Source organism: Canis lupus, chromosome 6 (assembly GCF_048164855.1).
Source record: "Canis lupus baileyi chromosome 6, mCanLup2.hap1, whole genome shotgun sequence".
NCBI lineage: Eukaryota > Metazoa > Chordata > Mammalia > Carnivora > Canidae > Canis > Canis lupus.
Genome location: NC_132843.1, coordinates 23,480,966 through 23,683,203, shown reverse-complemented (window position 1 = coordinate 23,683,203; position 202,238 = coordinate 23,480,966). Strand labels below are relative to the sequence as shown.

General features: G+C 40.6%; 2 protein-coding genes and 1 long non-coding RNA gene across 7 annotated transcripts; 1 reads left to right on the top strand and 2 right to left on the bottom strand.

The window, feature by feature from the left end:
- Nucleotides 1-33,107: 33,107 nt before the first annotated feature.
- On the bottom strand, nt 33,108-76,778 carry LOC140635110 (uncharacterized). 2 transcript variants are annotated; one of them, XR_012032456.1, is made up of 4 exons: nt 76,451-76,778; nt 76,125-76,330; nt 73,933-74,147; nt 33,108-35,464 (listed from the first exon to the last, which is right to left on the bottom strand). It is a non-coding gene; the product is annotated as an uncharacterized lncRNA (long non-coding RNA). The 2 variants fall into 2 exon arrangements; XR_012032455.1 differs by having other exon boundaries at nt 76,134-76,330; nt 76,451-76,777.
- B4GALT6 (beta-1,4-galactosyltransferase 6) lies at nt 76,404-144,530 on the top strand. Of its 4 annotated transcripts, none has more exons than XM_072829133.1 (10): nt 76,456-76,651; nt 77,728-77,969; nt 99,417-99,533; nt 105,978-106,091; nt 123,901-124,049; nt 129,802-129,918; nt 136,524-136,711; nt 139,954-140,076; nt 140,348-140,449; nt 141,050-144,530. In XM_072829133.1, exons 1-10 carry the CDS (start codon nt 76,524-76,526, stop codon nt 141,195-141,197), a joined length of 1,428 nt encoding a protein of 475 aa, XP_072685234.1. In that variant the 5' UTR covers nt 76,456-76,523; the 3' UTR covers nt 141,198-144,530. The 4 variants fall into 4 exon arrangements, with proteins under 4 accessions (XP_072685237.1, XP_072685234.1, XP_072685236.1 ...); XM_072829135.1 differs by having other exon boundaries at nt 76,460-76,651; nt 123,925-124,049; XM_072829136.1 differs by lacking the exon at nt 77,728-77,969 and having other exon boundaries at nt 76,404-76,651; nt 123,925-124,049.
- Nucleotides 144,531-167,178: 22,648 nt separating this feature from the next.
- TTR (transthyretin) lies at nt 167,179-173,906 on the bottom strand. Its single transcript, XM_072828468.1, has 4 exons — nt 173,747-173,906; nt 172,491-172,621; nt 170,516-170,651; nt 167,179-167,443 (listed from the first exon to the last, which is right to left on the bottom strand). The coding sequence occupies exons 1-4, from the start codon at nt 173,813-173,815 to the stop codon at nt 167,336-167,338; spliced, it is 444 nt and encodes a 147-aa protein (XP_072684569.1). The 5' UTR covers nt 173,816-173,906; the 3' UTR covers nt 167,179-167,335.
- Nucleotides 173,907-202,238: the final 28,332 nt, after the last annotated feature.

Genomic DNA, 202,238 nt, shown 5'->3' with positions numbered 1-202,238 from the left:
TTTATACGAAATTCTCTAGATGATTCTGAAGCACTACTTTAGATGGCTACCTCTATGTTAGGCATCCATTTCTGATCTAATCAGGTGTGCTCAGGATTGTAGGGTCCACTTACATAAAGAATGAGAGAACCTCATTTAGCTTCTGTTCCAAGAAGAGGAGAGCATAACTGGCAGGCCCTTTGAACCTTTAACCTGCTGAATGCCATGTCAGAAATAGTTGGTACATTAGCAGCATGTGAGGGCCCATTGGAAGAGTTGAATTTCTGAGTGGACTCATGGAGCATGAAATTTTGCTTTAATTGTGCTCTGACGCCTTGATTAATGAGCGCTGGAACTCATCTCCTGTTCTTGAGTCTTCTGTCTGGTAGCCTGGCTGTCTGCAAATTATAAGTCCAGAGCAAAAGTCCATGGGATGCTCACAGAAATAGAGCCTATAAGCATGTTTTAGGAAATTCAGGCTAGGAGGTTAACAAAATTAAACACGTTATTTAAAAAATCTTGAATATAGTATATTCACCACCAACTCCCTGAGATTTCCTTAAAAGACAAAACGATTTCGTTCATTCTCAGGGTGGCATTTTCTTTGTTGTATGATCTGCTTATACCAGGGAGTGAAAAAATGGAAACATCTCTCACCTCAACACAGAAGATCTTGATTTTGCAAGTAAAGAGTGTAAACTGACAATATGTATTAGCTACCCTGGGCCTGTTGCAAAGAAAATGGCCATATGTCAGTGAGATGTTATAATCTGCTTTATATTGATCAGCTAATGGAGACTTGAAGGAAAACATGATTTGGGTGGTATTTATTGAAACTGTGTTTAGGTGCCGGTGTGAGGAGTGTATTCATTTGTACTAGTTTGGTTGCAAGCAAGAAAACAGAATCAAGCCTAAGCAGGGGTAACCAGCAACAGCTCCAAACTCCTCACATTTTATAGTTTCAACCCTAAGAGGGAGACAGACTTGATTCTCTGTTGGTTCCAAGATCCCGAGTCCCAGGAGTGAGCCTCACCGAACTCACCTGACTCAAGTCTACACCCCTGGCCAGTGGACTGCGGCTGAGGGCAGGAGCTGGAAATGGACCAGGGCTCAGAGGAAGGAAGGTGGAGGTGGGGGCAGGTTGTGGAGGGAAATAAAGAAGAAATGAATAAAGAAGGAGAGGAGAGAGGTGGTGACGTGGAGGGGAAGATTGCTGAGGTTCTGAAGTCAACAGCCACGGTGCGTTAGTGTTGTTAGGTCCCAAGAAGAGCGGGGAGGCCCCCAGAGGTTGGCTTTTGGTCTACAGGCTCCGGCAGAGGTGCTACGTTGTTGGTGGTTGGAGACAGACAACAGTTCGTCCAGCTTACTGTGCTGGGTGTTCAGCCATGACTTCATGGAGGAACAGAGAATTTAAAGAATTGCTTAACTTACAGTAGAGTCCCCTCAAGGAGAGAGCACGGCAAAGGAACATTCGGGAAAGGAAATGTGGGCAACGAGGGGCGCCTGCCTGGGTGGCTCCATCAGTTAAGCACCCAGCATCCAACTCTTCATTTTGGCTCAGGTCATGATCTCAAGGTCATGAGATTGAGCCCCTCATTGGGCTCCACACTCAATGGGGAGGCTGCTTGGGATTCTCTCTCACCTTCTCTCTCTGCCCTCCCTCTCCCCCACCTTGCACACACAGACACTCTCTCTCTCAAAAAAAAATAAATAAACAAGATTAAATTAGAATACAAAAATAAAGAAGATGAGGGCAAAAAGGGAGCAAGTGGGAGAAAGATGAGAGAGCAGGCCGGTCGGCCTGGGACTGTGGCTGCCTCCACTCCCCGGCCTTCATCTCCTTCCCCCAAAGTCCAGCTGGAGATAGAAGATGGCAGGCCCCCACCCTGATCCTCTATTTTTCTCTAGTATCCTTAGATTAGGAATTTACTGTTTCTCTTTCAAATCATGTCCATCCCCCAGGCCTAATGGGGTGACGTGCACTTCACATGGAAAGATTTTCCGGATTGCAGTGCCTTTTCTGAGAAGATGCCTTGAGCGGGACTGAGAAAAGAAAATACTGGCAACAGGATCTGGGCTTTTAAACTGGTAAATAGGCCCCTAGTTTTTGTTAATATTAACCAGTCTGCTCCCCTAGCATAAGGTCAACGGTCCTCGTGTTCTTGCTTAGAGACAAGAGAACAATTGGTATCGCCTAAACCATGATCAGTATAAAACAATTAGGATCAGAGAAATAGGAAGTGAAAATATTCAAAGAGGTTGATAGAAATTGGGCACATTTTCTGACATGCTGGCATGAAGGTGGGAGGTAAGGGAGGGGAGGTCCAGATGAGCAAGGTTAGGATGTGCTTTTAGACACGCATTCTGAGTTCTAATCCTATGTAGTTTTTAAAAAATTTCAATTCCATTTTCCATGTAGATTTCCCAGCAAAAAGAGATTATTTCTAGTTGCAAATGTTGAAGTTGGTTTTCTGTATCAAATTAATCCTTTTTGAGCCTGAATGTTGGGACTCAGTTTCTTCTGGGCCTCACATCACCCCAGGATGAAGAGAACATTGGGAGTCTGTTGCTGCAGAGTGGAGGTCCAAAGTTTGAAGTATTTCTGAGTAATTGTAAGGACTTTTTTGACCTCCTAGTCTCCAAAATTTCAAGATATAGACACTGTGAAAAAAAATTCTTTTTGCAAAATGGTCATGATAATAAAATGTAATTTGGTGCTACAGACTCATCTTGATTTATGGAATGTTTCCATTTAAATGAGATAATATTTGTTAATTCATTGTACAAAAATTTTCAAAGATGATTAGTTTTTATTTCTGATTGGGCTGCAGTTGGCAGCCTCCTACATTTGTCTGCCTCCGTTTCTTTTTCAAGTAATTAGGAAACCATAACATCCATGCTCACAGGTACCCACACCCTGGGGTTGGGGCAGAGGATGGGATTTCATGTAGAGGATTATAAATCCATACCAGAAAAAGGCCCAACATCACTTACAGGAACTTTCTATTATTAATCAAACTATAAACTTAGCATTATGGACCCAATTTTTTATTCATTTTATTTTATTTTATTATTTTTAAAAGATTTTATTTATTTATTTATTCATGAGAAACACAGAGAGAGGCAGAGACACAGGCAGAGGGAGAAGCAGTCTCCATGCAGGAAGCCCGACGTGGGACTCGATCCCAGGACTCCAGGATCATGGCCCTGGGCCAAAGGCAGGTGCTAAACCGCTGAGCCACCCAGGGATCCTGTACTCAATTTTTTAATTTGACTTTTTTAGTTTTAGCTTTTATTTATTTATTTATTAGAGACACACAGAGAGAGGCAGAGACATTGGCAGAGGGAGAAGCAGGCTTCCCACAGAGACCCTGATGTAGGACTCGATCCCAGGATCCCATGATCACACCCTGAGCAGAGGACAGATGCTCAACCACTGAGCCATCCAGGTACTCCTAATTTGACTATTTTTAAAGAAACTGTAGTTAGAGTGCGATAAGAAGTGACATTTTAAAATCCAGCTCAAATTGTTTTTTTAAGGCACTCCATGGAATCACCACAATCCAGAGCCAATTCTCAGCTTTATAGACATATCAGCAATTTGCTTATGAATATCCCAGAAATATTTAGTCTCTAGTGGAAATGACTCATGTTATTTAAATTCACAAAGATGGATATATTAACTAAAATACTAATTTATTACTTTTTAACGAGGGATATCATTTTCTAGTGTTAATAATATTCAAGACCACTATGTAGTAACAAATTAACCAAATTTTGTTACAATAAAAAGTTATTATTTTGTTTTTTGTGGGTCAGAACTTCAGATAAAGCAGAGGGTATGACTTGTCTCAGCTTCATGATGGCTGGTACCTCAACCGAACAATTGATGGCTGGGGACGAGACTCACTGAAGACTCATTCTCTCACATTTCTGTCTGGTGGTTGATCTTGGGTATTGTTTGAGATCTAAACTGGGCTGTTGACTGCAGCATCTATATGTAACCTCTTTATGTGGCTTGGGCTTCCTCACAACAGGGTGGTTGAAGAACTGAAAAACCAGCACACAGGGAAACTGAATCAGAATAATACTTCATTTTTATGACTTTAATGAATGAAGTACATTTTTATAACTTTTTTTAATTAAAAAATATTTTATTTATTTATTCATGAGAGACACACAGAGAGAGGCAGAAATACAGGTAGAGGGAGAAGCAGGCCCCATGCAGGGAGCCAGATGTGGGACTCGATCCCAGGACACTGGGATTACAACCTGAGACAGAGGCAGACGCTCAACTGCTAAGCCACCCAGGTGCCCTCATTTTTATAACTTTTAGAGATACAGTAGGTCATCATTTGCCACCTGGAAGATAAATCCATGTATGGCACTACACCATCTGTGCTCATGGTGAATGTTGTGCTACATCCAGAATCCTTCACAATGGCGTGTCTCAGGTAGCCATGACCAGTAATCAGGGTAAAGCATACACATTGGACCCTGTCTGCCATCCTTGTGAAGGATTAGTTTTCCATGGGTTTTGACCTAAGTCAAATAAATTCTCCTGCTTCAGGAGAAAGCAACTTCATGATCCCAGGTCCAATTTCTGCTGAAGACATTTGCCCACCCATTCTGGGGCCATCTATACCATCTTCTTTATGTTTCTGTATAAGGTATATATACACATGTATTACAATATTTAACTGATTCTATCACTACTCTAAGTCACTTAAACCTTTTTCATAAACCTAGCTGGATTAATTTCTTTTAGCTAATTAGACTGCAGCATACTTATGTTAAATTTCTAAATATATCAGTAAAATTATATTTTCCAGAAGGTGTATTTTGATCCTTTGGAGAGATATGTAATTTGTCATATGTCCTCAACCACTCACTTTTCAAAAACTTTCTACAGACTAATCATTTTTCCGGCAGGCTGAACTCGCTCATTATAATGGATTTGAGTAGTTGGATTTTCAAACGTTAACCTTATTTCCCAGTTCCAGGAAACTCTGACAAGGTTAATTTGCTGACAAAATGAAAAAAAAAAAAAAAAACAACTTCAATTTTAGAGACAATGTTTAGCCATTGTTTCACTCAGTGTTCAAACTGCCTTTTTTTATAGTGAAATAAACCTGAACTATATTTTATGACAGACTGAACCCTACTCCAACTCACAAGACGCTCGTCTCTTATTGTACTTACTGGAATTTATGTGTATTAATAAATAAGCCATGGACTTATGTCAGGAAATCTTTGCTATTCTTAAATTTCTCAGTAATGATATTAACCAAGTTTTATATTCTATTGCCTAAAATGAAATACCTGAATATTTTGGATTATTCCAAGTATTTTTATAGATCAGCTAGAGCTAATGGTATTCATCTGTTTCAGCCAAAAAATGCAATGAGAATGAAAATTGATGTAGTAGATGATAGCTATTTGATATATTAATTCATACACGTTTGACCTTTGAATGGCATTTATGAAGCACTCACAACCCTACTTCATTGGGGTTGTTAGAATTATGTAATTTGATTTCATATTTTATTATTTTACATCTATATGTTAAAATAAAAATATATAAGGCATTTGAGATAGGCCCTGATACATATGAAGCTTTTATTATACAGTAGCTATTGTTTATTATTATATTATTATTATGAAATGACTCCTAGAGCTAAATGTCCAGGTCACACAAGTTGTCTATGGCCCATCCAAGTTTGGAATTCAGATCTCCTGATTCCAGTCTTTGTGTTTTCCACCTTAATATGATGACTCTCTGTCTGTTCCTGGGACAAGCCCCAGCAACACCTAATGGGGAAAGTGACCGTCATGGGATATGAGGACCAACCCAGCCTAGGTGGGGCTGATGGCTCTGTGCACATACTGCTACAGGGACAGAGCAAAATGGCAAATGGACAAGACCATGAGGAGTCCAGAATTTGAAGGCAAAGAGTGCTTGCATTATAAGGGATGAAGGGAGAGAACACTGCCATCAGGATTTTGCTCTGTATTCCCTGTAAGGATCCAGGCAGAGCATGGTGAGAAACTGCGCCAAGCTGGAAGGAATGTAAGGGGAAGGATCCAGAAGCAAGCAGGAAAGAGAAATGACAAGCTGAGGCTTGACAGGAAAGGCAGATCTGGTGAGACAAGCATTGATTCTGGGTCAACGATCCAAGAGGGGAAGAAGGTTCCTTGACTTGGAACCTGAAGATGGATTTTTTCCATCAGTTCTGGGACTTTAGTGGTGGCCGCACTGGTGACGGCAATAGATGAGCCGCTAATGAAATTCTCTGTGAACCGTAAAGCAGAAGCCAAATACGAGATCTCAAGAGTGTTAAAGATTAATTGGGGCTTCTTAAACATTTTCAGAGTTTATTTGAGCAAGATCGATTGGAGTTAGGTGGAGCTGGACGGGGAGGGTTAGGAGTGCTCCCCTGACTGGAGCCAAGGGAGAGGAAGCAGAGGAAGGACATTATTTGATTGCTCTTGCTTAAAGCCTGCATTGTGATTGGCTGTCCCTGGTGTTTTGATTTGTAACCTTGAGGCATTTACAAGGTTCCATCTTCGTGTGCAGATGGGCTGCTCATCACCAGAGCCACTTCAGTCCAGTGGCCTCCTTGGTTAACTTAGCAAGTCACACGCTGCAGAGTACAGGGGCCAGTCCCACCTGGGAATTTCCTCTGTGATCTTTGTTTTTCCAGCCTGCCTCTCTGACATGCTGTAAGCCACAGCTTCCAGAAAGTACTTTCTGATGATTGAGGCTCTCAGAGTCCATGTTTCTTCTTCCTGCCTGAGCCCTGACGCATCCCTTCTCGTCATCAATCCCCACGTCTTCCCTTCCACACAGACAACATCCTCTGCTCACCTGCTCTGCCACAAGTACATCCACAGCAGTGATAAAGCTAATTTCCTTTTGCCTCCAGCCCATCATTACTTGCCTTCTACTGTCTTTCCATTTTTGGCCTGGGAGAAAGCCCAACCTCTCATGTAACTCTTGAACGGAATGAATCATGTCTGTTATGTCGCAATTCTCTAGTCTAACACTCAGGAGTTAACATGTAACTCCTTCTTAAAATATATTGGGGGATATTTCACAGTTATCTCCATATATATATATGGCATTGTCAGAAGTGGGACTATCAAGGAAGGTGAGTTTTTGGACTTTGGGGCCTGTTGACTATTGTGTTCACCATTCTGAGCCATGGCAGTATGGGGCAGGGGGCAGGGGTTGGGGTGGGAGGCTTTCCCTCAGAAAAGAATACATGTTTCTACTGTTAGTTATCCTGAGGTAGGATGGGATGGGAGTTGGGGGACATCTTCTGGGGTGCTGGGTCTGGACTCAACCCCAGCCCAGAAATGCCTGGGGTTCCCAGTGGGAAGTGGAGCCTGCTCCCCTGTATGGAGGTATGTGGCAGTCTGCTCAAGACTTCTTGAGGTTAGGGACGTCTGAGTGACTCAGTGGTTGAGTGTCTGCCTTTGGCTCAGGTCTTGATCCTGGGGTCCTGGGATCAGGTTCTGCACAGGGCTCCCCACGGGGAGCCTGCTTCTCCTTATATGTCTCTGCCTCTCTCTGTCTTTCATGAATAAATAAAATCTTTAAAAAAAAAAGACTTCTTGAAGTTGGGTTAATAGTAGCTACACAGTAGTCTTTGCATCATTCTCTGATACCTACTTCACTAAAAATTAATAAGAACTACTGTCTGGTCTCAGCTGTCCTCTGGGAAATTCGTGGCAACAGACACCCCAACGGAGGACAGAGCGGGAGCCTCAGAGTGGTCATCATGGGGACAGCTGACCCCACCAGGGGCTAGTTCAGCAGAACTAAGAAGAAACAGAGGGACCTGTTTCTCAGTCCTCGGGACACCTGCAAAGAGGCAGGAAGGCGCCCTGAAGGGAGTAGCCAGTGGGAGTAGAGTCATAGTAGGTACAGAGGGAGGAAGGCCGTTCTGAGGTCACAGGCACATGCCCTGGCAACATGAAGCACAGCGGTGTCTTTCAACACTCCCCACTTCCCTTTCTTCTAAAACCACACTCACCGAGTGACCTTCAAGTGGTGATGGAGACTCCCAAGCATTTGCCGACGGTCGTGGCCTGGTATTCCCGCTGTCCAGCAGGCTTTATTTTGCTTCATTCGTCAATACAACTCTTAGGTCCACGAGGCGACCTTCCCTGAGTTTGGCACATGCCAGTCAGGGCTCAAATGATTGCCTGGGGTGGGCGAGAACTGAACCAGGCATCTGGGCCCGGGAGCTGACGGTGGGACCCCGGGCCACGGCCTCCCTGCTCCTTCGCCAGTACCACAGGCTGAGTGGAGTTGACGACAGAAATGCATTTTCTCAGATTTCTCAGATTTTTAGCTGCTACTATGTGCCAGACATCAATTCTAGACTTGGGGAGTATATAACACAATGAATCCAATCACACAGAGCCTATGTCCTAGCAAAAGGAGATGAACAATTAGGAAACGTATGTCAGGTTACAGTATGAACTGTAAAGAAAGATAATGCAGAGGACAGTGTTAAGGACTTAAGGAGTGTACAGTATTTTACAGAAAGGGGTCAGAGACAGCTCTGAGAAGGTGACATTTGGTGGAGACCTGAGGAAAGGAAGGAAACAGAGGCCTGGCTTTATCAGCACGAATGTTTATGAAGCTGCTGGCTTAGGATATGACACATCAACCAGCCCCATGATTTTTCCCCTAATCATCTTACTATTAAAAAAAAAAAAAAACAAAACCTTAAGCATTTAGAAAAGTTGAAAGAATTTAAAAGAATTAAAATGAATTTAAAATTTAAAACCACCACCTAGACTCTGTTGCAAGCATTTTACTTTAACCCACCTCTCTTTACCCATCCTCTACTTGTTCATCAAGTCATCAAGTCATCTTATTTTTTTTGATGCATTTCAGAATAGATTGAAGACATTAGAATAGCTTCCCCTAGAGGTGCCTGGATGCCTCAGTTGTTCAGTCGTTTGATAGTCTGACGCTTGGTTTCAGGTCAGGTCATGATCTCGGGGTCCTGAGATCAAGCCCTGCATCAGGCTCAGCGCTCAGTGGGGAGCCTGCTGGGAATTCTTTCTTCCTCTGTCCTGCCCCTGCCTTTCTCTCAAATAAATAAATAAATCTTAAAAAAAGAGTATTTTCCCCTAAATACTTTCGTATACATAAGTTCTTTTTTTTTTAGTTTTATTTTTCCTTAGATAAAAGGAAATGCACAAATGTTAAGTGTACATTTGGTGATTTTTGACAAATGTATGTATCTCTATAACCCCAAATTTGATCAAGATATAGAATATTACCATCACCCCCCATGTTTCATCTCATCAACCCCTGTACCCACTCCCCTACAGGCGACCAGTGTTTCCCTCCCCCCACCCCAACAATAGATTACTTTTGTCTGTTCTAGAATGTCATATAAATGGAACCATGCAGTATGTGCCCTTTCATTCAAAGGCTTTTTTTACTCATAATATTTTCAAGATATGTCTATGTTGTTGCATGTATTGGTGACTTGACTACAAAAAAGACTGGAGCGCAGTGGGTCTTTATCAAGGGTAATTTTGCATCCAGGGGACATTTGACAATGTCTGGTGACATTTTTAGTTGTCACAACTGAAGGGGGTTTTGCAGGCATGTAGTGGTTAGAGGCCAGGTAGGCTACGAAACATTTTATTGTGCAGAGAACAGCATCCTCCCCACTCCTTCCTACAAAGAATCATCCAACTCCAACTGTCAATCATAGTGAGTTTGAGAAACCCTGCTTTGGCCAGATATAAAATGTTATTCATCTTTCCATCCAATCAATATCTTCTGTCAGCTGTCATTGATCAACAAAACCATTCAATACGGATCTTTGTTTAGTGTTAGTCTTCTTGGGTATGTTTTTTGTTTTGTTTCATTTTACATTTTAAAAACAACATTGTGTTTTAGCCTAAATAGTTTTACTTTAATAGTAGAAAATTCGTTCATCCATAGCAGACCCAGGTAGGAGGAAATTGACATATGATTCTGTCCTGGGATTCATCACATTTTATCCCATTCAGATTTCTTCAAAAGCTCAGGCTGTGCCAAAACCACACTAGCTGCTAAGGAATGACCAAAGAAAATGCAAGATGAGAAAACTTCACTTTATTTCATTTTTTAATATCCTTAGGAATGTGGGGAGTGACTAAATGGCCACTTGACTTAGAGAAGGGGTTTTATTTATTCCCCTTTGGAGCCATAATTCAAGAACAGATAGAAGCTGGGGGGTGGGTGGAAATGGCAGGTACTCTGAAATGTTCTGTAGTACTTTTCAAACAAAAGTCGTTGACTGATACAAAGAAAATGAGATTCGAGAAGTGTACTGGAGAGAAGTTACATTAAGTGTCTCATAAATTTAATGGCTATTGTTTTGAACTACCTGACAGATTTCCTTGCGTTGAGACTGCCATGAGGCTGAATTTCTTGTTTCAAAGAGAGCCATGATTAGCATTCAGATAGCTCCCAGCCACCGCTGAGGGTGGAATAAACATAGAGTAGAACATGTTTCTTAAAAGCCAGCTGCCATGAAGCTCTCCATTTATGATGTTATGATGTTCACTGTTCTCATCGTTGAGTTTTTTTATTTTAATAATTTTATCTGTTTTAGCTAATGATTTTAGATATTTAAGAGCAAAATTAATGGGTATAAAAGTTTTTTGTGAATTTAAATTTTTATTTTTATTTCTTTGACTTTTATTTTTTTTAATTTTTTTTAATTTTTATTTATTTATGATAGTCACACAGAGAGAGAAAGAGAGAGAGAGAGGCAGAGACTTAGGCAGAGAGAGAAGCAGGCTCCATGCACCGGGAGCCCGACGTGGGATTCGATCCCGGGTCTCCAGGATCACGCCCTGGGCCAAAGGCAGGCGCCAAACCACTGCGCCACCCAGGGATCCCGACTTTTAAATGTTATAAATACAATGCAACTTAACTTGATAATCAATAGTTTTTAATTAGTTTAAATTTAGATTTATTTGATTTTTTTTACATCAATGCACATCAAACTACTTACAAACCAGTAACATAATGTCATATGAAATACAGAGGAGAACAAATCACATTAAAACTTAACTAGTATAAGGGTGTCTGGCTGGCTCAGTTGGTAGAGCATGAAACTCTTCATCTCAGGGTCACAAGTTTGAGTCCCACATTGAGTGGAGAGATTACTAAAAAAGATTGACTTAACAAATAAACACTTAAAAAATACTTAGCTAGTATTATCTAATATTCACACTCACATTGTTAAAAATAAATTTCTGAAAAATATGTTCCTTCCTGGGGTGCCTGGGCAGTTCAGTTGGTTAAGTGTCTGACTCTTGATTTCGGTTCAGGTCAGAGTCCTGAGATCCAGCCCTACAGTGGGCCCCATGGTTGGCTGTCAGTCTGCTTCAGATTCTCTCTCTCTTTCTCTTTGCCCCTCCACACCGTCCCTTCCCCTAGCTTGCACACTCTCTCTCTCTTTCTCTAAAATAAATAAATAAATCTTCAAAAACAAAATATGTTTCTTCCTAAGTCAGAGTTTTATCAGCTGGTGTGCCCTTTCATCTCTATTTTCCAGTGCCTATTTCTGTGCCAACCCCTTGAGAAACTACTAACAGAACCAGAGAATCAGTTTTTGTTCCCTGACATACTTTTTTTTTTTTTTTTTACAACTTAGTTAAGGTGTTGTTTATCTCCATAAGCCAAATACATTCTTTTTGTCACAATTAGCTTCCTACCCTGAGTGGTCCAAGTGATATTTTCCTCACAGATTTTCTCGAAAATGTCATTACTGGTCATAAGTTCCAGATGAGAATGTTGTTTCTCTACTACACAATAATATCGTATTCATTTGCTAGGGCTGCTGTAATAAAGGATCACAAATAGTGTGCCTCCAAACAAAAATTTGTTGTCTCACAGTTCTGGAGGCTAGTAATATGAAATGAAGATGTTCGCAGGATTAATTCTTTCTGTGGGCTGTAAGGGAAGAATATGTTCTTGGCCTTTCTCCTTGGTTTATACATGGCCATCTTCATGTCACATGGCCTTCTCCTTTGCGTGTACCTGACTTCAAATATCTCCTTTTTTTTTAAGATTTTATTTAAACTCAAGTTAGTTAACATAGAGTATATTATTAGTTTTAGAGGTAGAGTTTAGTGATTCATCAGTTGTCTATAACACCCAGTGCTCATTACATCATATGCCCTCCTTAATGCCCATCACACAGTTATCCTGTCCCCCTTTCACCTCCCCTCCATCAACCCTCAGCTTGTTTCCTAGAGTTGAGAGTCTCTTGTGGTTTGCCTCCCTGTTTTTATCTTATTTTATTTTCCTTCCCTCCCCCTATATTCATCTGTTTTGTTTCTTAAATTACACATATGAATGAAAACATATAGTATTTGTTTTTCTCTGACTGATTTTGCTTAGCACTCCAGTTCCATCCACTTTGTTGCAAATTCCATCCATGTCATTGTGAGTGGCAAGATTCTGTTCTTTTTGATGGCTGAGTAATATAGTCCATTGTGTGTGTGTGTATATATATATATATATACCACTCATTCTTTTATCCATCCATCAATTGATGGACATCTGAGCTCTTTCCATATGTTGGCTATTGTGGACATTGCTGCTATAAACATTGTGGTACATGTGTCCCTTTGAATCACTATTTTTGTATCCTTTGGATAAATACCTAATAGTACAATTGCTGGGTCTTAGCATAGTTTCATTTTTAACTTTTTGAGGAATACCCATACTGTTTTCCAGAGTGGCTACTTATAAAGACACTGGTCATACTGGATTAAGACCCAATTTAATGACTTTATTTTAACTTGATTACCTCTGTAAAGACCCTGTCTACAAAGCTGACATTCTTAGGTACCGAAGTTAGGGCTTGAACATATATGAGAGCACAATTCAATAGATACAAATATTATTTTCTAAACTTGCTGAGAACTCTTAGAGTCCAATATCTGTTCATAACACATAATATATATATGTATATATATATAAAGTTTATGTTTAAAGTGTATAATTTGATAAGCTTTGACTGTGACATATGTCTATACCCATAAAACAATCATCATAATCAAGATAATGAACATATCTTTTACTCCTTCCACCAAGATTTCCCCAGGCCCTACTGTCAATTCTCCTACTTGTTCCTACTCAACCCATCTAACCCCAAGGCAACCACTGATCTGCTTTCTGCCATTGCAATTAGTTTTCATTTCCTATAATTTTATACAAATGGAATCATAAGTATGTACTCTTTTTTATCTGGCTTATTTCAATCAGAATTGTACTGAGATTCATTCATGTTGTAGTCTGTATCAATAGTTCATTTCTTCTTACTGCTGAATAGTATTCCAGTTTTTGGATATACTACAGTTTATCCATTTACCTGTAGATGGACATTTAGGTCATTTCCAGATTTTGGCTATCATACTGTAAATATCTAATAGCTATGAACTTTCTATGGACATATGCTTTCATCTCTCTTGATAAAATGCCTAAGAAGAGTGGCTGCATCATATAGTAGGTATAAATTTAACTACTGAAGAAATTGCCAAAGGGCTTTCTGAAGTGTCTGTGCCATTTCATATTGCTGTGGATGAGAGGTCTGGTTCCTCTACATCTTCACCAACACTTTGTGTGGAGAGTTTTTAAATGTAGCCATTCTGATCAATGGGGAGTAGTAACTCATCATGGGTTTAAATTGTATTTCCTTCATGCATAAGGACATTGAACATCTTTTCACATGTCTTTTGGTCATTCATTTAGAAAAGCTGATTATGAAACAAAATTTCTTTTTTTTTATTATGAAACAAAATTTCTTAAACTCAATCTTGGGTTTATGTCAAAATTCATACATTTTCTAGGGACAAGGGAACCAGTAAAGTTCAAAAGAGAAAGGTCGAGAGAGAGGGGGAAGGAGAGTGGAAATGGAGACATTAAATAGATGGGAGAGAGAATGATTACATAACTAACTAATGTTTTTCAAAGTAAAAAAAAAAGTTTGCAGTTTCATTTCACATCATGACACTGTCAGTAGCTACAAAAAAATGTCTATGACAATGTGGTGCCAGTGCCAGATACACTGTCTGCCAGATAAGAAAGAAAAACCATCTCCAAGCAAATGATGAAGATAAATCTGTGGTGCTAATCACTGGAATAACAAAATTTCATCCCCTGATGAAGGTGCTGATTAGTCCAATCAACCTGAAAAGGTGAAATGAGGTCATCCAGAGAGCAGAAGCAGAGCACTGGGGCGTGTAGCTGAATGTTAAACAGACTGTTGCCTGTAACGATTTTTTTTTTTTTTTCAGGATCCAAACAAAGGCAGAAGACACAGTTCTTCCATTTCCTGGCTTGGGGACTATTTCTTTCCCCCTTGATGCCATCAAAGAACATGGGAGAATTTAATTGTTTTAAATAATAATAAAATGAGGGGTGTTGGGTTGCTGTGGATTGTCTGAGGAAGGATGCCTCTTCTGCAAAGAGAATGATATAAGAAGAATGAAGCAGGTGAACAATGTGACAAGGTGGTGAAAAGATTTTTAAGAATATGTTGTGTCTAATTTTTAGGATTTGTCAATACCTCTGTAGACCCCAAGTGCCAGTAAACTTTGTTATACACATGAATGCCTTGTTCGAGTATCTATGTGTGTGTGTGTGTGTGTGTGTGTGTGTGTGTGTGTGTGTGTAAACCAAGGGCAAGAAGCTGAATTTGACATGTAGGCTGGCACATAGAAAGTATCTTTGGGATTCATGAGTCCTGCCAGGGCAGCAACCATGAGCAGAATTGCCATGAGAAGATAGGTCCTGGAGAATTTGCAGGAATGCTTGGAAACTGTTAGACCTCCCACAAATGTGGGTAAGTAGATTTCAGTGAATTTTGTCTAGATCTTTAAAAACAGAGTGATATTTGGGTTTTGTGATTACTGTGCCTTGATAGTTTTATGTAGGTGTCAATTCTTAGTGTAGTAAGTTTCTTTCTTTCTGTGTGTGTGTGTGTGTGTGTGTGTGTGTGTGTGTGTGTTTTAATGTAAGCTCTATGTGGGGCTTGAACTCATGATCCTGAGATCAAGTATCACATGCTCTATCAACTGAGCCAGCCAGGTGCTCCTATTTTAAAGAACATTAGAAGAATATTGTTGAAGATACAACTCTTTCTAACATGTAAATCCTTGTGCAACAGTAATAATCATTAGCCCTTGATTTACTTAAACTCCTGAGTTAGGAAGGGTAGCCCAAGCTTTGGATCATTTTTCTTCCCTCTCCCTCCTAAAGCATCAAAGGCCCTGGGCTGCTGTCTGTCTACTGTGGCTCTCAATGGTCTATTTGGCTGACAGGCTGGCTGCCATTGGGTTTCACCTTCCCCCTTGCCCCATTTTTCTACATTCCTTTCTCCTCAATTTGAGGGCTGCACATGATTGATTACCTGACCAGCTTCCCTTCCCTCTCTTACCATCCATTGCTTCTAGGAGAATTAAGGAATAGGTATAAATTGAAGTGCCCTGACTGATCTGCTTGCTAGATCTGCTTGCATCAAAAGACAAGGTCACTATGTGACATATATTAGTCTGAAAAATATTTTATAATGATATTTTAAAGAAATGAGAAAGCCGCAATAGTGCTCTCTGTTATTTGTACTGCATATGTACAGTCTTTCAAATGCAGAACCGCTTAAAGCTTTCATATGTTATTAACACTTTGATGATTGTTTATGCTGATTTTATAAGGAAAACTATTCTAAGTTGAAAGCACTTGATAAGCCTTTGAGTCATTGACTCTGAAGTTTGGCAAATAAGCGAAACCTTTCTCAAAACCAAGATCAACCATAACAAAAAAAGTGATGTTTAAAAGAAAGAAAGAGGACTTCTGCTTGTAGCCATGCCTGAATAAAGCTGGTGCACATTCACCCTCTTGCCATAACAAGTGACAAAATTGTATGAAGCAACAGTTCTAGGTACTGGGTAACAGGTAGTGTAAGACTGTGATCCCCAAGATAAGGAAAAGTCAAGAGGTGAGCCCTCCATGCAACTGAGGTCTCTGTTCAGGGACAGTTTCAAGTCTGTGACCTAGGACAATGGAGACTTAACAGACCATAGTGGTCTTGCTGAGTTAAGGAGGCAGAAATGAGAGTGGGGGCCACTGAAGCAGTTGGAATTGGCAGGGCAGGGATCTGAAGAGGACAAAGCTGTGCAAAAGTGGGGCCAGAAATATGTTTGTGGGATCCCTGTGAGTCTGTCTGAAGACAGGGCTGTGCATGCATTGGCTGAGATTTTGGGAGATTTGCCAGGGAGTTGCTGGTACACAGTTGAATTTGGAACAAGGGTGTAAGAAATCAAACATTGGAATTCAGTTCCAGTCAGAGCAGAATGACCTCATTAACATTCCGGACACTCATCAAGACCATGCCTTAGGAGTCATGTCCTAGAGCAAGGCCTATTCTAGATCACTCTTAAAATAGCCCTTGCGTGGAGGGGTTGTGGGGCTGGGGCTTCTCTTCACTTTTACCCTCCTCCCCTAATGCTCTATCCCTGGGCCTGTTTGTTAAAAAAGAATAATAAAAGGACTTTTAAAAACCCCATAAAACTAAGTCTTGTCAGGGGAGTCTGTCTGGCTGAGTTGTAGAGTCTTGGGGTTGTAAGTTTGAGCGCCATATTGGGTGTAGAAATTACTTTAAAAAATCTTTAAAAAACAAAACAAAACAAAACATAAAGCAAGCCTTGTCAAAATCTACTGGGTGGACAGAGTTTGGTATTTGAATCTTGTGTGAGCATGGTAAATATCTTGAAGCTTTCCACAGATCTGCCCTAAGAAAGCTTCAAGATGGCTAATGATAGTTAACAGCCTAATAGAACATATCTTTACATTATTTGGAGAGTGAGATAACAGAATCCAGAATGTATTAAATATTTTGCCAACAATATCCCCTAGACAATAAAAAAGTTACCAGACATGCAAAGAAACAGCAAAACGTGAACAATAGTTAAGAAAAAACAGGTAATAAAAAAAAAAAAAAAAGAAAAAAGAAAAAACAGGTAATAGAAATGGACCCTGAGATAGCCCAAACATTAGATTTAGTAAACCCTTTAGAAGCAATTATACATATATATATAAATACATACAAAGACTTAAAGTCTTAATAAATGAACAGAGAAATGGGAATTGTGATAAAAAATCCAAATTATAGAATGGACGAGAACGATAACTGAAATGAAGAATTCACTCAATAGTCTTCAAGATTTTTTAAAAAGATTTATTTATTTTAGAGAGACAGAGGGAGAGAGTGCAGGAGTACACTAGCTGGGGAAGGGGCAGAGGGAGAGGGAGGAGAGGGAATCTCAAGACGACTCCCTGCTGAGCTCAGAGACCAAAACGGGGCTCAATCTTAGGACCCTGAGATCATGACCTGCGCTAAAATCAGGCTTAACTGGCTGAGCCACCCAGGCATCCCCACTCAGTCATCCTAATAGCAGATTAGGATTGGTAGAAAAAAGGGTCAGTACATGTATTTGTTTTCTCTGCTGCACAGAAATGCTGTGCAACACATAATCACAAACTTAATGGTGTAGAACACAGTGGTGTAGATCTCAGTTTATTATCTCAGTTTCTGGGGGTCAGAAGCCCAGGCATGGCCTAGCTGGGTTTTCTGCTCATCATTTCTCCAAGCTGTTGTCAAGGTGAAGGCCATGCTGTGATTCTCAACTGATGCTCAGGAGCCACTTTCAAGCTCATGCAGGTTGTTGGCATAGGACAGAGGCCCCAGCTCTCCTGGCCTGGGACTGTTCTTAGCTCCTAGAGGCTCACCTGTACTTCCTGGCCAGGAAACACAGCCCATAGTGACGCTGCTTGTTTTCTTCCTGGCAAGCAGGAGCACCTCTCTCTGATTTCAAATAGCTCCCTTCCTCTATTTCTGACCTGTAGACCCATACTTAAAGGGCTCATACAAGTAGGTCAGCCCCACTTAGATAATGTCCTATGTTAAAGTCACTGGTAGATCCTAGTGACAACTGCAAAATCCCTTCACTACAGGGCCTAGATTAGGGTTTGACTGAATAACTGGGAGAAGGTGTGTATACACCAGGGGCATTATCCCCATCTTCCTACCTTGATAGAAGCACGAACTCTTCTCACTGTAGCATTCTGGCTGTTCTCTCTTTAAATCTCAAGCCGAATTCGTAGGTTTTCAGGATGATTTGAAAGTTATCTAGGTAATTTGGTGGGGACGGTGACTTGGGGACCCTACTCTTCCGCCATCTTGCCCTGCCTCTCCAGGGGCATTACCATTGGACATTGAAGGAAGAGTTTGTAGCTCTTTTGGCATAATAGCGCCATGCTGAGAATCTTCACTAATGATGCTTGATGATCCCCTACAATTTGAAATTTCTTATTTTCTTTTGTCTTCATTTGGCTTATCCCAGAAAGTGCTGACTTTCCTATCTTTTTTTTTTTTATTAGGAATTACAAATATCCTCGTAATGTCCCACCACTGTTGCTTCTGTTAATATGATGACAGCAAGCATTGCCAGCAATAATCTGGAAAGATTTCTGTCCATTCTGGGGAACTATATCTTGAAATAAATAGGTGGATCTTCCCACTCCAGATGGCTATCTACAATAATATCTGAAGACATTTTATCTTTTATGAAGACAAAAAGAGGATTTCTGAGATTGAAGAACCATCATTCCCTCACCATATGTTAATATATAACAATCATTATCCAAATATGCTGCGTTCCTCACTTGTATCCAAGAGCTGGTGGCCTTCCCCTTCAGTGGTCACTGTCCGCTTGTACCCTCGGTGTGGTTGGAGGAGCAGCTGCTGGCATCACCTGGGAGCTTATTAGAAATTCAGACTAAGGCCCCATCCAGGCCTACTACATCTCAGCCCACATTTTCACAACATTTCCAGGTAATTCATATGCACATTACAGTTTGCAAAGCACTACTACAGAATACTGGGAAAGAGGAAAATTGATTCATGCATAATCTTTTTTAAAAAAAGATTTTTTAAAAGATTTTATTTTTATTTATTCATGAGAGACACAGAGACACAGGCAGAGGGAGAAGCAGGCTCCCTGCAGGGAGGCTGATGTGGGACTGATCCCAGGGCCCCAGGATCATGACCTAAGCCAAAGGCAGATGCTCAATCACTGAGCCATCCAGGTGTCCCTTTAAAAAAGATTTTATTTATTTATTTATTTATTTATTTATTTATTTATTTGAGTGAGAGATTGAGGAGGAGGAAGAGGTGAAGCAGAGGGAGAGGGACAAGCTGACTCTGCACTGAGCACAGAGACTGATGAGGTCCTTGATCCCATGACCCTGAGATCCTGACCTGAGCCAAAATCAAGAGTTGGACACTTAACTGACTGAGCCACCCAGGTGCCCCTGGTTCATTCATACTCATAAGTATCATCTGCTTGCTATCTCTTCTATTTCCAGCTCTGCTGTGGGCACATTCACTTCCCTGTGGGTAACTGCTTGGAGCCCCTAAGCAACAGTCCCCTGTGAGTGGAGGCTGTTCCCTCCACGCCTTCAGAGCTTCACTGACTTTTTGCTGTAGTCCAATTTAAAAGTGGAAGATTGTAAATCCATCAAAGGTGGTCCACCTTGTAGAACCCCTCAAATCCCGACATCTTTTACTAATCCTTTAGTTCACATCCCTTTCTGCAGGGGTCATCTTCAAAGTCCCCACTTTTAAGAAGACCCCTCTAGGGACTGATGATTTGGTTCTAAGTTGCCTGCTCCTCCTCCTCAACTTCCATCTTGCCATCTAGAGCACACTGTGGGATGTGGCAAGCAGCAGCAGATTTCCCAAGTCAACTTATTCCCTCTTCAGTGGCACCAGTGATGAGGTGGAGCTGAGGAATTGGAATTTGAGCAATACAGTAGAGGTATGCTCTGCAATTCTCAGCCCCACAGAACCATCAGTTGAGGGCTTTGCCACCTCAAGTCTGTTCCCCTCTGTGGTCTCTCTCTGAGCCAGTCAGATGCTGATACAGCTCTCCATCCTTCCAGACCTTCCAGTGGGTAACTAGTAAATATATATCTTACACACACACACACACACACACACACACACACACCATGCTTCCAAGAACCTTGATTCTCACAGACTCGCCAGTATGAATCTATACACCTTTTCCTATCTGCAAACTACTGAGCACGCTTCATGACTAGAGTCACGAAGGAGTAAACAATGGAAGCTTCTTCCCTTTGTTCCACTTGCTACTTGCAGACTCTGCCTTGGAATATATTCAAGATCAAGGCATCTAGTTATACTCACTTGTAAGCTCAACAAAGGCCCAGGAGATGCTCTAAAATGAAAGGGTACTTTTGTTTTTCTATTTTGGGGGTCATGTCAGATGCACGTGCAATTTTTAGGGTCAGCTCTGTAAGAGCAAGAGAGCTGAAGTGGGTGTCTATCAACATCAGGCCCCCAAATGTGTGGGAGAGGGCTTGATTTTCATCCTCCTTTGCAGAGTAATTTTAAAGAAATGCAGTTGTTTCGGAAACCAACTTCCAATTCCACATCATGAAAACGCTCAGCCACTGTGGCTAAGAAAACAATTGGTTTTCAATTCTGGTCTGTATTCCTCTTTTTTGACTCTACTAATATTTTCCTGTTTCCCACATCATCATTCCCTACTCTTAGCTACACTAGTGTATCACTTTCTTGTATTTGGTCTCTTAACTACAGAGGTAAACAATCTACTCTTTGTAACTCCAGTCCAAAACACTCTAAAAATGAAGCCCATATGGCAGCAAAACTACCCTATCCTGATCTAATTTGACTGTACAACCATGTGTGAGCACATGAGAGGCTTTGCATATGCCTTACCATTTAGTGTGAATATCAGTAATAATACCCGGCAGGAGTTTTAATGTGTTTGATGACACATTGCTATGGATCCTGCTAGGAATATTATCCTGCTAGTACTATATTAGTTGGGTTCTCATTCCTTTGTAAAATCTGAACAATTCTGCATCCTGAAACACAACTACCCAACAGTTTTAAGTAAGAGATTATGGATTTATATTTGCAGACATTTCTTAGCCTTGACAACTGCAAATAATAACATTTACTTTAGAAATTAAATCTTTATCTTATTTTTATCAAGAAGTCTTTGCTTGTCTCCAATATGATTTTCAAAATTCTAGTTATCTGCTTTTATACTATTCAAGGAGTGACTGTTCAAGGTCACAGTCTTCATGTGCCTATGAACTCTCTCTGATGTTTCTAAGTCTTGTCATGTCTTTGTGGGGAAGAATAACTTCCACAGGCCCTAATGTGTCACTGTAATGCCATTATCACATTCTCCTAGAGTAGGAGCTGAGAGATTTACTCTGTCACATTCGAAATGGTGTCAATTTCTCAAATTGGGATTCTATTAAAAATGCAGATATTTTCAAGTGTCCATCAATAGATGAATGAATAGGGATCCCTGGGTGGCGCAGCAGTTTGGCGCCTGCCTTTGGCCCAGGGCGCAATCCTGGAGACCCGGGATCGAATCCCACATCAGGCTCCCGGTGCATGGAGCCTGCTTCTCCCTCTGCCTGTGTCTCTGCCTCTCTCTCTCTCTCTCTCTGTGACTATCATAAATAAATAAAAATTAAAAAAATATTAAAAGATGAATGAATAAAGAAGAAGTGTGTATATATATATACATTCATACATATATATAATGGAATATATATATATATATAATGGAATACTACACAGCCATCAAAAGAATGAAATCTTGCCATTTGCCACAACATGGATGGAGCTAAAGAATATACTGGTAAGTGAAATAAGTCCGTCATAGAAAGACAAATACCATATGATTTCACTCACATGTGGAATTTAAGAAAGAAACAAACAAAAATGACCAAAGGGGGGAAAAAAAAGAGAGAGAAACAAACCAAGAGACAGACTCTTAGCTATAAAGAACAAACTGCTGGTTATCAGTGGGGAGGCTGGTGGGGGATGTGTGAAATAGGTGTCGGGGATTAAGGAGTGCACTTGTCCTGATGAGCACTGGGTGATGTATGGAATTATACTGGGATTTAAAATTTTTAAAAAAGTAAATATTGACAATGCCAAGGAGGGATTATCCTCAAACTGGAAATCCAGTTTGAGAGAGATTATTAGTGCTTCAAACAAAGTATTACATCATTGCACTTTGCTTAGCATTGACATTAATTAAAACCACGTTTTTAATTAAATAAACACCAAGCTGAAGCCATGCTGATGAAAGGGAGCAGATTATACCACCCCAAAATATGCCACTTTGGCATATTGGTTATTTTAAATTAAAGTTACTTGAGGGGCACCTGGGTGGCTCAGTGGTTGAGTGTCTGCCTTTGGCTCAGGTCGTGATCCCAGGGTTCTGGGATCTAGTTCTGCGTTGGGATCCCTGCAGGGAGCCTCCTTCTCCCTCTGCCTGTGTCTCTGCCTCTGTCTCTGTGTCTCTCATGAATAAATAAATAAAATCTTTAAAAACAAACAAATAAATAAAGTTACTTGAGAAACAGCTAACGTAAGAAGGATACTTGAGCTCTCCTGTGTTCTCCCTGACAGTGGGGAATAAATCTCCCATGTCAAGGCATTCTCCCTCTGCCAAGAGGGTAAAAGGTATCCTTATTATCAGAGAGAGGGAATTCAAGGCTGAGAAGTCTGTATAAACAAACCTTACTACTTCCCCATTAATTCATTATTCCAAGCTCAAATTTCTTTGTCTTGTCAATTCTTCAAAAATGTATTGTTTCTTTATCTAGAAGGTGTCAAAGCTGCTTGCTTTGGTCACCTCTTTGAGCCTCATATCTTTGAAGCTCCCATACCTACGAAATGAATTTTTTTTTTTCCTGTGAATCTGTCTTACACCAACTATTAGACCAATCAAAGGACTTAGAAGGGAAGAAGGGAAAAGTTTTTTCCCCTATAGTCTTGGCACTCAACATGGGGCTGTCCCCTAGCTGGACATGGCTTGCTCCAGAGTTACTGCAGCCACAAGGTTCTGGAACAACTGACGAGGGCCATCTGAAGGTAAGAATTTGTACCAGGTTGGTCTCCTGGGTCTCTGCCTGCAAAGTCTGATGGAAGTGAGAATGGTGATGGTCCTTTTCTTTTTCTAAATTTAGATTAGCAGGAGAAAATATCTGTGGGAACTAGTTCCTTGAGTGTAGCAACACTGGTAAAGATTTGTTATGAGTACTTTTGTTTTCTATTGATCCCTTTCCTCCTAGAGAGTGACATTGTTTTCCCTTGTCTCTGTCTTTTGTGTCATTTGTCATAAGGAGGAAAACCATGGAGTAGAACACAGGCATAGGTCCTATGAGCCTGTTGTTCAAGTTGGCCTCAGACTGGTAAATTCATGGTTCTCACCAGACTGGTGTCAGTTTAGACAAACTTTGATGTGGGTCCCCTATGTAAAAACCTGATATGATTTTCTTTTCATTTTGTTCTATGTCCCAGGGACTTGGCTTTGTGACCAGTGAGAACATTCTCTCTGGTTTCCACCTTCTGGAAGGTGCATGTATGGTGTACATCTCACAGCCAGTCAAATAGACAGTTTCTGAAACACGAAGTCACAAGCATTATTCTCATTGTCTGGCTGTGCCAGCTGTCAGGGAAATTTGTCGTAAGAGGTCCCAATCCATAGGTTGTTGTCTCAGACATAGTTGTTTTATTATTGCTGGAAAAGTTGCATTCCAACAGTGCCTGCCTGGTATCACAGAATAGCTGCTCTATGGCTGAAGGCATCTTACACTCCTGTGAGAGCCTGGTCACACCATTTCCACTACACCACCAACCATACCACCTGTGACAATGAAGGCCTTTGTTTCTGAGGCTAACTCTGGGAGTGAACTTTTTGGATCTTGTGAGGGTTGCATCTTGTGTATTCTCCTTTGGGAACCCCCCTTAAATCCAAGGTTAAGCTGTAAAAAAGCTTATCGATTTGAGTCTCTACAGAGATTCATGGATCCTGGTTATCCATGGGCAGATCATGGGTCCTTTCAACTGAAAAAGCTTCTACATTTGAAAAAAAGTTTTGAGAGCTCATATCCTGAACAACTATCTTATTGGTATCTATGGGAAGATCAAGTTGAAAAGTGGATAGAAAGGAATATAATAGTTAGCCTTAGTGACTCTCTTCACAAGAGGAAAGAGCAGAAATTAAACTTAGAACAAAATTGAAAGTCCACATCCAACCTAAATTCTCCTTCTTGAAATATGGCCCATCTCCCCACCATTACTTAAATCTCAGTAGTCCTCCACCTTCCCCAGAATATCCTTTAAACCCCCAGTTGCGCGTTCTAACCTTCCTTTCCCTGCAAGATTGACAGAGGATGCTAGGCCTCATCTCTAGGTCCCGGGTTACTCCTATCAGTGCTGGAAGCCAGGAAGAGAATTTAGTAGAACCACCTGCGGCAGGAGGGAAAGCTGCTTTGCTTTCTTAAAACTCCTCCTGTTTTCCAGATCTGGCTCTGACAGCCTGGGGCCTTCCTTTGCAATGTCTTTTGCAGATGTAACCTGGACACCCACTTGCAAACAATTCATGTCCCCTGGACAACAACAAATCTTTTAAATTATAAAGCCCTTTTATGCCAGTTTGAGAAGATCTTACCTTTTTTTTTTTTTTTTTTTTTTAATATGACTGCATGGTTAAGTTTATTTGTAAAAGGCTCTCCTCCATCTTGCTGAAATTCTTTATTTTAGCACCGTGCATACCATCAATAATCAAATCACTTAAACTATTTGATCTAACATGTTCTTCAACATTCCTATTAAATCATCTAAGTAATCTTATGTTCTTATATAATAAAAGCAAAGCATGAAACATATTTATAAATTGACAAACTTTTTTTAAACCAAAGATAAAGTATAATTTTTAAACCTGTTTTAGAATTTCATGGAATGAACTGACAAAATTAGGTAATAAAGTGGCTAACATACTAGATCAACAGAAAGATCTTACCAAATTTCAAGAGGACTTAAAATGATTAACGGCCATTCACAACCCCACTCAGAGGGATCTTGTTTGGCAGTTAAGGGGTGTTCTTCCCAGCCCTGATTATGCTGTAGTTATCAGGCAAGCCAGATGACTCCTTGTGGGGGGAAAAAACCCCACAAGGAAACAGATGGCCAGAAAGTCTCCCAGGTCTTCCTGCAAATGACCAGGTAAAGGACCAACTGGAGGCTGATGGTAAGAGGCTAATGGAAACATTAGTAGAGGCTCGCCCTCTGGGCTGCCTTGGGCCAAGGTCAAATGGTAGGCGCAGAAAGCAGGAGAGCATCCAAGCCTTTGTTGAATGCTCTATACAGACTTTTCAAAGGCATCCTACACTAAACCCTGATGTCCCAGAACATAGAAATGTTTTAATTTCCGCCTTAGTAAGAAACTTTCTCTGGATAAAAGTATGTTCAAAGTAGTGTGGTTGAGTAGGCTAGTCAATCTCGAAGCAAGATAGCAGAAGCAGCTACCCAATTCTTAGAAGAGCACTTGTAAGAATACAAGAGGAGGGACGCCTGGGTGGCTCAGTCGGTTAAAAAGCTGCCTCTGTTCCTATCATCATCCCGAGGTCCTGGGATCCAGCCCTGAATTGAGCCCCTCATCAGGTTCCCTGCTCAGCAGGGAATCTGCTTCTCCCTTTGCCTCTCACCCTGCTCGCTCATGCTCTCTTTCTCTCTCTCTCTCTCTCAAACACACACATACACTCTCTCTCTCTCTCTCTCTCTCTCTCTGAAATAAATAAATAAAATCTAAAAAAATAAAAGAGAATACAAGAGGAAAAAAGAGTTAAAATTCAACAATTGTTTACTTACAACTTGAAACTTTAGAAAAGCAAAAACGTAATTCTGAAAGCACCTCAAAAGCCCCTCAGATCCTTTCCTATTTGCCTTCAGACATTTGCAGATATTTAAAATATCAGGACATAAGGAAGTACAATTGTTCTGCATTTAATAAAAAGAAGAAAACATTTAAATAGTAATTGCCCTAGACTTTTTTTTCCCCCTTTCCCTCCACCCCCTAGACTTCTAATAATAGACAAACATATCCCCAGACTCCTAGGAGAAAACTTAGCATTCTTTCCCTTGAAGATGTAAGTCTTATCATATCTTTAAAATGTAAACACCCCAGAAAGTAGCTAAAAAGCTGCCCCACCTTCTTGCCAGAGACTGGTGGGGAAAATTGGGGGTAGAGGGAAGGAGACTTTTAAAAATACAAACTGCTACAAAGTCTTTTTTGCCCAAATTTAGTCCACACCTTCCATAAGATTACTTCTCAAGGACAAATAGGAAGCTTAAAAGTCTTCTCCAGTAATATTAGTTAAAAGTTCTAACCATTTTAGTGGGTCAACTTATTTTGTCTGCCAGAGACACACTTACTTATAAACTAGTGAATTTTGTCTTGTATCTGACTCATGGCTAAAATTTTAAGATGGAAGCTATAAGGACTCTGTTTATGTCTGGCTAGGTATGTACGGATGCCTATGGATGTATGTTACATATGTGCCATTTTTCTACCTCAGGATGGCCTTACCAAAATTAATTTGTAAAAGAGCTCCATGTGGCTGGTTTGAAGGGCAGGTGCTTATATGGATTGGGTATTTTCAAAACTCTCAGAAATATAGAAACTAACCCACATGTTATTCAAGTTTGCACGGTCTAGGATAATTTTCAGTAAATAAAGGCTAAATTATGTTTGTTGGTTTAATTAACACAGGCATGTCTTTAGAATTATCAACATTAAGTATAATACACTTATTCTACCTAGATTTACTAAAAGTCAAAGTCATTATCTCTGTTACAAAATTTGTCAGCAAGAAAATTAACTTAAAATGATGGCTAACTGCTTTAATGTCTCACGAACTTTTCATAAGTAATCTAAGTATGACTGTTAAAACAAGTAAATTAGGGGTGGCTGGGCAGCTCAGTCAGTTGAGCATCTGACTCTTGGTTTGGACTCACATGGTGATCTCAGGGTTGGGGGATCGAACCCCAAGTGTGGCTCTGTGCTCAGCAGGAAGTCAGCTCTATTCTACTCCCCCTGTGCACATAAAGCAATAAAATCTTTTTTTTTTTAAAGTGAATTAAATAAATATAAGTGGTGCAAGAGTTCTTGGGTGAACTTTTCAGCAATGATGGTCTTACAACATTTCTACTTAAGTAGTTTCCCAAATCTCTTCAGCAAATTTTACCCTTAGTTAAATGATGGGAATTCATTGAATATCTAGATCATTTCCAAATAAGATAAAATACAGAAACATTGATCATTAAATGTAAGTTTATTCACTTTGGCTTCTTATTACAGAGGAACTAAAGATATTGGGATCCATCAGTAAATGTGTCTTGTGTCACATTAAAAAAAATACAGGGAGAAACACGCTTCTCGAAGTTATGAAATGTATTCATAAATCTGCCAATATAAAGAATGCTAGCCTAAAGAGTTCATAATAAGCTAACTTAGTTTTTGCTCAAAATTAAGATTTCTAAGGTTTAAGAAATACTAATTAAAATATATAATTAAAGCTACTAGAAATAATAAGGGAAACAGTTCTGTATGCAAATAAATAAAATGTGTTTTTTGCTAATAAAAGGTATGAAGTATGGAGATGCACTTTTGTTAAGGGAAAAGAAAGCATTCTTGTCTTAAAGGAAAGCTGGTTATTTCAGAATGGGAAACATGAAAACAAAGAACAAACCATGGGCATAGAAAATTGGAAGAGAGAGGGAAAAAAATGTTACCTTTTATAATTAAGCTGGCTCAAATGTAATGGTTATTATATGGGTTTTAAAAATAAGCTTTAATATCAGTAGTATACTTATGTAACACTGGGACTTAATTCTCTTTCGTTGCTGACATGACAAAGCTTTCTTGGATGATTGATCTGCTCCTGATAAGAGATTATGAAAGGTTTTTCTTTACCTTTTAAGTAATCTGCCTAGAAAATGAAGATTCTATGTTTTATCAAATTAATTTCCTGTGCTTTGTTGCCTTTACTAAGTCTTTGATTACTTAGGAAAGCAAAGTCTTCTCTATTGAAAGAGCTAAGGTGTTTGGATTTTTTCCCCCCCAACTATGTAACTTTCTATATTTGCCTGGAAATCTTTGTCACTTTGGCTAAATGGACAAGTATTGTTTCACAGTGACCTACAATCCTATCTAATCAAATGTTTTAAAACTTTGCTAATATTTTTTGATCAACTTCTCCATATCAAATTCTAATCTTTTTGACCTGGAAGTATCCTTAATTGTGGAGACCACAGGTGGTTTGAGAGGGCTGGGCGAGGAATGCCTTAGAAATGTGTTGGCAGATAGGCCCAAGTGTCGTGAGACATTAGATCATGAGGGACCTTTATCACTCAGGAGGAAAATCAGTTAAAGATTTAAATAGGGGGGAAATGTGCTCAGATTCCTTAATCAGATGGTTTCTCTAGCTCCAGTGAGGAGGATAGATTGAGAAGGGGCAATGTTATCTTGCTTTTGGGGCCATGAGACTCTCTCTTTAATAAATGCCAGAAAAGGCATTCTGTTTTTCATAACATTCCAATTGCCGAAGGGCTATGGTGAAAGTGAGAAATCACTATTAATATTAGGGGAAAAATCAAAGGAAAACAAAAGAAAACAAAATATATCCTTCTAGTCTGAACAGTGCTAATATTTATACCCAACAATTACATTTCTAATGAAAGTCGATGCTACAAGAATCAATCTTGGTCTGATGTTGGAAATTCCTATATTTCTATGAAAAGGTTTTATTTCTTCTCACTAAAGCTTAAAGGGGACTTGGGGGTTCACATGATTCATTCAGAAGCAACTCACTACAGGAATGTTTTAGGGTAATGGAAAGTGAAGCCCGTGTCACTTGACTCCATTTATAACAGGCAGTGCACACGGGGTGGGAGGTGAAATAGCCTGATGCTATGACCTACTTTGTGGCTGAAGCGCTCCATTGTCCTGGGAGCAAGGTTATTTTTGTTTTTGCTCATCTCTTAGATGTATACATGGAGCATAAGCATCTGCTGCTCCTGAAAACATCTAGATAGTCCTAGGGCAAAATGGGCTTCAAGGTTATTTAAGTTAACCTCTTAAAACCTCAGACACTCTTTTCCCCCAAGTGAAATTTCATGAAGTGTACACAATGTTTTACCTTTTACTTGATTTCTCCTATCACCTATTTTTTTTTTCTTTTAAAGAAATTAATCCAAGGCCCAAGTAGCTGGCTGTTGAACTCCCAGCTTCTGTGTTCCTGGATATAATGTTTGTTTTATTTTCCTGAAAGATTACACTTAAATATACTTTTTCTTGGCATATGTATGTTAACTTAAAAAAATAATTTAAAAGATGTTTTAGTAATGTTTCCTTAGGAAAGCAACTGGGAGCATATCTTCATGGTATCCTTGGATGGGTTATGTGATTTAAGAAACACTTGTAGTGTCTATCCCTTTTAATATATAGGGCTTCATTGAGTTTTAGGATTGCTGGATTAGTCTGGTTTTAATTTTACCCAGCTCATTTAGAAGAAATTGCCATGCTCATTTTATTTTTTTTTATTTTTTTTAAAATTTATTTATTTACGATAGTCACACTCAGAGAGAGAGAGAGAGAGAGGCAGAGACACAGGCAGAGAGAGAAGCAGGCTCCATGCACCGGGAGCCTGACGTGGGATTCGATCCCGGGTCTCCAGGATCGCGCCCTGAGCCAAAGGCAGGCGCCAAACCGCTGCGCCACCCAGGGATCCCTATGCTCATTTTAAAAGTAATATTCACATCTCAGGCAACCATCAGGTGGGAGTTTATTTGGCTTGCTCTTGTGTTTATTTGATGTGAAGGTCCGTGGGTTCATCTAGCAACATGAGGTAATGCAGCATTGCCTGGTATTTCTGCAGTAAGGAAAATCTTTTTCTTCCTCTCAGAATCTGTTTTTGTAACGATAAACTTTACCTGGGTATTTCTACAATAATACACTAAAATAATGGTATAGACTGCAAGCAGTAAGGAACAAAGTTTAGAAAAAGACACATCCATGTTCAAATTCTAACTCCCCCACTACTAACTTACATGCCATCAGGCAAATCACCCTTGGGTTTTTCATCTGAAAAATGGTGAAATTTTTGCAGCAAATGGTTGTTTTAAATTATTAACAAAATAAAAATACCAAGTGAGGAAAATGGCATCTACTAATTAAAGGATTTTTAAAATTTTTTGAAAAGATTTTACTTATTTAATAGAGAGAGAGAGAGTGCCAGCACACTAGCTGGGGAAAGGGGTAGAGGGAGAAGGAGAAGCAGATTCCCCACTAAGCAGGGAGCCCGATGCGAGGCTCTATCCCAGGACTCTGGGATCATGACCTGAGCTGAAGGCAGACAGAAGCTGAACCAACTGAGCCACCCAGGTGCCCCAATGATAGGATTTCAAGTCATGAAACTATTGTCATTATTCTCTCTTCTTTTATTTCACCTTTTGTATTTCTCCCAATAACTTTCTAGTTTCCAACTGGATTTTGTCCAACATTAGCAATGCTGAGTCTATTTTGATCTTTTGGCAACTATTTCCTTTCCAATACAGAATCCTTCTTTTCTGGTCTTGATCTGTTATTTTGATTTTCCTCTAATGATTTCACCATTTGGATATAAGAATCATACTTTATTTTTCCATTTTATTCTCCCTGCTATTTGAGGTCTCTTTTTCTTTTTGACTGGTTATGCTGATGATAACTGTGATGAAAGTTTCTAACTTTAGACATCAAATTTCACCATGTTCACTGTCAGGGCCTCTCAGGGTGAACTTAGAATCAACCAGCAGCTTTATTACAGGTCTTTTTCTTTTTGTTTTTTGACCTCCTTATTTTTTATTTTGTAAACTCTATTTGATATCACATTTTTATTGAAGTATGACTTTGGATGACTTGCAAACTTTACTGTTTTTTTTTTTTCTTATTGTTTTTATTTTTAATTTTAAAGTATTTTTCTGTAGTTGCCTTAGTTTTTTTTTTTTTTTTTTTTGGTCCTCCATATTCAGTATGATTGTTCTTCTTGTGTATTATATTTCCCCCCAGCTTTATTGAGGTATGATTGATAAATAAGACTATCATATATATTTATTTATTTTTAAGGATTTTATTTATTTATTCATGAGAGACAAAGAGAGAGGGGCAGAGACATAGGCATAGGGAGAAGCAGGCTCTCCGTGAAGAGCCCGATGTGGATCTCAATCCCAGGACCTCAGGACCATGGCCTGAGCCAAGGGCTCAATCACTGAGCCACCCAGCTGCCCCTTATTTATTTATTTAGATTTTATTTATTTAGAGAGAGAGAGAGCACATGACAACAGGGGCTGGAGGGGGAAGGGAGGGATATAGAGAAAGAATCTCAAGTAGACTCTGCTGAATGCAGAACCTGACAAGGGGCTCGACCCTAGGACCCTGAGATCATGACCTGAGCCAAAACCAAGACTTGGATGCTTAACTGATGGAGCCACCCAGGCACCCCAACTGTCAGATATTTAAAGCATACAGCTTGATGATTTGACACACAGCTAGGCTGTGAGAGGATTCTCCCCATCAAATTAATGAACACATCCATCACCTGGCATATTTATTTTTTGGTGAGTACTTTAAGTTCTACTCTCATCAAATTTCAATTAAGCTATGCAGTGTTAGCAGCTATAGTCATCCTGTTCTGCATTAGATTCTCAGATTTTATCCATCTTGCAACTGAAAGCTTGTATTCTTTTTAAACCTCTTCCTATCTCCCCTGCTTCCCAGTCTCTGACAACCACTGTCTTATTCTGTTTCTACAAATTTGAGTTTTCTTTTCTTTTTTAGGTTTCACATATGAGTGATAGAATGCAACATATGTCTTAGTCTGGCTTTTTTAACTTAGCAAAACCTCCACCAGGTTCATCCATGTTGTTACTGTTATTAAAAGACGATCATCACCTAAACATTTCCTGGCATCTGGATATTAGAGCCCAGCAGGTGGGACCTAAATGTCCTGGTCCTTTGTGAGGCCAGTCTCTAAATGATTACACATATAAATAAAACACACATTGAACTTTGTTCAGTCCTTTACCAAATATTTCTTGAGAATTTGGAAGCAGGAAATTTATATTGCATTTTAATATAACTGCAATTAATTTTAATATAATTGTATTTATTTAAATACTACTACTAGTATTTAAATAACTCTGCTGTTTCCCACAGTTCCAAGCTCCACAGAAGCTCTCCTTCTCACTCCCTCCTCTCTCCTCTCTATTCTGTGTGCTGTCCCTAGGCCACCAAACTGGTTCTTCTCTTGACTCCCCAGTACCCACTTTGCCAAGCTCTTCCCACTCTCCCCATTGCCCGGATTTCTCCTCCATGGGTATCTCCACACCCTTGAAGAGCTAGGTTTTGGTTTCAGAAAGAGGAGCGGCTCCTGTGACTGTTCCAGGGAGAATGGAATGACCCTCAGGCAAGCATCAAGCTTCAATACATTATATGATAAATGATTATTATGTGTACCAGGCACTAACAATGAATGGAAGATGTCTAATCCTTTTTCTTCAAAGTTCATTAAAAGGCGACCACTGTTTGGGATCATTATATTTTTCAAGAACTTTGCCATCTGATTTCAACTGGATATCAATTTCAGTTGTTACGGGCTGAAATGACAGCAAGGTGCATGAGAAAGAATTTACATCTAACACTGGCTCCATATTACTGTCCTCTGTGCCACTGAATTATAAAATGTCATAGAATTATAAAATTATAAAATTCTTGTGGGATCTAATAATGAACTTTATTTGTGATGGAGACATTTCTTCATGACTAATCTGTTGTAGTCGATCTTGCTGATGATTTTGGAGGTTTATAAGCCTTGAAAATTACTTGGGAAACAGCATCAACTTACTTAGATAAAAATATACTTCTCTTCTTGCCTGTGCATACAGAATTTATGCTATATTTGCAAAATTGAACTATGGTATGAAATGCTGTATAATATGTTTTTATTATAAGAGGACAGACTGTTTGCTCTGCTCAGTCACTTACTGACAGAATTTACGTCTTGTCAGCAGATGATGTGAAATTGATAAAATGTGCTTCAATCATACAATCCAAATCAGCATAAGAGAGACTACTAGATTCCATCTGTTTTATTGCACAGATTACTCTGCCAAGAGGAAGCAAAGTAGTGAAGAAATTTGGGGGAGAATGCAGATCAGAAAATATTAATTCAAGGACATAGTGTGAAGGCTCTGTAGAGGGAGATGAGGGGGGACAGGTGTACAAAAGGGCAGAAAATAGAGCGAACACGCAAATTGGGAAATTTCTGTGGGCTAAAAGAAATAAATGAAGAAGAAGCAGAGGAGGCCACTACCCAAGGGAAAAAAAGACAGTATGTCCTACAGGGAGTTTGCATGGAATGGGGGTGCAGGCTTGAAAAGTAAAGGGAGTGCTCTGAGTCGTCAGGCTGATCAAGAGGCAGCTAGGGTGACTGAGACATTGGAGCAGCACCCGGAAGCTGTTCTCGCTGGACCAGAGTGGGAGCCCCACAAGAACACAGAGCAAGTCCTATGCAGTGAGCTGAACTAAGCTATCAGCAACCCAGCCTTCTGAAGCAATGGCCAGTTTTAATTCCCATGCTCCATCAGCTTTTTCTTCCGTGAACATGTCCCTTTCCACTTCTGTAAGCAGACATACCCAATCCTGTAGCTCAATCTGCCCCCCAAAGAGTGGCAGATGGGGCACCTGGAATTATTTCTTGAGCAACAGATAGTGTTGATAAAGCATGGGCAGGAGAGGGTGAAGAGATTTTTATGTGATTTAGGGGGAGAAGTCAGTAAACTCCCAAGCTTTTAGGTCTAGTCATCTGCAGACTATCAATCTTCAGCCCAGTTCTGAGTCCCAAACCATTGTTGATTTGTATCCCTGGGGTGGGGATCAGTGATGGAGTGAGGGGTGAGGCGACACCTGGCGGAATTAGGAAAGGAGCTACAGATGCTGATGGGACAGAGAGGTGAATACAGGCTATAGCTGGGAGAGGATTGATCCCAATTTTTTGAAGATTAAGTATGGACTAGAGTTGGGATGCTCGAAAGTTCTGTACTTAGCATGGAGCAATTTTTTTAAAAAGTGATTTTATGTTTCAAGAGGAACCTTTGATTTGACAAAATGTATCCTTTGCCAAAATATCTTCAAGTGAAGTCACATTTTGGGGGCAAATCTTGTAGCGATTTTGAGAAGAATGGAAAGGGAAAAGACAGGCTCATTAGAAATATCCATGTGTGAAATGATTGGGTTGAACTGGAGATCCTGCAGATCGTGTGGTAATAATGTGTCTAAAAGATCATTAAAAATATGAGATGTGGAAACCAGATCTGGCAACTCCCCAGTGCTGGTCCAGGGCTCAGCTAGATCATTGAATAATACAGATTTTTGGGGTCTATACCAGAAATTCTGATTTAGAGGTCTGGAGAAGGGCGTCGCTGGTGGTCCTGATGGATCCTCAAGTTTAGAAGCCAGTCACCTGCAGTCAGAGATCTCCATTTTGGCTTCAGGTTAAAACCACCTGAACTTTAGATGAATGTTGCTGTTCAAATTCTACCCTATAGCATTTAAATCTGAATCTTTGGGAGGCACTCGGGCATGGGTATGTTAAAAAAAAATCTCTTAGGTGATTTTAATATATAACCAAGATTGAGAACCTTTGCTCTAGACCATACTGAGGTTGTTACACTTCAGACTTAATGCTCTCAGAGCCTAGGCAAGAGGCAAGGAGAAACATCCTCCACAAGAATCATCTGGCTAATGATAATCTACAGTAACTCTGGCATTTATTACTATTATTTTGAGGAAGAACATAAAACAGATTGGAAAAAATAGTAGTTGAATACCCAATTCAAAATATCAGGGTAGTGACATCTAGTGTTGGATATAGATGCTTAGGATTTCAATAATCTCCCCTCCCTGCCTTGGCCAGTATTATTTAAGGTAAAGCGCAAAGACATAAATTCCAGTAGTCTTTTAATCCAGTCTTCAGGACTATAAAGTAGATGGTTTGGTGATTGGAATGGGGGTGGTGGTGAGTGGAAGGATATATATATATAAAATATAATTATTCTTCTTGTTTTCTAGTTAATTTGAAAAAAAATACAAAAAAACAAAACAGATATAGGAATTAATTGAGGCTACAGAACACCATCAAATAATTATCCCCAAATAATTAACTGGTATGTTGAGTTGGAGCAGGTCTTCCGATACTCTGGTCTGATGCCAAATCTAGAGCTTTCTCATCCACTGCCCTGAGTGGAGGTGTGGGTACTCATCTCTGCAGGAAACAGAATCCCAGCCTGCCACACAGCCCAGGCACTGCAGACCAGAGCTTTTGGTTTCCAGGCCTGCCTCCAACAGCGGGTCTAGGGCTCTCCTTGCTGCATTCATTGCTGGCTGTTCATAGTTCATGGCTCACCAGTGAATTGAAGAAGAATTGGAGAACCTTCAGGAAGACAAAGAAAGAACCACACGTGAGCCCCTGATTTGCCCCCTGCAATTCCAAACAGGTAAGTCAGTCCTTGTTTTGAGGCAAGCAGGGAGTGAGAGGCAGGAGCAGAGGCTGGGAAACCTTCTTCAGTATCTTTGCTCCCTCTTTAAGGAAATAAGGGCAGCAAGAAAGTACATATTTCCCTTCTCCCAACTGTACTTTGATATTTTTCTGAGCCAAAGGTGTCACTTCTGCAAATTAATCTCCTTTATAGTTGAATGATGAGAAAATAATAAAAAAACTTTTTTTTTTTTTCTGGACTCTGGAAAATCTGTTGCAAATAGTGGAATGCATATAGAGAGTATACAATATAAGGCCTTAATGGAAATGTATGCTGGGGGCACCTAGGTGGCTCAGTCGGTTAAGAGTCTGACTCTGGGGCAGCCTTGGTGGCACAGCGGTTTAGTGCCGCCTGCAGCCCAGGGCGTGATCCTGGAAATCCAGGATTGAATCCCACGTCTGGCTCCCTGCATGGAGCCTGCTTCTCCCTCTGCCTGTGTCTCTGCCTCTCTCTCTCCCGCTCTGTATCTTTCATGAGTAAATAAAATACAATCTTTTTTTAAAAAAAAGAGTCTGACTCTGGATTTTGGCTCAGGTCATGATTTCAGGGTGATGAGATGGAGCCTCATGTCAGGTCCCGTGCTGGGCGTGGAGCTTGATGAGATTCTCTCTCTCTCCATCCCTCTGCCCTGCCCACCCCCTGGCTCATCCGTGTGCCCTCTAAAAAAAAAAAAAACCCAAAACCCACCGCCCCTAAACCCAACTCTATTAAAGGTATATTTCCTATAATGGAGGGGGGAGGCAATTGAGAATCCAGGAGGGATCAGCACCATTTCAAGTAGCAGGTGGGCTCTCTATTACAGAAAAAGAATGAAGGCCACATAGAGATCACAACTTACAGGTAGAAGTTTTAAGCTTCCAATGGTCTTTATTTTTAACAGATTATTTGAGTTTGTTATCAACACAGATTCTCCATTTTTTTAAAAACTTGTAATAGAGATAAGCCATAATGAAATAACTCAGATCTTAATTTTTTTATGCTGAAGAGCAGAACATTTTGCTAATTCTATAATCACATCAACAAACAAATTAGTGTTTATTCAATTTGTTACAAAATTTGGGATCTCACTTGAGCAGCTGGCTGTCTTTCCTTGCCAAATTAATTGTAACAAATGTTCTAATTTCTTAGGTAAATGAATTCGAAAAAATCTTGGATTAAATAGGTCTGTGACTAAGAGGCAGCATTATTGGGTTACCCTGTGTCAGGTACCTGGGAAATCCCATTTGGGTCCCGGAGCTCTATTAACAAATGCCACTTTATAATGAGACCTTCTCTGGTCATCAGTAAGCTACTAAAATTAGCTAGATGAAGCAATTTGAGTATATGATCCCAGTTTGAATTTGAGGGCCGATGTCACATTTGATCAGTAAACATGGGACTGGATTTTCAGTTCCTATTTTTAAAGGATTAGAAGGTTAGGCACGTCCTGGCAGCTCAGGTCCTGAATGCCTGGCATGTCCACTTCTGATCATATTCAACTGTTCCTATAAATAAAGAAAGCCCAGTGGCCTTTCTGGGGCAGCCCATGGTAATATGACATGGCCATCATAGGTACTAACCTCACCCTTTGAAGAATCTGAACCTACCTATAAGCAAAATATAAGTAGATATCAAAAGTACTATTTAAAAAAAAAGATTCTATTTATTTGTTCATGAGAGACACACAGAGAGAGGTAGAGACATAGGCAGAGGGAGAAGCAGGCTTCCTGTGGGGAACCTGGTGCAGGACTCCATCCCAGGACCCTGAGTCAAGGGCAGATGCTCAACCACTGAACCACCCAGGTGCCCCCAAAGGGCTATTTTTAATAACAATGCTACAAATAAGGCTGTTTGTATCAGTAGTGAACAGAGTCTAAGACCCTTCTTTTGGGGCTAAAGGTACTAACAGTTTCAAATCTGCCTGTCCCAGGGCCTTCTAGCATGTGCTGCTCCGAGACAGTTCCTGCAAGCATGAGCTCTTCCATCTGAGTCCCAGGATTGAGGATATAAACCTTTTCCCAGGGAGGTCCTCGCATGCCTTCTGACCCAAGGCCTCATTGTGCCTTCCCTATGGAGCCACTCCTTCTAGAAAGCCTCAAGGCATATGAAAATGGAGCCTGACCATTTCTTTCCTGTTCTGGCCAGTAACTAGCTCTTTGAGATGAGAATGAATCACTAGCAATGCAACTATTCCATCAGGGGGACTTCTGAAGACTGCTGTCTAGGGGCAAATGGCAGTGTGGATAGGTGATCAAATCGATATCTTCCCCGTGACCACTATCTATAGCACAGCTGACGCTAACTAAGTCCTCAACTGCAGACAATAAACCACAAAGAAGATCTTCCAGATGAGGTGCAATCTGAACTAAAATGGAAGAAGACTCCAGACAGTAAGTGGAGGTAATTCTGAAGTCCCAGCTAATTCCCTGAAGCTTAAGGGGCAAGGGCTGGATGCCTGGATAGGTTTTAGCTAAGATAGATAGGAACTCCCTTGAAGTTTTTTTTTTTCTTTCTTTTCTCTTCTTTTTAAATAAATTTTTTAGAATGACAGAAGTGGAGGGAAGGGAGGGGTGGAGGGAGAGGGAGAGAGATTCTCTGGCAGGTTCCACCCTGAGTGTGGAGCCTGATGTGGGGCTCCATTTCACAGCCCTGAGGTCATGAGCTGAGCTAAAACCAAAAGTCAGGAATTTAACCAACTGAGCCATTGAGGAGCTTTCTTTCTTTCTTTCTTTCTTTCTTTCTTTCTTTCTTTCTTTCTTTCTTTCTTCCTTTCTTCTTTCTTTCTTTCCTTCCTTCCTTCCTTCCTTCCTTCCTTCCTTCCTTTCTGTGGCACTAGAGTTTATTAAGCTCTGACTTTTACTATCTTAATACAGGCATCGGGACTTACCCATGGTGCTCTTCATATATCAGATTAAAAAAAAATTTTTTTTCCCCCTGAAGTTTTCCTCATGATGGACTGCGAAGAGTAAGAGAGCTGAAAGATAAACATTTTTTTCCAGTTTTATTGAGGTATAATTGACAAAATTATAATAGATTTAATGTATACACTGTTGAAAGGATTTGGAAAGTAAATTATCCATCAGACAGTGTTGGAAGTAAAAAGGGCTCCTCAGCCAAGCTAGGTCAGTCTTTTCCTTTAAACTAAGGGAACAGTCAGAAAGAAATGCCCAAAGGCTTTAGGAACCCAATCACGGTCAATAGCCCTCAGAGAAAGCTTGGAGTGAGCCTCTGCATGGGGCCAGATGGTGTGAGGAGAGAAGGAAACAGGGATTACTGATCTATATGACATCTGAGCAAACCCCCATAAGTTATCAGCACCCCTGGAACTCTTGGTGGTTCTCAAACTCTGTCACATGGGGAATCATCTGGAGAAATGGTTTAGAATACATGTTCCTGGCCCCCATCCCAAAGAGGATCTTCATCAATAGTGAAGCCCTACAAATATGCTCTTTTGTTGTTTAACTGAGCACCTACCAGCCACACCTGGGAAACACTTGGCTGTTTATTTATTAAAATAAGCAATATGTGGAAAGTTAATGAGATATTTGAGTAGGAGTGGCAGAAGAGATGAAGCTAGACAATTAGAGCCAATGGTCATCAAAGAACCAATTCTGGAGTCTAGAAAATGAACAATCCCAAAAGTATGTTTTTTTTTTTTTTTAATTTTTATTTATTTATGATAGTCACAGAGAGAGAGAGAGAGAGGCAGAGACACAGGCAGAGGGAGAAGCAGGCTCCATGCACCGGGAGCCTGATGTGGGATTCGATCCTGGGTCTCCAGGATCGCGCCCTGGGCCAAAGGCAGGTGCCAAACCGCTGCGCCACCCAGGGATCCCCCAAAAGTATGTTTTAAAAGACAAGGAATGGGGACTTTGAGAGGTGAGATAATCTGTTCAAGGTCATAATGCTAGTAAGTATTGGGGCCAGAAGTCCAGCCAGATTCAGGAATCTGTTCTAACCACTGCAATAGTCTTTGCAATGCACTGTATTTGGAAGAGATCAATTAGAGTCTAACAAACCTGACCAAGAGAGAAGACATAATATTAATAATAAATATTAATATGGTAGCTCAGTTGGTTAAGCCTCTGCCTTAAGCTCAGGTCATGATCCCGGGGTCAGTCCTTCATCAGGGACTTTCTCCCTCTCCCTCTGCTGCTCTCCTTGCTTGTACTCTCTCATTCTGTCACATAAATAAGTAAAATCTTTTTTAAAAAAAGAATAAATATTAATGTACTTAATTGTGTGTCTCCTACGTGCCAGAATGATCAGGAACCCACTTGGGGATTCAGCCATGAAAATGAGGGACAAATTCCTCGCCTTTGTGAGTTTCATGTTCTAGTTGGAGAAGCAGAAAATAAGCAAATGAGCAAATGGAGGCACCTGGGGTGGCTCAGTCAGTTGGATGTCTGACTCTTGGTTTGGCTCAAGTGGTGATCTCTGGGTCCCGATCTCAAGGTCGTGGGCTCCAGCCCCAGATGGGGCTCCACACTCAGTGCGGAGTTCACTTGGGACTCTTCCCCTCTTTCTCCCCCTCTGCCCCATCCTGTGTGCTGCATGCATGCATTCTCTCTCTCAAGTAAATAAAATCTTGAAAAAAAAAAAAAAGGAAAATAACCAAGTGAACAAATAAATATACATTTCAGGCAAATATGTATTTTAGAGAAAAATAAAGAGAGTGAAGGGGTTGAATGGGAGGCTATTTTAAATTGGGTGCTCAGTTATGGTGTCTCTGAGGAGCGGACAAATGCAGCCATGGGGAGAGCCAAGCAAAGATCTTGGGAGGTGGATACTGGACAATAGGAACATGACTTTGGTGTTTTCCGGAAATACAATCAGGCTGGAGCAAAGGGGCAAGAGGAATAACATTAGAAAATGACCTCAGATAGGTAGCATTGTCTACACCACTCCAAATAATAGTCGCCATCTGACCTCAGCCGGCATCCTGTTACAGGACTGTGGCCACTCTTGCAAACAACCCATGCTAATTGCTCTGGGACCCTAGAGAGAACATCTGAAAATACACGAAGATTAGTTTTCATGGTTCTTGGGTGCAGTGCCTTTTAAGCATTAACCTGATTCTAAGATTTATTTATTTGGCTCATATATTGGTTGGTTACATTCCCAACGTTCTTTCTAACTCAGTTCAGGACAAATTTTCCCAGAGCCATAGGGTTTATGTGGTAGTTTAGTTTTCCAGAATGACCCTTGAGTCCCATCTAGCACCTCTGTACTTAACTGTGGTATTAATGATAGTACATAACCGAGGTGACAGCATTATTTCTGTGAGGAAGTTAATTCTGGGTTCCACTGAGTGGGTCCAACTCACACACCCCCTCCCACTGTCCTGTATGGGAAAGAGATCCACTCTGGTGCTGCCACTTTATAGGGTTTCAGCAGCTGCAGCAGATTTCTAGGGTTCTTGTGGCATCAGAGGGAGCTCTGAGCTGTTAAAGAGGGACCTGGTGACCCAAGGGTAGTGGGGAATCACACAAGAGTCCCCAGAATGATCAAGAAGGGGGCAGTTGTCCTCCACAGTGGGAGGAAATGGAAAGTAAAGGTGATGAGAATGTAGATGAGCGGCAGAGAAGATGGAATCACCAAAGTCCAGTGGAGAAGAGGGGAGAGATATCCAGTCAGCATGGCTCTGTTGCTTACCCTAAGGGGCACCATTGGCATGGGAGAGGTGCTCCTCACACAGAATTTAAAATTCGGGGGTGGGGTGGGGGTGGGTTGGGGAAATGAAGGGGTGTAGGGCAAAGTGGGGGCTGTTTTCAGCAGGACATTGGCGGAGGTGAACTCCTGAATGACACACCTACGTCTGGGTAAGAGATGCTTATATATCAGATATTTGTAAGTCAAAAACTGCCTTGAAAACTTTTGTATATATTACAAAGTTCTCCATAAATTACTATATATATGTGCATGCGCACGTGCGCACGCGCACACACACACAAACACACATATATATACACTAGGAGATAGAGTAGGATTATTTGGCTTCATGCTTTCTTCCAGACCAAGTTGTGTTAGGCCACGTGATAGTTTCTTTCCAGAAGTGCATTTTGGGCCCATCCTTCTGGTTTCATTGTGGACAAATGCAGAGAAAAGCAAGACTGGAGACAGGAAGAATAATTAGGAGGGGGCTGAAACAATGATGTTCAGGCCTGACGTAGGGCAGGAGGATTTGACAATATCTGGGCGGTGAAATTGGACCGACTTGAGACATTGGATCCGAAGGCAAGGAGGGAGAAGAGAATAGGATGCTTACTGGCTCCTGGTTAACTAAGCAGGTGATAGGGAACCCTGATGAATGAAGAGTTTTGGAGGAATGATGGTGAGTTCACTTCTAGACTTGTTGAATTTGATGCAATCAGGGAGGATCCAGGAAGCCCGGAGCTCAGTGGGGAGCCCAGAGGTGGAGCTAGTTTGAGCCAAGGGTCATCAGCACGCAGGTGAGACCACACCAGAGGAGTGCAAGGAACCAGTGCTGAGCATTTATAGAGGACACAACATCTAGGAAAGAGCCTTGAAGATGAGCAGCATTAACTGGTCACATAGAGAAAATCCAGTGACAGTTCATGGACTGGAAAACCAAAGAGTGTGTCTTCCACTGGGTTTACGAAGTACTAAACCTACCTGCTCCTGGCTACTTAAGACTGTTCCACAATGATTGTACCATGAGCATAAAATAAATTGCTTCTTCCTCTTTTAAACCCTTACTGCAATAGGTCCTTATGTAATAATTTGTAAAGAATTTAACATGGATCGAAACAGGATTCAATAAACTGTCTTTGGTGCCCTTTTAGAGAAGACTTTTACAAGTTATGAATATTTGCATTGACTTAAAGCTTTTTTTTATTGCCCAACAAACATTTTTAAGCCAATTTTATTGTTTTAATTAACCTTAGAAACATCATTAAACTTCTCATATTTTGAAATTGTCAATAATGAGGATGCCATCATTTTCTAACCAGAAAAAATTACATCTTTTTTTTTTAAAGAAATTAGTTGGAAGCAAATATGAAAAATACTAACAGTAACGGTGTGGCAGTGGAATGTGTGTTTGTTATATTATTAAAGTATATATTTAAATTTCGAAAAATCAGGAAGTTTAAAAAAGTGTTTATTTTCTGTTTTTCATTATTCAGCTCCAACCTGCAATAAGAATGTAGGGTTAGAAAAGTCCTGTTTGGGTACATTTTGTGTGTGCCCGAATGTAAAATCCAACACCATGATTATTACTTAATTCATTCATGCGTCAGAGGCTACACCCACAAATATAAATGAATAGTGAGTCTTCAATTTTATTTTCTGGTTTTCTATCTTTGACCAAAATCGAGTGATAAAGTATCAGTGTTTCATGAGTCACTGAAGATCTACTCTCCACTCTGTTTTCATATGTGTGAATCGTTTCTAAGAGATCTCAGTAGAGCTGTGGTTCATTCGGGTTCGGACTCTCCCCCCTGAAAGAGCCACTGCTGCCAGCTTGTGGCCAGGGGGAAGCCAGGCTTTTTCAGGCCTGTGGTGATGATGACTGAGGCTGGCTGGTGAGGGGTTCACGGCTGTCCTGTCAGGTTCTCAAAGTGGCCTCTAGAGGGCAGAGAAATCACAAGCCCGTGAGCAATTCTGTGCCAACAGCTACCCAGGTTCCTGCAGCCCTTCTTTCAAAATATTATGTGCTATGCCTCTTTCTTTCAAGTGGGTTTGTTTTCATGGTCTATGGGACCAAATTTTTGAGTTACAGAAGGGTAGTGTTATTCACCAGAAACAGTCATTGGAAAAACCAAATGACCAATCCCTTCTATATCTATCCAGAGTTAACGTATGTGCATGAGTGCGTGCGTTACTACCCAACTTCCTCCCTCCTTTTATATGAGTACTAGCATCTGTACATCCTATTCTGCGTCTTGATATTTTTTCATTTAATATTATCTCAGGTAAAATTCAATGTAAGAATATAGAGAGCTTTCATGTTTAGGCTGCAAATTATTCTAGCTTTGGGTGTGCCCTAATGTTTCAAGCAACACTTTGGTAAAGGACATTGAGTTGTTTCTGCACTACTGCAGGAACTTGTACGTGCATAATTTCACTTCTGCACTGATTACATCTGTAGGTTAAAAACAGGGATTGCCTCATGCAGTTATGGGGGCTGGTAAGTGTGAAATCTGTAAGGCAGGCTGGCAGGCTGGGGACTCAGGCAATGGCTGATGTTGCAGTTTCGAGTTTGAAATTCGAAGAGCAGGCTTGCAGCCTGGGAACTCAGGAAGGATTTAAAAAAAATTATATGGCTAATTTGTTCATACATTCGCTTTTAATTCAGCCAACAAGCAGTTAATATGTTCCAGGCTCTATGCGAGGCATGGGGCACATAATGTCAACAAACACAGACTTGGGTCCCTTTCTTAAGGAGCTTTCATATTCTTTTGACAACTCAGTCACATTTCTGGTACTTGCTGTGTTTTCTCTTCCTGAACCCAGGAGACACTTGATTCTTCTCTCCTCATCCTCCTCCACCCTATTGACCCCAAATTGTTTCCCACTGCTCTACTCCTGCCTACAACCCTGTTTAGAACAGTTTAGGTGTGTGTCTCCTCCTCCCTCCTTTCTCTATCTCTCCATTTTTCATAGATGGACAGGGCTGCTGGCTGGGTTCTCCATTCAGAGGCCTCTGCAAACAGGAATGCAGTCCTCCAAGATCTGAGAACTGGAGTCCTAGAAGCCCCACCCCTTCCTCTGTCTCTATCTCACCCCCAGTCATCTAGCCCTGCAGATTTCCCCAGTGATCCTGTGAGATGAGACCCAAGTGGGCCTCCTGGGAAGGGTCCTTCAATGTTGAGAAAGTTAGATGCCCACCTTGGGCTCTCGTTATCCAGCTGGATAAGTCATACACTGAGGGGTCCTCCCGGTATAGTGAGTGCTATGCTGGCCTGGAGTGGGGCACCCTAAGATCAAAGTGAAATTGGATCTCTTGCCCTTCTGTTGTGGTCCTTCTCAGTCTCTGTGGTCCACAGTTGGTGCTTTAGCCTCACCCTTGGGTTCTGGGATTTTCACAATGGTGTCTTGCCTATGGGTAGTTGCTAGGTGCCCTTTTTGTGAGGGGGCCTAAAATCAAGACTGACCTGTATTGCCTCTTGATGACATCACTTTCCAGGAAGGATTCTTGTGTTACAATCTTGAAGCAGAATTCCTTCTACTCTGGGAAACCTCCATTTTTGGTCTTCAGATCTCAGCTGATTGAATGAATCCCACCCACGTTATCAAGGGCAATGTCTTCTACTTTGAGTCAACTGATTGTAGATGTTAATCATGTCTACAGAATACCTTCACTGCAACATCTAGTTGCATGTTTGACCAGATAACTGGGCGCTATAGCTTTGCCAAGTTAACACTTAAGATGTAAGCACCATGTCAAGTTATTCTCCACAGAGGCTGAATGGATTTACTCTCTTACCTAGAAGATTTGAGAGTGGCATGCCCAAGATAGCATTAGAGGATATCTATCAAAAAAGCCTTTTGAAAGAGGTTCTGGTTTGCTACTTAAACCACTTGGTGCTATCACACTCGTAATAGCTAAATGATATTGAGCTGATTTTTTTTTTCTCCTTTAAACTTTAAATTCCCTCTGAAAACAGTGTCTTTCCCAAAGAAATCTTTCCCTCAAGGACACCGCTTCCTCTGCAGGCTTCTCAAGGAGAGTGCTAAGTATCTCCCTTTGCTCTCCTTTGTGTCTTCCAGGTCATTTTACCTCTTCCCTAAACACCCACTCTTAAATTCCGTGTCACCAGGCTTTTCAGCTACTTCTCTTTAGTGCTGGTGTTCGTTCCCAACCCCCAGAACACATTCCCTCATTTCTCCGTGTTTTTTAGTTCCTGGATCACTGTTGTCTCTTCTGTTCTATTCAACTCTATTTCTGTCTACCGATCTACACGTTAATATATACCTAGGTGAAGCTTTCACATTCTTCTCTGGTTGAACTAGATTTTTAAGGGTAAAGATCCAGACAAACAAGGCGGGCAAGGTCATTTTAACTGGATAAAGGAGCTTATATATAAAAGCAAGAATGTGAAATTAAGGTTTGCGCATAGGAAAACCACCTAGTGAGATTCTAGTAAGTAGGGACAAGATTGTGACCAGGCATAATTATCATAATTTATTTAGACTTTTGAGTAGAAGGTGAGAGTCATGAAAGATTCTAAGGGTTGAGGTAACAATCTAACATTTGTGTTTATAAAGATAATGCTGATTGTAACGTAGAAGGTAGATGGGAGGACAGTGTTGCCAGAGTGTCTACCAGGCTAAAAAGGTGTTTATCTCTGGGTGGCATATTATTTCTTAGACGGTTTATTTGTTCATTGTGCCACATCCTGGACTTGGGAGACCGAGATAAATATTTCCTGGTTGGCATCGTCCCCAGCATCTCCTGGGCTAGAGTTAGTCTCACGGGTGAAACATCTGCAGGGTACCCAGAAGAAGCTAGGTAGTTGGAGTAAGGTGGCCCTGTGGGTCCTCTCCTTTAAACTGAGTTGGACTAGGGGAGAATTTCATTTTAATTTCTTTGAAGATAGGGGTTGAAAGCATATAATGTAGTGTCTAAGTGTGAAGTTTTGGAGCTGAAAAGCCTGGGTTTGAATACAAGTTTTGTTTCTTGCTGGCTATGTGATCTTGAGCAGCCACTGAGTCTCTCTGTACACCTGTTTCCTCATATAAAACATAAACATGGAAATAAAATTTGTACCTTTGCCACAGGCTTATCACTTAAAGCAGCACCTGGTATATACTAAATATTAATGAGCGCTGGTACTATTACCTTTGCTTATATTACTTTGTAGTAAGACAAACGCTTTGGGGAAAATCCTTTGTGTAGCACTTCAAACTCCCATTTGCAAAGCGTGAGTGAAAAAATCATTTTGGGGGGTTGCTACAAAAATTTAATAAAGAACAGATAGAATATAATGTTGCAATAAAATATAGTCAAATCACAGTTTGTATTAGCTTTGTTTTTTTTTTTAACTTCATCATACAGAGTAAAGTGTTTCATTTTTCTTTAAAGATTTTATTCATTTATTCATGAGAGACACACACAGTGAAAGAGAGAGGCAGAGACACAGGCAAAGGGAGAAGCAGGCTCCATGCAGGAAGCCCGACATGGAACTTGATCGCGGGACACCAGGATCACGCCCTGGGCTGAAGGCAGACACTCAACCGCTGAGCCACCCAGAGATCCCCTGTTTGTTTCATTTTTGAGTGGTGAGTGAGTGTGTGTGTCTGTGTGTGTGCTGCATCACTGGGTAAAAGGCATTTTTATTCTAGCTCACATTAAGAAACATTTGAAAATTCTGTTTCAAAAGAAGCAGTGAGGCTAAAAACCTGGAGACACTGTCAAAAAATAGGAGACTCCCAAGATGCTGGGTGACTCAGTGGTTAAATGTCTGCCTTCGATTCAGGGTGTGATCCTGGGGTTCTGGGATCAAGTCCCGCATCAGGCTCCCCTTAGGGAGCCTGTTTCTCTCTCTGCCTTCCTCTCTGTGTCTCTCATGAATAAATAAATAAATAAGCTTAAAAAAAACAAAACCCAAGAGACTCCCAACTTGTTTGAGCCTAGGAAAAAGAGGAAAATTCTTAATACATATGTCTACCATTTTGCTGTAGGACCTTCCCGGGATCCTTGACCTAGAAGCAGAATGTACTTCCCTATCTGCTCTCTAGGCACACCTGAATTTCCAAGAGTTGAACCAACTGAAAAGCAAGAATTATTTATTTTACAGCGGATTTGGGGGCTTTCAGGCTGAGTTTCTAAAAGTGCTCCCTCCTTTTCCTTCTGTCCCCGAGGTCTGACCTCTGGCTGGCCCGTGCACATGCTCTTTGTTACCTAGCAACTTTGACTGCCAAGCCTGAGCCCAGCTGATGACCAGTCAGCAGCATTATTCTTATTGTTACAACACTAGAGTAAAATCAGTGAGAAATTTTCCTCAAAAGAGAAAACACACTTACTATTTTGTTTCAATTCCAGTTTATGCTGAAGTAGGTGCAAGAACACATATTCTAGTTTAAATATTTTATTTTGGGAAGTGTATGTTTGCTACTGTAATATGGATCTGGAAAGGAGTCTGGAAGTAACTTGTGAGGCCATCTCATCTTTAACCCTTTCATTTCCATGTAACCCTTCTGTTTCTATATCAAATCAGCCAACACATAAGCTCATGGACTGTATTTTTATCAACTCGGATGTCTTCTTAAATGCAAGAGCCTGATGTTTTAAGCCTCAGTCAAAAGAGTTCCTTGGGGCACCTGGCTGGCTCAGTTGGAGGAGTGTGAGGCTCTTGATCTTGGGGTGGTGAGTTCGAGCCCCATATTGGGTGTAGAGATTGCTTAAAAAAATAAATAAATAAACTTAAAAGAATTCCTGGAGAAAATAATTTTTTAGGTTGCTTTTCCTGGACAAATATGGAAAATAATGCTTTAGGCTATTGTGCCTCAAGTTATTGGTATTCTCAATCTCACTACTATGAAAGAGTAAAAAAGGAAAGATGATACCAAATCTAAGTATTTAGTGCATTTTTCCATGCAATATGATGGTATTATATATTATTTAGGGATACCGTTCAAGTGTTTTAAAGGTTAATAGAGAAACTTACTTCCAAAATGATTTTAAATCCGGGTTTTTCTAAGAGGGTCAAATGTCTATAATAATAATTCATTTACCCAGCTACAATCTAATAAGGATGACTTGTTTAGTTATAAGAATATTAATTGAGGGATGCCTGGGTGGCTCATCGGTTGAGCGTCTGCCTTCGGCTCAGGGTGTGATCCCGGAGTCCCGGGATCGAGTCCCATATCAGGCTCCTTGCATGGAGCCTGCTTCTCCTGTCTCTGCCTCTCTCTCTGCCTCTCTCTGTGTCTCTCATGAATAAGCAAATAAAATTAAAAAAAAAAAGAATATTAATTGAGTTCCAACATGATGTTGAGCATATGCTCTCCTCCTGTGCATCATATGCTGATTGAACATGGTATCAAGCCTTTCGTGTCTGAAGTGGGTACCTTTCAATCAACTGTCAGGATTCAGGAATATTATAACGTTCAGTATATTAATAGCTCATAGGAAAGATTAAACATGAGACATGTACTAAAATGGACAGATGGTGCTATAGCTCCTCTACTTGCTTCAGAAATTCACTTTACTAGCTGTATTTCTTAGAATTGAATGAATCTCTTCTGGTAGCATGCCAATGTTCTCTGTAATTGTGGATGTGTGATGACTTGGGGCACCTTCAAGGAATTGTTCTCAATAGCAAACAGCTTAAGGAGATGAGTTCAGAGGCTGCTCAGCTTCTGTCATCACCCCCTGGCATTCAGTTGGGCCCTGGTGGTCACCTCTCCCTTGGAACCTAAGAGCCTATGTATGTGATTTTTCCCCACTTCTCCTTCTCCAACACTAACCCGTCTCTGAACCTGTTCACCACAGTGCAGCCCTTGAGATCAGGTCAGGTGCAGAGCTACTCATTTATTTTATTGTGAAGAAATTCCAGAGTATGAACTCGGTGGTTGAGGTAAATTACAGGTACACTAGTATCTCATTACTCAGTGTAACAACAGTTTTGAGCATAAAACTTTCTTTCAGGCATTCTCTGTCATCGCTCTCATTACCAGTCTCAAAGCCAATTTCTGGACTATTTTGGTTCCATCACCCACTTCTGAACTCTCTCTCAGACCCCTAAGTACCTGGAGACTTGGGATCCTTTTAACTCTGGGTCCCAGGTCTGCTCCTTCAGTTTCCTAGTGACCTGGTGATCAAGAAAGCTGTGAGTCCATGAAGTGGTAATTGATTAGTTAACCATACTTTGGATGAAAAATTCTTAGAAGCTCTCTGTCTCAATTTCTTTCATTCTCTTTGTCTCTGTCTCTGTCTTATGTTATTCCTATCTTCTTTCACTTATAGCCCTGAACAGTTGAATGAGCATTGTCATTGGAACTCAGAAGACATGAGTTTGGATTCTTAGTTTGCCATTTACTAGCAGGTCAGCCTGGGAAGTCTAAGTCTCTGAGCCTCAGTTTTCTTACTGACAGAATGAGGAGACTCTTTGCCTTTCTTGCTTTACAGGGTTATCATGAGGATCAAATAGCACAATGAAGGCAACAGTCATGTGTAACTTGGTATTTGCTGTAGGAGACTGTGATTTCATTTAAAAAGATTGTTCTAAAGGTGACAGAGATTTGGCTAAAAAATGAAACACTACCCAGAGGCAAGTGCATTAACTATGATCAATGGTTCCTAAATTTGAGTGAATATTAGAATTATGGAGTCAGTGGGGCAGCTGGGTGGCCTAGTTGATTGAGTGTTCAACTCTTGATTTTTAGCTCAAGTCACTATCTCAGGGTCAGGAGATGTACCCTGCATTGGGCCCATACTCAGTGGGGAGTCTGCTTCTCTCTGTCTCTCCCTCTCTCTTTGCCCCTCCCCCCCACTCACGTTTTTCCTCTCTCCCTAAAATAAATAAATAAATAAATCTAAAAAAAGAAAGAATTATTGGAACCAGAAAAACAGTATATATTTTTAAGGATGTATTTATTTATTTGAAAGAGAGAGAGAGAGAGAAAGAGAGAGAGACACAGAGAGAGAGATAGAGATGGCAGGGGTGAGGGGTAAAGGGAGAGAGAGAGATTGAATCTCAAGCAGACTCCCCACTGAGTATGAAGACCAATGCAAGGCTCCATCTCACAACCCTGAAATAGTGACCTGAGCTGAAATCAAGAGTTGAACACTCAATCTACTGACCTACCCAGGCACTTCAATAGTATTTTTATAATAAGGCCACAGGTTTAGGATTTTCAGATACAATCCAAATTGCATGGCATATGGGACATACTTCCACTAGAACTTATTCATTGTTTACTTGAAACTGAAATTTAACTGAGAATTTTGTATTTTTACTTGCTAATAATGGCAATCCCACACAGGTGATTCTCATGAGCAGCTCTTTTAGAAACTACTGACCCAGATCCTGAGTGGGGCCTGCCATTACATGAGGGAAATGAGCTAACTACCTGTAAGGCAGGATTTAAGATGCTCCAGGAGATGATCCTATGAGAATAAGAAACCCTGCCTTACTATCTCCTCTAGGCTTGACATTTCACTCTTAGAATTTTATACATTATAAAGGTAAATATCCTAGGGAAGGGTAGAAACATTAGGTAATATCCATTATTTACATATTACTGTAGTTGAACAGTCTAAAAATAAGTTTTTGAGAGTGAATAAATAGGATATGAGGTTTTGATCTTTGTGGAAAGGGGAGGATAGTGGCCTGGCTTGTAGTTCCAGAGCTGGATGTAGGAGAGGCTAAGGACACACTTTGCCTACTCCCCAGGTCTGTCCTGGATCTGACTTGTTTTCTCAGTGATGTCCAGCCAGATGAGTGGCCTTTGCAGCCTCTCTCTGTTCAGGTGGATGAGAAATGGTAGGAATGGCCCTGGAGGATCAGTTACCTTTAGCCCTGCTTTGTACCAGTTCATGAATCATGACAGATGACAGAAAAACAGCCCAGATTTTCTTGTTCTAGGTCAGTGCTATCCAATAGAACTTTCTACAATAATGGAAATGTTCTGACCTGTCCATTACAGGACCCACAAACTACATGTTCCTACTGAACACTGGAAATGTTGCCAGTTCAACTAAATAACTGAAGTTTAAATTTTATTTTATTTTTATTAAAATTAAAATAGCTGCATGTGGCTTTTGGCTACCATATTGGACATGTGGTTTATGGGCCAACATCAGCCTATACTAGAGTTATTCAGCAGTTAGCAGCTTGTAGGTCATGTAGACACATTTAGTTTGCCCAGTTAGAATAACAAAAAGCCTGATTTAACATTTAATAATTGGCAGATTTTAAGTGAAAATCTAAATTTCTGGCTTCTTTAGAAGATAACAAGATATCTGGCAAACAAGCCAACAGTCCTCAAGACACTAACTTGAGCTTATCACTGGTTATTTTGCTTTTGTTTAATTTTATACCCTACCTGGTTCCCTCATTTATTTTATCTGCCTAGTTGCCACAGGCATTTGATTTTGGGATCCCTATTTGAAAAACAACAATGAAGTTTTGCCTTTATGAAAAGAAATTAAACTCCTAACTTTGAGATGCTTTTTAAAAATATTAATTAGAAGGAGCCTCTGATTGAAAAAGTGGCCCAAGTACAGGAAAGCAGGAGCTTCAAACTCTGTCAGAGTAGGACACTATGCTGGAATCATCATGTTTTAAGTAGACAACTTTGGTCTCATCTTTTTGCTTCTGAGATTTTCTGTTTATCCATCTGTAACAAAAGATAATTATAGTGGGTACCTTATAGCATCATTATAAGGCTTTATCATAATGAAGTATATAAAGCACGTAAGATCTGTGCTCAGTAATAAATTTAAAAATTTTTAAATAACATTTTCATCTGAGTTATAATTTTATATTTAGATAAGAATGTTAATTTTTAAAGAATCTAGGAGAACTAAACAGTGGTTGGAAACAATGTACTTTTTGTTAATAAATAAAAAAAAGTGCTGCAGCCTGCATAGAGGAAATAAAAGAAAAGATTCTTTTCACGTGTTTTCAGGTTTAGACTCATTGATCATAATCTAATATGCCCTACAAGAAAATAACTGCATTTTGAGCCTGTCAAGATGAAATTGGCTCATTAACACACTTTCCCTATTTAGTGGCGTAATTTGGAATTGGAAAGGAATCAAAAATAGACAAAGAAATCAAAATCAGATGAAACATAACATCACCCAAAAGCCCTTAAAAATAGGGCAGTGAATGCAAATGTGAGCATAACAAAGGGAATTAGGAAGGAGAAAGTGAAAGTGATTTTCCTGAAAGATACTATGTCAGGAAAGCAAAAAGAAAGAGGATGTAACATAGAGGTACAAAAAAATGGCAATCACAAACTATTGCAGAAATCCAAAGGTAAATAAAAAGACTCTATGCTATAGCTTATGTCTACATCATCAGGTAAAGTGATGGCCAACAGAACTTGTATGACTTTTAATGTTACTGATTTTGGAAAATGGCAAGAGTTTAAACTTAAGTGACTATAATCCTCTTAGGGTATTTGGTTATGAGAAAAATGCTTAGGAAACAGACATTTCAGCATGAACTAATGCCATGGGAACAACAAATCAGGGCTCTGCTCTCAAAGAGTTATCAAGTTGGGGGAGATATAGGGGAGAACAGAGGCTTCTGTGTGAGATAGGTGATGACTGGTGAATTTGAAGGGATATTCTATAGTCTTTACTTTTTAATAAGACCATTTTTTTTTTTCATTTTGAAATGGGTTCTGAAGGATGACTAGATGAACAAGAGTTTACCTGGTAGACAAGAGGAGAAGGTGATTCTAAGCACAAGGTAATGTGTGTTCAAAGGCTCAGAGACAAAATAGTGAAAAAAGATGGAAAAAATATTTATCACTTTCATCTGCAGAATATGGTACACACAGAGGGTTTGTGGGATGGCTTACATCAGTAGCAGAGTTGTATATTAAACATTTTGGTATTTTGGAAATAAGATAGTAACACGAGAGAAAAATTGAACGTGACAGTGAAATTGTGTGTTATGTGTGTTATCTTTCTCTGTGCTACCCCCAAACTTTAGTAATCTTCCTAGGCTTAAGAGATTCTTGATATTTGGGAATTATTTGTGGATACCAGTCTTGGGGAAGAGCTGAGATCATGGTACCAGGGGCAAGAGGACAAAAAGAACCACTAAAACTACTGCTGATGTTACATCATTTTTGCATGAATTTTAAAAAGATATCTCTTTGGGACCCTGTAGTTGATTTGTACAAAAAAGAGGCCTTCCATTACCAAGGCAATTGGGGATCTTCTTTTGATCCTTTCACAGCAGGGTGCACAGCTTTGAGGGCAGAGCACTGGTGGATTGCAACCCTTACTCACCTCCCTGGCCTCCTCACTCACCCATGACCTACAATACATAGCCTGTGCAACTCGATATGGCAACCCCAACCATGAGGAATTCTGCATGGAATGGAAATTCACAGGATGTATGTGGTGGGTTTTTGACCATCTAGTTTATGACAATGTGTGACAGCAGCTTTAGGAAACAAATACACTCCTTTAAAATTACACAATTTGGGGAGGCATTTGGGTGGCTCAGTCATTTAAGCATCCAGCTCTTGATTTCACCTCAGGTCATGATCTCGGGATTGTGAGACGGAGCCTCATTTGGGCTCTGTGCTCAGTGAGAAGTCTACTTGAGATTGTTTCCCTCCCTCTCCCACTGCCCCTCCCCCCACTCATGCTCTCTAAATAAATAAATAAAATCTTTTTAAAAGATAAAATAAAAACACGCAATTGTCCCGTGAACAACACAGTGGTTAGGGATGATGACCCCTGTCCTGTGCACTTGAAAATCAGCATATAATTTTTGACTCCCCCAAAACTTAACAACTAATAGCTTAGTGTTTACTGACAGCCTTACTAATAACATAACAATCAATTAATACTTATTGTGTATGTTATATGTACTATATACTATATTCTTACAATAAGGTAAGCTAGAGAAAAGGAAATGTTATTAAGAAAATTATTGGGAAGAGAAAATATTTTGATAGTACTTAGCAAAAGAAAGCCATGTATAAGTGGACCTGTGCAGTTCAAATCCCTATTGTTCAAGGGTCAGCTGTAGTTTCCAAAAATCCTGATCTGCTCAGAGTTCTCCGAATACACCGTACATATGTACACATAACATAGTCCCCAAATCTTTTACAGATTAGGTGATGTTGGCCTAAATCCACTTTCATGACTTTATTTATTTAGAGAGTGTGAGGTTGTGGGAGGAGCAGTAGGAGAGGGAGGGATTGCCAGCAGTCCCCTCTTGACAACTGCTGGTAATACTTGGATGATAGACATGTTCCATCTCTGCCTCTGTCTTCACATCATCTTTTTCTCTGTGATAAGCACACTTGTCATTGGATTTAGAATAATGAAGATTACATTTCCAACACCTTTTTTCACCAATACTGTCACATTCACAGGTTCTGGGTGGACACATCTTTTGGGAGCCACCATTCAACCCACTACAAGGTTAGTTGTGGTAGGACATTAAGCTGCTGAGAAGGCAGGAACTTCCCATCTGATATTCTGAGATCACTGCATTGCTTGTCTTCTTCTTCACAGCAGGTTTTGCATTGCTTGTTTACATCAGTTTATGGTTCAAAGATATTCAAATATTTGTCACTTACTTGCTGTTTCTTTCAGCCTATGTAGTCTTCCCTCATTTTATACGTGTGTGATTTGGTTTTATCTTGACAAGGTAACTGTTTTAAGAAAAACACACTTTCCATTTACACATTTATTTCTTAAAGCTAAAAAGTCCCTGAGTTGCTGTTGGCAGTCTTTGAGTTTGACCCTAAATTTTTCTGTCTGCCTAGAACTTGTTTTAAATTGTTGATATTCTAGAGACATAATTTTCCTTCTAATGTCTTTGCAGATTGATTCACATTGATGTATTCAAACCCTTCTATAATTAATGAATTCTCTTTGGCTCTCTGTATTTCAGAATAACATATAGTATGTAATATACATTTGATGAGAAAGGTTCCGGTGGGATGTATATTTATAGGTTGTAAATGCTTATTGTCACATATTTCTTTATTCTAACTTAAATGCCCATGGGTTTTTAAGTTAGAATAAAGAAAAGGCTCTTTTTTCTGAAATGGGCTTAATTACAAAATGAAACAAACTGCTCTCATGGAATTAAAGAATATTAAAGGTGAAGGTTTCTGTAGATTAATCTAGTGCACACATTTTATAGGCTAGGAAGCTGATGCAGGAGAAATTGATTTGTCAAAGATCATCCAGCTAGAGAGTAAAGGGAGATAATAAGATGTAGACCTTGTCCCATTCACCTTTATTGCTGAAAGTTAAATTTGCGACCGTTTTGAAAATGAAGTACCTAGGTAGAAACCCTAATGAAATGAAAAATGTGTTTAAAATAGGAGTTCCGGGGCACCTGGGTGGCACGTGGGTGAGTCACCTTTGACTCAGGTGGTGATCCTGGGGCCCTGAGATCGAGTCCTGCATCAACCTCCTTGCTGGGAGACCCTGCTTCTCCCTCTGCCTTTGTCTTTGCCTCTCTCTCTGTGTCTCTCATGAATAAATAAAATCTTAAAAAAATAAATAAAATAGGAGTTCCTACTTCATAGTGATGTATCTAGAAAAACAAATCTAGTCTCATCCTTTTTAAGTAGCTTATTCCTAAACTAGACAATGGCTTCTCTTCCACACTACCATCACATTTTGCTATTTCTAATTAAGTATATTAATTGAATAAATGCATTCTTTGCTGACATATTTTGTTTTTCCTTCTTCCAATATTTCCCAGTATCTTCTATTGAACTCCTTTCTTGTCATAGTTTCCTTGAACTTTATTTTTTTCAAAACTCCAATATTTTACTATCTTTCCTTCTATGGAATAAGTGGGACAGTCAAAGCTGGAGTGAAATGAAAAAGAAAGGTGGGAAGAATAAAGGGAGAGAAAAATAAGATTATTTCTTCCTAACTTTCTATTTCTTTTGTTTTTTAGGTGTCTATTTTTACAATGTTTTGCACAAAAAATATAGACCTAAATGTACATCAATAAGAAACTTATTAACTCAGTGGCTCTCAAAATTTGGTCTGTATCAGAATCTCTTCTGAACATTCTTTAAAATATGGACATTTGAGTCCCATGCTGGGCCTTTGGAATCTATGTAGTGTAAGCTGGACATTGGAGCAGGATAATTACTAAATTTCACAGGAGTGTAAGTAATGTAAAGTGAAATTGGCTAATTAACGCATTAAACTACTTCATGATAAACTCATGTGAAGAAATACTATATAGCCATCAAAAAGGGTAATGTAGACTAATATGAATTGACATTGATAAAGGTCCATAATCTGCTGAGTGAAAGGTCAGGTTAAAGCATGATCAGGTTTAAGATGATCTCATTTATTTTTTAATATATATCATATATGCAATGTAATAGTACTCCTAGAATACTGTTACATATATGATATATGATATATTATAATTAATATATTATACTATATTATTATAATATAATAGTTATATTAAAATTAATATATTAAAAATAAAATTAATATATTATACATATAATATATATTATATATATATCTGAAAGAATATAGGAGCCAGCATTCTAAATTGTGTTAGAGACTTCTACTTCCACTCAATATATTTCTGTTTTCAAAATTTTATGATGAATCTATTACGAGCCATGCATAATTAGTGGAAAATATTAAAATAAGAAACTGCCTAGGAGCTCTTGTCCTTAAATGACAATGTCAAGGAAGCTTCTGAGGAGACTTAAATTAATTAATGCCATTTAAATAATTTACCACCTGAAAAATGTTTTATTCATTTCTTTTCTGAGCTTATTCTTTTCAAACATTCTAAATTATAGGCAGAACATGTTTAACTTAGTTCGTAAATTAACCTCTTCATTTAGAACAGGGAAGAATACAAAATTCTGTGCCCACCTTTTTCATTGTGGTAAAAGCTGTAACTCTTAATGAGGCCAGTTGATTAACATCTATGAATTAGAAAGAAATAAAATGATTATCTTTCAAGCCAGATACCTTGTTTGGATTACCAGCACTGGCGAAATATATTACTATGTTCTAACACTATAGTGTCTTGGAACATGAGTGAATATTTTATTAAAGTGGGAAAAATAGGTTCTGGTTACCAAGGCTGCATTAAATGTTAAAACAAAAGAAATATAAAAATAAATCAATTATTTCTCATCGATAAGGGTGTGTTTAATCATTTTGGGTCCCTGAGTAAAAAGTTTAGAAAAAGTTGACTTTCATAATTTTATTTGGAAGGAAAACAGTTTTCCAGACACTATGTTGTGCAGCCACTCTTATGAAGAAAGAAAAAATATAGGCAACTTGTGCCTGTTTATGTTTCTCTGCAGTTTCCTTCTTCCTTGTATCCACCTTCCCCATATATACCAGGGCACATGAAGAAATGTCCACTCAAGTCAGATGTTTGTCAATAAGCAACTCTTGCAATTTAGAAATCTCAACATGGCTAATGTTTTAGAGTTCTCACAGAACACTCAGTAACCTTTTCTTCCCAAATTAGTATATTCTCAGAGTTATCTCTACGATGCTGCTATTGTTTCTCATTTGGTCTGTTTACATACTTTTAGCTTAGGGATAAAGCCAAAAACAGGCTTGAGCATATTGTCATTATTTGTTAATATTAACATTTCTAGGAGACATTAATGTCAGTCATAGGAATAAGGAAATATATAGAGATTCTTTTGAAGTTACATAAGGTTCTTGATAGTAAACGTGTTGTGTATAAGACATACACATCAGTTTTATACATATAATACATGTACATATATGTATATATACACATCTAATACATGAATACACATATGTGTGTATTTCATCTGTGAACAATGTTATATATTTGTTTTAATTTAAAAAAATTTTACAATGTTATATTTTTTATAAGGTTGGAAGAATTAGGATATGAAACTTAATGAAATCTAATTATCGAGAATTTACTATGTTCTAGACTTGTCTCATTTAATCATCGTAACTACCTGTCGAACTATAATTTTCAGGGCGTCTGGGTGGTGCAGTCATTTAGTGACTGACTCTTGGTTTCAGCTCAGGTCGTGGTCTCGGGGTGGTGAGATCAAGCATCCCGTGGACCTCCGCGCTCAGCCCTGAGTCTGCTTAAGACTCTCTGCCCCTCCCCTCTGCATGCCGTCTCTGTCCCAAATAAATCTTAAAAAAATAATAACTTTCAAGAAATTAAAAACATGATTTTCATTCCAATATAGAATGAACATATGCTAAAGATTTATTAACTCATTAATGAGCAAATCAGCAACATAATAGAGCTGTTCAAAAAGTATTTTAAGGAACTGGGTGTTTTTGGACATGGTAAGAGGAATGTCAGATTGATCCTCTTTTTTAAAAAAAGAATTTATTTATTTATTTGAGAGACAGAGAGAGAGTGAGAGCACAAGCAGGGAGGAGGGGCAGAGGGAGTCAGAGAAGCAGACCCCCACTGAACTGGGAGCCTGATTTGGGGCTTGATCCCAGGACCCTGAGATGATGACTTGAGTTGAAGACAGGTGCTTAACTGACTGAGACACCCAGGAGCCCCAGATATAAGACTAATACTGAGGGCAGTAAAAAATATCACCTTTTGGGGCTATCTTTTCTACCTGACAGAAATTCCTTGCTGCTCCACTGTACTTGCCTTCAAGTTAACATGTGACTCTACAGAGTCTAAGATCTTAATTTATGTACAAATCATACACAGGTCTGTATGAAAATCAAACAAAGCAATGTTACCCCAGATAATGAAATAGTGAATAGGCTGGTTAAACAATGCCCCAGTTTGACATTGAAAGTAAACTCTGCACTTTCTCTGCCTTATAGCTAAGTATTAGATACTATCTTAATGTATTCTATTGTGTAAGTACTTTTCTTACTCTCATTAATTTGTTAGAGTTAAGAAAAAACATCAGATTCAAATATACTAAGCAACAAATATTTTATAAGGCAGTTAAAACATCTGAGTTTGAGGTCAGCTCTACTCTATATATTACCATCTATGAATGGAGAATTTAGTACTATATTTATTACTTGACTTTTGTCTTATTTCTCTTATTTGGCTGATTTGGCATTGTGTTGTATCTGTGATTTTTATTTTTTTTATTTTTTTATTTTTTTTTATTTTTTAATTTTTTTTGTATCTGTGATTTTTAAATGACAGCCTATGCTAAATTCTTTTGGTAGGTAAACAGAATATTAATATGTCATAGTTATAAAGATTTAACTTTATATGCCTATGTACATTTCCCTATACATTTCTTATATCTCTCTCAAATTGTAAATTAATTACTAAACATGTGACTCTTTTCATGTCCCCAAAACTCTGGGCCACTCAGTCCTGTTGATTATTGTATGTGTTGTACAAAGGAGGTCATTAAAGGTTGCTTAACCTTAATATGAAAAAAAACAAACAAACAAACTCTTGAATGGCTATGGCCTGCATCCCTAAGCCAACTGGTTAATTCAAGAATATATATTATTGGTTGGGAGAAGAAAAAAAACCCTACATACTATGTCTTCTAAAGTTGTAACCCATCATCAGTCTCAGAAAAACAAATCCAGCTTTTTTTCATATATTTTGTCAGTTTTTGTAAATATTCTAAAACCACTTGAAAATAGGTTTGTTAATTTTTCCATTTATGGGGTCTACATATTTAAATAAGTGCAATTTATTTAAAAAAAAAAGAAAGAAAAGCAAAATCCAAATGCCTGACTATTTATGAAAGCTCATGTATTTGGAAAAGACATGACAAAACTATACTAAGAATAGATACAGGACTTTTTTGAAATGAAAAAGATGTCCTATGCTCTTTTATGAAAGATGTTGGTTTTGCTTAACCAGTTCTATTATTTCTATATATTTTGAAGCCCTCTAGGTTCTTCAGATTAGTAATTAATTATAGAATTATTATGAATTATTATGTGTACTTGACAATCTGATGTATCATTTACCACAAAACTTGTTTAAGACCAGTTTTCTATATTCAGTTTTTGTTGTTGTCATTAATGTTGTTTTTTGCTGAAAATAGAGATAACAATGACGGATTAAAATTCTGGGCCTGACTGAGGGGGGCACTTGATGGGATGAGCACTGGGTGTTATTCTATATGTTGGCAAATTGAACACCAATAAAAAATAAATTAAAAAAAATTCTGGGCCTGAATACATGATTTATTATGATAGAAAAAGTCTAACAGCCTCTTCTGAATCATAACACACTGGCTATCAATTTCCAGAATAATATTTAAACCTCTTAACCCTTTTGATATGAAAAAAAAAGCCAATGCAAAGTACTTGAGCTCCGAGCTTTACATATTTCTTCATCTGAATTCTTAGACATCTGCGGAATACCTGAGTCAGAATTATCCTTGAATATATTTATTTGCTTCTCCTTGAGTTCTATATATATCACACAGCTCCCCAGGCATCCTCAGGGCTCTAGCTGTTTAGGCTCACTCTTTTCTTAAAACCGGCTTGGTCTCCGACCTCAAATATGCTGAAAATCAGCATTTCTCCTATATTGCTGAAGACTTTCTAGGGGCTTATGTTTTCCCAAGTCAGATTCTGTCCCAATTTCTGGTTTAGGATGAAATACATTTTTTTTTTTTTTGTATGTGTCTGGCTAACTGTAATTCTTCTTTATTCTCAGTCCTAAAATAGCCCAAACAGGAAGCAGAGTCCTATCCTTTTAATCTCTCCCACTCGCCCTAACCACACACCATAAGTACAAGTGAATATAGCTGGCTTTCTGAAAGATTGGGATAATACAAAACTGGGTATTAGAGAGCTTTTTCTTAGAGTTCTGTGTCATTCTGGTTCTTTTTTTCTCCTTAGGTCTTAGCCATCCAGCATTTTCTGTGCCCATTGTAGCTCTCCTTAACTTCTTCACTTCTTTGGGGCGTCTGGCTGGCTGAGTCAGCAAAGCAAGCACTCTTGATTTCAGGGTTTTGAGTTTGAGGCATACGTTGGGGATAGAGCTTACTTGAAAAAAGTTGTTCACTTCTTCCCATTTTCTATTCATTCCTGGGTTCCCTTACTCTCTTCAAGTTCTTCTTTTTTTTTTTTAATTTTTTTAATTTTTATTTATTTATCATAGTCACAGAGAGAGAGAGAGAGAGGCAGAGACACAGGCAGAGGGAGAAGCAGGCTCCATGCACCGGGAGCCCGATGTGGGATTCGATCCCGGGTCTCCAGGATGGCGCCCTGGGCCAAAGGTAGGCACTAAACCGCTGCGCCACCCAGGGGTCCCTCTTCAAGTTATTCTTAACCGTTTCTTTTTCTCTCTTCTTTGCCTCCCAGACCTCTCTTTCTTCAGCCAGCAAGACCTACCAAGATGCTTGCTAAACAAGAGTACTCTCCCTAAAAGAAATTGTCACCAGCTAGTTTTTAAATTGAAAGAATAATACATGCATAAGGTTACAAAACTTTCAACAGTAACATAAAGAATGCAGAAGACATACCATTTCTTTCCACCTCACACTGCAAAAGACTCTCATTCCCATGGCTCTCTTTCTCAAAGACCCCTCATGCCGATTCTTGAGTACATCAGTTCAAGTATACTCCCACTTTTCTTATATCTCCCATTTCCCTCTCCAGATCAACTCTCTACCTTTCTTTCCCTGCTCAGAGCTCCATTATGGATTAATCCCCAGACTTGCTCACCTCTGGCTTCATGTTGGAAGATCTAAGTGATGGCGGGGAGGTGGGCTTGGCCTGGCTTCCTAGGGTCCTGTTTGTGGTCCCAACTACCCTCTCATCCCGTTCTGATAACTGTAACTTTATCCCATCTCCTCAGGTCTATTTGTGGCTATAATGCCTTGCATTATCTCTAGAGGTTTCTCTACCACACCCTCCCAAATTTATAAACAGCCTCCTTTGAAATCTCCTCAGATTATCCAGTTTGAGTGTGACCTGATAGAATCCTAAAGATGTAAATGGGACCATCATTTACGCACTTTTCTGGAGCTTAGATGCCAGGATGTATCAATTCACATGAAATCTACCTTAGGCCTTTAGAAGCAGAGCATTCAATCACACTGCTATAATACAGCAGGTACACTGCTATACCGGTCTCTTAGTTAGGTTAGGCAGTTAGGTTATCTCCTGTTTCTGACACTGATGCACACACATACCCCTGTGCTTATATCTTTGCACGGATATACAAGTAGAACTGCAGAATAATTTTCTTAAAAATAGCAATTGCTCTACCAAAGCCCATGGGCACTTAAAATATTAGTAAATGCCGACAATTGCCCCCTTAGAGGTTTGTATTAGTTTGTACTGCCTCTGATAGTATCTTGCCCATACAGTTAATTCTTTACCAAATCTATAAGTGAAAGATGGTATCTCACTGCCATTATAATTTGCATCTTAAAAATTGTGAGCATACATTTAACAACTTTGTATTTATTTAAAATTATTTTTTTCCCAGGAAGCTGTCTTTTCCCATCTCTTATTGATATGTAAGTGCTTTTATTATATATTAAGGAAACTAATTCTTTGTCTCTTTCACACATTTCAAACACTTGTTTTCAGATTGTCATTGACTTTAACTTTGCCTATGGAACATTTCCAATGAAGAAAGTTGTATTTGTTTAGTAACCCTTCCCAATCGTTTTTAAAAATGTCTTTGTTAGAAAGATCTTCTCCATTCTCAGACAACTGAAAGATTTGCCTTCTTTTCCTCTAATATTTTTAGTTTTTACTTTCTATGCTTTTATGCTTCAAACTTTGACTCTGGAAATTTTCAGCATAAAAAGTTAAGTAGACCTAGTTCCTTCCAGATGTTAGTATTGTTCCTTCTCCATTTAATGACTAATTTGCCTACTTCCCATGACTTCAAAGAAATGCCATTTTAAAAAAAGATTTTATTTTTGAGTAGTCTCTACACCCAATGTAGGGCTCAAATTTATAATCCACAAATCAAGATTTTTTACTGACTGAGCCAGCCAGGCACCCCCAAAATGCCACTTGTATGTGTGTGTGTGTGCATATATATATATACACATATATATATAATTGTATATATAATCTATATATTTTATATACATATATAGAATTTCCATACTCATTTGTGTTTATTTTTTTTAATTTTTTTATTTATTTATGATAGTCACAGAGAGAGAGAGAGAGGCAGAGACATAGGCAGAGGGAGAAGCAGGCTCCATGCACCAGAAGCCCAACATGGGATTCGATCCCGGGTCTCCAGGATCGCGCCCTGGGCCGAAGGCAGGCACCAAACCCTGCGCCACCCAGGGATCCCCCTCATTTGTGTTTAAATCTGAATTTCTATTCTGCTCTATTGTTTTGGCAGCTGAATTGATTAGTTGTAGTTGTCTTTACTGATTCAATAATCACATATTCCTCCACCATCATTTCTTCATTCAGCTCTTTGCTAACTGAAGTTCACTGTACAGCAGATTTTTCAAGAAGGGGCTCATGGGAAGTATACTTTTTAACTTCTTCCACATTTGAAAGTATTTGTTGCCTTTATTCTAAGCAACAGTTTCTATGGGTATAAAATTATGGCATGACATTCTTTCCCCTGGTGACTTCTGAGAATTACTGTAGAATTCAACACTCTTGTGGAGAAGTCTGGAGCCAGTTAAATTTTTCCCTGTTGTAATGATTTGACCTTTTTTGGTTGAATATCCAGAAGACTCTTTCTTTTTTGCTGTTAACTTAGTATATTGATCAATGTTGATTAGTTTGTATTAATTTTTCTTCTGGGACATGGCATGCACTTTGAACATGTTGACTTAAGCTTTAACCACCTATAAGATGGTAGACTGACCTCACCAGACAGAAGCATCCCTTTCATTGTAAACACATTGAAAAGATCAAAAAGAAGAATAGAAAAGCAATGTCATAACTGAATTGAATATAAGCTGAGGCTCTAACTCAGAATGAAGCAGACTCAGAGATGAAGAGATGGCAAACTGAATGACAAATTAAAAGACAGGCAGGGGGAATGGGAAGATCCAACATATGCCAAACAGACTTCCTGTAGGAGAATATGGAGAGAACAGAGAAGTAGAATATTCAGGGAACTAATTACTGCAAAATTTTCAGAACTTAAGAAGGACATCACATATTGAATCCCTAACAGTATAAATAAGAACATATATTTCAAACACATAATAATGAAACCACAGAACATCCCCAAAGAGAGAAAATTATAATAGTGATGGAGGGAAAATTATCTACTAAAGAATGAAAATCAATCAAATAGCAACCATAGATACCATAAGGTGGTAACACAAAACCTTCAAAGACTGAAGGAAGAATCACCATCAATCTATAAATCTATGCCAAGCTAGCTATCATTTAGTACTGAGGGCAAAATAAAGACACATTTATACACACAGTGATCAACAGTTTAATATCACAGACTCTTACTATAAGACCTTAAGGATATACACTTAAGTAAGAAGGAACATGGTCTTAGAGGAAACAACTGATGCAAGAAGCCATGGTAAGAAGAGAAATGGGCAAAACATCTCAGAAGATATATATATGTATTACTCCTAAAGGCAGCAGCAACAATAATTTTAAGAAGACATTTGATAGGGTTTAAAGCAATGAAAATAAAATGGTAGGCATGGCATGTTATAGTAGGCTATATGGAGAGAAGTTACATTATTCTAGATCCTTGAGAAAGAGACACCTATAATTTTAGAATTACTGAAAATAATAAAAAATTTAATATGTATGTTGAAAATTTGAAGGTAATCAATAAAATAATAGAAATAGAATAGAGAAAACAGTAAAGGGGGAAAAGCAATGAAATAAAACTTGATTAATCAAAATGCAAGACTTGCAATAAAGAAAGCCAAAAAAATTTAAAATGAATAGAAATATTCTTTCTTTTTGGTTTGTTCAATTATGTTTTTGAATTTTTTCTGTTGCATGTATCCTATTTTCTTCTTCAGCAGTACCAAGCATGCATGTGATGAATTCTGTTGCCCATCTTTCCTATCTAGTTTTTCCTTTATAATTTCACTCTGCTCAGTTTTTTCAAGTGTGTTATCTCACATCTCTGTGTTTTCAGCAATATCTGTTATTCTTTTATTTCTGCCCTCCATATGGATATGATTTTTGTGATGGTATTCTTCTTCTCTTTCATTTTCTCCTGAGCTCTGCCAGCTTATATTTTGCATCTGCTTTCCTGAGCCCTTGTATCCCTCTCCCTCTCTCTCTCTCTCTATATATATATATATATATATCCCAGATAAATGTGTGTGTATAAAAATTCTTTGGATTTAGGGCAGCCTGGGTGGCTCAGCGGTTTAGCGCCGCCTTCGGCCCAGGGTGTGATCTTGGAGACCCAGGATTAAGTCCCATGTCTGGCTCCCTGCATGGAACCTGCTTCTCCCTCTGCCTGTGTCTCTGCCCGCCCCCCTCTCTGTTTCTCATAAATAAATAGAATCTTTAAAGAAAAATTCTTTGGAATTAAAAAATCTATATTTTCATTTATAGTATAATCTCTCTGGTATGTGGTTGTTATCTACCTTTCTTATGTCATGTTCTTTTCCCTCTTGTTTTTCTTGTGGTTTATGGGGGCCCATTCTTGGCTACTTCTGTTTGGAATGAAGTTGTTCCCAGCCTGGGAGGGGGTAAGGACCAGGGAGTGCCCCTGCCTCCCCCAACCTGAGGAGCAGCTACATTACATGACATCACCTAGGAAAGCTGTTTTACCACTTCACCTGGTGGCATAATTCTAATCCAAGTTAGAAGTTGCACTGGTTTTTCGTGACTCTCCATATGATACAATTTTCCAGGATGTTTACCTTTGACTTAGCTTTCACAACCTTCAACTTAAACAAATTGGCAGCTCAGGGGTGCAGGTCATCCTGGGTGTTGCTTTCACATGATACACTGATAGTCTGCTTCTTAGAGAAGTGGTGGGCCTGAATACTGCCCCTGCCACAAGGTCACCGAGGTGAGAGAAGCTCCGGAGGCAGTCTGGATACCACCTCTCCTTCCAGAGGCAGAGGGGCAGGGGCGGAGGGGACTGTTTTGCTGCTCAGGGGTCCCACCACAGAGGTAACTGGGCACTCAGAGCTCTGGCCCCATGGCCCGAGTAGGGATTTGCTTACACTATTCTCCCTGACAGAAGGCCAACATGCCCAGGCTTTCTTCATATATCACTGTTCACGATTTTAGGTATTTTCTTGCATTATGGAAGCTTTATCCGTACTCCTTGTTATTTTCAGTTGATTTCAGGGAGAAGAGGTGGCAGGGCTATTTTTACTTCGTTGGTTTAAACTGGAAACCGCCTTTTGCCAGCCTCGCCTTTAATAACAAGTTACCTCCTGCTACACGTATACTTTGATTGTCTTAGCCCCTTGCTCTGTGGGCGTGGAGAAGGGCTTGCCAGAAAGATCCTTCCTAAAGATAGGAAAAAAGTCTCAATATTTTAATGAGACTTATATTTCAACGGATCAGCATTCCCTCTCCACTGTACAGCATGGTTCTTGATACATAAGAAAGGCTCCCAAGAGATTTTATTTTTATTTATTTTATTATTTTATTTTATTTTATTATTTTATTTTATTTATTTTATTTATTTTTTATTTTCCCAAGAGATTTTAATGTTATTTTACAAGCAGACCCAGAACTCAATCAAGGATGTTTAAAATTAAGTGTCGTTATTAATCACAATGCAATTCATATTGGAAAAATTATTCTACTGATAACGGTTTAAGGAGATATGGGGGGGATCCCTGGGTGGCTCAGCAGTTTAGCGCCACCTTCAGCCCAGGGCGTGATCCTGGAGTCCCGGAATCGAGTCCCGCATCGGACTCCTTACATGGAGCCTGCTTCTCCCTCTGCCTGTGTCTCTGCCTTTCTCTCTCTCTCTCTCTCTGTGTCTCTCATGAATAAATAAAAATAAAAAAATCTTTAAAAAAAACCCCAAGAGATATGGGGTTTGGGAGTGACTGGTATGTCACATGTGGCGGGGCAAAATTTATTTGTTGTTTTGTATTATCAGTTTCACGTTAGAGGCATTTTACTGTTTTGATAAAGTGGGATTTTAGGTTAAGCTATTTCTTTTTTTTTTTAATGACAATACAATCTTTTCCATTCTTTAAAGATTATTTATTTATTTATTTGTTTGTTTATTTATTTATTTATTTATGAGAGACACACAGAGAGAGAGAGGGAGGCAGAGATACAGGCAGAGGAAGAAGCAGGCTCCATGTAGGGAGCTCGACGTGGGACTCGATCCTGGATCTCCAGGATCAGGCCCCAGGCTGAAGGTGGCGCTAAACCGCTGAGCCACCGGGGCTGCCCAGGTTAAGCTATTTCTATCATATGGCAAAAATAGGGAAATGTTTTATTGAAGTTATTCTAAGAAAACTTACAACAGGACCAGAAACAAAACCAGCTATAACTCAGTAATAATTGCCAGTTGCTGCAAATTATCTGTGTGAACAAAAGTCCTACAGATGCTTTTCAGTTTGACCAGGGGTGAAGATCGTATAGCTAACAGCTCTAGCTGAAGTCACTTCATGTCCTCTCCTTAGTACACGGGCTCTCCCAACCCACAGTAGAGCCTGGAAGAGACTGAGCAATCATTTCCCATCCAGTATACCATAATTCTGAGGAGGATGGTGTGGTCAAAGGTGTCCAGTCTTCTTTGGAACATCTGTGCTCCAAGGGTAAGGGAAGGGGTATTATGCTTAGTGTAAGCAATAATGCTTCCACTTAGAAGGCAAGTCTTGTTTATGAGTGCTGACCCTTTCCACCTCAGATGTTTTAGCCAACTAGTCTAGAAATACTTCCTGTTTGCCTTACCTCTTCCTGAAGGAAAGACTTCCTTTATTTAAGTATAGATGGATCTTTTTTTTCTCACCTTGGCAATAACCATATTTTTCATGCCTTGTCAGATGAAGAATACTGGAAACGTAATGGGCAGTGATAATTAATATTGTTACATTATAGTTAAGGAGTTTTCTTTTGCTTTGGAAGCACATTTACTGTTGAGTGTCCCGTCTCCATCCATCTATTTTGGGGATAAGTGATTGTAACTCTCTAATGTGGTCATTCTCCAACATTCATGGTCACAGGGAGAATCCACATCTTCATAATACTGAATTCCTCTATCCTTTCCATCTCTCAAGCCTTTTTGGTCTCCATTTTTCTGGAAGCAAATTTATCTTAATAAAACACTTGATTTTCAATAGGAGTTGTGCTCCTTTTCAAATTAGCCCTTCTTTTAAAAGCTTTGTTTTTTTTTTTGTTTACTTAATTAAGTTTTAAATTTTATTTTTTGAGAGAGAGAGAGAGCAATAAGGAAGGGGCAGAGGGAAAAAGAGAATTCGAAGCAGGCTCCACACGCAGTGCGTAGCCTGAGGCAGCCTAGTCTCAGGACCCTGGGATCCCGACCTGAAGCCAAGAGTCAGATGCTTAACTGACCGAGCCACCTAGGAATCCCTTTGTTTATTTATTTACTTAATTGTTTAGAAGAGGTTCACAGAAAAGTTGGAGGGAAGGTACAGAGATTTCCCCATATACCTCTGTCCCAACCTGCAGAGCCTCTTCCATCCCAGTGGTACATTTGTTACTCCCATCCCAGTGGTACATTTGTTACATTGATACACCTACAATTGAGACATCATTATTACCCAAAGTCCATAGTTTTTACGTTAAAGTTTGCTCTTGGTGTTGCATATTCTATGAGTTTGGACAAATATATAATGACATGTATGTATCACTATAGCATCATATTGAGTATTTTCACTGCCCTAAAAATCCTCTGTGCTCTGCGTATTCATCCCCTCCCCCCTCCGAATCCCTAGCAACTGGTCTTTTTACTGTCTTCATAGTTGGCCTTTTCCAGAATGCAATATAATTGGAATCATACAGTCTGTAGCATTTTTCTGTGTGCTCTGTGTGCCATCATATGTTCAACCCATGAGGCACTAGTGGAGTACACTGCTACCAAACATAACCAGTGGGCAATGTCCCATTCATCCTGAGATGAGTGGTTCTATGATGTGTGTGGTTTCCTCTGCCTAGCTTCTCCCGCATTTTGAGTTCTGGTAAATAATTTTGACATAAACGATTTCCAAAGTTATGGTACCACACTGCTTTACCTACAACAAAGGGACAAGGAGGATCAGAAGCTATGTTATATTAGAAGACAAATTTTCTGGTAACTTATGCTTTCAAGGAAATGCCTGAGGAAGCAGAGAATAAAGAAAATTAAGAGATTGGCAGAAGTCTTTTTTGACATTTTGAAGTAATCTTAAACTTTGCTAAAAGCTGAGAGGATTAAGAAATTGCTTCAGTACAATATTTAAAATACTTCCCCATTAGGAACTGTAGGACTAGGTTCAGCTAGAGCTCTGATTACTAAAAATGTATCTCCATGCTGAACTGGGTAAGTGGGCCTATATTATTTTTATTGGCTCTTTATTGATCTCCCCTATTTGATCTAACAGGTTTTCCAGTTAATGCTTTTTTTTGGTAGTCACAAACCTATAAATAGCAATAATTTTTCTCACTTTCTTTTCACTATTTTTACCTCTTCATGTTCTCATCCAAGTGCATTGCCTAATTCTTGCCTGTCCATGTCTTTTTCATGATTTGAATAAGGATGATTCTACATTAATCATACTGATGCCTCCTGGTCTTTAAAAATAAGAACAGGGGCATTTGAGTGGTTCAGTTGGTTGTTTCCAACTCTTGATCTCAGCTCAGGTCTTGATCTTGGGGTCCTGAGTTCAACTCCCATACTGGGCTCTACACTGGGCATGGAGTCTATTAAAATAACAACAACAACATATCCTCTTATCCCTATTTTATGAAAAGTTTTAACATCAGAAATTACTTGATTGTATCAAATGCTTTTCTAGCCTCCAGAGGAGATGTTGTATGCCAATGCATTTCAAAAATTGCTTAATCCTGATAGTCCTTAGGAAAGTGGAAATTAAAGCCAAAATGCAACACTATTATATTCTACCTGAAATGCTAATATTAATAGGGTTGATTACACCAAGTGTTGGCGAAAACATAAGGAACTTGAAATCTCAAACGTTACTGGTGGGAGTGTGAGTTGGTAAAACAATTTTGGGGAATTGACTACCATTATATTATTTCTGAAATCTCAGCATGCCTATATCATGAAGCCAAGAATTTTGACTAGTAGGCATATAGTCAACAGAAATGCAAAGATTTGTGTATCTTATACTAGTTTATAATGTGTGCATTATACTAGTTTTATTTGAAACTAAATCAATTGAAAAGCAGTGTTCATTCACAAATAATAGGATAGGTAATGAAATTGTAGTATATTTGTACAATCACCTGCTTGAAAATAAGATACTGAATTTTTTTCTTTGGCCTAATATGTTGGATTATGCTAATAATTTGCTTAATGTTGCTAGGTTCTTACATTTCTGGAGCATTCCTTACTGGTCATGGTGAATTGGTATTATTTGTACTTATAGGCTGAAAAGACTGGCTTCTATATTTCTTTTGGTTAACTCTGACATATTTAAACTTTATATCCCTGGTTACTTAAATCCTTCCAGTGATTATGAACTTGTGAATTTTAGTTTAAGTCAGGATGTTGGTATTCCAAAATTCTCTTTTTAGACACAGAAGCACTGAAATCCTTTATCAAATTTACCTGAATCTTCTTTCTCACTTCAACATTTAGCCATTTAAACTCTAAAACTAGTCCCTTCCCCACCCCCCACCCCCACCCCAGGTGATTTAGTCACTAAAAGAATAGATGGAGAAAAACCTATGAGCCTTATGATGTTAACCAGGATATAAAAAAATGGATAGAAAATTTCCTACTAATGTCCTTCATTAAAGGTTATTCTGTATTTTAAACTCTCTTTTTTTTTTATTGCTTTTGGCTGCCACAGGTATAAGATTCTTGATATGATAGAACACTTTAATAGTACACTAGCTTTTATCTATGCATTTTATCTTCTACTTTTATGACTCATACACCTATGAAGATGGCTCTTTTGATAAAATGCTCTGGGTAAGTTAAGGTGAACTAACTTGTGTTCCATGTTATGCTACTCAAAGGAATATATGTAATTATGCAAAAGGTTAAGGGTGTGTTGATTCATTCATTCAATAATTATTTATTGCCTTGTTTTTGTATGAGGTTCTGGATGACTACTGTATATCATCAAAACAGAATCATGTTCAGGAAATGATTTTTTAAAAATTAAATGACTGAGGATGGGCTATCTTGATTCCAATAAGCAGAATCTTTTGAACTGTGTCAAATAATAGGAGTGGTTTTCTTTTTTTTCCTTCTTTTTAGCATGGATGTGTGAATCAGTAAGAAAGGTATTTCTCAGAGTTACCCAGGACTAACTGCTGCTAGGAATTCAAGGCAGCTCTGGGGATGTAGCTATTGTTTTGTTTGTTTAGTGGCCCTGTTTAAGGACTCTCTCTAGGGCTGGGTTGCTCAGCTGGTATGTAAAACGCCCGTGTGTCCTATGCATCTGGTTTATATGTGTGCTGATACTCTGATTTTCCTCAGCTTCTGGGGGGGTGGTGCTAGTGCATGGGACCTGGGTGATGGAAGCCTCAGGCAGGAAGAGAAAGCCCCCTACATTTACCCTGGTAGGCACTTAGGTCACATCCCTTTCCATGGAAGGCACAAGGCACTCACTACCTTGTATTGGACTTAGCGGCTTTTTCAATTTCCTGTCTTTGCTTTTCATCGTCTGTTTCCCAACCTCCAAACCTCTGGTTTTCTGAACAGATTCTAACTCCATCTGCATGGGCGGGTTTCTTTTTCCCAGGCAGTCTAGGGGCTAGTCAGGGGCAAGGCCTGGCAGCTCAGAATCTCTTTCAGGCAAAACTAGCAATCTGTTGAAGACACCAACATTATGCTGAGAAAAAGAATGGACAAAGCAAACACAATCTATTACTTTTTCATTACGACTTATCAATTGCTTGAACTAGACAGATGTGCCTTAACATGTACACGTGGTATAAATGATATACTTCGTGACACAGATGTCTGAGGCAAAATCAGTAAAGGTGGTTTGAAAGATGGATAGCACCTATTTACATCTAGAAAAAATTTGGAAAATACACTAAATAAAACATTTGCTCTGATAGGCCACATAGTCCCTGGGAAGACAGGAGCTGGTGTGGGTTGTGGAAAGGACACTGAAAGGCTGCTAACATTTTAGCTCTCTTACCCCAGCTCTGCTACCTAATTACCATGTGACCTCAGGCCACATATTGTACCCAACTCAGTGTAGTTTCCTCATCCCTAGTGACATAATAATACTTGCTAAATGTATGCCAAAGGGATATTGTGAAAATGATAGGAAGGTGGTTTGAATACTTGAAAATGCTACAGGGCATTCTTACCATGGGAAAGAATGATTTTGGATTTAGGAATCAAGGGTTAAGGCAATTTGAGAGGAGTATGAAATTTGGGTCAACTGCTAAAGTAGGGAGTCTTATCTCTCCAGTGGTTTTCTTTTTAAATTTTAACTACAATACAATATTATCATAAAGTTTGTATTATTTCATATGTATACAATTATTAAAGTCTGGCTTTAAAGGGATTGTTTGCTCTCAAATGAAAGACATTTATTTTAAAGTTTCTTTAATATAACCTAAGATATAGGGACTATTGTTTTTTGTTTTTTTTCTCATCAGAACTCTGACTACATTTATCATGGAAATCAGTGGGAAATGGGCTTTACTTAAGGGGAGTTTCTAAGGTCACCTGGGGGGCTCAGTAAGTTAAGCATCTGACTCTTAATATTAGCTCAGGGGGTGAGGTCAAACCCCATGTTGGGCTCAAAGAAAAAAAGTTTTTGTGACACAATATTTTAGAATATATACTCCATTTTACAGATAATCCCAATGTCTAACTCTTATACAATCTACATTCCAATTATGTAAGTAAAATAATTCAACTGTCCAAGCATAATTCATCAACCCAACAATTTTCTTTAACTGAATCTCAGGTGCTGAGACCCTGTATTTAAATATATAAAATTACTATGTTTAATCAGTGATTGTAATATGGAGGTCTGAACCCTAACTAACCATAAAAGTAAGATTCAATGTGCTTTCTTTCATTCCTTCTCCCCACCCCCAATTTATAGAAAAAAAAACCTTACTGACTTGAATGCTACCGAGGTTGTGAGCAAAATCCAGTACACTTAATGGATATTGTTTATCCTCACTCAGCATGAACCAAGTAAAATGTCCATCCACCTGATCAAACAAGTACATTTTTTTTGTTGTCATCACAATCTCAGTAATATGTTTCTGATTAATATCAATAGAAAACCATTAGTTATAATGTAACTTAGTCTGATACCCAAATATTTAAGGGCACGAGGGCTCTCAGACAGAAAATAATGAAGGGACTACATGGTGGTATGGGTGGCGCAGTGGTTTGGCGCCTGCCTTTGGCCCAGGGCGCGATACTGGAGACCTGGGATCGAATCCCACATCGGGCTCCCAGTGCATGGAGCCTGCTTCTCCCTCTGCCTGTATCTCTGCCTCTCTCTCTCTCTCTGTGACTATCATAAATAAAAAATATATATATATATGTATATAGAACAAAGAAGCTAAATGGAATTCACTTGTGTCTTACTGTTTTGTCAGTTTTGTGTGATTACTGTAAGTTTAAAGTTTCCTTGATATTCTAGAGCTTAGCTTTGTTATTATAAAATTAAACTTTCTGCAAGGTCATTCCTTTGCTGTGGACTTTACCTGGCTCCTGAGGAAGTATCAGTTGATAATCTGGACTTGAAAAGGTTTGGTTAGCATTTCTGGACCTCTCAGTATTTCATGGATTTTGGCTTTACAAATGAGCTGAGCTCCTGAGGCATCCTTCAGACTGCTGGAGACTTCATGGCTGACTCTGTAGGGAATTCGGTTTTTAAACAGGAGACCAGCATCACCCTTTCCTGTTGGCAGAGTGTGATCTAAAAGAGAGATTAAAGAGTGAAATAAGTCAGTCGGAGAAAGACAATTATCATATGGTTTCACTCTTATGTGGAATATAAGAAACAGTACACAGGATCATAGGGGAAGGGAGGGAAAACTGAATGGGAAGAAATGAGAAGGAGACAAACCATGAGAAACTCTTAAATTGGGAAACAAACTGAGGGTTGCTAGAGGGGTGGTGAGTGGGGGAATGGCATAACTAGGTAATGGGCATTAAGGAGGGCACATGATGTGATAAGCACTGGGTGTTACACACAACTGAAAAATTATTGAGCACTAAATCTGAAGCTAATGATGCACTGTATGTTGGCTAGTTGAATTTAAAATAAAAAAAATAAAAAAAGAGAGGTTAAAAAAATGAACAAATATTTGAATTGTGCTTACTAGGTACCAGGCTCCCCTAAGTTCTTTAGAGGAATTAACTCATTTAATTTAATCCTTACAACACTAATAGGTAGTATGATTATCTTTAGTTGATGAGGAAATGGAGGCCCAGGTAGCTTAAGTAATCTTTGAGGTCATTTGATCAGAGAGTGATTGGGATTCCACCCCAGGCTCTCTGGCTCTAGGGGCTTGGCTGCTTCTGTGACTGGTGATAAAAGTGCTATTTGGGTGCACCAACCAAGCTGGTTTTCTGGTACACACTGCTTTACTCCAGGAGAGAACCAACCAGTCTTTCTTTTTAGAACAAACCAGTCTTTATTTTTTTTTTTAATTTGAATTTTTTTTCTATAATTGATTTTTTTTTTTTTTTTATTGAGGTAGAGTTGACATAAAATCTTACATTAGTTTCAGGTATACAGCATGATTCAATATTTGTATACATTACAAAATAATGACCACAATAAATCTGGTTACCATCTGTCACCATGCATAATTGTAATTTTTTTTTTCTTGAGATGTGACCTTGTAAGATTTACTCTCTTAGCAACTATGAGCTTTAATAAGTACGGTGGTCAACTTGAGAGAGATATGAGTGGCAGTCGTCTATGCTAGCCAGGCACATCTATACGTGGACATCAGATTTCTTAAAATAAGATTAATAATCAATTTCTATGATGTTAATACTTCCCTCTTAGCTTAATAATAAACTTTCCTTATACAACGCCAAGGTTGCCTGAGACCTGGCCATTGCTAAGCCAGCATGGTGGTGGTAGCTTTGTAAACAACAACGTTGAACTTGTGGGAATAGAGAGATGAAAAGTCAGCAGGGTCTGAGAAGGAAATTCTTTATCTCCTCACCATTCATGGATTTCTTTTGTTTGCATAGGTATTTTTTAAAAGTGACTTTTATTTCTGTTTAATGTTGCTCCATTTGTATTTCACATTCCCCTCAAGCATCAAAAATATTACAGAATACTGTCATTTCCTTTCACATTAAATATCCAATCAGCCGGAGAATTCCAAAAAACCAAAATATATATATATAAAAAAATGAATTTGAACTTGGCAATTCCATTCAGGCAACTGTCTGACATTCCCACATACGAGGGAATCTCTTATGTGCCAGACAGAGCGCTTGGCGTTTTACATAGTGACCCCGTTTAACCCCACAGCCTTGCAAGGTGGTATCTCACCCATCATTTGAGGGCCAAGGAGGGGGGGCTTGCAGAGGATAGTAGTTTGCCAGGAATCTCGCAGTTAATCAAAGGCCTTAGTTATAAATTCAGGTGTTTCGGGCTCCATGTAGCATATTACTATTTAAGGGACCATCCAAGGCACGGGTATCTTGCTAAGAAGGTACCAAACTTGGGATCCCTGGGTGGCGCAGTGGTTTGGCGCCTGCCTTTGGCCCAGGGCGCGATCCTGGAGACCCGGGATCGAATCCCACATCAGGCTCCCGGTGCATGGAGCCTGCTTCTCCCTCTGCCTGTGTCTCTGCCTCTCTCTTTCTCTCTCTGTGACTATCATAAATAAATAAAAATTAAAAAAAAAAAAAAAAAAAAAGAAGGTACCAAACTTGCCGGCAATCGAGCGGTGATGGGTCCATACCACTGCATCTGGAAATCCTGAGCAAGAAATGGCGGTAGGGGGCATCTAGCCACTTCCTACAAGATTGAGACACCTTCACACACACGTTGGAAAACTGTGAGACCGCTTAGGCTCTGGACTATTTTGCTAGCAGGAAGAAGCAGTTTTTGAACAAAGGCGAGACCACGGCCTAGGAGGGGTATTAAAACAATGTGCTGGTTGGTGCCGCAGTACTCAACGGCCAATTGGCTGCACAGCAGTGCCCCCCCCGCCCTTGGATGGAGCTGCCATAGGACTCCCCGGTGCTCACCTTCAGAGGGGAAGGCACGTCCTGTTACAAGGGACACACACCGATCCATTGCACAACCTGACAGCATGTCTCTATGAGAAGTGCGGGATGGAAGGTTCCGTTCATCCGGGACGGAAGAAAAACCTTGTTCCCGGAGCGGGTATTTCGGGAGGGAATTACACCATCCGAAGTCCCCTCCTCGAGGTCCCCTTTCCCCTCCAGGTACCTCGTCCTTCATTAGCGATCCCTGGCGGGGGGGGGGGGGGGCGCGCAGCCGAGGCTCACCAGCCGACCCTCCGCCGGGGGAGCCGCGGGAGCCGCGGGAGCCGGGGTCCCGGGCGGTGACGCAGGCGGCGGCCCAGGTCGCGGCGCGGGGGGAGGGGAGGGGGCAGGTTGCTCGGCGCGGCGCCGGCCAATCAGGAGGCGCGGTGCTTGGGGCGCTGGGAGGGGAGCGGGGGGGCCTCCGGGTTCCGTGGGGTGCCGAGGCAGCGCCGCGCGCGGTTTGCAGGGCGAGCGCGGGGCCCCGCGGGGTCTCCGGGCGCGCCCGCCGGTCCCGGTTTCCCGCGCCCTTCCAGGCCCGCCCCCTCCCGCGACCCAGGCGCGGCCCCGACGGCGCCCGGGCTCCCCCTCCCCCTCGGGCTCCCCCGCTCAGCCCGCAGCGCGCGGCGCCCGGCGTCCGGGGGCGGAGTGGGGGCGGCGCCGCCCGGGCCGGCGGCGGTAATGTGGCTGCGGCTGCGGCGCCTGCGGCGGGCCGGGCAGCGGGCGGCGGCGGGAGCCGGGGTCGGGGCGCCGCCCTCGCCCTCGCCCTCGCCCGCGCTCTGCTCCCGCGCCCTCCGCGGGGCGCCGGGGCCCGGCGCGGCATGAGCAGGAGGCTGCGCGCCCGCCAGCGCTCGGCTCCGCGGCCCCCAGGGCCCCCGCGGGCCCCCGCGCGCCGCGCGCGCCCACTGCGGCCCCGGCGCCCACGCTAGCCCCGCGCAGGCACGAGACGCCGCGGCCTCCCGAGCGCCGGGCTTCGCGTCCTGCGCCCCGAGGACGCGGGGGAGCCCGGGCCGGCCGCGGCCCGCCGCGCCGCCCCGCACCTGCAGCCCCCCCCGCCGCTGCCGGGCGGGCCGAAGGCGCGTCCTTGCCCTTCCGGGCCTCCCCAGGCCCTGCCGTCCCCGGCCCCCGAGCGCCCCCGGCCTCGCTCCCCGCCCCCTCCTCGCCCCTCCCGCGCCTCCCCTCCCCCGGCCCTCCGGCCTCCCATTCATTCCGTCCGCCGCCTCCCCCCTCCTCCTTCCCGCCCCGGCCCTCTGCCCTAGGTCCTCCCCGCGCGGCCCCGGTTGCAGCCTCGGGGTTCCTGGCGCGTTCGCGCAGGCTGAGGGCCTGGATGGTGCCCCCCAGGCCGGCCTGAGAGCGCAGCCCGAGCTGCCGGCCGGGAAGAGGAAGATGTCTGTGCTCAAGCGGATGATGCGGGTCTCCAATCGCTCCCTGCTCGCCTTCATCTTCTTCTTCTCCCTCTCGTCGTCCTGCCTCTACTTCGTCTATGTGGCCCCGGGCATCGGTAAGCACCGAGACACACCCTCGCCTCCCGCGGTCACGCCGCGGGGAAGGCGGGATGTCGCTTGCGGGGTTTGGAAGGTGCGCAGCGCGGGGAGGCAGCGCGGGGAGGCAGCGCGGGGAGGCAGCGCGGGGCCCGGGGCCGCCGAGAGCGAGCGTTTCCTTTGAAATGACATTCACGGGCGGGTCGGAGGAGCTGCTCCGGGCACCGCTTCGCTACGTGAGTTTCGTCTGTGCAGGTTGCAGTGACTTAAAAGACTGCATTAGATGGACGCGACACAGTTAGGCGTGGTGACCCCGGATGCCCTGGTCGCCGTCCTGAGTGTTCATGCCCCGCTTTATGCAGTTGACGCCGAGTCTTTGAGCTTCAGCTCGGTGCCTTGATCGTCGTCTTAAGCGAACGTCCTCAGGTATAACGTAACTGGTTTAGAAAACGTGATGGAGAAACCAACGCCAGGGAATGTGGTTGAGCTCAAGAACGCGTATGTATTGTCGTGTTCTAGGTCACTTTTTTAGAATGAGGTCAGTGAACATTTGTGCCACCGTTCAGGAATCTGGGGGCCTTGGGTTTTCTTATGAAAACAATGCTCCGTTATTTAGCCCGCTTCTCCAGGGTAGGTAGACTCTGCTACCTGTTAGGATAACTTCTGAGATCAAACAATGACTAGGGTGACAGTTAGGCCAGTTTGTAGCTTGATTTTTAACCTTTTAATCACATTTTGGGCCAAATATGCTTATTGAATATTCTGATTATTCCCCTCCGGTTGAAAAGGTACCAGTGGGGCATTCTAATGAATCAAAAATAAGAGAACTTCATACGAATGTTAAAACACATCGTATCTCCAAAACTTTTTCTGAGTTTTTCCTGATTATTATGTATTTAACGTTGAATATTTATGGTGTATATGTAAATATTTATGGTTAACATATTTAATGTAAAGTATAAGTTTAAGGTTAATTTAGGGATAGTGTGTATCTCCTATTATTTCTTTTTAGGCTCTAGTATACTGTGTTTTGAGCCAGGGCCATTTCTCCCTGGGTCAGCCAAAAATGTATGGCCTCTTACACAGTGAAAACACCTGCAGAATTTTGAGATGGCAATTGGTATCAGAGCATTGTCTTGTGGGGTAATAGATTATTGTAATGAATTGCAGGGAAGAAGGAAGAAACAAACCCCCTGGAGATGTTCTGTTTTCTAAAACAGAATTTTTATTCTGTGTGACTTTTCTTGATTAAATTTTTGGATTCAAGTCAGATGTATAAACTAAGAGAATGATGCCAGAGAAGACATAAAATTGTTGAAACCTTTGATGTATTCCAAAATAGAAGTTTGAGGTTAAAGTTTGAAGAAGTGTGAATATTTTGAGATATTATTTTCCTTTGACGCAGTTTTTTTCTTTAGGCTGAATAAAAACCCCTGGAAGCCTGTAGTAGAAATGACAGTGGTAGCTCAGTGGATTTGAGAGTAGTTAGCCAATATGTTTGGCTGGCTTTTCTTAAAGTCCTCTGCCATTTTGGCAGTCTCAAAAATTAACTCTTTATTCTACAGCAGTTTTTACTTAGTCATGTAGCTCTCTAAAGGTTGGAAATCTTTGGGTGATACTGTTTAATCAGACACTTAACTTTGAGAGGTTTTAGAGAAAAAGGGTTTTTGCATTTAGGCAACAATGTTAACGTTCTTGGTATTTTGAATGACTTTGTTGAAGTTATGTTACTCAAAAAGTTAACCAAAGGAAATCCGAATTCTACCTGTTACTTGATAGCCATCCTTTTTTTTTTTTTTTCTTGGTAGGTTGATAGATTAGCTGTAGATTCTTAAAATTCAATTGATGTGAAATACTAATACATCCGTCTCACTTATGGATTAGTTTAATGGTTACCATAGAATAATCACTTGATAGGTCATAAAAATTTGGCAGTTTTCTTAGAGACGATTAGGTTGACACAGTTTAAACTATTGTTTTTTGTGGGTCTTATAATTTATGACTTAAAAAAAATTGATTAAAGCCAGTAGGAAGAATGAAAACCAAAGCTTATAGAGTGCTATCAGTTTGTTAAACTGTAGCTGTTTCCCAAAACCAGTGTTATTTAGCAGGAAAAAAGTCTCCTTGTTTCTCTTTTAAGTATTGGGAAGCAGTTTTCCAAAAATCACGTTTGCTTGAAAGCTCGAATTTTATCATTGGCGACAAATACTGTCAGCTTTTTTATTTATTTATTTATTTTTTAGTGTCAGGCTCACTTTGTTCATTTTAGGGGAAAATGTAGGTCAAATACAGGAGTCTAAATAACCAAGTTTGTCAGTTCTTTAAAGTAAAAATGATAGTTTGTGAAAAACATGGCTAGTTCAGCTCACGGTGCAAAAATCCGTACAAGTTGATTTTCAGGCTAACCATGGTACGTTGGTATGCTACAGAAATGCTTTGTATATACTTCCCGTTTTGTTGCAGATTTCTTAACTAAGATATATCCCAAACTAATTCGGTTCTTTAATTTACATTAAATGTACAGAGAAACTTCTTGAAATAGTTCATATTTTAGCCTGAATTACTTCTTTGGGCAAAATTTTCTGGTGACTAAAATTTATGTGGTGTAAGAGAGCACTTTTTATTGATCCTAAATAAATGTTTCAAGTGTCTTCTGTTAAAAAGTCCGTATCATTCCTATCCACATCAACCTGTTGTATAGACATTAAATTTATTTTTCCTACATTTTCTATCCACAGACCTATTTTTGTCATGCACCTTCCCCCAGGCAGTTCTTTTCTCATTTTTAGTTCCTCTTCCTTAGCCTTCTTCACCTGTTTCTCCTTCCCTCCTTCCCTCCCCTCTGAGCAGATAGTAGTACCACACAGTTGTAGACAGCATAATCTTTTTAGTTTCCAATGTTCTCTCACATTTAACTATTTGACTATTTGGGTGTTACTATTTGGGTGTTACTCTACAATGAGTTCCATCAAACTCAAAGCTCATTGTTTTAAGAATAATTTGAAACATTTTCCTTGAAATTTCTAATTCATGCAGGAAACACAGGAATAGATTATATTATGAACTTTAGTACCAAGGAAAACTGGTCTGCAGACACCCACTCCCATAGGAAGATAAATTTTTCCCTAGCCCACCTGGTAGAGTCAGGAGCAGTTAACTAACTAATGGCTTTCTTGTTCTCATTTTACTTTTGTGCATGATTGCAAAAAAGATGAGTGCAGTTTTTCACCAAGATCTTGACTTGGTTGGATTGAGAATGGAATTCCATTTAGTATTTAGTTTCCAGTGTAACTTCCAATACAACATACTGAGATTTCCCTGCTATAGCATCATAGGACAAGATGAGCTGACTTATGAGTTCATTCAGCAAACACAAATGGAGTATCTCAGATAAGCTAGACATTGTTTGAGGCACAGAAAATAGATGACTAAGACACAGTTACTTCCTTCATGCTAATGGAATGAGCACCAGAAAAGAGCTGTAGCCAGTCCTTGGAAGGCATGCATTAGTGAAGGCTGGTTAAGGATTTATTTCCAGCGGGAGCTGGTGATTGGAGCGGGCTATTGAGGACGGGTAAGATTTATCTGGAATAAGCAATAGGACAGTATGGTCAAAGGGACTTAATGGAAAATAGTAGCATTTCCAGCTGTCTACCATTGAGAGTGTGGGATGGCATATCAGCCAGGTTGAGAAAAAGTCTTGGGGTTCCCTTGCCCAGCCTAGTGTTTCCGTGTTGAGGTCCTGAAAACTCCTGGCAGGGAGAAGCTTGTCTTGACTTACATAGATTTATCAAAACTGGCTATGATTAAGAAAAAGTCAATGTGCCTATGATCATTGGGGTAGTATTGTGGAAAAGACTGTACAACTCCATTGGGAGCAGGGTTTCACTGTGTGACTCACTAGAGGTTCTGACCTTTCCTAGATGTGCTGATAGGCTGTTTTATTCTTTGAGTAGAGGTGGAATCTGGTTGGGGCACTTTGGTCTGGATTCCTATGGGCTCTTTAAGAAATTACCTGGCAAGTGCTTTGTTATTTGGGCCTCAAGGCAGTTTGTGCTCTAGTGGTACTGGTGTAGCTAATGGGTGGTCAGGGTGTGTGGGTATATGTGTAAGGGTAGGTTTTATGGGAGGGGGTGGCTTAGTTAGGTCCTTGCTGAGAGTCCCTGGATATTTTGCCTGGGTTTCTCTTGGCTAGTTCATAAGGTGGCAGGTTGCCCTGCAGCTTTCTTATCATAGTCCTTTAGCCACCTGGCCCTGGCTGGGTAAGCCTGGTTGTGGGGTATTTTTTTGAGCTCTTATAGTTTGCTTTTGTTTCAAAGGTCCTTTAGTTTTTTTCCTCACCAAGTTCTCTGACCTTCGTGGCTCTTTTCAGGGGTTCTTTTTATTCAGGCCATCGTGTAGACTGTTCCTTTCCTCTGGGCCTTCCTTTGCTGGTCACTCATTCCATGCTCAAATTTTTGTACTGGGAGTAGCAGGGAAAATCAGAAGTTTTGAAAGGGGGAATGATGCAATCCTTTGTTTTAAAGCATTTCTTTTAGCATGGAGCATGGTGATAGAGGGCAGAACCAGTTGGAGGGAGACCAGATAGGAAATTATTTCACTAACTCAGAAGATTAGAACCTGATCAAGGTCATAGTTGGGTTTGAGCAGAGTTGCGAGGATGTGAAAAGTAACATGAAGGAAAGGGAGAAGCTTTAAGATGATGCTAGTATTCTAGCTTAGACAACCGGCTGGCTGGTTGTAGGGAATATTAGAAAGGTATGTGCTTTGAGGGAGCTATTTTGGTTTTAGAGAAATTGAGTTAGGATGCCTGTGGGATATCCAGGAAGAACTTGTCAATAGGTAGGAAGGTAGAAATAAGGACTGGAGCCCAGGAGAAATGTCTAACAGGAGAGAGATTTAGCTGTCTTTAGCATGTAGGTGAATGGTACTTACCTATTTCTCTCCCAACACACCTGAATGATAAAACCGAACTCCTGCAAGCAGAAATGACTCACTGAGTCAGTTACTCTTAAACATGGGATGATAGGGATTAAATCAAAATATAGAGGAAGCCCAAGTGAAAAGTTTCCCATGAGACTCTGTTTACCCTTTTCATTCCCCAGTTTCAAATAGGCAGTCATCGAGGTTGACACCATGGAAAGTTTAGATGGCCACTCAAGGAGAACTTATGGAAACTGAAGATAAGGTATCCATGGATGAAATATAACAGCTTAGGGCAAGTGGAGAAATAGGAACAGGAAATTGAAAGGAGATCATATGAGTGAAGTGAGGCCTTTATGAATGAATGAATGAATGAATGAATGAATGAAAAATGATGATTAGCGAGAGAAGTATTGAAATGGGGTTAATACGTGGAAGGAGAACTTCCTTCGTAAGTAGGAGGTCCGTGACAGCTACTCCAAGAGCAGTTTTTGTTTTGACTGATCAGATAGCCTCAAATTGGGTAGTAAATCAGAGATCACATGAAAGTGCTTGTTTAGTGGAAAGTAGGGGGAAACAGGATGGGAAGACCTGAGCCTATATAAATGTTTAAGGACTGAGGACAGGGTTTGAAGACTTGAGAAAGGGAACAGATTACGATATGTATCTAGGAAGACTTCATTTATTTTTTCATACAGCAAATGTTTTGTCTGCAGAAGGCACTATGGTTTAGCATTGAACAGAATCCACATGGTCCCTGTCTTCATAGATCATATTGCCAGTGAGAAATCCTCACAACTGAAGAATAACTATTCTAGAGTAGAGTCTCATTTGCTATGGGGACCCTGGTTGTGCAGTTGGCACTAAACTGGTTTAGGCATTATGGAGAAGATTAAGATGAAGCTGAGGCCAGAAGCTTAAGTTAGGTAATTAAAAGATTGGCTCGGGGAAACATATTTCATGCAGGAATGGAACATTTGAAGGCTAAGAGATGAAGGAGAAACGGAAAGTTAAAAGAAAACAATATAGGGGCTAAAGCATGGAGTGCAGAGGGGAGTGTGGGCTGAAGCCAGAGAGGTGAATTTGGGTCTAGTCAGTGATCCTTGTAAACTGGCTACGACAACTTGGATGTTAGTCCGAGGACAATGTCAAGCCATTGAGCTTAAATTTTAAGTAGGAGAGTGACATGATCAGATTTTCATTTCAGAAATACTTAGGCGGGGATCCCTGGGTGGCGCAGCGGTTTAGCGCCTGCCTTTGGCCCAGGGCGCGATCCTGGAGACCCGGGATCGAGTCCCACGTCGGGCTCCCGGTGCATGGAGCCTGCTTCTCCCTCTGCCTATGTCTCTGCCTCTCTCTCTCTCTCTCTCTCTGTGACTACCATAAATAAATAAAAAAAAAAAAAAAAAAAAAAAGAAATACTTAGGCGGTACTGGTAGGAGTGGATTCAAGATAACAAGACTGGAATCAGGGAAAGCAGGTAGAGAGAGTGGGAGCAAGTATATAGGTATATTAATTTGGAGATGGGAGAAGAGGACATAAAGACGTTTGCAGTAGCAAAAATTAGATGAATAAGGAGATGGAGGAAGTTCATACTTGATTAGGTAGGTATCTGAGTTATATGTTTAGAGTGAGGCGTTCAGTTTATGTGACCAAATCTTAGTATAGAGTGAACTGTTTCCTAAATTAAGAGATTTGGTTTCTACCTTGGTGCACAGTAGGGGCTTAGTAAAGAATTGCTGACTGGCTGAATGCTTCTGATTAGATCACTTCTCTTGGTATGGCAAATCTCTTAGCAGCTGACTCATCAATACCATTGGGATGGTATATGTTAGCTAGATACCTTGGGGGAGGATATGGAGAGATGGCTGGGAATTAGGAATAGTAGAGAAAATTGGATTGGTCAGTATATTTGTTATCTATAACTTTGTGAATTACCCCAAAATGTAGGGATTTAAAGAGCAAATATATTGTTATCTCATAGTTGCTATGGGCCAGGAATCTGGACATGCTTTGGCTGCATGCCTCTAGTTCAGGGTCTCTCAACTAGGCTGCAGAGTGTTGAGTGTTGATCAGGGTTGTGGTGGAAGGTTCTAATGGGGAGCCTTCCAATTCACCTGTGTGGATTGGGGCAGTATTCAATTCCTGAGGGTTGTTGGACTGAGGGTCTCAGCTCTTTGCAGGTTGTTAGTTGGAGGCCTCCCTCGCTTCTTGCCATGTGGGCCTCTCCACAGGGCAGCTCATGACTCCATCACTCTTGCCGTATTTTCTTTGAAAAGAATCATCTGAGCCTGGGTGGCTCAGATGGTTAAGCATCTGCCTTTGGCTCAGGTAATGATGTCCAGGTCCTGGGATCGAGCCCTGTGTCAGGCTCCCTGCTCAGCGGGGAGCCTGCTTACCCCTTTCCCTATGCCTCTCCCCCTGCTCATGCTCTCTGTGTCTCTTTCTCTCTCAAATGAATAATAAAAAAAAAAAAATCTTTAAAAAAACGAATCATTCAGTCTAGTTAGTCTATAGTCAAGGGAATGGGAGGCATTCTTAGAGGCTGCTACCAGTCAGATTGCATTCTTGAGCAGCATATGTAACTCTGCTATTTTGTTTCAGTATAAGTGAATCTAAATCCTGTGGACTTGTGGGAAATGAAGTATTATTGGAGGGAAAATGGACTCATTGAAATCTGACAATGCTAAATACTGCTCTTCACGTTATTCTTTCATGAATAAATTTGAGATTTATTAAACAATGTGGCAGAATGAGATAAATGATGTATGTATTCCACAGCAGCATTTATCATACTGCCCTTTAATGTTTATTAAAGGTAAAAATAGCCATGTCTGTGGATTCTTTTAAAAGAGAAACTCCTAATCAAAGTTTTGTATGGTAGGTATTCCAAATACCAGTTGGTTGGACTTTAGTTGGGAACAGAATGGACTTTTCTCTGGAGGCAGTGTTATACAGGTTGGATAATTTCCTGACCCATTCTGTGGCCAGCCCGTTTATCACAGGATGTACCACAAAGCTTATCAGGGCACTTGGGTTTATAGGCCATAGGCTCTGGTGGTCAGAGCTGTGGCTGCCCATCTCCCCACAGAGCCTCTAGATTTGCTTCTCTGATCAAGGGCCCAGGGCCATGGGAACCTTGGACACAGAGGCCATGGTGTCTCTGGAACCAAAGCTTTGTGCAAGGAAGTTCCAGGAGAAAGACTTCAAATGTAGCCCAATGCTTTGTCCACAGTTGAAGATTCATAGAGTTGTCCCTGCCACACCCCCAAACCCCATGCTGACAAAACAGCCTTCCTGTAAAGAAAGAGAAGGCAAGGGGCACCTGGGTGGCTCAGTCATTTGGTGTCTACCTTTGGCTCAGGTAACGATCCTGGAGTCCTGGGTTTGGGGAGCCTGCTTCTCCCTCTCCCTCCGCCCCTCTACCCACTTGTGCTTTCTGGCTCTCTCCTTCTGTCTATCAAATAAATAAATAAAATCTTGAAGAAAAAAGAAAGAAAGAGAGGGCAAGACAGCCTCCCAAAGATTGTCACTTGCCCAAAGTCTCACATGTCGTTGGGAGAGCTGAAGTAGACAGTTTTTTGGAACAGCTGAAATGTATACTCCGGGATATCTGACTCTTCACTGTGCTGGAGTTGAAGGATCTGATCATTGTTACCCTGGAAAATGATTTGGGGGAAGTATGAGCTCTCTCTTCTTTAGGTTAAAGAAATACCACGTAGAAGAGAGATGAACACTTTTTTTTTTTTTTTGGATAGTGTCAGAGAGCAGGGAGGGTAGTTTCAAAGCGGCAGATTTTAAGAACTCAGACCTTTCTAACTGAGCTATAATCAATGAAATCAGTGCCTCATGGGTGCCTCATCAAGCCGGGGGCAGATAAGCACTTGTTAAGGCTGGAGAAGGTCCTTTGCTTGGGAGACTGGATGGACTTCTAATCGTCTCTTAAACTCAGGTATGGTATGTTCAACTCTGCAGCACCCTTGCTCACCCAGCCTAGGGGCAGACCTGCTCCTCCACCTGTCTTCCCCACCCACACCACCTTTTGTGATTCCCTTTCCCTTTCAAGCCTGTGTTTCATGTTTGTCTTCACATCAGTCGATGTGGGGGTGGGTGTGGAGCTGCCATGAGACAGTGGGAAGAGGTGCATTGTGGTGATCTGTCTAGAGCTTGCTTTCCCTGGGTCACGTTTGGGAGTTCCCAAGAACGTGGATTTCTGCATTTGCAGTAGTCTCCTTCTGGTCAGTTTTCCTGGTTGCCTTAGAGAGAGCTGGCTGCTGTTACCCCTGCCTGAGGCTGCAGCTTCCCCTGTCATCAGAGCAGCCTGCCCCTGTCTCTCTGTCATCTTCTCTCCCTGCCTTTTCCCTCTCAATCTGTTTTTCTTCTTCTTTTATTTTTTTTTTCCTTTTTAATTCCTGGAAGACATAGTAATTTAGTATTTAAAAGACTGTTTCTTTCCATTTCTACCTTTTGTCAGAAGAATAACAAAGAGAATACTATACAGGTAATGTGATTTGGGTTGAAGGTGAGGCCAATTCAAGGTTGAAAGTAGGTTTTCCTCAGAAAATGCCATTAACATGCCTTTGCAAAATTCAGAGTTTACTCCAGTTGGTACTAGATATTTTTACTTCATGTTTTGGACTCACTAGAGAATTTCAGGTAACACCCCAGTTTTTTTTGTTTTTTGTTTTTTGTTTTATTCACAGCATGTGAATCCTGTGTTGGGCCAACTTGATTTGTTGCGTTTTGTGAACATTCTTGGTTTTGGTCATACCAGAACTTGGCAAAGTTTGGTTTAAAGCTACAGCAAAAACCCTCCTCAGTTAAAATAGGAAAGCTAGCTTAAAGGATGTTCGTCACCAGTTATATTTTTGGCTGTGTGGCACAGCAAAATGTTTAGGAAAACATACTTAGTAATTTTATATCTGAAATTTATAATTAACTTTTTTTTCTCCAGAGGCATAATAAATATGGCTTTTTTGCTTTCATCTTTGTTTTCATGATTAATTACTCGAGTTAGCAAAAGGCTTTGGCTCCACCAAATCATTGTGTGGTACCATTTTAATAAGAGGTAAACACAGATTCTGCTATGTCTGAATGAACTGTGGATAAATTAGAAAGCTGTGTAAAGAGGATTTATTTAATATAAGTTAAACTAATGTAAAAGAAGGTTCTACTTTTTTACTTGTTACAAATGTTATGTTTAAAGAATTACTACAAGCAGTGGTTGTCAAATATGAATTGCTTAAGCCTTACTTAAGGTGGTTCACATAAGTAAATTTATTTCCTAGGTTTTATTATCTAATCAGAATTATTCTCATTATTCTGATTCATTTTTAATACACATCCCAGGTAATTCTGGACCCTGGGAACTTTATTTCTAACAAATACTCCAAGTGGTAGGTTAAAAAAATCAAGTGTTAGGTTTATTTTTCTAAATTAATCATCTTACATCATTTGATCTTTCAGAGAGAAGTAACCTTACTTTTTAAAAACCAGATTAACTTGTTTGTAGCATCATGTTTTACTGGTGCTAGAGATGGCTATCATGGTAAAGAATTTTTTTCCTCCAGAAAAGAAATGGAAAGAATGGATAAATACATCCTTTAAGACAACGAGGATCATGTGTTTCTTTGTGAGTCTACAGTGACTGTGATTGCATTGTAGATTGATCAGAGATTTGTCATTGTTTCTAATTATTAGAAAGATACATTGCAATTTACATAATAAGATCAGTAAAAATGATTAAAGCATATAGCCCTGCATGTTAGTCAATGATTTAAAAACATTTCATATAGCATTTGGCTAGAATAGTCCCTTTGTGATATTGTTACACGTAAGTAGGTATATGAGATTTGTTACTGTAACCTGTCATGGTGATTGAGATATTATGTCTTGTTTTATTTTTAGATATTTGAGACTTGTTAGTGTTAATGTGACTTTACTGAAACCATGTTATATATGTTGCTGATAATTAAGTTAATAGCCTGGAAATTATGACTTACGCAATTTCCAGTTTGACTCAGAGGAAGAGAAATTGGACTTTAATTTTATTTGGATCAAGAGCTAAGGTAGAGAATTATAAGGTGCTTTGTTTATTGATTTGAAAATATGCTCTAGCTTCGGAAATCTTTTTTTAAGATTGTATTTGTTTATTTTGAGAGCGAGAATACACACACACACACACACACACACACACACACAGATGCATGTGTGAATAGGGGACAAGAGCAGAGGGAGAAAGTAAGTTTTGAGTAGACTCTGCTCAGAGCCCCCGGAGCTATAAGATCATGACTGGAGCCCAAACCAAGTCCTCTGCTCAATCGACTGAGCCACCCAGGCACCCCTAGCTCTGGAAATCTTTGAAATTCACTTCCCACAGTGTCCCCTTCTCTCATGCTTGTTTTAGAGTCATTTTCCTTTCATAAAATAAATCAGTTAAAATTTCAAAAGGTAATTGTGAAAACACAAGGAAATTGGGGATGATTGTAAAACATATAGTTCAAATACCACTTTTTTCCCTCATGATAGAATTCTTAAGTGAATAGAGAGATTCATTTCACATTTACCTTATGTATACTCTGAAATCATTAATTTTCAACAATTTTATATTTCCTGGTTGTGTTTATGGTTTGATCTTTTAGTCTGTAATTTCATTAAGTTTCCTTACTGATTGGCTTTAAAAAATCTCTTTAATAACCTGCATTCTTCCTTTCTCAGTTCCCTCATTTCCTCTTAATTTTACCTTTCTACAGTGTAGGGTATAATGCATAACTCTTTAACCTACTCTCCTGCTTTACAGAAGCATGTGTTTATCTTAAGTGAGTAACAGTCAACTAACAAATGACAGTGCAGATCAATATCTTGTGTTTTCATATTGCCAGGTTCAGAGTCTATTTTTAGAATTATCAACTAAGTTTAAACCAGCCTGAACTGATGATCTGATTGTTTTGAGAGTACTTCTGATGTTTTAGGCACTTTATGCTTCCTCAGGATTTTGGTTTTTACAAAGGAACCCCCCTGACACCTTGGTTTCTAGTACTCTTTGGCAAATGGTAGGCATTCGGTAAAATATCTGTTGAACAAGCACAAGTCTCCACCCTTGAATGTCTTTAGTAGGACTGTTGGAAAAGTCTAATTTTATTTAAACATATTTAATTTTGATCAGTATTCAAACACAAATAATCTCCCGAAATAACTTAAAACTGCTAAACTGCAGAGGAGTGGTAAAAGTACCAGTTTTAAATAATTTCTTGTTAATTTCTAGTGTCTACGTCAGCAAAGTGGTAGCTGTTGGCCAAGATCTGAAATAGATCTATACTGTATATAATCACTGAATTCATTATTCCTTGATAAAAAGGGATTCTGAATGCAGAATTCTTTCATTCTCTTTATTCATTAGTCAGCTCATGACTCACTTGAGAGATGGGGAGGAGGTTATTATAGGTTGGTAATTATTTGCACTACAGATTTCCTTGAGCCCGTACCTGGCTTTGATTTATTGTCACCAAGGTAAGATACTTTGCTTAAATAGTGCTTTGACATAAAGTGAATCATTTGTTTTACAGCCTGGCACAGCCTAGAAATTTGCAAATTTTTTTTTTTTAACCCAAGCAGTACTTTGGTCCTAAGCAAAGTATGAACAATATTTCATATATAGTCTGGCCTAATTGGGGTTTACAACATTATTACCAGAGATAATATGTTTAGCTTTACCATCTTGGATGAGTCATTTCTGGGAATTATTTGAACAAGGGCTGGATGTGGGAAGAAGAAAACCTTTAAACATCTGAAACAGATACTTAGAAGGTTATTGTGAGTTCCTAGAAATTCACGTATCTGTACTAATGTCCAGGGCCATATATAAGTGGTATTTTGCTTTTTTCCACATTGGTTATTTCCTTATATGTTCTGTACATAATATGGGAAACTATTTTAAAACTATTTAAGTGCCCCTTTTGATTTCCTAACCCTCCTTGCACTAGTTGAAATCTGGCTTATCCGTTCTTTCTTACTCCCTTATTACTTTTTACATTGAAAATTTTTCTCTCTTTTTTTGGTCCCTTCCTCTCTGACTTTGAACCATTGCTTCTTCCAAATTGCTGCCCCTCAGAAACTTTCAGACCTGCCCTTGAATCCCTAATACTACCTATGCAACTTCTGAGTTTGTTTTCTTTCAAATGGAGAAAAATTATCCCACACTACGTGGTGATGTATTGGTTTCCTAGGGCTACCATACACATTATCACACACTGAGTGGCTTAAAACAACAGAAATTTATTATCTCATAGTTCTGGAAGCCAGAAGTCTGAAACCAAGTGTTGCCAGGGGCTGTGCTCCCTCTGGAGGCTCTCGAGGGGGGGATCCTTCCTTGCTGCTTCCAGCTTCAAGTGCCTGTTGGCATTCCTTGCCTTCCTAGGCTTGTGGTCACATCACTCCATTCTCTGCCTCCATCTTTACATTGTTTTCTCGTGTGTGTGTGTGTGTGTGTGTGTAAAATATCCCTTGCCATTTTCTTATCTGAGCATTTGTCATTGGATTTAGACGCAGATAATCCAGGATGATCTGCTCATCTCAAGATCCTTAATTACATCTGCAAAGACTCCTTTTCCAAATAAGATAACATTTTCACAGCTTCTGGGAATTAGGATGTGCACATATTTTTTTAGAAGGCCCCATTCTACCTGCGCTACATACAGGTGGTTTAAGAATTAAATGAAATATAATTATGTGTATTTAAATATATTCATACATGGCAGTGGACCTGACCAATTTAGGTACTCAATACTGTATATTTTAAAGATTTTATTTATTTATTTATTTATTTATTTATTTATTTATTTACTTATTTATTTGAGAGAGAGAGCATTCAGGGAGGGACAGAATGGAGGGAGGGGGAAAGAATTCCAAGTGGACTCTGTGCTGTCCACAGAGCGTGACGCTGCCCAGTGTGGGGGCTGAATCTCATGACCCTGAGATCATGACCTGAGTTGAAACCAAGAGTTGGATGCTTAACCGACTGAGCCACCCAGGTGTCTCTCCCTTTGCTTTAGGAGTCTCTGTCCACCAACATTCTGCATCCTGGTATGATTTTGGCAGTTAGTACAGGCATACCTCATTTTATTATGCTTCACTTTATCATGCTTTGCCAATAAGTTTTTTTTTGTTGTTTTTTTTTTTATAAATTGAAGGTTTGTGGTAATCTTACCTCAAGGGAAGTCTATTGCCACCATTTTTCCAACAGTATCTGCTCACTTCATGTCTTTGTGTCACATTTGGTAACTGTCATAATATTTCAAACCTTTTCATTATTATTATATTTGCTATAGGCATCTGTGTTCTTTGATGTTACTGTTGTCATTGTTTTGGGTGTTAGGAGCTGTGCCCATATAAGATAGCAAATTTAATTGATAAAAGTGTGTGTTCTGACTGCTTCGCTGATGGGCCTTTCCCCATCAGTCTCCCCCTCCTTGGGCCTCCCTATATTTCTTGAGACACAACAATATCGAAATTAGGCTAATTAATAATCCTAAAGTGGTCTCTAAGTGTTTAACTGAAAGGAGTAGTTGCTCACTTTAAATCAAAAGCTAGAAACAGTTATGTTTAATGGGGAAGGGATGTTGAAAGCCAAGATAGGTAGAAGGCTGGGCGTCTTGCATCAAACAGTTAGCCAACGTGTGAATGCAGAGGAATGATTCTTCAAGGAAATTAAAAATGCTACTCCAGTGAACACATGAATGATAGGAAAGTGAAACAAACCTTTTGCTGAAGTGGAAAAAGTTTTAGTGGTTTGGTTGGAAGATCAAACCAGCCACAACGTTCTGAAGCCAAAGCCTAATCAGGAGCAAGGTCCTAAATGTCTTCAATTTTCTGAAGACTGAGAGAGGTGAGGAAGCTTCAGGAGAAAAGCCTGAAGCTAGCAGAAGGTGGTTCATGAGGTTTGAAGAGAGAAGCTATCTCCATAAGATGACTGAGCAAGGTGGAATCAGCAAGTGCTGATGTAGAAGCTGTAGCAAGGATCCAGAAAGTCTAGTTAATTAATGAAGGCAGCTACATTAAACAACAGATTCCCAATGTAGACAAAACAGTTTTCTGTTGGAAGAATGCCATCTAGGACTTTTATAGCTAGAGAAGAGAGGTCAATGCCTGGTTTCAAAGCTTCAAAGGATAGGTAGACTCTTGTCAGGTAGGGGCTAATGTAGCTGGTGACTTTAAGTTGAAGCCATTGCTCATTTGCCATTCCCCAAATCCTAAGACCCTGAGGAATTATGCTAAATCTACTCTGCCTGTGCCCTAGAAATGGAACAACAAAGCCCGGATGAGGGCACATTTGTTTGCAACATAGTTTACTGAATATTTTAAGCCCACTGTTGAGACCTACTGATTAGAAAAAAAAATGTTTCTTAGAAAAGATTACTGCTCATTGACAATGTACCTTGTCACTCAAGAGCTCTGATAGAGACATATGGTGAAGTTAGTATTTTCATATCTGTTAATATCCATCCTGTGGCTCATGGGTCAAAGAATCATTTTGACTTTCAAGTCTTATTTAAGAAATACATTTCATAAAGCTCTACCTGCTCTACATGATAATTTCTCTGATGGAACTATGCAAGGTAAATTGGGAACCTTCTGGAAAAGATTCACCATTCTAGATGCCATTAAGAACATTTATGATGGGAAGAGGTCCAAATACCAGCATTACCAAGAGTTAAGAAGAAGTTGATTCCAGCTCTGATGGAGAACATGAGGGGTTCAAGACTTCATGAAAGACATAACTGCAGATGTGGCAGGAATAGCAAAAGAACTAGAATTAGAAGTGGAGCCTGAAGACGTGACTGAACTGGTGCCATCTCATGGTAAAACTTGAGTGGATGAGGAGTTGCTTCTTATGGATGAACAAAGAAAGTAGTTTCTTGAGATGGTTTCTACTCCAGGTGAAGATGCTGTAAAGATGGTTGAAATGGCAATAAAAGACTTAAAGTGTGACATAAGCTTAGTTGATAATACAGCGGAGGGTTTCCAATTTGGAAAGAAGTTCTGTGGGTAAAATGCTATCAACAGTGTAGCATGCTACCAAGAAATCATTTATGGAAGGAAGAATCATTTGATGTGGCAGACTTCATTGTTGTCTTATTTTGAGAAATTGCCACAGCTACTCCACCATCAGCAATCACCACCCTGATCAGTCAGCAGCCATCAACATGGAGGCAAGACCCTCTGTCAGCAAAAAGGTTATTACTCGCTGAAAGCTCAGATGATACTTAAGATTTTTTGGCAATAAAGTATTTTTAAATTATGATATATGTACATTGCTTGGGATGCCTGGGTGGCTCAGTGGTTGAGTGGCTGCCTTTGGCTCAGGTGATGATCCTGGGGTCCAGGGATCAAGTCCCACATCAGGCTTCCCAGAGGGAACCTGCTTCTTCCTCTGCCTATGTCTCTGCCTCTCTCTGTGTGTCTCATGAATAAATAAATAAAATCATTTAAAAAAAGATAATGGAGATTGCGTTTTAAAACTTAATGCTGTTGCACACTTAAAGACTGTAGTGTAAACTTTTATATGGAAAATGAAAACATTTATTTGACTTGGTTTATTGTAATATTTGTTTTATTGTGGTGGTCTGCAGCAGAACCTGCAATGTCTATGAGGTATGCTTGTACTCAATTCAGAATGTTCCTTCTCCACCTTGTCCCCCACTAAGTCCCTGTTGGTGGCCATCAGGTAGTCTGGTCGCTTACTTGTCTGGCCATGCTAAGTCCTCGTAGTTGTGACCTGTTCTCCTTTACACCTCTCCAGACCATTGTCTTTCTAACGTTACTTCTGGTTAGTACTTTAGTACTTCTGGTATTTTCTCACTGTTGTTAACGTTACTTCTCATTTTCAGTGACCTGGAGTCTTCTCCCTTCTTCTGTTTTTTTTCACACCGTCCATCACTTAGATCCTTACAAATTATTTTTCATTGTCGCCAAACTCATTTGTTTATTCCTGGGTATGCACCTGGGCACCCCAGAGCCTCTGCTTATACTGTCCCCTCAGTGGAAATGTTCTTTTCCATCCTTCCTCTTATTTCTTTTAGTGCCTTAAATTTAAATTTTCTCTTTCTTCCCTCTCATTAGGCCACAGTCATGCTCAAGTTTCTCCTGTCTTAAAAAACAAAACAAAACAAAACTTCCCCTGACCTTGCCCTCACTTCTCTTTTCTGAAACTTGCTTTTACTTGTTACTATCCACTTTACTCTTTCCTATTGGCTTTTTGTTTCCATTGCTTTCCAGAAACTCTTCTTTTAAAGATGACAGTGATCCTACTAATGGCATTTTTAAGAGGCTACATAGTGTGGTGGTGAAGAGCTAGACTGCTTGGGGACACCCTGCTGGGGCTTGAATTCTGGCTCCACCACCAGCTAATAACTTTGTGACCTTGAGCAAGTTACTTAACTCTGTATTTCAGTTTCTTTATTTGTAAAATGGGAATAATATTAGTACCCACCATTATAGGGTTGCTTATAAGGATTAACTAGATTCATATATGTAAAACCCTTTGAAGGATGCCTGGCAAAGAGAATGCACCAAATATTAGTGTTTTATTTTTTTAACCTATTATTTTTTGTCTTTTTTCTTAGCCTCTGTGACGTTTGATATGGTTGACCATTTCCTCTTCTTGATTGTGTTCAAGCTCAGACTGATTCATCTTAGGGTCCTTTCTTTATCTTTGTGAGCCTATTTGTGGTCTCTCTCCATATGTCTGAACTTCACTTTCTTCTCCCTTTTCTGGATAATTTTTCCTTACACTAATTCACCACTCAAGTCCCCATTATAAGAATGTCACCCCAAATTGTATTTCTTGTCTTAGGTCCAGGCCTGCTCTTACGATGTACCTAATCAACATACTGTCCCTCTCAACATCAGCTTTTTATTGGATTATTCTTAGTCAGAGGACCTGCGGCAGTGTATCATAGAGTTCAAGAACATGGTCTTGGGCCAGGGGAATGTTGTGTCGAGGCCTTCGAAGCTCCGGAAACCTTTCTAGATCAGTGCACACTGGCACATTCTCCTTGTCTGGAATACTTTTTTCACTGAACAAAACTGGATGTGGAAAGGGATAGGGAGACACAGTACTAGCAAATGCATTCCTTAGTTTTCTTATGTGGGGAATGAGGCAAGTTCATAAATCTCGGGCCTCACAATCCCAGGGTAGGATATCTAGAAGCTGTTGTAAACTCTTGATGTTTTAAGTTTTTGTTGTTTTTTTTTTTTAAGTTGAAGGTATCCTTCCCTTATCCCCAAGGTAGAACTAATTGGAAAATTAAATGTATGTCTTACAAAGCAGAGGCAAATAGAAAATTAAATTAGAGAATAGGGCCTGATCTCAATTAAACAGTAGTAGTTTTCAGTATATTTCTGAGTTGTCTCAAGACCAAAGGGCAAAGCCGAGAGAGATTTCCTTATTTTTTTTCTGAAATGCAATTTTCTTCTACTTGGAATAGAAACTTCAGACAAGGATTTCTTCTTAACTTGCTGGTTTGCCAATAAGATGTTACATTTTATATTAATGATAATTAGCAGTCATATAGTTATTTGAGTGTAGGGTTAACAGTTTAGGGTGTTTAGAAATCAGACAGTTGGAACCATTTTCATGCTGGTTTAGCATGCCTTGAAATACTTCGACACATCACATTCTTTCCATTAACAACGACTCTGTTTAAACAAAACAGCTTCATTCCCTAATGGGTTTTGATCTTTAGGGATTAAACCCATGAGGACCATTAACCTAAGGAATGTAACTCAATTAGCTGTAAATGATTTAAAATAAACTAATAGATTTTCCATTTGGAGAGCTTGGTGTCTTGCGTTCCTTAATTTTTTGTTCCTTAATTTTTTTCTCCGTCCATCTAATGAATAGTAAATGCATTCTTTTGGTAAATGATCCACCTTTGTCACAGTTGCCGTAAGTCATCATTTTTTTTTCCTTAACAAGTTTGTTACCTGCTGTTTTAGATGTTTCTAGGATAATTTGACTTTGATTCTTTTCTATAGCAGATCTTTGGTTTGCTGCTTAAAGCTGACTGGGCTTCAAGATGTCAGACAACATTCCTTATATGAGTAGGTGTGTTAAAAGTAAAAGGTATACAGCTTTAAAAAGTTGCATTTCCAGGACACGCGGTAGCACACATTCATTCTTAACTAGCGTATCCTTACTTGTGCCAGTATCGTTTCCAGGGGCTCAGTTCTGTTGTCCCGTGACAGATCCTTTTTATGGTTTGGGCAGAACAAATGTTACAAGATATTACATCATGGATAACAAATTTCATATATAACTATAGGATTAAATGATCCAAGGTGTTGTAAACCAGTTGGCATTATTTTTCAATTTGACGGTTTCCCCTGCATCATTTCAGTTGAATTTTAGGTCTCAGTTTTTGCTAATGTTAGTTGGCTCTTATTGAATGTTTTCCTACATATTTGGTGGGCTGTTCTTTTCGTTTTCATTTTTCACTTCATCTCTTCTTTCTTTTAAAGTCCACTTAAGAGCAGAAATGTAATAAAAACTTATATTTGTAAACGCACGGCTGTAATAATTCAAGCCTAAACAAGTTATATCTAATTATAGGACTGCTTTCTTGAAAGGATGTAGACAGGCTCTTAAAAATGATTGAGGTAAAACTTGTGTGAAGCTTGTATTTCTGTTGTTTTCTCTCTTATTGATTGAAGGTAAGAGGAAACTTGTTATTTTACTCTGCCTTTTGTGTTTTGAGGAGGTTAACATTACATAAAAAATAGGAAAGGAGAGGGGTGCCTGGGTGGCTCAGTCAGTTAAGTGTCTGCCTTCAGCTCAGGTTGGGATCTCAGATTCCTCCCCTGCTAGGTGGGGAGTCTTCTTCTCCTTCTCCTTTTGCCCCCTCCTGCTCCCCCCCCCCACACACACACTCACTCTCTCTCACACACACACACACACACATACTCTCTCACACTCTCAAATAAATCTTTTTTTAAAAAAAGGGAAGGAAGTAGTAAACACATTTTGCTCATCTCTCTACCATTTCAAAGAAGTAGAGCAGGGCCCAGAAAATTAGTTGGCATTTAAGATTTTTAAATTTGGCATTCATTTTTCGAGAGTGTCCTTGCAGTGTTCAGAGGCAGCTTATTTTAAAATTGGAAGAGTCATTAACTGAGCCTAGCAGTTTTTTGGTTTTGCTATGAAAATGATCCTCCTCCTCTTGAATGAATGGAGTTTATGATTTTTTGGCTGTGTGCTTGGAGAATTGAGAGTACAAAGGGCTTTAGAGAACATCTAATGCAATACTACCTTTTTTAGGTGAGGAAACTGAGATTCAGTGAGTTGTCCAGTTATGCATTATGCTCACAGAATTAGGACCGAGAAAGGATCTTTTGATTACTTCTATGCTTCTCTGAGGAGTCCTGGCATCTTAAAAGGCAGAGATTTTTGTCATCTTTGTCAATTTATTAGTTTCTCCCAAAGCAAGAAATTAGGGGCCTAGTTTTGAAGCACTTACCACAAATAATTAAATGTACCAACTTGAAAATGCACATTGATTTCAATTTTGTTTGCTTTTAAAATCCTGGTAGGTAGGTTTGTGACTGAAAGGGAGTGTAAAAGTTCTAAGTTATTAACTCAGTGGAGAGAAATTACCAAAGTAGATATTGATTGTAGGTCATCCTGCCCTCTAACCCTGCTTCCCCAAACACGTTGAGAATTTACAAGATCCATCGCGAGATTCATATTCATACTAGATATTATGATGAATTATGATATATTTATTTATTTTAAAAGATTTTATTTATTTATTCATTAGAGACACAGAAAGAGAGAGGCAGAGACCTAGGCAGAGGGAGAGGCAGGCTCCATGCAGGGAGCCTGATGTGGGACTCGATCTCACTACTCCAGGATCACGCCCTGAGCCGAAGACAGATGCACTTTACCGCTGAGCCACCCAGGCGTCCCATATGATATATTTATTATTAGATAAGGAATCATTGTCCTTGTGGAGTTTTTGGTTCAAAGGAGTTACTATAGAATTAAAGAAAGTATACTATATGATTGCATATTTGCAATAATATACCTTTTTGAAATTTCTAAGTATATTTATAGAGTAGAAAATCATTTATTGTTAAAGAAACTCATTGTGGTATTCATTTAGTCTCATTCTATTTGATGGATATTACTACCTGAGTCTTTCATTTTTATTATTTTAAAAAAGCAGTTCTTTTGGTTTCTTTCTTTCTTTCTTTCTTTCTTTTTTTAGATTTTATTTTTTTTTTTTAAGAAATCCGCATCCAACATGGGGCTCAAACTTACAACCCCAAGATTAAGAGCTGTGTGCTCTACTGACTAAGCCAGCCAGGCACCCCTGTTTTTGTAAGTTTTTGATAATGAGAAATAGTCCTTTTGTATTTCTCTTTTCTGTTTGGACATGCTAATTGAGCCAGTTGGGTTTATTAGGCAGTTCTCCATTATGAATATTATTTTATTAAATTAAAAAAAAGGCTTTACTGAGTCATGGTATTTCCTCTCTTTTCTTTTGTAGCTAACACATATCTCTTTATGGTACAAGCTCGAGGAATAATGTTGAGAGAAAATGTGAAAACAATAGGACATATGATCAGACTATACACGAATAAAAACACTACCCTCAATGGTACAGGTAAGATTGCTTGTTTCTTAATCATGCTTTGTTTCTCTTTCTTACCTTTGTAGTCAAAAGAGCTAAATCACATCTCTCAAGCTCTGGTTTTGCTTCCAAATAACTCCTGGTAAAAATGAAGGTATCTCCGATTGAGTGTATTGGGAGATTCTTTTATTGTTTGTGCCGAGGCTGTCACATGTTTTAGGATATGTAGGATATATAAAGGTGTTCTCACAGAGGTGACGGGGTATTTGTACAAAGATGCTTAAGTTAATTCCTTTTTAGAAAGTTAATTCTTGGAAACATAAACAAAATACAAAAAGCAGCTTGTGCTTTTTCAATTCTCCTATCATAGTTAAGAAAAATTAACCTACAAAAAGAATAATTTATCCACATTAGTCATTCTGCTGTCTTTATACCCATTCTAACTCCTAAAATGTTTTTCCTACTGTGTTTAGAAAATACCTACTGTTTTTAATTATAGAAGATTCTTAATAATTTTATGGCCTTTTTAAGGGGCTTGAGGAGAAATTATATAAAAGTAGAAATCTGTAGCTGCTCTCTCTTTTAAAAATATTATTTGGAAGTAGAATGTCCATCAGAATTACATGAAGTTAAAACCAAGTAAATAAGCCAATGTAGTGATTTAATTAAGGTAGCATTGATATAAATAGATTTAACTATTATGGAAGAATGGTTAGGCTCCCATGTGGCAGTGTTTCTGTAGTGTCTCCTGAAGTGTTATTAGATGTTACTTAAAGGTTTCAAGTAACTGATTGTTCACTTGTCCTGTCCTCTATATTCTCATTTTAAACAGTTAAAGATTTCATTTGTGTCAACAGTTCTCCATCACACCACCTTAAACAACAGATACACACACACTCACTCACCCACTCACTCACTCACTGTTAATAGGAAGTCCCTATCTGTCAGCCACAGATATTCTTTCTTAAAATGTATGTTAAGGTGAGGAACAGTTTTACCCTTCTAAAAATTCAAGACTGTGTCATATTGATTCTTAATTTCACGTATGATTCTGCAAAATCTATTCTAGTCATTTGCCTGATTTGTTTTATGATGCCACAAATCAAAACACATTTTTTCCTCTTTAACTTGGAAGAAATTTCTTTTGGAAAGACTGTCATTGTACCATATTTTAATAGTATTGTTAAAATCTCATTAACTGGTTTTCTGCTTTCATTGGTCTTCTGAATAGTAGGTCAATGTTAGGAGCAGTTTAAATGTTATAAAAGCTTCTTTAGGACTTGTCCTGGTTGAATAAGTATTGTGAAAGTGTTCATTAAAAGTTCATTCAGCTGAACAGAAATACTCAGCATCTTTAGGTTACTATATTCATATAAGAAAGTACTGGACATCTGTGCATAATCGGGTTCTTTTCCTGGGGCATGAATAAGTTTTATGTGGGAACTCAGCTGAGCTTGATTAGGAGAATTGATTACTGGTGAAAACAAACTCCCTCCCACTATCTACACCCCACAACTGGAAGACAAGAAAAAGGGAAATCCTCTTTTCCGCTTAGCAACTCATGGTTTCAACACTGACTGAACAACCACTGCCTACTTTGATTAGATTTGGCTTACTTTTATGAACCTTTGAAAACTTTTCACATGGCTCTTTTACTGGTGGTAAAGCTGTTCTCAAGAAACAGTCAGTCATTGTATCAGCTAGAAGTTGGGTTTGGTTGTAAGAGTGACATGGCTGCAGTGGCTTAAGCACATGAGGTTTTATGTTCCTCTGTAGAAGGGTCTGAAACTTGGGTATCTGAGGCTGTGGTGGAGAAGGTCTTCACATGCCTTACATCTTCTGCTCTGTCATGGAGTTCTATATTCTTCTAAGGTTGTTGTGGGACTCCATGAATGGAAGAGGGAAGAAGAACAGAGGGACCCTTTTAAGGAGACTTCTCAGAAGTTTCATGTGGTACTTCTGCTTACATCCCACTGGCCAGGATTTTATTATAAGCACTGTAAATTACAGTCTTTGAGCTGGATACACTGGTGTTTTGAATGAAATTGGGGTTCTGTTACCTAAGGAGAAAGGGAAAATGGAGTTTGAGTATGCAACCGTGTGACTCTGCCATGTTCTCGTGTATTGAACAATTCATGTGGTTAGTATACTTACCTGGATACTTGGAGACACAGCATTAAGAAAAGCATCCTCCCTTTATATGAGGATCTCTAGGCTTTTGGGAGAGATGGAAGCATATATGGTTACTTACAAGGCAGTTGTTTATTTCTGCGCAGACTTATATAGATATAATCTGCCAACAAGGAGATAACGGCCAATAAGGTGTAGTAAAAGCTAATTGAACTCCAGGAGAGAATTGATTGACATGTATTGGCTCATTTAAAATTTAACACTTGATGGCAAATAGATTGTGATATTTCTACGTACATTTTTTGATTTCAAAAAGGGGCTTTTAACCTTGTACCTGACTTTATGAAGCACCCAATGTAAGTAAATACTATATGTAATATTTTTGCAAAGAAATCACATACTCTCATAATCAAATGATGCTTTGCCTTATAGCTGTGGAGTTAGTCAAATTAAGGAAACAAGATGTAATCAGTGAATAATTACCAAAAGCAGATGATAAGGGTCATGCAATGTTAGAACTGGTAGGTTTGTTGGAAATAACCGAGCACACTTCCTCATTTGATTGGATGCGTGGTCTGAAGTCCTCAGCCGTACCAGATTGACACAACAAGCCGGGGGTAAACAGACTAAAATTTTCATTGAGTCTGTACCTATTTTAAGCTGCCTTTTGCAGGAAAAACAAAGTCCTTGAGAGTCTAATTTGGTGCTATTCTTTGCCCATAAGTGTGAGGTCCAGTGAGAGCTGAGGAGGGGACCTGTCCAGCAGTTTTCATTCTGTGTTTTTTTCTTCAGGTGTGGCTCTAGAAAAGAGGAAGAAGGCTGGGGACGCAGAACTCATTGTGTTTTCATCCATCCATTCATTAGATGAAATAATGTCTACATTTTAAAGCAGTTGTGGTAGATCAGTCTGAAATGCATCTGTCATGCATAACCTTTTAAAACTGCTCCTGATTTTTGAAAGCAGTGGTTATACTTGATGGACCTAAGCACTTTTGTGGAAATAATGATTTTGTGGGTTTATTATGGTATAGTCTCCAAAAGCTTAAATTATTGTTGGCTGTATTATCAGTTGTGAAGTGTTCATTTACAGTAAGTTTTTACCATGTTGTAGTTACTTTGTTAGATACTGGAAATCAAAGGCAATTTGATTTAAAAAAAAAAAAGAGAGATATTCAGACTAGTGGGAGGGGTGGGTGGGTAGACCTATACATAATACATTGGGATGACATGAGTACCCTTGGACACAGTACCTAAGGAGTGCAGAGACTTTTCTGTAAGTCTGGCAGTGAGTTGATCCTTATCATTTTTAATGATTTGGCCAAGAATAACACATTTAGCTCCAAACTTTGTATTTAAAGGAAGTGAATATACTGCTATTCCACATCTTTGAAGGTTTTTGATTTGTTTGTTCTTTAATTCAGTCCTTTAAAAACTGATCAAAGTGATGCATAGGTTCTTTTGTGAAAGACTCAGTCATTCTAGCACTAAAATAAAAAGTGAAACAATCCTCCTGGCTTCCTCCTGCCACTGGACTCCCCAGGGGGAGCTACCATTAACAGTTTGTTTTGCAGAAATGTCTAGAGAGCTTACAATTTCTGTGAGTTGGATGTAAATTTATGGAATCATAGCATGTGACTAAGAGAAGGGGCCCAAACATTAATCACAAGAAGTAATAAATTATGCAAAATAAGAAAATACTCTTATCTAAAGTTAACTACATGACATTAAGAAATACTTGAGGATTTTGAGAATGTTAATATTTATCTGCCTCAGGATTATAAGAAAATGAATCTTCAGAACACATAAAGGCCAGGGACAACCTTATTTGTCATCTGTTTTTAGCTCCTACAAATACATGGGGTATAGTAGCTGCCTAGTATAATAGGAGTCCCCATAAATGCAGAACATTTTTTTGAAAATAACTTGAAATTTGATCTATATGTAGATATATGTATATATTTTTTTTAAGATTTTATTTATTTATTCATGAGAGACACACAGAGAGAGAGAGGCAGAGACACAGGCAGAGGGAGGAGCAGGCTCCATGCTGGGAGCCTGACACGGGACCCGATCCTAAAAGATATATTTTTAAAAAGCATTTTAAGGAAAGAATCAGAACTTCAATGGACTTACACTTATTTTATGTTCAGTATCTTTAAATCTTTCAGATATAAATGGAAGACATCTAGAATATGGACCCCTAGCGGGGTCTTTATGCTCTTCATGTGTCCCTGGGATTACAAAACAGTTGATGTCCACTGACTGCCCCTCTGCTTTGGCTTGGAGGGTTTTCCTTGTGAAGCACTTTCCAGGCCTTCTCTGGAGAGAGCTACTGGGAGAATTCTGTCACTGGGGCTTTCCCACTTTCCTACTTACTGGAATAGGCCTTGATGGTTGTACATCATTCGGCCCTACTCATCCTCTTGAGGTTTCCTGGCAATAAATACACTTATCTCAAAGCCTTCCCTATGCCCTGTCAAATTCACAACTGCAATTTCCATGCAGTCCTCTGGAGTTGGGCCTTTGCGTCCAGCTGCTGTCTCCTTCTTGGTACCAGAATGTCTTGCCCTCTGCCTGGCAGCCTGTGTAGGGTCCCTTCCAGCAGGTGTGCCTGGGAGCGGGGGACTCACTTCACTGGAAGTGCCATCCTGGAGCCCAGGCGGCATCTGCCGTCCAGTCCATTTTGATGAAGGATGAATATCTAGGTTAGGCAAAAGGTATGCGAGGTCGGTGTTTAGTGTTCTTTGACTCTTCTCATGTACTTCATGTTCAATTGCCAGATTTCTACCATTTTTCCGTAGGGAGAACGTTTAGCTTTTACAGTTTAGTCAGGCATGTGATTTTTACCTTTCGCCTTTTGCTTGCTGGTTCCTGGCAAACAGGCCTCTCTTTCAAGTCATATGCCTGTTCTCTTATCTGTTTGTATGCAGACCAGTTCAGACAGGAATAACTGTCATCAGAGTAGATTACTGGAGATTGAAAGAATATCTTTGCATTTTCCTAAAGTGTCTGCTAGAGAGCTTCATTTCCTGTGGGTACATGGTTTACGATCCAGGAGACAGACACTAGTTTAATCAGCTGTTTCCAGGTCTTGTCTCTTACTGCACATCACTCTCATTTTCCTAGATTAGCTTCCTTTCCCATAGAGGAAACTGACAGGTCATGGTTCTCAGGCTTGCATCTTAGGACCTTGTTCCAGAAAGGGCTGAAACATAATCCCTTTGGTTCCAGGTTCAAAATTCCTAAAGATCTGAATGTCCCAGGTTAAGTCCTGTGCACAGCTCTAAACCAGTCACTCATAGCTCCAGCCATTGAATATGTATATGGGCCAGGGATTGTTCTAAGCAATTTGTGCATTTCTTTTACTGAAATCTGAAAATGGCTACATTAGGTAGGCATGGATGAGAAACTGTTGTCTTGCCTTGTACCACAAAGCTCATGCATGTTGGAGCAAGGATTTTTTTTTTTTTTTAAGATTTTATTTATTTATTCATGAGAGAGAGAGAGGCAGCCAGAGACACAGGCAGAGGGAGAAGCAGGCTCCATGCAGGGAGTCCGACGCGGGACTCGATCCTGGGTCTCCAGGATCAGGCCCTGGGCTGAAGGCGGTGCTAAACCGCTGAGCCACCTGGGCTGCCCCAGGAGCAAGGATTTGAACTCCACATTTGACTGTGGTGCTCTAACCAGTGCCCTCTATGCTGTAAAATTTGCAATATCTAAAGATAATGGACCTAATATAATACACAGCTTCAGGGCTCCCCAGGGACTACAGCCTATGAATTCAGAACCAGTAACTTGAAGATTTAAAATGGACTGTGTTATGGAAATAAGTTGAGTGGGAAAATCTCAGTTTTTTAAGTGTGGGGTGGTGAGAAAACATTGCTCCCACCCCTCAGCTCAGTGCTTACTAGAAGCATAGTGCTCTGGCTATGTGGTCGACCAGGATGCCCTTGGCTATTGATAGTGGAGAGGCTTCCCTGGTGTACTTCACATTCCCTTTTGATCTTGCTCATTCTGGGGAGGGATGGGAGCAGATGTTCTTGTATGGCCACAGATAAGCCTGCTCTCTCTGTATGCACAGATCAGGCCAGTCGGCTCTCTAGACTTGTCCCTGAGTTCCCTCGGGAAATCATGCTGAGGGGTTCTTTCCAGTAGCAGTGATGGGTGAGGGGAAGAGTAGCCACAGTAGCTGCATGTGCTTTTCTCTGGTTCTTTATAGATAATTGCTTTTAAGTACTTCTTCAGATTGCATATTGTGGGTCTTCTTACAGTGATAGTGACATATTTCATATGAGGAGCAAAGCACAAAGTAATTTTTGGGTTGTAACTTTTTTCTCTCTTTCCAAGATTATCCTGAAGGCAATAATTCAAGTGATTATCTTGTTCAAACAACAACATATCTTCCGGAAAACTTCACATATTCACCATATCTACCCTGCCCAGAAAAACTGCCTTATATGCGTAAGTGTCATCTAATTTTGGCTTAACTCTTTGCTTGGGTTATAATAAAGTAATAAAAACTACATGGTTTGACCACACTACACTCAGATCATTACTGTGGGTGCTAATGTTCATGTTATGTAGCATGTTACTTGATTGTTCTTTTTTTGACAAAGCATGTTTTGGAGGGGGAGGGAGATTGAAAAGCTAAAGAAAAAGCTCATCCTTTGCCCACTAGTAACCTATATTGTGAGTTTAATATGTATTATTACAAGATATTATTTTTTACATAAATAGATGGTTAGATAGAAAATTATTATATTTCAAAGGTTTTAGGAATTTTTATAAATGGTCTTAAAATTGCAATTCTTTCTATAATTTGCTTGCTTAATTTTTAAAGAACTATCCATGTTGATACACATAGATCCATTTATTTTCCTTAACTACCATAGAGTACATCTTTGAATAAATGTACCACATTTCATTTACCTGTTTCCCTGCTGATGGAAATTTAGGTTATTTCCACTTTTTTGCTATCATGAGGTAGTGCTATAGGGAGCAGCATAGTCCGGAGTTCTCTGCATATGGTGCAGCCTAGAATTGGAGTTGCTACATAGGCTCGCTTGCTTTTGTACCAAAGCAGCCGGACCAGTATTTTTTTTTTTTTTTAAGATTTTATTTTTTCATGAGAGATGCAGAGGGAGAGAGAGGCAGAGACACAGGCAGAGGGAGAAGCAGGCTTCCTGCAGGGAGCCCAATGCAGGACTTGATCCCTGGGTATCAGGGATCATGGCCTGAGCTGAAGGCAGGCGCTCAACTGCTGAGCCACCCAGGCATCCCATGAATATATCATTTTGATGTGGATGGACTTTTCTAATATATTAAATAAAAAAATATCTCGTTTGAATTTTCACTGTTCTCATTACTAGTGGGTTTGAGTAAATGTTTTTTTAAAACATTTATTTGTTTATTTTAGAGAGAGAGCACACATGAGTAGGGGGAGGAGTAAAGGGAGAGGGAGAGAGAGAATCTCTAACAGACTCCCCACCAAACATGGAGCCCATGCAGAGCTCAACCCAAGACCCTGAGATCATGACCTGAGCTGAAATCAAGAGTCAGGACAGTTAACTGACTAAGCCACGCAGATGTCCCTCGAGTCACTTTTGATGTGTTTGTAATTTTGAATATTTTCTCCTGTGACTCAGTTGTGTGCTTTATCAATTTCATATTGGTTAATTAGATTTTCATATTGATTAAGATTCTTTACATGTATTCCAACAGTGACCTATTGGCTGCTATATGTGGTATAATGGCTTTTCACAGTCCCTGGCTTATCTTTTCATTTTCTTCATGGAATCTTTTATTTTATGGACATTTAAAGTTATGACATTTTCAAGTGTATCAATCAGATTATTTAAAGTTTTTCTTTTTCTGTCTTAAGAAAGCTTTATTACTCGAAGGCCATACAAATAGTCTTACTTCCTTCTAACAGTTTTACCATTTTGTCTTTAAGTTTTGTGCATAATATGAGATAGCAAGCGAGATAATGCATTTTAAAAACATATTTTTTTCAAAATTATGAAGATAGTACATCCTCATTGAAAAGGCCACTATAATCATTCAGAAGTCATAGGGCTATTATTTTGGCAGTTTTTTCTTTGTAGCCCCCCATTTTAAGCATACTATTTACATATGAGCTTGTATGTTGATTTTTATATAATTAAAATTTTAAATAAATATTCTTTCGAATTACTTGTTTATCCCTGGGTTCTAAAGTACCCAGTTCTAGATTTTTTTTTTAATTTTCATTTATTTATGATAGTCACAGAGAGAGAGAGAGAGAGGCAGAGACACAGGCAGAGGGAGAAGCAGGCTCCATGCACCAGGAGCCTGATGTGGGATTCGATCCCGGGTCTCCAGGATCGCGCCCTGGGCCAAAGGCAGGCGCCAAACCGCTGCGCCACCCAGGGATCCCCAAGTACCCAGTTCTAAATGTGTCTTTTATCTCTCTACATGGGTATTCTTTATTGAGGAAACTAGCCTTTGCCCATCATATTTGTAGGAGTTTTTTTCAGTTTATTGTTGGTAAATTGTTGATATTGCATATCTATAATAAAATGAGCCATCTTTCAATGTCATGTAAGGCCATGGTTCTCAAATTTTGGGATAAGTCAGAATCAGCTGGATATTCTTTTATTCATTTATTTTTAATTTTTAAAAATTATTTATTTTACATATTTTTAATTTAAATTCAATTAATTAACATAGAGTATATTATTAGTTTCAGAAGTAGAGGTCAGTGATTCACCAGTCTTCTATAATAACCAGTGTTTATTATATCATGTGTCTTCCTTAATGCCCATCACCCAGTTACCCCATCCTCCCACCCCCTTCGATAGTCTTTAAAATACAGGTTATTGTGCTCTACCTTCAGAGTTCAGACGCAGTAGATCTTGAGTAGAGTCTGAGAATTTTCATTTCTAACAAGTTTCTAGGTGCTTGTCATTCTTGGACTACACTTGGAGATCCACTAATCTAGAACAGATCCTGGCTATACTGAGTCTGGGGATCTTTTATAATTCTTGGTCCCATCCTCTAAGTGATTTTATTAATCTGAGAGGGGGTATGAGTATTTACAAAAAATTCTCAGTTGATTCTAATCTTGCTATCTCCTGTCTTATGGTAGAGAATGAAGCTGTGATTTTTGTGGCTATATATTTGTCATTACTTTATTATTGTAGCCTTGGTTTTCTAAAAATGAATGTTTTTGTCTCTGCAGTACTGAAACCACTAAGTAATGTTCTGTTGAAATATTGATTACAATAGTTTCATTTTCATAATTTGCATATTCAAGGATTTATAGTTTTAGGAAATCTTTCTGTTCTTGGTTTAGTTGCCATTTTCTTAATTACTGCTTTATGGGTACTAATTAAACTCTGTTTCAAAGCATTTGCCTGCCAGGCCTTCCTAGTAGCCCTGTTTTCCTCCTCCCATAACTTATAATTGCTCCTGTCCTAGTGCTTGAGAGATTATGTCAGGGCTGTGAGGCATTGCCTTTTCATCTAATGTCCTGGTGCTGCTTGTGTTCCGTCAGGCTTGTGTTCTTCACAAGAGAAGATCACACTGGTTTGGTGAGCCACCTTTTCACAGAAGACCTCCTCATGGGCTGCTGGCATGGGATCCGGCATCAACCCCACATCCAATTAGAAAATTGGCCACATACGAATGACTACTTAGAAAGGGGCCTATGCATACAGCCAACATAATGAGACTTCTTCCAAGAGACCCTTGCGTGGGCCATCCAGTAGAGCCTCTTCACTTAGTCATGTGATCTCTGCAAAACAGAGCCTCACTTTACCTATCTACAAAATATGGGAGTATAGTAACAATTTCACAGTGTTGCAAGGATTCCCTTTCCTTCTAACTGCTTTGATAGAGCCAGAGTTTGTAATAATTAAGGGAATGAGAAATCTGGGAGCAATGGGTGGAGTTAAGGGATTTTATACTTAGCTATGCATCTCTAATTTTTTTTTTTTAATGAACAGGTTATTTCTCATCCATAATAGAGAACATCATACTGAAATACCTACGTGTAAAATCTTATTATAATATCATACAAAATAATTAAATACAATACTTCCCTAAATAATAGTTAAAGGAGGTCTGTGTAGGAATACCTACCTTGATGAAAACTGTCCAAGTATGAATGATACCTAATTTTCCTATATTCACCAAAAGTGAAGTTAAGGCTTAAAATTGGTGTGTTTGATTATCTAGCTGTAACTTCCTTTTTATTTTTCTCTAGTGTAGCGGTGGGACTGGCAACACTGGCTTGCTATAAAGATAACATTGGAAGTTTTCCAATTGGAATTTAGATAAAATTGATTTGATGGATTTCAGCAATATTTTACATTCAATTATACTCTAAAGTCTATTTTAATATGAGTTATTTATACAGTATGAGTGACTTCCATGTCACTGTTTATATTTGTAGATTCTCCAGAGGGCTAATCCACTTTCAGCCTTCTTAAACCTTTTTTGAAGATTTTATTTATTTATTTGAGAAAGAGAGAAAGCGAGACAACACAAGCATTGGGGAAGGGTGGAGAGAGAAGTAGGCTCCTCACTGAGCAGAGTTCAATGCTGCACAACTCAATCCCAGGACCCTGGGATCATGATCTGAGCCAAAGGCAGATGCTCAACTGGCTGAGCCACCCAGGCACCCTGCAGCTTTCTTAAATTTATGTGAGACTCTCCATGCTGCAAAGTAAAGAAGAAATTTCACTTTATCTAGAGCTAGAAAATAATAAGTGCTTAGAGTGGATGTTTTGATTTTTCTGAGTGAAGTAGAGCTAGAAAATGTCATTCATATACTTTGCATTAAAATGAAGACAGGCTTACCTGGAGTTTTCTATCTTTTAACTCTTAATTCAAATAAAATACATTTGCAGCAACTTTCATATATTTTGTTCTTACTGTTTATGGAATAGTTTTCTTTATGGTTTGACCCTGATAATTGCTATAGTTGTTAGACTTAGGAACATAACACAAGCTGTAAGGATTTTTTGAGAGGAGTTTAAATAATTCAGATGAAAATCAGCAAAGAGGGAAAAGGTAAATACACTTCAGAATGCTCAAAGAATACTTAATGTGATAAACCATTATGCATGTATTTATTGTCAAAAGAGAGGTGGGAGCCATTTTAGAGTAAGCCATGACTGCATATGTAGTGGCCTTGGGTTGTTCACAGGGACAGGCAGAGGAGAAACAAAGCTGAATTCTATCAGCCAGAGCAGGTAACACGCTCAGAGAAAGGCAGTGTGCTCATTGCTATGAATGGGTTACTGTGTGTTAGTAGGAGTCAGTGGTTCATTCTCGAAGGGAAAGGGAGACGTCAGTGAGAGGGGATGTTGTAATTGGGTCTTGCAAGGTTGTTCAGTAGGTAGTTGAGGTAACCAGTGTCAGAGCATGAAAGGTTCTGTGTTTTGAGAATAGAGGATGGTCTGCTGTGACCAGGGCAGGTGTGTGCGAGGGCGTGTGGACAGTGAGTCTGGATGGGGAGGTGAGGGGCCTTGAGGGCATCTGGGTCCACAAATCCCTGGGCATCCATGAGTGAGACCTTAGAGGGAGCAGAGCCCCTGGACATACATGCCAAGGGTTGATTTATGGCCTGTGTGCATATCTTAGGGTGAGAGTGCACAGCTTTCAAAAGGTCAGGGGCAAAAAAAGGATAAAACAAAATACCACTGCTTTCAGCAGATGAATAATGTGACTAAGATGGTATTCAGAAAGATTATTGTGATGTCAAGTTGAAAAATGGCTGAGAATGGGAAAATATTAGAATCTGGAAGACCAGTGAGAAGCTTTCTGAAGGGGCCAAGAGGAATGACAAGAGCAAATTACAAGGCCAGGGCATTGGAGAGAGAGGATGGGGCACCAAAGAGAAGCGCCAAGGGATGTCATTGGCCAGATGAGGTGACCAACTGAGGGATCAGGGTTCATGAGCAGGTTTCTGGCTTGGTGTCTGTTAACTGAGACATGTAATGCAGGATAAACATCACATTTGGAGAATGGGGAAGTTAATGAGGAAGTTAGAGTTGGGACCATTTTATTTAAAGCTCAAGAGAGTTAATGTGGGGTCTGAATTTCATCAGAGAGATATAGGCTGGAAATAGAGGCAGAGAGACAGGAATACCGAGATTGGGTCCCTGGAGAACACTGGCACTTGCGGGGCTGGGGGGTCATCAGTAAAAGAAGGGAAACAGTCAGGGGCATGGAAGAGTCCGAGAATGTGCTCCCAGAGGCCAACGAGTACAGAGTTTCAAGGAGAGACTGTTCTGTCTTGTGACATGCATGAAGAAAGCAGGGCCACAGCAAGCACAGTCTCAGTAGAGAGGTAGGGTAAGAGGCAAAATATACTGTCAGGAGAAATGACTCCGAGGTGTATGAAAACTAGTTGGTTAAAAAAAAATTAGTAGAAAAGGGAAGCAGAAGGGGGTAAAGTATCTGGAAGAGGTGAGGGTGAGGGAAGAACTATTTGGGGAAATGCGGGCCTGAGCAAGTTTTAGGCATCACAGAGAGACAAGAGATGGGAAGTATTAGGGAGCCAGATTCTGGAGAAACTTACAGGGAACAGAAATACACTCAGGTCAAAGAATTAGCCTTGGAAAATAGGAACCGCTTCTCCCCTGAGGGAGAACAGTTCATTTGGAGATGAGGTGGAGAAAGTGAAGGGGTTCATGCCTGTTGCTTCTGTGTTCCTAATAAAATGAGAGGCCACATACATATGAGAGGTTTACCAGGAAGCACTGAGCAGCATGAAAGGTAGAGGTAAATATTTAAAAAGTTGTTGCAGGGAATGAAAAGTAGAGTCACCTAATCATAAATTAAAGGTGACTAACTGGTTAGCCAAGAGAGCCCTCCACACACCAACCCTAGAGGGTTAAAATGCACAAATATTATGACACTTGTTTTTGTTGAGAGCTTACTTTTTTCAAGATAGTGTGTTAGGTACTATCCCTTACGATGAGATTAGTGTATGTGCTTATGTGATTTTCTTTAGTGGTATTTATTGGACAGAGGATTCAAGCATGGACAGTTATTGATCAGGTGTGTCGGGTCAGGAAGAGAGGGGAAGTAAGAGTATGTGTGAGTGAATAGGTGTGGCTTAGTCCTAAGCCCTTTTGGGCTGCTAAAACAAAAATACCATAGACTGAATGGCTTAAACAAGAAGTATTTATTTTACAGTCTCGGAGACTAAAAATGTTAGGATCAGAGTACTAGCAGATTCAGGGTCCGGTGAGGGCCTAATTCTTGGTTCACAAATGGCCATCCTCTCACTATGTCCTCACATGGTGGAAGGGGTGAAGGATCCCTCTGAGATCTCTTTTATAAGGCCCCTAATCCTACTTATGAAGGCTTTGTCCTCATGACCTAATCACCTTCCAGAGGCCCCTCCTCCTGATACTATCCTGTTGAGGGTTAGGATTTCAACATATGAATTTTAGAGGACATGAACATTCAGTCCATTACAAGGTGCCGTCATTGGGTAAAACTCATGGAGCAGTGTTTCTAGAAGTGTGGTCTGGGGATCATTCACACCAGAAGCAGCTCCGGATACTGGTTAAAAATGTAAGCCTCTAAACCAAACTCCAGATCCATAGAGAACATCAGATTTCCAGGTTGCAAACCCCAAAATACAGTTTCACTCTCAGGCAGTCCTCAGAAAACCTGGGTGGCCAGAGTTAGATTTAGGGGCTGAGCCGCCACAATGAGGCCCAGACTACTGTGTGAAGCATCTCTTGCTTTCACTCAGCTGAGGTCATAGATTCCACCACAGTGCTCAGCTCTGGAGACCAGAGGTGCCCCTAAAGCTAGAAGCTTCTGCTGTCACTGTGTTTATGAAAAGGTAGTTTTGTAAAGTGCCCATGTCCTCATGTTATTCTTTCTGTTTTAATGTTCGTGCTGGTATATGTGGTTACGTGACTGCTCCTAGCTGCTAGAGAGGATGGGAAAGTGGGTTTTAGCTTCTTCCTCTGGAAGGCAGGACTCAGTGATGGGCAGTTCCAGCAGGTGGAATGTGTTCACATAAAGCTGGGTGGCTGCAAACGTAATCCGGGGGTGTCTCCTGACATAGGAGCTTTGAGAATGGGGCCAGTAACCTTCATTCTAAACAGCCATGCCCGATGATTCTTAGCCATACCACCAAATTTAGTGAGCTGCTTTATTAGAAGACCAGATAGATGGGAAAAATGAGGATCTAGCAGAGATTTTTTTTTTTTTTTTTTTTTTTAGCAGAGAAAATTTTAAGCTAGAGCTGACTGGCTTTCAACTCTGACACTGCTAGTCATTCTAGGTGACAGTGAAGCTTAGGAAATGAATACAGATCCGGGCTTATAAGGATGATGTACAGGAAGGGGAGAGGGGACAGTCCCTCCTTGCCAGTAAACAAGGTTGGGTATTAGAAGGTGGTATGATTAGCAATCATGAACTTCAAAGGAGGTCAATTTATGAAAGAAAGTAAATATTTTTTTGTAAAGTGTAGGTGTAAGTCTGTGGAATACCTTCTTTTATCCCTGACTCTAAGACTATGGACCTAGGAAAGTGAGCACTTAGCACAGTTTGAAAGGAAGAATACTTGTTCATTTAAGATGAGGAGTGAGGTGGTGTTCTAGAAAAAACACTGAGGTGCTGCATATGGAAATTTCTTGGTGATGAAATGGTTCCAGAAATCCTGGGAGGAGTATATGACATACCATATTTTCTTTACAAGACACATCATTATTTTATAATGACTTTTGGGAACAAGGAAGCAGCAGTCCATTAAATGCACACATTGTGAGGTATGTCCCTATGTCAGGATGCTAAAACATATACAAGTACATGTGTCAGAGTTGAAGAAATAAGTAATAGTTGTGAATTATGACACTGGAGGAGGTTGTCAGCTTCTCAATAGTTAGGGATGAGGAGAACCATTTGGAAGAATGTGATAAAAGCTGTGAGGCTTTCAGGGGTGGATTAAAGGCTCATTGGGTGGGTTAGAAGGGAAAAGTGGGGACAAAAAGCAAAGATTATTACCTGGATGCTCCAGTTAGTCATTCAGAGTAAAGCGAGACAAAACCATAAGTAAGATGTCATGCGCAGGATTAGGGGATGAGAATTTGGGCTTTCCAGGGGCTATTGTTTTGGGTCATCTACATGTGGGACACCTTTGGCACAAATGTCTTATAGGTATAGTTTAGCACCTGATGGAGCCAAGGGGTGGGGATACAGGTTGGAAGGAAAAGCAGAAGAAAGAGAGGTGAGACAGAATTTGAACATGGCTGGCTTCACCCTTCCTACCCATTCATTCATTTGTTCATTCATTTGCCCAATGTCCAGGCATTCTGGGCACATGGATGGTTCAGTCTGTTAAGCATCCAACTCTTGGCTTTGGCTCAAGTCATGATCTCAGGGTCATGAGGTTGAGCCCTGCATCAGGCTCTATGCTCAGTAAAGAGTCTGCTTGAGAATCTGTCTCCCCCACCCCCATACCCCACCCTCTCCCTGTTTGCATGCTCTCTCTAAATAAATAAGTAAAATCTTAAAAAAAAAAAAAATCTTAGATTTGGTCACTTCAGGAGTAGTTGAATTAGAAATTGTGTAAACAGACACAAAATTCCAGAAGTTGAGAAGCCTAAGTAATTCCCCATTGGGAATAGGCAGTTTCTAGGGTTGGTTCCAAGGCGGGCAGTGGGTAACAGGGGACAAGATGACTGATATAACCAATAAGCCTTGAGCTGTGCTCAGGTAGCAGCCCAGAGGGTAAGGGAGAGTATGTGCTCTCTTATTGTAAAAATCATTTTTTGACTTTGGAGTGAAATTCACCCAATAGGATATTTCTTCAGGAAATTCAGGTCTTTCTCAACACTGTCATCAGATCGTTAGGCTGTGCACATTTGAACCCCTAAGGGTAAAGTGGTGATAAAAAGCCAGGATATCTAGAATTAGGCTTTAGGTACCAAGAAATAGATCATAGGCCCTAAACCAAGTGCAGTAGTCATGGAAAGCTGTTGATTTATAGGGAAAACAACTCTCTGGCTAGAGATAATATCTTACTTGAAATGTAAGAAAAAAATGTAAACGTAGGTAATTCATACGTACTGACTATTCTTTTAAGAATTATACATTTTTATTTTTTTAAAGATTTTATTTGAAAAAAAGATTTTGTTTATTTATTCATGATAGACGTAGAGAGAGAGGGGGGTGGGCAGAGACATGGGCAGAGGGAGAAGCAGGCTCCATGCCAGGAGCCTGACACGGGACTCGATCCCGGGACTCCAGGATCACGTCCTGGGCCAAAGGCAGGCGCTAAACCGCTGAACCACCCAGGGATCCCCAAGAATTATATTTTAATAGAAGGGGGAATCCCTGGATGGCTCAGTGGTTTAGTGCCTGCCATCGGCCCAGGGCATAGTCCTGGAGTCCCGGGATCGAGTCCCACATTGGGCTCCCTGCATGGAGCCTGCTTCTCTCTCTGCCTGTGTCTCTCCCTCTCTCTGTGTCTCTCATGAATAAATAAATAAAATCTTAAAAAAAAAGAAAAAAAGTAATATCCTAAGTCATGTCATGAGATATGTTACAATGCACACTTCCATGAGCCTGTAGTCTGGGCCTGCATGTACCTCACAGACCCCAGACCCATTGAGGTTTCCAAACTGTGTGGTATTATCACATGTCTTGCTAATTCAGCATTAAGAAATTATAGTAAATGTTGTACATAATCAATGATGCAAGCAAGTTTTTCTCAGATGTAGAAGAAATAGGTTGGCATGCAGGCTTTGTTGCCAGACTAATGGATAGCTTACAGTTCACTCTCATTCCTCCACTTGGCCCTCTAGCTAACTGGCAGCCCCTCCTCTTTTCAGGGACCCAGTTCTGTTCTTCCCTTTCTAATCCCACTTCTGTCTTCCAAACAATGAAAATCAAGATTTGATAATTACGTTATTTATATTTGTGTGCTGATAGCACTGCTAGATAAATTGATTTCAGCAAATAGATTTATTTTTCGACCTTTTAATTTCTAACTGGGGAAAGAGCACACTTTCTCATTGGAATAGCACAGGCACGGAGTGAAGCTTGGGGATTCTCTGTGGAGTTCAATGGGTCCTTCTGTTGCCCTTGAAATCTCAACAAATGAAATAAAGGGGGCTAGCCTGCCTGATTGCCTAATTCGTTACAAGTAAGAAAGATGTATCCTCTCCTGGTTTTAAAGCCCCAGAACACTTCTTTGAGTGAAACTTGAGGGCACATCCAGTATGTAAAGGGGGTGAAAGTAGCTTTAGTGAGTGCGGTGGTGGGAGAACCTAAAGTCCTCCCTGACCACAGGCTCTCCTTGAGAGATTTTTTTCTCCTGAGGTTTGTTTGGGAACCACATCACCAGCAGTTCAGCTGCTCAGTGCCTCTTCTTGCCTGTTCTCTGTAATATGCCCCTTCCCTTCACTTTCTGTGCATGAGGTCTTTTCCCTAATACCATGTGTTGAGGAGAGGGAGCTAGTGTATTAAGAATATGCAGATTATGACCTGCTGAATGAGGGGGCACAAGCCACCCACATGGGGTTGGCATCCGACCTCCCACTTTGGGGAAATGAAACCCATGGGGTCCTTTTGACTGAGGGTGCAGTTTCAGTATACCCACCCAAAGGAAGTAGAGTCACAAGATTTACTTATGTACAGATCCCAGAAGCAAGGGGGCGCAGTGAGCTGGGGGAAGGCAGTCCTGTTCCAGGTTGAGTGAGCAGGAGGTAGAGCAAGGTAGCCAGCACCTATCACTTACAGGGTGGTTGGGGCAGAGGTCATTTAACTTTTTGTGGACTTCATTCTAAGTGGTAATTTTAAAATGTGCCTGGCAAAAGCAAAGCAGGAATTTATGACGGAAATCCTAAACTGAAGTCCTTATCTAAGTATCCAGACTCTGGGTGTGAGCAGGGTTATCATACTTCGAAATGCCTAGGCAGCAACTCAGAAAAACAAAGTTGTTTTTTCAGAAGAACAATAGTTGTTTTTCTCATCACAATTGACCCCATAATGCCTAGACATTAATCTTTAGGGAAAATCATAGGCACTGCCAAGACAGCAGAGATATTACAAGCCACTGGCAGGGTTTTGGTCACCTAGAGCATGAAACACTTGAACAAAGCAAAAATGCCAGTCAGCAATACCAATAGACAAACAGCAATTTAAAATGCTGTCCTTAACCACCACCCCCATTTGTTGGGGTCCAGCCAAGAAAATAAACCAAAGCCCCAGAAAAGGCTAAAGTAGATATTTGATCAAACACTTGGATGAGATTATGGAATATTTGTACCTGTAGGGCCATATTTTATAAATTTGTCTGAAGCATTCCAGAACTATTAATATACATGTAGCAGGTGGGGCCCTTGCCAGCACCTACAGCTCCTTCCCTGGCCAGTAGGTAAGCTAAAATTGAATGGTTATCTAGAACTGTCTGTGCTAAAGAATCATGTTGTTGTATCGGGGCTAGTCTTTGGTGTGATAGCCCAGTGTGTTCAGCAGGGTGGCTGACAGGTTGGTGTTTGTCTTAATAAGTTGTCCTTGTGTGCCAGCACCTATCCCAGTCCCAGTGAGGGTTAGCAGCAGACCTCGGCCCGATGTAAAGGGGCTAAATTCTGCCTGCTTTTGACGTGATGGGGCAGAGTGATGGATGGGGTCTGTTCAGTGTTTTGTAAGGGTAGCTCCAGGGAGATTGAAGTTCACTGGTAGGCGTAGACGGGACTCTTGGGGCCTGGCACGGAGGCAGTTGCTTTGGAGGTTGAGTGATGAAGTGGACATATGGAGAGCCACATGGGTGTGATGGCCCAAGGGCACTGGACCCACAGTGGACACGAACTGCTTAATCAGGGAAGCCAAAATAAGTTGGAGGGTCCCCCTGGATGGTTGGGCCTTGAGGGCCAAGACCATAGGGGTGGTTCTCCTTGGGACAAGGTGTAGATCATACTCATCCATGTGGTGGTGGTGCCTGGGCAGATATGGAAGAGTATAAAGGGCCCGGGGGAGGGGGGAGGGGCTCCTGCCAAGTATCACATAGTGTACTGCAAAATGTCCTGCATGAAAGCAGTGAGCATCAGAGAGGCCCAGCAAGCCATAGGGATGCATGGGGCCCTTCTGCTGGTCGAATGGGAATGGGGTCAGTAAATCAGCTTGGTAGGCCACTAACTTGGAAACAGCCTTCACTGAGCCTGGTAACATGCCTGACAATTATAGCGACCCCCCCGAAATGAGCTCTGATTTCTGCCTATTGTATACAAATATTAAGACTGTTGGAAGGCTTGAATGGGAGGAACCGTCTATTATGTGTGTCCCAGTGGATAATTAGAGAACTATATGGGTGATTGGCCCCCAGAGGAGAGACAAGTTCCAGGGAACTGCTGGGTTTATAGGGCAGCGTCCTTGGCAGTTTCCACTTTCGGAGGTCAGAGTATATGGGACCCCAGATCCTGCTGCCAGGGCTGGAGGATTCTAAGTGGTGATAGCATTTGCCCTCGTGGTGGGCTGGCAGTCTTTTGGAGACCCTACGAAGCCTGAGCAAAGGCTTCAGACTTGTATTGGAGCTGTCTTGGATTAGAGACCCCTGATCTCCAGAGCTGCCCACACAGAAGAGCCTGTTAGTCATTGTATGAGGGAGGAAGCTGAGTCCAGGAGCCGCCCCTCTAGGGAGACTGATAAGGGGCCTGGAAGCCCTACTAGCTGAAGGAGCAGAGGGGCCATTTGCTTTTTTGGGGCAGACAAGATATGGCCTTCAGGGAAATTATCTTTTTCAGGTCTAGCTACATCACTGATGTGGTCTAGTGCCTTTTATGCTGTATACACCTTGTTGTGAGTTGTAACAGTATGGTCTTATAATTGAGGGGGGAGCTTCAAGAAGAACTCCTTAGGGGCACCTGGTGGGGGGAGCTCAGGCGGTGAAACCTCCAACTCTTGGTTTGAGCTCAAATCATGATCTTAGGGTTGTGGGATCCAGCAAGGTGGCTCCCTGCAGTGGGGAGCCTGCTTCCTTTCTCTCTCTCCCTCAGCCCCTCCCCCCATTCATTCTCATTCTTTTTGTCTCAAAAATAAAATCAGTCTTTAAAGAAAGAACTCCTTAGATTCTGGCCTGAAGGGCACCTTCTGGGTTGGAAGTGGTCCTGGGGGCGGGGGGGGGGGGGGGGGCGGTGCTGTGGAAGCATGATATACCCATTGATCCTTCCCAATTTTACATAAGAGGAGGTATGCTTCATCTAGTCTTGTCCACTCACAGTGAACCTGAGCTGTAATAGCTGTGATGGATAGAATGGCCTGGTGCCAAGCCATAGAAACCCAGGTTAGGAGAAGCAGAGCTGCTTTCTCCTTATCCCTGCAGACTCCAGAGCTTGTGGGGGAGGTCTCTTCCTGAGTATCTATTCCCTTTTTTGTTTTCATCTCCTGCCTTGGTAGCTCAATTCATTTGGGAGTGCTGTCGCTGTGGTGACAAGTCTGGAGTCTCCTCTAGGGTGTCTCTAATAAAATAGACCCTCGAAACCTTGTGTTGTTTTTTTGTACAAATTGTGAATTTTGGGGTCTTTGGCCTCTCCAGCCAGGGCAGGCATCTTAATTGCTATAACCAACAGCTGGGAACCAGTCCCAAAGACCTGAGCCAATTAGCACCCTTCTTCACCTTCCCATGGGCAGATTTTTCTAGAAAACCTTGGCAATTCTATCCTGTATAGTTACTTGTCTGTTTCTTTTCACACTGGTGGCTGGATGTCTTGGTTGGACAGATAGTAACAGGGAACACCTGGGATGGAGGTTGCCTCTTCCCTGACTCCCATGCTGCCATCTCCTGTTCTAGTTTATCCCAGCCAACCCTCCCAAGTGGTCAGGATTCGCCTCTACCAGTGCAACATTAGCTGATGTATCCCAAGTCTCAAGAATGTGGCACCAGTGATTAGGCATGTTGATAGGCCACACTGCTCAAGACAGCCTACGCCTTTTGAGCAGGGTTCCTACAAGTGTCTGTTAGTTTTCCGACCTGGGAATTTGGGAGGACCTGCTGCCATGTGTTCAGGGGCCCTACTTTTAGTAAGAATTGGTTTTGCTGTACCATGCCAGGGGTGGGACTCCTGACATCCCATGGGGTTGGGTCATTTGCGACCCAGCAAGGAATGTGGCAGCATAAGAGGTGCTTGCCTAGGCAGTCTTTGCCCACCCAGAGCACCACGGTGCCCCTGGTAGAGTTCATGTGTCAGGGCTGGCTTTCCAAGCCCAACACCCTAGTCCCAGGTGCTGACACCAGAGGCCCAGTGCCAGCCTCCCCTTGGGGCACTAATGTATGGGAACTCTCCTTGGCTCCTAGGACCTGATAGCCCGCCTCCCCTGTCCCTGCCCGGGAAAAGGAGGCAGAGGCCTAGTGTTCCATTTAGCTCATGATGGCATAGTGCTGGGACTGTCATATATGAGCATTGCCAATTCTCTCCAGACCTGATACATAGCAGGGACTTGCTTAGAGACTCATGGGAAATACACCTACCTCAGGCTGGGGCCTGCCAGTGTTGTCTTTGCAGGGGAGTCTGACTTCAACAGCAGCGACAGTTTAGGGTGGGGATTTGTGGCAATACCTGTCTGCCACAGTCCACAGTGGTGCAGGGCAATTCCACAGACTGCCAGCAAGCACTGGTTCCTTCCCAGGGAGACTGAGTGGTTTGGGAGAGGAAGTTAGTAGCTGTTTGTAGCTCCAGGGCATTATAGGGCGATACAACCTGCACCCACAATGCTATCCTCCTTGCCCATTGTGTTGAGAAACAGAGCAGGTATATCCAATTAAGAATACCCAGATTATGACCTGCTGAATACGGGAGCACAAGCCCTCCACGTGGGGTTGGCAGGTAGCTCCCTCAGCTTTCGAGCTCCCATTTTGAAGTCAAACCCGAGGGGTCCTTTTGACTGAAGGTACACCACACAAAGGAAGTGGAGTCACAAGATTTACTTACAGACCCCAGAAGCAAGGAGGTACAGTGAGCTGGCGGGAGGGCAGTCCTCTGTTCCAGGTTGAGTGAGCAGGGGATAGAGCAGGGTAGCCAGCACCTATCACTTATAGAGTGGTTGGGGCAGGGGTCACTTAACTTTTTTGTGGACCTAACTCTAAGTGATAATTTAAAAAGGTGCTGTGGGGAAAAACAAAGCAGGAACTTAAGGCAGGAATCCTGAAGTCACATCCTGATCTAAATGTTGAGGCTCTTGTGTGAGTTCGGTGATCATACTTTGAAATGCGTAGGCAGCTGCTCAGAAAAACAGAGTTGTTTGTCTCCTCAGACTCCACCCCACCCCACTAAATTATTGTTTCTTCTTCCTCTTCTCGCTCTGATCACACTCTCACTGTTTCCAGTGGTGGCAGTCCTGTCTTGGAAGCCTGTCTCCTACCCTCCACCCCCACACCGCCAAAGAGTAACGTTGCTGGTCCCCCTGGCATGACAATGTCTTGCCCCTGGGTCGTCTTTGGCCTCCAGACTGTAAGAGAGGAGGATTTCAGAGGAAGGAGCAATATGCACATAGGAAAGCTGCTAAGGGAGTCTGAGGAATGTGCCTGGTGCAGCAGTTGGAAGGGAGATGAACTCTGGGGGCCTGGAGCATTAGAGAGAGTAGATGGTGGCCTGCCTGTTGAGAAGAGAGCTGGAAGGCTTGCCTCCTCATTTGCCAGTGCATGTGTGTTTGAGATAACAGACTAAATGAGACTGGAGAGAACCGCTGACAATAACGGTGATTGCAGCTGGATCAGGTCCTGTCAACCTGGAAAATAGGCAAGGAAATCGGTGTAACAGCACATAAAGAATCCCAGCTTCGGTGACTTCTGTGAACTGCCTATAATTTAGCCCAATGGCTGTCACGGTAGCAATCATGCATACCATAAATGCATCAGATTTATTGGTGTGAATTTTAATTGATTACGGTGGTAGATACTGTTTTTGTCAGTGGAGTCTGTACTTACACTGACCAGTCTTACATGGTGACCTGCCCTTTCTCTGTGAGTCCATAGATCACTCTTTCCTTTAGGTGAATCTTGTCACAGGAAAGGCTGGGTGTTTGGTTATAAAAGACCACAAACATCGTCAGGAGAACTGGCAGATGTGAGAAGATTGCACATTTTCCCCCCAGCTTACCCTTTGAAATGTAGGCATTTGTATTTTAAAATACTTCTCTCTGGCATGCCTCATGCTTAGCGGAAGCTGCTGGTATTCCTGCCTCCTTAGGGAGAAGGGAGGGATGGGGAGAGAGGCAGCTGTGAAGCCTTAGAATATAGAACAACAGGAGGAAGGGAAAGGGTTCTCTCCAGGAGGAGCTGAGGATTTTGTATGTGGCATCAGGGCCACTGAGGCTCAGACGACTTGAAGAGGGACACTTCATTTGTTGGTACGTATTTAATGAGATGAAGAATGAGACAGAACTTAGTTCGGTAAGTTCTTAGTTCTGTTTTTGATTGAATTAATGGGAATGGCTTTCCATCCAAGAGTCATTCCTATTTCAGTGGTATACAGCAGAAAAGCTACTAGTAAAAACACCTCCAGGAATATACTTGTTAATTCAGAGAGCGAGTGCCTAGTAGGCCAGGAATATCTTAAAAGCCTATAGTTTTCCAGGTTTGCATACAAGGGGATACTGAGTGGGTGCTAAAAATATAAATGTATTGAGTTGTGTTTGCAAATTCTCTCAAGAAATGTGAGTAAAGTAGAGGACAGTAATAACAGCTAATGTATATTGAGTGTGTACCCCTGTGGCTGACGCTGTGTTTGATCCTTCACACGCACCATTTTATCTGGTGGATGCAGCCACACTGGGAGGCAGGTATTACCATCTGCTTTTACAGAGAAAGGCTGAGGCACAGAGGAGTTAAAGTGTCCCTAGTACACAGAAGGTAGGACCTGGCGGCTCCCTGCCAACCTGACTGCTTAATTAACTCTTAGGTACTATGTGCTCATGCTGCCCGTGTCAATGACTTTGAAATTAAAAGTAGTTTAAAAATACTTGAATGAGTTGTAAAATTATGATAAGCCAATTTGTAATGACATGCAAATATTTCCCAAGGATAGTAAAATGGTCACTGTATTACGCAGAGCAAAAAAATTAAACAATTTGGTTTCTGTTTGGCTGATTTGCCAACGATAGTGAAGCAATCATAGAATTTATCATCCAAACTAAAACCGAAAGGGGGTGATACTAACAATTACATGGTGATAACAGTAACACACTGTGTACTGTCCTGGCAACTAAATTATGCTATCACCCCACTGACTGTTGTCTATCTTGCTTCATATTAAAACAGTTCTTCACGTGTTTGACCTTCCAGGGGGAATCCTCCACGTCAACGTAAGTGAAATCAGTTTTGATGAAATTCATCAACTCTTCTCCAAGGACTTAGATATTGAGCCAGGAGGTCACTGGAGGCCTAAGGACTGTAAGCCCAGATGGAAGGTGAGGTAGATTTTCTCATAAGTGATGACATTGTTATTGTGCATTTGAGAAAAAGTGTGCTTGATTCAGAATATATAGCAGAATATATCTGTCTCTTGGTAATTTGAGACCTCAGAATTGTTGTATCTCATGTGTAGGTATTCACAGTTCCAGTACGATTTCTCAGTGTTACTTGTGAAGACTATAAGCACACCTTTTTGTTTACAACATATGGCTCATGTGTTGTTCTTTGGAGATCCTGGTAATAAATACCTCCTTTGAGATTGGCTTGCAAAGCAGATTTTGTTTTTCCTGTTCCATTGGAAGTGAGGCTGTGACTTCTGTGCACCCCGCTGCTGTCCCTAATGAGTACTGTCACTGGCAGGCATAGCCCCTCCAGCTTCTGGAACTGTGATTTCCAGGTGGGTGTCACACTGGGGTCCCTCAGAGTCTCAGAATCCTAAAGAGGCGGCTCAGAGCTCCCTGTGGGACACACAAAGGAAAACTTTGGGTTCTTCACCTCTATTTCAGAAGACGGAGCACAAGCATTTTATCTTTTTGACGTGTCAGAGTTCTACTTAACGTTTTGTTTGAAAACCTATAAGGGAATGTGTCTGCCTCTGCTGCTTAAAATAAATTGAAAACTATGATTTAAATCAGAGTTGCTCACAGTACTATCAAATTGGCTAGTGAGGGCATATTCCTGTAAGGTGGTGATGTTTGGGTAGGAAGTAACATTTACATAATTCAAGTGAAAATTACATATGATGAAATCAAACGTCCTATCCTCAAGGATGGTGATATAGCCTTAATTTGGGAAACGTTTTCAATTCCTCTTTTCGATATTCGTATTTTGCTAAAATATTTGTCTTTTTGTACACAAAATCACTGCTGAGGAGGAGAATTTAGATAAAAGCCCTCTGACTTTTCTGGCCATGAACTCTTTGTGTTTGAGGAGTATGTTATTTATATCTACATCTCTAACGCAGAGCATGTTATCTTGTCTGAGGTAAGCACTAAACCCAGTTCCGTTGAGTTGAGATTACGAGATAAATAAATGCCTTCTTACAAATGATTAAATAAACGTTTGTGTTCTTTTGCCTCAAACAAGTTGTAAAGCTGCTTTACAGTGGATTCCACTACAAATTTTGGCAAATCATTTATTTAACAGATGTCTAGTCAGATTCAGTTAATAAATGTATCTTCATATTTCATGACTGATTTTTCTCACATTTATATATAAAATAGGGCCTAATTTATACAATTCTACTTTTAAAAAGTGTCCGGGGCAAATAAATTATTTTTCTTCCTTGGGTGATGAGTGTATATATTGAATGCTAATGAGAGAAAAAAAGCATAATTAAGCACAATAGCTATGGAGTAGCGTGGAGGTTGGTCCTCAGCCGTATTTATGTGGGGTGCAGCATCCTGCTCGAGTCTGCATGGTGTACTATGGTAGAATAATTTGGGATTGGGAAAATTAAGTATTCTTGTTCTTTCTTAATTGGTCCTATATCAGACACTGGTTTGTTTTTCTCCTTCTCATTTTCTGGGAGAAACTATACCACACAGACAAGTAATTCCTGTTTAGAGATTTTAGTAGACTGTAAACTCCCTGTGAATGACTGGGTGAGAATATTGAAAGTGGAGTTCCTAGGAGCAATCTAATTCAAGGATCTAAAAATAAGCTTATTTTATTTAGGAACCGTATGGTAATGCTGCTCTTATTTCAACTTTACACAAACCCTTCTCAGAATACAGTTTCTGGTTCTGAGCTCTGCAGCTAAAGAGTGAGAGGAAGTGTGGACATCATTCAGAGATGATGTGTACTTGCCATATTTAACTAATCAAGGACTCTCCCCCTCCTCTCCCTGTCCCCAGCCTGTTAACAATCTAATCATGTCCCATTCCAGTCTTGGAACAAAGCTGAGTGAGAGGGAGAGAAGAGATTACTAGATTTATGTTAAACCTGTGCTGCCAGCTTGATTCTTAATATTTGAGGTTCTTTTTCTTTTTTTAAAAAAATACCAACTAAGTTCATTGATGGCCAATTAATTAGAACTTAGAACTGAGATCTTCTAAATCTAGTGGTTTCAGCAGTTCTCAGGTATTTTTGAACACTGGAGGTCCAAGTGGAAATTCAGCCCATGTAGGAGGTCTTATGGAAGCAAGCTGATTTCCAGGAGGGTTGGGAGAGGAAGATGGTGATGCTTTTTTAGACTTCCGAAGTAAAGTGGTCACCTGTGACATTGCCTTTCCATTCAGATGTCACAACTGCTAAACTGCTTTTGCCTAAAACCTAAAGGCTTAAAGAACCAGGCAGCTGCCTTTGTGCACATCTGCTCAGAGGCATGGGTTCCATTTCTCGTCCCAGGTGACTCAGAGACGAGTCTTCACCACCTGTTCAGAACTACCCAGGGTGTTTGGTAAAAATGACAATTCTCAAACATAATGCTCATTCTGATTCTGTTGGTGGGAAGGGACAAAGAACCTGCTTTTTAAATCAAGTGCCTCCTGTTTGAGAAGCTCCTAGAGACACTGGGAATGGGGGGGATGAGGAAGATGGACCTGAAAGCAGGGCAGAAGATTGAGAGCACAGCAGCTTTGTCAATGTCAGAGACTTGCCCTTTGTCAATGGCAGAGACTCTTGTGCCCTTGGGGCAGATGTGAAGCCGGGTCACTCAGGGACACCATCACTGCTGGTGTGCTTGAAGTGTGAAAGTAGGACAAAAACCTGGGGAAAATGTATGTGGTAAACACTTCTCTTGCTAATCTCCTCATAGTGAGTATAAGAGAAAATAAGCAAGCTTGAAAAATAGGTGCATAAATTCAGTAAGATCAGTGGTTTAAAGTGAGTGCAGACTGAATGGGATAATTTTGCTTGAATAAGAGGCAATGAGGAGAGATTCATGAAGTTGAAGTGTCATTTTGCAGAAGATCATGACCAGATGTTGTGTGTCTCCACTGGAGATGCATCAACAGGAGAGTGGCTCAAGCGGCAAATTAAGGCACACATAAGAAATGGCCTGAAACAAAGGTTATTAAACTTTGAAATATATTGTTACAGAACGCTGAGATCTTCGTTTTCCAGACAATAAATTGTAAACTATTGAGAATGTCATTCCACAGCCACAAGAAGCGACCTGCCAAATGAATTTTAAAGATACCGTTTAGCTTTATTTTAATAAAAACTTTGCTTTAGGCATATTCAAAATATTTGATAACCGTCTCATTAAAAATAAGGACATTTATTTGCTATTAAGACAACAGTTCAGCTTATTTTGAATTTGTCAAGACACTGGTAATTTTTTTTCTAATATTCTATTTCCATATAAGATTAAGAAAAAAGACACCAACTCTTGATATTTGAAATGCTTCATTGAACAGATGACTGTGTTAGGGGCTATGACTTTGTCTTTGTTTATTCTTATATGTTCATCACTCAGCCTAATTGTATTTAATTAATATGGACTCAGCAGCCGTTTAATAGCTTCTTTCCTTAAATATTTATAATTCTCCTCATCTGCTTTATAACTCTTTTACATTATGTCTTAGGCAGCTAACTTGTGGCCAAAATGAGGAAGGGCAAGCTTGACGCTTACTTCTTTCTGCAGAAGTTATCATGCTGTTCACTTCAGATAAGGCCAGTGGTAGGGATCTGTTAAAGCCATCTGACTCCTTGCTCTCCTTTTACTTTTCATAGCAGTTTGCCCACCTAAGAGTGAGTCTGAGGTTCCCTAACCACTTTGGAGTTGTATTGATTTGGGAATTCTGTGACTGCGCCAGCAGTGGACAGGTCCCCCATCGGTGGAGGCTGTCCCTTGCCAGCAGTGCCATGGTACAGGAGGCTGGAGGGGACAGAAGGGCCTCATAGATGTGTGGTAGCTCTGCTCCAGCAGCCTCGTGGTGCTCAGGTTCAAGAGGTGAACCAAAAGGGAATGGGATCCCCAGTGGGACTGGCAGAGAAACCAGAGCCTTTTTCTTTTCCTACCGTGTACTGAATAGAAAACAGTATAAACATGAGAATATCAGCATCATAGCAGCCCTTGTGTCTTTTTGCTATCTCATCAGTATTAGGGGAAAATTAGTGGTGGTGTTTCTAGTGTAGACTCAGTTATGCTAAATTATTCTTTATGGGCTTTTAAAAATAAAGGACCATTTTAATAATTTAAAATTTCTCTCCTTTATGATCCTGGTAACATAAAATACACAAGTAAGAGTTACTATTTTCTGTTGACTGTATCTAATGTCACATCCTGATTTTACAAATAGGATTAGGTCCTAAACCTATGCCCTTTCAGTTATTCGCATTTATTCATTCACTAGGAAAAATTTGATGTAGGTGAAATTTCAGTAAATCATAGATTCAATGTTCCTGCAAAATATTCTGTTATAACCAGTTTAGACTCTATTTTAAAATCAGAATATAGAGTGATGCAGAGATAATGTAATTAGATATATTTTGACTGTTATGTCCTTTGAAAATCCAATGGTTTGAGGATTTATAACCTTAAAAAACAATTTCAACTGGTATTAGAAAATTTACAATTATAATAAACCCAACCTAGCTCAGAAATTGCTAAAAAAAAGTAATATTTAGGAAACATTTCATCTTTTTCAAGGGCAAAATCTAAATTGTAGGGCAACTTAGCTTATATGACAAAGTTTAGATCCAGGAAATAGAGAATTTGAATATGTGATGATTGATAATATTCATTTATTCTTATTTTATATGAACACATTTTATATACATGCTGTTTTTTAGTCTTGGTTTTCAGAGTTCCAATACTTTTTTCCTATTAAAAGAAACATTGATTTGCTGAGAAACTATAATTTCCATTTATGTGTTTCTTCTTTTGTTCTTTAGATTATATAAGAAACACATTTCTTTGGCTATTTAAAAAGGACACATTTCTCTGTTTTCTGCTACTTACATTACCTTTTTTTGTTAAGCTTAATATTTTAATGTAATTTTATTCTCAATTGCATTTTAAACTCAGTATTATCTTACCACTGAAATACATATAACATGTACCAAAAATTTATTTGTGCATTTCGATTAAAGGAAAAATGTCAATATAATTATGAAACTCCTATGTTTTATCCCTTATTTTTCTCAAACATAACTCTATAGACCAGATAAGCCATGTGTAGGATAGTATATACTCAAGTGGAATCTCTTAAATTCAGTTTAAAAGCCATGAATTTATTATTTATGGTCTACTTTAAAACCTAGAAGTTTCTCTTGACACACCCCTTCCCCTCACTCCTTATATCCAATCCATAATCTAGTCCTGTTAATTTACTTCTTAAATGTTTCAAAAATTCATGTACCTCTTCTCCACCTTCTCCACAGTTCTGGCAACCATCACCTCTTGTCTTAGCTAATTATGTTAATGTCCTGTTCAGCTCCCTGAATCTATTTTGGGCTTTCTCTAGTCTCCTCTCCATAGTGGTCTTTGCTATCTCCAAATGTGATTTTGTCACTCTTAATAAATCTTTACTAGATTTACAAGATTTCTCATGGTGTTAGGATAAAGATCTAAGTAAATGAGTGGCTCTCAGAGCCCACTTATGCCCCCCCGCCCCAGGTTCAAAAGACCGTAAGTGACACAAAGGCAAGGGCCATATCTGTTTTTTCTCACTGTTGGTGAGAAAATCCATAAAAGTATGACTTTAAAACCTTCAGAAATTTTTAAGGATAGGTTTTTATCTTTACCTCCAGGGCTTGCTGTTATGTTAATTTACATATGTGACCATTTTGTTTTTAAAGGTGGCAGTTCTCATTCCTTTCCGTAATCGCCATGAACATCTTCCGATTTTTTTCTTGCATCTGATTCCAATGCTCCAGAAGCAGAGGTTGGAATTTGCCTTTTATGTCATTGAACAGGTAAGAATATTTTTTCTTTTTTTTTTAATATTTAAAATTTAAAAAACAATTTTTTTTTAAGAGAGAGCATGTGTGAGGGGGAGAGGGGCTGAGAGAGAAGCTCCAGTGGGCTCCATGCTCAGCACAGAACCCGAAGTGAGGTTCAATCTCACGATCCTGAAATCATGATCTGAGTTGAAATCAAGAGTTGATGCTTAACCAGCTGAACCACACAGGCACTCCCTAGGTGAGAATATTTTTCAAAATGGTACCTAAGTATACTGAAACTTAAACTCTTAGATATGGTAGGATTAAATATGTTTAGCTTAAGGCAAATCTGGTTTTATGTTTGGGTAAATTCTCATTTGGGATTGGGCATGTTATATACACCACATTTTGTTAATGCACTTTGTAAGTTAATGTGCTCTTGTCATTTTTAATCATCATCTCTTACCTACTAAAGTGAAATATTTTTTCAAATTATTCTTCATATTATCAGCTAACTTTTTCTCCATAAATGTTTTTCATATCTCAGCATTCCATATATACAATTTCTTTCAGTCTTACTTGAATTCTTGGAGGATATTTACCATACTTTCAGCTTTTTCCACTTCTATCATTACCTGGTTTTATACTTAAGGTATCATCTTTCGTCATCTTTCTCTCCCACCCACCTCCCAAACACCTAGGGCACTGGCTGGATTTCATCAGTGATTTCTAGGTAGCATTTCTAAAATGGTGCATTTTGTTTGTGTTTCAAATATATTGTCATGTGGATAAGTTTGGTTTTGTCATTGATAACCTCATTCTATCATGATACTCCCACTCTTTACTTACACTAAACATGACTAAAAATGTATTTCCTTACTTATCAGTAGACAGAAAGTGACCTAGCTTCTGTTATTAGGTGTTTCTGGGTTTGTTTTGTTTTGTTTGTGGAACACATTCAAATTTTGTTCCTAAGATTATTATATATAATATGTTATCCCACCTCTTTCGTGGCTCATTCTAGATCTGCTCTTTGCTTTTTGCCTCTCTTTTTCCCCCCCAGGAAATCCTTGGTATTTATTATAACCTATGCTTCTCTGTATGCAATCACCCTGCTAAGGTGATTTGTTCCTGTGCAATGATGCGTATAATGCACATGTGCTTGTTAATCTGACAACCTATACTATGAAAATTGATTCTCTTTAACCTGATAACAAATAAAAGTTTTTAGCTTGTATGGTAGCCATAGTTAAAAACCTCTAGGTCAGTTTTACCAACTGCTAGTTTCCTTTTCTGAAACGTCAGCCCCCTTAGCATGTTGCGAGGTGAGATGTCTGCATCTGGGTTTTTACAGTCCTCCCTCTACCAGCTGAGCTATGGAAGAGGGCACTGGGTTTATGTTTTTAAAGGCATAGTCTTCTAAGAGGCCAGCAGCACTGAATTATTTTGTGAACGTGATGAAGCAACTTTTCCAAAGCAACTAAGATCCATATTTTTATAAACCTCTTATGTCTAAATCTCAGCCTTGATCAATATTAATTCAGGCCTATGTATTTAGTAGTGGGTGGTTTTGAGGTAGTAACATTTTTACCACATATGAAATAGAAGAGTGATGTTTCTGCTGGACTGGTGCCCAGAAGTGCTAAGCATTTGAAGAACAGCTTAGAACTCTGAGTTAAATATAGAAGATTGTACACATATTTACCACTTCCCCTTTTCAAACTCCTAAAATGAGAGTGAAAGAAAAAAGTTTTTTAAAAAAAATTTTCAAACCAGGACAGAGAGATAGATGATTGTTGAGAGATTTCAACACATGTCTGGGAGTCAGGAAGCAGATAGGTCACTAACAGCTCCCTTTATAGAACACAAGATGTTCAAAACCACGTGCTTGTTGCAGGGGATCGTGATTGGCATTGAGTCAGTTTGCTGGACAGTCGCCTGCAGGTCTCGGTACCTGAAAGATGTCACAGATGGACTGAAGCACTGGGCTAAAGTAACAGGACTGTTCAAAAGTCTCACTACAAAACAGTCAGATTCCCAGTTCCTCATCTTTGCTAGTGTTGCTAGGTGATTACTCCATTGTGTCTTATAAAAAATAAAAGTTTATCCTCTGGAGAAACCACATCAGAGGAAGTCCAGACTGTGCTGGCCCAGCTCAGCTGTGGGCCTCAGAGCACAGGGGTTAAGTAAGTTCAGGTGCTGACCCTCGGGACCCTCAGGGCTTCTCTCTGTCTGGTTTTTTGAAGCCAGCAGTGAGGTATGAATCCCCCCAACCCCTTCAACTGAGGCAGGGCAATGAGTAGTGTCTGTATTAGAGAAACAGATTAGCCCCAGGAAAAAGATGCCTAATCTAATATTTAGAAATTTCCAAAGGAAGAGGCTAGCTGATCACTTTATCACCTCCACAAAACCCTTTCCTTCATTCAACAATAGGGATACAGCAGTGAACACGGCAAGGTGAGGCCCCTCATTCTGTGGAGGAGAGATGGGCAATAATAAGTAATTTGTGCTATGTCAGGGAATGCTGGGGACTAAAAGTCAGGGCAGAGAGAGATATACGCTTTTTTATATAGTGTGTTCAGGGAAGGCCTCTTGGAGGAGGTGAAGTTGGGGCAGCCCTGAGTCATGTGATGGGATGTGGATTCCAGACAGGTACATGGTGTGTTTGTGCAGAGGTTGGTGTCCCTGGAGCGGGTGGGGGGGGGGGGGCAATGTTAGGGAGGAAGTCAGAGAGGGTGTGAGAAGCAGATAATGGAGGGCCTGACAGGTTAGGGTGCAGACCTAGGTTCTTGCATGTGAGGCTGGAAGACACTAGAGGGTTTTGAATTGAGCAATGACATGACCTAACGGAGGCTTTGAAAAGATGACTGTGGTGAGTGTAGGCGCAGTGAGGCAAGGGTGGAGAGGAGGGCAGTTAGGGTGCTCTCACAGCTGTCTAGGCAGGAGGAGATGTGGGCTTGCACTGCTGTGGTGATGGAGGGGGAGGTGAGCTGTGGTGGGGTTCGGGCTACCTTGGGTTGAAAAGTAATGTTACTGCTGATGAATCGGATGTGCATTGTGAGCGATGGAGAATTGTCGGCAGTGCCCAAGTTTGTGTCTTGAATGAGAATGTTGCCATTTTCTGGGCTATGAACATGTAGGACACAGGGAGAGGAATGAGGCTTTCAGTTTTTTATTTTAGTTTGGTTTAGGGATTTGCTTGTGCACCTGTATGTGCGTGTGTGGTGTGTTTGAGTCAAGAGTGGGATGCCACAGTCCTTGCATACCTACATGGAGACTCTGCCTAGCTTTTCAGTGCCTCACACTCCAACATGAATGCCAAGGTTTCTCAGGTTTTGAAGAAAGCTTGCACAAGAGGAGACAAAACCAACCCAGCAAGAGGGAGTATAGGGAATAGAGACAGTGAAAGAAACAGAGAGAATCTTAAAAGAACAACAGCTCATAATCAGTACCCACAGAGAGTAAAGATAATGAATCTGCAAACGTAGGCCATCATAAAGGAAGAGTAGTCAGAATAAGGATGTTATTGTAAAAGAAAATGCCATAACAAAATAAAACTTTGAATAGAAAGGCTGGAAGATAAGAAAACAACTCCTAAAATAGATTCAAAACGTAAGAAATTAAGATCAGTCGCTACCAGTATGTCACGGGGGTAACCACTCCCAGCATGGCCTGCAAGGATTTTTGCCTCTGTGGAACCAGGCCCTTGTGTGGTCTCTTCCCGCAATGAATAAGGTCCGACTTGCATCGGTGACCAAACTGCAGAGTGACAGCCTGCAACTTCTGACGCCAGGTCGTGGAAGACATTGCTCCTTGTGCCTCGGTCTCTTGGATGGCTCCCTCTCCGGGAAGCCAGCTCCCAGGTCATGAGGACGCAAGCAGCCTGGTGGAGGGGAAGCCAGCTTGGCAGCAGTGTCTTGCTGGCTGTGAGTGAGCCACCTTGGAAGCCCAGACGTCACGGAGTAGAGATGAGGCATCTGTGCAGTGCCCTCAGAATTCCCTGTTCACAATTGGCAGTAGACTTGCTAATCAGAGTGCTGAAAAAATAGAGCAGAAAAAAACTGGGGAGGGAGTTGGGGGAAAATGACCAAAGAAATAATATAAGAAAAATAAATAAATAATATAAGAAAATTTCCCAGAAGGAAAGACATGTCTTTGGGTTAAAGGGACTCACATGTACACATGAATCAAAGATAGATCCACTGTGAAGTTGGATGAATGCAACTTAAAAAGAGAAGCTCTCAAGAAGTTTCTGTAGGAAGAATTAGCAGTGATTATTCATCAGGGTCATATGAACTTTCTCAGTAATGCTGATAGCTAGAGGATTGTGGTGCCATGCTGTTATAATTCTAGGGGAAAGTGATTTTAAACCTAGAAATTTTTACCCAGCCAAAATGTCAGTCAGGCATGTGGGTAGACTGATGGCGTTTTCAAGCATTCATTATGAAATATATATATAAATATAAATATATATATATACACACATATATATGTGTGTATGTTATTAAAAATATGTATGTTATATATATATATATATATATATATATATTTTTTTTTTTTTTCCCCCTCCATGAACCCTTACGTAGGAAGCTGCTGAAGGATGTACCTCAGCAAATTGAGAATGCCAAGTCCTAGATGATGCTAGGGAACAAAGGGATGATGCCGGGGATGGAAGGGGTGATGTGGGGAATGAAGGAGTAATCCTGGGGAATGAAGGGGTGAGCCAGGGAACAGAGGGGCAGTGCCAAGGAACAGAGGAGAGATACCAGGGAACAGAGATGTGATCCTGGGGAACAGAAGGGTGATGCCAGGGAACAGAGGGGTGATCCTGGGAAACGGAGGGGTGATACCAGGGAACAGAGGGGTGATCCTGGGGAACAGAGGGGTGATGCCACGGGAGCAGAAAGGTGACACCAGAAGCGAAGGGGTGACATTAGGGAATGGAGGAGTGACCCTGGGGGACGAAGAAGTCCTAGGATGAGAGGTACAAGGTCAGACCAGTCCAGACTGGAGCAAGAATCCAGGGCAGTGGCAGTTGGTGTTGGGCTTGAGGGGGTGGAAAACAAATTGATAGATGACTAGATGTGTTTGCATTACATCAGTCATTAATAAGTACAAGGCATATCTATTGGGGCTTTTGTACAGAGTAATAATAGTTACATAGAAAACAGAAGATAGTTATTAATCCCAGTTTGAAAAAGAAAACAGAGTCATGATTCGCTCGGCACTCAGGAAATATTTATGCAGTCCTAATAATATAAAAATTATTGGTTTAGCCAAAAGTTATGATCTAACTATATTGGGAAAATGGATGGAGGGGCCGTGAGTGTGGTGGTCTGAATCCTCAGTGGCCATCGTACAAAGTCAGTAGACAATGTCTGTCGTTAATGAGGCGAGGAAATATCGCAACTCTCATTACCTTGCAATATGGAGAGAAGTACTAGAATAAACCACCAGCGGCGGTGAAATGCTCTGCTTCTGGAAGATGGAGATGGGTTAGACATAGGACAACTTATTTTTATTATAAGCCATTAAGTTTTATGTCCACATTTAATAAAAAACAATTTTTTTAGACCTTCAAGGAAAGGAGATTGTTCACACTGATGTTGATGTGCCAGCAATGACACTATAATTTTTATCCTCTTCCTTTTTTATTCTTCTTTTCATTGGTGAAGAGAGAAGCTACAAAATATAAAGTGATTTCTGTTACCTCAGGTTAGTGCAGGGCTCGGGATGAGAGACTAGTCATTTCTCACTCTGAAGGCAGCCCTCTGGTGCTGCCTGTGTTGTGTAGCTCATTTGCTTTGGTCATCATCCCGTTTTGTTGCTAGTTTGGAAATGGCTTTGAGAAACATGGCAAAGGTGTGGGTAATTGCGCTTTAATTTCCTTCAGATACAGAATGAAGCGATTTAATTGCCATTGCACCTTAATATAATTTTCCTCATAAATAAAGGGAAGTGGCTATTCCATAGGAAGTTGGGTTCTGCATAACAAGTCCCCATTTCCTTGTCCCTTAAAGTGTTCTTGGTCTGTATCATAAGCAAAAATGATAAAAATGGGAAGTGTTTGTTGCCCAGGCATTTTAATATATTTTTTCTTAGTAATAAAGGAAAATGGCTGTAATAAAGGAAGTTGGGTTTTGTGTAATAAGTTCCACTTGTTTTTGTCTCTGAAAATGTGTGTTTATCGTAAGCATTAACAGTACAGTTCGCTCTCACTGGCCTTGTTCTGTAAGCAAGGGCCTACTCCTTGTCCAGTCATAGTTAATCTCATGCTTCTCTTAGTCTTGGCATATATGGAAAGCTTCACTAAAAACTACAACCTGTATTATTTTTAATGGCTTTATATTTTTCTCCTGGTCATAAATGATCTATACTCTGATGTATTTGAGGTAAGACAGAAATGCACTGTAAATGCACTCGATAACAGTGTTTTGTTTTATGTAACCAAAGTACAAAAGAATGTAGTAAGTAAATCTAAACAGTATATTTGAAGATCCTGAAGTGTATTTTTTATTTTATCTAGTTGATTTGGATGTATTTACTACTATTATTTGACTGTGATTCAGCAAGTTAGAAAATCTTAGAAAAAAGTCAGATGACAAAGCCTGACTACATTTCTGTTTTCCTCTGTGAAGACTGGCACACAACCTTTTAACCGTGCAATGCTCTTCAACGTGGGCTTCAAAGAGGCCATGAAAGACAGTGTCTGGGACTGCGTAATCTTCCATGATGTGGATCATCTACCCGAAAATGACCGAAACTATTACGGTTGTGGAGAAATGCCACGTCATTTTGCAGCAAAGCTGGATAAATACATGTATATGTGAGTAATACGCAGTCTTCCTGATATCAGACAATAGCTTTACAATATGGTATCATTGAAATGGTAGCTCTGTTAAGGTGCCAGGATCTAAAAGGGCTCAAAAGCCTAAGAGCATCTTTAGCCCTGCTTGGTCCTCACAGGGAGCCAGGATGTAGTCACTTGCTCACCATCTAGGTACTTCCTCACGCAGGGGTCTGCATGTGGGTCGATGGGAAAGAGAACCTGGGTTCTATGTCAAGCAAATATGGGTTTAACTTCTGGTTGCACACTTACCCGTGATAGGACCTGGTGAGTCCCTTATATATCTGCCTGCTGGTTTTCTTGTCCGTTGGAGTGATAGAGTCCACCCCTAGGGCTGCAGGAGGTCGCACATTCTGGGCCTGCCCTGTGTGCATGCACGTAGCCCTGGCGGCTCCCTTCTGCTTTCCCTTTTTCAGTGATTTGTTTCAGGGCAAGGAACTTGTTTCTAGGTTATAGGTTCTTGTCTTGCCTTTAATAGTAAGAGGCAGACTTTTTTTGCTCTCTGACTGCACATACCTTGAAATGTAAACAGTCAGCGGAGCTGTGACAGTAACTTAAATTGACATTGAAGCATGCAAGTCATTACAGCTTTCATCAGCTGATGGATGTGGAGAAAAGAGAGAGTAGCTTGGAGCAGGGGAGATGTTACCCACATCACAGTTTTGCCTGCTGCCCGACCCACAGAATAGAGGGAGGCAAAGAGTCTTAATGACATGACCAGGTGAATCAGCACTAGAACAGGAAAGGAATGCCCTTTTTTTTTTCTTCTGGTCATTATTATTAGAAAACCTTTTCTTATTATTACAGTGTCTGAACTCCCAAGTTAGGCGTTACTACAGGCTTGGGGAAGATCATCCAAGTTCAGAATCTGATTTTTAGCCCTGGTTCTTGGAAATTCGGTATTGATTAGGCCACTAGAGTCAAATTAGATTCAAAGTAAATGGTTTTCACCAAAAAAAAAAAAAAAAGTCATATGTGTCATATAAACTAAGAATTCTCAATTAACTTTTCTTACTTGAAAAGGTTAAGTATTAATGTAAATGATGCTCATATCTACCTAGATTAATCCCAGGGTTAGTAGAATATCTTTGAAGTTGGAGTCGAAATTAGAATGCAGCTTAGGGAGAATGTCGGCAGACCAAGGAATAGGGCTGGTAGTGGGAAGACTTCAGGCCATGGGTGAAGCCTGATAGAGCATCCCTGTCCCATAATGGCACCCACACTCTGACGGCTAAGGACCAGAAAGCTCCAGTCCCCAGATTTGTGACTCTCTCCTCTCAGTCAGTGTGAGATAAGTACTACTGGATTTTTTGTTGAGCTTCTGTTTTCTCTTTAGTTTATTTGTTATGCCTTCATTTTGCCTAATACTGAATATAGTGCAATTGGTTGTTTTCATTTAAGCAGAACAATAAATGGAATTAATATGCTTGCCAATGTATACATGTTAATGAAAGCACACACACACACACACACACACACACACACACACACATATCCATATTTACCTATCTACTGATCTTCGCTTTCTCCCAAACCACTAGCCTGGGGAAGAATACTCTAACTAGCATGGGAAACCCAACAGTGCCCTGAATGCTTATTCCCAACTGGGTTTATAACTAGAATCCTTACTTCCCACACGTAAGCCTCTCCCAGTCTCCTGGGACAGTGTGATTGTCTTTGGGATCAGTATTGCTGTTACTGTCTTTGGGTGCCTTTGGCCCACAGTGGGCCAAGATTGCTTTCTTCTATACCAGTGAGTTCCGTGCAGGAGCTGCTTCTCCTACCCTCTGTGACCATACAAGATCTCAGCTAGCACACAGCACTTCTTCCCCACGGGGAATGGGGTGAGAGTCCTCCAACAAAAAAAATTGAGATCTGCTGTCTCCCTTCCTCTGAAGCAGCTTTGCTCCCTTAAGGCCAGATCTCCCTTAGCATGAGCTATATAGATGCTGTGCGTGGTCGTGTGTTCCCTGCTGCCTCCCGCCCCCCTCAATTAACCTGACCTCGGTAAGGGCTCTGGCATGCAGCTTCCCAATAGCACATTTGGGGCCAGAGGGATTTATTCAGGACTGAGTGTAGGGATGCTATGTTGAAATCAGAAAACCAGTCTATATCTACCTGAACAACTTAGTCTGACAAATTCCTCGGAGTACGAGTTAGGGAAAGGTAAGGAGAATAAAATCCAGATTTAAAAATGTAGTAGTCATTTCTCAGAAAGAGAGACTGTATGATCTCACTTATATGTGGAAACTAAAAAGAAAAAAAAACAAACAAACTTAGAGATACAGAGCACAGATTGGTGGTTGCCAGAAGTGATGGTGGGGGGATGGTGGCTGAAGTGGGTTAAAAAGTACAAAGTTGAGGTTTCAGATAAATAAGTCCTGGGGATGTAATGTACAGCATAGTGACTAGAATTAACGATGCTCTACTGTATATTTGAAAATTGCTAAGAGAATGGATCTTAAAAGCTCTCATCACAAGAAAACAAAAACTTTTTAACTGTGTGTGGTGACAGATATTAACTAGATTTATTGTGGTAATCTTTTTGCAATATATAATGTGTGAAATCATTATATTGTACACCTAAAATGAATCCAATGTTCTGTGTCTATTATATCTCAATAAAAAAGTCATTTATCCAAATATTAGAACATTACAAAAATAAATATATTTGTAAATTTTCATGAGTATTATGATATCATGCCAAACAGGTATGATTATTACAGGAGCAGGCAGCTAGTCATTTCAAAATTAAATGCTAGGAAAAAAAAAATTAAATGCTAGCATTGTATTTATCAATTTCTATTTATCCTGGTTAATGTAATAAATAACACATAATTAAGTTCAATTAATTTAGAACACTTCATTAGCTTAACAGCATCTAACATTGCATTGATAACTATTGATATATTAATCAAGTTTAGTGTGGTGTGGAAATCGTATGCATTTTTGAACACTGGGTTGTGAGTCTTACAAAGGAACAATACTGAATATTAAATTTCAGTTATCACAAGTGTTTTACCTCACACATGTAGATGTTTCACTAGACTGTGAAAATGTTTTCTTTCTTGGTGTACTTTACATTTCCCACAATATGATTGAATCGGCACAATTGTTGATATGGAAAGTATGCAAAGGCGCTGTGAGACTGAAAACTCCATCTCAGATGGCAGACTGCTCGGATCTCATGTTTAGAAATCTGTGTTCTGCTTGCTTCTTAGTCTACCATATAAAGAATTTTTTGGTGGTGTAAGTGGCCTGACAGTGGAGCAATTCAGAAAGATCAATGGTTTTCCTAATGCCTTCTGGGGATGGGGAGGAGAAGATGATGACCTTTGGAACAGGTATGTTGAGGTACAAATTGCTTGGTCATTGAATTTGTGTCGGTTTCCTTTCTGTTAGTTAAATTGCACTTTGCTATTCTGAGGAAGGATTTTGGGGGCTGGAAAATGTTTGAGGTTCCTAAATCTTACTTTGTGCTTCTGCCTTTCTTCATTAAGAGTGCCTTCTGAAATTATGGACAGCTCTCCAATGATAGCATATTTTTTTTTGCATTTCAAGTTGAACTCACATAATTTTTATGTCACTTTATTTTTTTATTTTCATGTATTATAGAGTTCACTATGCAGGATATAATGTAACAAGACCAGAGGGAGACTTGGGAAAATATAAGTCTATTCCTCATCACCATCGAGGCGAAGTCCAGTTTTTAGGACGGTAAGTTTAATATCACCTTCAGATAACAAGGTTTCAAAATTATTTAATGTATGAAAGTTTTGTTAAAAAAAAAAAAAAAACATTGCAGCCCCCAGAAAATCGCCTGCAGGGAATTTTTTTTGTTGATTTTATTTTTCTTTATAGAAGTAAAATATTTTTGTGCTTGTTTTGAAAAGATATACGTATATATTTATGTTATGTTAAAGAGCCCAATTAACTATTTATATAAAAAGTATTTCCTTAACATAAAACATAGTATTTCATAAAACATTTATTTCTTAAGGATGTCTAAATTGTAAGTGTACAAAATGATTTTTTCAGGAGGCATTTTTAAGACTAGTAAAAATGCTAATTTAGTAATGGTTTAGAAAGATTTTTAAAAATAAAAAAATTTTAAAAAAATTTTTTAAAAATTAAAAAAATAAAATAATAAAATAAAAAATAAATAAAAAAGAAAGATTTTTAATTATGCGTGACAAAAATTGAAAAAGTTTTAAATGCTGTAATTATAAGAATGACCTTGAGCGAGCGTATTTGTTGTCAGTTTTTCTTTTTTGAATGTGTTAATGTTATTTTTCACTTTTTTCTCTAACCCTATAGGTATAAATTGCTAAGATACTCAAAAGAGCGTCAGTACATTGATGGGTTGAACAATTTAATATATACGCCAAAAATACTGGTTGATAGGTTGTATACAAATATATCTGTAAACCTCATGCCAGAGTTAGCTCCAATTGAAGACTATTAAAAGAAATAGCTCTCATGGCAAGATCGACCGCAATGCTGGATCATAAACTTGGAGCATACTCTTCCTGGAGGTCAGTGAATGGATGTGTCACAGTGCCCCGATCTGTGCGAAGAAGAGCCAGCAGTCCTCACTGTTTACAGTGTGGGATAAGATTCGATCACCCATCCTCTTCTCTGAGACACACCCCCATGGCAAGCACGCAGAGACCCGATGCCATTGCTGAAATCTGGACGTTGAGAGAGCTCCCTACAAAGAGAAAATTTTTATACTGAAATATATAATTTAATTCAAGAGAATGCTTTATTTCTGTTTAAACATGTTTTGTATATATGTGATGTAAATTAATGTGTTCAAATTGTTGGAAAAGAAGGTGTGTTGCAGTTTTGCATGTAATTGGTTATGCCTTTATTGGACTTTTATAGAATTTTTTATTTGCATGGAAAAAAACAATGCAAATCTATGTCACTAAAAAAGGTTAACCCTTGTGTGAAATGAAGGAACTGTCAATAATTGACACCCAACTACTAAGTAAACTGTTATACTAGTTTTGAGCTTTAGACCTTCAGCCTTTTGTGTGGAAGAAGTCACAGCTTTCTTAGGGTCTTAAAGGGTAAGAAGAAGGGACGTAAACTGCTTTTCTTCCTACCAGGATTACCTGTTTTTTTCCTTGCTTGCAATCTCATCAGATTTTGCTAAATCACAACCATATTGTTTATGCACATTGCATGAGTATTACCAAGAAAATCTTAAACGTTGGGATGTAACATGATATAAAGGACCTCTTTATGTTAACTGTCTTTCATGTATCTTTGGTGTGATTGTCGGGGATTTCATGCCTCAATGTTCTAGCAGCTGTGTGTGTTTGTACACTGTATTTTTTTTTAATTCCTAGTGAACAGCACTTTTATTATTTCTAGTTCAGAAGAGCCAAAAAAACAATATCATTTAAAAAAATCAAAACAATTTTTTTTAAAAGAATGAGCTATGGAAAACCCAATAGTACCTATAATATACAAATGAATTATACTATTAGAGAAGAAATTAAATGTTCTATTTTTATGAAGATAAAAGCTTAGTAGATAAAAACAAATTTTAAGTTTAATTCTCAGACTCATAGACTTTCAAGTTTTGAGGGGAACCTTTAATGTCAACCAGTTTTATTAGAACTATATTTTTTTCACTTTTAAGAAATTACATTTCTGGTATCCTTAAAATTGCCTCACTGAACTAATTTAATAGAATTATATTAAAATATATAATCAGTTATTTAAATGCACTGATGTAATAGGACACTTCTCTGAGAACAGGTCTCACTACCTGACATCCAGGATATTATTTTATCTTAAATTCAGATGAAGTTCTCATGGCAAAACCAAACAATATCCTTCCTTTGAAAATTGTCAACTATAATTAACCAAAGATTCTAGGAAATACCTTGATATTTTCACAAATTTAAAACAAAAAATTATGTATCTATAAAGTGAATCTTCAAAAACAATGAAGAACAATAGAAATCTATCTATGCGGGATGTTGGGATCATATTTGCCTCATGGATTATTCATCTAAAACAGAAATGTGGTTATTTATCTCAGGTTTAAGTTTAATTTTGAAGTATCAATTTTTATGGCAGTTTTGGTAATACAAATGACCACAAGCCAAATAATAAAATAATTGAAGTTCTTACACTTTGAGAAAACTGATCAATCTCCCTTATGATACCAAACAGAATTTTCCATATTTATTTCTCTAGAAGTAGTTCCCAAATATTTATCTTCCTTTTTTTTTGGTGGTATTCAAAATCACCAAAAAAAATCAAACCTTCTGAAAAGTAAGAGATTTGTTCAGAATTTGTATATCTGTTCATTTTGGTCTCACAGCCAATACAGTTTTTTTAATTTGGTGAAATGAAAGGAGGTTGGGAATGTTAACATTTGTGATCACTAACAAGATAGTGGGGGCATAGGAGCATAATTAACCCAATAATAGTTAAATATTTTTTTAATACATATTTTAACTGTGGGGAAAATTAGGGCTGTTTCTGAGTCTTATTTGTAAAACATATTTTTTGCTTTTTGATGTGGAGCTGCCCACATTTTGGAATCCTCATTGTTTTGATACACATTTAACAGGTTCAGAAGAACTCAGTTCTACTAGTATCTGCCTTATTTTCTTGGATTAAGTCTAATAGCAATTTTTGTTTTATGAGTGAGCCATGTTATTTTGCTCTCTTTAGTTTTGAATAATATATGTCATCCTGTGAAAATCATCTCATTAGTTTGTTTTTTCCCCTTTTTTGTTTTGTTTTGCTTTTTAAGTGCACACCTAAAATTGATTTTTGCCTATAAAGAAAGACTTTTATATGTTTTCTTAAGAGTGATAGAGAGCTTTCTTTGGTCAGTTATCTTCATTTTATGAAAATAAATCTATTCCATAAAAATTAACGAATACATTGCAAATGCAAATTTCTCTTTATTGTTACATTTGGTAGATTTCTTAGTGAACATGTATTGATTGCCTACTCTGTATCAAGTGTGATGCGAGGTATGTCAACAGAAAAAGTATTTTATTTCTGAACAAATAAAATCAAGTTGAAACCTAAAGTTATGAAGACATCCTCTGATAACTTATCAGTTGTCTTTCTTAGTTTCAAGGTCAAGGAATATATGTATGTGGACATGGAGCTATTATGAGGTCCCTAAGGCACTAACTGGGAAAGTTACATAGTGCCTTTCAGCTGGAGAGAGAAGTAATGATTAATGGGCCTGTTTGTAGAAAAGAGAGGGAAAAGTGTACACATGAGTATTTTTTTAAATCTACATTTAAATTTGTATTTTGTGAAGAGGTGTTCAATAAGAAAACTTATTTATAGTATTATGCAAATACATAATTATGTATTAAAAACTTGCTTAGACTCCTTTTCCAACCAAAATATTGATATCCATTTTAAAACAAAATGGAAAAATAACCAATACAAGATTGTCCTTCTTTTGGAGGCTTCCTACAAGTGAAAGCAGATTTGTGTCATTTTATTTGGCCTCTGCTTGTATCTGTTATATTTCTCTGTGTACTTTTCAGACAAATATTAGCGCTCTAGGTTTATTGCCTTGTATTTGCAAGTATGCCAATTGAGAGATCTCAAGTGGCCATAGTGTTGTTTATCAGAAAGAGGAAGTGTACTTAAGATTATTTTATTTATTAGATCTGAAAGGCTTCTACATAAATGCACTGAAATAAATGCTAGTAATTCTTGTACTCCCATTTTTTTTTCGCTTCTCATGGAAATGTTTGTACTTTTTTATCATTGTCTTTTATGAAATATAATGTTCTAAAGACTCCGTGTGCTACTGTAATTATTTTCGCTCAGGAACTTTTTTGGGGTTATCTGGGGTTTTGTTGTGTTTGTTTTCCTGATTTTGAGGTGAACTGTTGATGAATACCATGGTTGTACTAGGATGGCAACAGCGGCCTAAGGGGACCACTGTATCTGTCTTTGCAACAGTTTTAGTTCAATACATTTAGTGATCTCCTCATACCTTTAACTCCAAGAAGACACAATAACATTTAAATATTTTTCATCAATACAATTAGTAATCTAGTGTATCAAGGAGAATGTTTAAGGAGTTGTTTTTAATATTTCTTCTGCCTACACAACTTGAGTAAACTAAGCTGGTGTGTTGCAGTCAATCCCCTTCTTGTTTTCCAGGTATCAAGTAGTAGTGAAGATCTTTAAGGCAAATAATACCTAGCGACTAGATTTGTAACAGGGCCTGGAATGTGAGATCATGACTTCTGTCAAATTACTTATGTAATAAATTCCAAGTATTATTAGTATTATTAATTTTATGCATAGTATGAGCATAGTATGAGCTACTGGGATGTTGATACTGTATGTCACAAAGCCAATTATGAAATCATAACCATGTAGTCATTTAAACCATGCAGAGCCGTGAAATCGAGTTGGTATAGTCTGGCCCAGGTCTCTACCTATGATATTAATGTGTCCTCTGATGAAACATACCAACTCAGTTTAATGTTCTTATATATGGATTTTTTTTTTTGTCCTGTCTTAAACATGTGGATTTAAGGTTGTGGAGATACTCTAGACCCCAGTTTTCTTTAGAGAAGGCCGTGCTTCTCTCTAGAGAAGAGCATTCACTGTATTGCTCTTAATTTAAGTGACTTCAGAAAACATAGTGCTGTATCACTCAAAATCATACTACAATTAAAAGAAAAATATTATATAGGCTGTAAAAATAAAACTTGTTATCTCTCTCAACACATTCCTATAACATATTTTGGTGGATCAAAATTCCATTGCTAATTTCACCCTCCTAACTCCCATCACTTGAAATCTATGCTCTGGAGGACGTCCAAGGAGTATCAGACATTACCTACATTCACGGAACTGTCTTCTGTGGGTAAAACAGACACATGGAAACAACTGAAAAACCTGCATACCATCCTCTGAGGTGCACAATTGTGTCCTTTGCAAATGTTGGCTTCATATTTCACTAATGCAGTTTTAGGCCAATAGAGCATCATTGTAGGAGAAGTTTTTCCCAAGGCATCTAATATTTCTTAGCTATAAACCCTATGCTTCAGAAGGATAATTGAGATCATTGTCTACAATGGACCTTGTCTACATTGTTGTCGACAATACAGTTAACTTTTATATATTTATTTTTTAAAGATTTTTAGAAATTTATTCATGAAAGACATGGAGAAAGAGGCAGAGACAAAGGCAGAGGGAGCCAGCCTCCCTGTGGGGAGCCCGAGGCAGGACTCAATCCCAGGACCCCAGGATCATGACCCAAGCCAAAGGCAGACACTTAGCCACTGAGCCACCCTGGTGACCCTACAGTTAACCTTTAATAGGACTGTGTGGAAGGCGGTGTTTATAAGCAAAGACTCTGGAAATCAGACTGACCTGAGTTTTAATTCAGAGATTCCCTCTTTATTCACTGTGACATTTTAGCACAATTTTAAACCCCTGGGGTTTTCAGTTTCCTGATCTTTCAGTTAAGGATGATAGAAACTACTTGAGGATTGCTGAAGAGCTAATCCCAGAAAAATGAGCACAGCACCTGACACGCTGAGCAAAAACTTGGTTTATATTACATAAGTTTTCAGCTCAAGGGCAATAAGCTTTTCTTTCATGCAAGTTACCTTGGATCATATTCTTTAATGACACTGCATTTTTTGGTCCTATTAGGAAATGAAATTAGTGATGACCTTATATATGATGATGTCTGTAAATAATTAGTAAAACTGGCAAAGGCACAAAATTAAGTTTTAGCAGTAATAGTCATGAGGAGAAATGTAGCAATTGGGAAGGCTGCATTTGCTCAGAGGTTGTGTGATTTTAGGGAAGCACCTATTAGGATACTTTGCATATGGTAGGTATTCAGTCACTTGTAGCTTCTCTCGGTACCGTTCCTGAAAAAGTTAAATGCCATGGGGAACTGGACTAGTCTTTCTCTCCTACCTTGGTGTTTGGGCTTGGCATTTTCACCTATTTCCATCCCAGTTTCTTTGGAAGACCCTTCTTCCTCTGCTTTCTTTTTATTTTTAAAAGATTTTGTTTATTTATTCACGAGAGACAGACATAGCCAGAGGGAGAAGCAGGCTCCCCGCAGGGATCCCAATCCCAGGACCCCGGGATCACGACCTGAGGACAGACACACAACCATTGAGCCACCTAGGTGCCCCTCTTCCTCTGCTTTCCATTCTTTCTCCTTTCTCCCTCTCATTAGTAATTCGCTTTCTCAGACCACTGTCTAACATTGTGCAGTAGAATGTTCTAGGATGATGGAAATGTTCTGTGACTGTGCTATCCAGTATGATAGCCGCTAGCCACATGTGGCTGTTGAGCACTTGACATGCGGCTAGTGTGAGCAAGGAACTGGATTTTTTATTTTGTTAAATTTTCAATAAATGTAAATAGCCACATACAGCAAGTGATCTCTTATACTCGCGGTGCTTTAACCTCATGGTCTCCGAGGTACATGCAGGAGACTCTCAAGCCAAATGTCCAATTTAGAACTCTTAGCTCCTGACCCACATTATCAATTATGGGTCATCTCTACCTGCTTGTTCACAGAAGTTAAAACTCAGCATGTCCTGGGGCACCTGGGTGGCTCAGTGGGTTAAGCATCTGCCTTTGGCCCAGGTCATGATCCCAGGGTCCTGGGATCGAGCCCTCTGTCGGGCTCCCTCCTCAGCGGGGAGTCTGCTTCTCTCTCTCCCTCTCCCTTTGTCTGCCGGTCCGCTTACTTATGTGCTCTAAGTAAATAAAATCTTTAAAAAAAAAATAAAACCCATCTCAGCCCGTCCTAAGAGCAATTTATCATATCCACCTTCAAAAACCTAGTCTTCCTCTTGTTTTACCACCCACTCAGTAACTCAAGGCCAAATCTGTGAGTCACCTTCCCCTTTCTCCTCTGTACAATCGACATTAGCTCTATCTCTGAAGTCCCTCTCCACTCTACAGGGTCTTTTGTTTTCTGCAACAACTGCCTGGATCCTCCTAGTCGTCTTACTGCAAAGGTATGCCTTCTGTTTTGAATCTCTCTTCCATCTTGCCACACAAACACACACACTCAAAATGTCTTTTGAAATACTACCTTGCTTTATATCTCTCAGTGGCTCCCCATTGCCTACAGGAAAAAGGTCCGAATATTTCTGCTTCTCACACCAGGGCCTTAATGATCTGGCTTCTGCTTGCCTCTGCAGGACGGACTCCTCATCTCTCCTCCCTCTTGCACCACTTTTCATTCTCCAACTGCCTGGGAACTACTCCAACTGGTCTTTCCTACCCCCATCCACTAGCAGATCTCCTTCATATCTCTTAAGACTCAAGCTCCTGGGGCACCTGGGTGGCTCAGTTGGTTGGGTGTCCAACTCTTGATTTTGGCTCAGGGTTGTGAGTTCAAGCCCCACATTGGTTTTGGAGCTTACTTAAAAGAGAGAGAGAGAGAGAGAGAGAGACTCCTCCGGAAGCTGTCTCTGGCCAACCTAAGTAAAATTTGCCACTCCCTCCCTTGCACTCCTACCCTCCAGTACTACACTATTAAAGCATGTCTTATGCTGTTAAATTTGTTTAAGCATTTTCTTTTTCTCCCAAAGACTGGTAGCTCTTTGAGGGCAGTGGCCTGTGGCATTCATTTCTGTATACCCAGCATCCTGCACAGTGCTCAGGAATGAATGATTCTCTCAGGGAGACACTATTTGCCATCTGTTAGCCCTGAACAGTCCACAGCATTCTAAATTACTGTGCTATTTATACATATGCCATACCTACTTATGAAGCGGTGTTCAGCGGGATCAGTGCCTTAATCAGGACTATTCAGTGCCATCATCAAGATGTAATCCCACCTACCTACACGTCTACCTGAACAGGGAGCCAGGCCCATCTTTTCACTCAATATATTTTTAAAATTTAAAAGGATTTATTAAGCTTTAGAAAATTAATATAGGGTTGCCGGGGTAGCTCAGTTGGTTAAGTGTCTGACTCTTGATTTTGGTTCGGGTCATGATCTCAGGGTCATAAGATCGAGTCCCAAGTGATCGGGCGCCACACTCAGCAGGGAGTCTGCTTGCTATTCCTTCTTCCTCTCCCTCTTCTTCTGCCCCTCCCCACCACTCTTTCTCCAATAGGAAACAAATCTTTATTTTTTTACATTTAATTTTATTTAAATTCAATTAATTAACATATAGGGTATTATTAGTTTCAGAAGTAGAGAAAAATCTATTTAAAAATTACAGGTTAGTGTATAAAAGAAATAGAATAGTGAAGAATTCATTGCCAAAATAATTTATTAAATTCAAAAACAAAAAACCTGGAAAGTGAAAGTCACCCTTCTCATAAAATAAGTGTCACAAGACACTACTGTGTTGATGGAAGAATGAGATGCTGGAAACACGTTTGACTTAACACCAGAGAGAAGGTGTTAATTTACCACTGGAACATAATTTCTATCTGAAGCAATTTTTAAAATGTATTTAGTTGATTTCCGAGCAGTCATCCCTTACACAGTCATCCCTCCCCTTCTCCCTTTCTTCATCTATTTTTCCTTCTTTCATCTCTTCCACCACCACTGTTGTTAGAATTAAAAAGAAATCCTGATGGTGATTCGTTTCCCTGGAGTCTTCATGTTCAGGCCGAACAGGGTCACTATGGAAACCGGATTTCCCCAACATTATTCTCTTATTCCTTGACCTTGTATAAATGTCATTTGCATGGCATAATTATGTAGTCTTTTAACCTGTCTGGCAACTTCTGGCAGCCTTGTTTCTGGTCTCTCCAACCACAATATGCCCGGGCATTTATTAAGCACCTGCTATGTCAGGCGCTGTGCTGTGCTGGGAATGTGAGAGTGAACAAGGCAGTTCCTTCCCCCCCAGGTAGGCTAGAGTCAAGCAAGGAAATGCTTGCCAAAGGCTTCTCATGGAGGCCACCCTTTTGCCTCTAAATATTTTATAACCTACTTGGAAACCCAAATAGAGGAATGGACAAAGGAATGGACAAATGGACAAACAAAATAGAGGAATGGACAAGACAAATGTCTTGTTTCTCAGACAAGTCTGGTAGAAGCGGGGAGTTCCCAAAGAGTTGCATCCACAGGCTCTGAGGGAGAGCATCCCCTCCACTGTGGAGAGGGTCAAAGTGGAGGGTGTGGGGGACAGGGTTGTGGCTTGCGGGTGGAGAGGGCCCTGGCTTTTCTGGAGTGCCTTCTGGAGAATAGACTGGTATGGTGGAAAGCTCTCTGCCTGATGGCTTGCACTCTTCTAGGCTCTCAGGCTACAGAGAACAACAGGCTTTGGTGCGGGGGGCAGGGGGGTCTGCTCTCAGTATTTCTGGGCTGCAGGTACCTCTAGCACTCAGGCTGCCATACTGAGGAAGCAGGAAAGAAATTCCCAGAACTCACACCTGGGTTGTGTCTCATCAAGTCCCCAGGTCCCCTGGGAGCTGGCTTCTTTTATGGTACCTTTCAGTCCACTGGTGGGGTTTCATCGTCGTTTGGTGATTAATTGGGAGAAGTGAATGGAGTGCATTTACCCGCGTTTCTCTGGGCTCAGAGAAATGTCACCTACAACGGAAGGTCAGGAACTGTTTTCTGTATCTTGACCTTGTCGGTATGGTAGCTGTGACATGGCATTATAACTGCGTGCAGGACTGGGAAAGGGAACAGCATCTCTCTGTATCTTTTCTTACAACTGCACGTGAGTCTCCAAGGGCCTTAGAGTTAAAAATTTTATCACCAAAGAAGTAAAGTGCCCTCCATGAAAGATGATCGCCTCTACTCACAGTGAGAGAGATGCAGATGCAAATTACCTGGACGTACCAATTCTGACCTATCAGATTGGCAAAAATCCAGAAGTCTCACCGACGTGATTGGTGAGGCTGTGGCGAGCCAAGTGCTCTCATACATAGGATGGAAAATGTCACAACCCCTGTGGAGGAGGATTCAGAAATATCCAAAAAAATTACTAACGCATTTATCCTTTGCCCCAGAAATCTTTTTCAAGGCATTTATTCTAAAGACACATTTCTACAGATATGAAACAACATGTATACAAGTTTATTCGTGGAGGTGTTATTTAGAAGAGCAAAAGATTGAAACTAAGCAGAGGGAACAGGTTGACTAATCACCCACACACTGAAGCACTTGCAGCCATACGAAAGTGGGAGCATAGATTCTATGTTCTGATTGTACTGGTTTCCAGGCTAATAGTGGCCTGTGGGAAAAAAGATAAGGTTCACAACTATATAAAAGGCTACCTTTTGTGAATGAAAGAAGGGAAACTAAAAGTGTATGTGTGTGTTTGCTTCTTTTTTACAAGAGTCAATGGCAGGATAATAGAAATGGTGGTCTATGTGGGGGCGGGGGTAGGGTGAAGCCCACAGGGCTGGCAGTGAGACTGGCTCTTAATTTTTTTTAAAGATTTTGTTTACTTATTCATGAGAGACACAGAGAGAGGCTGAGACACAGGCAGAGGGAAAAGCAGGCTCCCCACAGGGAACCCTATTTGGGACTCAATCCCAGGACCCCAGGATCATGACCGGAGCAGAAGGCAGATGCTCAACCACTGAGCCACCCTGGTGTCCGAGACTGATTCTTTAAGTGTGATTTTACATAGTCAGGAAATCTATTGACACTGGAATTGTGTCAATGTTTTTACAAAGTCAAAAAATTGAATTTAAAGCAAACCCTAAAATCGATTTTCAACAAGACAAATTTAAAAATGTATTTGGGCAAAGCAGAACAAATGTTGTCTAGTGATTTTGTTCTTCATTAACTAATGATTAACCTTAGCAAGTAGAAAGAAAACAATTCTTGTTTGATCACTGCCGCATTATATAAGTGTCACTAATACCATGTTTCAATGTTATACAGGCTCTTCCCATTCTTCCCATCTTTACTGTGCATTTTTCTTTTTTGTAGACAGTGTACTTTGTATTCTTAATGTGACAAATGTAATAACTTCTCTTTTGTAGCCCTTTCAGGGGGCTTAGCAGCTCTGCCGGTGGTCCTTGGCCAGAGAACCTGCCTTACCCACCTCCTCGAAGGAGGAGTTCCACGGAGCGCCCTCTAGCTTTCCTGGCCACTGCTCCCTGGACGAAGGGTAGAGCCTTGCTCAGAGAAAGCACAACAATACGCAAACCAGACCAACTAGATTCTCAGAAATCTGAAGAGACACGGGGACTGAGGCAATTAAATTGGGGTGGAGATCGAGGCCAAATTTCCTTCCATGTGGTTAAATGAGCAGAGAAGTGGGTCTGCAGAGAGAAGGAACAAAACTTACTTATATTGGGAATCAAGCAACCCAGAAATAGAGAGATGAAAAAGTAGTTGCTTTAGCTGCAGGTGGCTTTCCAGACCCAGTCCCCGGTGAGGCCCAGCTGTGTCCATTCCATTTGTGTTCTGTGAGATACATGGGAATCCTTAAATAAATCCTCTGTCATTCAAGGTAGCTAAACCGAGTTTGTGTTTCTTAAATGAACCCCTTGTAGAGACACTTCATTTCTCTTTTAGAAAGGTTTTTGACCTCATTAAAATCAATCCTGATTACCTCAATCAAAGGTAAGTGACAAGCTATTCATAATCAAGGGCATTCAAACCTACATAAAAATAGCCCCTCTCAGAGTGAGATGTCTTTGAAGACAAGAACCATTTCTTTTTTCATCTTTACCTGGCACTCCTAACAGGAGTTCAATAAATATTTGCTAAGTGACCTTTTTTAGTTATAGCCCTTGGAGTATGGATTCAGTTTATTTCAAATGACTTTTTTTTAAAAGATTTTATTTATTTATTCATGAGAGAAGGAGAGAGGCAAAGACACAGGCAGAGGGAGGAGCAGGCTCCCTGTGGGGAGCCTGATGTGAGACTCGATCCCAGGACCCCGGGATCATGACCCTGAGACAAAGGCAGACACTCAACCACTGAGCCACCCAGGTGCCCCTCAAACAACTTTTTCCTAAGACAACAGAATATAGAATCTCTAGGGGTACAGCTTCAGTTTGAGCCAGATTTCAGGAGCTATGGATAATCTGGATCAATCCCCCAGTTATCTGACCCTCATCAGTCCTTGTCGCTTTGATCTAGAGGCAGAGGGAAAGGGAGGCAGAGAATATCACGGAGAATCCGCTGAGCATGGAGCCTGACACAGGGCTCGATCCCACGACCCCAAGATCATGACCTGAGCCAAAACCAAGATTTGGACACAACAGACTGAGCCACCCAGGTGCCCCATTATGACAGCCTATTTAATAAGACCAGTATCTTGACAAGTTGTTGACTCTTTCATAGGATAACGTACTTGGTTTATACACAGTTCATGTCAGTAACTATTTCACATACTACATATTTACGACGGGCCAGATACTGTTTCACGTCATACCTCATTACTGCTCCTCACAACCACCCTCAAGGAGTAAAAGTAGGGACCCATCAAGAAGCCACAGGAAAGAGATTCAGTGGCCAAAGAGAAAAAGTTAAGCGCTGCCTCTTCTAGATAAATCAGAAAGGAGAAGTGGTTAAAGGGAATTTGAGGATCTAAGGAAGTGAAATAGGAAGCAGTGGATGAGAAATTTTATAAACCCCAGAAATTTGCAGAACTTATGAAAACCTTTCCAGAAATTAATTCCTGACTCTAGACTACAAACTTAAGGTCCAGCAATTTATTAAAATTAAGAAAGAAAACCCCCCAGCAATGTGTCTCTGTGTCGGCAGTCTGAGGCAAAGTTTTGTTGCTTCTAAGTTACAAGGGCTATGGTGTTGCTTTTAGAGTGTGTGTTCTTGTAAGGAAATATCCAAAGGCTTAGGAGTCTACATTGGGGGAAAATAATTGAGTCATTTTTAAATGACACTTTTTAGTAGCTACTTACCTAAAAACTTCTTTCCTAAGTCATTTCCTGGGAGTAAATGTAATTTCTCACTAGGGCTCGTAGCTAAAGGATTGTAATTACCTGTCCCATTGGGAGAACAAACTGAATAGGAATCATGAACCCGCAGAACTTGAGATCAGGAAGCGACTTTAACATCATCTAGTTTGTTTCTTTTCCTTCCTATTTATTGTATTAGATACCAATGGAAACAAAAAGAAACGTAAGTGGAATTTACCTGTCCTCCACCCGACAATTGTTGGGCTCCTGTCACTCAGTCCATCCCGGCCAGGAGCCTGGGTTTAAGGCACTGGTCGGATCAGGTGGCTGCCTGTCTTTACCTTGACACTAGCTTCCCCTTACCCCTTGGGCTCCTAACTTCCTAACAGAGGCCCTTCCATCCTCTGCTCCTCCATGCGAAATAGCCCGCCTCTAAGTAAACCAAGCCGCTGTGCCTTTCTCTGATGAGTAATGTTCTCTCAAACCTCTGCCCCCTGCACATCAGCCTCCTCCTCAGGAACCATCAAGAAGCCACAGAAGCCTCCTGCTCATTTTCCTGCTGCTTCCTATTTAGCTTCTAGGAACCAGCTCAGTTGTTCCCCACTCTGAGTGGCCTCTGGGCCCCCAGGAATCAGGGCAAGTTGCTCCATTATGCTGTTATAGCATTTAAATCTTTTTATGTCAGTGCTGACTTTCTTTCCTTCCCTCTCTCTTCTTTCTCTCCCCCCCTTCCTTGGCTTCCTCCCTTCTTTCCCTTCCTCCTTCTCTTTTTCTCCCTGTTCTTTCATGCCCCTCTCTGTTGCTAATAACATGAGTTCCCTGAAAACAGGCTTTTTGTCTTAATTCATCCTCTTTCATCCTCTGGCTCCAACACCTGGTACAGGTGCACAACACACATGTGTGGAATTCCCAATCCAGGTGTGCTGTCATAGATTGAATAAAGCAACCCCCACCCCTGCCGCCCATGCTCCGAGATATCCACCTGCTAATTTCTAGAATCTGTGCAAGGAATGTTGCAGATGTGATTAAATGAAGGATTTTGAGATGAAGAAATGATCCTGGATCATTTGGGTGACCCAACATAATCACAAGGATCCTTATAAGAAGGGGCCATGAGCCAAGGATGCAAGTGGCCTCTAGAAGCTTAAAAAGGCAAGGAGAACCACTCCTTGAGCCAAGCATCCAAAAGGAGCACAGCTCTGCCGACACTTTGATTTTAGATTTCTGGCTTCTGGAAGTGTAAGAGAATAAATTCGGGTTGTTTCAAGCCACTGAACGTGTGGTAATTTGTTACAGTGACAATACGCTAATGCATGTGCCTAAATGAATTAAAAAGTCAGACCTTTCAGACTACTAGACATATTTTTAAAGGGAATAGACAATGCACATTAAAAATACAGGAATGCCGGAGTGGCTCAGTCAGTTAAGTGTCTGACTCTTGATACTGATTTAGACAGATAAATCCCTTGCTCCCACTCCCTTCTCCTGGAGCATTTCCACTGCTCTTCAAAGGAAGCAGAATGGATGGAATGTTCATGAGAGAGCTTTCATGGATTTTCTTGTGTATTTGCCTCGGTACAGAGGAACCCCAGGCAGGAAGGGCCCTGACTCCTGCTGAGATGCCAAATTCTCATGCAGGACCCTGACTCTTGATTTTGGCTCAGGTCATGATCTCAGGGTAATGAGGTGGAGCTCCGGTCAGGCTCATTCCCTGGGCAGGGCCCTGACCCCCCACAATGTGGGGCTCCCACCCCCTGATACCTGTCTGTGAGGTGGTCTGGGATGGCAGTGGGTCTCTGCCTTTCAAGACGCTGAAGCAAAATCCACTCAGTAATAGCCTTTAGTTGTCATTGGAATGAAAGGACCTTTTTGTTCTTTTGCCCCTAGCCCTAGGAGCACTTTAAATAGACTATTTTCTATTTTTAAACATTCTCAGTGACTAAGTTCTTGAAATCAGTTCAAGGATGCAGAACCTTGGCGCTCAGCATTTGAGCTAGGTTACTCCCAGGAGCTGGTGGTCATTCAGTGTCCATCTCTTGGAGACCGGTAGGTCATGGTGCCATTTCTCACATGTCTATACGAGAGGAGAAAACACCTTGGTAAAACCCAAAGACCTGGCAAGGGCTTGTAGGAGAACTGTTTGCCAGCTCGGAGTCAAGCCTGTCACTTATTCCTGCAGCAAATATATACTGAGCACTGACTATGTGCAGGACACTGTTCTGCAGATACTTCGAAATCCATCCCCATGTATTTTCCCAAAAGGCTTTTGGGGGGGGGGGGCTGTCAAGCAGTGTTCATTCAGCTCAGCTCGGGCCATACAGACAGCTTCCTGGGGCTCCCCTCCCTGAGCCCACCACTGCCTTCCAAGGCAGGCTTTGCACCCACCTTGGCAAGCCGGGCCTCCCAGCGCGTGGGGCCGCTGCCTGCACGGAGGCACAGTCTCCGGCGTTTATTCACACGGGCTGCAGGTAGCCCCGGCCCCTCGCTAGCCCCGATGGTTCCAGACGGACCTTCAGCATTTGCATTGATTGCCAAAGATGAATTACCATCCGCCCGGGCTGGAAATGAACGGAGGCAGGTCCAACCCACAGTGAATGGGGAACTGGGAAACGGATTGATTGGAGGCTTATTTCCACTTTGAAAGGCAGTAAGAAGTCCTGGGGCTAAGGGGTGGGTGTTCTCTGAACTGTGTAGAAAGAAGGAACGGCTGCACGACTGAGGGTTTGGATGCCATACAGAATTCCTGGGAAGTGCTGCCTCTGCGGGCAAAATGCCGTCTAAGGCATAAATACCCTCCCTAAACGTCCCTGTTTGACAGGTGCTATCCGAATGACAGGAGCTATTTTAATATTGGTGATTTTTGTTTCCTGCCTGTGTGTGTGCATCCAATGCCAACTCCCAAGGCATCACATTAACAAGAGGCTTGGTTACTTCCAGCTGGGCGTGCTTGAAATTGAATTCACAATCTCTGCCGACAGATCTGCTCTTCTGCCCTGATTCCTGAGCTCGGTTGCAGGCTCATCCACTCAATCTGCTAGCCATGATCCGTGTGCCTAAAACCTCACGGCTCCTCTAATTTTCCCCATTCCCACAACAAAGCCAGCATTGCTACCTGCTGATTTTCTCTTCTAAATACCTCTAGGTATTTAGGTAAAGCGGGGAGCTGCTGGGGAAGTAGCCCATGCATCCAGGAACTGGCCTCAGTGGTATCACAAGCTAGTTTGATGCTCACAATAGGGCAGTGTTGTTCCGTTGCATGTGACAATGCCACAGAACATCAACATCGTTGGGGTTGCTCTGAGACCATGACAAAGTAAGACAAAAACCAAAATCACCATGAAACCCACAAAACACCATATCTCCCCTCTATTGAAAGGATTAACTGCGTCTGCTTTATTACCAATTCCAGTTCTTTCTCTTCTCTGATCTGCTCTCCCTACAGATAAACCTTTGAGCCGCCCATAGAATTGGCCTCACTGCAACAGCATCCAATCTAGATGAAGTCCCACTTCCTTAGGAGCTTTCTCAAATTACCCTATTAAAGCCCAAATCCTATAATAGATTCTTTCCAACACTCTATGGCTCCCCATGGTGTGTGTTCTTTCTTGCTAGAAAGAGTAATAAACCCAAGTGGTTCAACTACATAAATGTGCTCCTGGTGGATTTTGGCTGAAGAGTATTGACTCCATTTTCTTCTCTCCATTTCTGGCCAAATCTTATTCTTGATTATCACCATCCTATAAAGCTATAACAACAAGTATGTTTTTCCAGATTCCAAGGTTCTTCCCCTCTCATTCCTGTTTCATGCAGCCATGACATTACCTCTTCCACCCTCACCAGCACATTGCATCAGACTTTCTGTTTATTAAAAATGGGACATGGTATAGGTCATATTGACAACATAAACTCTTAGATGTGATGCAGAGCAAGATATCACTTCTGTGGTATTCTTAACTAAAATGCATAATCTCATTCAGATCATGAGAATATGTCGGGTGAATCCAAATTGAGAATCATCGTACAAAATAACTGATCAGTACTCTTCAAAAGTATCCAGGTCATGAAAGGCAAATGTTATGGGTTGAATTTTGCTTCCCCTCAGAAGATACGGTTAAGTCCTAATCTCCATTACTTCAGAATGTGACTTTATTTGGACATAAGGTTATCACATATGTAATTAGGATGAGGTCCGATTTGTCACAAAAAGACAAATATTGTTATGATTCCACTTATATGAGGATCTAAAGTAGTCACATTTATAGACACAGAAAGTAGAATGGGGATTTCCAGGGGGTTGCTGTGTTGAGGGGGGGAAGGGAAGTTATTGTTTAGTTGGTATAGAGTTTCATATTTGCAAGATGAAAAAGTTCTGGAGATGTGTTTCAGAACAAGGTTGAATTGCATACTAAAAAATAGTTAATATGGTAAATTTTTTAAAAAATTTATTTGTTTCGTGGGGGACAGAGGAGGGGGAGACAAGCAGACTCTTGCTAAGCAGAGAGTCCAACATGGGGCTCCATCCCAGGACCCCAAGATCATGATGTGAGCCAAAGTCAAGAGTTGGACGCTGAATCAACTGAGCCATCCACACACCTCAAGATGGTAAAAATTATATAAAATAATTTTATAACATAATTTTATAAAATTATATAACATACTTTTTACCACAATGAAAATTATATAAATTTTTAAAGAGCTGAGATTACTCCTGTGTAGGGTACCCACTAATCCAATAAGAAGAAAGCCATATGAAGACAGAGGCAGAGACTGGAGAGAGAGAGCTACAAAGGACCCCAAAGATTACCAGTAAGTCACCAGAAGCTAGGGAGAGGCAAGGAAGGATCCTATCCTACAGATTTCAGAAAGAATGTGGCCCTGCCAATGTCTTGATTTTGGACTTCTAACCCCCAGAACTGTGAGACAATAAATTTCTGTTGTTTTAAGCCACCTGGTTTATGGTACTCTTTTATAGCAGCCTCAGGAATCTAATACAGCAAGAAAAGACTTAGAAACTGTTATGGGTTGGATGCCACTAACAAGCCTTATATCAATGCTGTTTTCCCAGTTTTGATAATTATACTAAGATCATGTACAATGTTAGCATTAGAATTTGGATAAGGAGCTCTATGTACTACTTTAAACTTTTCTTCTCTGAGGCTAAAACTAGTTCAAGATGAGAAGTTAAAACAATGGCATACATAGCAAATTTTTCTAGATACATCTCCTGAGGCAAGGGGAACAAAAGCAAAAATAAGCTGTTGAGATTACATCAAAATAAAAGTTTCTGTACAGCAGAGGAAACAATCAACAAAACTAAAAGACAACCCACAGAATGGAAAAAGATATTTTCAAATGACATATCTGATAAAGGATTATTATCTAAAATATATGAAGAAAGTATACACCTCAAAAACAAAAAACCACAAATACTTTAAAGATGGGCAGAAGACATGAACAGACATTTCTCCAGAGAAATGGAGATGGCCATTTACAAAGATGGCCAAGACCTCCAGGAAAAAATGCTCAACATCATTCATCATCAGGGAAATGCAAATCAAAACCACAATATCACTCATACCTGTTGGAATGTCCAAAATAAAAAACTCCTTTAGGAACCCTCATGCACTATAGGTGGGAATGCAAACTGGTGCAGCCACTGTGGAAAACAGTATAGAGGTTCCTCAAAAAATTACAAATAGAATTACCATATGATCCAGTAATTCCACTACTGAGTATTTACCCAAAGAATATGAAAACACTAATTTTAAAAGATATATACACCCCTATGTTTATTGCAGAATTATTTACAATAGCCAATTATGGAAGCAGCCCAAGTGTCCACTGATAGATGAATAGATAAAGGAGAAGAAGTACATACTCTCTCTCTCTCTCTCTCTCCACAATGGAATATTATTTAGCTGTACAAAAGAGTGATATCTTACCATTTGCAACAACATTAGATGGACCTAGAGGGTTATAATGCTAAGTGAAATAAGTGAGTGACAAATATCATATGATTTCAATCATCTGTAGCTTATAAGAAACAGAAACAAACGAAAAAAGAGACAAAAAAACAACAGGCCCCTAACTATAGAGAATAATCAGATGGTTACCAGAGGGGAGGTAGGTAGGAGGATGGGTGATATAGGTGCTGGGGATTAAGAGGACCCTTTCTGTGAGGAGCATACAGCTTAGCTCTAGAAGTGTTGAATCACTGTTATCATACACCTGAAACTCATGTGACACTGTATGCTAACTACTGGAATTTAAAAAGCACGCATGCAACAGGGCATAGACTTTTTTTCTTGTCTTTCTTTCTTTCTTTTTTTTTTTTTTAAAGATTTTATTTATTTGTTTGACAGAGTGTGAGCACAAGCAAGGGGAGTGGAGGGAGAAAGAGAAGCAGGCCCCCTACGGAACAGGGAGTCTGATGTGGGGCTGGATCCCAGGCCCTGGGATCATGACCTGAGCCAAAGGCAGATGCTTAACCGACTGAGCCACCCAGGCGCCGCTAGACTTTTTTTCTTAAATAAGAAACGGTAATCTGGCATCCTAATTTAATCATGCCACTTCTCTGCTTAAAACCCTGCATTTGGGATAAGGGGAACCTCTATGCTCGTTTTCACTGAAGATTGTTTGGGGTGGCATAGAAGGAGTCTCACAGGCCATCCACTGTCCATCATGCTGGCCTCCCTGCTCTGGCCTTTGCTCACCAGCAACACTGACCTCATTGGGCTCCTCTCCACGGCTCTCCTTCCCACTGGAGGAATTCATAGGACTCCATTCATTCGTCATCTCTTCTCTAAATCCTCCTCTTCTTCTCCTCAGGCTACATCAATCCCCAACCATGCCCCAAGGAGGAGAGGATGCCCAAGAGATACGCACACATGTTGAGCAAATATACAGGGGGTGTTCTGTTTCTTTCTTCTGTTTATATCAGAAACCATGAGAAGAATAGTCCTTTTCTCTTATGCCCCTCAAAGGGCTGCGTGGCTGGTCTTGAGTCTCCAGGCTTCAGCAGTGTAACATCGTGAAACATCAGAAAGGTTAAGGCGGGGAGGGGGGATGTTGTATTAATCGATCCATCTATATGTGACCAGATTAATAATTTTTACCTGTGAGGTAAAGTCTTGGGACATCCCATTGATTTTAATAGTGATTTCTGGTTCCCTAAAGGTATATAATACGCGGCCCAGGAAAGTCTTTAAACAGAAGTAATCTTGAAATAGTTTGTTGCATCGAAATGTCTCATTCAAATTATCTTCCTTTGAATATACTTTATGTGGAGAGCATAGTAGTATTGTTTTCTTATTTTTAAAAGGGCAGGGACATTTTATGAGAATGAATACCTCGCCTTTAAATGACACTGCTGTTTACAATTATCCCCCACCCATTCACACACATGGACACTCACAGTCAAGTGACTGATTTGAAAGGAGTTGTAACTCAGAGGATTTAAGCACTGGTGTACTGGAACCAGCATGTAATGCCTTATGTTAAATTTTCAGGAATTTTATGAGCTGATTATCAAACAGTGCATTAAATTATATTAAAATAAAGGCAATAAATACTCAAATCTTATTACTTTCTAATCATCTTTTATCTATGCCCTTGATGTTACTTGTGTCTGGGGCATCTGCATGGTGGATATAATATACTACGCTACTATGTTTCTCTTCCCAGCTCCCCATTCAGTGACACCTCACTGGCAGCTTGAGATCGGCCATGGTGGGATTATTTACGCCATAGAAGTTGGCAAACACTACAAATCTGGGCTGACTTTTTTTCTCTGAGGAGTCCGTTGTTAAATATATATCATCAAACATACATACACACATGATGTGTGTGTATCACTTTATTGATTTTATGTTTTTGTATATGGAAATAAATTATTGATTCAAGTATTAGGAAGTCTACGTAAGCCAGAGGGATATTTTCATTCAGCTCCCCTTTAAGGCACTGGGTACTTTTCAATCCATCTCATAATTTCTTTCCGAACAATACAAATTTATCAACTATATATTTTATAATCTAATATTCATTCCTTCCTCCGAATTTCCACATGGACCACACTAATCCAAATCACACTAATCCAGAACTCAAACCTTTATTTCTACAAATGAATTGGGCTGGTTCCCCTGCTTCTGCTTTCAATCGGTCCCATGAGGCTCATTCTACAAGCTTTGTTTTCTATTTATTTATTATTTGAGAGAGAGATAGAGAGAGAAAGACAGAGAGAGTTCACAAGCAGTGGAAACGGAGGGGCAGAGGGAGAAGGAGAAGCAGACTCCCCTCTGAGTGGGGATCCAATGGTGACTTGATCCCAGAACCCTGAGATCATGACCTGAGCTGAAGGCAGATGTATAACCAAATGAACCACCTAGGCTCCCACTTGTTTTTTTAAAAACTGGAGTTATTTATTGATTTATTTATTATTGATGTGAGAAAGAGCGTGAAAGTGCATGCTTGTAAGTGGTGGGAGGAGCAGAGAGGGAGAGAGAGAATATCTAGCTGACTATCCGCTGAGAGCAGAGCCCCACGTGGGGCTCAATCTCATTACCCTGAAATCACGACCCTGAGATCATGACCTGAGACGAAATCAAGAGTTGGACACTAACCAATCCCACAAGCTTTGTTTTCTTAAACTCAACCTCTATCATGTCATTCCCCTAGTCCAGACCCTACAAGACCTCCTTAATACCACACATAGGTTTTTCAAAAGATAAATGGTAGTATTAGTATTACAGATAGTAGAACCCTGTATTAATTCAGGGTTCTCCAGAGAAATATAAATATAAATAAAATTATATAAGTATAAATTTAATAAATTTATATTTAATATAAAATTCAAAGATATTTATATTTAAATATAGATATATATTTAGAGAGAGAATAATTCATTTTAAGGAATTGGCTTCTGTGACTGTGGGAGCTGACAAGTCAGAAATTTGCAGGGCAGGCCTGCAGGCTAGAGATCTAGGGAAGGGCTGATGTTGCCATCATGCACCTAAAGGCAGTCAGCAGAAAGAATTCCTTCTTTCTCTGGGAGTCTTAGTCTTTTTTGTAAGACAATCCATTGATTGGTTGGATGAGGCCTACCCACATTATGGACCACAATCTGCTATACTTGAAGACCACTGATTTAAATGTTAATTATGTCTGAGGTAGACCAAGTGTACAAACTTCCTGTAATGAGATGAGTAAGTTCTAGGGTATAGTGTACAGCATGATAACTGTAGTTAACAACACTGTATCATATACTTGAAAGTCATTAAGAGAGTAAATCTTAAGACACACACGCACACAAAAGGTAACCCTGTGAAGTGATGAATGTGTTAACTAATCTTACTGTGGTAATCTTTTCACAGTATATATATTTATCAAATCATCATATTTTACATTTAAACTTATACAACGTTATATGTCAATTATATCCCAATAAAGCTAGGAGGAAAAAAACGTTAATTATGTCAAAAAATCCCTTCACAGAAACATCTAGAGTGGTGTTTGATCAAAAACTGGGTACCATAGTCTAACCAAGTTGACATGGAGTTAATCAACATGGTGCTCCTCCTCTAATTTATCCATCTTAGGGTGAAATATTTGGTCACATCCTTATTCCTGGGTTATTGGGAAATTGATACAATATGATGAAGATCCTTTTAGTTTTAGGAAAGTAAGAGATGTGTGTTTCTAATTAGTGGGAAAGGCCATGAATGGAATTAATTAAGATACTCTAATCTCTTGGGTATTTTATGGGAAAGAGAATAGGGCTGATGGGAGGCCACCAAGGTTGATATGTTAGAAGCACATATGTTGTTGCTTTTGTGGATTTTTGGCAGGACTTTCGTATTCACATTCATTGCTATTTCAAGGTTTGGATGAGCAGCTCATCACTGTCTGAATTAATCAGGAACCCATGGACTAATGTGGCAAATATTTCTCTGCCGTTCAGGGCTTTCCAAAGCTCTCTGCATGGCTTTGGGCAAATTACTTAACCTTTTGTAGCTCAGCTTTCTTATCCCCCAAAGACTTCCAAAACCTAGCATTCAGTGATTCTATAACCTGAACTTACCCATCCAATTATCCTTCTGTGATTTTTTTATCTCTGCTTGTGACAACCCAGTTCCCACCCTTCTCTTTGCAATTATCACACCAACTTCCAACAAGGTATCTTAGCTGATGTGGTTTTCTACAACTTAGGTAACTATTCTTCAGTCTGTCTGTCACATCTACCTTTCAAATACAACTTGTCATATCTTTATTATACACAGTGCTTTCATAAATCAATTTTGAATAAACAGACCCCCTGCATAATATGGTAAACGATGTGGACATGCAATTCACAAGAGGTTCAAATGGTCAATGAACACAAAACAATATGTTCAGCATCACAAAAGAAAAAAAGAAATCTAAATAAATATTAGGTGTAATTTTTGACTTTCAAAATGGCATATTTCAGGGCAGCCTGGGTGGCTCAGCGGTTTAGCACTGCCTTCAGCCCCAGGTGTGATCCTGGAGACTCGGGATCGAGTCCCACGTCAGGCTCCCTGCATGGGGCCTGCTTCTCCCTCTGCCTGTGTCTCTGCTTCTCTCTCTCTCTCTCTCTCTCTGTGTCTCTCATGAATAAATAAATAAAATCTTTTTTAAAAATGGCATATTTCAATGAATACAAACCAGGATAAAATTTGGGTTTATATTTATTGATTGATTAATTGATAAAAGAATCCCATAGGAGGCTGGTTATATTAGTTTTCCAGGGTGGTAGTAACAAAGTACCACAAGTGGGTAGCTCAAAATAACAGAAATTTATTGTTTCATGGTTCTGGAGTTATAAATCCAAAATCAAGGTTTCAGCTGGGCCATACTCCTTCCAAAACTTGTAGGGGAGAAGACTTCTGTTGATGATTATCAATCCTTGGTGTCTTTGGCTCACAGCTGGTTGTCACTCCATTCTTTCTGCCTCTGTCACCACCTGGCCTTCATTCTGTGTACCTGTGTCTGAATTTTCCTCTTATAAGGACACCAGTCCTATTGGCTTAGGGTCCAACCCAATGACTTCATCTCTACTAATTACATCTACAGACTTTATTTCCAAATAAGGTCGCATTCAGAGGTATTGGGTGTTAGGACTTCAATGTATCTTTTTAGGAGACACAATTCAACCCATAACATTAGTGGCCATGAAAGGCATAAGCCAAGATACTAACACATAACGAAGAGCAAAGAAGCAAAGTATCATTTTAGTGGAGGCGGCAAGGACAGAGAACTGTCAGGGACCAGACAACACATTCCACTTTCTGCCAAGATGCTACATAGCTTCCAGAAGATAGATGACATTCAGAAAGGAAGGAGAAGGCTGAGTGTTAAACAGGAAGTCAAATTGAGTTGATTTCAATGGACAAGATTCAATTTGTTGATGCCAAGAAGAAATGAGGCAGGAACGTTAAAAAGTTAAATTCAATTCAGATGTATATATATATATATATATATATATATATATATATATATATGAATTTAACATATATATATATGGAAGATTCATATTTTCAATCTGCTTGGGCTATAAAAATCCATAGCTATTTAAAAGCAGCCAAATTGAAATGTAGCATTTTATTAATAGGCAGGTCAGTGACCAATACAATCATTGTAAGTATTAGATTGAATCTTACAAAATTGTCAATATTTGACCATTTAATCTATAAAAATGCCAATTTGATGTGGATTAGCCTAATATATGTGGCAAAAGGACTTGCTAACCTCATTAATAGAATGAGAGGCATTGATTTTTACCACATGGATTTGAGGCAAAGCTTAAATACATTTGTTAAAAAGTCCAAAACCACATTCCATTTTCTTCAAATTTCTTCCTCCTTCTACACAGCCAGCTAGAGCATGGCAAGATTTTAGATTTGAATTTGGCAGAAAATGGAATAGATGCTTAGGTATGTTTAGGCCTAAACCTTGCATCAGATCAAGGTTGTCCTGAGGAATCCTGGTTGGAGATTGTGCCCCAGAGGAACTCTCTGCCCCAGCCACATGGGAACCTGGTGATAAGTTTCCTAGTATGGGTCTCTATGGTCTAGAAGATGAATTTGCAGCTTTAGCAGGTGGCGTAGAAAGACTGTGTTCACTCCAGCCTTCTTTCCTTCTATTCCTAACCTTACTGTGGCAGAGATGGTTCTTGACCCCACAGATGAGTGCTTTTCTCCAGAATGCAGTCATTCTGGGAAATGACTCCCAGCCAGGAACTCGATCGCTCAGTGCATTTAAATGAGACCATGCAACAAATTCTAGCCACATAAATGTCAGTTGGAATCATGCATGTCACTTCAGCATGGAGGGGATAAAGACCATACTTTCTCTCCTTCTTTCAGTCTGCTGACTTGGTGTACCTTGAGGCCACAAAATAGACAAACTAGGGCCCTGAGTCACCATTTGGAGGAAAGCCACCCTGGAAGTCAGTAACGAACTCCTGCATCAGACTTGGTGCGAGTGAGAAATAAACTGTGGTTTTGTTAAACCCCGGAGATTGGGATTGTTATTATGGCAGCACAACCTGGCCCACCTTAATACCTCCTACCCATCAACATCCTTAAGCTCCATCTGTTCCCTCAATTTACCACGTTGTTTCACTGTGTCTGGGCCTTGCAATCTCTGCTCTCTCCATCTAGAATAACTCCTCCCTTTTCTAGCTGGTAAACCGCCAAGATTGAGAAGCAAAATTTATTCAGAGTCCTTGTCTGACTTCTCCCGGCTGTTTGCTACGCCCTCGTTCCTCCCCTCGCTGAGCCTTGTACCCTAGCCTCTGTGAAATCATGTTGACATCGTCATCTTCTCAAAAGACTGTGAACTCTGTAAATGCAGGCAGTAGATCTCATTCTTTATGTTCAGGGCACCTAAAATAGAACTTGGCATGTAGCGGTTTCCCAGTGTGGGGATTTTGGGTGAGTCCATAGGAATGGGTGTGGGAGGGTTCTCTGATTACATCTTTTGTTCAGCTGGCTATGGTGTGTGGTTGGTCAGAACCAGATTAGAGGCCTCAAGTCACTACAGGTCTGTCCCTGTACAACTGAGCTGCTCTTGAGATCAGCAAAGCACTTAAAAGGAATGCACAGAATAAAGAAGTGGGTCCTCAGCATTCGTCTTTTGCTATTCACTGAAGGTTAGAGGAAACTAAAGCTTTCTCTTTTTCAGAGTGTGTGTTTTTAACGGCTGCAGACCATGTTGAATACGTGCTTAGCTGGAAAGACACTGGGAATTGAGACTTCCCACAGAATTCAGCCAGAGACTTTTTTGAGTTCCCTAGCTTCTCTCTAAAATTTGATTTTTTGGGGCACCCCTGGTGGCGCAGTGGTTTAGCGCCGCCTGCAGCCCGGGGTCTGATCCTGGAGACCCAGGATCAAGTCTTGCGTCAGGCTCCCTACATGGAGCCCGCTTCTCCCTCTGCCTGTGTCTCTGCCTCTCAGTCTCTCTCTCTCCCTGAATAAATAAATTGAAAAAAAATACTTATTAAAAATAATAATAATAAAAAAAAAATAAAATTAGATTTTTTTTTGAAAGGACAATCAGGAAATAAAAAAAACAAGTTCAAATGAAGTGGGAAGTGCTTTAATAGGAATGTTTTATTATCTCTGCCCGAGTTTCTAGGATAGCTTATAAAGTGAAAACACTGCTTTAATAAAAACGGAATACTACTGGTTACACAAAATCCTGTCCTTTCTCCTTCAAATCCACCAAAGGAGGAGTCCTTCATTCTTTGGGGTTGCTGACAAGGGCTGTCGTGGAGTAGGAGTAGGGGCTGAGCAGGGCAGCGATGGTGTAGTGGCGGAGGCCAGAGTCATTGGCTGTGAACACCACCTAAGAGAGAGCACAGACAGGGTCCATTTCGCAAAGAGCCAAAAAATGTGAGTCACTGAGAGAGAGACCACTGGAAGTCCCATGCCAATTTAATCCATTTTATTTTATGATTTCTATCTCTGGAACAGTTTGAACAAAAGGCAAAAATCCAAATATGCTGGTAAGACTCCATGGGTGCCTGGCACAACGCTTCGTACAAGATTTCTTTACCTATATCAGGTCTCTCTCTCTCTCTCTCTCTCTCTCTTTTTCTCTCTCTCTATTTTTTTTTTTTTTTACAAATTCACACTAGAAACCAGGGTGGCCCTAGCCCAACTGAGGGAAATCACAGAGAACCTAAATGCTCTTGTCCATTTTCTTGGTTTTAGAAAAAGAAGAAGAGGTAGTAACTGGTGCCCAGTGACCCAAACACCGAAGAATGGTGACTGCTATTCCCATCCGACACCAGAGACCTAGAATTGTAGAACTGAAAGGGAATATTCTTCCCATTTTATAGATAAGTAAACCAGACCTCTGAGTTCATGTTTGGGCCAAGTTTATATAGGACAGAGCAAGGTTAGAAGTTAAGGCTCCTGTCTCCAAACCCAGAGATTTTTCTCTCTCTATTCCTTTGCATTTTCTAACATGAAGAACAAGTATGTTTTTATGTGTATAACAAGCTATGAAATATGGGGTAAAGGTGCTGTAAGGCTCTAGTTACAATAGCAGAGTGTGGAAGATTGTGTGGGAATTTTGAAATAGACACACATGGGTTGGAGCTCATTAGAGCTTCCTATTTGGACAAATTGTTGACCAAAGTGTTGTTCCAGTTAATCATCAGGCAGGTTTAGTAGACTTTCTGAGACTTAGGCACTGGGATAGTCCCAGTGCCAGAGTGAGACAAGTAGGGATGAACCTGGTTCAGGAGCGAGATGGGGGACAGTGAGGAGGTCTTTAATTTTCACGTCTTTTGTGTCCAGGCCTTGGATTGAGCTTTGGACACATCCTGCATAAATACATTTTGTTTCTAGGAAACCTTGGTTGTTTGGAGACAGGAGAAAAAAAAGATCTGATTGAATCATACTGAAAAGAAAAATAACATTAGGGCAAGAGTAAGTAAGAATCACCTAAGAATCTCTGAAGGAGAAAAAGCTAAAGGCCAAGTGTTTAGAATCGTCCAGGGAAAGCTTCTCCTGTCTAATATTGACATTGGCCTCCAGCCCCACTTGATTCTTCCTCAAAACTGTATATGGCATAATCTTTGCTTGAAATCCTGTTAAGAGGACTACTAGTTTCACAGGAAACTTCCTAACTCCCTCAGTAAGTATAACAGGGCCACCAGGGTCACTGGCAAAGGAGGAGTTGGCTAATACAGAAGGAGAGCACTTGCCTGGGAAGTCTTGATGGGAAAAAGCTGGCAGGGAGGGACTCATGACTGAACCTGCCAGCACAAGCCATTGAGCTGAGACAGTGGGACTCACTCTTGTGCATCTGCTCTCTCTCTCTCTCTCTCACTCACTCCCCATATCCATTGGGCTGACAGTCCCACCTAATAGGTCTGACATCAGTGCCTCCCCTTCTACCTCCAGGGTGGAAGCGTGTTTTCACTTAGGAATTTCTAGCATTTAGTGGAGTGTTGGACACATAAAAGGCTTTTATTTTCAAGATGTTAGTTGAGCGAATACTAAGTAAGTAACAGACAAGGAAGTGAATATTTAATGAATAGGAGCAGCACGGCCTGGATGGTATGATCTTCTCATTAGCCTGAGACCAGGGAAGACAAGGGTTCCAAGGAGGCTGATCCTGGATCTATGGCCGAGGCTGAGCCTCTAGGGGTGGATGTGTTATGGTAGGCGTCTCCAAGCCCTGCACAATCTCAACTAGGCTCTTTGTCTTGCTGCATCATTGAGGAGGAGCAGCCAAAAGCGAGCCTCTTGGTAGATGGGGAGCGCCCTCTCCCTGGATGACTTGTGAGCCTCAGAAGTCAAACAGGCCCCTATGGTTTTCTGGCAACACTGTCTACCAAAAGAACCATTTGATCAATTGAAAGTCTCATCCATGCCTAAGCCAGAGAGGATGGTTCCCTGTCATGCTGAGCTATTTTTGATGCGATTATATGATCATTAACTCTGACCAGCATGTCTGGATTCTATTTCCATGACAGCCATCTGTTTTAAATGACTTAAGGAACTACAGACAAGGAGAAGACACTGCGATTGGGCCTGTGTATAACTTGGAGGTTCCTACTACCTCATAAGCAAAAAATAAAGTGTGAACCAAGGGTTACAAATGTGGCTTTATTAAGATTATTTTTGGCCTGACTTCTTACAAGAGGTAAATTGAAACACACCTGAATCTAAGCCCAGCCTGGGCCCTGTTGGTAATTATTTCTACTCCTCCCTTTACTAGCCTGTGACTTTGGGCAAGCTATTTCACTGCTTGGTGCTTCAAATTCTTCTCCCGTATAAGGAGGATGATAAAATGAGGACCCACCTCAGTGGGCTGTGGAGGAAGATTGGGGATGTTAAGTCTAGAAAAGACAGCAGTCTAGCACGTGGTGTAGGCTCAACCAGTGTTATCTGTTGTGTTACTGCTATTATTTTGAATTTGCTGTCTGTATATGCATCACCCCAAATCACTTCTCCAAATGTCTGGGAGCCAGATGTGTTTTGGAGTGAAGTGGTTTTTTTTCGGATTTTAGAGAAGTAAAATGGCACCTCTATGCTCCATTCCGTAACACCCTAGTTAGGGTCTGGAGGGCTGCTAGTCATACAACATATTAACAGTTCCTCAGCAAGTAAGTATTCCTAGTCAGTGCAAGTAAAGAAGATAATAAGGAGCATCATGTAAATACAAGTCATGTTACTCAATGAGTTTCCACCACACTTAGAAATAAACTCTGCTTTTCAGAGTGTTACAGATTTCTGACTCTAGAAACAGAAAAGAGAGTCTGTGCTAGTTCAGTGCCATCCTTATGACATTTCCATGGCGTGTGTGATGTGCAGACTGACCACTGCCTGGGATTAACAACAAAACAAAACAAAACAAAACAAAAAAATAATAAAAGCAACTCAAGTGTCTCTACTCTCTCACCTCTGCATATTCATGGAACGGGGAAATGCCAAGTGACTTCCAGTAGGACTTGGTGTCTAATTCCACTTTGTATACCCCTTCTACAAATTTCTCAACAGTCGTGAGCCCATGGAGCTCTCCAAATTCACTGGTTTTCCTAGAAGGTACAAAATTACAGGTTAAGTTAGGCATTGGGGGACTGAATGCCACGGCAAGGTAACACCACACACGCACGCGCGCTCGCATGCACACACACACACGACATATATATGCGGTGTGTATATGTGGGGGGAATATACATATAAATATACATATACACATACACATATTCAGGAAAGGAAGAGGGAAGGAAAGGTGAAGTCCTAGTAACTGAAACCAACTGACAGGAAATTTGTCAGAAATGTTTCAAAAAGCTCGTTGTACATTTTTCTTAGGATGAGAGGTATGGGTATAATGTTTCACTTCAAAAATAGTCACTGCAGTCCAGGGTTGGCTTTTGGGTGAAGGTTCATTACTAGGCCTCGGAAGTGGCCACAAGCCGCTTGGCCTCTCAGTCCCTCTGGCACCAGGGTCTGACTCCTTTCCCCCCTGATGTGAGGGTGTCTTTCAGAGGCAGTATCACTTGCACTCACAGGGGGAGCCCCAAAGTATAACCAGGAACCTGTTTCTGAGATTATTATTTATATATTTCATCTCTTTGGTAACACTTTGCTAACAACAAATATGAGGCAACTCCTTTAAAAAAAATAGCTAGGCAACTTGTATTCCATTGCTGACATTAAAAACTGCTGTCCATTAGACCTCAAAAACTGACAAATAGAAACGGTAATTGTCTTTACTAACTCAGATCATTGTCTTTCCACCTTTCTTCTTTTCTAGGAAGAAAATATTTAATTTCTCTCTCTCTCTCTCTCTCTTTTGTCTGTCAGAAGAAAAAAAAAGATTCACATGAACATCTCAATACTTCTGGGTGTTCATTCTATCTCTTGCTTAGAATATTCTCTTAAGTACTTTCCACATTGTGCTTGGCATTTTAGATAAACATAAATGAATTCACAAATAAAAACGCAATTGAAACCACACTAACGAAAATGGTCTTCCTGGTGATGGGTGAAGAATCATAATGTGGTTCTTGGGATTCAATTAAAACCCACAGACATTGTCCTTCCTGGAGACATCAACACTTAGCAGTATTGTTTGGAGCTGAGGGTTTCTTGGCTGCTCATTTTTTTTTTCCCAGTTAGTTGGTTTCGGTTCCCTAATGTGCATTTTCTTTGAAATTCTTGCTAAGGGAGGGGGCAAAACATTCTGAAAATTGTGAAATGGCCGATGAGAAGGCATTGTCGCACCTGATGTTGGGTGATGGGTCTGTGGCCATGCTTTGCTTATGTGACTTTCTTGTCTGTGTCCTTTTGTTATGGAGTGCAACAGCCTCCAACCTGGCACAGAGTAGGTGCTCCACAAGTGCTTGTTGGACGAAAGTGCTGGATTCTGGATGATCCAGATAAACTACAGACAGGTGCCTTGTTGACCTGTCCCTCAATTCCTTTCTTGCCATTAATAGTGGCACAGGTTGTACATCTTGCCTAAAATTCCAAGCCAAGGACCCTCAGCTTGAGGGTTATGCGAGGGCACCAAAGAATGTGTGACACTCCTGAAATTATATGTGTGTGTGTGTGTGTGTGTGATTTTTCTGGGCATGGAGACCACAGTTTTCATTACCTTCTTAAAGTGGTCTGTGGCCCAAGAAGGCAAGGGAAGCACTACTAGAGTATGAGAAGGTGCTGGCTGGCTGTCCATTCTGGGCACTTCCAGAGAAGTGAGGCAAAGCAAGAAGATGGCATCCTCTGCACCACCTACTTGACCCCTGCCTGCATTTCCAGTCTACTTGGTTGAAGATTCTTCAGTGAATGATGTGAGCCACTCTCTATAATAAGTGGCAGGAGAATGAGCAGTTAGAATGAGACCCCATGTCCGGATTTGTTGGGCAGCTTACCCGGAGGCAAAGGGTTCCCAGGTCTCATCAGCAGTCTTTTTGAACACTTTCACGGCCACATTGACAGCAGGGCTGCCTCGGACAGCGTCTAGGACTTTGACCATCAGAGGACACTTGGGTCCACTAGTGCCCTGGGCATAGAGAAGGCCATAAAGAAATCAACAAAAGTGATAAGAGGGAAAGGATCTATTCTTTTCATTTTTAAAAAATTTTCAGATTTCATTTATTTATTTGACAGAAGGAGGGAGAGCACAACCTGGGGGAGTGACAGGCAGAGGGAGAGGGAGAAGCAGGCTTCCCGTGGAGCAGGGAGCCCGATGTGGGACTTGATCTCAAGACCTCAGGACCATGACCCGAGCCGAAGGCAGATGCTTAACCAACTGAGCTATCCAGGTGCCCCTAAAAGGATCTGTTCTTTATGGTGCTAGAAATCTGGAACAAGGTAAAAAGTACATGCCAATTCCATTTCCAGCAATGCAAGTGTTGATAGTTAATGAGCTCCCCTTCTCAGTGTGACCAGACATGATTGCTTCCACAGCAAAGCTGATTTCTGTCTCCAGACACGCTACAATTGACCAGGGACGTGTATAATGAATTTTAAGGGAGAAAGTAGGCCCTTTGAGAAGAGTTGCTTTGTTAAGCCTCACTATTTGAGTGGAATTACTGAAAAGGTATAATGTGCCATAGGACCAAATAGTTAGTTTTTCCCCGAGAGCATTGTAGTCCGCTGTTGCTGTAGTAATTCCCTCTCACTGGCTGCAAAATAATGTCAGGCTGTTTCATGGGCCATTTTATAGTATGAGTTAATTCTTTTAGAGGACTTAAGAATTAGGTATTTGATTAGAACAGTGTCTGCCAAGCCTTGCAAAAATCAATCAATCAATACCTTTAGATTAGCTGAAAAGAAACAAGCTTTATGAAAGGATGCATTTCTGAAAACATAATATCGGTGGCTTCATGAATATCACACCTTTAGTTCTACCATCTCTCTGAGGGAATGGAGTGGAGGAGCCAGGCACTGTAAAGCCAGGGCACCAAAGCAAGAGCAGGGAGCACCCAGGGTCCAAGCCTCAGTTCAGTGAGCTCTGCAGAACTTGATTCAGTCTGAGGTTTGCATCAATGAGATTTAAGAGTTGATGCTGGGTACCCTTGTCCTAGCAACAAAAGCCAGCTGGCAGAGCCAAAAGAAGTCACTTCCACTTCAACTAGTGTACATAAGGATCATACAAAAGGACTTCACAGAATCAAACACTCACCGCAGGGCCGGCCTCAGACACAAGTACCAGTCCAGCGAGGCAGAGGAGGAGCAGACGATGAGAAGCCATCCTGCCAAGAACACCAGGGCCTCTGTGGCAGCCGCCCCCTCTGTGGGGCTTTTATACTCCCTTCTCCCAAGCCATGGGGCTGATCCCTGCCAAGCTAACTCCAAACCTGCTGATTCTGATTATTGACTTAGTCAACAAAGAGAGAATAAGTAACTCACACAAATATGAACCTTGCCTAGAGAGATTAGAGTGTAGGAACATTAGCTCTATGAAATATTCTTATTCTTAACAGGTCATCGACCCGCTAGATTGCCAAGACAAAACAAACAAGACCAAACACAAATATTCTTCTCCCTGCGTGGCTGGAGGCAGCAGCATTCTTGGGGTATATCTCTATGTATTTTCTCCCTTACTGAGTTCTCTGCGTGTTTTTTTCCATTTTCTGTACATTTTGTCTTTCATTTTAGATGCTAGATGCAAGTTGTAATAGTTTATTTCACACAGAATGACATTTGGCCTCACGTGGCTAAATACAGGGCATTAGAGAACATCACTGCACTTGATGTATGTCCAGGAGTCCACAAGAGAAACACTTGACAGTGCTTTATATTTTAAAAAGCCTATGTTTTAGCCAAACTAAGTCATCTGGAAGCCTTGCTTACACAGCAATTTCTCCACCATTTTTGTGTTCTTCCCAGACAAGGCTCATCTCAACCCATGAAATAATGATGTATTTCAAGCTGGCATTAAAGAACCTGAAATACAGAGGACCAGATATTCTTTTTTTGGAAAAAAAAATTATCTGTTTATTTTGGAGAGAGAGACAGTGCAAGCAAAAGGGGCACAGGGAGAGGGAGAGAGAATCTCAAGGAGACTCTGCGCTGAGCGTGGAGCCCAACACCGGCCTCGATCCCATGACCCTGAAATCATGACCCGAGCTAAAACCAAGAGTCGGTTACATAACCTACTGAGCTACCCAGGCACCAAGAGAACTAGATATTATTTACTGCTTCTCTTGCATTGATGTGCAGAAACAAGCCTGCTCACCTGGCTTTTATTTATTTTTTTATTTTTTATTTATTTATTTTTTAATTTATGATAGTCACAGAGAGAGAGAGGCAGAGACATAGGCAGAGGGAGAAGCAGGCCCCATGCACCGGGAGCCCGATGTGGGATTCGATCCTGGGTCTCCAGGATCGCGCCCTGGGCCAAAGGCAGGCGCCAAACCGCTGCGCCACCCAGGGATCCCTCTCACCTGGCTTTTAAATCTCATGAATCATAATCCAGGGCACCTGGCTGACTCAATAGAGCTTGCAACTGTTGGTCTTGAGGTTGTGAGTTTGGGCCACATGTTAGGCTTAGAGCTTTTTTTTTTTTTTTTTTTTTTTTTAAAAAAGAATCATAATCCAAATTTCTAGAAGTAGAGATGACTGCGAGAACTAGAAGTTATGATTGACAGTGGATTCCCTCCCTCTTCCCAACATGCATGCCCAGAAATGATCACTCTTTGATGATTCACTGATCAAGCATCAAGTCGGCTGTATGAGAGCGTGCGTATATGTAGCTTTGTTCATAGATTAATCAAGACAGGTTTGTCCTTACAGAGACATGCAGAAGATAGACAAAAATTTGGGACAAGTACATGTCAAGGATAAGACCAGATTGGAGCAGTAAGGGCTAGGAGAGCATTCCTGTCGCTGACAGAATCAGGCTGAAAGAAAGCCGACAAGTGATTGTGAAGGACAAAGGCTTTCAGGGAGCAGTGGAAGGACAGGGAGGCATCTCAGAAATATGGAAATGTGCAGAAGACTTGGGGAGGGTGAGGGACTCACAGGAAACAATGAGCAAATCCATTTCTGATCATAGCTAGAATTGGAATCTTAGAGCTTTAGGGTCTGCCTCTGAAGTGGCATTGGAAAGAATTTTGAGTTTGGAGATAGATAGCTGCAATCACCCAATTCCCACTTCTGCTGCTCCGTTTCCAGGATGACCTCCTCTGAGTTATTTAATACCTCAGATAGTTTAAGCATTTGTAAAATAGAAATATCTAATATTTTGCTTCAAAGGACCTTCCTAGTTACTTTTTTCAAAAAAATTTTATTTATTTATTCATGAGACACAGAGAGAGGCAGAGACACAGGCAGAGGGAGAAGCAGGCTCTCTGTGGGGAGGCTGATACGGAACTCAATCCCAGAACCCCAGGATCAAAGCCTGAGCCAAAGGCAGGCACTCAACCACTGAGGCACCCAGGCGTCCCTCTACTTACTTCTAATATGAGATGATATAAAGGCTCTTTGTAAACTGTAAACCACTGCTCTGGTGTCAAGGATAGTTATAATAATTTGGCTCAACATCTCTGTTATGGAGAAAACCATTTCTCTAACATTTCTTATAATTGTCATCCAATTTTTTCTTGACTTGTTCCCATTGCTCAGAACTTCGATGGGAAGCCTGTGTTCTGACTATGTAAATATTTGAAAATTCTCTCATATCCCAAGTCAATCTTCCATCTTAGCAGTACATTCTGTTGAAACCTAGAAATGTCTTCTGCGGACATTATGAACTGGCACTCCCAGGCTGCCACCAGCTCATAGATATGGAATGTATGGGCTGTGGAATGTTTCTTTAAATATTCTGAAATAGTTGCTAAAAATAAAAGTTGAGACACGTTGCATAAAAATTTGGGTTTCTGGCTTCTCTTGAAAAATCAGAAAAGATGGCAGTTCTAGGCCTACATTCACACATGACAGTCGGCTCTCACTCTCAGATGTCACAACTCACTAGGAATCCCTCCAGCTCTGAAGCTAGGTGACATTTCTAGTGGCACTATGAGGCTCAAGCTTGTTTCCTTATACATGCCCTCCTTTGTCTTATCTATGTTCTTGCCTGGCCTCCTAGAAACTTAGATTAGCCATTGCTGGTCTCCCAATAGCCATTTAGATAGTGAATGACAGCTGGATTTTTTTGTTTTTGTTTCTGTCTTTTATTTTGCCAAACAGACATTCATTTCTTCGAATAATTCGTCTTCAGACACAGTTTCTGGAAACTTATCACCCAGAACTTCTCCTCTGACATATTCCCATGGGACACTGTTTCTCTTCAAATGGGATGCTCTGATGGGAACACATGACCCAGATGGGATCAGGCCAACACACAGGACATTGAGACCATTATTTCCCTTGGCAAAGGCATTACACTGTCAATGGTGCACCCTGAGAGCATTTATACCTTAGTAGCTATGACTGCCCCCCCTTATCATAACACTATACATTGTGACTTGTTGGTCCCTGTGATCTTAAATAATCATATATTATTCATTGCCCTATGCTTTTATCATTTATAAATGCTATTTTATTTGTTTCTTTCAGTTTTATGGAGGTATACTTGAAAAATTTAAGGTATTTAAAATGTATACTGTGGTGATTTGATACATACATCATTGTGGAAGCATTTCCCACCATCTAGTTAATTCATACATCCATCTCCTCACATATTTATCATTTTTAAAAAAAAGATTTTATTTATTTATTTGAGGGAGAGAGAGGGTGCACGGGGGAGGGGTAAAAGGAGAGGGAGAAACAGATTCCCTGCTGAGCATGGAGTGGGATGTGGGGCTTGACATGGGGATTGATGTGGGGGTTGACCGCAAGACCCAGAGATCATGACCTGAGCCAAAGTCAGATGCTTAACTGACTGAGTCACCCAGGTGCCCTTTATCCTTTTTATGTGTGAGAACATTTAAGTTCCACTATTGTATCAAATTTCAGTTCTATATATACTGTTACCAACAAAAGTCCCATGTTTTACATTAAGTCCTTATACTTTATTCATCTTATAGCTGAAATTTGTACTTTTATCAACATCTTACGTCTCCCACCTCCCAGCCCTGGCAACCACTTTTCTACATTCTGTTTCTGAGTTTGACTTTTTTTTCTTTCCTTTTTTATTTAGATTCTACATATAGGTGATATAACTTAGTGTTTGTCTTTCTCTGTCTGGCTTATTTCACTTGGCTTAATGCCCTCAAGTTCAATCTATGTTGTCATAAATGGCAGGACCTCCTTTCTCATGGCTGAATAATAATCCAATGTATTTACATATCAACCTTGCAATGAACATGGGAATGCAGATACTTCTTTGATATCCTATTTTCATATCCTTCAGCTATGTATGCAGAAATGGAATTGCTGGATCATATGGTAATTCTATTTTTAAATTTTTGCGAAACCTCCATACTATTTCCTATAGTACTGAACCAATTTACATTCCACCAACAGTGAACAAGGGTTCTCTTTTCTCCACATTCTGACTAACACTATGTCTTTTCTTTTTGATGATCATCATTCTAACAGGTATGAGAGGCTATCTCAGGTGGTTATCATTTATAAATTTTAACCTAAATATGGGAACCTATATTTATGTCTTATCATTATCATCTCATCCCCCCTCCATCCTATTGAGTTGATCCTTTAATTCACTGCATTAGTGTGCCCTCCAAGCCTTGTTCTTGGCCACTTTGACTTGCTTGCCTTCCAAGCAGTCATTGATCTGGAAATCATTAATAAAATTTGAATATGAACAAGACAAGGAGGTGGACGGAAAGTGGAGTCATTCAGAGTACAAGGAACATCCTGCACTTGATTGTTGAATCTTCGATAAATTTACAGAGATAGAGGTTATTTTTAACAGAAAAAAGAAGAGAAAATTTTTTGCCGACACCTAAAGATCAAATGCAGATAGTCTAAAGTTAACTTAAGAGAGTTCAAGGGAAGAAACTTACAGCACTCTTTAGGTGAGAGAAGATCAAGTAGGAAGAAGAGAAAAGGAGCGGAAAGGCATTCTTGGTCAAAGGGACACTTGTACAGAACAATGACAAAGGGGATCCCTGGGTGGCGCAGCGGTTTAGCGCCTGCCTTTGGCCCAGGGCGCGATCCTGGAGACCCGTCGAATCCCACGTCGGGCTCCCAGTGCATGGAGTCTGCATCTCCCTCTGCCTGTGTCTCTGCCTCTCTCTCTCTCTCTCTGTGACTATCATAAATAAATAAATTAATTTAAAAAAAAAGAACAATGACAAAGGCAAGAAAGGTCCAATATTTCCTGCCTGAGAGGCAATCTATGCTGATGACTGAGAGTCACATGGATAAACACAGACGCTGTAAGATAAGAAGGCCTGCCTTTCCCAGGTTTATTTGAGTGTGTAAAAGCTCTTCTAGAAAGATGGGGCATGGGATCCATCAAGTGCAATGAATTAAGGTCAAAGGTCACCACATTCCTGGAGTCCTAAGAAACCAGGCTCTAGGGCAAATATTAGCAGCAATAAGGATCCATTGCCAGAAAACAGAAGGTGCGTTATTGAAACATTTATGCTGCAGATCTGTCTCTTTTCTTAGCCAAATATTGTTTTTCCTCACATTCTGACTATGGGACTATAGCATAGATGTTTAATTGAGGTAAAATACACTAATTTGATGATAACATTCTTCCTCTTCCTACAGAATATGCAGTGGTGGGCACCTGGGTGGCTCAGTGGTTGAGTGTCTACCTTCGGCTCAGGGTGTGATCCCAGGGTCCTGGGATCGAGTTCAGCATCAGGATCCCCGTGGGGAACCTGTGCTTCTCCCTCTGCCTATCTCTCTGTCTCTCTGTGTCTCTTATGAATAAATAAATAAAATCTTAAAAAAAAAAAAAAGAATATGCAGTGGTTATTAAGCAACTCAGGCCTGTTCTTAATTTAAGATTCTTCTGCTCTCTCCCTTATAATGAACAAACTTACTTATTAATATTTTGAAGTACAATAGGTTAACTCTTTTTTTTCTTCTTTAGTTTCTGAAGGTGCATGTGAACAGCTAGCCAGTGATCTGTTAATCCTGAAATGCTTATTAATATTATTGCAAGTAAGCTGATTAGGTCTAGTGGAGAGTTGGCTGGCCAAGTACTTGGACTGGGTCTCAGGGGAAGGGGTGGGGGTGGGCGGCCCTGGATCTTTGCAGCGTGGAGAATTCAATTCTGTTAGCTCCTCTCAAGATAAATAAGCCCTGTGGGTTTGATTAAAGGTAAACAAATCATAAAAGACTCATTTTAAAACCATAATACCAATTTAATTAATAGTCAGAAGGTTGCTGAGTAAGCAAGGAATTACTGCAAAGGAACTTGACTAATTTTTTGAAAACATTTTTTCTAAACTACTGACAAGCCTGGAAAACTTTCCTTTCTTCGCCATTGAGTATGTTTTTCTTGTGCTCATAATGCTTGTGTCCACCTCATCTGGCATGTCTTTCCTCAGGGATTTGCTGAACAAACACTAAAAAGCCTTTTCCTCTGTCTTCCCTTCTTTCATTGTTCATGTGGACAGTCATGCAGGTAAAGGCAAACTGTAGCTGGGATATGTTCATTAGACCACATTTTATTTTTTATGAATTGTAATTTTAGTTTCATGGTTGAATCTTACTGCCTAGCCTAGTTAGGAAAAATGATTGGGAAGTCTCCAGTATAAGACTCTTCCACAGCTCTCATCCTGCAGGCTGCCATCTTTGGGGACTACATCAGCAAACATAGCAGCCGTGGCCCCACACCAAGACCCCATCTCTATCTGGGGAATTTTAATTTACATGTTGTTAGTAGCTCAGGTGATTCAAAGTCAAGACACCCATGCTTGGATCCACGTCCACATCTGTCTCAGCAATCACACATTTGTTAAGCATTTTATCCATAAGTAGTTATTAGATGGAGCTAGAGTTTTGGTTTCTAGAGCCACTCAGAGTTCACCCAAGCTCCACCTATGATGGGGAGAGGTATAGATAGGAGAGGAGATTCCAGGTCCTTATCTAGCTGGCAGGTTTTCTTTGTGTTTGTCTGTTTTCCTCTGTAGCTTTCATGAAGCTGGTATGGCAAAACAGACCTGAGGTTACATGCCACCTGGACGGGCCTATGTGGCCATATCCTGTGAAAGATAAGCAAAAACTGGGGCATGGCCTGCTGGAAAGGTAGTAGGGAACAGATTACTTTCTTCTCCAAACATGTCTTTGTGATTGCCTGATGGCGTAGCTCAGTTCACCAAGAGACTGCCCTGGGGTTTGAGTCAATTGTACCAGGTGGAATTAAAAAAGACTTAGTCAATTGATTTTATATCTTTGCCCATCTCAGCTTAGAATCAGCTTAAAGTCATCATCCAGGATCCATGGGTCAGGATCCATATTTTGGTGACTTGTATATATCTTTCAATTTTGGAAATATGACTAATATAGGGATATTTTGTGTTCATCAACTGAATAAAAAACAAGCAACTGTTGGGCATCTTTTGCATGTGTGCCATGTGCTAGCCATCACCATGAGAAATATCAAGAAGCACATGTTTCAAAGTTGCTTGTAATTTAATTATTTTTATTTTTAAATTTTTTACAAGATTTTATTTATTTATTAATTTGAGAGAGAGAGAGATAGTCGGTGGAGGGGGAGGGGCTGAGAAACAGACTCCCCGCTGAGTGGGGAGCTGGATGTAATCCAGGGCTGGATCCCAGAACCCTGAGATCACGACCTGAGCTGAAGTCAGATGCTTAACTGAACCACCTAGGCACTCCCTCAAAGTTGCTTATAATTTAATTATTAAGAAAATATATTTGTCATTCAATGGGAAGTAGCTGATGAAGTAGGTAATTATTCAGAGAAGGAGGAAGTCATTTTCAGGCTCACGGAAAGCTTCTGTAAGAAGTGAGATTTAAGCTTATCATCTAAGATAAATACAATCTAAGTCGGAGAAAAGGAGCAGTATGTGTGATTCCTGGCCCCTACAAGTAAGGAAGCATTTGAGAACCTCAACTGGACGGGGCAGAAGGAGAAGTTAGTAATACATGGAATAGAGGAAAATCTGAAATCCAGGGTTAGGAACCAAGCATAGAGTTTGTTGGAAGCATCAGTTTTAAAGGGCTAGACAGAGACACTAAGAGCAGGAATGAGGCAATGGAACAGTAATGGAGGCAACAGAGCAAGCAGGTTAGGAGGGGTTAGGAGGAATTTTGGAGCCTGGAATCTGATAAAGTCTGGACTGAAGAGGATTCTGGATGCTGTGCTTCACCCAATTTTCCACTCCTGCAAGAACAGCATTTAGGGTAAATGGAAAAGTCTGCTCCATTTGGAGGTGATGAGCCTAGTGAACCCAGCTCCCCAAGCCCTATCTGCCAACTCCAAGGGTAGAGGGGACCATTCCTATGTATCCTGTGTACTCCACCTGTTACACATGGGTTGGGAGTTTCAGCCATGACATATTGATACGTGGCTGTAAGTGTTTGGTTATATTTCTTATTGCTATTTCTGATTTTATTGGGCCCTTGGAGCCTAATTTGTGAAGGATAAAGGAGCTGGTCTGAGCACTGAATTGTTAGGACAGAGGGACGTGGAAACCAGGGTGAGCAAAAGTGCACAAGTGGAAGAGAATCAGGTACGGCCTGAGAATGAAGAGGAAGAAGACAGTGTCTACTGTATGGATTGTGGATTATGTAAGCCTAAGGAGATGAGCCAGAAATGCAATTCAGAGTTAGATTGTGCAAGCTCTTCAATGCTTTCTTGAGAAGTTTGAGTTTTACTTATAAGCAAGAACATAAACCTACCTCAAAATTTTTGAAAATCTTTATAATGATGCTGTTTCTCATCAAAAGGGCAAATATATTTTCTTAATAACTAAATTATAAGCAACTTTAAAGGCCACCCAGGTCCCCCAAGATGTTCGATTATAGTGAGCCTGGAGCCCTCTGCCTCATGATGTTAGGGAGCTCACGGCCCCTAGGAGGGCTGTTTGAAAGCTCACTGGCCACTGGTCAGGAGTATCATTTCAATGCCATTGACTTCCTTTGTAATCCTCTAATTTTTTATTTTAACTTTTATGCACAATGTGGTTAAGAACCCAGGCAAAGAGACAGAATGAGCCCCAGCTTAGCAACCCTGGGCTGCAATCTAATGGAGTTTACTAGCTTACATAGAGAAAGAGAATGGCAGTCATTCCCAGGATTGGTTAGTAGTGGAAGGAAACTATCGTTGGCTGTTTGGATTGAAGATTTGTAGTTTTATGGACAGGACTCTCCCTGAGGTAAAGAAGAGTGCTATGAAGACCTCCCAAACTGGGTGACTGTTGGGTTTGTTATGGAATATTACTACACTGAAATGTTTATTTATGCTTCAGCGTTTGTGAGCTTGGTCACCAAAAGTCCATCTCTGAGATTTTAGATGAAACAGTGGTTTGGAATGTCCAGAGTTGACTTTGGACATTGGTTGGCCCATGTGAATTGACAGATTCACCCAGGTAATGCCCCTGACGGAGAAGGCCAGCTGGGTTTCACGTGGAAAACTGACCTTCTCCAATGTTACCATAGTAATCGGGCTGTGTGGTGTCACTGGTTTAGAAGGAAGGGACAGTGTTCAACAGAGTGAAGCAGGGGGATGCCAGAGTGACAGGGAGTTGAGGAAGATGGAGAGATAACTTAAGATTAGAGAGTGTCTCTCTGACGGAAAGACAAAAGGCAGTGAATAAGAATACCAGTGTAGTAAACTGAAGGTCTTATTTCTGGACTGAGAGCCTTTGCACATCTAAAGGCAGAGGGCAGAGACAGTTCAAGGTCAACCCTGTTCAGATGGCTCTGCAGCAACATCACTGCTCATCCATTTTCCATAGAATCTTTTCTATAAGCTCCTGCCAAACTAATTTTCTTAATGCATCCCTCTGATTACATCACATTTCTCTTCAAAAGCTTTCTCTCACCCCCCATGGCCAGCCAAATAGAGTTGAATATCCTTTGTGTGGCATTCAGAGATAGCCAAGGCTTAGTTCTTCTCCACCTTTATGTATTGCTGTGGTTCTTCAAGCATCAGCTGAACACTGCAGTTCCTGTGACCTGTCAACCTGTGCCCTTCTACTCCCTCTTTGACCATTCTCCTTCAGACAGCTAACTGCCTGATGGGACAAACAAAGCTCCCACAGGGTTTTTAGTATATGAAAGAAACCCTGTGTGGAGGGTGAAGCTTGAGGCAGAAGTTTTCTGAGAAGAGGGAGCTTTGGGAGCCTAGCGAAGTGCTGATGAAGGCCACTGTCACAGAGAGAAAAGCCAAAATGAAAGACAGTCATGAAGGTAAAATTAAGAGATTCTGGTGCCATCAGGAGTGGAAAGTGAGTGAGAAGGAAGAGCCAAGGACGACTGGAGGACTTAAGCTTGGGAGGTTATTTAGATGATCAAATTATCCACTGTTACAGCTAGAAATATGAAAGAAGGTGAATCTAGTTGGGGGCACATCAAGTTTAAAGGGTTGGGAGCCAGGCGCCCTTGTCCAGTTAGTAGTTGGGAATAGCCTGGGAGACGGAGCTTGTGCGGAGAGTGGAGGCAGGAATCAGCCTGGTGCTGGAGATTCAGAATCATGAGCATTCGGGTTGGATTCCAGCATTTGGAGGTCACGGATCACCATTAACAACAGTGAGAGGTTCGAGGCTGGAACTCCACAGTCAACTAACATTTGTCAGTGATAAAAGCAACAAAAGCCTGAAACAGAGGTTTTTCCCAGGCAGAAGTTTACTCCTCTCCTTGAAGTGCTTTCTACCTCTCTTAAACATTTACACATTTGTCAGACTTGTTGGTACTTAGTTTCTCTTGCCGGGAACAATAATGCCTTGAAAGAAGAGGCAATGCCCCCTTACTTTTTGCATCTGCAGGCCCTCATGCAGGCCCTGGCTCACAGGAAATACCCAATAAACACTTGTCGAATGATTCCACAAATGGACGAGAGCACTTCCAATTGCAGCTAGGTTTTGCTTCTTTTCTCAGTGAATCAACACTTGCTTGTCTTCTATAGCTGACATTTGGCATTTCTGATCTTGGCTAAACAATCTAACTGCCATTTGTCCATGATCTTGGTTCCAAGGGCCAGCCTGAGCTGGGCTGTCTGAGCTCCTGAATTCCTTCTTGCACCTTTTTTTCCCAGCCTGCTCACCTGGGCCCATCTCCACCCCAGTGATTTTCCACGGACCTCTATCTGGCTTCTGTATTTGCCTGAGGATTCATTTCTGCATCGTTGATGACAGACTCAACTCCAAAACTCCTTTGCTGTGGTTCAGTCTGATGGGCTGCTCCCTTGACATTGGATTGCTTCGAGAGCATGCACTCTAGAAGATGGTTTCACTTCACTTTTTACTTAGCTCAGAGCAGATTTGGAAACTGGAATAAACTCCTTTATTCTGAGTTGTTAGATAAATCTTTTGTGTCTTTGGGGTCAGAGGAACAACTTCTTCCCTACCACACACCCTAGATCTTTTTTTCTTTTTCTTTTTAATTTTATTTATTTATTTGATGGAGGGCAAAAGTGAGAGAAATCACAGAGAGGGAGAAGCAGACTCGTCGCTAAGCAGAAAGTCCGACTCAAGGCTGGATCCCAACACCCTGAGATCAGACACTTAACCAACTGAGCCACCCAGGCACCCAGTATTTCCTAAAATCGTGTGGCCCCAGACCAAGAGTGGCAGCATTCCCTGGGAACTTACTAAAATGTAAATTTTAGGGAATTACCCCGAACATTCTGAATATGAAATTCTGGGGGTGTGGGTGCCCAACCATCTGGTTTCACAAGATCTCCAGGTAGTTATGATGTGCCCTGAAGTTGGTTATAACTCACGTTCAGGAGTGAGATTGGGCCTTGGAGTCCAGAGTCTGGTTCCTTAGCAGATCTGCCACCCTCTAGGTGGGTAGACTTGGTGAAGTTACTTAACTTTTCTAGACTTCAGGGTTTTTTCTTTATAAGATACATTTTTTTTTGAGTCAGTTGATCACAAATTGGAGATGTAGTACTCTACGGCTCTTTGCACACCCACAAAGACAACAACACAAATTCTCATGGTGTCAGCTAATGGGGCAGAGCTTCAGGGCTAGCTGGGTATATTAAAAGGGCACGGCTGGCCAGTGACCAGGTGCCTCCTACCTTTAATGACCTCCAACCTTGTTCAGAAACAAATGCATTTGGCCAGGTGTTCATGGGGGCAAATAAGAACCTCTTAGCCAAAGTTCTGTGTTGAGAGAGGTTAAGCAAAGAATCTGTGACATATGGGTTCTATTGAGTCAGAGTCTCTCTCTCTCTCTCTCTCTCTTTTTTTTTATTTTTTTAGATTTTATTTAGTTTTTTTTTTAGATTTTATTTATTTATCCACAAGAGACACACAGAGAGAGGCAGAGACATAGGCAGATGTCAGAGGGAGGAGAAGCAGGCTCCATGCATGGAAGCAGGCTCCATGCAGGGATCCCGATGTGGGACTTGATCTTGGGACTCCAGAATCACGCCCTGAGCCAAAGGCAGACGCTCAACTGCTGAGCCACTCAGGCGTCCCTGAGTCAGAGTCTCTTAACCTATTTAGAAGGAGCTATTTGCAGATATTAGTAACTTAGGGAGACTGGTGCATGAACAATGATCAACCCAGATTCCAACAGGCAAACGAATTTCCCAGATGGTGGCTTAGTGCTGCTTGTCTTTGTGTTTTAGTTACTTATGAATTCAGCAGAGGAGCTTGTCCATTGTGTTCTCAATTTAAAGAGTTTAAACTACAAGGTCACTCTGAAAATGAGTGCTGATTCTTCTAGAGAAGTAAACCATGTCATTAGCTGCCTGTATAGTCAATACAATTCCCTTGGAACACAACTCAACTTCTATTCTTTTAATGCATATTCATGCCAACACTATAATTCTTCCGTTGAGACAAATGTCTGCATAAAAAAACAAAATGAATCTATCCATAGCTTTATCTGAGTCACGGATAACTCCAGTTGGCCTTCTTCCTACTGTTTAGTTCTGAGACCTGCCCCAAAGTCCTGATGAAGATAAGTCAGCTGTGGCTGATGAAGGAACCACTATAAGACAACTCTTTTAAACCTGTCTCATTTTTACCCTGAATGCAATCACTGCCATCATAAATTATAGAAGTCCTGTCAGAACTTGGAAGGTTAATTAACTTGGTAGTTGCTTCTTGGATTACAACACATGTAGACATGTAAGTAGTTATCAGGGCATTCAAGTAGTGTCCACTTAGTTCAGTGGGGCTCGTTATGCTGGATGGCTGTCACTCCAGATAGTTTGTGGACATAGTGAATCAAGGAAGCCTAGGAGCCCCACTGTTCCTGTTAACGCTGGGAAATATGAGGTTTGATGGTCTCCTCCTCCCAGCCATGCAAGGATGGGACTCTGAATAATCATCATTGTGGAGGGACAGAGATTGGAACTGGGCCTTGTTGTTTATTGTAAGCTAAAATAGAACTGTTAAATCGTATTGCTTCAGATTGCAGCTCCCAGCAAATAGGTCAAGGGTGACAATTGCATCAGTAGCATTTAGACTTTGTCCTAGGCTTTGAGCTTCTGTGATTTCAGAAGCTTCTCTTTGGCAGGCTCAAAAAATATCCATTCAAAGGAACTGACTCTGCAGCAGGTTGAGCTCATAAATGGGGAATCTGGACCCTGGGCTCCAGTTAGCAGAATGTTTGCCTGACTAATTGGGGAGCAATCTCAGCATTTGGCATGTGGTTCAGTGATTATAACCTTTTCTTATATGACATAGAAATTCTTTTTTTTTTCTTTTAGAGTAAAAAAACTTTTCTTGGACTTGAACCTCTCTTTAGGGGGGAAAAGGTCTATGATAAAAAGCTAATAAAAAGGCAGCATTGCGTTGAAAGGGCTTTGTATTCAGTAAATCAAATGTGCATGCATGTGTTTGACAAATGGTAACCTATTTTCTGGATGACATAACAACTTCAGTCACCTTTAGTAGTTTGTGCCAAGGATTGGCAGGTCCTTTGCCCTATCTATGAGACCCATGTTGGTGGTCCTACAGGAGAGAATTCTTGAGGTTTCTTCTGCTAATGCCCCCATCTATGACAGCGCACAGACAGAGGAAGTTCAGTGAACAATGCAGGTCTTGTGGCGAAGCTGCAAAGGAAGTTTCAAGCATAACTTTGCTCTTGAGCATCTAAAACCTCTTTCCAGGAGAGTCTGTTAGGAGCCCGGTCCACACATCTGAAACCAGAAGCAGGTATAAAGAACTCTGCTGGTAGTTCAGACTAAAATTGCCCAATGTGCTTGGGAAAAGGAGAGGAGCTGATGTTGGCTTGCAGCATTGAAGAAGGCTCTGTGGAGGGAGATTTTTGGTGGAGGCGAGAGTAAAAGAGAACATTTGAAGATCCGGAAAAGAAAGAGAATTGAGAGGGAGCTTTCCATGAATCTTTGTTTCTCTAGACCACACCTTCACCTCCTCAATGTTCCCCTCCTACCTCTCCCTTATTATGCCCCCATTTCGTCCATCCTATGAGTTTGGTGTCTCTGTTTTGTGGCTTGCTAGTACTTCTGGCAGAGAATGAGGAGGGTCACTCTTCCACAAAAAGGTATATTGAGTCAAGCCCAATATGCTCCACCCTTAGCAGGGAGGCCAGTTAAGAGGGGATCCTGGGAAGAAGGACCCTGTGGACCATCCAAAGCCTAACGTCCCCAGGCTCACTGTGCAGGATTTAGGAGGGTGCACAGTTGCTCTGAACCCACTCTGGCTTTTCTTGCTGCTTGCTTCCTGGTTTTGCTCTGCAGTTGTGCTAGATGCTTTTCCTGTGCAGCTCTTAGAGCCACATCAGAGATTAAGGTCCAAACCTCTGAGGTAGCCAATCTGCTCTGAGCTGGGCTCACAGGAGGGGGCTGTGTGGTGCTGGCTACTCTTGCCTGAAAGTGGCCTCCTTCCTTCTTCTGAGGCTGTCTGCATACGCTCATGACTTTTTAAAAAAATTAATTTATTTTTAAAGATTTTATTTGAGAGAGATACACACACAGAGAGATAGCAACAGAGAGCATGAGTAGGGAGGAGAGGAGAAGCAGGCTGCCACTGAGTAGGGAGCCCAAGATCCCAGGACCCCGGGATCACCACCTGAGCTGAAGGCAGATGTTTAACCAACTGAGCCCCCCAGGTGCCCCGGTCAGTGACTTTCTGAAGAAGAATGGGCTTGGCAGCTGGGAGCAGCTGGGAGCTGGGGAACAGGGGACATCATTGGAGCCCTGGTACCTCGCGTGGTTGGATTCTTGGCTGAGATTTGATATTCAAAGCCATCAACTTGACTTTGCTTGTTCTTTCAATTTAGAGCTTGAACTTTCTGGGAAAGCAGTATTTAAAAAAAAGGTTTATCTGGGGATTTCCACAACGGTTGATTTCCTTTGAGAAGGATAATCTGGACATGAATGTGTAAGGGTTGCAATTTCAAGTCTACAGGGGGCCAACCTAGGTGAGTGAAAGCGGGAGGGTGGGGGCTACAAGGAAAAATGAGATGTATGCACAAAATGAGGCATGTCTCAGCATTAGAATTCGGGAAAACTATTCTCATCCCAGCTTCCTCCTACCTCTAGGGCTGGAGCTGCTGAATCAGCACGGAATGAGGAGAGAGAGGTGCTTGGCAAAGACCCTCATTTACTCCTATCTTGCTGGGGTGTCATTGTGGCTGTGAACTTGGGGATATTTGTATATTTATTTACTGTAGGGATTTCTCTTATTCATTAGTAGAATTCATTATGTTCTGTTCTTATAGAGAACATCTCCATAGTCAGTCTCATGCTATTGTGAGTTGGTCTTAGAATCTCCATGCCTCCTCCTGCCCCACATGGAAGACAAGCTGAGGTCTCCCAGATGTAGATAAGGATAGCATGGTGTAGAGGAAAGAACTTGAGCTTTGGGTCAGACAGCTCTGTGTTCAAACTCCGCCTTGATTATCTGCTGGGTGAGTGGAGAATTTTCCAGAGAGGGAGAGATAAGAGTGAGGATTAGAGGAAACAAGATGTAGGAAGCACTCATTTAACAAAGAACCAGCTCTTAGGAAGTATCTATCTCTTCCTTTTCTCCCCCACTCACCCACCTTAAATGGCTGCTCATTACACCTAGTTTCAGTTTGTTGCCTTCATTCAGCCAGGTCCTGTTCTTTAGCTGCCCCATTTAGAAACCTAGGATGTCCGGCCTGGAAGGTACCTCAGTAGCCCCTTGTACAACTTTCCACTTTACAGATTAGAAGACTGAGGTCCAGAGAAGTGCAGCAGCTTGCACAGAGTAGTACCCAACAAGCATCAGTGGAGAGCTTGCTATGTACTAAGCAACACACATTTCACCCTTATAATAGTCTTATGATATACTTTTTAATCTGCATTTTATAGGTGACAAATGGAGAAAGATTTGAGGAATTAACCTACACTCTACCAGTTTAGGCCACACAAACCTTCAGCGAGGAAACCACAGTTGTGACTGAAATAGATTCTCTGGGCTCCACTTTCTTCTACTCAAGGATGCCTTTCCAACATCTGAATGGGACAAACTATCTCAAGGTTTTTATGTCTTCTCTGAGATCAAGAAAAGTCCTTAGTTAAAGCTCTGAGAGGATCATCCAGAAAAAAAAAACCTAGAAATTTTTTAAATGTGTTTTTTTAAATGAATAGACTTTATTTTTTTTAGAGCAGTTTCAGGTTTATAAAAAAAATGAGTGAAGAGTGTAGAGAATTTCCATACACCCCCTCAAATGGCCCACCCCACAATTCATGAGTACGTATACTTGTTCCAATTGATAAGCCAACACTGATATCTTATTATTAACAAAACCCCATAGTTTACATTAGGGTTTATTCTTTGTGTTGTATATTCTATGGTTTTGACAAATATCTAATGACATGTGTCACATAGAATGGATTTACTGCCTTAAAAATCGTCCATGCTCCTCCTATTCATGCTGCCCTAGCAACATTGATCTTTTATAGTCTCCATAGTTTCATCTTTTCTAGAATGGCATATAGCGAGAATGATACAATATGTAGCCTTTTCTTCAGATTGCCTTCTTTCATTTAGCAATAGGCATTTAAAGTTCTTCCATGTCATTTTGTGACTTGATAGCTCATTTCCCTTTCTGGCTAAATGATGTTCCATTGTCTGGATGTGTTACACTTTGTTTATCCATTTACCTACTGAAGGACATCTTGGTTCCTTCCAAGTTGTGTGCAGATTTTTGTATAACAGAAATCGGTTCTCAATTGACAGCTAGAATTACTGGCCCAGCTTCAACTTCTCCAATTACATTTACTTATTTCAATCTGATCTGCTTCCCTCATCACACGCAAGGATTCCTCATTTCTTCGAGCACGTGCTCCTTTATTGAGAGAGGAACAATCTATATCATATAACTAACAGACCTCTGGGGCTTGGGAACCTCTCAGGGCCTGAGTTCACACAATGTCCCTTTGGGGCCCTCAGAATTTATTAGATTTGGGGGAACTTACACTCAGAAATAGTTGGCAACCATGGAGTCTTAACCCAGAGAAAAATCTCACATGGAAGATGTTTTTGTTTTTGTTTTTTAAGATTTATTTGTTTGTTTGTTTGTTTATTTATTTATTTATTTATTTATTTATTTATTTATGATAGACATAGAGAGAGAGGCAGAGACACAGGCAGAGGGAGCAGCAGGCTCCATGCCGGGAGCCTGACGTGGGACTCGATCCTGGGACTCCAGGATCGCGCCCTGGGCCAAAGGCAGGCGCTAAACCGCTGAGCCACCCAGGGATCCCCACATGGAAGATTTTGACACACTGTGGCCATTTAGGGCACTTTGGGCATAGGCAAGATTCATCATAACTTTCAATCCCATTGTTCCTACTCCTAAAGTTGGCTCAGGAAAGAACAATTTCTCAACAGCTACTGCTCTCCAGAGCTCAGTGCGGAGTGAATGAAGAATGTGAGGTAATGGGGTATGTGGATAAGTATGTGGAGTGATGCAGGTGGAGGGAGGGGGGGGCAGAGGGACATATTCTACATGTAGACCAAGTGGGAAATACCTGAATTTTAATGCTTTGTCACTATTTTGGCAATGGGGCTGTGGAGACTGTCATGTTTCCCAATCACTCTGGAGACTCAGTCCTTCCCTTTCTTTTACTGAGGAGCTGAGACTAGCAGGCTTCTCATGTTCTATTTCCTCCTATTTTTACATGGCCATTTCTCTTCTCACCAAAGATTTAACATTCCTTTGCCTCTGTAAGACAGAACCCTGCTAGGAAAAGCTGCCCTGGCTGGTTGTGCTAGTGATGGCAGTATATTGTGTTTCAGATATTTGTTTTACTAGGCTTCTCATTTTATTATGATTTTATAATCTTCCCAATAAACTTAGTCAACTTTCAATAAAAATAACAATATATTCCTGTGACCTTTTAGGAAGGGTTTTCTTGAGTGATCTAATCAAAATACCCCTTTCTTTAGTTGCTAATATTGGAAACAAGGGAAGAAATTGAGAGAAGACAGAAATGAAAAGAGGCAGACATTTTTTTCTAGTGTCAATGAAAGAGCCCTGGAGACACACAATTTTTAATAAGTCATGTGTAAAAATACACTTATATATGTGTCTACATTGATACGCCTGGGTGGTTTACCATACTTGGAAATGACTACATAAAGGGAGCCCATCAGAGATGGGGTTGTGGGTGGGTCCAAGGGCTCTGGAAGGGGTGGGGGTGGGCCTGGGTGATGGAGCCACACTTACAGCAGCTTAATGTGGATCTCTGGGTGGAACTGTACACCTTGGCAGACCTACCTGTCAAGGCTACCACTGTTCATGAGGGCCAAGTTCAAGAGCCTAGGTAAGGGTGTTGGGATAATTTGCTAGCAAGTGCATCTGATGCCAGGTGGTAGCCAGGACTGAAATCCTCAACCAAGAAGGATGGATGATTTACAAAATTCATGCACCAGGATCCTGCTTACTTCTTATGGTGAAGTATGTGTATGTATAACTCAAAGCCAATTGGATACCTTAATTATAACTCATAAATATTTTTAAATATAATGACTGAATTAGTATTTATCTTTGAAAAAGACAGTGGTAAAATTCCCACCTGTGCCCACAGTGGAAATTCAATCATAATCTCCATATTGATTGATAATGACAGCCTCTAGAGTAGTGGGATAAAAATTATTTGTTGGATGCACTATCCACTGACGGAAGTAGCGCTATAATAATTACCGCAAAAGACCTCCGTACAAACAAATATATAACTAGAATTGATACAGAAGAATGTCCAGGACTCTGAAGAGTTTGATATTATTTCTTCTCTGACAAGTGATTTCTTCTTAGTACACTGTCTGATTTTCAAAGTTCCCCCTTCTAAGGTGTATATACATTCAACTCTAAGGAATTACTTAGGGAAAAGTATATTGTCAATCCAGAAAAAAAAAATCCCATGAGGCTTTACCACATACAATCATATGAAGGAAACCCCATCTGTGTCCATTTTATCCCTTTTTCTGCCCAGAGAAGGAGTGAGTGAGCTGGGTCTGGAGATCCTGAGGTAGGCCCAGCCTGGCAGTTATCTGGGGTATAGGCTAAACTGAGTAGGAAATGGAAATTCTATTCTGAAGGAGAACCAAGGTCAAAATTGTGTTAACACATCCAAGGCCTGATGATCGAGGTAAAAGACCAGGTGGCTGGCACAAGCCAAGTCTTCGGCAAGGTCAAGCAGCCAACAGGAGTGGGGACTCTGACAGGGAGAAGGAGAGTGGCTTGAGCAATCCTGGAGGTCCAGTGCAGACCGGGGTTCTTGTGTGTGGCCACTGAGTAGGTTTGCTCAGATAAGGGACTGTGAAGAGGCAGTGAGTTCCTTGCAAACTTGAGAATATTAATATTGGGTTCAGTGGTTGAGCATATACTTTTGGCTCGGGCGTGATTCTGGGGTCCTGGTATAAAGTCCCACATCAGGCTCCCTTTGGGGAGCCTGATTCTCCTTGTTTCTGTGTCTCTGCCTCTCTCTCTGTGTGTCTCTCATGAATAAGTAAGTAAAATCTTTAAAAAAAAAAAAAGATTATTAATATTGTACCAAGCTTAAGTGTGAGTCTCTGTATAATGGAACACCTAGGCCAGACTGGCTTGGGCAACAGGTGCTTAATGAGTATCAGAGCTGTGGGTCCAGCTTCTCTGTGATTCTCCCGGTGTTTCCCACAGGCTTGCAAGGCAGCCACAACAGCTCTCCCCATGTGCCTTTCTCCAGAAGCAGCCTGAGGCCCACGGGCTGCTCTGCTTCCCAAGGAGAAAAATCTTTGCTAGACTTTTCCTCCTGAACCTGTTAGCCAGGATCCAGCCACAGGCCCACATCCTGGCTCCAAGGGAGGGGAATATGAAGCCAGTGCCTGGTATTTTTGACCTTTTAATGTCCTGGGGTCATTAAGGTCTTATTCAGACGATATAAACTTCAACTTCACTGCTGTTTCATATCTCAGCCCACCTTTTGGGTTGTTCTTTATCCTGGTGGGAAGAACAGTTGCAGATGCATCAGAACTAGTCTTGAAAACCCTAAATGTGAGACAGACAGGAAACTGATATTCCCTGTCCCTCTGTTGCCCATATCCTGTCCCTGTTGGTGACGCAACTGGAGATGGCAGGTCACGATGGAGAACTCTGGGCTAAGGAGGAAGGAAGCTTTGGGGGGAAATGTTGGTATCAGTAATGGAATGTGTAGGTCATAAATTGTATTGCTCAACAAAGAATCTGTCCCATGCCTGCTACCGTCTGACAAATATACAAGCTATGAAATGCGTTTTAATATCAGGTCCCACTCTCAGAGTCAACTTCTCCCATGGCTTTCTCTGAATTCAGCTGACTTTGTTTGGCACTGCAATGTGTGCATGTGTCTAATAATAATCCTGTAGCAGAATCAAAATTCATATACAATGTGCTGGATTGTTCCATGTCCAGCTTTGTTACTTGAAAAACTACATGTTCCAAAATGATACGGTGGTAGTGGGATGGGCAGCCCCCAGCGGGTTCCAGCCTGTCCTCACTGCTGTACTCCTCCATGGTCCAGCTCTTCCTTCTTTTCCTTCCTTCCTTCCTCCCTTCCTTCCTTTCTTTCTTGGAGAGAAAGTGTGAGTGCATGAGCAGGGGGAGGGGTAAAGGGAGAGGAAGAGAGAGAGTCTCCAGCAGACTCCCCACTGAGCTTGGAGTCCAACTCTGGGCTGGATCTCACAACCCTGAGATCATGTTCAACAGTCAGCTGCTTAGCCGACTGAGCCACCCAGTCACCCCTGTCCAGCTCTTCTTTCTGATTGTCGGCCCAGTGGACAGTCCACCAGCAGCCACACGGTTGTGGATCTGCGGTGGCTATAACACCCCATCCTCTTCTCGCCTCCCTCACTAATTAGAGAGTCATTGGCCTCAGTTACTGAATAGCACCTGGCTTTCCTGTTTCCCAGCCAGTTTTAACTGGTTCATGTGGCTAGACGGGACGACTAGACGGTGAGTTTTCTCTGATTCTCTTACTTCATCTTCCAGATTTTTCCTTTCCAGACACCTCCCACCATTGTGTCAGGTCTAAGCCCATACAAATCTCATCCCACAGTACTCATGGCAGCTCTCCTTTCCTGAGCACAACATGACTGAGATATACTGCTGCTCAAACATATGGAAAGTTAGCCTTCCAGGAACACCTTCCTGGCTCAGTCGGTTAAGCATCTGCCTTCTGCTCAGGTCATGATTCCAGGGTCCTGGGATCGAGCCCCACATCAGGCTCCCTGCTCAGGGGGAGTCTGCTTCTTCCTCTCCCTTTGCACCACCCCTGCACATGCTTGCTCACATGCTCTCTCTTTCAAATAAATACAATCTTAAAAAAAAGTAAGCCTTCAGTATTTTCTCTAACTCCTATTTTTACCCATGATAAGAAGGGGTGGGATACTATTTAAACTTGACAAAGTAAGGAAATTCTGTCCCTTATACTTTAAAGTCATCATTTCTGGTATAACTGAAAAGGTTTGGCATTCCTCCCCCCCTTCCTCATAGGTGCAGTCTTGGGGGTGTAAGGGAATGTCAGGGGAGATGCACCCATGCTGCTGGCAGGACAGCCCTCTCCTGGCATGCCACGCTCTGCTGTGGTGTGGCTGGGCTACCCCGGATGCCCTGTGTTGCTCTCTCTCGAGATGTGGTGACTTCCATGTGGTCCTTTGAGCCCCTATGCTGTGACCTGCTGCTGAATTCCAAGACCCCTGACATTTGCCTCCACTGACCAGGCGACCACTGTCTCTGGCCTCACCTCCCGACCCCACAGTCTCCACTGGCTCACCTGTCTTCCCAGCATCTCCACATCCCTCCACTGGGGCATTCCTGGTTTCCCAAATTCCACCCCAAGGCTCCAGGGGTGGGTTGGGGGGAAAGCAGGGTGCTATGTCAGATTCACTTTGGAGGCTTTTGCAAGATTAGGGGGATCCACAAGCAGGGAGGGAAAGGTTCCTAGAAGTCTCCCGGGTGGTTGAAGAGTAGATGTAGTGGGAATGGAGATGTGCCTTGGAAAGCAGGGAATGGAGGTAGAGGTTAGGGAGGTGGAACAGTCAGTTCCAGGAACTGCCAGGCTCTGGGGCATTCCTGGGGCGTGGGAACATCACAGGGCAGAAAGGGAGTGCAGAGGAGTATGCTTGGGGGAGGGGTCAAGGACAGCAGCCTGGAATCCCTATGGTTTGGGGAAGAGCAAAAGAAAAACAGAAGAATAAAGTAAATGTGGATTTTTTTTTTTTTTTTTTTTTGGTTGTTGTTAGCCAACCTCTTGAGTTTAAACCTGCATACCTCGGCTCGAAGGTCGATCCTTTCTTGAGCCTTGCTTTCCTCAGGTGCTACTGGGGATGGTGACAGCCCTTCTGCCAGATGATTGCGAAATATTCAGCGTACAGCAGGCACTTGGTGCACGGTGTTCCCTCATGAGGCACATTTGTCATTAGCTGTCAGTTGCTAGAAAGTAAAATAGTTAAAAACGCATCACTGTATTTCCTCAAGATGCCCTGCACTTCCTCTTGGATTTCTAGAATCTGTATATCTCCCATTTTTTTGGCCTTTTTGTTCTCTTACTGAAGCAATGGTGCACCCTATAATTTATGGATGACTCCAATATATTGACTCCAGGAAATCTATTATTTGCTTCCAAGGGGATGAGATACAAGCTTCGTGTTCTTTTTTCATCTCGTTTTGCCACTAGATGGCATGTTTATTCTCCTATTGCTCCCCCTCCCCCCTTGACACTTGAGTGACAAAAATAGAACACTTTGAAATGGAACAATTAGGGTAGTTTTGAACAGGCAATCATCAAACCACCAAGTTTCAAAAATAGAGAAGTCCTGAACTTCACACATCGCACTCTGCTGCCATTATTTCTTTATATATCTGCTTTGCCCCCTGAGACCGTAGGCTCCTTGCAAGGAATGTGTCATGATGATCTTTGTATGGCCAAGGGCCTAGTCTGTCTTGTGTCGGGCCCAGTAAATATCTATCATTCTAGTGAGTGATTTAAAAATTGAACCCAGAGAAGAGAAAGGTCCACAAGAATTCCTGACACATATCAAGTTAATGAAAGATTAAGAAAAAATCTGAAGAAAGATAGATGCCTCTGTCATGAAGAGTACAAGAGGAGGTTAGCTTGAAACCCATAGCTTGAGGTATTAGGGTGAGACTCAAGGAAGAATTTTCTGGCACAGAAGCTGTGAATGGGAGTGGATCACAAAGAACCATAGTGGCCTCCCTCCTTTCATTGGTCAGTAGATGCCCCTGAATGGGAGGCTTGAGCTAGCTTGATACAGCTCTCTCTGAGACTGTCTTTTTTTAGTTGTTTTTTCACCTATTGCAAATCATTGCTGTTTTCTCTACTAGTGAAAGCTAGCCTTGACAATACTTTTTGTAGTCTTCAGAGCATTTCACAGCTGATCTTCGTTATCATGGGTTGATGTGGATGAGAGCAGGAATTCAGAGACTGAGTGACCGGCCTCATCCTAAACTCCAGAATCTGGTCATCTGGTCTCTTTGAAAGACCTATATGAGTTTTAGAAACCAAACAATGAAAACTTGTTTTGCGCTAAAGGAAAACCCCAAACCAAAGCAACAGCAACTTTGCCTGGCCTTTAAAATCCCTGTAAGCCTGAGGGCAGTTGGCTGTACCTTGTAAAAACTCTAATCTTTTGACTAAAAAAGAATGCTAATCAGCCTGGCTTTGCCAACCTCCATTTGTTAGTGGTTGCTAAGTGATAGCTAAAGAAGATTAGTGATCATAGATCATAGGTGAATGGAAATTTCTGCCCTGTGCTTTTGTTTGAAGTGATGAAAAATAGTTTAGGGTATTTGAGGGGAAAAAAATCCTCTTTTGTGTCGTTGGCTCTTGAATTGTTTTTAAAGAGTCCCTCTCTCCCTCAACAAACTCAAAGACTGGAAGAGGCAATATATGATTTTCTGCCTTCCTGAGGCACCTCTCACTCTTGGCTTTTGTCCTGCTTGTTATCATTTCTCTAGCTAGGGCTACGTGTTTGATGGTGTAGAAGACATGAGGTAGATCGTCCAGCTGTGCCTATCACATCCTGCTCTCTCCCTTAGCTTCCTCCTTCATAAAATGGGAGAAAATAATATGATGTATCTCTAAGTTTGCTGTGATAATAGTATGAGAAATGCTTCGTTAGCATAGTGCCTGCCAACAGAAAGTCCCCAGTAAATAACTTGAACCACTATTATTGCCACTACTGTTGTCATATGTCAGTATCTCTGTGTGGCTCCAGAGTATTATTATTCTAAAGTGAAAAGCACACTTAGTTTCCTCTCTTAAAGACTGCCTGCAGTTACAAGTCTAGACCCAAGTGAGAACCACTGAAGAGTGAAGGGCAGTCATCTGAAAGCTTCCTTTGCTGGGTGTGCACATGAGTCTCATGCCTGTGAGTTCCACCTTTGCTTGCTCATCTGAAAAGTGGGTCCGTAAGCCTCCTGTACTGACAACACATGGTTAGAAAGGGCTGTGTAATGGCCAGAAGGTCTGTGCCAGGTTCCCTTGTATCCTTGCAATTTCTGAAAGTAATTTAGAAACAGCTCTGTCTTGTAACTGTAAAATGCCTTCTTAATCCACATGTAGCACTGCATGGGATAGCCTTTTATTTATTTATTTTAATTTTTAAAATTCTTGAACTTTTTTTTTTTACATAGAATTGATTTTTAATGAACTCTGTCAGTCACCTACTGTTTACAATTTTTACACGACAAACAGCACTATGATGAGCATCCTTATACATGCGTCTTGTCATGATTGTAAGATGATGTCTTGAGGTAAAATTTTAGAAGCTGAGCTGCAGAAGCTGATTATCTTTTGATGGGTTATTGGAATTATCATAGGATGCATCTGGTAGCAGATGTTCTTCATCTCCCATTACCAGGGCCATATGAGAGTTGGGGAAAGATCGGGAGAATTTGTTTGCCTCTATGCTCAGAAAGAAAACTTGTTTTAACTTCCTGATTTTTACTGATAGCCAAATATGATTGGAGAGAGAGACTCTATTTCTTTTTATCATTATCTATCTTCATTTTTATTTCATCCTTGCTTTTGACTCTGAACTGGATAGGTAGATCGTTAAGCCATCTTTCTAATTTTTAAGACTAGATCCTGTACTAGTAGCAACATTGTGGATTACACTGCTCCTCCTGAGAATGTTCCAGGTTAGGTGAGACTTTTATTTCTCCTCATTTGCAAGGAAAACTCCTGGATGGACAAGCTCATCCCTTGGGAAAGCAAGAATCTCCACCTATCTCTCTTTAACCACCAACTTAGCAGTTCTCAAAGAAATCTGAAGAATGCTTTGTTTGCGTGTCTTGTTCCTTTTGCATTCACCTCTAACTAAATGCCTCTTTCCAGTGTCTCCATTTCAATTCTCAGAGAAAGGAATGAACCAGACCAGGTATTCACCATCATTATGTTGTGGGCAGATCTTTGAATATGTCTATTTTTTAGGCCTCTAGGCAGCCTGTAGTAGGCTATTCTTGGGCCAAGCACCCCTCTCTCTAATCCGTTGTGTATGTGTGTTGTCCTAGTCCATTTGGGCTGCTATAACACAATACCATAGACTAGGTGACTTATAAACAACAGAAATGTATTTCTCAGGGTTCTGGAGGCTATTCTTGAACTTCTGTCCAAGACCAAAGAGCTGGCAGATTCAATGTCTGGTCAGGACTTGCTTCCTGCTTGACAAGGCACTGAGTCTTCACATGGTGTAGAGATGAAGAGCTCTCTAGGGTCTCTTTTGTAAGAGCACCAATCCCATTTTTGAGTGCTTCATCCTCATAACCTAATCACCTCCCAAAAGCTCCCACTTCCTAACATTATCATATTGAAAGCTACGTTTCAGCATGTGGATTTTGTGATGACACATTTAGTCTATAGCAGGTATGCATTGCTTGGAGTGGAAATACCCCACTGATGCTCTGGAATTTTGAGTGTGCTATATAGCATTTAATGGACCTGATGGATACTCTTACTCAAAGATTTCTCTTAGACTATCAAACAGTGCAAGATAAAGCATGGCAAGAACTGCCAAGCATCTGGTAAAAAGAAACTCCTGATAAAATCTAAGCATTTACCCTATGATGAAAGAATTACAATCCTAGTTATTTGCCCAAAGGGGAATGGAAACACATGGTCACAAAGACTTGAATAAGAATATTCATGTAGTTTTCTTCTTGGTAACACAGAATTATAAAACAGTCGAGGTGTTCATCAAAATAAAAGTGGATAAGCAACTATGACATAATTATTCTCTGGAACACTAATGCCAATGAAAAGAAATGCATTACTGATACAACACAGGTGAATCTCAAAAACATTACACTGAGTGAAAGAAGCCTTGTTCCAAAGGGCACATACTATATGACTCCATTTTATATGAAGTTCTAGAAGAGGCAAAAACAAAATAATACAAATATAATAAAAAATTTGTTGCTTCTGTGGGGTGGAAGTGGAGACTGAGCAAAAAAGGCATTAGTATTTTTGGGTGTGATAGTAATATCACCAATACATCTTGAAAGGGATTTGGGTTAGACAGGTATATGCACTTGTCAAAACTTAGCAAACATCCACTTAAAATTGGTGCATTTCATTGTATGCAATTTTTTCTCAGAGAAAAAAATGTAGACAAATCTTGAGCTCTAGTTAAAGATATGGACATGCTATATTTAGAGCAAAGTGTAATTATGGCTATTATGTAATTTGAAATTCATAAAAAATAAGATGAATTGATAGATGAATAGAGAAATGGATAGGTGGATAGATATGTGATAAAGCAAGAATAGTAAAGTGTTTAATGGTGGAATCTAGGTGATGGAATGTGGGTATTCATTAAAATTCGTTCAAATTTTCTGTGAGTGTGAAAAATTTCCTGATAGTATTTTGGGGAAAATGTGGGCCCCCTACATGTCATCTTCCAGATGACATGGTGTGAGATGTGCCTCTGATCCACCTGATTCCTGTTGATTTATCTTCACTTTTCATGAACAGCCCATCTCTCTAAGAAAGCCTCTTAGATATTCCCACCCCAACCTCATAGAGCTACTAATCTCTCCACGCAGTCTTAGAATTATCTCTCTGTCTTTGATGGCTTATTTATTACAAGTTGTCTTGGTTTTCAGAATAAGGAGTGTGTAACCACCACGTCCACTACTGCGTGGGCCCTTGGAGGGCAAGGGCTGAGCCTTACTCATCTTTGGATGAATTTAAAGCCACTAAACAGTGCTCAGCATATAGTGAGAATTCAACAAGTATTGTTAAATTGAGTATCAACATTTATTCTTAAAATTATCCCACACCAGGCTGAGTATATTGTTTATAAATGCACTGGCCAGCATAGTAATTTCCTCCAAAGTGCAATCTTTCTTTCTTTCTTTCTTTCTTTCTTTCTTTCTTTCTTTCTTTCTTTCTTTCTTTCTTTCTTTCTTTCTTTCTTCTTTCTTTCTCTTTCTTTCTTTCTTTCTTTCTTTCTTTCTTTCTTTCTTTTTCTTTCTTTCTTCTTCTTCTTCTTCTTCTTCTTCTTCTTCTTCTTCTTCTTCTTCTTCTTTTTTTTATTTTTGATTGATTGATTTATTTTAGAAAGGTGAGGAGGGGCAGATGGAGAGGCAGAGAGAATCCCAAGTGGACTCCTTGCTGAGTGTGCAGCCAGCCCATGGGGGGCTGAATCTCATTACCCCTCAGATCCTGACCTAAGCCAAAACCAAGAGTCCAATGCTTCACCCGCACAGCCACCCAGACACCCCTAAAGTAGCCTTTCTAATAGAACCAAAGGCTCATGACTGACCTTCAGAGAGACGTTTGTATTTTACCACCAAAGGAACCATGTGAGTTCTATTGGGTTCTGTAAGTCTGGGCCTAGTTTCCCAGGCAATCCTGAAGCATATCACACTCTATCTGGGAAGAGCACTGTTAGGAAAGGCATGTATGGGCCTTTGTGAGTTTACAATGCTTATCAACTTATTAAATTGCTCAATTCTTTTTCTTCCAAGTTTTGACGCTGATAAATTTTGCTTCTTTTGCTGCGTGCAGAGTGCCATCTTGTGGCCAAGAAGCATAAACACTCATTTACTCCAAAAGTTAGTGAAGCAATGGCTTTTGGGTGTGCCTAGGCTTAGATGATTGTGTTTCTGTTATTCCATTTGTT

Coding starts and splice junctions, on each gene's coding strand:
- TTR (XM_072828468.1), bottom strand. CDS start 173,815: ATGGCTTCTCATCGTCTGCTCCTCCTCTGCCTCGCTGGACTGGTACTT. Junction 172,622..173,746: donor TGTCTGAGGCCGGCCCTGCG/GTGAGTGTTTGA, acceptor CTCTATGCCCAG/GGCACTAGTGGACCCAAGTG. Junction 170,652..172,490: donor TGGGAACCCTTTGCCTCCGG/GTAAGCTGCCCA, acceptor TGTACCTTCTAG/GAAAACCAGTGAATTTGGAG.
- B4GALT6 (XM_072829133.1), top strand. CDS start 76,524: ATGAGAAGTGCGGGATGGAAGGTTCCGTTCATCCGGGACGGAAGAAAA. Junction 124,050..129,801: donor ACTGTAAGCCCAGATGGAAG/GTGAGGTAGATT, acceptor TTGTTTTTAAAG/GTGGCAGTTCTCATTCCTTT. Junction 140,077..140,347: donor GATGATGACCTTTGGAACAG/GTATGTTGAGGT, acceptor CATGTATTATAG/AGTTCACTATGCAGGATATA.